Below are 288,358 nucleotides of genomic sequence, written 5' to 3' on the forward strand. Positions count from 1 at the left end.
AATGAAAGATTTAATTTCATACATGAGAGCACATGATCTTGATGTATTACTTTTGTGGAACTGTTTTTCACAAATAGATTTGGTGCATAACTCATAGCTCTAATGTGGTACTCTGATGCTTAGCTCAGTTTTGGCAAATAATGTATAAGGCAATAGCCACAGCCTTGCTGAAGGAACTCCACATCATTCATGTGGGGTGATTAAGTGAAATTACAAATAGGATGGCAGAGCTAGACCTTCCATCTTCTGATCTAGAAATGACACCGATAATGTACTCTCACTTCATTTATTTGTCATATTCTTTAGATGTGAATATGAAAGAGTCATCAAAATCTAAGTCTGTATACTACACTAACAATTAATTATCTCCAAATTGCTAACTTATTTTGTGCTTATATAAACTAAACAGAATACAATAAACTTGGTTATGAGCAGGTTGAGAGGACAGGAATGTAGAACACCAGTACCAGTGAATTTGTGCAGCACATGATGATGACAAGGAGAATTGGATTTGGAGAGAGTGACAGAATGTAGGAAGGAGAGACTGTGGGGAAGATGACACAGGACGAATGAAGTTAGTGAGCTTGAGCTTTAGTACAATTGAACTAAATTGGCAACTATGCTCAGTTCGGATGTGAAAGGATCATGATCACAAACCCAGAGGAAATACAAATACAAAAATATTGCAGATATTTATTTAACAATAAATTACAAATAAATCTGTTACAACAAACAAATGTACCATATCGTAGTTTACAAAATTTACAGCAAATTCAAGTGGAAATCGCATTGCAGAAGCAATGGACAGCATAGCCTTCACAATCAAATTATGCCTATGGCCTTGCTGACAGCTGCATTCACAAATACATTGGCAAATACAAGGCTCAGGAGAAATATAAAACACACACATAAAATCTTTACAGAACATAGCACTAACAGAGGAAGTGGTCAATAATGCCACAGTTCAAAAACTGGGAAAGTGTTTTAAAAGGAACAAAACTTACTCAGCCAATCTTTCCTTAATTTAAAAAAAAAATCTACATTTTGTAAAACTTAGCAATGAGTAAATGAACCACATAATACCAACTAAAAGAACTCCAGGCAAAACTGCTGTCACTTTTAAAGAAAAATTAAAATTATTTAAACAGGAAAATCCTATGGAAACAGATCTTAAAATACTAAGCTTAAACAGAAACCTATTAGCTCTTATTCTTGGCTCACAATAATCAGCCAATCCAAACCAACCAGAATTTACAGTCTACTTAGAATATTTTGGCAAGACTTACTTCAAAAGCGCAGTCATGAAGAAACCATTTAATTCTCATTGTTACAGGAAAACTAATGATACTAGAATGGGGAAGCCAGCAAATGAACAGTTTAAAACATTACACTAAGCAAACCACATAATGGAACACAAAGTAGTTTTTTTCCATTCTTAAAACATAGAACAAATTCCTAGACACATGTGTCTGTCTTGTGCTCATTCAGTATGCAGAACTTGAAGGAAAAGTCATGGACCACAACATCAAGAAAATAAATGAACCACTTGTCCCAACACAAGCCAATACTCTTTACTTGCAAACATAATCCTCAACATTTCATGCACTGAATTATTGCTTGTTCTCCACCGTAAACTCCATCAGTTACATATCAGGAAACATCCACAGTCTGCAAGTAGCAGAGGCAGTGCCAGGCAGCTCTTTCTGATCTGCCCAGCCATGCACAAATAACACCTCTATTAATGGACCATATTCACCAACTGCACACTATAGCTACCATGGTTGGTCCCCTCGAAGGTGCACTGTGTCAACCATCAAATGACAACTATGTGTCCATTAGCTAGAGCAGTGTCGCACAGACCACACCAGCTTTTCCCTCATATGAAGACAACAACAACTGACTACCCAGAGAAGGCAGTGCTCGCAAAGCTCCTCATAGACACGACACTGGCATCCAGAACAGTCCCAGAGACTCCTTCCTGAGGTGGCCCACAAGCGAACATTTATCTCAACTCATGTGACCCAGCTGCCTCCTAGCATGCTGCTGGTGTAGCACAGCCTTGAGCATGGCTGCAGATCTTTTTCTATAATAGAGGACTGGCTCATTTAGATTCATGGGTCAGGGTGGAGGCAGCTGTCAGTAATCGGGTTTGCAGAGACCAGGAGGATTAGGTGAACAAAAGATGTGTTGCAAGAATAATTCCCATCTATAGAGTTCAGAAAACCTAGTGCTGAGGTATTGGATCCAGACTGCATGATTTATGAAAGAGCCACTGAAATCAAGTGCTTTGTGCTGAGCAGCATGTTCCACCACTGGGTGGTCAACTCTGCTCTCGACCTCAGTTTGGTGGTGACCATTCATTCAAGTGCACAGCCCATATAATATGTCGTATAAAAACTTCAAGAAGAATATAATAATTCCAATCCCAAAGAGTAGGAGTAGGTTTAATAATGAATAGGAAAATAGGAATGCGGGTAAGCTACTACAAACAGCATAGTGAACGCATTATTGTGGCCAAGATAGATACGAAGCCCACACCTACCACAGTAGTACAAGTTTATATGCCAACTAGCTCTGCAGATGACGAAGAAATTGAAGAAATGTATGATGAAATAAAAGAAATTATTCAGATAGTGAAGGGAGACGAAAATTTAATAGTCATGGGTGACTGGAATTCGAGTGTAGGAAAAGGGAGAGAAGGAAACATAGTAGGTGAATATGGATTGGGGCTAAGAAATGAAAGAGGAAGCCGCCTGGTTGAATTTTGCACAGAGCACAACTTAATAATAGCTAACACTTGGTTTAAGAATCATGATAGAAGGTTGTATACATGGAAGAACCCTGGAGATACTAAAAGGTATCAGATAGATTATATAATGGTAAGACAGAGATTTAGGAACCAGGTTCTAAATTGTAAGACATTTCCAGGGGCAGATGTGGACTCTGACCACAATCTATTGGTTATGGCCTGTAGATTAAAACAGAAGAAACTGCAAAAAGGTGGGAATTTAAGGAGATGGGACCTGGATAAACTGAAAGAACCAGAGGTTGTAGAGAGTTTCAGGGAGAGCATAAGGGAACAATTGACAGGAATGGGGGAAAGAAATACAGTAGAAGAAGAATGGGTAGCATTGAGGGATGAAGTAGTGAAGGCAGCAGAGGACCAAGTAGGTAAAAAGACGAGGGCTAGTAGAAATTCTTGGGTAACAGAAGAAATATTGAATTTAATTGATGAAAGGAGAAAATATAAAAATGCAGTAAATGAAGCAGGCAAAAAGGAATACAAACGTCTCAAAAATGAGATCGACAGGAAGTGCAAAATGGCTAAGCAGGGATGGCTAGAGGACAAATGTAAGGATGTAGAGGCTTATCTCACTAGGGGTAAGATAGATACTGCCTACAGGAAAATTAAAGAGACTTTTGGAGATAAGAGAACCACTTGTATGAACATCAAGAGCTCAGATGGAAACCCAGTTCTAAGCAAAGAAGGGAAAGCAGAAAGATGGAAGGAGTATATAGAGGATCTATACAAGGGTGATGTACTTGAGGACAATATTATGGAAATGGAAGAGGATGTAGATGAAGATGAAATGGGAGATACAATACTGCGTGAAGAGTTTGACAGAGCACTGAAAGACCTGAGTCGAAACAAGGCCCCCAGAGTAGACAACATTCCATTGGAACTACTGACGGCCTTGGGAGAGCCAGTCCTGACAAAACTCTACCATCTGGTGAGCAAGATGTATGAAACATGCGAAATACCCTCAGACTTCAAGAAGAATATAATAATTACAATCCCAAAGAAAGCAGGTGTTGACAGATGTGAAAATTACCGAACAATCAGTTTAATAAGCCACAGTTGCAAAATACTAACACGAATTCTTTACAGACGAATGGAAAAACTAGTAGAAGCCGACCTCGGGCAAGATCAGTTTGGATTCCGTAGAAATACTGGAACACGTGAGGTAATAGGCAGGGGTAAAATACAGGGAGCGAAAAGCTATTTACAATTTATACAGAAACCAGATGGCAGTTACAAGAGTCGAGGGGCATGAAAGGGAAGCAGTGGTTGGGAAGGGAGTGAGACAGGGTTGTAGCCTCTCCCCAATGTTATTCAATGTATATATTGAGCAAGCAGTAAAGGAAACAAAAGAAAAATTCGGAGTAGGTATTAAAATCCATGGAGAAAAAAATAAAAACTTTGAGGTTCACCGATGACATTGTAATTCTGTCAGAGACAGCAAAGGACTTGGAAGAGCAGTTGAACGGAATGGACAGTGTCTTGAAAGGAGGATATAAGATGAACATCAACAAAAGCAAAACGAGGATAATGGAATGTAGTCGAATTAAGTCGGGTGATGCTGAGGGAATTAGATTAGGAAATGAGATACTTAAATTAGTAAAGGAGTTTTGCAATTTGGGGAGCAAAATAACTGATGATGGTCGAAGTAGAGAAGATATAAAATGTAGACTGGCAATGGTAAGGAAAGCGTTTCTGAAGAAGAGGAATTTGTTAACATCGAGTATAGATTTAAATGTCAGGAAGTCGTTTCTGAAAGTATTTGTATGGAGTGTAGCCATGTATGGAAGTGAAATGTGGACGGTAAATAGTTTAGACAAGAAGAGAATAGAAGTTATTGAAATGTGGTGCTACAGAAGAACGGCTAGATCACATAACTAATGTGGAGGTATTGAATAGGATTGGGGAGAAGAGGAATTTGTGGCACAACTTGACAAGAAGAAGGGATCGGTTGGTAGGACATATTCTTGGGCATCAAGGGATCATAAATTTTAGCATTGGAGGGCAGCGTGGAGGGTAAAAATCATAGAGGGAGACTAAGAGATGAATACACTAAGCTGATTCAGAAGGATGTAGGTTGCAGTAGGTACTGGGAGATGAAGAAGCTTGCACAGGATAGGGTAGCATGGAGAGCTGCGTCAAACCAGTCTCAGGACTGAAGACCACAACAACAACATAGAAACTGCAGCAAAATTGGTATATGACATGGCTGCTTTCACTAGTGTTCCAGCCCCAGATAGGACAGGATAAGCCTGTGATGGGCCTGGAGCAGGATGAGGAAGTGGAAGAATCAGACAGGTCTTTCATTTGGGTCTTCCACAGGAATATGAGACATGTAACAAGGGGTTGGGAATGGGTGTGGCAGAGGGATGGACCAGGGTATTGCATAGTCTGGATAGGTGGTGTGAGTGGGATTTTGTGTGGGATGTTCCTCATTTCCAGACATGACAATAGATAGTTCCAGTGCTTGCAGAGGATATATTCAGTTGCTCCAGCTAGGGATGCTATTTGGTGCAGAGGAGGGTTCCCCTTTGCAGTTAGTTGTTTGGAGTGGTAAGAATACTTGGGGTGTGTGAGGATATCACATCGGAAATGCCCAGGGACTAGAACTAATTAACAGTGTCTTTTTGTGAAGGCCTATGTGAGATGTCCAGTATACTGGGCAAGGAAATTCTTGTCAGTGCAGGTGTGCCACCCTCTCTGGTGCCCTTACAATATGGGAGTGATCTTTTGGTGCGGAAGGAATGATAGCTGTCAAAATGTACATACTATTCATGTTTAGTGGGGCTGATATGGACAGAAGTGTGGAGCCATCAGAGATGTGGAGATTCACCTCCAGGAAGGTGGCATGATGGGCTGTGGGAATGAGGTGGAGGCTGTGGAAGACTGATGATAGAGTGTCTTGGCACTGGGTATAGATCATGAAAATATCATCAGTGAACCTGAACCACACAAGGGCTTTGCTGTTTTGGGAAGCTAGGAAGGTTTCATCTACATGGTTCATAATCAAATTGGCACAGAAGAGAGCCATGTGGTGCCCATGGCTGTGCTGCAGATCTGTTTGCATATCTTCCCTTCAAAGGTGAAGTAGTCATATTTGAGGGTGTAATTAGTTAGATGATAAAGGATAGGTCATGGGGCTGGAGTCAGAAGTATGTTGGGAGAGAATGTTCAATAGCAGCAAGACCTTGGGCATGGGGGGGTATTGGTATATAAGATAAGATAAGATGAACAGTGATGAGTAGGGCTGCAGGAGATAGTGGAGTAGGGATTTTTGAGAATCTGTGAAGAAAAGATTAGTATGGGTCATTGGTATGAGTTTTAAGTGGATCTGAGAGGAAGACTCTGAGATTAGTGTAAGGATTTGAGCAGGCATTGGAGGTCATGCTGGACTATTTGAGAATGGGGTGCTATGGCAGGAGTTGCAGGAGGAGGAGTAATGCATTTGGAGATGTCAGATAATAACTATGATTTATTTTGACAGGATGGACTTTTGTCTGCATGAAAGTTAATTAAATCTGGGTCTGTCTTGAGGTTGTGGGTGGCTGTTCTTTCCTCCACTCAGAGATTTAAGTTCTTGGGAAGGAATCTGGAGAATGATAGTGGGGTCAGGTTGAAGGTAAGGAATTTCTGGAATGCAACCATGTGGTGGTTAAGTGAGAGAGAAGGAGAGTCACAGTTGCATAGTGGTATGTACTAGGAGGGGCAAGGTTCAATGACAGGATTAGGCAGGCTGTGGTTGGAGGCACTGGTAGCAAAAAAGTGTTTTCATTGCAGAGATTATGACAGACCCAGCATGATTGAACTCCAGTGTCATGCTGAATGCATGGCCTTTAAATAGTTCTGAACCTTTTGTAGGGTTGAGGTTTTTGGTGTATTGATTGGCCACAGTGCGGTTCACTGGGAGTGTGATATGTGTTGATGGCTAATGGTGCACCATGGTGGGAATAAGATGTCAATAAATTTGATAACTTTTAGAGTTGCTGATGCTGTCTGGATTGTTCTGCCAAGTATTTGAGACTAAGGGTTTTAATTTGTGAAATATTGTGTAGGTAGTAACAGTATCTTATGGAGGGAGCAGAGCTGGTTCAGGGATGCATGCAGCATGAAAATTTGTTTCTATATTTCAGATTAGTCAGGGATAGGGATTGGTAGAATCTTAAAATTTGAGGGTCATTTTGAAAGAAGATGTACTCCCACCAAATAAATCGCTGCTGTTGGCGACCAACAAGTCAATCAATTGCCCACAGCCTAGCCTCACATGTTAAAGAAGTGAACCAATTTCTTTGACTGCTCTAATCCATCCCCACCCCATTACCATCAGGATCCCTACTTGTCATTGTCGATTCCACCTTCCTATGCACCAACATCCTCATGTCCAAGGCCTTGCTGCTATCAAATGCTATCTCTCCCAATATCCTATGGGTTCCAAACTCATGACCTCTTCCCTTCTACATCTGATTACATCCAAACATATAACTACTTCATCTTTGAGGGGGAAATACAAAAAAATCTGTGGCATCTCCATTGCTCCTTCCTACGTAAATCTGAGTGTGAACCAATTGGATGAAATTTTCCTTGCCTCCCAAAACTGCAAAGCCCTTTTCTGATTCATGTTCACTGATGACATCTTCATGATCTGAACACAGGGCCAAGACCCTCTATCCTCATTCCTCCAGAGCCTCGACCCTTTCTTTTCTGTTTGCTTCTCTTTGTCCTCCTCCTTCCTGGATGTGAACTTTCACATCTCTGATGACTCAATCCATACTTCTGCCCATATTAACCCCACAAACCATTAACAGTGTGTGTATTTTGGCAGCTGTCATTCCTTCCACACCAAAAAATCATTCCCATGTGGTCTGGCCACCTGTACGGGATACATCTATAGTAACAAGAATTCCCTTGTTCCAGTAATCTGCAAGTCTCATTATGAACTTCACAGAATGGCACAGACCTCCCAATCCAGTCATAGACAGTTTTTGTCCATTATATCCTCGTACACCTCTAATCCTCCCACCATCCTATAGAACCTTTAATAAAGGAGCACTCCTCTGAACATTTACGAGGTGCAATCAAGTTCTAAGGCCTCCGATTTTTTTTCTTCAGACTGGAAAGAGATAGAAACATACGCATTGTTTTAAAATGAGGCTGCGTTCATTGTCAATACGTCCCAGAGATGGCAGCACCATACAGCAGATGGAATTTTACCGCCAGCAGCGAGAATGAGAACTGTTTTAAATACTTAAAATTGCGACGTTTTCCTTACTTGAACAGCGTGCAATCACTCGTTTTCTGAATTTGCGTGGTGTGAAACCAATTGAAATTCATCGACAGTTGAAGGAGACATGTGGTGATGGAGTTACGGATGTGTCGAAAGTGCGTTTCGTGGGTGCGACAGTTTAATGAAAGCAGAACATCGTGTGACAACAAACTGAAACAACCTCGGGCTCGCACAAACCGGTCTGACGACATGATCGAGAAAGTGGAGAGAATTGTTTTGGGGGATCACTGAATGACTGTCGAACAGATCGCCTCCAGAGTTGGCATTTCTGTGGGTTCTGTGCACACAATCCTGCATGACGACCTGAAAATGCAAAAAGTGTCATCCAGGTGGGTGCCACGAATGCTGACGGACGACCACATGGCTGCCCGTGTCGCATGTTGCCAAGCAATGTTGACGCGCAATGACAGCATGAATGGGACTTTCTTTTCGTCGATTGTGACAATGGATGAGACGTGGATGTCATTTTTCAATCCATAAACAAAGCGCCAGTCAGCTCAATGGAAGCACACAGATGCACCGCCACCAAAAAAATTTCGGGTAATCGCCAGTGCTGAAAAAATGATGGTGTCCATGTTCTGGGACAGCAAGGGCATAATCCTTACCCATTGCGATCCAAAGGGCACTACGGTAACAGGTGCATCCTACGAAAATGTTCTGAAGAACAAATTCCTTCCTGCACTGCAACAAAAACGTCCAGGAAGGGCTGCACGTGTGCTGTTTCACCAAGACAATGCACCCGCACATTGAGCTAACGTTACGCAACAGTTTCTTCGTGATAACAACTTTGAAGTGATTCCTCATGCTCCCTACTCACCTGACCTGGCTCCTAGTGACTTTTGGCTTTTTCCAACAATGAAAGACACTCTCCGTGGCCGCACATTCACCAGCCGTGCTGCTATTGCCTCAGCGATTTTCCAGTGGTCAAAACAGACTCCTAAAGAAGCCTTCGCTGCTGCCATGGAATCATGGTGTCAGCGTTGTGAAAAATGTGTATGTCTGCAGGGGGATTACATCGAGAAGTAACGCCAGTTTCATCGATTTCGGGTGAGTAGTTAATTAGAAAAAAAATCAGAGGCCTTGAATGCACCTCGTAGTATCATCCCATGCAGGAACAACTTAACCAGAACCTCCATAACCCTTGACCTTCTATAGCTGTGCCCAGAAATGAACGACACACACCCATTCTCATACCTCCTAAAATGTTAGCCTGCTGACAAATGAATCTATGCAGTGTCCTGGTCCATCCCTGTGCCACAGCCACTCCCAATCACTTGTAATATGTGTCCTATCCCTGTGGCAGACCCAAGTGAAAGGCCTGCCTGACTCACCCATCCAGCACATCCTACTCCAGTGAGAGACTTACCCTATTCCATCAGAAGCAGGGCCACTTATGCATGCAGCCATGTTCTATACCAACTCAGATGCAATTTCGGCATATCATATTATGTGGGCATGAGCACCAACCAACTGTGCACTGAAATTAATAGTCACTACCAAACTGTCGCCAAGAGCAGAGTTGACCACCATGTAAGGGAACACATTGCTGAACACAATGTGCTTGATTTCAATAGCTCTTCCATAACCTGTTCCATTTGTCCCCTCAGCACCAGTTTTTCTAAACTACATAGATGAGAAACTTCCTGGCAGATTAAAACTGTGTGCCGGACCGAGACTCGAACTCGGGACCTTTGCCTTTCATGAGCAAGTGCTCTACCGACTGAGCTACCCAAGCACGACTCACGCCCCATCCTCACAGCCTTACTTCTGCCAGATGAGAATTACCCTTCCAACATATACTTGGTTCCCGTAATCCTCCTGGCCTCAATCTCCAGTAACACCATGCCCCTCACCCATCTCCATCCTGCCTCGGGACCCTAACTGCACATCATCTTCCCCACTCTCCTCTTCCTCTGTTCTGTCACTCCCTCCAATTTTGGAACATATATTGTGTTCAAACATTATGAATTACCTCAAAGAAAAATGTCTATTGATATACAGTCAACATGGGTTTAGAAAACATAGTTCTTGTGAAACAACTAGCTCTTTACTTGCATGAAGTGTTGAGTGCTACTGACAAGGGATTTCAGATTGATTCTGTATTTCTGGAAGGTTTCTGACACTGTACCACACAAGCAGCTTCTAGGGAAATTGCATGCTTATGGTATATCATCTCAGTTATGTGGCTGGATTCATGATTTCCTGTCAGAGAGGTCACAGTTAATAGTAACAAGTCATCGAGTAAAACAGAAGTGATTTCTGGTATTCCCCAAGGTAATATTATAGGCCCTTTGCTGTTACTTATCTATATAAACAAATTGTGAGACAATCTGAGCAGTCCTCTTAGTTAGTTTGCAGTCATCAGAATATCAAAACAAATTGCAAAAAGATCTAGAAAAGATATCTCTTAGATGCAAAAATTTGCAATTCACCCTAAATAATGAAAAGTGTGAGGTCATCCACATGAGTGCTATAGGAATCCATTAAACTTTGTTTGCATGACAAATAAATCAAAATTAAAGGCCATAAATTCAACTAAATACCTAGGAATTAAAATTACGAACAACTTAAATTGGAAGGAACATGTAGAAAATGCTGTGGGGAAGGCTAATCAAAGACTGCGTTTTATTGGCAGGACACTTAGAAAATGTAACAGATCTGCTAAGGAGACTGCCTACACTATGCTTGTCCATCCTCTTATAGAAAACTGCTGTGTGGTGTGGGATCCTTACCAGATAGGATTGACAGAGTACACCAAAAAAGTTCAAAGAAGGATAGCACGTTTTGTACTATCGTGAAACGGGAGAGCGTGTCACTGAAATGATACAGGATTTGGATGGAATTAAAACAAAGGCATTTTTCGTTGCAGCAGAATCTTCTCACGAAATTTGAATCACCAACTTTCTCCTCTGAATGCAAAAATACTTTATTGACACCTACCTACATAGGGAGAAATGATCACCACAATAAAATAAGGGAAATCAGAGCTCGTACGGAAAGATATAGGTGTTTGTTCTTTCTGTGCGCTATGTGAGATTGGAATAATAGATAATTGTGAACGTGGTTCAATGAACCCTCTGCCAGGCACTTAAATGTAATTTGTAGGGTATCCATGTAGATGTAGATATAGATGTATTCCATGTTATCATCACCACTGTGTGCTGTATAAGCTCAGTGGTGCTGGTGTCTAGCAATTTATCTTGTGCACCAACGGGCTCTCCCTCCCTCATTTCTATACCATACACCTTCTGCCTCTGCCTTTGTCATTTCTACCCTGTACAATTACTGCCTCCTTCTGAGCCATCAGCTGTACTTCCCCTACTTCAGCTACATTTCTCCTACTACTTGTCTCCTTTCTCTCCTTGCCCACTCCACCCAACAAGATTCCTCAGCCCAGTCTACCTGTAGTGTGTGTGTATGTGTGTGTGTTTAACAAAAATAGTTTTCATCATTGCAATTAACTCATTATTGGAAACATATATTCAGTTCACTGAGTCTCAGTTGCAACACTGTTGTTTTCAAAAAGTGAATTCAAAATACCTATGTTAATTGTACATACCTATGTTAATTATACTTACCTCCACTCTCAGTTGCAACACTGTTGCTTTTAAAAAGTGAATTCAAAATACCTATGTTAATTATTCTTACCTCCACCACTATTATGCGCTTCATCAGAACAACTAGATTTTCTAGTTTGTATTATGATGACTCAGTAGGCTTTCATAGCTTACAAAAATCCTTAGAATGACACACTCAGCATTAAAGAAAATTTTAAAACTATAATTTAACACTGCAGGATAATTGGCTGCAACTTGGTGTAGAAAAGGATTATCACTAATTTATTCTACCGAGCACTGATTAACAAGTTTGGCATCTAACGGATGTTTCTACAAAAACTGCAAAAAACTGAATTATTGTCTTAAGGAACTTGGTTGCAGATCAGAGATGCTTGTCCAAACATTGCACTGGACACACACAGAAACTGTTTCAGTTATGAGTGCCCAGTTGAGAAATTCTGTGGCATCCACTCTACAGTTCAAGTCTTGTTTCGAGTGACTTTCAACTGTTTCCAGTGTTGAAGAAGCTTTTGATTAAAATGGAATGAATCTAATAAATTACAATGATATTAGATTTTAATGAAAATTGTTGTATAGTATCCAAAGTGCAAGAAGTATTTGGATATCACATAATTATGCGAGAAAGTACTGTAACTAAATGTATGTTGTAAGCCTTCACCCATACAAGAATATAATCCTTCAAAATGTTCTAGATGGCATTGATACACGAGAATTATTTGCGCCAGTGACAGTCACACTAAATTAATTTACTTTAATGATAATAACCTTTATAAGATTACTTACTTGGCTGTAGATTATTCTTTCCTCAGGAGCACCGTTATATCTGAGTCCTAACAATTAACAGCAGTTTAATTATTATTTAGCCAGTAACTCTTGTGTGATCAGACCATTTTAGTTTTCCTTGTAACAATTTTTCAGGACAATCAAACGAAGTAACCTTACAATTTGCCATTTGTCATATGTTAGCTGCAAATTATTTAACTAGTTCATTACTAAAGTCTCACCTTAACCACTTGCATGTAATATTCCTCTAGTGTACACTTAGTTACTTGTAACACTGTCATATACTAATCTGCTAATTGAAGTTCATCTGCCAGTAACAGTAAATATAATTGTTATTCAACCAATAGTTAAAAAGGAATAACAACACTATCAGTAGTTCTTTCATGAATGCAACCCATTATTCACAGTACAGATGTTAATTGTACACTGACCTAATGTGGGCTGTAATACACTTTACTATATAAAATGAGCCACAGATTTTCATTGAGATGTTAACAGTGTGTCTATTGTGTGCCACCTACTTTATACGTAAGTACCAGTACTGATGCAAACTTTCATGTAGATGTTAACTGGTTAACTGCCAAATATGTATTATTACATATGATAACAAGATGAGTGGCACAGAGATGTTAGCAAAGTGCTAGCCAGATGGAGACAAAATTTTTGGGTGGGTTGGAGTGTATAAAGACTATTACAATGATATTTTGTGATTTCGGTAACTATGCACAATAGAGGCCCAATGTAACTTGGTTATAGGGGGACAAGTTTTACTTCCAAGTTACGGTGTACCCATGGTATATTAAGAGGGAGCCATATAATGACAAACTACACATGGAAAGTTAGGAAGAACACATAATGCAATATTGTACATGCTATACTACACTGTATTTAAATTTAAAGAACATTAGAAGTAAAACATTTCATAAACTTACCAAATAGGTACAGGAATTAGACAAACTTCACTAAAATGTCAACCAAACAACAGCATGAGTTTCATTATAGTATATAAAGCACACTACAAATAAAGTATGATAATTTACAACACTGCCTGCAAGCTGCAGTACATCATTATTATAATGTTTTAAAGAAGTCAGTTAGCTTTCTTTGGCAGGTCATTTCATGCACTGTCTTTTGTGCACATTGTTTTATGCTCATCAGGTGCAACAACTCCATTTGGTTCGGTTCACATTGTCACTTCATCCATGTTACCACTTTATATTACGCAGTATTTCATGTGTACTGGGAACACACTTGCTTATACAGCTTCCCATCTTCAACCGCTTCACTACTTTCACTTCAAACAGCATCAATAATGATCAAGTCATCATTTTTTTGAGTCATCAGTCTTGAATCTTGCTGGATGTACTACAATCTCTGTCTTCCTCTACAGTTTTTATCTTCTACAGCTTCCTCCAGTACCATGGAAGTTCTTCCCTGATGTCTCAAGAAATGTCCTGCCATCCTGTCCCTTCTTCTTGTCATTGTTTTCCATACATTCTTTTCTTCACCAATTCTGTGGAGAACCTCCTCATTCTTTGTCCTATCAGTCCCCCTAAATTTCAATATTCTTCTGTAGCACTACATCTCAAATGCTTTGTTTCTCTTCTGTTCCAGTTTTCTCACAGTTCATGTTTCACTACCATACAATGCTCTCTCCAAATATACATTCTCAGAAAATTCTTCCTCAATGTATGGTTTATATTTAATACTAGTAGACTTCTCTTTGCCACGAATGCCCTTTCTGCCAGAGATAGTCTGGTTTTTATGTCCTTGCTTCGTCTGTCTTGGGTTAGGTTAGGTTAGGTTAGGTTGAGCCTTAAATGCTTGTGTGATGCCCTGATCCACTGGCCGAATTAATGCCACTGTGTTGTGGTTTTTGGCAAAAGCAAAGTTTTTTATTTTTCCATCTGATTGAAACTCATCAGAAGGTGAATGAGCTGGACAGTGATTGAGGATTAGGAATGCTGCTTCTCTCAGCTTAAATGATCATAGGTGCTTTCTCAATATTGGCAAAATTTCTTTGTGAAATCAATTGGTGAAAAGTCATGTGTCATCCAAACATTCTTTGAATACTTGAGTGAATTGTAGTGTGACCCATTTACATGGTTGAAACATCTCAGGTTTTTACTTTTACCTATACAAAGAGGTGTTAGCTCATGGCTACCTGATCTATTTGTGGCAAACAGGGGGGCTATTCTGTCTTTCTTCATTTTCAAACCAATTTTATTGCCTGAATTTTTTGTATTGACGGTTATGGTTGAAAGTAACTGATAATAAAGCTCCATTTCATCATGGTTATACACTAGGTGATCATTTAAATTTTGTTCTACCATTACTTTGTGTAGAATTTCTGGAAATTATGAAGCAGATTCACTGTCACAAGACCTTGCTTCTCCTTCAATGGTCATTTGGCAAATTCCATGGTGACATTTCCATCTTGAGGACCATTTGTCAGAAGCAAGAAATTCTTTGTTGCCATTTAAATGAAAGTGAAATTTTTTTAGCTTGGGGTTTAATAACTGGCCTGGAAAGTGGCATAGCTTCATATCTCTTCATTAAAAACCACCTATAAATGCATTTGTCAAGTTCATTGTCTTCTCCTAGTTCAGTCCAACTGTATTTACAAAACTTGCTTGCAAACACATTTATTTGGACGCAGACTCTTTACCGCAATACACCACCATTCTCACCTCAACTTGCACTCAACATAATTACCCCACTAGCCTAGTTCAAAAATAGATTTCCTGGGCCACACATCCAATCCTGGTATTTTTGATCCCTCCACAAAACAGCTTCAGAGCACACCATTGGGGACTCAATATTATCCTGGTCTGGAATGCGTTAATCAGCTACTTCGACAGGACCATGACTTTTCCTAAAGACATGCCCTGAAATGAGATCCTTTCTGTCTGAAATTTTTCCTATCACACCTAGAATAGCTTTCCATTGCCCTCCCAATCTAGCCCTGTAACTGGCAAAACATATACTATCAAAAGGAGAGACACTTGCGAAACGACACGTCATATACTAACTATTATGTAAACCCTGTTCAGCCTTCTACAGCACCATGACTACCACTGAATTATCAAATAGGATGAACAGGCATAGGCAGAGGGTGTATACTAGCAACTCATAATATCCTGTTGCAGAGCATGCTCTACAACGTGATATTCATGACCTCAGCACCTGTTTCACCACACGCGCCATTTGGATTCTTCCCCCAGTCACCACTTTCTCAGAACTCCGCAGGTAGGACTAGCACTTCAGCATGTCCTTGGTTTAGTTATAATGTTCTTCTTGAAGCAAAATTTTTACTTTGTACTTAGTTATAATGTTCTTCATGTAGCAAAATTTTTAACATGTCAATTGTGGTATAAGCCTACATGACCTACATAAAAAAATTGGAGACCACAACATTTACACTTAACAATGAACACAAATGATATATTAGTCACTGCATAGGCTTTCCGATCAGATTCAGCAGCTGCTTCTGTCCTGAAGAGGGCAGACAGATAATTCACCAAAATATTGAGTCATTATTTTAGAATTGGGCAGCAAAGCTGAGGACACCACCAATGTTACATATTTGCTAATGAGAGATATTAGTCAAGGACATGGCAATGAAATATTCATAATGATATTTAATAAGGATGGCTTCTAAAAATATAAAACAAACTACTCTATTTAAGGGACAATGAAAGTCATTGCTGTGTCCTGAATAAGTTATTTTCACAATGAATACAAGAAACAGCACACAGACAGTAAACAGTGTGTAAGTCATATCCAACCAAACACGAAGGAGAAATGTTCAAACTAATTAACAAGTTACACTACATATGTAGAAATATGTCAAAACATGTACAGGGAAACTGAGATTAAAAGTTAAAAATAGTACCCATTGAAATGTTGCTGTTAAGCACGTGAATGTAAGTAAACACACACATACACAGAGATAAAGAGAGGAGAAAAGAACATTAGAGTGACATAATATGTTTCATTTGCAAGAGAAAATATTGTCCTAGATGTATGGTAAAAAAATGATGGTATATGTCTCCATAATTTTGGCCAGCTAATATTGTATATTTTCCCATTATCCACCACATAAACAAACTCAAACTGAATTGCATGTGGCATTAAAGTAAATTAAAAAAAAAAACTTGTACTCCATCACAAATGTATAGATTTCAAGGATATTGCATAGTTGTAATCCCTTATAGAGTATGTTATGAGAATGAATCTTTCACTATGGAGTGGAATCTAACTAAAATTCTTGACAGAAATTATACTAGTGTAGTCAGTTCAGTGTTGTAAAGAAAAGAGTAAACACCCCCTCTTTCTGCTCCCTCCCTCCAGGGTAATCAACCACCATGAATTGTTCCAAGATGAAATCCCAATGTCTGTGCTGAAAAAATGCATACATAGTATCAAAGCTCCACTAACAGAAATCATAAATGAATCCTTCAAAACCGGTTGCTTCCCTGACTATCTGAAGCATGCCAAAATCTTACCAGTTCACAAGAGAGGTTATGCAGAAAACGTTGAGAACTACAGACCAATAGTCCTATTGTCATGCTTTTCCAAAGTGATAGAAACAATAATGAAAAACAGGCTTATGAGCTAAGTAAATTCAACCTCCTCTACAATGGCCAGCAGGGTTTCAGGCCTGGTAGAGGTACAGAATCTGCAATTGCACAATTTACAAAAACAGTTTTAGAAGCACTAAACGAGAATAGCTATGTAACTGGCCTTTTCCTAGACCTGTCTAAGGCATTTGATACATTTGACCACCAGAAGCTGTCGCATAAGTTAGAGGCACTAGGCGTAAGGGAAGTGGTTCTCAAATGATTTTGTTCATATCTAGAAAACAGAGTACAGTCAGTAGAGATCACACATATCTCCAATGGATCAAAGTACATTGAGAAACATATATCTGATCCACAATACATCAATATTGGGGTCCATCAAGGAAGTGTACTGGGCCCAGTATTGTTTCTGGTATATATAACTGATTTCCCACAGCATATCAGCCATGGAGAGAAGATATTGTTTGCTGATGACAGCAACATAGTAATCACCAGTAAGACACCAGCACAAATGCTGGAAAATTCTACTGAAGTGCTCAGGGATGTTCACAAATTGTCTCAGGAAAACAAAGTAACTCTCAACATAAAGAAAAGAAATACAATATGTTTTAGAATGAACAGAAAACAGAGTCCCTTAAACTTAAAACTAGATAACATCTCCATAGATGATGTACCTACAACAAAATTCTTAGGGTTGCACGTTGACAGCCAAATGAAGTGGAATGAACATGCTATGAAACTCTCGAAAAAGAAATCCACAACATGTTATGCACTTAAGAGTCCTTGTATCTGCATGTAGTAACGAATGTTCAAGAACTGTATACTTGAGTTACGTTCATTCAGTAATCAGTTATAGTATCATTTTCTTGGGAAACAGTGCTCAGAATTTACAAACAGCATTTAAAATGCAAAAGAGAGCAGTAAGAATTATAACGAAAAGGAGTAAGCGGGCTCATTGCAGAGAACCTTTCAAAATGTTAGAAATTCTAACTGTTCCATGTGAATTTGTATTCCAAACCATAGTGCACATCAAGAAAAATATAGAAAATTATAGCACAAATAGCAGTTTTCATAACTATAGTACACGAACAAGTCACTGGCTTCACCTAGACAGGAAGAATAAACATAAGACTCAAAATAGCTTCTTGTATGAAGGTGTAAAAGCATATAATAAACTACTGCACAAAATAAAAGAAACAGATAACATGTATTGCTTTAGGAAAAATCTTAAATTGTTTTTGCAGGAACACTGCTTTTACACTATATTCCTTAGTACAAAAGGATTGTAAATAACTTTTGTTGCACAATATTTAACTATATGTAACATTTTGATAAGGAGAAAAAGTGATTGTAAATAACTTATTTGTCACAATGTTTAATGAGATGTAACGGCAATCTGTATAAATACACTCCTGGAAATTGAAATAAGAACACCGTGAATTCATTGTCCCAGGAAGGGGAAACTTTATTGACACATTCCTGGGGTCAGATACATCACATGATCACACTGACAGAACCACAGGCACATAGACACAGGCAACAGAGCATGCACAATGTCGGCACTAGTACAGTGTATATCCACCTTTCGCAGCAATGCAGGCTGCTATTCTCCCATGGAGACGATCGTAGAGATGCTGGATGTAGTCCCGTGGAATGGCTTGCCATGCCATTTCCACCTGGCGCCTCAGTTGGACCAGCGTTCGTGCTGGACGTGCAGACCGCATGAGACGACGCTTCATCCAGTCCCAAACATGCTCAATGGGGGACAGATCCGGAGATCTTGCTGGCCAGGGTAGTTGACTTACACCTTCTAGAGCACGTTGGGTGGCACGGGATACATGCGGACGTGCATTGTCCTGTTGGAACAGCAAGTTCCCTTGCCGGTCTATGAATGGTAGAACGATGGGTTCGATGACGGTTTGGATGTACCGTGCACTATTCAGTGTCCCCTCGACAATCACCAGTGGTGTACGGCCAGTGTAGGAGATCGCTCCCCACACCATGATGCCGGGTGTTGGCCCTGTGTGCCTCGGTCGTATGCAGTCCTGATTGTGGCGCTCACCTGCATGGCGCCAAACACGCATACGACCATCATTGGCACCAAAGCAGAAGCGACTCTCATCGCTGAAGATGACACGTCTCCATTCGTCCCTCCATTCACGCCTACACCACTGCTGGCGGGCTGCACGATGTTGGGGCATGAGCGAAAGACGGCCTAACGGTGTGCGGGACCGTAGCCCAGCTTCATGGAGATGGTTGTGAATGGTCCTCGCCGATACCCCAGGAGCAACAGTGTCCCTAATTTGCTGGGAAGTGGCGGTGCGGTCCCCTACGGCACTGCGTAGGATCCTACGGTCTTGGCGTGCATCCGTGCGTCGCTGCGGTCCGGTCCCAGGTCGACGGGCACGTGCACCTTCCGCCGACCACTGGCGACAACATCGATGTACTGTGGAGACCTCACGCCCCACGTGTTGAGCAATTCGGCGGTACGTCCACCCGGTCTCCCGCATGCCCACTATACGCCCTCACTCAAAGTCCGTCAACTGCACATATGGTTCACGTCCACGCTGTCGCGGCATGCTACCAGTGTTAAAGACTGCGATGGAGCTCCGTATGCCACGGCAAACTGGCTGACACTGACGGCGGCGGTGCACAAATGCTGCGCAGCTAGCGCCATTCGACGGCCAACACCGCGGTTCCTGGTGTGTCCGCTGTGCCATGCGTGTGATCATTGCTTGTACAGCCCTCTCGCAGTGTCCGGAGCAAGTATGGTGGGTCTGACTCACCGGTGTCAATGTGTTCTTTTTTCCATTTCCAGGAGTGTATATGAATGTACACAAACTGACAACATCCATGCATTTTAAAATGTCAACAGATGGCTAAACAAATAAATAAATAAACTTTCAAAAATATTTGATAAACTAATGCTTTTTACGTATAAATCATTTACATCTACTGCTGTAATTCGTGGGCCTGTTTATGAAATGTCGCTCAATACCACTGCCTCTTTTGTCATTTCTGTTCCATTTGAAAATGATGTATGAGATGTAGTTCTATTGATTTCAGTGTCATAGTCATTTTTAGAATCATATCTATGAAGATGGTCCATTTTAGTTTGATTTGGATGCTTAGGCCTTCTACTTAATATTTTACTGATATTCCTGTTTGCAGTGATTGCTTGCTAATATTATAATTGAACAATAATGGCTCTTTTCTGCCTATTTCCCCACAAAATGCTGTTCTGTTTATGTAGAGGCTACACTGCGAGTCCTTGTACCACATTTCTATACTTTTCAAATATTTCTGTTTTGTTGAAGTTGGTGCAGGTACTTTGTAGGTGTCTTTTTTTGAAATTGTAAGAATTAGTGATTTCCCTCATTATAGAGCTCACTCTGCCATATGTTATGCTGATGACACAATGCAACTTGCCACATATTAGAACATTTCAACTTTGAATTAGAGAAGAAAATAATCATTTTCTTCTACTTTGAACTGGTTTACCACTAATAAACTCCTACATAATCCAAGAAAAATGCAACACCTTCTGCTGTGATTGTCAAAGGGTACAGAAACTAAACAAATAAAACTCTTAAAAATCCATGTTAACTCCCAATTTGAATGTGGGGAAAACATCAGCCATGAATGAAAAACTAAGATGCAAATGTTAATAATATGTTCATAAATATTGTCTCTATTAGACAGTCTTTCAATGTGGGTACATATATTTACAGTAAAAAGGGGATAACAGTGTCCATATAAGCTGTGAGAGGCTGTCAAAATGTGACTGGAATGGCTCAAAATATGATTTTTTTACTCTTTTTATTTGGCCAATATCTGTTTCAGGAATGTTGGAGCATCCTTAACTGTCTTGCATTTGCAGGTTTTTAACATTTGTTATAAATTTTGTTTTTCCTGCAGTAGTTCTTAAGCCAGTTCTGCTGGCTATTTCTTCCAAAAGATTTATTTATGTTATAGCAGATCCAACATTTTCAGAAAGTCCACATTTACAGAAAGTATAGCAAAATCATCTGCAAATGGAAGACAGTTAATTTTGATCTTTTTGCTTCCTCTTCCTAACCTTACCAGTGAAATATTAAGTTCAGTAAGTTTTTAATTTCAAATTCTCACTGTTTTCTCTAACGCACTATTAAAAAAAAATTGGGGTAGGCCATCACCTTGTTGTATGCCTCTTTATTTTGAAAGGCTGTGAAATTTCTCTAATAAATTTTACTTTACAGACTGTATCTGTAAGTGTTTTACGGATTAGGTTTGCCAGTTTAGACTTTACATCAAATTCTTGAAAATTTTTATCTATAGTTTCTATGTCAACACAATCAAAAACCTTTCTGAAATTCACAAACATAATACAATGTCCTTTGAATTAAGTAATCTGTGGCAGATTACTGACCTGAGATTAAATATTTGTTCTGAACATGACCTTCCCTTCCTAAAACCACCTTGATATTCACCTAAATGAATGCCTAGAGTTGTTTCTATTCTATTTTAAAAAATCTTGGAAAACACTTTATGTGATGCTGGCAGTAGATAGAGTCCTCTGTAGTTGTTTACATCCTGTTTATTACCTTTTTTGTGGAGTGAATGTATCAAGGCAAGTTACCATTCCTCTGGGATTTTTTTTCCATTTTCCAGGGTTGTCAATGAGTAAATTTAGCTCATTTGCTATATTTAACAAGGAACACTTCATAAGTTCAGCTGTCGCAGAATCTTCTCCACTAGCTTTGTTGTATTTGAGATTTTTAATTACCTCTTCAATTTCTTCTATAGTTGGTAGTAAATCTTCTGCCAAATTTTCATCAGTATCTTAGAATTCCAATTTATGACTTTGTTCAGTACAGTTCAGAAGCTAATGAAAATATCATGCTAGCAATTCAAAATTTTCAATATTGCGTAACCTGCCACTTTCATTTTTGAAATAGACATTTAAAGATTGGAACCACTACAGTTTGTTCTTAAAAGTTTGATAAAAGTCGCAGGTATTATTTTTTACAAAGTTTTTGTCTATTTCCAAAAGTTTCTCCTTTCCAAAGGCTTGTTTGGTATTTCTGACTAACCTGGCTATTTCCTTTCTTTGTTGTTTAAATTTATCACAATCTTCAATTTTCTCTGAGCATTTCCAATTTTCCCTTTTTTTTAGTCCTCTCTGCTATGGCTTCTTGACTTACTAATTGCTTTGGATATTTCCTGCCAGTTGCCAGTTTTAGCTCTTTTAATTTCATCTTGATAGCTTTTAATTGACTCTTTTGCTATAGTAAGTCTGTCAGAATTATATTTTGTTAACCTTTGTGACTTTCCTTGTTCTTTATTAGGTAGGAGTTTGACTATAATTTTAGAGACGGTATGATCAGACTCAAATCAACATTTCTTACTGCTTTCACATTCATAATTTGCATTGCACTTTTTTGCATAATAGCTACTTGATCTAACTGAAATTCTCCTAACATTGGGTGGGAGATATCCATGTTTTAGCTCTTCTTGGGAGTTCCCTAAAGAAGGCTGACATGTTTCACATGGGAACTTTGACTGACGCAAATTGGTTAGCCTCATATCTGCCTATTTGTGCACTGAAGTTGCCTAATAGTAAAATGGTGTTCATCTTTGGAATTTTGGATATTTCAGTTTCTAAAAGATCCCAGAATTCCTCTGTTTTATGTGGTTTTTTCCCGTTGTCTTCATTTATTGGCGCATGGCAATTCGCCAGTGTGTATTAATTTCATTGATAGGAAAGAAGTGGATTTAAATTGAGTTACATTTCCTAGTTTACTTTTATGAACAGAGAAAGCTGTATCCAATAGTAGCATCTGACTTATAATTTTGACTGCTGGTTTATCTTTGAATATTCTGTAGTTACAAGTATCTACAACATTTTCAGCTAGGAACCTTGTTTCTTGAACTTCAAAAATTTCAATTTTGTTTTTCTCTAAAAGTATTTCTAGTTCTTTTTGTTTTCCAGCCTTGAGTAAGAATTTATATTTAAGGTGCCTAAAAATAATTTCTTCCTGAATTTTATTTTAGAAGGATTCCAAGGCTGCTTCTATCCAACCTTCTGATTGCAGTTGTTGGGACTCCCCAGAACCCTTGCTCCCAATGCATTGCGAGACGCAAAATTTTGTGGTCTTTTCATACTGCAATTGAAATTGTATTACATACAAAGTAACGAATTAGATTCCAAGATAAGATTGTATTGTTGGTCAGAAATTTGATTTTTTGTTTGTGGTTCACTCCTCTAGGCTCTTCTGTTCTCTCCACTATCAGGAATTAAATCAGACTTTGTCTTCCACATTTGTGACTGTTGGTAAGGTTACACATGTAACCCTAGGCAGGGGCTCTCACAGGGTATACCATCTGGAACCAGATGGACTCAGATTTTTTATCAAGGTTGTACTCCTTCCCCATCAGTTGCTAGACGGGGCCCAGATTTCGGTGGTAATAGTGTAGTTGAAATTAGCTTTTAATATTTCCTATTATTATCTGCTGTATTTTATTATGTACAGACATATCATTGTATCACCATCCTGTATGGAGGACATAGTAATAGGCATTCTTGGCATAGAGAAGCAACTGAAAGAGTTGAAATCAAATTAAGTCATCAGGTATGGATGAAATCCCAGTTTAGTTTTACAGTCAGTACTCTATGGCACTGCCTCCTACTTAGCTTGCATTTATCATGAATCTCTCATCCAGTGCAAAGTTCCAAGTGACTTGAAAAAGTACAGGTGACTCCTGTATATAAGAAGGTGAAAGAACAAACCCATGAAATTACAGACGAATATTCTTAATGTCAGTTTGCAACATAATCCTTGAAGATCTTCTCGATTCAAATGTATTAAATTTCTTCGAGATGGAAATACTTCTGTCTTCAGTTTTATAAAGCCTCTTGCCCTTCACGTGTGATATCCTGTGAACCACAGATGAAGGGCAACAGGTAGATTCCATGTTCCTAGATTTCCAAAAAGTGTTAACATAGTGTCCCACTGCAACCTATTAATGGAAGTACAAGTATATGAAATAGTTTCCCATATTTGTGAGTGGCTCTAGGATTTCTTAAGTAATAGAACCCAGTACATTGTCCTCAATGATGAGTGCTCATGAGAGACAATACATTATCAGTAGTGTCCTACTTGACACAGTCATGTAGACTTCGAAAAGCAATATGGAATGGAGCGAGTGTGCAAGGATTGTAGCAGGAAAAGTGAATGGCCGGCCAGCTTCAGTTTATTGGGGAGAATTTTAGAGAACTGTGGTTCATCTGCAAAGTAGACCTCATATTGAACACTAGTACAACCCATTCTTGAGTATTGCTCGAGTATTTGGGATCCCCACCAGGTTAGATTAAAAGAAGACAGCAAACTAATTAATAGATGGGCTGCTAGATTTTTAACAGTAGGTTTCATCAACACTTGAGTATTATGGAAATGCTTTGTGAATCCAGGTGGGAATCCCTGGAGGGAAGACGACATTTTTTTCATGGAAGACATCGAGAAAGTTTAGGGAACTGTTACTTGAAGCAGACTGCAGAATAATTCAACTGCTGGCATCATACATTTTGTGTAAGGAGCATGAAGATAAGATAAAATAACTTAGGGCTTTTATGAAGTCATACACGTGTTGCAAAAGGAACAGGAAATGATGTGTGTAACTAGTAGTGGTACAAGTCACCCTCCACCATGCACCATATGGTGGCTTGTGGAATATGTATGTAGATGTAGATGGAAGCACCATAGCTGTGTCGTTCACAAGTCATGGCTGGATAGACTGTCACTGTTAAGAGGTTAATATTATACAAGGATTATATACAAGCAAAAATTAGCATAAGTATGCATTATAATACAAGAGCAGAATAGTGTTAAGTATTGTACAACACTTAATGACATATAGAGTGAGAATTTTATAACTTGATTTCATATAGTAGTGCACTATTTAGACAGTTCAGTTTGCTATTTCACTGTCAAAGAACTCATTCTAACTATACTGTGATTTTTGGTGTAGACTGCGCGAGATCTTTCCTTGTCATTTTACGAATTCTAAGGACAGCATTTCAGTACTAAGATGGCTAAATGTTTTAATAGACACTGCTGGAAAACTGTCCTTTCTCATGGAGAGTTGACACTTTGGCATGTCTAAGTTTTCCTTATTGCAGGCACTATAGTTGTGGATATCGCTCCTGTTGCTGAATGATTCATGATTTTCCTTCACATACATATGACAGATGAAGACATATTGACAGAAAATTGTCATCACTCCTAGACATGCAAAGACACATTTGCTGTGATTCAGTTTTCTGCGTGATGTTATTATTCTTACTGATTTTTTATTTACTTATTAACTTTTTTAAGTAGTAGTACTTCTTGCAGCCTGTAGAGTGATCCCACAATAACAGGACATAGTTGCTATGGCTGCGAAACTGTGAATAACATACCATTAGCAGATACTGTTCAGTTATCATGTTTCATTTTCCCCATGACAGTTTGTCACACCATGTGCAGTGTGTTCTTTCCAAGAGAGTTTGATGTCCACCATGAACCCCAGAAGTTTCACAGCCACTACACAGTTTGTGTATTCTTTATCACTGAGTCTACATACCAATTCTTGTGTTTTTCTTTCCTTCATTGATTTGTGAACAACAAACCATTCCTTTGTCACATCAAACATCTGCTTCTTCTTGAGCCTTGCTAGCATTGATACCTTTCAAGTGCAGAGTTGTGTTATCCATACATTACAAGAAAGCTTACAAGAGCTTAAATATTTACAAAAACTAGGAACAGGAGAGGGCCAGTTACTAATCTCTGTGGCACATCGTATTCCAATGTCTGCTCACATTACAGTGCTTCCTTGGCTGATGCAATCTGCTTTCTGCTTTCCAAATAAGATCTGAGGGTCGGCAGAACACTGCCTCCAACTCCATATTAACTGAGCTTATTTAGGAGGGCTTTATGCGGAATGCAGTCAAACACCTTACTAAGACCCCAAAGTGTCAGTGCTACAGATTCTTTTTCTTCAAAAGTATGCTTTATCCTAGAAACCAGTTTTAGTGCAACTGTTATAGATTTGCATTTCTGGAAGCCATGCAGAGCATCTGTGAAATTAATTTCAAAGTAATTAGAGATTTGATCTTACATAGCAGTCTCAATGAGTTTGGTGAAGACTGAAATCATTGAGACTGGACTGAAACTCCCCACCTTGCCTGGGTCACCATTTTTATAAACTGGCACTGTCTGTGCAAGTTTCAGAAAGCTCAGAAATGTACCAGCCGAACACAGTTATTATTTACCATAATTAATGGTTCAGCAGTTTCATAGATGATTTTCTTGAGGACATTAGTGGGAATACCATATATATTCTGATTATCAGAGGGCTTATAAGATTTTTACAATTATTATTATTATTTTTATTTTTAATTCCCTCCAGTTCATCAAGATGTACCTTTTTTTCATTTCTTACAGTAGTGGCAAGATCCATAGTCAGGACTGGGATTGCACTTTAGCTTTTCCCAGAATTTTAATAACATTATTGTAAAGATTATCTGGACTACACAAGCTTAAGGGAAGTGGTTTTCTTCCCATGTTCATTGATTAGGTACCAGGCTGCCTTGCATGGGCTGTGAACTCCTTCAATGAACCTATCATTTCTTTTCCTTTTGGCTGCTTCTACATCCTTTCTATAAGGTCTTTTTGCCTGAAAATATTTGCAGTAAAACATTTCCTTTGCTGTTGGCATAGTGGTACCACTCTCACTTCCACTGAGTTCAGGGCTCTCTAGTTGACTACTGTACTTTATACCAGTTTTTCCTGTCTAATTTAGTTAGAAGTGGCCATAACAAAATTCAGGAGCATAATTATAACAAAACCTTAGCATTCATACTGTTGTGTTGGGTAGACTGAATAATCAGCTTTCTATAACTTTCATCTTTTTAGTAAGACAGTAATGGATTTAATTTACTACTACTACTACTACTACTAACAATAATAATGATAATGTTGCAGAAGTAATACTCATTTCATATAAGTGGGGCAACAACAAAAGTTGCCGCAAATTTTATTATGCCTACTGTTGGAATTGACCCTCAATGATTTACAGCCAAAACTTTTTTGTATTTATTGTAGGAAATCAACTGCACATCATAATAAAGGAGGGATGTGTATAATATAATGGAGGGAATTGTGGACATTTGATATTGTTGAACTATAAGATAATGTTTATCGTGGAGAAAAATGGAACCTAAAATTGGGCATATTACAATTTTTATTTTGTACATTTATTTTATTTTTTAATCAATAATTTACTATTAATGAAATTTGTCTCTCTTTCCTTTTCAGTTACAAAGAATACCTTCAGAAAGATTCCTATTTAGTTAGTATGCATTGCAGATATAAATTATAAGTGTTTTCCATTTGCAGAAAACTTTTTGTATTGTCTAGGAATAGATCTACAATAGTGATAGGATCAGTTTCACAAAATATTTGAAGTAAGATTTATTCTTCCCTGAAGCAAATAGTAAACCTGACAAGATTCATTTCATTGGCTTCAGTTTTACTAAGGACTTTAACTATGGCATAAGTTGCTGATGTCTGGTTTCTTCACTGTTTAGTGCACATACAGCTGAAAACTTAAATAATCACACACATGCTTAACTAAGAACAATCTTAAGATCTCACACATTTGACACCCCTTATTTATAACATTGTATAAGTTATCTATTATTTTAATTGTACCATTAATGTTATGCATTACTGTTCTTTTTGTAACAGAAATACTTCAGGCACCTGTAGGTAGAATCTTATAAATTTCATTTCCATGCCGAATGGGAAGATTGGCCCACTGCATAATTCTTGGTGCCTTCAGCCAAATCTTAGAAAACTGGGGCTTTATGCATTTATTATGGTCTTCTTCATTCAGTACTATGCTGTGGAATTATTTTTTGGTATCATGATACTGAATCAATGAAATTATTTAGACTGAAAAGAAAGCAATTAGAATACTCCTGTACAAACAGCAAAGTGAAACCTATAAACCACTCTAAAAAATTAAACATACTACCTCTCCATAGTCAATATACATTTGAACTGTTCTGTTTATTAAACTAAACATCAATTGACTGTACAGGAATCTGGACAGTGACCACCATGACAAACGGTCAAAAAAATTGTCAAGCTTAGTTCCTCATTCTATTAAACTGTATAGTAATAGTGTTAAAGATATGGGAATCAAACTGTACCACCATCTCCATAAATAAGTGGAAAATATTCTTTACTTTTACAGCACACAAGACTTTCTTGAATATGATCTGTCATAAATTATATTATATATTTTGATTATCTTTCAAAACTGCTGTTTTATTAGAAATAATCTATTATCCATCACAGTAATGAACTTTTGTGGTTTGATTATGACCAGCATTATTATTATTGAACCTTTTATTATATTATTATGAATGCATATGCAATATATCTTCAGTGTAAAAAACAATATTGTGTCTTTATATGTTCTCATAGCATCTTTTTAACTTGTCCCATATGTCACTATACCATGATCATCATAAGAAAAAAATGCAGTGTAAAGATTACCCCATGTATTCTTCCACATTTGCTGGAATCTCACTGGATTTCATTTCATGTGGAGCCGATACCAAGGTGTCTCGAGTACTGTCATGTACAATAAGAAGACATCTCTGACCAGCCAGATGGTCCAGCTAACCTGCAGTTAATACATTAAAGGAGAGATTAGCTGAGAAACCAATGTAGCTTCATATGTCATCCCACCAGCACTGCTCACTTCATAGGGGACAAGACAGGAAAGCACAACATGATCTTGTTCTTAGTTAACATAACAAGAGTGATGAAAATTCCTAACTTAAGAACAGGTTTATTTTTCTGAGTGAGCTATGTATGATGAAAAAATGTATTACAGGGATATCACCATACAGTTAAACATTGAAACTACCAAACGTATTACTTACAGTCAGTCAACAGGTAATCTCCGAACTCCTTCCATATCTGAATCTGGGAAATACATTTCAGTACTGGAACTATCTTGTGCTGTGTTGATAACAAGTTGATCAACACAGAATTCCTGAAGCCATCGAAGCACCACATTTTCTCTTCTTTTCGCATGCCGTTCTGTATCCCATCAGCGTTTGGCATTGACGTGTGACAAAGGTTGCATTAGTTCTAGTACATCTGACAGCTTAAATGTCTTGTTATTTCTTGCGACAAATCCTTTAACTTGGCTACAGATCAGTTCTTTTGGGTTCATATTAAAGTGATATGGTGGCATCTGTTAAAATGCAGCATTTTTATGGTGTGATAGGTGCTGTGAAATTTATTATTTCCCATGTTTCTATGAGATTTATCGATCTGTGGTATAAAACATAGTCCAAATAAAGAATAACAGGGTTTGGTTTTGGCCTAAAAATTTAAATTGTTGTGTTTTCTTGATTTAAATAATCTTCATTAACAATATTTTATATAATATCAGTAATTAACAATTTACACACTGCTGTAAAAAAAGTTAGTGCATTTGGAAAGACGAAGTCAGTTTTGACCCAATGATGGCATATACCATCAGGGGGAGATTAGATGTACTGATAAGATTTCAACATCATCTGCCAACAGATAGTGTATTGGCATAGCTACCAGAGCACTATCTATGCCTACCCTTTGATAGGGAATAAGCCCAGATGTGTCAATGCAAACTACTGCAAACTAGTTATTAGTGGTGGAAATACCAGCATGCACACCTGTAGCCCCTCCTCCACTCATATTACAGCATCAACATGTACGGCTCGAATGATGCTGAGGATCACTTGGAAGATGGAATGGTGCACTGTGGTCTTCAGCAACGAAAGCAGATTCTGCATGCACGTAAGTGATGAATGTTTGTGCATATGTCTGAGATCTGGTGTGCACTGTCTCGTAGAGAGCATTTGTCCGAAACACACAGGCCCCATCCCAGGCATAACCGTCTGGCGTGTGATGAGCTACAACTGTCGTTCACCTCAGGTGTTTCTAGAGGGGACACTAACCAGTGTTCGGTAGAATGTTGTTAGACCTATTCTATTGCCTTTCTTGGAACAGGACGATGATGTGCTGTACCAGCAGGATAATTCTTGCCTACACACTGCACATGAAACTCAACGTGGCTCTGCAAGGCGTGCAGCAACTTCCCTGGCCAGCCTGATCTCTGGACTCATCTCCAATCGAGCACATGTGGGCTACGATGAAATGAGAAGTGACTCGTGCAACTCGTCAGTCGACAACTCTTACAGAACTACACGAACGTCTTTGTTGAGTGACTGTAGGGGGATACAAGATGACTTGGACAGGATTTGTGATTGGTGTAAAGAATGGCAGCTAACTCTAAATATACATAAATGTAAATTAATGCAGATGAATAGGAAAAAGAATCCCGTAATTTTTGAATACTCCATTAGTAGTGTAGCGCTTGACACAGTCACGTCGATTAAATATTTGGGCGTAACATTGCAGAGCGATATGAAGTGGGACAAGCTTGTAATTGCAGTTGTGGGGAAGGCAGATAGTCGTCTTCGGTTCATTGGTAGAATTTTGGATAGATGTGTTTCATCTGTAAAGGAGACCGTTTATAAAACACTAATACGACCTATTCTTGAGTACTACTCGAGCGTTTGGGATCCCTATCAGGTCGGATTGAGTGAGGACATAGAAGCAGTTCAGAGGCGGGCTGCTAGATTTGTTAGTGGTAGGTTTGATCATCACGCGAGTGTTACGGAAATGCTTCAGGAACTCGGGTGGGAGTCTCTGGAGGAAAGGAGGCGTTCTTTTCGTGAATCGCTACTGAGGAAATTTAGAGAACCAGCATTTGAGGCTGACTGCAGTACAATTTCACTGCCGCCAACTTATATTTTGCGGAAAGACCACAAAGATAAGATAAGAGAGATCAGGGCTCGTACAGAGGCATATAGGCAGTCATTTTTCCCTCGTTCTGCTTGGGAGTGGAACAGGGAGAGAAGATGCTAGTTGTGGTACGAGGTACCCTCCGCCACGCGCCGTATGGTGGATTGCGGAGTATGTATGTAGATGTAGAACGGGCCGAGCAGGCGTTGCATAACGTATCCCAGGACAATATTTGCCATCTATACGGCCGACTGGATGCCAGAGTTGGTGCTTGCACTGACACCCATAGAGGCTACACCATGTGTCAATATGGTCGTTTCAGCACGATTCGATACCTGCTCCCTCAGAACTGGTTGTGCTATTGATATGTAAATACAATAATTTCATGTACTTCTTGTGCACTGTTGCAACAATAAATCTTGAGTGCATTGGAATCCTCTAAAAGGAAGCACAAATTTTTTTCCAACAGTGTATTTGCAATGAAAACTGGAATTTTGTGTGCGATATGTAATTAGAAACAAGAAGACATGTGAACGGAGAAGGGGAAACCAAAGCAATATTTGAACCATCAGTCCATGGACTGTACCATGTTACCGATTTACAATGCTGCCGATTCAGCTATGCATCATGAGTTACAAAATACCTTACCTTTAGTAAATACAGTTCCTCAGAAAACTTCAAAGTCGTGTTTTCCAGTAAACTTGTGGAAAATGTGGTGTCACCGCCAGACACCACACTTGCTAGGTGGTAGCTTAACTCGGCCGCGGTCCATTAGTACATGTCGGACCCGCGTGTCGCCGCCATCAGTACTTGCAGACCTAGCGCCACCACATGGCAGGTCTAGAAAGACGGACTAGCACTCGCCCCAGTTGTACGGACGACATTGCTAGCGACTAGACGTACGAGGCCTTCCTCTCATTTGCCGAGAGACATTTAGAATAGCCTTCAGCTAAGCACATGACTACGACCTAGCAAGGCGCCATTAGCCTTACCTACTTTGAGAGTTATAGTATAAATGTCTCAAGAAGAACGCTGTATTCATCAGAGAATAAAAGTTAAGTATATTATAAGCTACTTACTTTTCTTGCTACCATTCAATAGTTATCCTGTTCCAGAATTCACGCCCGTCTGCATTACATCGCGTGCCTTTCGGCTACCTCCGAGTGGCGTGGCTCTTGCTACGCCACAACAGTTTGGCGACGAGGATGGGATTCGAACCCACGCGTGCAAAGCACATTGGATTATACAGATTCAAAAGACTGCCATTCGGGTGTGCATCCGCCCCTGCATTGTTTCAGCAATATTTACAAACTATTTGTGCGTCGGTCCCTACTGCAGCTAACTATCTGGACGATATAGTGATCTCAGGAAAGACAGAAGCAGAACATTTACAAAATCTCAGAACACTATTTCAGGTCTTGCGACAGAATGGTCTTCGTTTGAGGAAGGACAAATGTGTGTTTTTTGCTCGTGACTTGCCATATCTGGGACATGTAATCAATGCTCAAGGCATACATCCGAGTCCAGAGCACCTCCGTGCCATACAGGACTTGCCTTCGCCGCAAAATGTGAAGCAGCTACAGAGTGTGTTGGGCAAAATAAATTACTACCATAAATTTCTTCCTCATGCCTCTTCCATTTCAGCTCCGCTTCATCGCTTACGCCGTAAAGGTGTTCCGTTCGTCTGGTCGACGGAATGCGAACGCGCCTTTCGCCAATTGAAATCGGCGTTGCTTTCAAATACTTGCCTTACGCCATTCGATCCCCAGAAACCCCTTTTGTTGATGGTAGATGCATCGGATTTCGGGATCGGTGCTGTGCTTGCGCACAAAGATGGTTCGCATGATCGCCCTATTGCCTTTGCGTCCAAATTGCTCTCGTCAGCGCAACGCAATTATTCCCAGATAGAGAAGGAAGCTTTGGCTCTCGTGTTTGGTGTTACGAAGTTTCACGATTTCTTGTATGGTCGTCACTTCACCATCATCACAGACCACAAACCTTTGACATCGCTTTTTCATCCGAACAAGCCTGTACCTCCACGTACAGCGCAGAAATTCATTCGCTGGTCTGTTTTCCTCTCGCAGTACCGCTACGATATCTTGTATCGGTCCACTGCTAAGCACGGAAACGCAGATGCGTTGTCCCGTTTGCCTGTTGCCGAGGATAAAGCATTCGATTCTTCCGAACTTGCTTGCATGTTCATTGATGCGGAAACTGATGACGTGGTCGAATCGTTTCCGATTGATTTTCGTCGTGTAGCTACAGCCACAGCTGCAGACCCTGTCCTTGCTACCGTTTTGCGTTTTGTTACTACGCAATGGCCCTTGTCGAAGTCACGGATCGAGGATCAGATGGTTCGCCGATTTTTTGCTCACATGGAGAGACTTTTTGTACGACGTGGTGTTTTGTTGTTGCGTTCTGATAATGATCAGTCTAGGGTCGTGGTCCCACGTTCGTTACAGTCATCTGTCTTAAAGCTTCTCCACCAAGGACATTGGGGTATAGTGCGTACGAAACAACTTGCTCGTCAGCACTGTACTTGGTTCGGAATCGATGCTGCGATTACGAATATGTGCTCTTCTTGCATGGCGTGTGCCGAACAACAATCCGCACCGCCGCGGAAATTCTTTGCTTGGCCGAAAGCCGCTTCCCCTTGGCAACGCTTACACATAGATTTTGCTGGTCCATTCTGGAATGCTCGATGGTTGGTTGTTGTCGATTCCTTCAGTAATTTTCCTTTTGTTGTCCGGATGTCTTCCACGACGTCCTCTGCCACCATCCAAGCGTTGTCTGCTATCTTTTGCATTGAAGGTCTTCCGCAGACTATTGTTTCTGACAATGGTCCACAATTCATGTCCGCAGAATTTCAGTCATTCTGCAAGGCCAATGGTATTCAACATCTGACATCCGCGCCGTTTTCGCCTCAGTCAAACGGTGCCGCTGAACGTTTGGTCCGGACTTTCAAGGCACAGATGTTGAAGTTGAAAGAGTCGCATTCTCGGGAGGACGCGTTGTTGCTCTTTTTGTCTTCGTATCGCTCTCAGCCCCGCGATGGTCGCTCGCCGGCTGAGTTGCTTCACGGTCGTCCTCATCGAACCTTGATGTCTTTGCTGCATCCGCCGCATCAGGTTCCTGTGCAGCGGCAGACTCCTGCTTTTGCTCCTGGCGACGCTGTATTATATCGCAACTATCGCGGTTCAAGGCGTTGGCTCGCAGGGCGCATTCTTCGCTGCCTCGACCGCGCGATGTATTTGGTTATGGGGGCCTCTGGTGAGGTGCGTCGGCATCTCAATCAGCTACGCCTCTGTCGTCGCCTGGGTTCTGCCGCTCCCCGTCTGCTTTCAGCGACGGAGCCGTCCGGTCAGCGACCTGGGGACCCATCTACTGGCTCGCCTCATCCCCAGGTGTTACCGACGATGCCTTCCATTCTGCCCCATGGCGTCGCGCCGCCGCAGCCGCCGCTGCAGCCGCCGCCGCTGCCGCCCGCAGAGGACGCTTCGCTGCAGCCGCCAACCGCCTCCCTGGGTCACGCGCCGCCGATCGCTTCCCGTGACCAGCTGTCGTCCGCCCTGGACCTCTGGCCCGCTCCGGACCACATGGCGTCATCGCGTGTCGGATACCCCGACGCAATGGAGGTCGACCCTGTCTCATTACGGGCGCATACGCCGCATGTTGACGTGCACCCTGGAGTAGGTTTCCAGGCGTTTCCTAGCTCCCCTCGGACCGAATGGCCGGGTGCGGGTGGCACAGCCTCGCCTGTTGTTAGGCTCCCCACCTCATCGCATACGTCAACATGGGGCCCTCCCCACGGCGGGCGGAAGCCTTATACCACGACCGTTCGCCGATTTGCGGGGGAGGAATGTGGTGTCACCGCCAGACACCACACTTGCTAGGTGGTAGCTTAACTCGGCCGCGGTCCATTAGTACATGTCGGACCCGCGTGTCGCCGCCATCAGTACTTGCAGACCTAGCGCCACCACATGGCAGGTCTAGAAAGACGGACTAGCACTCGCCCCAGTTGTACGGACGACATTGCTAGCGACTAGACGTACGAGGCCTTCCTCTCATTTGCCGAGAGACATTTAGAATAGCCTTCAGCTAAGCACATGACTACGACCTAGCAAGGCGCCATTAGCCTTACCTACTTTGAGAGTTATAGTATAAATGTCTCAAGAAGAACGCTGTATTCATCAGAGAATAAAAGTTAAGTATATTATAAGCTACTTACTTTTCTTGCTACCATTCAATAGTTATCCTGTTCCAGAATTCACGCCCGTCTGCATTACATCGCGTGCCTTTCGGCTACCTCCGAGTGGCGTGGCTCTTGCTACGCCACAACAGAAAACATTAAGAACAACATGTTCTTCGCCACTTTTAACGGTGTTCTATGCGCATGTTTCAAACGGAGCAACAAGAAGCGTCAGCCATTTTCACACTGGATATTAACAGCGCGACAATCAGAACACAACAGCATTAAGGCTGCGACTGCACACGATTTTGAAATAGAAACTGCATAGCTACAGCATGTCTGTCTTGTGTGTCTTAAAGTTTCATTTATCACAACTTAGTGATAAGATCCCTTAATACATATGGAGGACCTACTTCCAAGAACGTTAACACCATCAGTGTACCTATGCTACGGCTTCTGATCAGTCATCGCGTCTATGTTTGTTTACATCACGTTTACTATTATGATGAACGAAGTATAGTTTCAGTAATTGCCCTGCAATACTGGATCTTTTTGTCTACTTACGTACACTATGTTACATTTGTTTATGATGAGGGTAAACTGCCAGTTCCTGCACCAAACACTGATCCTACTATTTTGAAGCGTCAAGACTTCTCGTGACACAACAACGTAGCCCGCGAAAATCCTCATGAAACTTCCGAATTTATCCTCTACGTCATTTCTATACGTTGTGAAAAGTAATGGTACTGTAACACTCCTATGGAGTACAACCAAAGTCACTGGTACGTCTGAATATTTTTCTCCGTCGAGTACGACTTGCTGTATTCTGTTCGCTAGAAATTCCTTAGTCCAATCATACTAATCTCATATTCTATAAGATCATATTTTATTCACTAAGTTGCAGAGGGGAACAAATCAGAACCGTATCAGACGTTTTCTAGAAGTCAATCAACACGGCACCGACTTAAGTTCAGATACCTATTGCTTTCTGGATCTCTTGTACGAACAGAGACCTGGATTTCAAACGATCGTTGGTTTCGGAGCCCTTGTATACTCCTACAGTAAAGATTTTCGCTCTCCTGAACTGCTACAACACGTGAGCTTACATGTTCCAAAATTCTACAACAGACCGACGCCAGAGATATAGGCCTATAGTTTTGTGTGTCTGTTAGACGAGCGTTCTTGAAAACCGGAGTGACCCGCTATTTTCTCCAGTCATGAAAACGCTTCACTCATCCAGCGACCTACTGTACACTGCTGCGAAAAGAGGAGCAAGTTCTTTTGCATACTCTGTGTCCATTCACAGGACTTAATTCATTCAACGATTCAGTAACTTCTCTACAGCTATCGTAGGAAAAGATACTCAGGCTGTTCTGATCTTCGCTTCTGGCCAGTCGTCCTTGGGAGATTTGGAAATTTGTGGTAAGTTACTATGGGACAAAACTGCTGAGGTCATCGGTCCCTAGACTTACACACTACTTAATCTAACATAAACTAACTTACGCTAGGTACAACACATACACCCATGCCATCGTTTTGGTGGTTCAGGTATTGTAATGCGGGCAGGCATAATGTTTCTTGGGCGTACTGGCCTCCGTGTCTTTGAACACCATACACTCACCGATCGAATTTATTGTGACACTGGACCCCTTCCCCATGTCCGACTTGTCAGCTGTGCATTAGGTGTGACATCAGTTTTATTAAAGGCAGTGAGGGAGTGCAGCAAACAACGAAGGTGGAGGAGCTGTTGGAATGAGAAGAAATTTGGCGGATGGACTGGCCTGCCCATTCCGACGTCTTAAATCCCATCGTGAACGTGTGGGATACGTTGGAGAGACGTACTGCAAAACATCAAATGGTTCAAAAGGCACTGAGCACTATGGGACTTAACATCTGAGGTCTCAGTCCAGTGATGAATACAGCCAGTTTCCCCCAGGGGGGATATATAGCTTGAGGGGGGTGGGGCAGAGGACAATGTTATAGGCTTAAAATTTAAGTGATAGCGTTCTGAAGACGTAGCAGCGCTGTTAATATTTAAAATTTTTCATAATTAGCTAATATATAATTAAATAATATGTAGGTTAAGTACTACACTGTTAGGCTAAGCCTAAGTTAATTATATTAAATAATTTTATTGCATGCAAAAAAAACTCACATTTACATCGAGGCTTTTTTACAGCATATCTCTTGATGACGTCATCAATAAAACTTTCTGTTGGCTCGTCGTCCCCTTCAGTTGAAATCTTCACACAAGTTTGGAGCGTTTCCTGACCTATCCTATTCCTTAATTTTGTCATGACCCTGTTCATTGTACTAAATGACCTTTCCACATAGCAAGTCGAAACTGGAATGCACAGTACACATTCCGTAGTGCTTCGTAGCCGATGTCGGCTCTCAGAATGAAAGACGCAACATCAGAAGACGTATAGTCTAATTTATTACTAACAATGTACCTAAAAGACTGCAAGTCTGCAATAACAGCGTCGACGTTTGTAAGTCCCAAATCAAGCACAGTTATTTACAATCATTATCACTAAACTCCAGAAATTTTTTAGAACTTTAAAAATATGCACTTAGTTCTATCACTTTTATTGCCTTCTCATCAAACCGTTGCTCAATTTCATCAATCATACTTTTAACAAATTTCCTTGCGCTTTTCATAGATTGAATCTGCTCCTCTACGTTCGTGAATAGCACACCTTTAACTTCTGTTGCGTCCTCCTGCAGTTTTTTAATTTTATTAAGAGTTTCATTTTCTGCACTATGTCCATCGCAGTCACAAAGACAGTCGATCTGTCTTAAATGTTCCAGAGTTCCAGAAACAAGTAGAGGGATTTGCGAAATTTTAGGTGATTGTCTCTGCAAAACTTTACATAAGTTCGAGACTGCATTTAACGTATCGTATAAAATCACTAAACCTACAATGAAATTGGAATTCATCAGATTCCTCCAGCTACACTTGTTAAATCCGCGTCGTCCTTGTGTATATGTTCACATGCCATTATAATGGATTTGTAGGTTAGGAAAATAGCATGAACTGTGCGAGAGGTACTTAACCATCAGATGTCGACAGCTTCGGGTATTTTTAAAACAGGTTGCTCCAAAGCACACTGAATTTCATGCAAAACATTTTCTCGTTTGGAAGAACCATGAAAAAGTTTGTAAATGTCTTTAACAACATGTAATGTGCGTTTTATAATGGGGTGTTTATTCCTAGAGTTGGTGGCATCAATTGACAGAACATGTGCTCTACACTGAATATATGGCAGCTTATGGCCCTACCTCTCTGACAACCGAGCGCGGACTCCTGAGATAGAACCACTAAAATTAGCAGCACCGTCGAAAGAACAAGATAATAATCTGTCGTAAGAAAGTTTTCTTTTCTTTAGTTCAGTATCAATTGCTATAAATATGGATTCAGCTGAAGTGCTTTTCAGTTCAACGAGACATAAAAACCTTTCCTTCACTTCAAACGATGGAGACGGTGCAACATATCGAACTAATAAAGACAGTTCACTTTGGTTGGAAAAATTTGTAGATTCGTCTGCAATTAATGAAAAATATTTTGTCTTGAAAGTCTAAAGACTCTCCCGATCAAGTAAACAATTCTGACGCCGTATACTTACTAAGATATGAGGACCTTTCGCTCTGAAATTTTAACCACTTTTCAAGATTAATGTCGCTTTTCAGTACTACCTTAAAATTTGAGGTTCATATTTCGTTGTGTGGGGTATTTCTTCCTTATTAAGGAAATACAGACTTCGAATTAACAATGACAATGCTTGGAGGTTTAAAGCTTTTTCATTTTCTTTTTTGTTTAAATATCTGTGTATGAATTGGAGCGTTTAATCCCTGTAATCTACCATTTTCAAGTGCAACGGCTTTTGCATGTTTTTCTGAGTTGGCGTGCTTTTCTAGTTTTCCCGTGCTTCTGGTAGCTTTTCTAAATTTAGTGAAAGGTACAGAAATGAACACGCCTCCTGTTTTCTGTAGAGCTTCGATATCGTTCTTTAAACGCATTTCTCACAATTTGCAGAAACCCCCATCCCGCTCGTGATCAAAGAACAACCAATTGTATTTACACTCCCATTTTTGCTGATACTTAATCTCGCGTCCAATACTTCGTTCAGAATTGCAATTTACGGATGGGCAGAAATAGCACAATTATCGTTTGAAAACTGTGGATGGGAAACTGAAGACTTGGTAGACCTACGCAAATCATCGTCACAATCACTAGCACATCTTTCAGTAGTAGACTCACACTCGTCTTTGTCTTTTGCAATACACTGTCTTTTATTAGAAAAGAAAGAAATTAAAGTTTGTTGTTTCGACATTGTATTTCGGCACTAACACTTCTTTTTATGTTATAAACTGACGAAGACTGCATGTAGTACACTACATAATCACATCACACTTCTATAGCAACCTGTCGACTGACTGTTACAACCTTACAACAGTTTCAACAATGCATTGGGTTTTTATACAACAATGAAAGCTTAGATTATACTAGCAGAGCAGCGTTGCCAAACGTCCCACTCATGGTGGAATGTACCGTTTCTTTAGGCAAAAATTGTGTATCCCCATTGACACTGCGAAAATCATTGTCAAGTGTACACAAATATTTGGTTTGAGCTTTGGACTCATCGATTAGGAAAAATCTATATGGCTATTAAATCTTGGAAATATTCCCAGTAATGCAATAAAAAAATTAAAACAATCTTTTATAATGTCAGATGCTACTTCCAATTCCGTAGCAATACCTGGGGAAGTGTTTTGCGACATCAGGTTTATTCTAAGGGCAAATAAAGTATAGATACGAGTGGCGGATAAGAATGAAGTTCGCAGCGAGGGTGGGCTGTGTAGCTAAGGGATTAGCTTAGACGTTAGGCCGATTGGAGGTGCGGTGAGGGAAGACATGAGAGAGGAAAGGCTGACTTATTCCACAATCGGCGTTGCCAACAAACCTTGCAACGCTTAGCTTGACCGCACACTTATTATACAGTAACTGCTAATTTGTTGGTGTTGGCAATAATAATAATAATAATAACAGAACAATCGACGCTAAATGTTCCAAACCGAACTGATAATTAACGAAACCAAACTATAGGGACCCAGCCCCCACCTATTGTGTTACACATTCATTTTGCTTGTAAAAACTACATGTCACCACGACTTCTCCATAGTTGACTCCAAACTTCGTTAGCAACAGCAGCTGGCGTAGTTTAAATTTTGTCACAACGGTACAAGTTAACAGACCAGGTGATAATTTTTATGTTTCACCACAACTATAGATATGAATTTCTCGGGAGGGAATTACCAATTTCCGGGGGGGGGGGGACTCCCCCCCCCGGGCCACCCCCTGAATTCATCACTGCATCAGTTCCCTAGACTTAGAACTAATTAAACCCAACTAACGTAAGGACGTCACACACATCCATGCCCGAGGCAGGATTCGAACCTGCGACCGTAGCAGCAGCGCGGTTCCGGACTGAAGCGCCTAGAACCGTTCGGCTGTAGAACATCCACATGCACCAACGACAATACAGCAGCTGACAACCTCACTGGTGGCAGAATGGAAAGCTCTATTACAAGAAGTCCTTGCCAACCTTGTGCCCAACATGGGAACACTTGTCGAGGATACATTGTCGTCTGTGGTGATCACACACTCCATTAAAAGCTATGTCTTACCGTTTGTGATGTCCAATTAACCATCATGAATAGTGATGACTTCCGTGTAGGTACTATCTTTGGATGAAAGTGTAATTTCTGTTCGTCTCATTGCGTATTTTGTCAGTTACCTTCTGTACTAAACTATAGCAGTTCTTCCTTTATGTATGACCAAATTTTTATTTAGTTTTGTTGCTTGGCAGACACACATCACGCAAAAGGTTTTCACGCCAGCGTACGTATGATTAAATTCAAAGACAAAAGCATAAACACAACAAGACCAAACAAATTCTACAGCAGACAGCTGATCTCTTCAGTTGTTTGGCTTTATACATAGTACGAGGGTGGTTTGAAAAGTTCTCGGAATCATCACGAGAGGTCAGCGCTACACAACGAGTTGTTCACGTGATATTCATTGGATCGTTGCCTATAAACACGTGCCACGTCAGTGCTCTTGGAAGAGAGCTGTGCTGATGACGTGGCTCTGTTGTTGTTCCTACGTAGCGATTTGCGCAGATAGAAAAAATGGAGATTCGAGCAGTGATTAAGTACTTTGTAAAGAAAGGTATGAAAGTAAAGGACATTCATGCCGATTTCCAGAAAACACTGGGGGACTCTGCTCCTTCATATTCAACTGCTGCCAAGTAGACAAATGAATTTAAATTTGGTCGGGGGAGCTTAGATGATGATCCGCGCAGTAGTCGGCCAAGATGTGTCACTACTCCAGAAATCACTGATAAGTGCACAAAATTGTCATAAGGATAGCCAATTGAAAGTGCGTGAAATTGCTCACGTTAGTCAGATGTCATCTGAAAGGGTATATCTCATTTTCACTGAAGAATTAGAAACGAAAAAATTATCTGCAAGATGGGTGCCGCGGCTCTTGATGCTGGATCAAAAACGCATGAGAATGGACATATTGGAACTATGATTGGCCTGTTTTCAAATGGTTCAAATGGCTCTGAGCACTATGGGACTTAACATCTATGGTCACCAGTCCCCTAGAACTTAGAACTACTTAAACCTAACTAATCTAAGGACAGCACACAACACCCAGCCATCACGAGGCAGAGAAAATCCCTGACCCCGCCGGGAATCGAACCCGGGCGTGGGAAGCGAGAACGCTACCGCACGACCACGAGATGCGGGCTTGGCCTACTTTAAGAGAAACGAACTAGATTCGGTTTGTAACCACAGATGAAACTGGGGTGTACCCCAGAGACGAAACAACAGTCAAAGCAGTGGAAACATGTTGATTCTCTGCCACCAAAGAAAGCAAAGACAATTCATTCGGCAGGAAAGGTCACGGCATCTGGGATGCGAAGGGGATTCTGTTTGTAGATTATCTCCCCACTGGGCAAACAATTTCTGGAGAATACTATTCTAACCTCATGGACAAATTTAAACAAAAGATACGCGAAAAAAGGCCAGGTTTAGCAAGGAAGAAAGTAATATTCCATCCAGACAATGCGCGCCCGCACACATGCGCCGTCGCCATGGCAAAATTACACGAACTAAGGTATGAATTGTTGCCACACCCGCCTTATTCACCTGATCGGCTCCGTCAGACTTCCACTCTTCCCAAAACAAAAAATTTTTCTTTGTGGACGAAGATTCACTTCAAACGAAGAATTGATAGCCAGAGTTAACAACTATTTTGAATTCCTGGAGGAAACTCATTTTCGACATGGGATCAAGGCACTGGAACATCGTTGGACCAAGTGCGTTAATCTACAAGGAGACACATTGAAAAATAAAAAAAAGTTTCAGTGATGTAAGTACTTTTTTTCTATTCCGTTCCGAGAACTTTTCAAACCACCCTCGTATTATCTGTGATATCTTTAATATGCATAGTAATAACGGCGACACTGTCACCTTTCTATCGAAACTCGTTTTGAGTTCTTTTACAGAAGAAAACTCGTTTTCACGCAAAAGTCTTAACTGTCAAACAGCTTAAGTAAACGAACTGTTAGAGTTCTGGAATAAAATGGGTGTGTGCAGAGTAAATAATTTCTTCGCAGCTCGTAACTTATCTTCCCAAAGCACTCTTCGCAGGTGGGCAATCGCGGTGGTCCGGTGCGACGGCATTAAAGTTGCAGCCGCGGCGAGGCGGAGTTCTTTGTGCGGCTGGAAGCTCTGCCATAATTAGGAGCCACGAGAGCTTCACTCGTCGCGGCCTCGTTGCATATGCACAGAGGCGGAGGTCACGTCACTCCCGTGGAGGAACCAACCGCCCAGGCGTTGCCCCTACAGGCTACGCCACCCGCGCTCAAGTTAGCTGCCACTGCCATTGCAGTGCCGCCATTACTCCTGCTCATCTCTACAGTAAATATCTTAAAACATTCACATGTAACATTAGTCTTTTTTTTTGTTCACATTCTTTAGTGATACCAACAGGTTTGTAACTCGTTCGTGTACCTTTCATATACGACATGTCTTGTTTTATAAAGTATGTTAATATGAATATGCCTAAGCAAACAATTATTTTTCTCCCTTAAAACCAAAACATGTTTCAGCGAAGTCTCACCATCGTCGCTACTGTCGCAGGTTCGAATCCTCCCTCGGGCATGGATGTGTGTGATGTCCTTAGGTTAGTTAGGTTTAAGTAGTTCTAAGTTCTAGGGGACGGATGACCTCAGATGTTAAGTCCCATAGTGCTCAGAGCCATTTGAACCATTTTCACCATCGTCAATGAGTTAATTTATTTTCTTAGTATCATATTTTATGAGTGTCTACCATTTGTAGTACAGCTGACATTTTGCTCCAATTGTCATTCGTAAATGCTTGGCATGGCATGGTGCTGAGACGATCACGTTGTGGTTGAAGCTCGTCTTGACCAGTGGCGAAGCTCTTCAGACGCTTTTCAGGCTTGCCTATCCAAAAATTTGCAGAAAACTTGCAATTAGAGTTAGAATATAACAATGCATTGAAAACAGTACAAGTTTGTTTTGTATGTTGCTACTGATTCATTGAAACCGTCCATGAGTTGACAGCTCGCTGCATTATGCATGCTATCCATTTTAACAGTTCACTGGAGGCTTCTAGAAACAGCCTCTTGCTTGCAAGCAGTAGGCAGCAAGGCGGCAGGCAGTCACGTGTGTCGTAGGAGCGTGGAACTGCGGCTTTCCTCAGCTGTGAAAGTGTGTGTTATTTCGTGCGCTGTTCAGTACTGGTTTAACAAAACTTGTTTCAGTGCCACAACTCATGAGTGTATGTGATTAACTGATTATATTATGGCTTGTGTAGAGAAAACACTTGTGTCTTTATTTCGCGAATTAGGTGACAAAAGATTTTCAAGCTGGACTTACTAAACGAAGTGCGCTTGTAAAGAAAGCCATTCACACCACGCTTAAACACTAATGTAACTGATGGGAAACGGAACAGAAAATTTCGATTTTCTTGGTATAAAAAGTATTCTTGGCATACAGGTTGCTCTGTATCAAATAAATTGAATAGTTACACATGTATTTCATTTAGTGGGTCTGGGATTGAGAAAGAATGGACGTCAGCTCCTTTCGGAGTTGTTATTGTTGTTGTGGTCTTCAGACTAGAGACTGGTTTGATGCAGCTCTCCATAATACTCTATCCTGTGCAAGATTCTTCATCTCCCACTACCTACTGCAACCTACATCCTTCTGAATCTCCTTAGTGTATTCATCTCTTGGTCTCCCTCTACGATTTTTACCCTCCGCGCTGCCCTCCAATACTAAATTCGTGATCCCTTGATGCCTCAGAACATGTCCTATCAACCGATGCCTTCTTATAGTTAAGTTGTGCCACAAACTGCTCTTCCTCGCAATCCTATTCAATATCTCTTCATTAGTTATGTGATCTACCCATCAAATCTTCAGCATTCTTCTGTAGCACTACATTTCGAAAGCTTCTATTCTCTTCTTGTCTAAACTATTTATTGTCCATGTTTCACTTCCATACATGGCTACACTCCATACAAATACTTTCAGGAAAGACTTCCTGACACTTAAATCTACACTTGATGTTAACAAATTTCTCTTGTTCAGAAACGCTTTTCTTGCCATAGCCAGTCTACATTGTATATCCTCTCTACTTCGACCATCATCAGTTACTTTGTTCCTCAAATAGCAAAACTCAGTTACTACTTTAAGCATCTCATTACCTAATCTAATTCCCTCAGCATCACCTGATTTAATTCGACTACATTCCATTATCCTCGTTTTGCTTTTGTTGATGTTCATCTTATATCCTCCTTTCAAGACACTGTCCATTCCGTTCAACTGCTCTTCCAGGTCCTTTGCCGTCTCTGACAGAATTACAATGTCATCGGCGAATCTAAGTTTTTATTTCTTCTCCATGGATTTTAATTCCTACTCCGAATTTTTCTTTTGTTTCCTTTACTGCTTGCTCAATATGCTGAGTGAACAATATCGGGAATAGGCTACAACCCTGCCTCACTCCATTCCCAACCACTGCTTCCCTTTCATGCCCCTCGATTGTTATAACTGCAATCTGGTTTCTGTACAAACTGTAAATAGCCTTTTGCTCCCTGTATTTTACCCCTTCCATCTTTAGAATTTGAAAGAGAATATTCCAGCCAACATTGTCAAAAGCTAGAAACGTAAGTTTGCCTTTCCTTAATCTATCTTCTAACATAAGTCGTAGGGTCAGTATTGCCTCACGTGTTCCAACATTTCTACGGAATCCAAACTGATCTTCCCCGAGGTCGGCTTCTACCAGTTCTTCCGTTCGTCTGTAAAGAATTCGCGTTAGTATTTTGCAGCCGTGACTTATTAAACTCCTTTAGGAGTATGCGTGACAAAATATTTTGACAGAAAAGCCAAGAAACACCAGAATTCTAGAAGGCATCTTCAAAATCAAGAGAATTTTCGATTGTTGGCCCCCGGACGAGTGGAATATAAAATTTCTTTTGGAGCCAAACTTCTAGTCATAAAAAAATAATACGATGGTGACATGAAACGGATTCGTAATCAGGATACTTATTTATATTTGTTTCTCGAGCAAGATAGAGCTTGAATTCACAAGAGACTTTGAAGACGAAACTTCCGACAACAAACGGGATTATCTTGAATTATTGGAACTTTTGTCTACACAGGAACAGTTTAATTGTTATAATTTTTAGAGGACTTCTAGGTTCAAAGGAAAATCAAGCACAATTCAAAACGAATTGAATCAGTTACCAATGTCGTTCATGACTGGATTAAAGAAGAGTTAGTCGTGTGAGTTTGTTGAAGTGCAAGCATATGAACCCCTGGATGTTTCTTGTAAGTCAGAAGTGAGTAGTATTCTCGAGTTTTGAACACAAGACGGTTCCACAGAAATATTTATTGGTTTTCACAATGTTTCTAGTGACAAAAACTACTAAGGATTTTTCAGAAGTTTTATTAAATGCACTTGATGTTTGGGGAGTTACTGGCAAAATAGTGAGCCAAACACATAATGCAGCCTCAGAAATGGCTGGTAAACATGGAAGTGTCCAAAATTTTGGTAAAGAAAAATGAATACGAGCGATGTTTTTGTTGTGCTACGGTTATAAACTTAATCTGATGCCGTTAGATTGTTCTAAAAATATGAAAGAAGTTAGGCTCTTGATTTACAACCTTGTAGCATTCAATTAATTTTTAGCAAGTCATCAACGCGAACACAACTCTTAGAAAATCAAGGATTCAGAATGTCTCAAACATGTACTACGCTCTGTAGTTTCAGTTCATGAGCTGTTCGGACAATATAGAGGATGACAGTAATTGAATTATACGAGAGAAACGTAAATTAGTTACAAACTGCGACGTGCACACACTTTATTCAGCATGCAAACGTCACTTCAGATATTTGGATTTAGCTTATGAGATGTTCGGTATGCCTGCCATCACTGGCGATGATGTGGCGCAGGCGAATAGCGAAATTCTGCATGACCCGCTGATGTGTCGGGAAATCGATGCTGTCGATGACCTCCTGAGTGGCTGTTTTCAGTTCAGCAATGGTTTTGGGGTTATTGCTGTACACCTTGTCTTTAATATAGCCCCACAAAAAGGAGTCGCATGTGCTCAGATTTGGGGAATATGACGGCCAATCGAGGTCCATGCCAGTGTCCTCTGGGTACCCCAGAGCCAATATGCGGTCCCCAAAGTGCTCCCCCAGGACATTAGGACATTAAACACTCTCCTGCTCCGATGGGGTCGAGCTCCGTCTTGCATGAACCACATCTTGTCGAAATCATGGTCACTTTGGACAATGGGGATGAAACCATCTTCCAAAACCTTCATGTACCGTTCGGTAGTCACCGTGCCATCAAGGAATATCGCACCGATTATTCCGTGACTGGACATTACACACCACACAGTTACCCACTGAGGGTGAAGAACTTCTCGGTCGCGAAATGCGGTTTCTCAGTTCCTCAAATGCACCAATTTGGCTTATTGACGAAAACGTATCCAAATAAAAGTGGGCTTCGTCGCTAAACCAAATCATATTCACATACTAATTCCCATCATGTCCCAGGGACAACTGTGCTATTTGATCGTCCTAACGCAAACTGTTCAGAAATTGTGACGATTTTATTTCATACAGTTCAATCTTAAACACCATGAGATGAAACATATTTTCCAAAATATCATCACAGATGATGAAGATTGGTATGCAGAGTCGTCAAACAGTACTTCTGCCTCGCTTAGCATTCTTAATAAAACTCAATTCCTTTTCCTACTTCTCCTTTACAAAAAAGTATTTGTATATGTTGACCTTCTCTATGCACTTCTTCAACACAAATTTGTCTGTGATATTAGTTTGTGTAATGTTGAAGTCGAGAAAACCATCAGTTTGTTAAAGGACGTGAGATCAGAAAACATTGTAACCTATTGTACTGAAAGCTGTAACAAGAAATTTCATAGTAAAATAAGTCTTAGTGAGCCCCACTTGGGTCCCGTAAGACGTTATTTTATGATGTCTTAGATAATATGATAGTGCAAATGGAAATGCGTTTTGGTGATCTTCAGAATATTACGTTTTTAGAGTTGCTCGATAAGAATCATTTCGAAATTATAAATCAAGTTTCGCAAGAATGAACCTGAACTGCGTTGTCACAACGTACCTATTCTTCAACGAAGAACGACTTGAACATAAGTTAGGAAATATTTGTATTAACAAACATAAATATTTACCACCTGTAGACCTTCTTAAATTCATAATGGACAATGATCTTCAAAATATTTACATCGAAGTGACAAGGCTTATCAAATTCGTTCTTACTTCCCTGTCACTACCGCTTCTTCTAAAATAAGCATGAACACCTTTAAAAGCATTAAAATGCTTTTGCAATTCAATGACAAATGATAGATTGAGTTCTCTCTGCACAATTACCACAGAAAAAATACTGGTTAAACAACCCACAAGTAATCAGAAGTTTAAAGATAACATTATTGAAAACGCTGTTACCAAGAAGAATCGACGCATGGAACTCCTGTCTGCTAAGATATAGGCCTAAGGTAAGCCTACCCACCAATAATCCATTAGCTTCGCCACTGCCACTGACGATCGTGAAACTTCACCGAAACATGGTTGAGGAATAAGGAAGAATAACTAGTGTTTGCTCAAGGCACAACAATATTTTGATAATTATTATAAGTGAATTCAATAATAAGATTAAATTTCAGCGCCAAGACAGGCATTTCCGAACAAGAAACTGGAGCTAAATATCAGATGTACTGTAAATGACGGACAGAAAAACATAAATATGTCATATTAAGAAAGTAAATTAATCTACTGACGATGGTCAGACTTCAGCGAAACATGTTTGGGTGCTAAAGAAGAAGAATTTGTGTTTGCTTAAGGCACAACCATTTTTCCATAATTGTTCATTTGAACGCATACACGGAAAGTGAGTGCAACCACAAGATGAATGTTTGGTTTTTATTGCTGAAAACGCAGACTTTCACAGCTACGTCAACAACACAGTCAGATTTCATTGTTGTTAAATATTTGCAGTTTAAGCACAAGTAGACAAAAAGTTAGATGATTCGTTTTCCCGTCGTTTGGCTATTTAATTGGATGGAAGAATGGTTGCTATTTTATTTTTAAATTTCATTCGCTGACATGATGCTCAGATTCGGCCCCATACCCACTTTTTTTGCAGCCATATCCCAGCAGTTTACTGTATGTGGGACACAGAAATTCCAATTGGAAATATTTGGGACTGGATGCCCAGCTGCCTTACAACCAAGGGAAACCTCCATCAAGCTTCAGTTGCAACTGGACGATTGCACCTGTATTTACTTGACTTCTGATACAACATCGTCCAAAGAAAAACATGAAGGCCTAGCGCGTGTTTGTATATGCAACAAAATGAAATCAATGACTTGCTGTACATGAGAAGTGTACCAATCGGGATAATTTACGGTTTTTTGTTTTGTATTTCATACGTTCCATCGTCTTCTTCAAAACATACAAAGTGGGCTGTTCAAGATCTGGCCCACAATAGCGCCCGGCTTTGCAACCATTTTATTAGTGGAGCAGGGTGAGCTGAGACAATTTTGTACAGGATTTTCATTTCCGGCATCTATCTTAACAATAAAAGAGAAATTTTCCGAAAACCTTAGTTGGAACCGAGGATTTGAAGCTGTATGCAATTTATCTCTGGGACAATACGTCTCAGTCAATATGATGAGGGCCTAGTGACTATTGTTTGAGAATGTAATTGTGGAATGATCATATCTGCAGTATAATCACTACTCCGTTACAACATTAAATATTTTTTTCCTTCGCCATTGAAAAGGGAGACCTCGTGCATTATAGAATCTCAGTTTTTTTCAGAGACTCACCAGGTTAGCTGGTAGTGGGGCAGAGGGATTCCCAATTGGGAATGAATGTGAGGGGATTGCCAGTTCCAGCATTTGGCTTATAACCAAGACAAACCTCCAGAAAATCTTGGTCGGTACAGGGGGTTTGGAATTATTGTAGATGAATACTAAAATTATATGAGCATTTGTTAGTGATGCATGCATATATGCACGAGTATGTGAAACTGTGGACCTGTAGTTTATGCGATGATTAGAATTTGTCAGCCTCGGCTTCAAGAGGTTGTGCAGGCTGTTTGAAATCTGGCTCATTAGAGCGCCAAGGTTCTTTTCAATACCATGCAAGCTGGTTGTAGGGCAGTAGGGTTCCCAATTCGAAATAAATCAGAAGGGATTACTACTACCGGAATTTGTAACCAAGGGAAATCCTTTAAAAATCTTCATCGGAATCAGAATGTTGCAGCTACTTTTAAATTATATTTGGGACAATGTAGTCCATTGTATCATACAAATGCTATGGCAGTTAGTTGCAGACGGAACTGCACTCTGAAAATGGTAAAGCCGGCAGTGACTGTCAACCAAGTACACCTGGAACTATAAACGGGATTCCGTGAAGAAAACCGTCAATCAGAAGCGTACTATAGTGCATTCAATAAACGGCGTTAATACACATGGCGCGGAGTGTTACTGTAGTTAATTAATTAAAATGTACTGTCAAATACGACAACAGCAAATAGAAATTAAAATGATGTTAGCAGCACCATTTGCAAGAATGGTAATACATTTTTAACATACCCAATTTCTATTGTCACATTATGTCCAATTAGGGCAATACTTGAATAAATATAGGATTATCAAAGTTTAAAGTTTGAGACGTAACAGTACACAACATACGCTATACGACAATACATACAAGGTGATTCACGTGCCCCTACCGCTGTCGTTTTATGCAACCCGCTATGTTATATGTGGGCTTTATAAACTAAGTGCGTTTCATTTTCTCTCGCTCGCGCAAACTTCTAGTCCCAATGGAAAAACGAGCAGGACGTTTTTATAGAAAATATAATGTAATTGAATTTTGTACAGGGATCCCCATCCTATAACATGATGCCCAAACTATCAATGACCCATAAATTTAGTTTAAAACAGTGATCAAATGGATAATAATACTCAGAACTGATTCGGATAATGATCTTGAGTTTTACAAAGTATTTTTTCAAGTCATTCAAGGGAAAGTTACCTTCCAACGCACTTCCAACCCATACACATCCCTCACCAGTCAGCCTGTCTGGTATGTTCCTTGTGGCGCTCCGTCCTACCACGGTACAAAAATTTCCGACTATACGAACTATTCCCGATATTCGACCTTTTTTTAGTCTTTACTGATTGGGCTATTACGCCACTGTTAACATTATTAATTCAAACATGCCAGTGAGGTTTATGAAAAAAAACGACTTTTGTAAACGTTACGCTGAAATTAATTAAGTTGACAATGCGATTCAAACTTAATCTTCCAAGTGAAGTTGACGGAAAGCCTGATGAATACAACGATGTAGTTATTTGCAATTGCTGTTAAAATTTACAAAATTTTTAGGTAAAATTTACACAGTCGTCAGTTTTACAATTTGTAAGTGCTCGATTAAGCTGGTGGCGTAACAAGACCAGACAGTGAAAACCAAAGGAGGTCGAATGTGGGAAATAATTCGTGCAGTCGCAAATTTTTGTACAGCTGTAGGAGGGAGTGCCATGGATAACATACTAGACATCCTGACCGGTGGGGGCTGAGTGTGGGAATGTGATGCGTTTGAAGGTCGTTTTTACACTTTTTTCTTAAATAACTCGTGACACAACACACACTCCTTCCTTTCCGAAAATTCTTGTCTGCAAATTGTTAGCACACCTGAACCTGTTAAGAGATTCATACAAGTGTAAGAGCTTCTTCCTTTTTTTCTGTAGCTAGTTTTATACTTGGAATGAGGAAAAAGCGATAGTACTGCAGTTTTTTGCCTAATGATGTACATAATTTTTTTTTCTTTAGTTATAGACAGTAAAGTGTTTCCCATCAAGTGATTTATTGCCTGGAACTGTGCTAGACCCGTGTGGCAAGATAGCCATGTTAAAAAAATTCTCATGTCAACCCTTTCCTCATTTTGTGTCGCCATACAGTCCAGTCATTCAGGGAAGTCAATCCGAAAAGTGAAAGCAAAAACTCAGTTGTACATAAGTAAGGTTTTTGAGAAGTATAGTTTGGGAGCATCATGAGCAGCCATACGAAAATTACAGATGTAAACAGAGCACAATATTTGCGTAATTTATCTTACAGGGAAGGATTAGCAGACAAAGTGTAGTGTCGTTACCGTTTTATGGGTAAATCTTTGGGAATATGATGTGATGTATTGCCGCAGCCCCTGGTAGCTGTCGAGCACAGGGTATTATCATTTTGGTTATAGCAACAGAGTTGTTAAATTATTGCGAGTCAGGCCAGGGTCGCTTGGTGAAACCCGCCAGCATAGTGGTAACGCACGTCTCTTGCAGTACAGTTAAGGGGATTTCTCCAACGGGTTCCAATGGTGTTGCCAAGAACATGACTAGAAGTGGCACACGGACACAACAGGTGCACTCTATCTTGTATAAGTAGTTGTCATTTTGGTAGCAGTTTCATTCGTTTCCCAGCAGTTCTACCAGGACGTGGGGACTATGCAGGATGAAAAGACCACTTGGAACCGCCAGCAGCAATCACGAGCTCAGGTCTCCTTTTGCCGGCCGGGGTGGCCGAGCGGTTCTAGGCGCTACAGTCTGGAGCCGCGCGACCGCTACGGTCGCAGGTTCGAATCCTGCCTCGGGCATGGATGTGTGTGATGTCCTTAGGTTAGTTAGGTTTAAGTAGTTCTAAGTTCTTGAGGACTGATGACCTCAGAAGCTAAGTCCCGTAGTGCTCAGAGCCATTTTTTCAGGTCTCCTTTCCTGTACCAATTTTCAATATTAAGTCCACATTTCTGGCTTAGTGCCACAATCCAGCGGGCTATTCCAAGCTACTCGACAAGCAAGCCAATCTCCTGACCAGGCGGCAGTGGGTCCTATCCCATGTACAGCAGTCACCTTTTGCCATTGTGGACAGCCCGCCACCATACTGCACAGTCTTTCATCACGGAGCTAGCTACCATAGCAAGAATCCTGACTACCTTCTTGCACCACTGACAAGAGGTGCTTATGGCACAATGGGCACAGGAGTCAGCAAATCTGGGTGTGTACATATGCAGCCAGCTGGCTGCACGCTGGTTGTCATCTCCCCACTCACTTGGCTCTCTACATGGACTGGGGAAGTGGATGCTACACCACACAAACATAGCAGAGATATATATTGAAGAGCCAAAGAAAGAGGTACACCTGCTTAATATCGTGTAGGGCCCCGCGAGCATTCAGAAGTCCCGCAATATGACGTGGCATGGACTCGACTAATGTCTGAAGTAGTGCTGGAGGGAACTGACACAATGAATCCTGCAGGGCTGTCCATAAAGCCGTCAGAGTAAGAGATCTCTTCTGAACGGCACGTTGCAAGACATTCAAGATATGCTCAATAATGTTCACGTCTGAGGAGTTTAGTAGCAAGCGGAAGTCTTTCAACTCAGAAGTGTTCCTGGAGCCACCCTGTAGCAATTCTGGACGTGTGGGATGTCGCCTTGTCCTGCTGGAATTTCCCAAGTTTGTCGGAACCCGCAATGGACATAAATGGATGCAGGTGACCGGACAGGGTGCTTACGTAAGTGCCACCTGTCAGAGTCGTATCTAGATGTATCAGGGGTCCCATATCACCCCAACTGCACACGCCCCACACCATTACAGAGTCTCCACCAGCTTGAATAGTCCGCTGCTGATATGCAGGGTCCATGGATTCACAAGGTTGTCTCCATACCCGTACACGTCCATCGGCTCTATACAATGTGAAACGAGAATCGTCCGACCAGGTAACATGTCTTTAGCCATCAGCAGTCCGATTTCGGTGTTGACGGGCCCAGACGAGGCGTAAAGCTTTGTGTCGTGCAGTCATCAAGGGTACACGAGTGGGCCTTTGGCTCTAAAAGCCAATATCGATGATGTTTCATTGAATGGTTCGCACGCTGACACATGTTGATGGCCCTGCATTGAAATCTACAGCTATTTACAAAAGAGTTTCACTTCTGTCACGTTGAGCGATCCTCTTCAGTCGTCGTTGGTCCGGTTCTTGTAGGATCTTTTTCCGACCGCAGCGACGTCGGAGATTTGGTGTTTTACCCGATTCCTGATATTGGCGGTACACTCGTGAAATGGTTGTACAGGAAAATCCCCACTTCATCGCTAGCTCGGAGATGCTGTGTCCCATTGATCGTGCTCCGACTATAACACCACGTGCAAACTCACTTAAATTTTGATAACCTGCCATTGTAGCAGCAGTAACTGATCTAACAACTGCGCCAGACACTTGTTGTCTTATGGAGGCGTTGCCGAGCGTAGCTACATATTCTGCCTGTTTACATATCTCGGTATTTGAATACCCATGGCTACATCAATTATTTTTGGTGCTTGGCGTAAAATAAAGTGTTAATTTCGACAGCCAAATCTTTCTGGGACTTCATTGTCTCTCTGGGTCTTGACTGGCCTGCTATCCTGTCTCATCTCTCTGGCCTCTGCCACCCCCCTTCACAGCCACCCCTCCATCCCCCGCCCCACCTGCAAAAGTAACATTAACACTCAAAAACAAAATAAATTTAGACAGCATCACATAGTATCCATAAATGATCATTGTATTTCAAAAATGGTTCAAATGGCTCTGAGCACTATGGGACTCAACTGCTGTGGTCATAAGTCCCCTAGAACTTAGAACTACTTAAACCTAACTAACCTAAGGACAGCACACAACACCCAGCCATCACGAGGCAGAGAAAATCCCTGACCCCGCCGGGAATCAAACCCGGGAACCCGGGCGTGGGAAGCGAGAACGCAACCGCACGACCACGAGATGCGGGCAGTGTATTTCATCTGTATGGTTGAACAATATGACAGTTAACATGACGGCTGCGACGTCAAGTGCCATTATTTTTCTTCGTGTAGTAGTTTCCCAGTTTAGTATCATGCTTACTAGGAGGGCCATTCTGAACACCATTCACACTCAAAAATGGCTCAAATGGCTCTGAGCACTATGGGACTTAACATCTCAGGTCATCAGTCCCCTAGAACTTAGAACTACTTAAAACTAACCAACCTAAGGACATCACACACATCCATGCCCGAGGCAGGATTCGAACCTGCGACCGTAGCGGCCGCGCGGTACCAGACTGAAGAGCCTAGAACCGCTCGGCCACCAGCGGCCGGCACCGTTCACACTCTCACATAACTGTCGGCTGAGAGGTTTGATGTATTTTTCGCTCAGATGTGCAGGATAGCACAGCCACGTCATATGCCTTGACTCAGGAAATGTGCTTGTTTCCAGCAAGACAAATACGCACTCGGACACAGTGACGACGCCCCTGGAGGAATGCGTACTGTTAACACAATCTCCATTGTTGCAGCTTCACGTGGGAGAAAACCAGAGAGGAATGCACAGACAGTTGTGCGACCTGCCACCTGTCACTTCTTCATCAGGGATTTGCCCATCACCCCTGACATGGCGGGGTATAGGCACATTGTACTGTTCCTCTTTAATCTTCATATTAATGTTTGTGGTGATATACTTCATTTTTGGTTACCTTCTCATGTTCGATGTCCCCTCATCGTCAGTAGCGCTTAAGCGTTATGGTGGGCCGAAGTTTTGCCTCTGCCACTGCTAGCCTGCGCAGACGTCTTAGGAAGTTGCTGAGTTCGTTGTCTGCGGGGCAGCCGGCGTGGCTGCCTGGGCGCCTGGCATCGTGGCCTCGGCGACACTTGGCAGACTGTCAGCATGAAGGGATACTGTATTGAGGAGAGCAGGCAGTGAGGAGACAAGGGCAGCCAGGTCGCCACTGGTGACAGCTGCTGCTGGTGCGCCAAACTGCCGCAGGGCGACTGGCTGCGGCGACGACGCGGACAGTAGTCGAAGCGCTTGCACTTACGCCCCCTACGCTGTATTGCTTGCTTGTGTGTGGCGGCGAGATTTTCCTCTGGGGATATCAACTCACTGACCCTCTGGCGTACTGTCTCGGCGAGCCACCACGGCCTTAAAACTTGTCAGTACAACGCCAGCTCGTGACGTACGCATCAACGCAGTTTCCACACTTGGGTTTGTGCATCTTCAGGAGTGGGTAGTTTGTGTTCACGTGGTTGCCTGTGCACTTAACGCATGTCCCAGGGAAGGAGCAACGGCATGTCACATGTACCTTCTGGTATCGAAAGCACTGAGGCGATCCTGTCTGGCGAAGCGGATTGGCGATGACTATGGTCTAGTCACTCTCTTCATACTGTAACAGCTTCCTATTCTCCTGGTGGTCTGTAGTGATCGCCAGGAGTGACAGAAACACTTTCTGGGCCTGAAGTTCTTTGACATGCGCCACAGTACCAACTGCAAATCCCAGATCCTCTAGTTCTCATTTAAGTAAATCGTGGGTTGCCTAGTGTAGTAAACTTTGACGACTGGCTTGACTCAGTAATTCTTTTTGGAATGGTGGTGTGCCTGTTGAAGGGCAACGACAGAGCTGCCACCTCGTTCATCACATTCCAGAAATATTCAGTTTAGCAAGCTGTACTCGCAGAGTGTAGAGCCTTGTAGTCTTCGTGGTGCCAACGACAATGCTGGACACAGAAGTGGTACTATGAAGACTTTCCAGACGAGTCTCGAATTTGTGAACAACATCACGATGGACGTATTAGTGTTTGAAGTCCCTGAACAGAATAACATTTGTCAGATTGCATTCCCCATCGTCGTACGGAGCTAACACCTGGTTTGGGGGTATAGGATACCATAGAGTTAAAAACAAAACCATCATCTTTCGGCGTATAGCCTCGTAGGTCCGACGTGTTAAGATCGGTGACTGTGCCCTAACTTCAAGGTCTCCATAAGATAATCCTTCAACAAGCTAATGCAAGATCGCATTTGTCTGTGGTGTTACAATAGTCTTTAATATACAGGATATTCTAGTGTTGTCCTGGTCAAAATGTTCTTTACGTATCTCATTTCTGAATATATCTGGTCATAGGTTGCAGAGAGATTAGTACACCACCAGTTATCAGTTTCTTTGATTTATGAACTCTAGAATAAAGTTGAAGTAGTATTTGCATACTACTTCAACTTTAAAAAATTCACTGTGCTGTATATGATGGTCATGTAACTAAAGGATGTATACCCTCGACCCCAGCGGCAGTCAGCCTGGTCCCTAAAGCCCGCTAGTAGGCTTCCGGCCATCACGATGGGCAATGGACTATGGGAGGCTCTCATAAAATTTTGGCGTGAAGTATCTGGTAAATAATTATTGTTATATGCCTTAGCTTGCTGTACCTCTGCATTATACACACATCGAAAAAAGTTTTGCATCACCTCGGTTCTGAGACATCCGGAACCTCTACAGAAAACTGGAATAGAGATCAACATAAACATCATTTATGTCCTTTTTATTGTTGTGAAAACCACACGTTGCATGTTGTACCACCTTACAGTGAGACCTTCAGAGGGGGTGGTCCAGATTTCTGTACACACCGGTACCTCTAATACCCAGTAGCTCGTCCTCTTGCATTTATCCATGCCTGTATTCATCGTGGCATATTATCCACAAGTTCATCAAGGCACTGTTGGTGCAGATTGTCCCGTTCCGCAATGTCGATTTACCGTAGATCCCTCAGAGTGGTTGGTGGGTCAGGTTGTCCATAAACAGCCGTTTTCAATCTATCCCAGGCATGTTCGCTAGGGTTCATGTCTGGAGAACATGCTGGCCACTCTCGTCGAGCGATGCTGTTATCCTGAAGGAAGTCATTCACAAGATGTGCACGATGGGGGACGCGAAATGTCGTGCATGTAGACGAATGCCTCACAAATATGCTGCCGATATGGTTGCACTATCTGTTGGAGGATGGCATTCACGTATCGTACAGCCGTTACGGCGCCTTCTATGACTACCGGCGGCGTACGTCGGCCCACATAATGCCACCCCGAAACATCAGGGAACCTCCAGCTTGCTGCACTCGCTGGACAGTGTGTCTAAGGCATTCAGCCTCACCTGGTTGCCTCCGAACACTTCTCCGACGATTGTCTGGTTGAAGGCATATGCGACACTCATCGATGAAGAGAACGCGATGCCAATCCGGAGCACTCCATTCGGCATGTTGTTGGGCCCATCTGTATCGTGGTGTCGTGGTTGCAAAGATAGACCTCGCCATGGTCGTCGGGAGTGAAGTTGCGCATCATGCAGCCTGTTGCGCACAGTTTGAGTCGTAACACGGGATCCTGTGGCTGCACTAAAAGCATTATTCAACATGGTGGCTTCGCTGTCAGGGTTCCCCCGAGCCGTAATCCGTAGGTGGCGGTCATCCACTGCAGTAGTAGCCCTTCTGCGGCATGAGCGAGGCATGTCATCGACAGTTCCTGTCTCTCTGTAACTCCTCCATGTCCGAACAACATCGATTTGGTTCACTCTGAGAAGCCTGGACACTTCCCTTGTTGAGACCCCTTCCTGGCACAAAGTAACAATGTAAACGCGATCGAACCGCGGTATTCACCGTATAGGCATGGTTGAACTACAGACAACACGAGCCGTGTACCTCCTTCCTGGTGGAATGACTGGAACTGACCGGTGTCGGACCCCTTCCGTTTAATAGGCGCTGCTCATGCGAGGTTATTTACATACATCTTTAGGCGGGTTTAGTGACATCTTTGAACAGTCAAAGAGACTGTGTCTGTGATACAATATCCACAGTCAACGTCTATCTTCAGGAGTTCTGGGAACTGGGGTGATGCAAAACTTTTTTTGATGTGTGTACATTCGCCAAGCAAGTAAAACAGAATAAATGCTAGTGGACATGGACCACAATATGCCATAGTGCGATTAACCAGGAGATTCCAAGTCATACTTGGTTTTCCAGCTAGATGCTCACGAGGAAAGACATTGTTACTATTGAAGGAATAAGAGTCAATCTCATTCCTGTTGTTAAAATTAATGTCAACTCCAGGCAGTGATTTCTGCCTTATTGACGAGGATACTGTCCAAATACTAAGTGAATGTGTTAAATACAGTCATTCAAGAACAGTTACAGTGTACAGTGCAATTTTTAAAAAATTAAGTATTATTTAACTCTTAAAATAGCTCTTAGTTCCTTGAATACAATGATTGCCCAATGTATTTGCCATTTAATCCATCTTAGTTAAGCGGAAACTTCAAATCTGCCACTTTTTTATGTTTGATTTTGTACATATATACACAATTTTTGGCTTTTACTGTAATGGTACACTCTGACTAATGAACATTGTACATTAATTATCTCCCAGAAATGTTGCTTACGTTTGCATAGGGTCGGCAAATAAAATATTTCCTGCACCTTAAGGTAGGAAACCAACCTTACATAATCCACACCTGTAGCAGATGACGTACGTTGGGTTAACTATCTTACACTAATGGCCATTAAAATTGCCACACCAAGAAGAAATGCAGATGATAAACGGGTATTCATTGGACAAATATATTATAATAGAACTGACATGTGATTACATTTTCACGCAGTTTGGGTACATAGATCCTGAGAAATCAGTACCCAGAACAACCACCTCTGGCAATAATAACGGCCTTGATATTCCTGGGCATTGTGAAAAACAGAGCTTGGATGGCGTGTACAGGTACACCTGCCCATGCAGCTTCAACACGATACCACAGTTCATCAAGAGTAGTGACTGGCGTATTGTGACGAGCCAGTTGCTCGGCCACCATTGACCAGACGTTTTCAATTGGTGAGAGATCTGGAGAATGTGTTGGCCAGGACAGCAGTCGAACATTTTCTGTATCCAGAAAGGCCTGTACAGGACCTGCAACATGCGGTCGCGCATTATCCTGCTGAAATGTAGGGTTTCGCAGGGATCAAATGAAGGGTAGAGCCACGGGTCGTAACACATCGGAAATGTAACGTCCACTGTCCAAAATGCCGTCAATGCGAGCAAGAGGTAACCGAGACGTGTAACCAATGGCGCCCCTTACCATCACGGCGGGTGATACGCCAGTATGGCGATGACGAATACACGCTTCCAATGTGCGTTCACCGCGATGTTGCCAAACACGGATGCGACCATCATGATGCTGTAAACAGAACCTGGATTCATCCGAAACAATGACGTTTTGCCATTCGTGCACCCAGATTCGTCGTTGAGTACACCATCGCAAGCGCTCCTGTCTGTGATGCAGCGTCAAGGGTAACCGCAGCCATGGTCTCCGAGCTGATAGTCCATGCTGCTGCCAACGTCGTCGAACTTTTCGTGCAGATGGTTGTTGTCTTGCAAACGTCCCCATCTGTTGACTAGCCGGCCGTGGTGGCCGTGCGGTTCTAGTCACTTCAGCCCGGAACCGCGTGACTGCTACGGTCGTAGGTTCGAATCCTGCCTCGGGCATAGATGTGTATGATGTCCTTAGGTTTACGTAGTTCTAAGTTCTAGGGGACTGATGACCTCAGATGTAGAGTCCCATAGTGCTCAGAGCCATTTGATGTTCATGCGGTAAACACAGAAACGTGAACAATGACTAAGTTACTAACAAATGCGTCCAAATAAAACCAACGTGTTGTTATTCTTCTCTTGGGTGCCGAAGGACAAACACCGGTAGATATCCATCAGTTTATCGGGCAGCATGTCTGCCAAAAACGACCATTGTGCAAAACAGTGAGTGGGGGTGCTGCTGCTCCATGATAACACATGACCCCATATCGCAAACGTCGTAATACAGAAGTTACACCAGCTCAAGTGGAAAACACTCGAAAACCACCCTATAGCCCTGACTCTACCCCATACGATTATCACGCCCTCGGTCACTTCAAAAAGGCCTTGAAAGGTCCACAATTTCCGTCGGATCAGGATGTGCAGCAAGCAGTTACGGCTGAAATGGTTCAAATGGCTCTAAGCACTATGGGACTTAACATGTGAGGTCATCAGTCCTCTAGATATAGAACTACTTAATCCTAAGGACATCACGCACATCCATGCCCGAGGCAGGATTCGAAGTCGCTACCGTAGCAGCAGCGCGGTTCCATACTGAAGTGCCTAGAACCGCTCGGCCACAGCGGCCGGCAGCAGTTACGAACTTCCTCACGCAGCAGGACAGAATGTTTCACCGAACGGGCGTCTTCAATCTGGTGCGTCAGTGGGATGTTGTCTCAATGCTCACTGCGATTTTGCCTGATTGGCACACCGATTCTAGACTGTACGTTCTTCGAACGGAAATTTTTTGATCGCCCCTTATATAATGACGTTATGACATTATCTGTTAAGCACTCCAAAGCATGACCACGATCCAGTAGTCCAATTTCTGCAATATATTATTTAATAACAAATGCGCCCTTGATAAATACCATGTCAACATTGTCCCCGCATTATTGGTGTGTGACATCGCTATAAGAGTACCCATAGTAGACCTGTAAATAACAACGAAATAATCCACACTCACAACAGCTCTGAATTGACACTGTGAACAGTTACCCTCACCACCGGCATGAAACTAACATCTTAGTTTGTTACAAAACAATAATATCATTAACAGGATGGCTGAAAGCAGACGGGCCCTAAAAGAATGTAGTATAGTTGTAAATAACGATGGACAATCCGACTAGATGCATTTCTATGCAGAGCTAAATTACGCAGTAAACTATTTCCCCACCATTGGTTGGGAATGGTGGCGTAATACATGTTATTAAGAGGAAACTAAAATGTTGGCCAGATGCAAGTAGCTCTCACGCACTGAGCATTCCATAAAAACTTAATTATGCATATAAATGATCATCACATCTGAGAATCAAGAAACTCTACCAATTTTGCCTGTAATCGATACTGACACTGGCAAGATATCAGTTTCAAGGATTCCAAGACGTTCGACAGTGTTTTAATTTCAATGGTATAACGTGACATAAAGTCAGGCTGAGGCATGCGACTATTATTATAATAATCAGTAGTTCTTCATTCAGGCTGACTGGTTCCTGATGGTAAAAGTCAAAACTCTCGCCCATTGCTGGTGTCCAAGGCGTGTAACGTCCATGTATCAGGTCCCATTCACTGTCGACACCAGTATGGTGGTGGAGGCTGGCGTCTAAGGCAGTTCTAGCTGTGGTAAGGCAGTGCCAACATGAGGTGTGGCGCAGTCAGCACTGAGCTGGCTGGAAACTCACACGGAGACAACTACACATACGTCTTTGGTGTGTACTACTTCGCACACAATGCTAAGGAAAGGTGGGCTATGGAGTTGTGGGGCAACTGTCGCCGTAGGAAAGTTGGACAGGAGCAAAAATGATTAGTGAACAAGTTATAACAGGTAACAGAATATTCACTTAACTTAAGATTTACTTAACGCTGACACTTGTTGATGGCCCAGCATTGAAATCTCCAGCAATTTGCTGAAGGACTGCACTTTAATACGCTGAACAATTCTCTTCAGTCATCATTGGTCTCGTTCTTGCAGGATCTTTTTTCGGCGGAAACGATGTCGGAGATTTGATGTTTTACCGGATTCCTGATATTCACTGTATACTCGTGAAATGGTCGTACGGGAAAATCACCACTTCATCGCTACCTTGGAGATGCTGTGTCTCATCGCCCGAACCCCGACTATAACACCACGTTCAAACTCACTTAAATCTTGATAACCTGTCATTGTAGCGGCAGTAACCGTTGTAACAACAGCGCCAGACACTTGTCTTATATAGGCGCTGCCAACCGCAGCGCCGTATTCTGCCTGTTTACATCTCTCTGTATTTGAATACGCGTGCTTATACCAGTTTCTCCGGCGCTTCAGTGTATCTCATACGAGTAGTAGCACCGGGAAAGTGTTAAATATAAAATCCAATCGTGTGAAGTAATTCCTTGTTATTTCGATTCCCGAAACACATCTAATTATTCCTTTTGTTGGAATGACAATACGAGTATTTAAGACAAAATACGAATGGTTCGTGTGTAGGGAAGTCGAGTTGCAGTGTTCACTGTGTAAAGATGTGCAGAAATAAGAGTCAATAAATGACAGGGAGTGTACTTTTTAAAGAATGGAGTAGTATTTCGGTGGGTTCATTTCGTGAAAGTAAACAAGCTCAGTTAACATCATTGGGACAAAAGAGCTATAAACATAGGACGTTCGTAGCCATGTAACAGCACGCAGACAAGGAGAAGAAGACAATGCAACGTTCTAGAGAACCTTAGCGCTGAACAGCAGAAAGACATTTTTGAAAGTACAAGAAAAATGTTTCGTACTGCATATTTTGTAGCGAAAGATAACAAACCGTATCTATACTGTCACAAGCTTGTGGATTTGTAAATTCAAAATGGTCTCCACATGACCCAAACGCTGCACAGTAAACTCAGTTGTGCCAACAGCATAAGAGTGCCTTGCGGACCCTATGAGGACAAAGCTCTGTTCCTTCATAAATCAAATAAATCCAAGATCTCTGTGTTCATTGATGATCCCTGGTTTCACAATCAGTTTTATAATGTATTTAAGTTCGGAAATTAGTGATGGTAACGTTATCCTTGGATATCGTTGAACTTTATAAAACAGATAAAGAAACAACACAAGCTGAACTTTTAAAACGTCTCTCGAAGTACGGTTTTTCTGCATGTAATTAGAATGACAATTTGATTGGAGCATGCAGTGATGGTGGTAGTGTCATGCTAGGTAGGAATTCAGGTGTTTCAGAACAACTTAAGAAAAATACAAGAAACTATTGAAATGGCATACTTTGTGCCACCGAAATAAATGTTAGGTTTCTGATGCAACTGAAGAGGTTCCTGGTGTGAATCATACTATAAATTTTTTAACAAGCTGTGTGCGTTGCGCCACCAATCTCCAGAGAATCAATATGAACTGCAGTGATGGTGCTAGTGTCATGCTGTGTAGGAATTCAAGCGTTTTAGGACGACTTAGGAAAAAGTACAACAAACTATTCAAATTACGTAGTTTGTGCCACCGAACTAAATTAGATGTTGCTGATGCAATTGAAGAGGTTACTAGTATGAATCATACTATCATTTTTCCAACAAGCTGCTTGAGTTGTGCTACCTATCTCCTAAGAATCAACGTGAACTATCAGCTATTGGACAAGAGTTAGTTGCAGAACTTAAGAAGATAACTAATATATTCTCAGGGCATCGGATGGCCCCAAGTCCTACCAGGCTTTGAATGTTTATTCAAATAGATGTTCGAATGACAAAACTAAGAGATCAAGTGTAAGGGAAGGGTTCAAGGGAATGCAGAAAACACTATCAAGCCCCGAGTTCAAGTGCATTACATTGCTTTCTGATGTTCTTGAAGAGATTGGTACCCTCTCACAGTACCTCCAAAAGGGTAGTGCTAATATTTCCTCATGATATAGGACAAATACGATGTTAATTAGAGCTACTGAACAACTGAAGGAAATGCTAGTGCTTTCATAAAGGAAGCAGAGGAAAATTTTTCAGAAGGCCACTTCAAAAACGTTTCACTGATTCCCAGAAGAGAACCAAGCAAAATGACTACCAGACTAACAAAAAACAATGCTTTCAGAACCTTAACAAAAATTTGAGGCAAAGGCTAATTTCGAATGACAATGAAGAACTCAGATCCTTCATTAAAGAGACTGATATTTTGGACAGTAAAAATTGATCCTATGAGGGTGGGAGCCGATGCCTAGAAGGGGGGAAAAATCTAAGAAAAATGTGTGATTGTTTTCTTCTTTCTCTCCCAAATGTAAGAGAAGGTTTCACAGACTATATAGACAACCTTGGAAAGAACATTCATGAGAAGCTGAACCCAATTTTTGTTTGTGTTGATACGCTCCCTGTGAAACAGACTTCAGCACAATGAACTTAGTTACGACAAAATTGCGGAATTCGCGTTCTGTTTGCCATCGCTCGTCTTTAATGTTTATTTCAATTGTGGTACCTGCGCCACATCTATAAAATCCCGATGATTGCAGTAAAGTATGGGTAAAAACACGTAGCCATGCCGAGGACAACCAGTTCAAGAAACCTGTGCAGCAGACTGAGTGATAGCCAAAGTAATGAGATCTGCTTTATCTGAGTTCCTTCACTATGATTGTTATGAATACAGAAAATGCTCAACACCACCTACAAATATAATTAGCTAATCTTCTTGCTGTACTGTATATGCACACTGAGAAAAAAAGTGAATTTACTATCCTTTCTGATGCTGTTTTAATGTCCTGCGGTGTATTTTAATATTATCGTCACTTTTAATATTTGTGTTAGCTAATTCATACATATTTCACGTCTGTAGAACTTTTGAAGGCTATCTGGTAACATACAAGAAGTAGCCTCATGTCCCTAGTCTTGTTGCTAACGTGCAAGAGATAGCGTCGTGTCCGTAATCTTGTTAGGTATAGTGAACACATTAGCAAATAAATAAAGAAGTAGGCCTACTTGCGTTTGTATAATCGCTGTACACGAGCTTTTACGCATCAGTTGTTACATCTGATCCTGACAAGAAGTGACAGACTTGTGACGTTTGTTCTTTTGTTTCTAATGCGTTTCATTCTCTATCCTAAAGCGTAGAGTGGGTTGTTGGAGGCCCGAACAGTAGTAAAACCTGGTTTTTTTTCTCAGTAATATACCAGCCGAGCTAGAAGTGAGTCAGAGAGAGGGATTTTACAGCTTCAAATTTTGCTTTACAGCCAAGACAAGCATCCTGATAACAATAGAGATATTTTTAATTTTTTCTGGGATGAAATGAAATGATCGTATGACATTTATTGGTCAGGATATCCCATTCGCGGTTCGGTCGCCGTATTGCAAGTCTTTTTAGTTGACGCAACTTCGGCGACTTGCGTGTCAATGATAATGAAAATGATGATGAAGGACACACAACACCCAGTGCCATGCCGGGAATCGAACTCGGGCCCCCTTGCGTGGTAGGCGGTAACGCTACCGCTGCGGTACGGAGGCGGACTTTTCTGGGATAATATGCCACAGATAAAAACAAATATGAAGGTGTAGTGTAAATTTGATATATGTTTATGTATGTACGTGAGAGAGTAAAGGCAATGACATTTTCGTCACGTGTACCGTACCTTCCGACGATCTACATCTACATGACTGCTCTGTAATTCTTCGAACCACTTTCAGCCTGCCGTCCTGCTCCCGAATATCACTTGGGAAAACAAAACACCTCACTCTTAATGTGCAAGATTTCATTTCTCTTGTTTGATGACGATGGCCATTTGTCCGTATATAGGTGACAGTTGACAAAATATTTTCGCATTCGGGTGGGAGTTCTCATCTCACCGCAACGGAAACGACTTTGTTTTAATGACTGCCGCCCGAACTCGCTTATCTTATCCATGATACTCTGTTACCCATTTCGCAGTCATACAAAACGAGATGCTCTTCTTTGAACTTTTTTATGTCCTCCGTCAGTCCCGTCCGGTAAGGATCCCATACCGCATAATAATATGGGAGCAAAGGACAGACAAGCGTAGTGTAGGCAGTCTCTCTAGCAGACATGATGCATCTTGCAAGTGTTCTGCCAGTAAAAGGCATTCTTTGGTTCTCCTTCCCCATAACATTTTCTGTACGATGGTTCGATTAAGTTGCTGGCAATTATTATCCTTAGGTATTTAGTTGAATTACTTGTGTGACTTAACGGATGTTTTTAGCACTCATGCGGAAAAACTCACACTTTTTGTTGTCGAAGGTCAACTGATACTTTTTGCACCATACAGATACCTTATCTAAACCATTTACAATTATTTGTGATTTCCTATTGACGTTACTAGACCAAAATAAGTCGTACTTAACTAGACGGTAAACGACATCATTATCATCATCATCTGTAAACAATCTGAACCCCCGCACTGCGTACAAGCGTGCGGGGCACAGCAGCGCAGAACTGCACAGAATGGAGCAGATTATTCGTAGGTGCACAGCAACGTTCCACAGTGTGCGCTCGGTCGTCAGTAAAAACGGATAACCAGGAACTCGACCCAAACAAACCTGCGCACAAACGAACCATTTCCTTTGATGTGCCGACACTGCCACGAACTTCGTTGCTGCGCAGAGTGGCGCGGTCTGACGCCCACTACGGCAGCGCTGCGCCCAACATGTATTCTTGGTTTTGCGCTGCACGGCCGTTGTGAACGCGGCTTAACCCTCGTTATGGCTGTTACGCTCGCCAGATGGTGGTGCTTGTACTAAGAGACAGCGTTACGGCTGCTATGAAACAGTTTTCATCGAATTTTTCGAAAACTATTAGATGAAAAACTTTGATTTTTGCACATCTTACATTCTGACATCTTCACTCGATAAAGAAGCGAATTTATTTTCGCTGTCTGTCACACCTACTGCGCTGCATCAAATTAAGTAAAACATTGCAAGAAATTTTAAGGGTTTTGCAGAGGTAAAAATGCATTGCGTATTAAGTTTGCGTATGATGTATTTTAGCTCATACAGTGCAGTGAATGAAATGTAGATCAGATACCAAAATTTTATTTCAAACTGAGATCAGAACGATATATCATTTCGTTCACGTACTTGCACGTCGCAAATCAGGCAAAATCACGTGGTAATAAAATCGCCATATCTCATAAATGATTCGAGATATGGAAATGCGATTTTTGCACATGACGGAAAGCAATGCGGCACACACGTTGTGTGATAAATACTCGAAATCTTTTTGATTTAACGAGATATGAAAGTAGCTTCTCCTCAGCAGTGAGAGGTCGGTGGCTCAGTGCATACACGTGTCCGTAGCTCTGTCACTGCAGAAAAACCCACACACTTCCACAGCACTGAGGAACAGTGTGGCATAATATACATGTCCACAGCAACGGACGGGTCAGAGGGCTGCACAGAATGTCTCCTAAATCGTTTTAATAGATTAAGGACATCAGACGGCCTTTAATGCTTCCTAGGGGGAATCGAGATATCACTTCCGTTCCACTAGATGACTGCTCATGTATTACTACGAAGTATCACCTTTCTGACAGGAAAAAGCGAATCGACTTGCACCTTTGAGGCGAAACTCAATAGGCACACAGTTGGAAGATGCTTCTGAGGAATAGTGTCAAAAGTCTTCTAGAAATGTAGAAGTAGAAATCAGCATGAAATTCCCCGTCTATACCATTCATTATTTCGTGTAGTGAAAGGGGTGGGAGAGTCTATACGTAGGTCCAGAATTCGGTAGCTGATACACAGTGCCCTAGCAGACGCTGTCTCTCTACCGTTCCAATCTCGAAAGGCACGCGGGAAAAACGAGCACGTAAATTTTTCTGTGCTAGCCCTGGTTACTCTTATTTTATCGTGACGATCATTTCTCCCTGTGAAGGTGGGTGCCAACAGGATGTTTTCGCAATCGGAGGAGAAAACTGGTGACGAAATTTCATGAGAAGATCCCGTCGCCACGAAAAACGCCTTTGTTTTAATGATTTCCACTTCAATTCACGTATCATGTCTGTGATTTCGCGATAATACAAAACGAGCTGCCCTTCTTTGTACTTTTTCGATGTCATCCGTCCGTCCCACCTGATGCGTATCCCACACCGCACAGCAATACTCCAGAATAAGGCGGACACGAGTGGTGAAAGCAGTCTCTTTAGTAGATCTGTTGCACCTTCTAAGTGTTCTACCACCAGTTTAGGTTATTTGTAATTGAATTCCTAAGTTGTTGTTGTTGTGGTCTTCAGTCCTGAGACTGGTTTGATGCAGCTCTCCATGCTACTCTATCCTGTGCAAGCTTCTTCATCTCCCAGTATCTACTGCAACCTACATCCTTCTGAATCTGCTTAGTGTATTCATCTCTTGGTCTCCCTCTACGATTTTTACCCTCCACACTGCCCTCCAATGCTAAATTTGTGATCCCTTGATGCCTCAAAACATGTCCTACCAACCGATCCCTTCTTCTAGTCAAGTTGTGCCACAAACTTCTCTTCTCCCCAATCCTATTCAACACCTCCTCATTAGTTACGTGATCTACCCACCTTATCTTCAGCATTCTTCTGTAGCACCACATTTCGAAAGCTTCTATTCTCTTCTTGTCCAAACTAGTTATCGTTCATGTTTCACTTCCATACATGGCTACACTCCATACAAATACTTTCAGAAACGACTTCCTGACACTTAAATCTATACTCGATGTTAACAAATTCCTCTTCTTGAGAAACGCTTGCCATTGCCAGTCTACATTTTATATCCTCTCTACTTCGACCATCATCGGTTATTTTACTCCATAAATAGCAAAACTCCTTTACTACTTTAAGTGTCTCATTTCCTAATCTAATTCCCTCAGCATCACCCGACTTAATTTGACTACATTCCATTATCCTCGTTTTGCTTTTGTTGATGTTCATCTTATATCCTCCTTTCAAGACACTGTCCATTCCGTTCAACTGCTCTTCCAAGTCCTCTGCTGTGTCTGACAGAATTACAATGTCATCGGCGAACCTCAAAGTTTTTACTTCTTCTCCATGAATTTTAATACCTACTCCGAATTTTTCTTTTGTTTCCTAAGTGTTTAGCTGAATTTACAACCTTCAGATCTGTGTGACTTACCGCGTAATCGAAATTTAGCTGATTTGTTTTAGTACTCATGTGAATAACTTCACACTTTTCCTTATTCAGGGTCAATTGCCGCTTTTCGCACCATACAAATATCTAAATCATTTTGCAAGTCGTTTATCTCATCTGATGACTTTACAAGACGGTAAATGACAGCATAATCTGCAAACAGTCTAAGACGGCTACTCAGATGGTCTCCTATGTCGTTAATATAGGTCAGGAACAATAGAGGTTCTATAACACTTCTCTGGGGAACGTCGGACATTACTTCTGTTTTACTAGATGACTTTCCGTCTATTACTACGAACTGTGACCTTTCTGACAGGAAATCACGAATCCAGTCGCACAACTGAGGCGATACTCCGTAGGCACGCAGTTTAGTTAGAAGACGCTTGTGAGGAACGGTGTCGAAAGGCTTCTGGAAGTCTAAAAATATGGAATTAGTTTGACATCCCCTGTCGATAGCACTTATTACTTCACGAGTATAAAGAGCTAGTTGTTTTTCACAAGAACGATATTTTCTGAATCCGTGCTATGTGTGAATAAATCGTTTTCTTCGAGGTACTTCATAATGTTCGAATACAGTATATGTTGTAAAACCCTACTGCAAATCGACGTTAGTGATATAGGCCTGTAATTCAGCGGAATACTCCTACTTCCCTTTTTGGCTATGGGTGTGACTTGAGCAGTTTTCCAGTCTTTAGGTACGGATCTTTCTGTGAGCGAGTGGTTGTATACAATTGCTAAATATGGAGCTATTTTATCAGCATTCTCTGAGAGGATCCTGACTGGTATACAATCTGGACAGAAGGCCTTGCCTTTATTAAGTGATTTAAGCTGCTTTGTTACACCGAGGATATCTACTTCTATGTTTCTCATCTTGGCAGTTGTTCTTGATTGGAATTCAGGAATATTTACTTCGTCTTCTTAGGTGAAGGAGTTTCGGAAAACCTTGTTTAATAACTCTGCTTTAGTGGCACTGTCATCAGTGACTTCACCGTTGTTATCGCGCAGTGAAGGTATTGATTGCGACTTGCCACTGGTGTGCTTTTATGTATGACCAGAATCTCTTTGGGTTTTCTGCCAGGTTTGGAGACAGAATTTCGTTGTGGAAGTTATTAAAAGCATCTCGCATTGAAGTACGCGCTATATTTCGAACTTCTGTAAAACTTTGCCAATCTTGGGATTTTGCGTTCTTTTAAATTTGGCATGATTTTTTCTTTGCTTCTGCAACAACGACCTGACCCGTTTTGTGTACCAAGGGGGATCAGTACCATCACTTATTAATTTATGTGGTATATATCTCGCAACTGCTGTCGATACTATCTGTTTGAAAACATTCCACAACTTTTCTACACTTACGTGATCAGATCGGAAGGTGTGAAGACTGTCTCTTAAAAAGGCGTTAAGAGAATTTTTATCAGCTTCTTTAAATAGATATACTTTGCGTTTATTTTTGATGGTTGTAGGTGTTATGGTATTCAGCCTAGCATCAACTGCCTTGTGGTCTCTAATCCCTGTATTCGCCACAACATTCACTATTTTTTATTGGTTGCTAAAAGGTCAAGTATGCTTTCGCAACCATTTTGCTTTTTATGCCTGCCGCTAGCTTTAAAAGCATAATTTTTCCAGCATGTCGAGGCTAGATTGAAGTCACCATCGACTATAACTGTATGAACAGGGCACTTATTTGAAATGAGACTCAATCTTTCTTTGAACTGTTCAGCAACTATATCTTCTGAGTCGGGGGGGGGGGGGGGGGGGGTTGGTAAAACGATCCAATTAATAGTATAGTCCTATTGTCAGGAATAACCTCTACCCATGCTATTTCACACGAACTATCTACTTCAATTTCGCTACAAGGCAAACTACCTCTGACAGCAATAAATACTCCACCACCAAATGTATTTAATCTATCCTTTCTGAACACTGTTAGATCGTTTGAAAAAATTTCAGCTTAACTTATTTCCGGCTTTAGCCAGCTCTCTGTACCTACAATTATTTGAGCTTCAGTGCTTTCTATTAGGCCTTAGAGCTCTGGTTCTTTCCCAACACAGCTACGACAATTTACAACTACAATACCAATCATTTCTACAACTACCTTAATGTGTTTACCTCCCCACTTTTAGGCGGACGTCCCTTCTGTGGTTCCCTGAGACTCTCTAACATAAAAAACCGCCCAGTCCCTTCTACACAGCCCCCGCTACCCGTGTAGCCGCCTCCTGTGTGTAGTGGACTCCTGACCTATTAAGCGGAGCCCGGAAACCCACCACCCGATGGCGCAAGTCAAGGAATCTGCTGCCTACACGGTCACAGAACCGCCTGAGCCTCTGATTCAGACTCTCCACTCGGCTCTGCACCAAAAGGACCACAGCCGATTCTACCGACAGGTGTGATGTTCGAGAGGGAGGAGGACTGGGAGCGGAGGCGGATGCGCGGCCTGCGCCTGGTGGTGCGCACGCTGTGGCTGGTGGGCGCCTGGCCGCCGGGGGCGGCAGCTGGGAGCGGCGGGGGCGGAGGACGGCTGTACGCGCTGTACGTGGCGGCCGCCACGGCGCTCATGGCCTCCTACCCCGTGTGCGCGCTCTGCGTCATGGCCGAGGCGCGCGCCGACATACAGGTCACCGCCGTGCTCGTCGGCGTCACCTCCTCCTACGTGGGCGCCGTCTTCAAGATGCTCACCCTCTTCCTCAAGCGCTCACAGGTACGAAAGCAACCGGTTTCTTCGCCTGCATAAATAATCCACAAGCAAATGTGCAGGGCATGACGGAGGGCACTTCGTGCATATATTAGTGATTTTCTGTCCTATTCCATCCGCATCCTGAGCGAGGAGCGCCCTAATTGACATCTACACCTATACTCTATAAACCATTGTGAAGAGCGTGGCAGAGAGTGCTTCCCATTGTACCACGTTATTAGAGTTTCTCCCCGTTCCAGATGAGGACCTTCTACATCTACATCTACATCCATACTCCGCAAGCCACCTGACGGTGTGTGGCGGAGGGTACCTTGAGTACCTCTATCGGTTCTCCCTTCCATTCCAGTCTCGTATTGTTCGTGGAAAGAAGGATTGTCGGTATGCCTCTGTGTGGGCTCTAATCTCTCTGATTTTATCCTCATGGTCTCTTCGCGAGATATACGTAGGAGGGAGCAATATACTGCTTGACTCTTCGGTGAAGGTATGTTCTCGAAACTTTGACAAAAGCCCGTACCGAGCTACTGAGCGTCTCTCCTGCAGAGTCTTCCACTGGAGTTTATCTATCATCTCCGTAACGCTTTCGCGATTACTAAATGATCCTGTAACGAAGCGCGCTGCTCTCCGTTGGATCTTCTTTATCTCTTCTATCAACCCTATCTGGTACGGATCCCACACTGCTGAGCAGTATTCAAGCAGTGGGCGAACAAGCGTACTGTAACCTACTTCCTTTGTTTTCGGATTGCATTTCCTTAGAATTCTTCCAATGAATCTCAGTCTGGTATCTAGTTTACCGACGATCAACATTATATGATCATTCCATTTTAAATCACTCCTAATGCGTACTCCCAGATAATTTATGGTATTAACTGCTTCCAGTTGCTGACCTGCTATTTTGTAGCTAAATGATAAAGGGCTAGGCGCATAAGTGTCGTTACGCCCTTTTCCATCAGATGCCGATTCAATTCCTCCATCTTTGAATTATCCACCATGAAAATTTCAGCACGATATCTTTCATGTATAGCGAGAAATACATTTCAGAAAGTAGTTAATGGATGTCAGTCAACTTTCACCTTCTTTGCCTCCAATTTGTTAGCGATTCTTACGGAGTGCTTGCAGTCAAAGTGTTGCTGCAAATTGTATTTAAAAAAATGAGCGAAATAATTAAGCAGAGTCAAAAAAATGATTTTAAAGACACTAAGAATAGAAGAAGGTGGCAATAGTTATAGAAATAAGAAAGAGATTATTGTAACACAAAAAAGTTCAGCCTGTTATTCGTTGCTGTCGAAAGGAGTGTAGTCAGCAGTGACTACTGATGGCGAGGAAACTGTGTTTCATCTGTTTTATACTTAAAATGATAAAGCTCAAGCTTTCGTCAACCGAACGAATCAGATCTGCATTCACGATACTCGGTCGACCGCTTTTCTCTTCATCACAGACACTGATTTGCCCATTTATAGAAAATCGGTTCCACTGTCTTACGTCACCTTCAGTCATTACGTTTGGCCCATGAACTTCATACAGTTCGTGATGAATTTCACTAGCTTTACAGTTTTTGCCTCAAGAAACCTTATTACAGAACGTATCTCACAACTGCAGGACTTGTCATTTCGGCATATATTTCGAATGCACGTGGCTCGGAGGCGAACGAAGACACGACCTTCTTTCTCCGTTGCTCGCAGCTTACTGATTCAAGGTGCATTCCATTGTAAGAGCGGCGCCACTGCCTCTAGTATACACACGCTATATGAAAATGGAAGTTATTATGTTGGTGCTGAAGTTTGTAGCGTTTTCCCGTAAGTTCAATAAACACAAAGATACATATAACAGAGACTTCAGTCATCAATGATACATTTTCCTTCACTATTTGCAACAGTCTGCCATCGCTGGGGTAACTTTTCGATTTTGCGACTGTAGAAATCACGTTGTTTTGAGGCGAAGAATTCGACGAGCTATGTTTGGAGCGCATTTTCATGCGGAAAGGAGGATCCTTGAAGGTTGTTCGATAGAGGTCGCTAAAGGTGAAAATCTGAGAGCGCAAGATTATGTGAATAAGCAGGGCGCGAAATGACTTCCCAACCCAACTCATGTGCAGAGTTTTTTGTCACTCTAGCAGAGTGCGGGTGGGCGTTATAGTGGAATAGCATCCCTTCACGCAGTCTTCCTGGTCGTTGTTCTTGGATTGCGTTCCAAGACGTCCAGTTGTAGACAATATGTCAGCAGTGATGGTTACACAGCAGTTCGTAGTGCAGTACACCGCCGTTGTTCAACCAGATGCATAACATCATCTTTCACGGATGCACCCAAGTCTTTGTACCGGTAGTTGCTGCTTTGTTTGGGCTTAATCATTCCTTCCTTTTCCTTATGTTAGCATAAAGACACCATTTCTCGTCAGCAGAAACAATAAATGATACGAATTGTCGGTGTTGTTCACGAGTTAATCGATGACGAGCAAGCAGAGATATACATATGACCACCCGCTGATTTTTGTGATTTTGTCTTAGAGCATGCGGCTTTTGAATCTTCTCCATTGCTTGCAAATGTCGCGAGATGGTGGAATGATCACATCTGCCAGTTCTCGAGTACAATGACGTGGATCATTGTCGATTAATGCTTTTAAACGATCTGCATTGAACCCCAAAGGCCTTCTTGAACGTGAGGAGTGACTAATGTCAAAACGTTCCTGTTTAAAATGAGAAAACAATTTTCTTGCTGTGCCCTGTCCAATGGCATTTATCCCCATACGGCACAAATGTTTCTCGTCGCCTCCGCTGCTGCCACCTCTTTATTGAACTCGAACAGAAGAATATGTCGGAAATGTTCCGATTTCTTCACTCGGCACTCCATTTTGTAGCGTCCATAGCTCCATTCACTACCTCAAACGACAAAATGACAATATACAGGCTGTATCAAAAACCATCATCCAATTAAAAAAAAATCATAACTACACTCCTGGAAATTGAAATAAGAACACCGTGAATTCATTGTCCCAGGAAGGGTAAACTTTATTGACACATTCCTGGGGTCAGATACATCACATGATCACACTGACAGAACCACAGGCACATAGACACAGGCAACAGATCATGCACAAAGTCGGCACTAGTACAGTGTATATCCACCTTTCGCAGCAATGCAGGCTGCTATTCTCCCATGGAGACGATCGTAGAGATGCTGGATGTAGTCCTGTGGAACGGCTTGCCATGCCATTTCCACCTGGCGCCTCAGTTGGACCAGCGTTCGTGCTGGACGTGCAGACCGCGTGAGACGACGCTTCATCCAGACCCAAACATGCTCAATGGGGGACAGATCCGGAGATCTTGCTGGCCAGGGTAGTTGACTTACACCTTCTAGAGCACGTTGGGTGGCACGGGATACATGCGGACGTGCATTGTCCTGTTGGAACAGCAAGTTCCCTTGCCGGTCTAGGAATGGTAGAACGATGGGTTCGATGACGGTTTGGATGTACCGTGCACTATTCAGTGTCCCCTCGACGATCACCAGTGGTGTACGGCCAGTGTAGGAGATCGCTCCCCACACCATGATGCCAGGTGTTGACCCTGTGTGCCTCGGTCGTATGCAGTCCTGATTGTGGCGCTCACCTGCACGGCGCCAAACACGCATACGACCATCATTGGCACCAAGGCAGAAGCTACTCTCATCGCTGAAGACGACACGTCTCCATTCGTCCCTCCATTCACGCCTGTCGCGACACCACTGGAGGCGGGCTGCACGATGTTGGGGCGTGAGCGGAAGACGGCCTAACGGTGTGCGGGACCGTAGCCCAGCTTCATGGAGACGGTTGCGAATGGTCCTCGCCGATACCCCAGGAGCAACAGTGTCCCTAATTTGCTGGGAAGTGGCGGTGCGGTCCCCTACGGCACTGCGTAGGATCCTACGGTCTTGGCGTGCATCCGTGCGTCGCTGCGGTCCGGTCCCAGGTCGACGGGCACGTGCACCTTCCGCCGACCACTGGCGACAACATCGATGTACTGTGGAGACCTCACGCCCCACGTGTTGAGCAATTCGGCGGTACGTCCACCCGGCCTCCCGCATGCCCACTATACGCCCTCGCTCAAAGTCCGTCAACTGCACATACGGTTCACGTCCACGCTGTCGCGGCATGCTACCAGTGTTAAAGACTGCGATGGAGCTCCGTATGCCACGGCAAACTGGCTGACGGCGGCGGTGCACAAATGCTGCGCAGCTAGCGCCATTCGACGGCCAACACCGCGGTTCCTGGTGTGTCCGCTGTGCCGTGCGTGTGATCATTGCTTGTACAGCCCTCTCGCAGTGTCCGGAGCAAGTATGGTGGGTCTGACACACCGGTGTCAATGTGTTCTTTTTTCCATTTCCAGGAGTGTATTATGTTATTTCGGATGTGTGAGTGAACAACGCACTGTTGGAAAGAGCAAACTCTAGAGTTTAACATTGTTCCCGCTAGGTAGCAGCAATGTGCGCCCACTTCAGTTTTAGTAAATATGTTGTCGGGACAACAGAAGGCGTTTTGTTTCCTACGTTTTGCGCAGTGTGGGTCATTCATTAATAACTGTCCAGCGTGACTTTCGTACTAGGTATGTTGTGTATACTCCTACAGCACAGAGCATTAGACGATGGTATGAACAATTCTGAGAAACATATTGTTTGTGTAAAGGGAAATCGCCGGGTCGTTCCCTAGTGCCTAACACAGACGTCGAACGCATCCGCCATAGTAGGAATCCGTTCGCCGTGCAGCTCAATAGCTCAACATGCCCCGATATCCGTCTGCCGTGTGTTGCGTCGACGTTCACACAAGGAACCATACAAAATTCAGCTACTGGAAGCTTTTCATAAAGGTGACAAACGATAATGTGTGTAGTTCTGTAATTTCGTTCTTGGGAAGATGGAGGATGACAGTTTTCTTTGTTAGTGTTTAGCGACGAGGCAGCATTCCACTTAAGTGGAAAGGTGAACTGTCATAATGTGAGAATATGGGGTACAGCATAACCACATGAAGTTGTACAACATGAACGGGAATCTCCAAAATTTAATCTGTTTTGTGCAGTTTTACGGGAAAAGACATATGGTCCATTTTTCTTTGCCGAGAACAGTTACAGGAAGCACGTATCTCGATATGCTTGAGAATTTTCTTTTCCCACGGTTAGAGACTGATTCGAACGACTTCATTTACCAACAGGATGGGGCACCACCACACTGGCATCTGGATGTGTGGGAATTTTTAAATCAAAGGATTACTGAACGACGGATCAGTCGCATTAGACCCAATGATTCAGCCTTAGATTACCAGACTCCATACAAGACAGGGTGTTTATAAATGAATATCGTGGTTTTAACGCTGTATAATATTTATTACCGGTACATTAAACTTACAGTTATAAATGATTTGTCAAATTAAAGAGCAACTCAAACAGTTTTACCAAGAACCTTATAAATGTTCAATGTGAGCACCAGTTGTCACACGGCACAAATCAAGTCTTTAGCCGAGTTCTCCCCAAACGTTGATAAGTGTGTCTTGATACACCATGATACACAAGAGCAATGGCTCTTCCCTCAGTGGGAAGAAGATGAGCCAGAGAACTTCATTTTCCAGTAAGATGTGCGCCACCTTACTGGCATACCGAAGTATGCGACTGGTTGAACTTCACTGTACCCACGCGCAGGATAGGCCGCAAAGGGCCCAATGACCGGGCTTGCTTTGCGTGGCGTCCACGTTCACCCGACCTAACGCCATGCGGTTTTTCCTATGGAGCCTCATCGAGGATCGTGCGTACGTGCCTCCGCCACCAGCAGACCTCCCCGAATTAAGAAGTCGGATTGAAGCAGCTGTTGCTACAATCACTGAAGACACACTTATCAACGTTTTGGAAGAACTCTGCTATAGATTTGATGTGTGCCGTGTGACAAATGGTGCTCACATTGAACATTCATAAGGTTTTTGGTAAAACTGTTTGAGTTGCTCTTTCATTTGACATATCATTTATAACTGTAAGTTTAATATAATAATATTATGAATCGTTAAAACCTCGATATTCATTTATAAACACGCTGTACTTTAATACACTACTGACCATTAAAATTGCTAGACCACGGAGAAGACGTGCTACAGACGCGAAAATTTAACCGACTGGAAGAAGATGTTGTGATATGCAAATGATTAGCTTTTCAGAGCATTCACACAAGGTTGGCGCCGGTGGCGACACTTACAACCTTCTGACATGAGGGAAGTTTCCAACCGATTTCTCATACACAAACAGCAGTTGACCGGCGTTGGCTGGTGAAATGTTCAAATGGTTCAAATGGCTCTGAGCACTATGGGACTTAACATCTGAGGTCATCAGTCCCATAGAACTTAGAACTACTTAAACCTAACTAACCTAAGGACATCACACACATCCATGCCCGAAGCAGGATTCGAACCTGCGACCGTAGCAGTCGCGCGGTTCCGGACTGACGTGACTAGAACCGCTCGGCCACCGCGGCCGGCTGGTGAAACGTTGTTTTGATGCCTCGTGTAAGGAGGAGAAATGCGTACCATCATGTTTCCGACGGTCGGACTGTAGCCTATCGCGATGGCGGTTTATCGTATCGCGACATTGCTGCTCGCATTGGTCGAGATTCAATGACTGTTAGCAGAATATGGAATCGATGGGTTCAGGAGGGTAATACGGAACCCCGTGCTGGATCCCAACGGCCTCGTATCACTAGCAGTCCAATTGACAGGCATCTTATCCGCTTGGCTGTAATGGATCGTGCAGCCACGTCTCGATCCATGAGTCAACAGATGGGGACGTTTGTAAGACAACAACCATCTGCACGAACAGTTCGACGACGTTTGCAGCAGCATGCTATCAGCTCCTCGGAGACCATGGCTGCGGTTATCCTTGACGCTGCATCACAGACACGAGCGAATGCGATGGTGTACTCAACGGATAAACTGGGTGCACGAATAGCAAAACGTCATTTTTTCGGATGAATCCAGGTTCTGTTTACAGCATCATGATGGTCGCATCCGTGTTTGACGACATCGCGGTGAACGCACATTGGAAGCGTGCATTCGTTATCGCCATACTGGCGTATCACCCGCCGTGATGGTATGTGGTGCCATTGATTACAAAAATGGCTCTGAGCACTATGCGACTTAACTTCTGAGGTCATCAGTCGCCTAGAACTTAGAACTAATTAAACCTAACTAACCTAAGGACATCACACACATCCATGCCCGAGGCAGGATTCGAACCTGCGACCGTAGCGGTCACGCGGTTCCAGACTGAAGCGCCTTTAACCGCACGGCCACACTGGCCGGCGCCATTGATTACACGTCTCGGTCACCTCTTTTTCGCATTGACGGCACTTTGAACAGTGGACGTTACATTTAAGATGTGTTACGACCCGTGGCTCTACCCTTAATTCAATCCCTGCGAAACCCTACATTTCAGCAGGATAATGCACGACCGCATGTTGCAGGTCCTGTACGGGCCTTTCTGGATACAGAAAATGTTCGACTGCTGCCCTGGCCAGCACATTCTCCAGATCTCTCACCAATTGAAAACGTCTGGTCAACGGTGACCGAGCAACTGGCTCGTCACAATACGCCAGTCACTACTCTTGATGAATTGTGGTATCGTGTTGAAGCTGCATGGGCAGGTGTACCTGTACACGCCATCAAAGCTCTGTTTGACTCAATGCCCAGGCGTATCAAGGCCGTTATTACGGCCAGAGGTGGTTGTTCTGGGTACTGATTTCTCAGGATCTATATACCCAAATTGCGTGAAAATGTAATCACATGCCCGCATCTCGTGGTCGTGCGGTAGCGTTCTCGCTTCCCACGCCCGGGTTCCCGGGTTCGATTCCCGGCGGGGTCAGGGATTTTCTCTGCCTCGTGATGGCTGGGTGTTGTGTGCTGTCCTTAGGTTAGTTAGGTTTAAGTAGTTCTAAGTTCTAGGGGACTTATGACCACAGCAGTTGAGTCCCATAGTGCTCAGAGCCATTTGAACCATTTTTTTTGTAATCACATGCCAGTTCTAGTATAATATATTTGTCCAATGAATACCCGTTTATTATCTAAATTTCTTCTTGGTGTAGCAATTTTAATAGCCAGTACTGTATAATCATGATAACAGTGGTTAGTACAGTGGCTTTTTCTTTTTCTTTCCCTTGGATCCGTGCCTGCTATGCCGGTTAAACGTCTGCTGAACTCCGTAGACAGATGTTCTGTGAAGAGTTCGCCTGCCCCCAGGTGTGCCAGTTGGTGCAGTCCGTGGAGCGTGAGTTCCCGCTATCGCCGCTGCTGGCGGGGGAGGCGCAGCGAGCGGTGGCGGCGTCCGCCGGCGACCACGGCGCGCGCCTGACGGCGTCCTTCGTGGCCCTGTGCTGCTTCTCGGTCTTCAACTGGAGCCTCGGCCCCATCGTGATGCGCCTGCTGGGGACCGAGCGCGCGCTCGCGCTCTGCCTGCCGTGGTTCCCGTCCTACGTGCCGGCCAGCCCCTCCTTCCAGCTGCTCTACGGCTACCAGGTGCTGTCGCTGGTGCTGGTGGCGCTGTGGGTGGGCGCGCTTGACGCCTTCCTGCTCGTGCTGCTCGTCTACGCGGCGGGACAGCTGCGCGTCCTCAACTGCACGCTGCTCCACATGGGCGCCTGGTCAGAGCGCACCACACATCGTGCACTTTCTTACGATCTCGCCTCGAATCTCCCATTTACGAGGTGCGACAATAAAGTAATGAGACTGATTTTCTTTGCAAGATGTGGTAACCCTGCACGCTTGCGTAGGCACAGTATCTTTGACCTTGGTCTATAAGCTGCTTCTAGTCCGAGCGGCACATCGATACAACTGCTCAGTCGTGAGTTGTGCTGTAATAAGGTAGCACATCCAGAATGAGAATTTCACTCTGCAGCGGAGTGTGCGGTGATATGAAACTTCCTAGCAGATTAAAACTGTGTGCCCGACCGAGACTCGAACTCGGCACCTTTGCCTTTCGCGGGCAAGCGCTCTCCCAACTGAGCTACCGAAGCACGACTCACGGCCGGTCCTCACAGCTTTACTTCAGCCAGTATCTCGTCTCCTACCTTCCAAACTTTACAGGTTCGCAGGAGAGCTTCTGTAAAGTTTGGAAGGTAGGAGACGAGGTACTGGCAGAAGTAAAGCTGTGAGGAGCGGGTCTGAGTCGTGCTTCGGTAGCTCAGTTGGTAGAGCGCTTGCCCGCGAAAGGCAAAGGTCCCGAGTTCGAGTCTCGGTCGGGCACATAGTTTTAATCTGCCAGGAAGTTTCAAGTTAACACATGTTTGTTCCTCTCGTCACGGAATCGGAACCGCATAATATTGCACAACGGTATGCCATTTCTTTTTGCGTTAAATTGGGTGAAATCGCGGCGACAACTTACGGTAAACTTCAGAAGGCTTTGACCGAGCGGGGTGGCGCAGTGGTTAGACACTGGACCCGCATTCGGGAGGACGACGGTTCAATCCCGCGTCCGGCCATCCTGATTTAGGTTTTCCGTGATTTCCCTAAATCACTCCAGGCAAATGCCGGGATGGTTCCTCTGAAAGGGCACGGCCGACTTCCTTCCCAATCCTTCTCTAATCCGATGAGACCGATGACCACGCTGTCTGGTCTCCTTCCCCAAACCAACCAACCAACCAGAAGGCTTTTGGAGAGGAGGTTAGCCGCGCGGGATTAGCCGAGCGGTCCTGGCGCTGCAGTCATGGACTGTGCGGCTGGTCCCGGCGGAGGTTCGAGTACTCCCTCGGGCATGGGTGTATGTGTGTGTTTGTCCTTAGAATAATTTCGGTTAAGTGGTGTGTAAGCTTAGGGACTGATGACCTTAGCAGTTAAGTCCCATAAGATTTCACACACGTTTGAACATTTTTTTGGAGAGGAGGTTATGTCAAGAGCTCAAGTTTTTCATTGGCATAAAATGTTTAGTGAAGGCAGAGCGAATGTTGAAGATGAAGACCGCAGTGGACGACCATCAACCTCGCAGACGGATGGCTAGGGCAAAGGGAATTGTTCATAAGGAGTGGATGCCTCCTGGACAAACAGTTAACCAATATTACTACAAACAAATTTTAGAAAGACTTCGTAAAAGAATTCTTCGTGTCCGCGCCAACATTGCTGTTAATTGGATTCTGCATCACGATAATGCCCCATCCCATACTGCTGTCAGTACAGCTATTTTTAACCTCAAAACAAATTTCAGTACTACCACAGTCACGTTATTCACCAGATATGGCTCCGTGCGACATTTTCCGTTTCCAAGAGTCAAAACGGCGGTCAAGGGACACAATTTTCAAACAACACAAGATGTCCAAGGAGCTGTGACGAAGGTCTTGGAGGATATTACAGAAGATGAGTTCCAGAAATGTTACCATCAATGGCAGAAGCGCTGGAAGAAGTGTGTGCAATCAGAAGGGAACCACTTTGAAGGAGACAACACTAAACTTGACTAAAACGGTAAGGAAATTTTTTTCACATCATTCTCCTTACTTTATTGTCGCACCTCGTATGGCCAGTCAGTTCACCAGGAACACCCCCCACCCCCACGCCCCCACCCCCCAAACCCTCTTCCTCCGATTCTTTAACGAATTGAACTATGTTTAAATGTCTGATCACTTTGCAAGTTAAGATCACCGGACGAAAAACTAGCCCAGTGCACGAACAAGTGAATTGTTAAGCCTTCACGGATGGCGCAGCGATCGAGTCACGTGCTCAACAGTGGGCGCAGTTCACCTCGGCAGTTCCGCGGTCGGTGCGGCGAATTGCTAAGCGAAGGGGCCTGGTTCGATTCCTGGTCATGAAGGAGAATTTTTCCCCTCGGCAACCGGTGTTACCGTGTGTAGTTGTTACTTTCCTGTTGTCACGATTAACATTGCAGTAGGGTTTTGGAAAATATTTTTTATTCGAACGTTATGAAGTACCTCGAAGAAAACGATTTACTGACACGACAGCACGGTTTCAGAAAATATCGCTCTTGTGAAACACAACTAGCTCTTTATACTCATGGAGTAATAAGTGCTATCGACAGGGGATGTCAAATTGATTCCATATTTTTAGATTTCCAGAAGGCTTTCGACACCGTTACTCACAAGCGTCTTCTAACCAAACTGCGTGCCTACGGAGTATCGCCTCAGTTGTGCGACTGGAGTCGTGATTTCCTGTGAGAAAGGTCACCACAGTTCGTAGTAATAGATGGAAAGTCATCGAGTGAAACGGAAGTAATATCCGGTGTTCCTCAAGGCAGTGTTGTAGGCCCCCTATTGTTCCTGATCTATATCAACGACATAGCAGACAATCTGAGTAGCCGTCTTAGATTGTTTGTAGATGATGCTGCCATTTACCGTCTTGTAAAGTCATCAGATGATCAAAACGGCTTGCAAAGTGATTTAGATAAGATATCTGTATGGTGCGAAAAGTGGCAATTGACCCTGAATAAAGAAAAGTGTGAGGTTATTCACATGAGTACTAAAAGATATCAGCTAAATTTCGATTACGCGATAAGTCACACAAATCTGAAGGCTGTAAATTCAACTAAATACTTAGGCTAGGGATTACTATTACAAATAACCTAAATTTGAACGATCACAGAGATAATATTGTAATGTGGGCAGAGCAAACCAAAGACTGCGATCCATTGGCAGAACACTTAGAAGGTGCAACAGGTCTACTAAAGAGACTGCTTACACCACGCTTGTCCGCCCTATTCTGGAATATTGCTGTGCGGTGTGAAATCCGCATCAGGTGGGACTGACGGATGACATCGAAAAAGTACAAAGAAGGGCAGCTCGTTTCGTATTATCGCGACATAGGGGAGATAGTGTCGCAGACATGATACGTGAATTGGAAAAATGGCTCTGAGCACTATGGGACTCAACTGCTGAGGTCATTAGTCCCCTAGAACTTAGAACTAGTTAAACCTAACTAACCTAAGGACATCACAAACATCCATGCCCGAGGCAGGATTCGAACGTGCGACGGTAGCGGTCTTGCGGTTCCAGGCTGCAGCGCCTTTAACCGCACGGCCACTTCGGCCGGCACGTGAATTGGAGCAGCAATCATTAAAACAAAGGTGTTTTCGTTGCGGCGGGATCTTCTCATGAAATTTCAATCACCAGTTTTCTCCTCCGATTGCGAAAACGTTCTGTTGGCACGCACTTACATAGGGAAGAAGGATCATCACGATGAAATAAGAGAAATCAGGGCTCCCACAGAAAAATTTAAGTGCACGTTTTTCCAGCGTACCGTTAGAGAGTGGAACGGTAGAGACACGTTGAAGGTGGTTCATTGAACCCTCTGTCAGGCACTTTACTGTGAATAGCAGAGTAATCACGAAGAGATATAGACATTATTATTGATATGGCTGAATGGGCAAGGCCCGAAAGTCAATAAACTGGAAAACGAAATAAAAGAAATAACCACGCGCGCTCTGCCTCTGAGTGAGCATAAGGCAGTGGCGATCAATGCGTCATTTGTGTTTCAAAGCGGGCATTGTGCGTACACATGTGTAAATGTAAGGACGTGACAGAGTGGCAAAGAGGGGCAGTCGTGTTTGACTGTGCCCGTGGTCATAAGGTATGGTGTGTGACGCTGGATATGTTGGTGTTTCGCGGTGGACTGTTCAACGCATCTGCGAGCAATGGCTGCGAATCAAGACGTCAGAGTTGTGGTCGGAAAAGATCCTGACTCAGAGGGAACAGGGATGCGTTACACGGCATTTGAATCAAGATTATTTTCTAAACCAGACAGGGTTTTTTGCAGGCAGTGAATTAAAATCAATCCCAAACTGTTAGCGAGAGTACGTTACCACGGGGACAGCATGCAACGAACTTATGGAGTCAGTCCCTGCGCATGAGGCCATTGGTCATCCTACGTTTCAAAGACGACACAGCCAAACTTCATTGGACTGGAATAATATGTGACTGGTTTCTGGCACGCCCCATCCTATTACATCTCGACTGGCCTTCAGAATCACCTGACTTCATACCGACAGAAAATCTGTGGGACATGTTGTGAGAGCTGGTAAAATGCCGACATTAGCCTATCCGAAATCGGATGGTATTGCAAGACGAAATCCTCAGCGAGTGGCTTAACCTGGATGCGACGTACCTGCACAACCATATGGACTCACTTGCTGACCGAATCCAGGCGGCTGTCAAGTCCAGGTTCGAAAAAACACGGCATTAAATGATACTTGTAATGTTTCCTAGAGTGGTGACAAATATTTATCCGTTGACCTTATGCTTAAAGATTGTTGAATGTCGCTAAATACTCTAACTACCGAACACTGCATGAGTGTGGTCTGGGTAATTTGAGCTTCGTTTTTGTTTTTTCATACATCTCAGTGTTTATGACGCCATATCTCCTAAACTATGAGTCGCACAATAACATAATTTTTCAGATACATTCATTGGTGTATGTAGATACTGCCTACAAAATGAACTAGCACTAAAGAATAAACTGAAGCGTCATGTCTCATATTGAAAGTTTACTGGGCGAATAGCGAAAATGTTCTCTTTTCGTTATCTTATGGGGGGTGTCAGCAAGAAAAAGTTTCGAAAAGTTTTTAAATTATGTGCGAAGTTTGTGCAAGTCGCGGAGTGCTCTCATTCTCAAATACTAGATGAATGCAGTCTGCAGTTCGCCTTGCAAGATTGTAATAATCATTTCACATTGCTACTGACTTTCTCACTTACTGCAGATATTATTTTGCGTGTTATAAAGAAATCAGCGCAAAGAAAGCACACGACGAAAAAGAATCGCAACAGTTAACGTTAGCGGCGGTAAGTGTCGTCTGCTGAGCGATGTGCCAACTCGGTAGATGCGCGGTCAGCGCAGCGGATGGCTCAGCGAGGGTCCCGGTTTCGATTCCCCTTCGGGTCGAAGTTTTCCTTCGCTCTGGGACTGGATGATGTGTTGTCCTTGCGCTAGTATCGTCATAAGTGATATCCACTGTTGAGATGGCTGAACAGGCACGGCCCGGAACCCAATAAATTGAGAAAAAAATAAAAATAAATGAGGCGCGGCCAAGCTCTTTCTCTGGTTGGTTGTTGCTGCGGCACCTTCTTTGTAAACGACTATCTGTCAGTCACCTTGTTCTTTTGATTAGGGTGTAATTTCTGAATTCTGTGTAGTATCAATGCGTTTAATGGAAAATAAACGCTCTCCGAACGTTTCTGTGCACTGCGTCATCACTGACTGGAAAGGCACAATGCTGAATGACAGTTATAACTTGATAAAACAGCTTGTAGAAGCTCTCAGTAACGTAGCTGGGTAGAATGGGTGTGGACTCACCTGCGTGCTCTTCAGTTAGTAGAGAAACTATACAGGCTGTCCCTAAAGTAATGACTCATTTTCAGGAAGCACGTTTCATACAGAAAACATATGTCTACACAACAATAGCACAAGAGAACCATTATAAATCATTAAAGTTCACTGTGGGAAACCTGAATGTCAACACAAAGAGAAGAACTTTCTTACATAGCCTAGTACATGTTCAGTAGTTAATCAGGTGCGATGCTATTAACCGCCTCCGCAATCCGATGATGCAGCTGACGCAGGTACTGGTTTTAACCCTGTATACATGAGTTTTGATTTAACCCCATGCAAAAACGTCTAGAGGGGGGGGGGGGGGGGTGAGACGAAATGGGAAGGATCCTTGTCCTGCAGGTAGATGAACGAAATTCAGAATTCTGTCAGACTCCAACTGCGATTGCAGACAAAGCTCAGGCACGTCAAGGTAACTAGCACCTGTTATCGTTTGCTGTGCAAAAAACAATAGTCCAAAAATCTTAACCTTGCTCACGTGTAGACATACGTTCAGTTTCCGGGGTTTTCTCGCCAATCCTTGGATCTCATGAGGATTGTTTTCGGGCCATATCCGGGAGTCGTGACGACTCACAAAATCACATGTGTGAAAAGTGGTCTCGTCTGAGCAGAAGAGGCTGTCTAACACGCTTTCATTTTCCACGGCCTCCAAAAGGTGAGCACACATTTCCATACAGCAGCACAATCTTACTCCTCCCGGTAATGCTTTATCTGGATGCGATACTCCGTCACCTTCCGCATAAAACAAAGAGTACGCCAGACAGTGGATCGCGGAATGTTCAACCAGAGGTTAGTCGACCAACGGAAGCGCGTGGGCTCCTTTCAATGATCTCCTCAATTCTCCGAGCTGCGTTATCAGATGTTGGTCGTCTTCCTGGATGTTTCTCATTAAGAAAACTTCTTTGTCTCAATTTGTTGTCAAGGAGACTGATATTAGCCCTTCTACATCTACATTTACATGGTTACTCTGCAATTCACACTTAAGTGCCTGGTAGAGGGTTCATCGAATCATTTTCATACTACTTCTCTACCATTCCACTCTCAAATGGCGCGTGGGAAAAGGAGCACCTAAATCTTTCCGTTCGAGCTCTGATTTCTCTTATTTTATTATGATGATCATTACTCCCTACGTAGGTGGGTGTCAACAAAATATTTTCGCATTCAGAAGAGAAAGTTGGTGATTGAAATTTCGTAAATACGAGGGCAGTTCAATAAGTAATGCAACACTTTTTTTCTGAAACAGGGGTTGTTTTATTCAGCCTTGAAATACACCAGGTTATTCCCCAATCTTTTAGCTACACAACACTATTTTTCTACGTAATCTCCATTCAATGCTACGGCCTTACGCCACCTTGAAATGAGGGCCTGTATGTCTGCACGGTACCATTCCACTGGTCGATGTCGGAGCCAACGTCGTACTGCATCAATAACTTCTTCATCATCCGCGTAGTGCCTCCCACGGATTGCGTCCTTCATTGGGCCAAACATATGGAAATCCGACGGTGCGAGATCGGGGCTGTAGGGTGCATGAGGAAGAACAGTCCACTGAAGTTTTGTGAGCTCCTCTCGGGTGCGAAGACTTGTGTGAGGTCTTGCGTTGTCATGAAGAAGGAGAAGTTCGTTCAGATTTTTGTGCCTACGAACACGCTGAAGTCGTTTCTTCAATTTCTGAAGAGTAGCACAGTACACTTCAGAGTTGATCGTTTGACCATGGGGAAGGACATCGAACAGAATAACCCCTTCAGCGTCCCAGAAGACTGTAACCATGACTTTACCGGCTGAGGGTATGGCTTTAAACTTTTTCTTGGTAGGGGAGTGGGTGTGGCGCCACTCCATTGATTGCCGTTTTGTTTCAGGTTCGAAGTGATGAACCCATGTTTCATCGCCTGTAACAATCTTTGACAAGAAATTGTCACCCTCAGCCACATGACGAGCAAGCAATTCCACACAGATGGTTCTCCTTTGCTCTTTATGGTGTTCGGTTAGACAACGAGGGACCCAGCGGGAACAAACCTTTGAATATCTCAACTGGTGAACAATTGTGACAGCACTACCAACACAGATGTCAAGTTGAGCACTGAGTTGTTTGATGGTGATCCGTCGATCATCTCGAACGAGTGTGTTCGCACGCTCCGCCATTGCAGGAGTCACAGCTGTGGACGGCCGGCCCGCACGCGGGAGATCAGACAGTCTTGCTTGACCTTGCGGCGATGATGACACACGCTGGGCCCAACGACTCACCGTGCTTTTGTCCACTGCCAGATCACCGTAGACATTCTGCAAGCGCCTATGAATATCTGAGATGCCCTGGTTTTCCGCCAAAAGAAACTCGATCACTGCCCGTTGTTTGCAACGCACATCCGTTACAGACGCCATTTTAACAGCTCCGTACAGCACTGCCACCTGTCGGAAGTCAATGAAACTATACGAGACGAAGCGGGAATGTTTGAAAATATTCCACAAGAAATTTCCGGTTTTTTCAACCAAAATTGGCCGAGAAAAAAAATGTGTTGCATTACTTATTGAACTGCCCTCGTAGATCTCGCCGCAAAGAAGACCGCCTTTGTTTCAGTGACTGCCACCCCAACTCGCCTATCATATCAGTGACACTCTCACCCCTATTACGCGATAACAAGAAACGAGCTGCCCTTTTTTGCACTTTTTCGATGTCCTCCGTCAATCCTACCTGGTAAGGATCCCACACCGTGCAGCAATATTCCAGCAGAGGACGGACAAGTGTAATGTAGGCTGTCTCTTTAGTGGGTTTGTCGCATCTTCTAAGTGTTCTGCCAACAAAGCGCAGTCTTTGTTTCGCCTTCCCCACAATATTATCTATGTGGTCTTTCCAATTTAAGTTGCTCGTAATTGTAATTCCTAGGTATTTAGTCGAATTGACAACCCTTAGATTTGTGCGATTTATCGTATACCCAAAATTTATCGGATTTCTTTTAGTACCCATGTGGATGACTTCGCACTTTTCTTTGTTTAGTGCCAATTGCCACTTTTAGCACCATACAGAAATTCTCTCTAGATCATTTTGTAATTGGAATTGATCGTCTGATGATCTTACTAGACGGTAAATTGCAGCGTCACTTGCAAACAATCTAAGGGGGCTGCTCAGATTATCACCTAGATCATTTATGTAAATCAGGAACAGCAGAGGGCCTATGACACTACCTTGCGGCACGCCAGATATCATTTATGTTCTACTAGATGATTTACCGTCTATCACTACGAACTGTTACCTCTCTGAGAGGGAATCACGAATCCAGTCACACAACTGAGACGATACGCCATATGCACGCAAATTGATTAATAGTCGCTTGTGAGGAACAGTATCAAAAGCCTTCTGGAAATCTAGGAATCTGGAATCGATCTGAGATCCCTTGTCGACAGCACTCATTACTTAATGGGAATAAAGAGCTAGCTGTGTTGCACAAGAACGATATTTTCTGAATCCGTGTTGGTTATGTATCAATAAGTCATTTACTTCGAGGTGGTTCATAGTGTTCGAATACAGTATGTGCTCCAAAATCCTACTGCAAATTGAGGACAGTGATATGGATCTGTAATTCAATGGATTACTCCTATTTCCTTTCTTGAATATTGGCGTGACCTGTGTTACTTTCCAGTTGTTGGTGGCTCTTTGCCGTGTCTTTTACGGCGCAGCTCACGCACCTCCTAGAATTTTTAACCACCAGATTTCCATGAAACAATGGCTACTCTTTCTTCTGCAGAGAGAATCTCAGAAATTTGTGAAAGAGCAATTGATTACAACAACGGTCTCATGAAAATGAATCGTTACTTTTGGGACATCTTCTTTTTTGAGGTTGATATGGCCATACCGTTTCCTTTTGTTACTACAATCAGTTTATAAAAAAATAAGTTTATAGTTCAACATACAGTCGACATCGGTGTCGTAGGATTTGCAATACCATACACCATACTTGTGAGCACAAAATTCGGGCAAAATCGCAGCTCTTTTAAATGTGGGAAACTGCAAGATGTTGCTGTAACAGAGAAAGAACCCCGAAAGTATCCGACTACAAGATTAGTGTGAACATCTCGAGTACATAACATCGTGTGTATTTAGAAACGATATGAAATGCAACCATCACATAGAATCGGTATTAGGGAAAACGAATGGAGAGTTGTGGGGAAATGCAGTGGATCTGTAAAGAAAATTGTGTACGACGTGCTAATGCTAGTAATACTAGGCACTGTATGTGAGAAGTCCCAGTATCACTAGGTGAAAACGGCATATTACATAAGGCCTGCTGAAAAGTAATCCCTCCGATTTTTTATGTGGTAACCCTTAAAGTTCTTTAAACACAACAAACTTTATTAACATTATACATATTTATTTTCATGTGTACAGATTTACATCCCTAGGATACTCAAGGGCTCCGACTTGAAATGTGTAGTATGTCGGTGCGTGAGAAACAGCATGCTGTAGTCGAGTTTTGAATTCGAAGAGTTCGTCCATACTCTCCTTCATCATGATAATGCAAGACCCACACACGACCGTTGCGACATCTGCAACAATCCGATGCCCCAGGTTCAGGTCATCGATCATCCTCCATACAGTCTCGACTTGACTCCATCCGGTTTCTAACTGATTGCAAAACGTAAGGAACACCTTCGAGGACTTCACTTTGATAGTGATGAAGCGGTGCAACCAGACGTGAGGTTGCGGCTCCGTAAACAAATTCGATCATTCTACAGCGACACCCCCATAAACTCCCCCCATGAACCATGGACCTTGCCGTTGGTGGGGAGGCTTGCGTGCCTCAGCGATACAGATAGCCGTACCGTAGGTACAACCACAACGGAGGGGTATCTGTTGAGAGGCCAGACAAACGTGTGGTTCCTGAAGAGGGGCAGCAGCCTTTTCAGTAGTTGCAAGGGCAACAGTCTGGATGATTGACTGATCTGGCCTTGTAACAATAACCAAAACGGCCTTGCTGTGCTGGTACTGCGAACGGCTGAAAGCAAGGGGAAACTACGGCCGTAATTTTTCCTGAGGGCATGCAGCTTTACTGTATGATTAAATGATGATGGCGTCCTCTTGGGTAAAATATTCCGGAGGTAAAATAGTCCCCCATTCGGATCTCCGGGCGGGGACTACTCAAGAGGATGTCGTTATCAGGAGAAAGGAAACTGGCGTTCTACGGATCGGAGCGTGGAATGTCAGATCCCTTAATCGGGCAGGTAGGTTAGAAAATTTAAAAAGGGAAATGGATAGGTTAAAGTTAGATATAGTGGGAATTAGTGAATTTCGGTGGCAGGAGGAACAAGACTTCTGGTCAGGTGACTACAGGGTTATAAACACAAAGTCAAATAGGGGTAATGCAGGAGTAGGTTTAATAATGAATAGGAAAATAGGAATGCGGGTAAGCTACTACAAACAGCATAGTGAACGCATTATTGTGGCCAAGATAGATACGAAGCCCATGCCTACTACAGTAGTACAAGTTTATATGCCAACTAGCTCTGCAGATGACGAAGAAATTGAAGAAATGTATGATGAAATAAAAGAAATTATTCAGATAGTGAAGGGTGACGAAAATTTAATAGTCATGGGTGACTGGAATTCGAGTGTAGGAAAAGGGAGAGAAGGAAACGTAGTAGGTGAATATGGATTGGGGCTAAGAAATGAAAGAGGGAGCCGCCTGGTAGAATTTTGCACAGAGCACAACTTAATCATAGCTAACACTTGGTTTAAGAATCATGATAGAAGGTTGTATACATGGAAGAACCCTGGAGATACTAAAAGGTATCAGATAGATTATATAATGGTAAGACAGAGATTTAGGAACCAGGTTTTAAATTGTAAGACATTTCCAGGGGCAGATGTGGACTCTGACCACAATCTATTGGTTATGACCTGTAGATTAAAACTGAAGAAACTGCAAAAAGGTGGGAATTTAAGGAGATGGGACCTGGATAAACTGAAAGAACCAGAGGTTGTACAGAGTTTCAGGGAGAGCATGAGGGAACAATTGACAGGAATGGGGGAAAGAAATACAGTAGAAGAAGAATGGGTAGCTTTGAGGGATGAAGTAGTGAAGGCAGCAGAGGATCAAGTAGGTAAAAAGCCGAGGGCTAGTAGAAATCCTTGGGTAACAGAAGAAATATTGAATTTAATTGATGAAAGGAGAAAACATAAAAATGCAGTAAGTGAAGCAGGCAAAAAGGAATACAAACGTCTCAAAAATGAGATCGACAGGAAGTGCAAAATGGCTAAGCAGGGATGGCTAGAGGACAAATGTAAGGATGTAGAGGCTTATCTCACTAGGGGTAAGATAGATACTGCCTACAGGAAAATTAAAGAGACCTTTGGAGATAAGAGAACCACTTGTATGAACATCAAGAGCTCAGATGGAAACCCAGTTTTAAGCAAAGAAGGGAAAGCAGAAAGGTGGAAGGAGTATATAGAGGGTCTATACAAGGGCGATGAACTTGAGGACAATATTATGGAAATGGAAGAGGATGTAGATGAAGATGAAATGGGAGATAAGATACTGCGTGAAGAGTTTGACAGAGCACTGAAAGACCTGAGTCGAAACAAGGCCCCCGGAGTAGACAACATTCCATTGGAACTACTGACGGCCTTGGGAGAGCCAGTCCTGACAAAACTCTACCATCTGGTGAGCAAGATGTATGAAACAGGCGAAATACCCTCAGACTTCAAGAAGAATATAATAATTCCAATCCCGAAGAAAGCAGGTGTTGACAGATGTGAAAATTACCGAACAATCAGTTTAATAAGCCACAGCTGCAAAATACTAACACGAATTCATTACAGACGAATGGAAAAACTGGTAGAAGCCGACCTCGGGGAAGATCAGTTTGGATTCCGTAGAAATGTTGGAACACGTGAGGCAATACTGACCTTACGACTTATCTTAGAAGAAAGATTAAGGAAAGGCAAACCTACGTTTCTAGCATTTGTAGACTTAGAGAAAGCTTTTGACAATGTTGACTGGAATACTCTCTTTCAAATTCTAAAGGTGGCAGGGGTAAAATACAGGGAGCGAAAGGCTATTTACAATTTGTACAGAAACCAGATGGCAGTTATAAGAGTCGAGGGACATGAAAGGGAAGCAGTGGTTAAGAAGGGAGTAAGACAGGGTTGTAGCCTCTCCCCGATGTTATTCAATCTGTATATTGAGCAAGCAGTAAAGGAAACAAAAGAAAAATTCGGAGTAGGTATTAAAATCCATGGAGAAGAAATAAAAACGTTGAGGTTCGCCGATGACATTGTAATTCTGTCAGAGACAGCAAAGGACTTGGAAGAGCAGTTGAATGGAATGGATGGTGTCTTGAAGGGAGGATATAAGATGAACATCAACAAAAGCAAAACGAGGATAATGGAATGTAGTCGAATTAAGTCAGGTGATGTTGAGGGTATTAGATTAGGAAATGAGACACTTAAAGTAGTAAAGGAGTTTTGCTATTTGGGGAGCAAAATAACTGATGATGGTCGAAGTAGAGAGGATATAAAATGTAGACTGGCAATGGCAAGGAAAGCGTTTCTGAAGAAGAGAAATTTGTTAACATCGAGTATAGATTTAAGTGTCAGGAAGTCATTTCTGAAAATATTTGTATGGAGTGTAGCCATGTATGGAAGTGAAACATGGACGGTAAGTAGTTTGGACAAGAAGAGAATAGAAGCTTTCGAAATGTGGTGCTACAGAAGAATGCTGAAGATTAGATGGGTAGATCACATAACTAATGAGGAAGTATTGAATAGGATTGGGGAGAAGAGAAGTTTGTGGCACAACTTGACCAGAAGAAGGGATCGGTTGGTAGGACATGTTCTGAGGCATCAAGGGATCACCAATTTAGTATTGGAGGGCAGCGTGGAGGGTAAAAATCGTAGGGGGAGACCAAGAGATGAATACACTAAGCAGATTCAAAAGGATGTAGGTTGCAGTAGGTACTGGGTGATGAAGAAGCTTGCACAGGATAGAGTAGCATGGAGAGCTGCATCAAACCAGTCTCAGGACTGAAGACCGTAACAACAATAACAACAACAGCGACACTGTCAACAGACTGGTGTCACATTAGGACACACGTGTTCGTCAACAGGGGGTCTATGTTGAGAAATAAGTATGCAGACCTCAAGAATAAAGGTTTAGGTTGTTTTAATAACGTTTGTTTTGTTAAAAAGCTTTAAGATTTTTCGCATAAAAAATTCGGAGGCATTAGTTTTCAGCACACGCTCGTATACTGAAGCGCTTACATATAAAAACTATGTATTCAGCGGATCTGTATGTGTACCACCGTTCCTCACACAAAGATCTACGCGTGTGAATGTCCGTGACATCTTGTGAGGCCATATCACATGCAAAAAACGCTATATTACACAGGATTACACGACGGCCTATCGGCGTAATGATCTGACCATAGAGGCAGGTTCAAATGGTTCAAAAGACTCTAGGCACTATGGGACTTAACATCTGAGGTCATCAGTCCCTTAGACCTAGAACTACTTAAACCTAACTAACCTAAGGACATCACACATATCCATGCCCGAGGCAGGATTCGAGCCTGCGGCCGTAGCAGCAGCGCGGTTCCGCACTGAAGCGGCTAGAACCGCTCGGCCACAGACGCCGGCATAAAGGCATGGAAAAGTGTAGTATCAAATGATGAAGTGAGAATTTTGATGATTTAGGAAGTCTGTCAAGTCAACTTACGCAAGAAACTCCAGTGAAATTTGTTAGATGCAAAGTATGTATGCAGAAATGCTAGCAAGGATCCAGTTACTGTGTGCCAAAATGCAAGCTGATTACATTGGGTTAAAGCAGGCCATGAAATCTGAAATGAGTTACTTAAATTTTAAAAATTCATTCCATTAGTGATGCATTACAAAAGGAAATGCGTAATGACAGGTAAGAAATGGGTAGTGTGAAATCTGAAATGATTAGTTTGAATCAAGTCTTGAATGAAAAACTAGAGTCAACGGTAATCAGTGTAGTTGAATTAAACACAGAAGTTGGAGAACAGTTAGACAACCTTGAAAGAAATGTAAAGGGCGAAATCAGCGAATTTCTTAAAATGAACAATGAGGTGTTTGCGAAACAATGGATCAACTGTCCAAAATTTGCACTCAGAGACTCATATAAGTAAACAATTAAGTAGCTACTTGTCAGAAAGAAATTCTGAAGATAGGAACTAATTGTTCGAAATACACTACTGGCCATTAAAATTGCTACACCACGAAGATGACGTGCTACAGACACGAAATTTAACCGACAGGAAGAACATGCTGTGATATCCAAATGATTAGATTTTCAGAGCATTCACACAAGGTTGGCACCGGAGGCGACACGTACAACGTGCTGACATGGGGAAAGTTTCCAACCGATTTCTCATACACAAACGGCAGTTGACAGGCGTTGCCTGGTGAAACGTTGTTGTGATGCCTCGTGTAAGGAGGAGAAATACGTACCATCACATTTCCGACTTTGATAAAGATCGGATTGTAGCCTATCGCGATGGCGGTTTATCGTATAGCGACATTGCTGCTCGCATTGGTCGAGATCCAATGACTGTTAGCAGAATATGGAATCGGTGGGTTCAGGAGGGTAATATGGAACCCCGTGCTGGATCCCAATGGCCTCGTATCACTAGCAGTCGAGATGACAGGCATCTTATCCGCATGGCTGTAACGGATCGTGCAGCCACGTCTCGATCCCTGAGTCAACAGATGGGGACGTTTGCAAGACAACAACCATCTGCACGAACATTTCGACGACGTTTGCAGCAGCATGGACTATCAGCTCGGAGACCATGGCTGCGGTTGCCTTTGACGCTGCATCACAGACAGGAGTTCCTGCGATGGTGTACTCGACGACGAACCTGGGTGCACGAATAGCAAAACGTCATTTTTTCGGATGAATTCAGGTTCTGTTTACAGTATCATGATGGTCGCATCCGTGTTTGGCGACATCGCGGTGAACGCACATTGGAAGCGTGTATTCGTCATCGCCATACTAGGGTATCACCCGGCGTGATGGTATGGGCTACCGTTGGTTAAACGTCTCGGTCACTACTTGTTCACATTGACGGCACTTTGAACAGTGGACGTTACATTTCAGATGTATTACGACCCGTGGCTCTACACTTCATTCGATGCCTGCGAAACCCTACATTTCAGCAGGATAATACACGACCGTATGTTGCAGGTGCTCGGCGGACCTTTCTGGATACAGAAAATGTTCGACTGCTGCCCTGGCCAGCACTTTCTCCAGATCTCTCACCAATTGGAAACGTCTGGTCAATGGTGGCCGAGCAACTGGCTCGTCACAATACGCCAGTCACTACTCTTGATGAACTGTGGTATCGTGTTGAAGCTGCATGGGCAGCTGTGCCAGTACACGCCATCCAAGCTCTGTTTGACTCAATGCCCAGGCGTGTCAAGGCCGTTATTATGGCCAGAGGTGGTTGTTCTGGGTACTGATTGCTCAGGATCTATGCACCCAAATTGCGTGAAAATGTAATCATATGTCAGTTCTAGTATAATATATTTGTCCAATGAATACCCGTTTATCATTAGCATTTCTTCTTGGTGTAGCAATTTTAATGGCTAGTAGTGTATGTGAACAACTAAATAATAGATGTCTTATGAAGGAAAAAGTAGAACAAAAGTAGCTGTACAAATAGGTGTGTAGGTCTGTAAAATTGACAGTAAACTGGAGTCACTAAAAAATCAGATTGTTGATTTGAATAGTGATTTCAATGTTGTTAAAGAGAAAGCAGCATTTGGCAGTTCGTCTAACACCACTGAGCAGTATTTTTCGTCTATTGGTGCTAATTTCATAGGGTGGCGATAGTTTTTCGATCTGACAAGCAGATTCATCCACTTGATTTTTTGAATGATTTTGAGGATGTGTTGTGGCGTGGGTGGTCTGAGAGTGAAATCTGATTATTTTATTTGAAGAGATTTGTCAGGTGATCCATTGGGTGTTGCGATGTTGCAGTGTAAAATGCTCTCTGAGTTTAAAGTGGCATAATAAACAGAATGACGTACTCAGAGAATTTTGAAATGGAAAAAGGTTTGCTCCAGGTCTCAAATCAGTCAAAGAAATCGCGGGAAGGCTCTTTCACGTCTGTCACATTTGATAGAAAAGATGTAACCGGAAAATTATTGTATGGTCTTAGAAAGTAAACTGCCATGGATTCATCAAAAGAGTAATCTTTCTACACCAAGGAATAAACAGATAAATTTATTGTTTTGTAGGGCGGGCAACCACAGCCAAACTTCGACATTTTTCCAAAGAAAATTTCGTGGAATTTTCTTTAGATAAATTTATTATATGGAAAAAGTGAAGAGCAAATAAATAACACCAGGCATATCGACAGAACGTCAACAACAGAAGTAATGAAAGCATAAGTGCAAATGCTTGATGTTTAGGAATACAAACAATAAACACTGTGGCAAGAGAAGGAGAAGGTCAAATCAGCTGCCATTTCGATTTCCGATTTTTAACGAGGAAAAACATAGGAATTCTGAATCTTCATGACAGACAAGGGAGCAGTATGGTATTGGTCCGACACCAGTTGCGAATGAGGATAGTGTACGTCGAGAGGAAAACTGGTCCCTGTTATGAGGCAATTGGCACTCACAGCATGGATATTAAAACTGTATCAAAGACTAATTAGCAAGGGTACACAAACAGAAAATTTTGATTGCATGTCAGTAGTGTCCAGTGATACAGAGATTTTATTTGACAATATCTGTAACTTACTTCACAGTGTATTAGGTACTTTAGATTAGTGGGATAAACAATAAAATGAAAACATCATGAAAAGTAGGATGGGGGAGGGGGGGGCTCCAGAAATCTTTTCCGAAACGTGCCAAGTTGACAATGAGGAGGAGGAGGAAGAAAATGTATTCATATTTGACAATGTAGGAAAACTAAAGGCTACGGTATCTCTTGATGGAGTAGATTTGGTGATGGGGTCAATGAGACAAGTAATGTTATGAAAACAGTAGGCCGTGATAAGTTGTTGAAGAAGGTAGAACCGGTAGAACACTGGGGAAATACAACCAGTTCAGAAAGGAGATTGCTTACAATCATTCATGTGATCCATTCATTCTAGAATATTATTCGAGTGTGTGGGACCCTTACCCTGTATACAGAGAAGGGCAACATGAATGGTCACAGGATTGTTTCATCCATGGGAAAGTGTCACAAAGATGCTGATGGAACGGAACCGACAGACTTTTGAGGATAGATGTTAACTGTCCAGAGAAAGCCTACTTACAAAATTTCAAGAACCGGATTTCAATGATGACTCTAGGACTAAACGACAACCTTCTACACATCGATCCCACAGGGATCATGAGGACAATATTAGAGTAACTACAGCGCTCCATATATGAATGGAACGTAGAAAACTGTAGTAACTAGTTCAGTAGGTCGTACCCTCTGTCACGCACTTCACAGTGCTTTGCAGAGTATAGATGTAGATGTAGATGTCGATGTGGATGTGAGAACAGAATATAAGATTTGTAGGCTCGTGACGAAAGAACTTTATTGCAATAAGGTAAGCAGTAATTTTGTGGAAGAATGTGTAGCTAATACACAGTATCAGAAAACTGAGGAAATGATTGTGTTGATTTAAAGTTAAATGACGGGCACGACAAACTCAGAAGGAATAAAAGTGGAAAATCGTGTTCACATAAAAGTTATTACGACCGGTAGACGTCATTTTAGCCGAAGGTTGATCGAGCAGAATTTATTTGATAAACACGCGTATAATGAAGAAATAATTCATTAGAAAGTGAGCAGTTCTGTGATAGAATGTATCAGTAATTAAGGTAGATTGCCTTTTAGTAAGTGGAAGTGAGACACAGGTACGTATGCATTTATATTAAAGACCATTCATAGTAATAGGAAAGCCATATGCTAATACCTATCGATTTGAATATTCAAAGGGGTTTAAGAATGAATAGGCTCATGATCAACGGCATGAGGATGCAGAAGGCAATGGAAACCACTGCATTAAAGACACGTAACGTGTATCCACAGGACATATGGCCTGTAATTGAAGAAGTGTCATGATGATCTCTCCATTGGCAAAAGATTCCGGAATAGTCCCCCATTCGGATCTCCGGGACGAGACTGCCAAGGGGGAGGCTACCATGAGAAAAAGACTGATTAATCAACGAAAGGATGACGTTCTACGAGTCGCGGCGTGGAATGTCAGAATCTTGAACGTGGTAGGGAAACTAGAAAATCTGAAAAGGAAAATGCAAAGGCACAATCTAGATGTTGTAGGGGTCAGTAAAGTGAAGTGGAAAGAAGACAAGGATTTCTGGTCAGATGAGTGTAGGGTAATATCAACAGCAGCATAAAATGGTATAACGGGCGTAGGACTCGTTATAAATAGGAAGGTAGGGCAGAGAGTGTGTTACTATGAACAGTTCTGTGACAGGGTTGTTCTTATCGGAATCGACATCAAACCAACACCGACAACGATAGTTCAGGCATACATGCCGACATCACAAGCTGAAGATGAAGAGACAGAGAAAGTGTATGAGGATATTGAAAGGGTAAAACAGTATGTAAATGGGGATGAAAATCTAATAATCATGGGGGACTGGAATGCAATTTGGGGAGGGGGGGGGGAGTAGAAGAAAAGGTTACAGGAGAGTATGGGCTTGGGACAAGGAATGAGAGAGGAGAAAGACTAATTGAGTTACGTAACAAGTTTCAACTAGTAACAACGAATACTCTGTTCAAGAATCACAAGAGGAGGAGGTGTACTTGGAAAAGTCTGGTTGATACAGAAAGATTTCAGTTAGATTACATCATGGTCAGACAGAGATTCCGAAATCAGATACGGATTGTAAGGTGTACCCAGGAGCAGATTGAGACACAGGTCACAATGTAGTAGTGATGAACAGTAGGTTGAAGTTTAAGACATTAGTCAGGAAGAATCAATACGCAAAGAAGTGGGATACGGAAGTACTAAGGAGTGACGAGGTACGGTTGAAGTTCTCTAAGGTTATAGGTACAGCAATAAGGAATAGCTCAGCAGGAAGTACAGTTGAAGAGCAATGGACATCTCTAAAAAGGACCATGACAGAAGTTGGGAAGGAAAACATAGGTACAAAGAAGGTAACTACGAAGAAACCATGGGTAATTGTAGACATACTTCAATTGATCGATGAAAGGAGGAAGTACAAAAATGTTCCGGGAAACTCAGGAGTACAGAAATACAAATCGCTGAGGAATGAAATAAATAGGAAACACAGGGAAGCTAAGACGAAATGGCTGCAGGAAAAATGTGAAGATATCGATCAGGAAATGATGATCGGAAGGACCGACGCAGCATACAGGAAAGTCAAAACAACCTTCGGTGGCATTAAAAGCAAGGGTGATAACATTAAGAGTGCAACGGGAATTCCACTGTTAAATGCAGATGAGAGAGCCGATAGGTGGAAAGAATTCATAGAAAGCCTTTATGAGGGGGAAGATTTATCTGATGTGATAGAAGAAGAAACAGGAGTCGATTTAGAAGAGATAGGGGATCCAGTAGTAGAATCAGGATTTAAAAGAGTTTTGGAGGACTTAAGATCAAATAAAGCAGAAGGGATAGATAACACTCCATCAGAATTTCCAAAATCATTGGAAGATGTGGCAACAAAACGACTATTTATGTTGTTGTGTAGAATGTATGAGTCTGGCGACATTCGACAATGAGCGAAGTATCGGAAATACATCCTGCTGACGGCTGTGGCTCTGGAAATAGAAATATCTGTATCATTCTTATGACCTGATATACTCTTCCCTTTGATATCACAGTATTCCACATAAAATTCATACCTTCCTTACGACTGGGCATAGTCATTTCCTTTGCACATACCAGAACATAAACACATACTTTATAAGCCTGATGCTCAAGGCAAACGTATCATGCATCCCCTACTACTAAGTATGATACGTCATCAATAACTGATTGCTGGTGATACGAAATAATACTGACCAAAAATCTACAATGGGTGGACATGTCTCATAAGTTTTTCCTGCGAGTGGTACCACTGTGTCTTAGAAAGAGAAACGCAATCGTCTTACAAAGCGCCAGATGTTAAAAAACACAAGGATATTACTATCACAAGCCGTCCTGATCCTATCCATGTTAAGAGCTATACTGGCTTTATAAATCGAGGTATGGCATTACCTCCAAATGAATTGGTTTTTCCAGACAAATACCGTGACACTGAAAATAGACGGTGATCGTAGGAGTGTATATTATAAGACCAGCAGTGCGGTTACACGTAGCCCACGATTCAACCTCTTGATAAAATCACTGAATTTTGAAAGTGATTCTGCTAAGGAATGTGGTATGAAACTGCTATTCGCAACACCATCATGTCGCTGCTAGATATTTCTCCAGTATTTGTAATGTATTCTGTTTCGATACCATGTCAGAGGTTCCACGATATATCCACGGGATTATAGGCGATGGTTCATTGGGAAGGATCACAAACTGTAGATGGTGTGCTGATTGAGGTCATAAGAAATGTACACAGGCTTCTCAGATCTCTAGTGTTACGCTGTCCACTAGAAATGTTGTCTGTGACTTGGATCAAGTCTTTCCATTGAATCACATACCTGCATTGGATCCTATGAAGAAGCCCTTTAATGATTACAGCCACTAGTGAATCATATTTCTGGCACTCTCATAACTCGAAACGAGTCACCTTTCACGAACCTGTCTGCTACATCAAAATTTCAACGTGGTTTTAGGTAGTCCCTACGCATCTTGCAACTGCTACCATTTCTGCAGCTTTGTGGGTGTGATCGTTCCAATTTAAGTCGGAACTGACCAGAAGTCAGAGAGAGCCATATCCACCACCTTATAAAACCCGTGTAGAAACAGAGTGACCTGAGTTAGTGCAACAGGACCGTGTTTTGACCATTCGGTGGAAATGGGAACAAGTTGTCGTAGCTCTGCCAACAGTGTGCAACGTGTAAGGTCAGCGCCAAACGAAGCCTGCTACTGCAGCACTAGGTTGTATGAAAGACAGTATGGGAACTGGGAGAAGGCCGAGGATTTCGCTACTGCATTGTGGTGCGTCCCCAGGCCACATACAGATACTACAGTCCGAAGCAGATCCGCGTCCCTTAGGACCAGTTTATGTCTATCAGCCCAACATGCTATCTTTGTTATTCTGTACCATCAAACAGAGAAAAATTACGAACTATAAAAGCTCCACTACCTTCATCAGATAGAGAACACGATAAGATTTATACCGCATCTCTCTCCTCCCATATATCGAAAACAAATACTGTCTGCATGCCAGCATCGAGCACAAAATGGTTCAAATGGCTCGGAGCACTATGGGACTTAACTTCTGAGGTCATCAGTCCCCTAGAACTTAGAACTACTTAAACCTAACTAACCTAAGGACATCAGACACATCCATGCCCGAAGCAGGATTCGAACCTGCGACCGTAGCGGTCGCGCGGCCCCATACTGTAGCGCCTAGAACCACTCGGCCACCCCGGCCGGCCATCGAGCACATATGACGACCCTATTAAATATACGGACTAGTGTAAAGGTGCATTGCCTGTACTGTAGGAGGATGACCGTATCCCACAAACTATACTATAAGTCGCAAGAGACCCTCCCTGTAACCCTGTACCATTGTTCGAAACATTGTTTTTTTTTTTTTCTACTGTAACACGCTTTGTAAACTGCCATATATTTTGTTTTTTCCGCCACGACTTCGAGGTCTGTGTCAGGGATCTAAACTGACATTAACACGTTCCGATACATCGCCTCTCACAGAAAACTAGCCGTCACGAGGTTTAAATCATGCTGTTACTGCTGCTACCATAGCACACCACACACACTGGATGATTTTAAATAAAAGGCCGCTACAACATAAGGAAACTGAATAGCTGATGGCTCTGCATTCCATTTCAACTGATTCCCCATATTGCAGTCATGTACGCGATCACTGTTTCGGTGTTAGTAACCCCCAGAGGGTGTCACCCATTCACAAAACTCATTCCCCAACTCAAACAAGCGCTGCCAGTCATTCATTATGTGATAACCAACAGCGCGCCAATGAACTGATGGGATGGAAAAGACACCACCGATGTACTGTAATAATAAGCATCACAGTTGATAGTGCGAACAATTTTACCAATTTTACAGTAATTTCAACACCGGCCAATGATGTGACAGCATGTTTCCCCAATTTCAGTATCACAGCTAAACCGCCCCTCTCTACTTTGCGAGCATCATTGCGAATGCAGATAGATGACTGTGCAGTATGTCCATTCAGTGTTAATTCTCGAACACATAAATCATCAAAGTATACCAGACAGCGCTCTGCATATTTCCAACACCTCGAGCACAGTGTTTAATTTACGATCTATCTCTCTGCGTATGAGAGTCGCAGAGCATTCTCACTGTCTTATGGTAAAATTAGAGAGTGAAAGACCCCCATCACACTGTCGTTGACCAACCCGCCCTGCAGCACCGTTACCGAATTAATCTGCAACCGACCAGAAAAAGACCGCTACACTCCACGTCTCGTGAATGAATAGAGCTTTCTGAATCCTCACCCTTTCAAGTGCACGAGATTTCTTGAGATGCGCCCATGTCGAGGAGCTTAGCACTCCTTATCGATGTATAGTAACAGATTTCAAAGTGTCGTGAAGTAATAGCAGACGGTTAAGAAGAACAAAAAAACGAATGATTTTTATGCGCTATGGAGCTCCAGACGGATGGTGTTCGAGGCATTGTACATAAATCAACTACGCTATCAATTGTAATGTATCGTTCTAGTGTCTGGGATTAGTACGAGGAGGGTATTGGGAAGAGAGAACATAAACACACGCACTCATAAGGCTACACGGTTCTGCACTTAAAACAGGCTATAATGTTAGATCGCTTGAGTTTCCGATCTATCAGTCGTGTGGAATGTAGTGCTGTTAATATTCCAATGTAAGAAATGTATTTCCAGCGCATGACATACATTCTTCTTGCAGGTATCTATATGGTATCAAACTGTACAACGAAAAAACTACTTATTAACACATTGGCTCTATGTGATACATGCACAATATAGCTTTCCAGAGATGTATAGCGTCCACTGTTCACATCCAATCATGGTCAGAAATTATACTATGTCCGCATCAGTCCTATATAAAATGATCGTTAGTAACGGAGAATACTTCTTACAAGGAAACAGATAAACGTATAGCAGCAGCGTCCGACATGTGAAATTACAAGTCATGCCACCACTAACTCCAAAAACAGCACATCTGTCAAGCAGATGTACACACGGGGATTTCAGTGTCTCACAAACACCTATCCCTAACTTAGTTAAGAAACCGAAGTATCGATTTTACATCTAAGATGTAACAGAAGAATGGAGCACATCGCATAAATCTTCGCTCGTTTAGAGGAATGTGTCACGTTTCATCAAACATGAGATGGAAGTCCTCTGATGATGACCGAGAGGTTTACTGTTAACGATCGCAAGTAGACACTGCTCTAAGACCCACACAGAACACGCCGTTGAATACGAGTCGAACGCAGGCTATGTCACACAACTGATGCATCCGGACAGAAAATCAGGAAAAAATGGTCAAATAACCTGCAACAACTTCTCTTTCTCTCTAGAATGCATCATCAGTCTACCGTTAAATCGTACCTCGTTACAACTCCATCTCAACCGACCACTCCACCCACTCTATGTCATCCTTTAACGCAGATGTAAGTAAGTTTAGTGGCAGATGGTTCTCTGTCTTCCTGAAAAGCGTCAAATGCAGTAGTCAACTCGCGTGTATCACTGTTACCTCAATAGACATACAGTAGAATGCTGCCTCAACTGAAAAAAAGTGACTGTTTCCCTGGTTTCCTTCGCTTCCATGCCGACGTTTTCTCGGATACCTCTTGCTGTAGCATACTTGTTCCCGTGTACAAATTGTTCTGCAGCAACCAGAAGACACGCAAATACTTCCTCAATTTCCCCACATTTCAGTGTATACTTCCTCAATTTATACGTATTTTTCGCACTTCTATCGAATTTATGTCAGTTCTACCCACGCGATCATGACATAACCTCTCGTTCCGTGTTCTAAAATTGCTTGTAAATGTAGTACAGCTGCCAACACCTAGCGCAAATGCACTGATCGGGAGGCAGAGTACAGCACTGTACTCTGTTATATCCAGTCGTCTCCACACCACATATTCCACATTTACAGAACGTCTGCTCTGTTTTCTGTATGTCTGTGTATGTGCATGTGTCGCGGTGGCTCCCATGAGCAGGTCCTCCCGTTGGTGGACCCAACTTCGAACATAGAACGCATATTCCAACGTAACGTGAGGTTGGCCCACCTGCGAGCCCTATCCCAGATGCGATGTGTGGTGGATCCGCTTCTGAACATCGGTCTGGATGTATAGTGCGCGGCAGATCCACACTCGAACGATAACTCGGATGTGGTATATTGTGGATCTGCATCCCAATATCGCTCCGTACATTGTGCGTGGCGGATCCACCTTCAAAACCTATCCCGGATTCGGCACATTATGGATCCACGTCCCAACATCGCTCCAGATATAACGCTCGGCGGATCCACACTCGAGCGCTAACTGGGGTCTACTGTGGGTCCGAGTCTAGTGGCTGCTGGAGAGCGCTATTTTCCCGCGTCGGTCTATCGCGACGTGCAAGCGATTGCGGAGTGACCAGCGAGCTAAAATCGCCAAGTGACATGAACAGTTGCAGGCATTTCTCAGAGGACTGTATTAGCCTCTGGCATACCCAAGAGAGATCTCCACCAGACCATCAACACATCAACCAACGCCCACGACAACCACACATGTATTTCGTTTCTAACATAATTTGTGTTTTATTTTTAGTATTTAACCTTGATCATTTAGCAGGGAGGTGCTTTGGTATACCAGTTTACACAAAACTGGGTAAGTTACACTCCTTCCAACAAATTTACAGAGCAAAGTTTTGCAACAGACCTCGTCCATATTGTAATAAATTTATCGTAGTGAATAGAAAGTAATTTGAAATGATAATTAAATGGACACCCTAGCTCCAACCAGGCGTTGATATACTTCATTGGGGACATGTTGAAAATTTGTGCGCCGCCCTGGACTCGAACCCGGGATCTCTTGCTTACATTGCAGACGCTTTATCCATCTGAGCCATCGAGGTCACAGATGAATAGCGCGACTGCAGGGACTTATCCCTTGCACGCTTCCCGTTAGACGCACATTCCCAATATGTCCACACCACTACATTCGTAGTGCGCCTAATAGATGTTTGCCCATCATACTCATTACTCGTGGCAGATTAATCTACCAAGTGCGTTCGCACAAGAAGGCCATATTTTAACTATATATGATGGTAGTACCTGTTCCCGAAAGAACAGTTACCGTAGATGACCATGCAGCTTTGCTAGACACACATTTTCAATGCCTGGTTGCAGCTAGGGTGTCCATTTAAATTAGTATTTCATTCTAGCAAAGCTGCATGGTCATCGACGGTAACTTTTCTTTCGGGAACAGATACTAACGTCATATATAGAAAGTAGTTTGTTAAAGCCGCAGAATATTAGTCAGTGTCACCTACAAACAATTTTGCACAGAGTAGAATTTGATGAGATAGACCCATATGCATCGGTTGGTTCCCAGTGAAATTTACCGACCAAAAAAAATTCGAAGGCAGTGTACTGATGAAGTAGCAATTACAGTACTGCCACTAACCTGCGAAACTAACAGTCTCTTTCACTCGTGATGTATTCAACTGCCTAACAGCCGCCTCAAAACACCACCAACGTCTATCTTTTAACGTATGGTTTGTACAACGTCATCTGTGAGGGAGGAGAAACTGGTTAATCCCAGCTGCCTGTGGTTTTGAACAACAGGGACATCTGAGAGGAGACGGCAAAAAGTTATTCACCATTGCAACACATGCGTTGAAACCGACGGCTATCACTTTGAGCAACTGCTAAGACATTAAATATTTGTGATAGCCGTAAGATGGTTAAGTCAATTAAAAGTGCATATTCAATTCTGACCATCAGTTATTTACATCAAAGAAGTCAGGTTAGGGCCACATATCATTTGTGTAATGTTTACCCTAAAGATTTGGGATATCCTGTAGTACTAATTTTTGTTGTGCAGTAACAAGTGTGAAGAAACCAACACGGCGTCATGAATTTAAGAGTTTTCTGCCTCATATTCCAGCAGCGGCGACGATCCTAGCGGGCAGAGACAGGTGAAGGCTGTGCGCACGGAGGCAGAGGCCACCGCAATGCTGAGGGAATGCGCCAGGCACCACCTGCAAGTCTGCAGGTACGCAAGTAAAAAACAAGGACCCCCATTTGCAACGATAAGTTGATCTCACTTGTTCTGCGGAGATGCTGTATGTGGCAATCTCAATTAAAATTAAAATTAGAACAAATTTTTAATGTATAAATGCATGCAAATGGAGGATTTCCGATCCGACAACGACTTCTATTCCGTGTACTCGCTTGACGCTGCCCGCCATTTATTAACATTGCAGCTTAGCGCCTGCTGCTTCGTCCGCGTAAGCTATATGATCTGCATAGATCTCTTTCTTTGTTTTTCTTTCATCGACTTTTTATCTTGTTCACAAATTGCAACACATTCTAAACTCTTCACGCTGATTAAGGCCATAAGAGCTCGGTTTTTTCCGAATTACTTCTGACCAGAAGTCCCACGTTTTTCTTAATCATGTCTTTTGCTTTCTTGTGGTGATATTTGCAGATAAACTCTCATCCCATAACACATGTTTCTTTATATCCAACCGAGAAGTGAAATACGAATTTTCATAGACTTAGCTTGAAATTGTTTTAATGTAACGAAATACTTCCTTAAAAAATTTCATTCCCTATTTGACCCCATTAAGGGTTGAATTTCCAAAAGCAATGAAACACGTTTATTTTTGTGATCTCGTGGAATCGGGTGTATTGCCAGTGGCCTAAGTCTTCCCAACAAAGTATTTTCACGACATAACTCGGCGTCTTCATCAGGTGTTTCCTGCGACTTTCGCAGAAAAGACCTGATGAAGACGCCTTGTTACGACGTCGAAATAGTGTGTTGGGAAGATGTAGACCACCGGCAGTACAGCTGATTCTATAAGATGACACCGAATCGTCGGGAAAGTTTAAGAAATTACACGCATATTTTTATTTCTAACAGCGACGCCAAATACAAATTTTCATAGATTTAGCTTCAAATTTCCTCGCTTAATGAAATAGTTCAAAAAATTTTTCATCCCCAGTTTCGCAACCTTACGAGTGGAATTTCGAACAGTCCCTTCCTAAACGAAGCCTACAGTATAAGGCCGACACCCTCTCAGAATTGTAATTTTCTGTCCTCAGTGGTATGGATTGGGCGTTGATAAATCAGTGAATCAGTATGGCCCTATTTCACCCACTCAGGGGCTAAATTTCCAAAATCAGTGAAACACGTACTTTTTTCATTTCTAAGTGAGAAGTCAAATATAAGTTTTCAAAGATTTAGCTTTAAAAATGCTTACACTATGAAATATATTCACAAAACACTTCACCTCTCTTCCACTCAGAGATTGAATTTCCAAAAACAGTGAATTACGTATTTTTTTATTTCTAACAGAGAAGCCAAATACAAATTCTCATAGATTTAGCTTTAAAAATTCTTCCATAATGAAATATTTCCATAAAAACTTTCATCCCCTGTTTCACCCCCACAGGGCTTGAATTTCTAAAAACAGTGCAACACTTGTTTTTATTCTTTATAATCGAAAAGCCAAATTCAAATTTTCATATATTTAGCATTAAGAATCCTTACACAATAAAATATGTTCATAAAACATTTCATCGCAAATTCCACCCCATTAGGGAGCTGAATTTCCAAAAACTCTGAAACATGATTTTTTTTATTTTTAAGTTGGAAGTCAAATACCACTTTTCATTGATGTAGCTTTAAAAATACTTTAGTAGTTCTTCGATAATGATTTATTTTCAAAAAAACAATTCACCTACTATTTCACCGCCATAGGGGTAAAATTTCGAGAAAGTCTGAAGTAAGAATTCCTTTATTTCTACCCGAGAAACGAAATACCAATTTTTGTAGGTCTACCTTCAAAATTGCCTTAGTAGCCACATATTTTTTAAAAAAACCTTTCATCCTCTCTTTCACCCCATTAGGGTGCCTACATGGAAATGGAAATGTCGTGTGGCTAGGGCCTCCCGTCGGGTAGACCGTTCGCCTGGTGCAGGTCTTTCAATTTGACGCCACTTCGGCGACCTGCGCGTCGATGGAGATGAAATGATGATGATTAGGACAACACAACACCCAGTCCCTGAGCGGAGAAAATTTCCGACCCAGCTGGGAATCGAACCCGGGCCCTTAGGATTGACAGTCTGTCACGCTGACCACTTTTTTTTTTATTAATTGTATTTTACTAAAACATACATTTCAAGTATTCAACAGTACAATTAATGATTAAACCATTTGCAACATTAAAAAAAGAACCAGTTTTAAACTATTTATATGCTAAGTATGTCTAATACAGTAATAATGGTAAAACAAACTTTAAAAGTGGTTACAGTATAACTTTGCTCAAGATAACTGAGATTATTCTAGGTGCAAACTATTGTCACCCAATCAGTGGGTTTGTCTACAAAGTTGAATTCACTGTTTAATTTGTAAACTGTCCATTGAATAAAAAATAATAGCATATTTAATACCAGTTTTCTTGACTATGAACCAGTTTAAATACAATCCAATTAAACACATACAATAACACACAAAAAAAAAAAAAACAAAAAAAAAAAAAAAAAAAACAAAAAAAAAAAAAATTCCAGAAGCAAGGTTAAAGTAAATAATAATAAGGAACCAAGTGACTTATTTTTCTTCTGTTCGTTCTCGTTCAAGGTGTTGTAGTGGTTTCACATATTTAACCAACACCCATTCTTTCAAAAATGATCTTCAGCATGTTGCCATAGTGCTTCTTGTGGTTGCGATACGTGCTGATTTTTGCATATTCACACTTCATGTAAACGCGGAATTCTATCTCGTTGTCCGACCCAAGTGTGTGGATGACATAACTAACATATTTTCCCAGTAACCAGCTAATGGCGTTGGTTTTTAATTTCGGAAAGTATGTCATGTCCGGTCTCAGGAGGAGCGACGGCGTTATATATTGCGTAGAGGATCTGGTGAGAAAGGCGATTTGTTGCCTGATCCAATTCCAGTTATGCACATTGCCACCACAGGTGAATCTGTGGCTGAGTGTATCCACCAGATTGCATTTTCCACAAAGGTGTGTCTGGTTTAAACCGATCCCATATAGTCTCTCGTTGGTGCTGATGACATTATTAACTGTTTTGTACCATGCGGAAATAGCGTCTGTAGATAGCCCGGCATAGTTGATGTTCCGCCATACAGCTTTCCAGTCACAATTTGGGAATTTCGTTTCAATTTTGTTTCTACCCTCATTTAACTTCCTTTCAAGTATGATGTCGCGCGCTGTGATACGTGTGTTGCTTCTGATTTCGTCACTAAGATAACTTGCTTCGAGGAAAAAGTTCCTCACATACTGCAGACGGGCATTAATCCTTCGCACATCAATCGGTGCTTGCAGGCTATGGGGTGTCACAGCCTCAAAGAGCTTTGCGGTTATACATTGTGGAAGTTCTCTGAGTATATGGAAAGTCCGTTTGAGGAACAGAGCAGACGCTTTATTGCGAATATCCACCAAACCGAGGCCCCCGTTTCTGACATCCAGTATAACCGTAGTCGCACCAACCCTGAATATGTCTCCTCTCCATAAATAATTGGTAACAGTGGACATGATCCCTTTCGCTACTAGTTTAGGGATTGGAAATACCTGCGCAGTGAAATACGCTTTAGACAAAACGCAGGAGTTGATGAATCTGACTTTTTGCACCAGGTCCATAGTTCGATGGATGTTCTCCATTACAGCACCATGAACTTTCCTCCTAGTTTCCGTCCAGTTAAAAGCAGCCATCCGCATCGGACATGCCATTAAGCTGATTCCCAAAGTTTTATGTTTGTTGTCTTGTTTTGCCATGCCAGTCGAAGGTGATCTAGGCCCCGTAGATTCAATATTTGACTTTTGTTTTCATTTGCTGTGGCTCCCGACGCTAGACAATATCTTTGGATTTCTCTTTCCAGTGTAACTGTCTCCTCCTTATTCCTTATTACAACGCCCACGTCATCAGCATAAGCTCGTATGACAGTTTTCTCACCACTCAATGTTATGCCTGTTAATCTTGCGTGGACAGTGCGGAGGAAGGGCTCTAAAGATACTGAAAATAAAAACATTGATAAGGGACTGCCCTGTGGAACCCCTCGCCTTATCTGTATGGGTTTAGATGTTTGGCCATTGATTGCTATTTTCGCATTTACACCTGTTGCAATATTCCTTATCATGTTCACAATCTGGGGGTGGAAATCCATTCTTGACAGCGTCGCAAAGAGGTATCTATGACTAACGCGGTCAAAAGCTTTGTTGAAATCTATAAAGATTAAAGCACATTTTATACTTGTCACTGAGGTAATTGCAATGACGTCTCTGTATGCAGATAGACTTTCGAATATCGTTCTGGTCGGAGAGCAAGATTGGTGATGACTCAATATTTTGTTGGAAAACGCAGAGAGTCTTTTGTTGATAATACGCGAAATTATTTTATAATCAGAATTTAGTAGCGAAAGAGGCCGAAAATTGTTTAAGTTGGTTTTGCCTTTACTCTTAGGAATCAGTACTATTTTACTTTCCTTAAACTCTGCAGGGACCGGTTTTCCGTTCAGGACCTCATTTGCCATGGAAGTGATCTTGTCCCCAATTATAGACCAGTAGCGGGCATAAAACTCCACAGGGAGGCCATCAAGTCCCGGAGATTTGTTGAGAGGTGAGTTACGCACTGCCTCATGCACTTCATCTTTAGTAATAGGTGACAGGATGTCAGCGTTGTCTGTTCCCGACAATTGTGGACCTAAAATAGTGAGAAAGTCCTCGAGAGCTGCATCTTCCACTGTGGTAGGGGCATATAAGGTTTCATAGTACCTGTGGACTTCGTCCAGTATTTGTTTCTGGCATGTGAGCCTCGTACCCGTATGCGTCTGGATTTCATCAATTAAAGTTAGACGTCTGTTTTTAGCATGCCGCACCAAGTGATACAGAGAAGCTGTTTCATCTGCTACGACTGATGTGGCTTTCGATTTAATTTTGAGTCCCTCCATCTGTTGCCGTTTAATGCTTAATAACTTGGCTTTTATTTTTTTGATATCATTTAGACGAATTACGTCATCATGGGCCTGTTGATATAAGTCTCTTAAAACTTTATAATAAAACTCCATTGTATTCCTCAACTCCCTGTGCCTCGCTGCACTATACTGCATGACAACTTTCCGCAGCCTTGGTTTAGCCCTCCTTGTCCACCAGTCAATGACTGTTGGGTGCTTGTCTACTGTGCGGAGGCACATAGTCCACGCAAACCTTATTTCCTGTTCCAGTTCTTCGTCAGTTAAAACAGAGATATTTAAGTTCCATTGGCCTCTGAATCGACGGGTTGGCTGTACACTTAGATTAAAGCAAGTTAAAAGTGTACTGTGATCGCTAAAATACACTGGAATAGTCTCAACGTTTAATAAATAATTTTGCAAATTTGGTGACACGTAAATTCTATCTAGTCTGCTACAGGAGTGGCTGGTTATATACGTGAACCCGACTGACGTCGGGTGCTGAAGTTCCCACACATCCTTAAGGTGTAGATCACTTACTAACTTTTTTAACTGTGGCGAGTAGTTGAAGTTGGGTTGTTGATCTTTCTGGTTTAAAACACAGTTAAAATCTCCACCTAGTATAAGAGAACACGGATTTTTCCTCAATAAATAAATCAGTTCATCTTGAAAAAACTTCGCACGATCCAATTTGTGGGAAGTTCCTGATGGGGCGTAAAGGTTAATCACTGTCACATCGAAAATTTTTATGCCTATGGCTCTTTCTGATTCTAGTCGTTCGATTTCAGTCACCGGAATGCCTTCCCTTATAAGAATGGCTGTACCGATATTGGCTTCCGTAGAAACATTCACAATTTCAAAAAAGCCTGGGATCCGAAATTCCGTTATCGCAACTTCTTGTAGCAACGCGATATCTGTTCCGGACTGGTACAAGAATTCTTTTAGTGCTGCCAATTTCAAGGGTGACTGTATTTTATTAATGTTAATAGTAGTAATGCTATAAGCTTGCAGCACAGACATACCGGAAGAAGCTATTTGGGATGAGGTTCGGTATGATTATAGCAGCAAACGTGCTTCCCTACAAGGCGCGATCTTTACAAGCCGTGTGCCCATTACATGTACTAACTGCCTAGAAAAATTTGCACTGCTTTTAAACAAATAGCTTGAGAAGAAAAGTATCCTGAAATCCTGACAATGCATTGCTATAAGTCACTGTGGCCATTCTCTTTCTCCTCGTCAGTGTTGGCCCTGATGACTTCATATTTAATATTCTTTTTCTTGATGTCTTTCTTCTCTGGTGTGACTTTCGCTTGATGACGCGTGACAGCAAGACCCGGTGTCTGTCGCAGTCGCCGGCGGTGGCTAAATGGGGCAACGGCCGTGGCTTGCGAGTCGTCAATGTTTGGTTCCGGCGTGGTGTCTGTTGTGTTGTTTTGCTGGCGAGGCGGTGATGCTTGTGTATTTCCTCCTTCGGCGCGGCGTTGCGCTTCGGAGTCAGCAGGTTCTTTACCTGGTACTTCCTCGTACGATTTGCACTGTATGGGTTGTGCACTTGATGCGGTTATTTCAGCCGTGACCACTCAGCTACCGGGTCGGACAGGGTGCCTACAGAAGATCAATATCGTCTCCGTATTTCAAGTTTCCATCCTCAGCGATTTGGACCGGGCGATGATGCGTCAATCAGTCGGCACATCGCCTTTTATATACGGTATAGTGATATAGTGATCGTTATGGCTTTTTCAGCTCTATAAGTCTACTTCCCCAACATCCTCGATGATCAACTTCGTATATTCTACATTTTACCTGCCTCGTGATTCACTCTCTGCACTGCTTATTTAAAGGACTTCACTGATTGGAGCCACTGCACATAACTTACTTATCTCTTCTCCTGGTAAACGGTTTTCATAGATTTGTTTCTTCTACTAACTGTTGTTTTATTGAATCACTTCGTGATTTATCTGTCTGCTTAATTTTTAACACCCTTCAGTATCTCCTCATTTAAAGTATGCTTACAGTTTCTTCTTCTCTGCCTGATTTCTCTATGTCTGATTTCCATATAAAGCAGTTCTCAGAAACTTCTGCCTCAAATCAGATTAAATGTGTAATGCTGCTCACTCTCTTTTGTTGAAGAAAAATTACTTACCTTTTGTCACTTGTTTTTCGGATCTGTTTTGCTTCACCCATCTTCGGTAATCACGCCTCCCAGACCGCGGAATTCTTTCGCTTCATCTTCTGGTGCTACCCCAGTATTGATGTTTAGAAATTCTACCACAGTTCTTCGCTTTCCTTTTTATTAACTCTTAACGTCAATTTGGTGGTAAACGCTGTCGACAGCATTCTTTAGTTCATGTATGTCTTCTTTACTTTCGGTGAGATAGTGTACGCCGCTTGGCATTTTTAAAATTGGTGTGTGTATCCGTTGCACTTTTATTTCTGTTTGGAATTTTATTTTATTTTCTTCTGTATACAAATTAAATAACAGTGACATTAAGCTACAACACTTTCTTCTTAATACCAATTCGCCTCTTTATCTTCAGTTCTCAATATGCAAATGAAAATGTACTAAATCGTCACACAAATTGTTGGCAAGGTTCGAATGTTAGATATACTTTTTGCGTTAAGCATGAAAATATACCTGTAGTTGCTTATACCAGTACAGATAAAGGAAACAACTCAAATGGAGTGCAGAAGACTTTATAGAGGGCTATTCAGAAGTACATATGGGTTTTCAGAAGACGAAAACGACAACACATACAGAAAATAAGCACACATCAGTCGATAGAACATCTCTCCAAGATTCTATTCTTAATACGATTCCTTCGTGCTCGTGACGAATGATTCCCCTACACACTCAACTTCGCCTGTTGATGGTCCCGACTGGGCTGTTTTCTCCGCACCACATTAGCAGACAGTTTCAGGGAATGTGTTGTACCACCCATAGATTGTTTTCTTTTGTCGGAGCTTCTACCTGATATATGGTATGAAATCGTCATTGAACCGTCACAAATGACTAACGTTTAGCGAATTCAAGTACACAAAAAGGCCGGCCGCGGTGGTTTTGCAGTTCTAGGCGCTGCAGTCCGGAACCGCGGGACTGCTACGGTCGCAGGTTCGAATCCTGCCTCGGGCATGGATGTGTTTGATGTCCTTAGGTTAGTTAGGTTTAAGTAGTTCTAAGTTCTAGGGGACTGATGACCTAAGATGTTAAGTCCCATAGTGCTCAGAGCCATTTGAACCATTTTTTACACAAAAAGCACTCATCACTGTGACAACATTGAACATTAATAAAACCGAAAAACTGCACGGACGGGTACCTAACTGGAACCGGAGGAAGAAAGGTCCTATAAATATGTCCGGAAATGCTCTTCGTTGCCACGGTAGATGGCGTTGACGAATGACAGTTCCTGTGACCACGTGCCGTGCGTTCCTTGGTGTTGCAGGCTATGAGATTGACGCAGCGCACTGTATGCAGCAGGGTGGTACGTTACTCATGTCGGGAACAAGCCGAGATGCCAAGCGGATGGGAACCTTCGAGAGACAACACGGTTCTCCATATCTAGTGTACGCACAGTCCGCCGTCTCCCTGCACTTTCGTCTGTCTCAAAGGGCTCATGATCACGCAAGCGCCCAGTAAGGGCTTGAAATCTTGTGTGATGTGGTTAGTGCCTGTCAGGGTATTTATTTTGGTATAGCCTTGCTGTTTCTCGGCCGTTTCAGTCTTATTGGCCGTACACAAACACCATATCTGTTTCCAGACTGAGATTTTCACTCTGCAGCGGAGTGTGCGCTGATATGAAACTTCCTGGCAGATTAAAACTGTGTGCCCGACCGAGACTCGAACTCGGGACCTTTGCCTTTCGCGGGCAAGTGCTCTACCATCTGAGCTACTGAAGTACGACTCACGCCCGGTACTCACAGCTTTACTTCTGCCAGTATCTCGTCTCCTACCTTCCAAACTTTACAGAAGCTCTCCTGCGAACCTTGCAGAACTAGCACTCCTGAAAGAAAGGATATTGCGGAGACATGGCTTAGCCAGACCCTGGGGGATGTTTCCAGAATGAGATTTTCACTCTGCAGCGGAGTGTGCGCTGATATGAAACTTCCTGGCAGATTAAAACTGTGCGCCCGACCGAGACTCGAACTCGGGACCTTTGCCTCTTCTCGGGCAAGTGCTCTACCATCTGAGCTACCGAAGCACGACTCACGCCCGGTACTAACAGCTTTACTTCTGCCAGTATCTCGTCTCGTATCTTCCAAACTTCACAGAAGCTCTCCTGCGAACCGAAGCTGTGAGTACCGGGCGTGAGTCGTGCTTCGGTAGCTCAGATGGTAGAGCACTTACCCGCAAAAGGCAAAGGTCCCGAGTTCGAGTCTCGGTCGGGCACACAGTTTTAATCTGCCAGGAAGTTTCACCATATCTGTTTGTTTCCGAGGTGAATACCGGACCATTCTGCTGCTTACAGTACCCTGCATCAGTCACACAGCCAGCAACACACAAGGAACACACGGCACGCGGACAGCGCCATCCAAAGTGGCAACGATGCATTTCGGGACTCATGTTCATAGGTTCTTTTTTCCTCCGTTTGCATCCAGTTATCCGTCCGTGCAGTTTGTCGGTTTTACTAATATTCACTCTGTATCCCATGTTCTGACAAGCGTGCCTCATGGCGGTGCGCTCAGCAAACACATCACGGCGCGTATTTCGTATCGAAACTTGGAGATATGCGCTGTCCACTAGGATGTGTCAGCTTCCTGTGTGTTCGCGCAATTTATACCCAAATGACGTAATGTCGACGTTACTTTCATCGTGATCATACAGAGCCCACAGTCGATATACCAGTCACTGGCAGTGAGACTGTAGTAACATGTGCTTGAACAACGAAAAGTATATTCTCATATCGAGCTAAGCTGAGCCATTTTTTTGAAATTTCTGTTCCAGCCCAGATCTGAAAAACGTACTGTCTATCTGCCTAGTTATTCAACTCAGCTAGTGGCTAATGGCGTACCTAAAGAGATTTCAGGCTATATGTTCCCGTAACAGAAACGCAGTTGCACTAAAGGACGATCAAAACATGGCTCTTCTTAAAATAGCTACTTGCGTGAAGTCTCGAACTATTTTTCAACACACAGTATATATCTTATTTTACATTTTGTCGACTGGCACTAAGCTAACAGTGTGCTTTTGGTCTTAGATGATGTTTGGTACAAGCAGGGTCAGGCTCCATGAACAGGCCATTATTATACTGAACGAGGTGTGCCAAAAAAATCACCCGATTTAAAAAAAATCGTTACTGTTACGTTATCTGAGATATGTGCGTGCACAACGTATTGTTGGAAAGAGCAAACACTCAAATTTTACATGGTGCCCGCTAGGTAGCAGCAGTGTGCGCCCACTTCAATTCTAGTAAAAATGATGTCGGGACAAAAGAAACCGTTTTGTTCAAATGGCTCTGAGTACCATGGGACTTAACATCTGGGGTCATCAGTCCCCTAGAACGTAGAAGTACTTAAACCTAACTAACCTAAGGACATGACACACATCCATGCCCGAGACAGGATTCGAACCTGCGACCCGGTCGCGCGGTTCCAGACTGAAGTGCCTAGAACCGCTCGGCCATACCGGCCGGCAAAGCGGTTTGTGTTCTACGTTTTGCACAATGCCGGTGAGTAATAACTGTTCAGCGTGACTTTCGTACTAGGTACGGTATAGATCCTCCCACAGCAAAGAGCGTTAGAAGATGATATGAACAATTCCGCGAAACAGGTTGTTTGTGTTAAGGCAAATCGCCGGGTCGTTCCCTTGTGTCTGACACAGACGTCGAAAGCGTCCACCATAGTTTCACAAGGAGTCCGCAGAAATCCGTTCGCCGTGGATCTCGACAGCTCAATATGCCCCAGCGTCTGTCTGGCGTGTGTTACGTCGACATTAACACATGAAACCATACAAAATGCAGCTGCTGCAAGCTCTTCATGAAGGTGACAAACAACAACGTGTGGAGTTCTGTAATTTCGTCCTTGGCAAGATGGAGGATGACAGTTGTCTTCCACACTTAGTATTTAGTGATGAGACAACGTTTCATTTAAATGGAAAGGTGAACCGTCATAATGTAAGAATATGGGGTACGGACCAACCACATGAAGCTGTACAACTTGATAGGGACTCTCCAGAATTTAATGTGTTTTGTGCAGTTTCACAAGAAAAGGTGTATGGTCCATTTTTCTTTGCCAAGAACACTGTTACAGAAAGTACATATCTCGATATGCTTGAGAACTTTCTTTTTCCACAGTCGGAGACTGATCTGAATGACTTCATTTATCAACAGGACGGGGCATCGCCACACTGCCATCTGGAAGTGCGGAAATTTTTAAATCATCGCACTGGACCAAATGGTTCAGCCTTACATTACTGGCCTCCAAGGTCACCGGACCTGACTGTATGTGATTAGTTCTTGTAGAGGTTTATAAAAGATTTTATTTATGTGCCTCCGTTACCAACAACAATGAATGAACTGAGACATCGCATAGCAGCAGCTGTGGAAACTGTAACTCAAGACATGCTCGCTGCAGTGTGGGAACAATCTGAATATCGCATTGATATATGCCGTTCATTTCCCTCAAAGCTACCCATTCTTCTTCTACTGTATTTCTTTCCCCCATTCCTGTCAATTGTTCCCTTATGCTCTCCCTGAAACTCTGTACAACCTCTGGCTCTTTCAGTTTATCCAGGTCCCATCTCCTTAAATTCCCACCTTTTTGCAGTTTCTTCAGTTTTAAGCTACAGGTCATAACCAATAGATTGTGGTCAGAGTCCACATCTGCCCCTGGAAATGTCTTACAATTTAAAACCTGGTTCCTAAATCTCTGTCTTACCATTATATAATCTATCTGATACCTTTTAGTATCTCCAGGGTTCTTTCATGTATACAACCTTCTATCATGATTCTTAAACCAAGTGTTAGCTATGATTAAGTTGTGCTCTGTGCAAAATTCTACCAGGCGGCTTCCTCTTTCATTTCTTAGCCCCAATCCATATTCACCTACTATGTTTCCTTCTCTCCCTTTTCCTACACTCGAATTCCAGTCACCCATGACTATTAAATTTTCATCTCCCTTCACTATCTGAATAATTTCTTTTATTTCATCATACATTTCTTCAATTTCTTCGTCCTCTGCAGAGCTAGTTGGCATATAAACTTGTACTACTGTAGTAGGTGTGGGCTTCGTATCTATCTTGGCCACAATAATGCGTTCACTATGCTGTTTGTAGTAGCTTACCCGCATTCCTATTTTCCTATTCATTATTAAACCTACTCCTGCATTACCCCTATTTGACTTTGTGTTTATAACCCTGTAGTCACCTGACCAGAAGTCTTGTTCCTCCTGCCACCGAACTTCACTAATTCCCACTATATCTAACTTTAACCTATCCATTTCCCTTTTTAAATTTTCTAACCTACCTGCCCGATTAAGGGATCTGACATTCCACGCTCCGATCCGTAGAACGCCAGTTTTCTTTCTCCTGATAATGGCATCCTCTTGAGTAGTCCCCGCCCGGAGATCCGAATGGGGGACTATTTTACCTCCGGAATATTTTACCCAAGAGGACGCCATCATCATTTAATCATACAGTAAAGCTGCATGCCCTCGGGAAAAATTACGGCCGTAGTTTCCCCTTGCTTTCAGCCGTTCGCAGTACCAGCACAGCAAGGCCGTTTTGGTTATTGTTACAAGGCCAGATCAGTCAATCATCCAGACTGTTGCCCTTGCAACTACTGAAAAGGCTGCTGCCCCTCTTCAGGAACCACACGTTTGTCTGGCCTCTCAACAGATACCCCTTCGTTGTGGTTGTACCTACGGTACGGCTATCTGTATCGCTGAGGCTCGCAAGCCTCCCCACCAACGGCAAGGTCCATGGTTCATGGGGCAGGCTGCAGTGTGGGAACAATCTGAATATCGCATTGATATATGCCGTTCATTTCGGGGAGGGGGGGGGGGGGGGGAAGACAGAATATTGAACACCTATGAAAAGGTATGAAAAAACTTTTTAAGTTTCCTGTTCATCAAAAATAAAATTCATTGTTTATGTCTGCTAGTTTCAGAAATATAGACGGGCCAAATCGGATGACTCTTTTTGATACACCCGGTACATCTGATGCGTAGTATAAACAAATTGATAGGAAATACGCAGGGCCTCTGATTCATTTGAGGCGTATGGTCACAGCAGTGTAGCTTCGAACACCTCAAACTTATCAAAAATGTTTGCTGCTGCAACAAATAAGTGAGAGGGCTTATTTAACTAAGAATTATTTTGTAGTTATTCAGCATTGTTGCGTTTAATATTTTAAAAGACGATTGTGGCCGAAGGTGAATGAGCAGAGTGGGCGTAAAAAGCTTAGCTGGAAGAACCTATGGCATGAGTGTGTTAGCTAGGGTCAAGGTCGCTCGAGTAGCTCAGAGTCACTCAGGATGCAGGTCATCCAACAACTGCATATCCGGAAATGACAATATTTTGTACATTAAATGTACTTCTTTAGTGTAGGATTACAACTCCTTAGCTCTAAGATTGGTGTATGATGGGTTCCCAGATGATTTCTCTACAAGTCTGTGTTCAGTTGGCAGTACGGTCGTCCTTCATTTATGACATTCATAAACTGGGCTCCGAAACTTCTCTTCTTGCTCTTCTTCTTTCGCCTTTCCTCTAAGCAATATTGGTACACCATTGTGAGCGGCGCAGAAGATAATCAATGCTTTCTTTTATTTGCACTTTGCACCTTACTTCTTTTGTCATTTATTCTTTGCGAAACCTGTTTTCATCATGCTATCGGTCAATGGTATTCGTAGTGCACGCCGCCAGAAATATGTTTCAAAATGTTCCAATTTAATTATTTCGCATTTCCCCATGGTCAGTGTCTCTGAGATCCTGCACTCCACAAGAAAGGTCTTATGAACAACTTTAGCAAATCTTATCACTTAGTTGCAGTTTCTATCAGAGGAGATAATGCCTGAATTCTTTTGGCTGGATAATTTTTATGTCTCCCTTAGTGACTTGCGCTTTTTTAAATTCACATTCTTTGTGTTCGTCTATGAGAGAAGTTTGGGTTCTTTATAACTAATGGATTGAGTAATTATGAATACTGTAAAGCAACTGTACTGGATAAATTACATACATAGTTGCAACATTTAGAGAAAGAGAGTAACAAGACGGTAAGTGTAAAATCACTGCTGTGAACTGCAAAATGCTACTATAAAACATTTCGAAAAAACAAAGTGTTGTTTCGTTCCTAAGTTCGCAAATATATTTTTTTAAAACATACGTAAAATCAAAGTGGTCATATAACGGCAGTATCACAAGGTAGTAGACGAGCTGGACCGCAAATACGTTCACTGTTCGTCGTCTGTGTCTCTCTCGTCACAAACACGCAGTCAAAACGCGCGATCCAGATAGTGACTCTCGAAGTCACAACCCAGAACGTTCGCGACAGTGTGTGGGCAGTGGTGGAAGATCCGTCGAACTCCAAGCTACTACCGAGCGAGGTGGCGCAGTGGTTAGTACACTGGACTCGCATTCGGGAGGACGACGGTTCAATCCCGCATCCGGCCATCCTGATTTAGGTTTTCCGTGATTTCCCTAAATCGATCCAGACAAATGCCGGAATGGTTCCTCTGAAAAGGCCCGGCCGACATCCTTCCCCATCCTTCCCTAATCTGATGAGACCGATGACCTCGCTGTCGCACGGGATTAGCCGCGCGGCCTAAGGCGCTGCAGTTATGGACTGGGCGGCTGGTCCCGGCGGAGGTTCGAATCCTCCCTCGGACATGGGTGTGTGTGTGTTTGTCCTTAGGATAATTTAGGTTAAGCAGTGTGTAAGCTTAGGGACTGATGACCTTAGCAGTTAAGTCCCATAAGATTTCACACACATTTGAACATTTTTGATGACCTCGCTGTCTGGTCTCCTCTCCCTAACAACCCAACCCCTCCAAGCTACTGCAGATCCTGTGCATGTATTCAGTCGCCGCCGACTCAGAACTAAGTGCCGATAAATACATCGAAGAGGCACAAATTTTCATGTCAGAATGATCACCACAGGAAAGGTAGCTCCGCGATCAGGCCCAGAGGGCCGGGAGGTTCCGACCGGCCACCGTGTCATCATCTGCCACATGACGTCATGCGGTAGCGGTGTGGAGGGGTATAGGGTCAGCACACCGATCTCCCGACCGCTGTCGGCTTTGCAGACCTTGGAGCCGCCAAGTTCTCACTAAAGTAGCTCCTCAGATGGCATCACTACATTAAGAGGACTCTCTCCAGCCCTCCCACACCAAAAATTCTTAGCAGTGCCGACAGACTCTGGTCCTCCGCATGGCAATCAGCCATGCTGGCCACTTCTTTTTCTTGTTTTTTTTTTTCTTTCTTTTTTATTTTAATTTAATTTCTTTTATTGTTTATATGGACTTGGTTGTATTTTTTCCCTCTCTCTCTTCATACTTTCTTTTTCCTGTCAATTCTTTTCTTTTCTTTTTCTCTTTCACGACTGTGTCATCCTTGTGCTGATCTTCTACATCTACATCTGCGTCTACATCTACATACATACTCAACAAGCCACTGCATGTTGTGTGGCGAAAGAAACCTTGAACTATTACTAGCCATTTCCTTTCCTGTTCCACTCGCCAATACAGCGAGGGAAAAACAGCTCTTTATATGCCTCTATACGAGCCCTAATTTCTCTATCTTCGTGGTTCTTGCGCGAAATGCAATAGAATCGTTATGCAATCAACTTCAAATTCCGGTTCTCTAATCTTTCTCAACAGTGTTTTGCGAAAAGAACGCCGTCTTCTCTGTATCATTCCAATTTTAGCATATGTACCGCCGAAGCGAGTATTCTGCTCTTTAACGGAGGCAGGCACTGGGAGTGTCTTTCGGAAATAAATATACTGAGACGGAGTTTTAATCATAAGATACATCACTTGATTTAAGACAACTCGAAGTTCAAGTATTCAGTTGTGAACTAAAACTCTAAGCATATGGTCCGTATCTCTGAAGGTATCACATTCAAGTTAATATTATGACTCATGAATAAATTGATCTTATCCTGAATGAAAGGTGAATGAATCTAGCAAAGGATACATACTGAAATATCGCCATCGCCTCTTAGCCAGAACTAGAGAGCTCTTCCAGAGGACACCGGAACTGTCCAAGCGTTGTCCGTGGAATAAGGCCCAGAGTACAGCGTCTTCCATCTGAACTGTAACAACATGATGCCACTCAGCCAATAAGGAGGCATTACTGGTTAATATTACGAGCACTAAAAAGTACACAATTCTTGCCATGGAAAGTATACTCTTCAGAGTTTAATTGATATCACAGACATTGGCGATATTACTGATATACTCGCAAACACAGCGAGGCAAAAACAACTGTTTATATGCCTCCACACGAGCCCTAATTAGCCGCGCGGGGTAGCCGTGCGGTCTGAGGATATCATCAACACACATATACATGACCGTGATAGGTTGGTCGAGTAAGTCTAAGTTCCTCTGCCTGAGGACACGGCGGTTTCGCCAGCAAACAGAAATTTAGCTGCAAGCATTTCTCATACCCGCGTGATTCTGTGGTACACTGGAAAAATGTTCAATACTCTGTATTGCCCTCCTATACACAATGCAGCCTACTCGAATCCTTTATGTTTCGGTGACTAATGAAGAATGCATACGACCATTGTGTCATCAATTATACCGTTCCGTTAGATTCAGAACCTGTTTATTAAGTTGGAGCAGGTCACATTTAAGAGGCCTAATACCACGGGGAATTATTCAAATGTCAATAAATCTTAGAAAAACAAAGTATTAGTAGAAACTCCAAAAGAACTATTTTTCTGGAGGAGCCCATAGGCTGGTTGGTGTCACCCTGGAGGTGCACCCAGCTGGATGACTGTAGTTCAGGTTCTGGCAGCATTAGGTCTCGGAGCAGCCCACAGACCAGCAGTTAGCGGAAGCGTTGGCTGGAGAAGTCGAGGCTATGTGACTCGCGCCAGCCTTTGGGTGGTGGTGAACACATCTCGGCGTCGGTAACAGCCGAAGACAACATACTGGTGTGTCTGGGCTGAGATTTACCCACATTTGTTATGGTCGGATGGTGCCTCAGGTCATACAAGGACTTAGTGTCCCAGCGCAGGACAAGGCATGAGGTAATTCAGCTCAAGGCTGTAGCGAATTGAGGTCTGATCTGCTAAAAATTTGAAAATTTGTGGTAAGGTCTTATGGGACCAAACTGCTAAGGTCATCGGTCCCTAAGCTTACGCACTACTTAATCTAACTTAAACTAACTTACGCTAAGGACAAAACACACACACATGCCCGAGGGAGGACTCGAACTCCGACGTCGGGAGCCCGGCGGACCGTGAAAAGACGGCCTGGACCACGCGGCTACCCCGTGCGGCCTGTTCTGCTATCTAAGCAATATTCAGGCCCTGGCAGCGGAATTTCATAGCCAGCTAGCTGGCCCACCTGTAAGGTCTGCTCGGAGGGGTGTTGGTAAAACAGATTGCACTCAGAGTCTTGAATAAATGCCTTTATATGGAAGGTGCGATGAACTACTTGCTAACACAGATTAACAGAAGGAATTAGCTGGCGGTGGCAAGTTCCTATGGGACCAAACTGCTAAGGTCATCTGTCCCTAGGCTTACACACTTCTTAATCTAACTTAAACTAAGTTACGTTAAGGACAACACACAAACCCATGTCCGACGGAGGACTCGAACTTCCGACGGAGGGGGACCGGGCGAACCGTAGCAAGACGCCAAAGACCGCGCGGCTACCCCGCGCGGCATATTAGCTGGCCAAACAATCCAAAAACTCTTTTTTTACCATATGAGTAGGATAGCTGCTATTGACAGTAGGCCTCTCAAATGTTCGTATAAATTTAAATTAATGACATGAACCGTATTTCTTTATTGTTATGGTTTCTCGCTAGATAAAGTGCTAATCGAACATGTGACCTTGAGTGAAGGAAGAGATACTAGCTGAGACCGGGAGGCTATTTATTGCTCGAGGCCCTGCGCTGACAACGTAGCTTTTCTTTTCCGGTGTGCGTTGCAGGTTCGTGCAGAGCGTGGAAGAGGTGGCGGCCCCGGCGCTGACGCTGCAGCTGCTGGTCAGCACCTTCCTGCTCTGCATGTCCGCCTTCACTGCCACGCAGGTCAGTCCTCAACTGTCAACCACCTACATTCTGCAAGCCACCTTGTGGTCTGCGGCTCCCAACTTGTGTCCACTGTCATAAACTGCGATACACTTATCATCTATAAGAAAATGAAGTCTTGAGACAATTAATTTGAGACCTGCTAATATAAAGACGGCTTTGATGGCCAGTGTTTACTTTCACTAATACTTCCTGGCTCCGAGGCTGTGAACGATGAATAGAACTATCCACTGACATTTAGTCCCCGTGTGCAGGTGATATCCTTAGAGATGAGAGAGTAGCAGCTGTGTAGAAGCTTCAACGTGATGCCAAATGCACACGATTATGTTCCTAAGGCAAAATCATTCGCGATTGCTTATGAAGAGAAACAGCAGCGAGCAAGAAAATTTTCCTCTTTTTTTATAAACAAAGTTACTGAAAGCATTGTAAAAGTATGGGCAAAGCATAGAGTTTAAACGATTTTTGAGTCTCGGAATATCGCCTTAGACGATCACAAGAAGAACTAATACTTTGGACAGACGGGTAAAACACCCTTTACAGTGTGGAGATCATGAGTAAAAATTTCACGAGCGTTTTAGCACGGCATCAGATTATCACGTTGGCTTGAATGAAGATGCAATAGAAATTTATAAATATAATATTTTTAACAGCAGGAAAAAAAGGAATGAATTAAATAAAAGATTCATGCTGACTTCGCCACAGAATTCTAGCGATCGATTATGTGTCACCCGTCGGCGTTTCTGGCATCACCTTAGGTACTGTGCAGCTCTCTCACCCCATAACTCTATTATAACTCCGGGCTCCCTCTAGCTTTCTACCCAATTCCCAATGCTTCATCTCTGAGGATGTTCCCATAGAAGATGATAAAACCTTGCGGAATAGTTTCATGCATCGACCGCAGCCTCACAACCTGGAACCGAAAGACAGAAGTTCTCGATGTACTGAACAGAGACGTCTAAGTAAAAAATGCAACTGAAACGTCCTGACAGATTAAAACTGTGTGCCGGACCGAGACTCGAACTCGGGACCTTTGCCTTTCGCGGGCAAGTGCACTAGAAACACCCCCCAGGCTGTGGCTAAGGCATGTCTCCGCAATATCCTTTCTTCCAGGAGTGCTAGTTCTGCTTCTGTGAAGTTTGGAAGATAGGAAACGAGGTACTGGCGGAATTAAAGCTGTGAGAACGGGGCGTGAGTCGTGCTTGGGTAGCTCAGTGGTAGAGCACTTGCCCGCGAAAGGCAAAGGTCCCGAGTTCGAGTCTCGGTCAGGCACACAGTTTTAATCTGCCAGGACGTTTCATATCAGCGCACACTCCGCTGTAGAGTGAAAATTTCATTCTAAAAGCTGCAACTGTATCTACATCCGTACCACAACCGACTATACCGTGTTCAGCGAAGTGTTACGTACTGCAGCAGTATTCCGAACGTGAATCGTTAGAAGAACGAACGACCATACTGGCCCAAATCTGAATTTATTGGCATGGTCAGCAAACAACGTGTATTTTGTAGGAAATATTACGTCTTACCTCGTCTTCGAACATCTACACTGATCCTGCAGCCTAAGTCTCTTTCTGATACACTACGAACTTCTAGATTCTCCACATACTGGAGATCGTGAACATTTCTGTAAGGATCTTACATCGACTAAATACACTATAAGACAAAAAAATTAAACACCGCGAAGGTACTATCTGAATGGGACGGAAATCTGTACATGTGATGACCATGTTCAGACAAACGAATGATTCCACTTTCAGAAAAACTAAGTGATTAGCTTCAGGAACTAAGCAAGTCAATAACGCACTGGTTCACCTCTGGCCCTTACGCAAGCAGTTATTCGACTTGGCATTGATTGATAGAGTTGTTGGATGTCCTCTTAAATTATGTCGAACTGGCAACTTAAATCGTCAAAATCCGGAGCTAGTTGGAGGGTCCTGCAGAGTGTATATCGGAGCGAACTGGCCTACTTTTCTCTTAATTTTATCTCCTGATTCCATTAATCCGCTCTTTTAAGAAGATATACAAGAATTCGTGATAGGTAAACATTCAAAACTTGAGAAATGACAGACTACAATTAATACAATCAATGTTAACTGACAGTGATTAACGTGGACCATAGTACTGCTAATATCAGTCCATGGCAGAATGCTAGACGTCAACTTTGCGTCCAGACGAATATACTGCATTCCGCGCAGAGTAACATACTGCATTAATTTTCAATCTAGCCACAAACGCGTCCATGTAGCCCAGTAGTCAGTAGTGTATAAAAAATTTGGAAGGTTTCTGGTTCTTCTTTTAAATAACAATAATAATCGTGGCTATTGTGCAAATTTAGCACATCATACGTGGATCATATCCCCATTATGGATTATATTCTTGATGAGAAAGGTTACAGCGATCATTAAGAAGTGCACAAATTTTTACAACCAGTAACAACGCCAAAGCAAGGTACACACATCAAAAAATGTTTTGCATCACCCCAGCTCCCAGAACTCCTGTAGATAGACGTTGACTGTGGATATTGTATCACAGACACAGTCCCTTTGACTGTTCAGAGATGTCACTAAACCCGCCCAAAGATATAAACAACCATGCATTAGCAGCACCTATTAGACGGAGGGGTCCGACAGCCGATCAGTTCCAGTCGTTCCACCAGGAAGGAGGTACACGGCTCGTGTTGTCTGTAGTTCAACCATGCCTAGACGGTCAATGCCGCGGTTTGATTGCATTCGCATGGTTACTTAGTGCCAGAAAGGGCTCTCAACAAGGGAAGTGTCCAGGAGTCTCGGACTGATGTTGTTCGGACATGGAGGAGATACAGAGAGACAGGAACTGTCGGCGACTCACCTCATAAGATGTTGCTCGCAGTAGGCAACGAAACGTCAGGAAGGAGAAGCAGTTTTATATACGGACCACGGCAATTCAGCCCGGAAGTTGTAATTAATAATAAATTACACTTCTTCTTTTGGTGATTTGATACGTTTGTGTTTTCGAAGATTTTGTTCAACTGGTTTATCCCTATAACTGTTAGCTACTGCCCACTGTTTGAGGCTACTAAATTCTTGCTGTAACTCTGCATCTTACAACGGTAATTTTCTTCTGGAATATAAACCATTTTAAATATTACATTAACAGCTATATATTGTTTGTAGGCAATGGTTTGTGAATGGACAATGCAATCCGAAACTAGTAACCGCAAATAAAAAAATCTTGAACGGAACTATGACAGAAACTGAAGAAAAAATAAAATTTGCTAATCCAAGTAACATGTCCTCAATCCTACATTATGTTGGAACTTCATAAGTATTATATTATTAGACTGCTATTTTCTTTACACCATCAGCAAGCAACAACAGTGGCTCACTGTAACCGGAAATGACGATATATTTTTAACTTATAAATATGTGGCTGTCGCATATACGATATTTTGTCGGCTGTTACATTACAACTGTTTTCTGTATTCTCTTTGAAATTACAATACTTTAACTTAATTATTTTATTTCCTCCATTTAAAAAATCAAAAGCTTATATTTTTTTACAATATCCATTAATGACGTATCTAGATACATTCCTGCACTGAAATTTTACGCAATATTTTCCTCTGTAAGGGAAGTTCCAACAGGTGTAATTTTGTTAAATAAGGAGAAATTACTGAAGCCATTACTGTGAATGCTAAGTTCAAAAAAAAAAAAAAAAATGGTTCAAATGGCTCTGAGCTCTGAGCACTATGGGACTTAACTTCTGAGGTCATCAGTCCCCTAGAACTTAGAACTACTTAAACCTAACTAACCTAAGGACATCACACACATCCATGCCCGAGGCAGGATTCGAACCTGCGACCGTAGCGGTCTCGCGGTTCCAGACTAACGCGCCTAGAACCGCACGGCCACACCGGCCGGCGAATGCTAAGTATCTTACGTAAAAGACATTTAATATTACAATGAAATGAATACCCCTAGATGCATACATGCATTGATGTAAGTCAACGGGGACAGCTGAAAATGTGTGCCCCGAAAGGGACTCGAACCCGTGATCTCCTGCTTACATGGCAGACGCTCTATCCATCCTTTTTTTTCCCATTTGTGTTCGGTATTGTTCGTTGCATTTGGTCTGGGCGGACGTCACAAGACATCTGTTCAAGTTGATCGTTGATTCCTTTACTCAGTTTTTTATTTATTTATTTATTTTTTATTACAGAGGGCGAGCAGCCCTTTGACCGAACACGCTGAGTTACCGTGCCGGCATCCGTCTGAGCCACCGAGGACACTGAGGACAGTGCGACTGCATGGATTTATCTCTGGCACGCCTCCCGTGAGACCCACATTCCCAACTTATCGTCTCGCACTACACTCCTGGAAATGGAAAAAAGAACACATTGACACCGGTGTGTCAGACCCACCATACTTGCTCCGGACACTGCGAGAGGGCTGTACAAACAATGATCACACGCACGGCACAGCGAACACACCAGGAACCGCGGTGTTGGCCGTCGAATGGCGCTAGCTGCGCAGCATTTGTGCACCGCCGCCGTCAGTGTCAGCCAGTTTGCCGTGGGATACGGAGCTCCATCGCAGTCTTTAACACTGGTAGCATGCCGCGACAGCGTGGACGTGAACCGTACGTGCAGTTGACGGACTTTGAGCGAGGGCGTATAGTGGGCATGCGGGAGGCCGGGTGGACGTACCGCCGAATTGCTCAACACGTGGGGCGTGAGGTCTCCACAGTACATCGATGTTGTCGCCAGTGGTCGGCGGAAGGTGCACGTGCCCGTCGACCTGGGACCGGACCGCAGCGACGCACGGATGCACGCCAAGACCGTAGGATCCTACGCAGTGCCGTAGGGGACCGCACCGCCACTTCCCAGCAAATTAGGGACACTGTTGCTCCTGGGGTATCGGCGAGGACCATTCGCAACCGTCTCCATGAAGCTGGGCTACGGTCCCGCACACCGTTAGGCCGTCTTCCGCTCACGCCCCAACATCGTGCAGCCCGCCTCCAGTGGTGTCGCGACAGGCGTGAATGGAGGGACGAATGGAGACGTGTCGTCTTCAGCGATGAGAGTCGCTTCTGCCTTGGTGCCAATGATGGTCGTATGCGTGTTTGGCGCCGTGCAGGTGAGCGCCACAATCAGGACTGCAGGCACACAGGGCCAACACCCGGCATCATGGTGTGGGGAGCGATCTCCTACACTGGCCGTACACCACTGGTGATCGTCGAGGGGACACTGAATAGTGCACGGTACATCCAAACCGTCATCGAACCCATCGTTCTACCATTCCTAGACCGGCAAGGGAACTTGCTGTTCCAACAGGACAATGCACGTCCGCATGTATCCCGTGCCACCCAACGTGCTCTAGAAGGTGTAAGTCAACTACCCTGGCCAGCAAGATCTCCGGATCTGTCCCCCATTGAGCATGTTTGGGATTGGATGAAGCGTCGTCTCACGCGGTCTGCACGTCCAGCACGAACGCTGGTCCAACTGAGGCGCCAGGTGGAAATGGCATGGCAAGTCGTTCCACAGGACTACATCCAGCATCTCTACGATCGTCTCCATGGGAGAATAGCAGCCTGCATTGCTGCGAAAGGTGGATATACACTGTACTAGTGCCGACATTGTGCATGCTCTGTTGCCTGTGTCTATGTGCCTGTGGTTCTGTCAGTGTGATCATGTGACGTATCTGACCCCAGGAATGTGTCAATAAAGTTTCCCCTTCCTGGGACAATGAATTCACGGTGTTCTTATTTCAATTTCCAGGAGTGTATATTCATAGTGCCCCTGCCCATTATACTCATTACTCGCAGCTTTTTGCCGATTCCCGTAAGAGTTCCCGGTCGGGGCACAAATTTTCATTGTCCCCGTTGACTTATATCAACGCCTGCATGCGGCTAGGGGTATTCATTTCATTGTAATTTCATTCTAACGAGCTGCATGGTCACCGATGGTATCTGTTCTTTCGGACAAAAAATGGTTCAAATGGCTCTAAGCACTATGGGACATAACATCTGTGGTCATCAGTCCCCAAGAACTTAGAACTACTTAAACCTAACTAACCTACGGACACCACACACATCCATGCCCAAGGCAGGATTCGAACCTGCGACCGTAGCGGTCACGCGGTTCCAGACTGAAGTGCCTAGAACCGCACGGCCACACCGGCCGGCCCGAAAGAATAGGTACTATCTTCATATATAAAGACATTTAAGATAAGACATTCCTCAAGAATGTTTTTCTATATATAAGGTAATAACTAATAATTTAGAACAGTCGTGGGGAGGATGAAAGAATCTGCCAACCGCTGCATAGCACAGTTTTATTAGAACCCTTGACTAACATTTCGACAATTATAAAATTATATTCTTCGTAAGGAGACTGTAACACACAGAAAATTTTTAATATGTTACTTGCTAGTCTCCTGGTGCTTCATCAACGGAAGCTGGTACCTGACTGAGTTGTTGTCAACAGTCACTGGCCGTCCAAAACAAACAAACAGATGACTACTGTGCTACGAAAAGTGTGAATGCACACGTTACCGTTGCTAAAGCGCGATACTGCTTCTCTCAAACACAAAAGCACGCAGTGAATTTAAAAATTAAACTGTGCAAGCACTCAAAAACACGCAAAGAATATAAGAATCAAACTATGGAAATAAACACAAAAGGTAAATATGAGCCTTGCTGTTCGCATCTCGTGGTCGTGCGGTAGCGTTCTCGTTTCCCGCGCCCGGGTTCCCGGGTTCGATTCCCGGCGGGGGGTCAGGAATTTTCTCTGCCTCGTGATGACTGGGTGTTGTGTGATGTCCTTAGGTTAGTTAGGTTTAAGTAGTTCTAAGTTCTAGGGGACTGATGACCATAGATGTTAAGTCCCATAGTGCTCAGAGCCATTTTAACCATTTTTGAGCGTTGCTGATCTCTTGGTGCTTCACCAACGGAGGCTGTCGGCTGGCTGTCGTATGTTGCACTGCATGTGCAGGATACAGTCCTGTTGCCATACCAAAATGAAAGACGCCCAATACGTACGACTATTTTAGGATATTATGTTTTATTTTACATCATCAGAGTTTTTATCTAGAATCTAAATAATTTTCTGTTAGCTGCTACATTTCATCTACTTGAAGCAACAGTCTCTCTTCCTAAACAAGATTTATACATTGTGCCTGTAATTTTGCTGACGAAGTTGTGTTTTTATAGAATTTTCTGTTATAATTCATTTTAAGGCAACAATTTTTAAATAATTTTCTTAGTATCACCTAATATGTAAAATACTTCATGTACTAGATCGCACTGTTGAAGGCAGCTGCTCAGAACGATTATTCGCCCACAATAACGCGCATTTTTTTTTTTTTGTCAATTCATCTTACGTAATCCTGTAAGAATGCTGTTTTGCGTAAAGTTTACTATTACGCATTTTATAGAAAGGAAGTGAAAATTAATAGGTTATGGGTTAGTTAAGTACCGTTATTAGATCCCCAATGGTATATTACATACCAAATGAAGTACAAAGTGTCCTGTTTTATACCTCCTGCAATTCTAATTTTTATGAGGGTGTAGTAATTCAGGGTGAGGACCTAGTACGTTAGTCAGTTGGCAAGTATTATCAGTGAATTTGACACCGTTCACATATGATGATCATGACTTGCTATTTTATTGTTATTGCGGTGAACGTTTACTTGATAAGAGTCAAAGGGCTGTATTGTAACCTACCTTTTCAACGCAATGTGTCATAAGTAAGCGTGGACTTCTGGATTCCAGTAGTTTAATATGCATTTACTGTTTCTGTTTTACTTGAACCTTTTGTAACCAGTATGTTACGATCTCCTTCTGAAGTAATTTTATAATTACTGAAAACTGGGTCAACTCGACGGTTGATTCTTTCATCCTCTCGAAGACTGTCGCTTTATAGCTGCTGTTTACAGACATGTTCAAGATATATAACAAATGCAACTTTTTTTGTTGTTTAACAAAGTCCGCATCTCGTGGTCGTGCGGTGGCGTTCTCGCTTCCCGCGCCCGGGTTCCCGGGTTCGTTTCCCGGCGGGGTCAGGGATTTTCTCTGCCTCGTGATGACTGGATGTTATGTGCTGTCCTTAGGTTAGTTAGGTTTAAGTAGTTCTGGGGGACTGATGACCATAGATGTTAAGTCCCATAGTGCTCAGAGCCATTTGAAGCATTTTTTTGAATTTAGCGAAGAACGAAAAACAGCATCCATGAGTCCTTTACTGTTTTAACTAACGAATTGAATGTCATTAACAGGGCCTAAAATGATGCACCTATACCGATAACACAAAAATGGATACCGATGTCTTGCTCCAGTTTACCGCTATTGTTGTTTGCTACAAGGTGTCCAGCGCAGATGTAGAACATATAACATCACTACTACTGCTCCACTCTGCAGTGAAATTATTCAAAACGAAAAAAAACCGCTACGAAAAGATAGCATTTGTTGTGGTTGGCAGGAGAGCCAACACCGTGTTACTAGAGGAAGCCGAAAGGCACGCGTTTTAGCTCACGCAGGCTGGCATGAGGTCTGGAACAGGACAAGGAAATTAGAATTTAGAAAAAACGGACGTAGCTGGTGGAATACTTAACTTTAATCCATTAATGGTGAACGTCGCTCTGGACGGTACATTATTCACAGTATCAATAGTAACTGGTAACGGCGCCTTGCTAGGTCGTAGCAAATGACGTAGCTGAAGGCTATGCTAACTATCGTCTCGGCAAATTGAGAGCGTATTTTGTCAGTGAACCGTCGCTAGAAAAGTTGGTTGTACAACTGGGGCGAGTGCTAGGAAGTCTCTCTAGACCTGCCGTGTGGCGGTGCTCGGTCTGCAATCACTGATAGTGGCGACACGCGGGTCCGACATATACTAACGGACCGCGGCCGATTTAAAGGCTACCACCTAGCAAGTGTGGTGTCTGGCGGTGACACCACATTCCTCCCCCGCAAATCGGCGTACGGTTGTGGCATAAGGCTTCCGCCCGGTGTGGGGAGGACCCCATATTGACGTATGCGACGAGGTGGGGAGCCGAACAACAGGCGAGGCTGTGCCATCCGCACCCTGCCATTCGGACCGCGGGGAGCTAGGAAACGCCTGAAAACCTGCTCCAGGGTGCTCGCCAACATGTGGTGTATGCGCCCGCAGAGAGACCTCCATCGGGCCGGGGCACCCGACGGGCGAAGACGACATATGGTCCGGAGCGAGCAAGAGTTCCATGTCGGAGGACAGCTGGTCACGGGAAGTGATCGGCGGCGCTGGAGGGAGGCGCCGGGCGGTTGCAGCGACGCGTCCACTGCGGGCGTCGCCGGCGGGAGAACAGGCGGCGGCGGCGGTGGCGGCGGCGGCGCGTCGCCATGAGGCAAAATGGAAGGCAGCGTCGGTAACACCTGGGGCCGAGGCGAGCCAGTAGATGGGTCCCCAGGGCGCTGACCGGACGTCACCGTCGCTGAAAGCAGACGGGGAGCGGCAGATCCCGTGCGACGACAGATGCGCAGCTGATTGAGATGCCGACGCACCTCACCAGAGGCCCCCAAAACCAGATACATAGCGCGGCCGAGTCAGCGAAGATGGGCCTTCGAACCATCGCCGTGAACCTCGATAGTGGCGGTAGTAGACAACGTCGCCTGGGGCAAAAGCAGGAGTCTGCCGCTGCACAGGAATCTGATGCGGCGGATGTAGCAACGACATCAAGGTTCGATGAGGGCGACCGTGGAGCAACTCAGCCAGCGAGCGACCATCTCGGGGCTGAGAGCGATACGAGGACAAAAAGAGCAATAACGCGTCCTCCCGAGAATGCGACTCTTTCAACTTCAACATCTGTGACTTGAAAGTCCTGACCAATCGTTCAGCGGCACCGTTTGACTGTGGCGAAAACGGTGCGGACGTCAGATGTTGAATACCATTGGCCCTGCAGAATGACTGAAATTCTGCGGACATGAATTGTGGGCCACTGTCGGAAACAATAGTCTGTGGAAGACCTTCAATGCAAAAGATAGCAGATAACGCTTGGATGGTGGCAGATGACGTCGTGGAAGACATCCGGACAACAAAAGGAAAATTACTGAATGAATCTACCACAAGCAACCATCGAGCATTCCAGAATGGACCAGCAAAATCGATGTGTAAGCGTTGCCAAGGGGAAGTGGCTTTTGGCCATGCAAAGAATTTCCGCGGTGGTGCTGATTGTTGTCCGGCACACACCATGCAAGAAGAGCACATATTCGTAATCGCGGCATCGATTCTGAACCAAGTACAGTGCTGACGAGCAAGTTGTTTCGTTCTCACTATACCCCAACGTCCTTGGTGGAGAAGCTGTAAGACAGAGGACTGTAACGAACGTGGGACCACGACCCTGGACTGATCATTATCAGAACGCAACAGCAAAACACCACGTCGTACAAAAAGTCTCTCCTGGTGAGCAAAAAATCGGCGAACCAACGGATCCCCGATCCGTGACTTTGACAAGGGCCATTGCATAGCAACAAAACGCAGAACGGTAGCAAGGACAGGGTCGGCAGCTGTGGCTGTAGCTACATGACGAAAATCAATCGGAAACGATTCGACTACGTCATCGGTTTCCGAATCAATGAACATGCAAGCAAGTTCGGAGGAATCGAATGCTCTATCCTCAGCAACAGGCAAACGGGACAACGCATCAGCGTTTCCGTGCTTAGCAGTGGACCGATACAAGATATCGTAGCGGTACTGCGAGAGGAAAATAGACCAGTGAATGAACTTCTGCGCTGTATGTGGAGGTACAGGCTTGGTCGGATGAAAAAGCGATGTCAAAGGTTTGTGGTCTGTGATGATGGTAAAGTGACGACCATACAAGAAATCATGAAACTTTGTAACACCAAATACGAGAGCCAATGCTTCTTTCTCGATCTGTGAATAACTTCTTTGCGCAGACGAGAGCAATTTGGACGCAAAGGCAATAGGGCGATCGTGTGATCCATCTTTGTGCGCAAGCACAGCACCGATCCCGAAATCCGATGCATCCACCATCAACAAACGGGGCTTCTGGGGATCGAATGGCGTAAGGCAAGTATTAGAAAGCAACGCCGATTTCAACTGGCGAAAGGCGTGTTCTCATTCCGTCGTCCAGACGAACGGAACACCTTTACGGCGTAGGCGATGAAGCGGAGCTGAAATGGAAGAGGCATGTGGAACATATCTGTGATAATAGTTAATTTTTCCCAGCACACTCTGTAGCTGCTTCAAATTCTGCGGCGAAGGCAAGTCTTGTATGGCACGGAGGTGCTCGGGACTGGGATGTATGCCTTGGGCATTGAGTACATGTCCCAGGTAGGGCAAGTCACGAGCAAAAAACACACATTTGTCCTTCCGCAATCGAAGACCATTTTGTCGCAAGACCTGAAATAATGTTCTGAGATTGGCTAAATGTTCTTCTTCCGTCTTTCCGGACATCACAATATCGTCCAGATAGTTTGCTGCAGTAGGGACCGACGCACAAACAGTTTGTAGATATTGCCGAAACAATGCAGGGGCGGATGCACACCCGAATGGCAGTCGTTTGAATCGATACAAACCAAGATGCGTGTTAACCACCAAAACGCGCTGGGATTCTTCGTCCAATGGTATTTGCAAGTACGCATCTGCTAGGTCCAACTTCGAAAAATATTTACCCGGGCACAGTTTGTCAAAAAGATCTACCGGGCGGGGTAAAGGAAAAGTTGCAGTCACTATTTGTGGATTCATTGTTGCCTTGAAGTCCACACAAAGTCTCAATTTTCCGGAAGGTTTTGGCAAAATTACTAAGGGTGATGCCCAGAGAGAAGCCTGCACACGTTCAATTACACCTTGTGATTCCAAATCATGTAATGTTTTTGCGACCTCATCACGCAATGCGTGGGGAACATTGCGCACTCTGAAAAATTTCGGTTGCGCGTTTACTTTCAGTTCCAAATGTGCTTTATAGTTCTTAGCGCAACTGAGGCCCGGTGCAAAAATGTCTGCAAATTCTTCACATAGACGAGAAACACTGTCGGAAGGCACAGTCTGGTTCATTGATAGGACCTGATTGACTATAGACAAGTTAAACAACTGAAATAAATCGAAACCAAACAAGTACACTGCAGAAGAAGAACGAAGGACGTAAAATGACACAAGTTTTGTTTGTCCTTTGTATGTTGCAAGAAGGCTGCACTGTCCTAACACAGGGATCTCTTGACCTGAATAGCTAGTTAACTTAACAGATGCGGCACGCAACGGAGGTGTGCCCAGCAGTTGGTAAGTGTCTTGATTGATCAGTGAAACTGCAGCCCCGGTATCGAGCTGGAATGGTATCACTTTGCCGTTTATGTCCAAGTCCACAAATTGTTTATTGCCCTGCTGACGACAAGAGCGACTGTCTCGTGCAACGGGAACTGACACTGGTACAAAATCACTTGCGACTTGACAGGAGTTCCGGTGATGTCGACGCACACTATTTGTGGGACGAACACAGTCACTGTTAGAGAGAGTGGCACTGGGCGGAGTGGAATGTACTATATGAATTTCCATGGGCGAAGTTTCGTGAGCCTGAGTATCCTTGGTTCGATTCCGAATCCGGCGCGAAGCAAAGGGCCTGGAATGATTTTGAGTTTCTGATCTGAGCTTATTCTGGCAAACACTTTGAACATGTCCTTTTTTATTACAGTAAAAGCAAATAGCTTGGCGTGACGGGCAATTCTCATGCAAATATCTAGTAGCACACTGCGGGCATGATTTTAGCACTGCATTTGCTTGCCGGCACGGTACACTTGGCTGAGAGCCTGGCGGCAGCGGCGCGGCCGGGCGCGAGGGCTGTTTACTGTTCTGTGCAGCTCGCCCGGCGGGCCGGTTAACCTGACACACGGGTGGCGAAGTTGCAAATGATTCCTGAGCAAAGTCAAGTGTGTCCTGCTGATCCAATATGTCCATCACTTGTTGAAGGGAGGGATTGACTAGTTTCAAAATCTGTTCCCTTATACGAACATCAGAAACGTTCTGTGCAATTGCATCACGTACCATAGTATCTGAATAAGGGAGTCCACATTGACACTCAAAAGCACAATCCCTAGTATGGCCTTGCAAGGTTGCAACCCACTCCCGATTAGTCTGACCTGCCGTACGTTTTGTACGCAAGAAGGTATACCGTTTGGCAACTACATTGACTGAATCTTTGAAATATGCATCTAATGCAGACAAAATTTCGTCGTAGGACAGAGTTGCTACGTCACGTCGGGGAAACAATTTGACTATCACACGGTACGTGTTCACCCCTACTGAGGATAACAAAAAAGGCTGCCGCTCGTTACCTTGAATTCTGTAGGCTGCGAGATGGAATCCAAATTGGCGTGACCACTCCGACCAGCTTTCCAGTGCAGCATCAAAAGGACAAATAGTTGGTGCAACTGCGTATTGTGGCTGCGTTAGCGGTGGAGCGGCGACTGCCGCGTCGTTTTGCATTGCACGTTGACCCTGGACGAGCTGTCCAAGGGCATCCAGTAATGCCTGCGTCTGCTGATTCTGTAAGCAATAAAAATCGGACAGTACATCTGGAGATTGTGGCGAAGCCATTACACAAGTAAATCAGGGCAGTATAGTTAAGAACGCGGTATTGCCTCGTCGCCAATGTTGTGGTTGGCAGGAGAGCCAACACCGTGTTACTAGAGGAAGCCGAAAGGCACGCGTTTTAGCTCACGCAGGCTGGCATGAGGTCTGGAACAGGACAAGGTAATTAGAATTTAGAAAAAACGGACGTAGCTGGTGGAATACTTAACTTTAATCCATTAATGGTGAACGTCGCTCTGGACGGTACATTATTCACAGCATCAATAGTAACTGGTAATGGCGCCTTGCTAGGTCGTAGCAAATGACGTAGCTGAAGGCTATGCTAACTATCGTCTCGGCAAATGAGACCGTATTTTGTCAGTGAACCATCGCTAGCAAAGTCGGTTGTACAACTGGGGCGAGTGCTAGGAAGTCTCTCTAGACCTGCCGTGTGGCGGCGCTCGGTCTGCAATCACTGATAGTGGTGACACGCGTGTCCGACGTATACTAACGGACCGCGGCCGACTTAAAGGCTACCACCTAGCAAGTGTGGTGTCTGGCGATGACACCACAGCATTAAAGCTGTTATTTTGAAATTTTGTTGTCTTTGCTTGTAAATGAACCAAAACATTGTGACGAAGGACTTAAGGCATAATAGAGTGCTGGCAAGAGCGCCCGTACCAGGGGCACCTCCTCCCAGCCCCCTTACCAATAGCTCTCAGGGGAAAAAAAAATATGGCCAGTCAGTGTTTTTCTTTCAAGAAAAGGATTTAAGTCGATATTACGCACGCTTTCAAGAGGGTCGGAACTGGCTATTTACAAATCGCTATTCGTCCTCCAAAATATTAAAAATACTCCATATCCCCAGGCCTCACCCCTCGCCCCCCCCCCCGCCCTACCCCTATAAACCATCGTATGGACGACCTTGAATACCTGGCACGGATTCCACAAACCTTTGGTGTGTTACTGGTGACGTGAGTCAGAACAAATTAAATTATTTCTTTCCTTCAACAAACAATGAAAATCAGTATCCACGATTTTGTTACTACTTCGCAGTAGGTCGCGCAATTGCTGTACATTACAGGCCATTGGATTGTGGATGCGAAACTGGTGGCTGATAATGCCCAGATGTGTTTCATTCGGATCAGGTACGCGAATATCGAGGCCAGTACATCAAAGTCCGTTTACTGTAATAATAATAATGAGCGTATGGCATTGGTGGCCGGGAGACACCTCGCGGGGCGGTTTGGCGGCCGCTCCACAAGTTCTTTAACGCCACTACGGCGACTTGCGAGTGAATGAGGATGAAATGATGATGAAAGACACACAACACCCGGTCATCTCGAGGTAGAGAAAATCCCTGACCCCGCCGGGAATCGAACCCGGGACCCCGTACGCGGGAAGCTAGAACGCTACCGCAAGACCACGAGCCGCGGACAGTATACTGTCATGCTCCTCAAACCATTCCAACATGATTCTGTTCTTGTGGCACAGACAGTTATCCTGCGGGAAGACACTGTCGCCGTCAGGGAACACATCAAAGCATGAGGTCCACAACAATGTTCACGCTTGGGGCCTTCGTTTACTGCCGCAGCACAAGACTGCTCTCACGAACCCTAGTCAGTGGCGCGGTGCATAATTCGAGCAGTTGTTCGCGTAGATGACTACGTGTCCGGACACGACCATCGACCTGGTGTAGCAAGGAAAATGATTCACGCGACCAGGACATCCGTTTCCATTAATGCACGGTCTAATATCTGTGAATCCGTGCCCACGGCGATCGAAATTGACTGTGTCGTTGGTTCGGTGCGGAGCCCCACGCTCGGAAACGAGTGCTGGATGACATGCTCCGAAACATTTGTACCTGCACCGTAACTTTAGACCTGCCCTATCGTTAGATCTATTACAAATCTCCACCTATATTGCTTTACAGAGTGCGGAGGCCTACGACTTCCACAGTCTGTGATATGATGCAGATGTCCAACACCTTCTCCCCTACTCGTGGCTTCACCGTTCTTAAGGGGCTCCGGAACGCCCTATACTTGCAATGTTAAAATAACGCTTATAAATTACATCTTTCCTCACAAAGTATTTGAGGTAGGAAGTTGAACTTTTTACAGATTATTTATTGGAATATGGGCTACAACTTAACACAGGGATTTTACAAAATTTTAGTTCAGTTATTGAAGATGATTTTTTTTCAATTGTAATGAAAGTTCACAACATTTTTTTGCAATTTTTTATTTATATATTCAAAAATATACAGTTTTTTGGAAAAAGGCTGTGTTAAATTATGCAGAAGGTACTGTGTAACATTTACTGAAAGTTTGAAACAAATATGTTTGGAAGACCCTTAGAAAACATGTAATTAGTATGAGAAAATAAAAGTTTTGGGAATCGAGCGACAAAGATTGGATTAACTTTTTAGTGCATTCCAGGTCCATAGGATGGATTATCTTCATCCTCTGCAAACTCTTCCTCCAGCTTCCTCTTGTTCCTCCTCCTGTTTACTCTTGCTTGTATTTCTAGACTCTTTACAGCCCTGTCTGCAGCCCGAAGGCGTTCCTTGTCTAAAGCAAGCATCGCTCATACCATGTTAGAATGTTATTATTTACAGTAATAACACATACCTTTGGCTTTCCAACATTTCTCCTTTTATTAAAAGCCTTCAGAGGATTTCTAATAACTTTAATTTTCCTCATTATTATACTTCAACAAAACAGAGACTCAAGAAACAGAATTAATTACGAATATTTTCGAGATAACGACAGAGTAAATAAACATGAAACAATCGACAATCACACCAGCGATATATATTGAACCATCACAGGTTAGCCACAACACATACTTTATCTCACATCACTAAAATGTACCTGATGAACATGGACGTTAATAATAACACCATTTGACAGCAGTTTAACAGCGCCACAGTGGGTCACGCCCATGTAGAACACATTTCAAAAAAAATTTAAAAATAGTTGTAGTCTTCGGAATTGAATAAATTATATATCTATTAAAAGGTAATAGTCTGCAGATTCAGAAAACGCAAAAAAGTAAAAATTGAACTTTTCATGATTTTGAGCCTTTCCGGAGCCCCTTAAACCACTTTACGTACACTGGTGTCCAAAATTAAAGCAACAAACTGTTATTTACCCGTCCTGTGTCTAATTCACGATATAATCACACGAACTGTCAACAGATGTGTGTGTGAAATCTTATGGGACTTAACTGCTAAAGTCACCAGTCCCTAAGCTTACACACTACTTAACCTAAATTATCCTAAGGACAAACAGACAGACACACACACCCATGTCCGAGGGAGGACTCGAACCTCCGCCGGGACCAGCCGCACAGTCCATGACTGCAGCGCCAGAGACCGCTCGGCGAATCCCGCGCGGCTGTCAATAGATGTCGTTACGAAGTGTTCTACACGGAAGTTGGCATTCCAATCAATAAACGAACACGCCAGAAATGACATCAGGGCACCTATCAAGCTGGGTAGTGTTTGCAGGGTAGTCCCCCATCCGCAATCGCTGTGTACTCAGTCACAGACGGGGCGGTAAGGCACAGAGAAAACGCCTCCAGACTCTCTGCCGTGGAGGGCCGTAGGAAGAAGGGAGCAGGAGAGTCGCAATCTGATGTGGTGTGATGGCTTAATGTGAACCGGTTTGTTGTTTCTCGGACGAAGCGATAGTTTATTGAGACCGAAACTGTATCCTGGAGAATAGGACAGCGCCCACCACGTGCGACATCAAAAAGAGTGGACCGTTATTTGCCTGTAAGGTACCGCCTTATACTGCACTGCAGTTGGTATCTGACCTCGCAGTATCCCCTGAACGTGTTGTACCGAGGCAAACGGTGTACAGACGGCTTCAGCGGAGTGGCCTTTGTTTTTGGAGACCTGTTGTCTGTTTACCTCTGGCGTGTCTTCACAGAAGACAATGTCTAGATAGGAGCTGTCAACAAACCACCTGGATGGTCGAACTTTGAGCCAATGTTCTTTTCACAGATGAGTCCCGATTTGGTCTGGAGATTGATTCTAGACGGAGTCGCATCTGGAGGGCACGTGGAGCACGATTTGGGGACCCAAACATTGTGGAAGGGAGACCGATATCGAGCAGGACCCCTACTGGTCTGCGCAGTATTATGTTGACCACTCGAACACCTCACCATGAAATTATACAGGAGAATCAGGAAGATTTCACTGCTGTCAGGTATCGTGAGGGAATCTTGGGATTTCATGCGCTGTTGATACGATGTGCTGTCAGCCTAGAATTTGTTTTGAGGGATGATAATGCTCGACCTCATAGATGGTGGTGGTGGTGGTTAGTGTTTAACGTCCCGTCGACAACGAGGTCATTAGAGACGGAGCGCAAGCTCGGGTTAGGGAAGGATTGGGAAGGAAATCGGCCGTGCCCTTTCGAAGGAACCATCCCGGCATTTGCCTGAAACGATTTAGGGAAATCACGGAAAACCTAAATCAGGATGGCCGGAGACGGGATTGAACCGTCGTCCTCCCGAATGCGAGTCCAGTGTGCTAACCACTGCGCCACCTCTCTCGGTACCTCATAGAACACGGGTGGCTGATGTTTTTTTTTTTTTTTTTTTTGGGAACTGAAGATATTGCACTCATGGCGTGGCCTGCTTCCTCTCCCGATTTGAGTCCCATAGGTCATATCTGGGACGCACAAGGGAAACGGGCTTCATCACGTCAGAATCCACCAACCACTCTCCAAGACTTGTGAGCAGCTCTGCAGGAAGAATGGGCGTTATTGCCTCAACATGACATTGATGACATCATTCACAGCATGTCCCGTCGTTATCAGGCCTGTATTGTTCCCAGAATGTGTGTGTAAATCCGTTAAGTTGAAAAGAAAGAAAGAAAGAAAAAAACGAAGAACATGTTTTTCTACCGTCATGCATGTTGCAGTTGATTGCGTTCTGTATTTTTTACATTCTTTCCACTTTACTACCGAGCGAGGTGGCGCAGTGGTTAGACACTGGACTCGCATTCGGGAGGACGACGGTTCAATCCCGCGTCCGGCCATCCTGATTTAGGTTTTCCGTGATTTCCCTAAATCACTCCAGGCAAATGCCGGGATGGTTCCTCTGAAAGGGCACGGCCGACTTCCTTCCCCATCCTTCCCTAATCCGACGAGACCGATGACCACGCTGTCTGGTCTCTTTCCCCGCAACAACCAACCAACCATCCACTTTACTATCACCTGTTTACACTGTTTTGTGGCAAAATAAAGGCAACTTTGCAAAATTTCTGCTTGTTGCTTCAATTCTGGACACCAGTATAGATGCTCACCGCAGGAGCACGCGGCAGGCGACCAGCTTCGACGTTTCAAAAAGTGGTTCAAATGGCTCTGAGCACTATGGGACTTAACATCTGTGGTCATCAGTCCCCTAGAACTTAGAACTACTTAAACCTAACTAACCTAAGGACATCACACACATCCATGCCCGAGGCAGGATTCGAACCTGCGACCGTAGCTTCGACGTTTCCGAGTTACTAGTTTCCAGGTACGAGCCATTACAAACTGCACTTTGTGAAAGTCGCTTATGTCATTCGACGTCGCTGTTTGCGGCCCGTATCGTCCCTACCACGATTCCCTATTCACCTCTGCTCCGATTACGTACTTTCATTATTGCGTGATGAGCCCGGAACGACATCAAGCGGTGCGCATGTGGTCATAAATTGAGGTGACGAGAAGCCATGGGATAGCAATATGCACATATACAGATGACGATAGTATCGCTTACACAAGATATAAAAGGGCAGCGCATTGGCGGAGCTGTGATTTGTACTCAGGTGATTCATATGAAAACGTTTCCGACATCATTATAGCCGCACAACGGGAATTAAAAGACTTTGATCGCGGAATGGTAGTTGGAGCTAAACTCATGGGAATTCAGTATTCCTTGATTTACAGTGAATACCAGATTTCAGGCATTATCTTTCACCACGGAAAACGCAGTGACCGACAGCCTCCACGGTGGTGTTTGCGTAGAGCAGTCAGTGCTAACAGACAAGCAAAAGGGCATGAAATAAAAGCATAAATCAAAGTGGAACGTACGACGAACGTATCCGTTAGGACAGTGCGACGAAATTTGGCGTTAATGAGCTATGGCAGCAGGCGACCGACGCGAATGCCTTTGCTAACAGCGCGACATTATCTGCAGCGCCTCTCTGGGGCTCGTTACCTGGTGGGATGAGTCCCGATTTCATTTGGTAAGGGCTGTTGGAAGGGATCAAACTCACTGACCCGTGGACACAAGCTGTCGAAAAGGCACAGTGCAAGCTGGTGGTGGCTTGATAATGGTGTGGCCTGAGATTACATGGAATGGACTGGTGCTCTGCTCAAACTGAACTGATCATTGACTGGAAATGGTTATGCTCGGATTCTTGAAGACCATTTGCAGCCTTTCATGGATTTTTATGTTACCAAACAAAGATGGAATTTTTATGGGTGACTCGATTGGTACACCACTCTGGACATTGCGAGGTAATGATTTGACTACCCAGATCGCCCGACGTAAATCTCACCGAACCTTCATGGGACATAATCTACAGGATATTTCGTGCATAAAGTCCTGCACCAGCAAGACCTTCGCAATCGTTGGCGGCTATAGAGGCAGCATGGCTCGTATTTCAGGCAGGGAACTTCCAGCAACTTGTTGAGATCATGACACGTAGAGCTACTGCACTACACAGGGCAAAAGGAGGTCCGACACAAAATTAGGAGGTATGCCATGAGTTTCGTCACCTTACTGTAATGTTGTGGCTGATCAATGTTTGCCGCGTGGGATTAGCAGAGCGGTCTAAAGCGCTGCAGTCATGGACCGTGCGACTGGCCCCGGCGGAGGTTCGAGTCCTCCCTCGGGCATGGGTGTGTGTGTTTGTCCTTAGGATAATTTAGGTTAAGTAGTGTGTAAGCTTAGGGACTGATGACCTTAGCAGTTAAGTCCCATAAGATCTCACACACTTTTGAACATTTCATCAGTGCTTATTTTCGTATGCGGCCACCAGTAGCTAGTAGATGCCACTGGTGCCAGTATGCCTGGTCACACGCAGAGTGCGCTGTGCCGCAGATCCCCGTGGGCAGCCCACTGCTGGCGCGGGTCGTCGTCTACATGCTGACCGGCGCCTCGGAGCTGCTCATCTACTGCAAGTACTGCGACGACGTCATCTCAGAGGTGAGTGCAGCGCTGCAGCGTGCTGTGTCAGCTTCTTCTCAGTCGTAAATAGCTCTGTGTTCTGTTTCTCTGAACTAATAGCGGATTTCCCAACTCCTTCTGAAAAGTGCAAACAATGCGAGAATTAGACGATATGGTACACATACCGAAACACAAGCTTTCAGTTTCCTTTGATATCGCAAGCAGTAGGACGGAGTGTTAGAACTTTATAATATATGAGTCGCCCACAATATTACTGCACTTCGGTATTAGAGCGCTGCAGTCGGCTTACCGTGAGTTAGCGCTTAGTCGGGACTGATAGTACACTCCTGGAAATTGAAATAAGAACACCGTGAATTCATTGTCCCAGGAAGGGGAAACTTTATTGACACATTCCTGGGGTCAGATACATCACATGATCACACTGACAGAACCACAGGCACATAGACACAGGCAACAGAGCATGCACAATGTTGGCACTAGTACAGTGTATATCCACCTTTCGCAGCAATGCAGGCTGCTATTCTCCCATGGAGACGATCGTAGAGATGCTGTATGTAGTCCTGTGGAACGGCTTGCCATGCCATTTCCACCTGGCGCCTCAGTTGGACCAGCGTTCGTGCTGGACGTGCAGACCGCGTGAGACGACGCTTCATCCAGTCCCAAACATGCTCAATGGGGGACAGATCCGGAGATCTTGCTGGCCAGGGTAGTTGACTTACACCTTCTAGAGCACGTTGGGTGGCACGGGATACATGCGGACGTGCATTGTCCTGTTGGAACAGCAAGTTCCCTTGCCGGTCTAGGAATGGTAGAACGATGGGTTCGATGATGGTTTGGATGTACCGTGCACTGTTCAGTGTCCCCTCGACGATCACCAGTGGTGTACGGCCAGTGTAGGAGATCGCTCCCCACACCATGATGCCGGGTGTTGGCCCTGTGTGCCTCGGTCGTATGCAGTCCTGATTGTGGCGCTCACCTGCACGGCGCCAAACACGCATACGACCATCATTGGCACCAAGGCAGAAGCGACTCTCATCGCTGAAGACGACACGTCTCCATTCGTCCCTCCATTCACGCCTGTCGCGACACCACTGGAGGCGGGCTGCACGATGTTGGGGCGTGAGCGGAAGACGGCCTAACGGTGTGCGGGACCGTAGCCCAGCTTCATGGAGACGGTTGCGAATGGTCCTCGCCGATACCCCAGGAGCAACAGTGTCCCTAATTTGCTGGGAAGTGGCGGTGCGGTCCCCTACGGCACTGCGTAGGATCCTACGGTCTTGGCGTGCATCCGTGCGTCGCTGCGGTCCGGTCCCAGGTCGACGGGCACGTGCACCTTCCGCCGACCACTGGCGACAACATCGATGTACTGTGGAGACGTCACGCCCCACGTGTTGAGCAATTCGGCGGTACGTCCACCCGGCCTCCCGCATGCCCACTATACGCCCTCGCTCAAAGTCCGTCAACTGCACATACGGTTCACGTCCACGCTGTCGCGGCATGCTACCAGTGTTAAAGACTGCGATGGAGCTCCGTATGCCACGGCAAACTGGCTGACACTGACGGCGGCGGTGCACAAACGCTGCGCAGCTAGCGCCATTCGACGGCCAACACCGCGGTTCCTGGTGTGTCCGCTGTGCCGTGCGTGTGATCATTGCTTGTACAGCCCTCTCGCAGTGTCCGGGAGCAAGTATGGTGGGTTTGACACACCGGTGTCAATGTGTTCTTTTTTCCATTTCCAGGAGTGTATAAGCACAGCTGACGTGGAAGCGTTGACAGTGGGACGCGCTTTCCTTAGTCACCACTGCAATTGTTTACTGTAACGTCACCGCGTGTTCCCGATAACGACCACGTGAATTACTATGGTGGTTGACTAGCAGAGGAACAGAAATGTTTTGTCCACAATGGATGTATGAATCATCGTCCTTGCACCATTAAGATTAGTGTAAGAAACCGTAACCAGTCACTTCTAGTGTAATTTGTGTAGGATATAAAGAAGATCTTAAATGTTACCAGCTAGTTTACTCGTCTTTCGGGTGATAGGTAGAGGCAACACACAGATTTCTAAACGAACTTCTGTACGACATTGCGGCGGGGCATGTTCGACTCTCACTAAGCTTTAAGCGATGTCCACATTCCACATACTTGGATAGGTTTCAGGCTGTCTGCCCCTTCTCTCTGCGATGGTAGATGTTGCTTTAGCCCACAAAACCAGCGCTGACGAAAATTCGACTAAATGCCTACCGTGCAAAGGCCGCATAACTCTAGTCCATGGACAGTAGCTGAAAGTTACTTTAACTATAGGCGTGCGGTCTATCGCAGTGCTTTCCGGGCGGGAAAGCGCGCCGGTCCCTGGCAGGAATCCGCCCGGCGTATTAGTGTCGAGTTCCGGCGTGCCGGCCAGCCTGTGGATGGTTTTTAAGGCGGTTTTCCATCTGCCTCGGCGAATGCGGGCTGGTTTCCTTTATCCCGTCTGAGTTACACTACGTCGGCGATTGCTACGCAAACACTTTCCCCACGTACGCGTACACCATCATTACTCTACCATGCAAACATTCGGGGGTTACACTCGTCTGGTATGAGACGTTCCACGGGGGGTCCACTGGGGGCCGAACCGCACAATAACCCTGGGTTCGGTGTGGGGCGGCGATGGGGTAAGTGGACTGCTGTAGCCTGTTGTGGGGTTGTGTACCACTGCGGGCTACGGCGGGGACGAAGCCTCTCCGTGGTTTCTAGGTGCCCAGTTCCATACAATACTTAAACTATCCAGTGTTCGGGATGCTTGCATGAATGGTTTGAAAAAATGTCCTTTACTTTGATTTATTGTCTTTAAGACAAGGAAAACGGCTATCAAGTCCGTATTTAATATCCCGTCATCAATTATGCAATGTTACTGACTTGTCTCTGTTACAATTTCGCACTCGAAAGCAGCCAGAAGATATTTAGTCTGACCTGATATTGTGAACGTCCTAAACAGTCACTGGCCCACGACTACGTGCGAGTTAACACACTCAGTCGTTCAGTAGGTTTCTTGTAAAAAAGTACTTGCCATAATGTCTCGTAATTTGTACGAAACACGCCACGCGGAGTTTATGTACGACATGAAATGTTCACACGCAAACATCTCCTAAAATAAGCTACTCACAAAGCTCAAACTTTCACAAAATACTCAATACTGTAGCCGCTGAGAACGGATCAAACGTGCGAAGTTCTTCATTGTGTACAAATTTGATCAACACGGATTAACATATGTGTTTACCAGAAAACGGCTCCCGAGCGACTCTCTCGACTCATAGATCCGAGGCACAAAGCCCTACTCAAACGCGGGGGAATGCTAAATTCCTATTGGTCAGCATGTTAAGCAGCCAATCAGATAATCTCTACAAAATTTCTAATGTCAGCCAATCAGCTTACCACAAGTAATTTACATACATCAAAAAAATTTTGTATCACATTGGTTCCGAGAGTTCCGGTACCTGTATAGAAAATTGGAATATAGATCAATATAAACACCATTTCCACCCTTTATATTGCTCACAAAAACCACACAATGCATGTTGTACCACCATACAGCGAGACCTTCAGATGTGGTGCTCCAGACTGCTGTACACACCGGTACCTCTAATACCCAGTAGCACGGCCCCTTGAATTCATGCACGTCTGTATTCGTCGTGGCATACTATCCACGAGTTCATCAAGGCACTTTTGGTCCAGATTGTTCCACGCGTCTACGGCGATTCGGCGTAGATCATTGAGAGTAGTTGGTGGGTCACGTCGTCCGTAAAGCCCTTTTCAATCTATCTCAGGCATGTTTGATAGACTTCATGTCTGGAGAACATGATGGCCACTCTAGTGGAGCGATCATGTTATCCTGAAGGAAGCCATTCACAAGATGTGCACAATGGGGGCGCGAATTATAGGCCATGAAAACGAATGCCTCGCGCCTCGCCAATATGGGTGCACTGTCGCTCGGAGGATGGCATTCATGTATCGTACCGCCGTTTCGGCGCCTTCCATTACCACCAGCGGGGTACGTCGGCCCCACATAATGCCACCCCAAAACAGCAGGGTACCTCCACTTTGCTGCACTCGCTGGACAGTGTGTCTAAGGCTTTCAGCCTGACCGGATTGCACCAAACATGTCTCCGACGATTGGCTGGTTGAAGGCATATGCGACACCCATCGGTGAAGAGAACGTAATGCCAATCCTGAGCGGGTCATTCGGCTTATTGTCGGGCCCATCGGTACCGCGCTGGATGGTGTCGTGGTTGCAAAGATGGATATCGCCATGGGCATCAGGAGTGAAGTTGCGCATCATGCAGCCTATTGCGCACAGTTTGAGTCGTAACACGACGTGCTGTGGCTGCACGAAAATCATTATTCAACATGGTGGCGTTGTTGTCAGGATTTCTCCGAACCATAATCCGTAGGTAGTAGTCATCTACTGCAGTAGTAGCTCTTGGGCGGCCTGAGCGAGGCATTTTATCGACAGTTCCTGTATCTCCTTCATTTCCGAACGACGTCGCTTTGGTTCACTCCGAGACGTCTGTACACTTCCCTTGTTGAGAGTCCTTCCTGGCACGAAGTAACAATACGAACGCTATCGAACCCTCGGTATTGACCGTCTAGGCATGGTTGAAATACAGACCACACGAGCCGTGTAACTCCTTCCTGGTGGAGTGACTGGAAATGATCGGCTGTCGGATCCCTCTGTCTAAGAGGGTACTGCTCATGCATGGTTGATTACATCTTTGGGCGGGTTTAGTGGGATCTCTGAACAGTTAAAGGGACTGTGTCTGTGATACAATATCCACAGTCAACGTCTACTTTCAGGAGTTCTGGGAACTGGGGTGATGCAAAACTTTTTTGATGTGTGTAGATAGAAATAATATGCAATTACTTTCTACAGAATAATCACTAATAAATTTAATACTCCATGCCCCTTCTAGCTGCCTTTTAGAGAGTCAAGCTCACTCGCACATACGTCACTAATTCCCCTATTGCACGACAACTTTCTCACGCATATATTTTTATAGTTTTAATATAATATCACATTCCCACTTTCCATATGTCCTCTATTCACTCTCTCAGCCTCTCCAAAACACAGAACCGAAACACGATGAAATAATAATTTTCCAAAGTACTTTTAATTACATCAGAAATCAGTGGCAATTGAACTAAGGAAAATTCCAGAAAATTAGATTATATGAGCCAATCCTCTTGCTTGTAGTTTCAATTGATGATATAGATTAACACATTACAATCTCTAAGTCCGTTTCACAATGCCAGTACAGTTATGGTGTGTTTTAGGTAAATTTTATATCTCCGAAAGTATTGAATTTGAAACTTCCTGGCAGATTAAAACTGTATGCCAGACGGAGACTCGAATTCGGGACCTGAGTCTCGGTCTGGCACACAATTTTAATCTGCCAGGAAGTTTCGTATCAGCGCCCACTCAACTGCAGAGTGAAAATCTCGTTCTAATACTGAAGTTATTGATTTGAAATTTTAACAAAATGGTTGTGTTATCTATAGAAGTTTGTAATCGAAGTATGAAAAAATTCGGTTAATATTTAATAGTACTTCTTCAGATTCATGAAGAGTATGTGTAAAGGATTGCACGCAGCGTTAAATACGTAAAAGGTTCGCTCGGCGCAGTAGCCGACAGCACATGTGCCAGCATGAGAACTAAAATCTGTTCTCCTCCCGGCTCCACGGCAAGCTACGCTTTCAGTGCAAGGTGACAACTCGTAATAATTTTCTATGTTACAATATGCAGCATTACAAAATAACTGGTGCCACACTAGTCCAGTGGTCCGCGGACCCCCAGGGATCCGCGAGCTATTCCAGAGGGGTCCACAAGATGCTATTAGAATAAAAAATATATTAAATATATTTCGTATGGTGACAGATTTTTTGTTTTGTCCACTTCCTGCATGAGCAGACCTTTAGCGAACGCTAACTTCTGCGTCTAGTGTCTTCCTTGAGGTAACTGACACTAGCACACTCTAGCGCAAAACTAGAATTAGATAGAGGCAAATAGTTCTGCTGTATGCCCTTAGACTACGCGCGCTGCCTCTTAAGCTCAATATTTTTTCAGTAATGAATATGTCAATGTTTTTTCTAAGGAGCAAAAATAGAAAACGTATAAAGATTCTTAATTCGGCTTTTTAAGGTACTTGATACTGTGATATGACAAGGTACCAACCATGCTCGATGAGAGGGTCCTCGAGAAAATTTTGTTGGGAACCCCTGCACTAGTCTATCACTCGCTTGCAACGGACAGCACGTCATGTGTTTAAATGTTTTAAAATAATGTTTAGTAGACCATTCCCTTTAATTGAAGTATTTACAAAAGAATAGTTCCTTGTCATGAGTCTTTTAGCTCTCGTCTTTCCAGCACTGATGTGGGTCCTATGTGATTACGGTAGCTAAGATTCAAGGCATCAGGAGACAATTTTTATAGCAGTGGAATTGTTCATAAACGGACGAAGCAATTACACCGTCCAGTCTCATTAATGTCCACCTGTCAAAAGCCTGAAGAAACACCTTTTGCAGGGTGTACCGCTGCTAGACGTACAGGAAAAGAGTCAATTAGGTTCCGGAGGGTATCGACAGGGATGTGAAGCCATGCTGATTCCAGTGCTGTGGCCTGCTGCGCTAGCTTTCTCTGTTGAGAATCCAAGGCGGGTCCAGTCCGACCGAGGTGGTCTCACAGATTCTCGACTGGGTTAAAATCCTGGGAGTTTGGTTGCCAGGGGAGTACGGTACACTCATCCTTGTGCTTTTCGAACCACGCAAGTATACTGCAAACGCTGCATTGTCCTGCTGGTAGATACCATTGAGCTGAGCAAGAATAAACTTCATGTAGGGGTGGACAAGGAAAGACGCGTACTTATTATGTTGATCCACCGTGCCTTCCAGAATGAAGATATTACCCAGAGAATGCCATGAAGACAAAAAATGGTTCAAATGGCTCTGAGCACTATGGGACTCAATTTCTGAGGTCATCAGTCCCCTAGAACTTGGAACTACTTAAACCTAACCAACCTAGGGATATCACACATCCATGCCCGAGGCAGGAGTCGAACCTGCGACCCCATGAAGACATTCCCCAGATCATAACGCTCCCTCCTCTTGCCTGGACCCTTGCGATGATTGTTGCAGGGCCATACACGTCAACGGTCATCTGTCCGATGGAGCATAAAACTGATTGAGCTGAAAAAGCCACCTGTCACCACTCGGCGGACGTCTCGTCGCGTTATTAGCGTGCAAATACAAGCCTTCGTCGCCAATAAATAACAGTCAGTATGGGTGCATGAAAAAGGTGCCAGCAGCTGAACGGTCGTTGAGGATACACTGTTGGCAGCCCCTTGGTTCATCAGTTGCTCAACAGTTGCTCGACTACTCGCCCGTACTCATCTCTGCTGCCATCGTTCACTCACGTCATCTATGGCCCGTGGTGCACCACAATGGTCTGGCGCCGGTTTTGGATAGCGCCATTTTGTATTCACGGTATACCTTAACCACGGCGGCACGCGAATGGTTTACAAACCACGCAGTTTCGGGAATGCTTGTACCCTTGATCCGAAATGATCTTGCCATTCTGGTCGTCAGATAAATCACTCCGTTTCCGCATTATGCCATCGACTGTAGTGATCCCGCGTTCCCCCCGACACGCTTTATACAGGGTGAGTCACACAAGACGTAACACTCATTTTATTTCGTGAATGGTTCCAGATATCGAAACGAGATTTGCGTCAAATGATAGTAAGCTAGAGGACATATAGTTTGATATGTGATAAGTAGTCTCAGTTCTTCTATCCATCGACATATTAAAGCTAATATCATCTTTTCAAATAGAATGATATAGATTTCCCCCCCCCCCCCCCATGAACCATGGACCTTGCCGCTGGTGGGGAGGCTTGCGTGCCTCAGCGATACAGATGTCCGTACCGTAGGTGCAACCACAACGGAGGGGTATCTGTTGAGAGGCCAGACAAACATGTGGTTCCTGAAGAGGGGCAGCAGCCTTTTCAGTAGTTGCAGGGGCAACAGTCTGGATGATTGACTGATCTGGCCTTGTAACATTAACCAAAACGGCCTTGCTGTGCTGGTACTGCGAACGGCTGAAAGCAAGGGGAAACTACAGCCGTAATTTTTCCCGAGGACATGCAGCTCTACTGTATGATTAAATGATGATGGCGTCCTCTTGGGTAAAGTATTCCGGAGGTAAAATAGTCCCCCATTCGGATCTCCGGGCGGGGACTACTCAGGAGGACGTCGTTATCAGGAGAAAGATAACTGGCGTTCTACGGATCGGAGCGTGGAATGTCAGATCCCTTAATCGGGCAGGTAGGTTAGAAAATTTAAAAAGGGAAATGGATAGGTTAAAGTTAGATATAGTGGGAATTAGTGAAGATCGGTGGCAGGAGGAACAAGACTTTTGGTCAGGTGATTACAGGGTTATAAATACAAAATCAAATAGGGGTAATGCAGGAGTAGGTTTAATAATGAATAAAAAAATAGGAGTGCGGGTTAGCTACTACAAACAGCACAGTGAACGCATTATTGTGGCCAAGATAGACACAAAGCCCATGCCTACTACAGTAGTACAAGTTTATATGCCAACTACCTCTGCAGATGATGAAGAAATAGATGAAATGTATGACGAGATAAAAGAAATTATTCAGATAGTGAAAGGAGACGAAAATTTAATAGTCATGGGTGACTGGAATTCGTCAGTAGGAAAAGGGAGAGAAGGAAACATAGTAGGTGAATATGGATTGGGGGGAAGGAATGAAAGAGGAAGCCGCCTTGTAGAATTTTGCACAGAGCATAACTTAATCATAGCCAACACTTGGTTCAAGAATCATAAAAGAAGGTTGTATACCTGGAAGAATCCTGGAGATACTAGTACGTATCAGATGAATTATATAATGGTAAGACAGAGATTTAGGAACCAGGTTTTAAATTGTAAGACATTTCCTGGGGCAGATGTGGATTCTGACCACAATCTATTGGTTATGAACTGCAGATTGAAACTGAAGAAACTGCAAAAAGGTGGGAATTTAAGGAGATGGGACCTGGATAAACTGAAAGAACCAGAGGTTGTACAGAGTTTCAAGGAGAGCATAAGGGAACAATTGACAGGAATGGGGGAAAGAAATACAGTAGAAGAAGAATGGGTAGCTCTGAGGGATGAAGTAGTGAAGGCAGCAGAGGATCAAGTAGGTAAAAAGACGAGGGCTAATAGAAATCCTTGGGTAACAGAAGAAATATTGAATTTAATTGATGAAAGGAGAAAATACAAAAATGCAGTAAATGAAGCAGGCAAAAAGGAATACAGACATCTCAAAAATGATATCGACAGGAAGTGCAAAATGGCTAAGCAGGGGTGGCTAGAGGACAAATGTAAGGATGTAGAGGCTTGTCTCACTAGGGGTAAGATAGATACTGCCTACAGGAAAATTAAAAAGACCTTTGGAGAGAAGAGAACCACTTGTATGAATATCAAGAGCTCAGATGGCAACCCAGTTCTAAGCAAAGAAGGGAAGGCAGAAAGGTGGAAGGAGTATATAGAGGGTTTATACAAGGGCGATGTACTTGAGGACAATATTATGGAAATGGAAGAGGATGTAGATGAAGACGAAATGGGAGATAAGATACTGCGTGAAGAGTTTGACAGAGCACTGAAAGACATGAGTCGAAACAAGGCCCCGGGAGTAGACAACATTCCATTTGAACTACTGATGGCCTCGGGAGAGCCAGTCATGACAAAACTCTACCATCTGGTGAGCACGATGTATGAGACAGGCGACATACCCTCAGACTTCAAGAAGAATATAATAATTCCAATCCCAAAGAAAGCAGGTGTTGACAGATGTGAAAATTACCGAACTATCAGTTTAATAAGTCACAGCTGCAAAATACTAACGCGAATTCTTTACAGACGAATGGAAAAACTGGTAGAAGCCGACCTCGGGGAAGATCAGTTTGGATTCCGTAGAAATGTTGGAACACGTGAGGCAATACTGACCTTACGACTTATCTTAGAAGAAAGATTAAGAAAAGGCAAACCTACGTTTCTAGCATTTGTAGACTTAGAGAAAGCTTTTGACAATGTTAACTGGAATACTCTCTTTCAAATTCTGAAGGTGGCAGGGGTAAAATACAGGGAGCGAAAGGCTATTTACAGTTTGTACAGAAACCAGATGGCAGTTATAAGAGTCGAGGGGCATGAAAGGGAAGCAGTGGTTGGGAAAGGAGTAAGACAGGGTTGTAGCCTCTCCCCGATGTTATTCAATCTGTATATTGAGCAAGCAGTAAAGGAAACAAAAGAAAAATTCGGAGTAGGTATTAAAACTCATGGAGAAGAAGTAAAAACTTTGAGGTTCGCCGATGACATTGTAATTCTGTCAGAGACAGCAAAGTACTTGGAAGAGCAGTTGAACGGAATGGACAGTGTCTTGAAAGGAGGATATAAGATGAACATCAACAAAAGCAAAACGAGGATAATGGAATGTAGTCAAATTAAGTCGGGTGATGCTGAGGGAATTAGATTAGGAAATGAGACACTTAAAGTAGTAAAGGAGTTTTGCTATTTAGGGAGTAAATTAACCGATGATGGTCGAAGTAGAGAGGATATAAAATGTAGACTGGCAATGGCAAGGAAAGCGTTTCTCAAGAAGAGGAATTTGTTAACATCGAGTATAGATTTAAGTGTCAGGAAGTCGTTTCTGAAAGTATTTGTATGGAGTGTAGCCATGTATGGAAGTGAAACATGGACGATAACTAGTTTGGACAAGAAGAGAATAGAAGCTTTCGAAATGTGGTGCTACAGAAGAATGCTGAAGATAAGGTGGGTAGATCACGTAACTAATGAGGAGGTATTGAATAGGATTGGGGAGAAGAGAAGTTTGTGGCACAACTTGACTAGAAGAAGGGATCGGTTGGTAGGACATGTTTTGAGGCATCAAGGGATCACAAATTTAGCATTGGAGGGCAGTGTGGAGGGTAAAAATCGTAGAGGGAGACCAAGAGATGAATACACTAAGCAGATTCAGAAGGATGTATGTTGCAGTAGATACTGGGAGATGAAGAAGCTTGCACAAGATAGAGTAGCATGGAGAGCTGCATCAAACCAGTCTCAGGACTGAAGACCACAACAACAACAACAATAGATTTTTCATCAGCGAAAGCGCTTGGAAATACGAGTAGAGTGATATAATGCTTGTTAATGTTGAAGTTGTAACTCTTGGCAGAAGAATCCGAGAGATGTTCTTAAACTATGAGGTAAGTCGGCCGAAATCAGCTACTGCGTTGAAAACAAGCTCATGCGAGACTACGTCGTTGCATCAAGCATTTCGACTGTCTACTTGTCTGCACTGCAGAAATAACAGGAGTTGTGGTCATTTCTGATTCAACATCCCTTGCATTGAGACATGTACACCAATGAGTAGAAGTTAGATAAGGTACTTTTATAAGGCGAATGACGGACGAGACGTATTACCAACAAGTGTAGGATCAGCCAGAGGAGTGTCATTCGCATCTTGCATCGGCATAAATTCCACCGTTATTGTCTGTCGCGACATCAGGCACTCGCAAGACGTGATTTAGGAAGTCGTATAGAATTTTGTTGGTTTGCTCTGCATCGTTTGGGAGACGACACTACATTTTTACAACGTGTGCTCTTTACCGACGAAGCACCGTTTACGAACCACGGTAATGTACTCGTAAATTTAAGTAACGTGCACTACAGAGCAGCTGAAAATACACCCTGGTTACGTTAGGTACAACAACAACTGGCGTGAAACGTAAACCTATGCTGCGGCATCAAAGTAAATTGCACTGTGGTACGTTACTTCATCCCAGGAACGTCCAATGGAAATATTTATACATTCCTTCTTACGAACTTTTCTTCTAGAAAACGTTTGTAGATAAACGACTGTGTATGTGATTTGTACATGACGGCTGCCCAGCTCACTATATCCGTGTTGCAACGCAGTTACTGAATGTAAATTTTCCTGACCGTTGAATGGAATGGAATGCTGCAGTACAACACCTGGCCAGGTCCCTTGATGTGATTCCTCTTCATTTCTTTCTGTTGGGACCTCTGAAACATGTAGTTTACCATGAAGCCCCAGCTACGTCAGACGATATGTGACGTCGAATCGCCACAGCATGCCAAGGGCATATCTTCCAATGTACTTTCATCTGTTCATCTGTCTCTCGAACGTCCATTGCAAATGTATTTTGGGATCGATGGTAAACAATTTGAGCACAGACTTAAGTAAAATATAAAACTACGTTTTACTAAGAAAAGCATTTATTTTGTGGGTGACATATCATCAGTCATTCTGAATAAACTGTTTAGTTTATTTAAAGTGTATTCAATGTAATTACTATTTTGAGTAGTATTTATAGACACATTTGTGTCCAGGCAAAGACAGGTCAGCTATCTTTTTCCAGAAGTAAGGAGGTTAATACGGCAGTTCTCTTTTTCCGTTGAATGGGGCTGTTCATCGTTATGAAATATCAGTGACCGACGTCTGTGTTTTGGCTTTGACAAGCAGGAACGGAGAGAGTCTAGATGGAAAATTACCTGACGAAACTGTGATTGTTTGCAAATGTACACACATTTGAAATAATTTTCCTAAGCTCCATCTGACGCGCCAGAAGTAGCATATGCCGTAGTCCACACACAAAAATCATAGCTGAGCCTGTATCAGCGTCATATAGCAAATGAGGTCTTATCTTAGTAGCGCATGCCTGTCTTGCTACATATAACGACGGAGCCTCCCATGAAAGCTCTGGCTGGCGGTTTTTACATCGCAATAGCTGACTCTGGTCACATTGATTTTCATTTCTCAGATTCTTTTGAGAAGAGTTTCAATCTCAACATCAGCAAACATTATGTCATTGAACTTGTCTTTTCAAGCGCTTTCGGATGCCTTTAAAAAAGTATAAAATTTTGTTTAAAAAACCTCACCTGGTTCAATATCTCAACGGATACGAGAGTTAAGACACTTTATTACATACAAAGTACACAAGCCTTAGCGTACTACCATTTACTAAAAACCTCTTTTAGATACCTGGAATCGCTCACGAAATAACAGGGGTGTTATCTCTTAGGTCATGTGATGACGGCCTCTCGTCGGGTAGACCGTTCGCCTGGTGCAAGTCTTTCGATTTGACGCCACTTCGGCAACTTGCGCGTCGAACCTCTTAGGTGACTCACTCTGTCTACCCTCCAATGCTAGTGCTATCACCGTCCGTCTGTCTATTACACATTGACGTCGAACAAAGGCGGTGGCCACGTTAACGTGACTCGGCCGTGTATTTATACTGTTCCATCAAGCGATAAGTAGTCACCGCAAATGATCGACACTGTTTTTCACATGCACCATATGGGATTCAATGAGATCACTGACGTTTTCCTGCAAGTTACGTTGTCAATATTTATCTCTGGGAAGTCTTTTTTATGCTTGAACCCGCAACTGCCATAAATTTCCTGAAAGAAATAATCTTCCTGCGTGAAGCTGTTGTTATGTTCGAACTAAACATTTATTTTATTTCATTTGCTATTAGTTAATGTTTCTACTTATCAATCACGTGGCGGTAAGAGTAATAACGAAAATAATGGGTGGCTTCGAACAAAAAATTAATAATAAGAGAGAGAGCGAGAAAGAGAAAGACTGAGAGAGAGAGAGAGAGAGAGAGAGAGAAACAAAATACACTCATTCGCTATTTACAAGTGATAAAAACTGAATTATATGCTTACAGCACAACATGGTCCATAAAGACGTATGGGAAGAACAGAATTTTGCTAAACAAGTACGTCGAAGTCTGAGGGTGACTCACATCTCGGTCCTCGACTTACTCACTTGCTGCACATCGTCCATAAACTGAGTCTTATGCGAGTGGGCATCGTGGTAAGTACTACAGTATTGCCGCCAGCTAGCGACGAGGACATCCTACCAGTGGGCAGCGATATGAGGATGGAATCGAATTGTCGTCTCCATAAAGAGCTGAACAAGAACATTCGGGAAGTTCAGCCGCCGGTTTGCAAGTTTTCAGTTGACGTTACATTGTGCGGCTTCCATGTCAGAATGATGTCAATACCACAGCCAGTCCCCGAGCGGAGAAAATCTCCGATCCGGTCGGGAATCGAACCCGGGTCTGCTGCATGGCAGTCAGATGTGCTGATCACCATGCAAATGAATGAAACGAATTAGTGTGTCATTAATGAAATAATGTAGTGGTAGTTAATTATTTCTATCGCTACTGTGCGTTATTTTCTTTGCATTTTAAAGCCTGCGCTGTTCAAGTTACGTACATTTACAGGAGATGCTCTACTCTTCTACGTAACTGCCTTGAACAAATTGTAAATCGAAAATCATTAACTCCATTTCTGAATAATTCTTCGTTTGCTTAGGTTTATTCGTTTTGATTTCAAGGGGTGTACATAGAAGCAGAATTTCAGAATCCTGTGAGAGTCCTGGTTGTCACTGTACGGTATTGCGCACTCGGGCACTAGGCAGCTCCAGTGGGGCGGAGCGAGTGACAAACAACCAGAAGTTTAGAAGCTGTACTTTCAGAAGGTCATAGCTGGGTTCTGTCAGAATTAAGACCCAAATTTTCGCGTGCGATTGATTGAAGCGGCTGATGTCTTGCTTGTGTGCTTTTTTCCTGCTCAAAATATGATATCAGATTTGTGATGTTTCCTTGTGATATGGGCAGACCAGAACCCCCCCCCCCCCCCCCCATGAACCATGAACCTTGCCGTTGGTGGGGAGGCTTGCGTGCCTCAGCGATACAGATGGCCGTACCGTAGGTGCAACCACAACGGAGGGGTATCTGTTGAGAGGCCAGACAAACATGTGGTTCCTGAAGAGGGGCAGCAGCCTTTTCAGTAGTTGCAGGGGCAACAGTCTGGATGATTGACTGATCTGGCCTTGTAACATTAACCAAAACGGCCTTGCTGTGCTGGTACTGCGAACGGCTGAAAGCAAGGGGAAACTACAGCCGTAATTTTTCCCGAGGACATGCAGCTCTACTGTATGATTAAATGATGATGGCGTCCTCTTGGGTAAAATATTCCGGAGGTAAAATAGTCCCCCATTCGGATCTCCGGGCGGGGACTAGTCAGGAGGACGTCGTTATCAGGAGAAAGAAAACTGGCGTTCTACGGATCGGAGCGTGGAATGTCAGATCCCTTAATCGGGCAGGTAGGTTAGAAAATTTAAAAAGGGAAATGGATAGGTTAAAGTTAGATATAGTGGGAATTAGTGAAGTTCGGTGGCAGGAGGAACAAGACTTTTGGTCAGGTGATTACAGGGTTATAAATACAAAATCAAATAGGGGTAATGCAGGAGTAGGTTTAATAATGAATAAAAAAATAGGAGTGCGGGTTAGCTACTACAAACAGCACAGTGAACGCATTATTGTGGCCAAGATAGACACAAAGCCCATGCCTACTACAGTAGTACAAGTTTATATGCCAACTATCTCTGCAGATGATGAAGAAATAGATGAAATGTATGACGAGATAAAAGAAATTATTCAGGTAGTGAAGGGAGACGAAAATTTAATAGTCATGGGTGACTGGAATTCGTCAGTAGGAAAAGGGAGAGAAGGAAACATAGTAGGTGAATATGGATTGGAGGGAAGGAATGAAAGACGAAGCCGCCTTGTAGAATTTTGCACAGAGCATAACTTGATCATAGCCAACACTTGGTTCAAGAATCATAAAAGAAGGTTGTATACCTGGAAGAATCCTGGAGATACTAAAAGGTATCAGATAGATTATATAATGGTAAGACAGAGATTTAGGAACCAGGTTTTAAATTGTAAGACATTTCCTGGGGCAGATGTGGATTCTGACCACAATCTATTGGTTATGAACTGCAGATTGAAACTGAAGAAACTGCAAAAAGGTGGGAATTTAAGGAGATGGGACCTGGATAAACTGAAAGAACCAGAGGTTGTAGAGAGTTTCAGGGAGAGCATAAGGGAACAATTGACAGGAATGGGGGAAAGAAATACAGTAGAAGAAGAATGGGTAGCTCTGAGGGATGAAGTAGTGAAGGCAGCAGAGGATCAAGTAGGTAAAAAGACGAGGGCTAATAGAAATCCTTGGGTAACAGAAGAAATATTGAATTTAATTGATGAAAGGAGAAAATACAAAAATGCAGTAAATGAAGCAGGCAAAAAGGAATACAGACGTCTCAAAAATGATATCGACAGGAAGTGCAAAATGGCTAAGCAGGGGTGGCTAGAGGACAAATGTAAGGATGTAGAGGCTTGTCTCACTAGGGGTAAGATAGATACTGCCTACAGGAAATTAAAGAGACCTTTGGAGAGAAGAGAACCACTTGTATGAATATCAAGAGCTCAGATGGCAACCCAGTTCTAAGCAAAGAAGGGAAGGCAGAAAGGTGGAAGGAGTATATAGAGGGTTTATACAAGGGCGATGTACTTGAGGACAATATTATGGAAATGGAAGAGGATGTAGATGAAGACGAAATGGGAGATAAGATACTGCGTGAAGAGTTTGACAGAGCACTGAAAGACCTGAGTCGAAACAAGGCCCCGGGAGTAGACAACATTCCATTTGAACTACTGATGGCCTCGGGAGAGCCAGTCATGACAAAACTCTACCATCTGGTGAGCACGATGTATGAGACAGGCGAAATACCCTCAGACTTCAAGAAGAATATAATAATTCCAATCCCAAAGAAAGCAGGTGTTGACAGATGTGAAAATTACCGAACTATCAGTTTAATAAGTCACAGCTGCAAAATACTAACGCGAATTCTTTACAGACGAATGGAAAAACTGGTAGAAGCCGACCTCGGGGAAGATCAGTTTGGATTCCGTAGAAATGTTGGAACACGTGAGGCAATACTGACCTTACGACTTATCTTAGAAGAAAGATTAAGAAAAGGCAAACCTACGTTTCTAGCATTTGTAGACTTAGAGAAAGCTTTTGACAATGTTAACTGGAATACTCTCTTTCAAATTCTGAAGGTGACAGGGGTAAAATACAGGGAGCGAAAGGCTATTTACAGTTTGTACAGAAACCAGATGACAGTTATAAGAGTCGAGGGGCATGAAAGGGAAGCAGTGGTTGGGAAAGGAGTAAGACAGGGTTGTAGCCTCTCCCCGATGTTATTCAATCTGTATATTGAGCAAGCAGTAAAGGAAACAAAAGAAAAATTCGGAGTAGGTATTAAAATTCATGGAGAAGAAGTAAAAACTTTGAGGTTCGCCGATGACATTGTAATTCTGTCAGAGACAGCAAAGGACTTGGAAGAGCAGTTGAACGGAATGGACAGTGTCTTGAAAGGAGGATATAAGATGAACATCAACAAAAGCAAAACGAGGATAATGGAATGTAGTCAAATTAAGTCGGGTGATGCTGAGGGAATTAGATTAGGAAATGAGACACTTAAAGTAGTAAAGGAGTTTTGCTATTTAAGGAGTAAAATAACCGATGATGGTCGAAGTAGAGAGGATATAAAATGTAGACTGGCAATGGCAAGGAAAGCGTTTCTCAAGAAGAGGAATTTGTTAACATCGAGTATAGATTTAAGTGTCAGGAAGTCGTTTCTGAAAGTATTTGTATGGAGTGTAGCCATGTATGGAAGTGAAACATGGACGATAACTAGTTTGGACAAGAAGAGAATAGAAGCTTTCGAAATGTGGTGCTACAGAAGAATGCTGAAGATAAGGTGGGTAGATCACGTAACTAATGAGGAGGTATTGAATAGGATTGGGGAGAAGAGAAGTTTGTGGCACAACTTGACTAGAAGAAGGGATCGGTTGGTAGGACATGTTTTAAGGCATCAAGGAATCACAAATTTAGCATTGGAGGGCAGTGTGGAGGGTAAAAATCGTAGAGGGAGACCAAGAGATGAATACACTAAGCAGATTCAGAAGGATGTAGGTTGCAGTAGATACTGGGAGATGAAGAAGCTTGCACAGGATAGAGTAGCATGGAGAGCTGCATCAAACCAGTCTCAGGACTGAAGACCACAACAACAACAACATGGGCAGAACCTTTGGTTTCTCGGTCGTTTTAAATAAACGCACACCGCCGTCGTCAAATCAGATTGAATACAGTACAGGATGGACAAGAACGCCTCGTACCCTCTAGTATCGAATGCTAATTGACTTAATCTGTTTTAGCAGAAGTACCGGGTGATCAAAATGTCAGTATAAATTTGAAAACTGAATAAATTACGAAATTATGTAGATAGAGAGGTACAAATTGAAACGCATGCTTGGAATGACATGGGGTTTTATTACAATAAAAAAAAATACAAAACTTCAAAAAATGTCCGACAGATGGCGCTTCATCCGATCAGAATAGCAATAATTAGCATAACAAAGTAAAACAAAGCAAAGATGATGTTCTTTACAGGAAATGCCGAATATGTCCACCATCATTCCTCAACAATAGCTGTAGTCGAGGATTAATGTTGTCAAGAGCACTGTAAAGCATGTCCGGAGTTATGGTGAGTCATTGGTGTCGGATGTTGTCTTTCAGCATCCCTAGAGATGTCGGTCGATCACGATACACTTGCGACTTCAGGTAACCCCAAAGCCAATAATCGCACGGACTGAGCTCTGGGGACCTGGGAGGCCAAGCACGACGAAAGTGGCGGCTGAGTACACGATCATCAGCAAACGACCAAACGACGCGCGCAAGAGATCTTTCACGCGTCTAGCAATACTTCGTTTTTTTTTTGTTCTAATAAAATCTCATGTCATTCCAAGTATGTGTGTCAACTTTTACCTCTCTATCTACATTATTCCGTGGTTTATTCAGTTTTCAAATTTATACTGACTTTTTGATCACCCGGTACTTACTAATGTAATAAGTGTCCAGTATACCAGTATGTCCCCCATAATGCTGTAAACGCATTTCGATATGTCTCCATATTCTTTCTGACGTATTTTTGAGCATGTACGGTTTATAGTGCGAAATGCATGCTCAACAACATTGCGCAGTTCTTCGTTTGTAGCATAACAACTTGCAGATACAGGCGCCATAACGGATTGTCAGGTGTGTTGAGGCCAGGACTTCTTGGTGGCCATTTCAAGAGAGCTGGTGTTGCTGATGAGCCACGACCTACCCCTGGCCCAGAAAGAGTTCATTTAGGACCTCATACACTGCAAGAGCATAGTGAGGAGGCGTTCCGTCTTGCTGCAGTCGTATGCGTTCTTTGAGGCTCCTTTTGTAACACGAGTATATAAATTACGCTATTCACAGGGTGGTATCAAGAATCGATACCATCCACTGGCGTCTCACAGTTGGTAACGCAACGCACGTTTCCGTCAGATGCCGATAGCAGTCGTGCGGCATCCAGCGGATGCAATGGAGCACCCCTGCTGAGCCATGCCTCCAGCGACTTCATACCTCGAGCTCCCTCTGCCGCAACAACACAGTATGGTCGGCGGCAGCCACGCTGTCCATTCGCAACGGAGCGCAGCCCAGTCGCAATGGAGGAGCCACCGAGACGCAGCACACTCACTGTCACTCGTGCTCTTTTTTTTATTGCTTCAGCCGGACTTTATTGCTTCATGCTCATTTGTAAATAGTCATTGTAATCGTGGTGGAAGATAACAGCTAAGTAAATCTTCTCGATACTACACTACTGGCCATAAAAATTTCTACACCAAGAAGAAATGCAGATGATAAACGGGTATTCATTGCACAGATATATTATTCTAGAACTGACATGTGATTACATTTTCACGCGATTTGGATGGATAGATCCTGAGAAATCAATACCCAGAACAACCACCTCTGGCCGTAATAACGGCCTTGGTACGCCTGGGCATTGAGTCAAACAGAGCTTGGATGGCGCGTACAGGTACAGCTGCCCATTCAGCTTCAACACGATACCACAGTTCATCAAGAGTAGTGACTGGCGTAATGTGACGGGCCAGTTGCTCGGCCACCATTGACCAGGCGTTTTCAGTTGGTGAGAGATCTGGAGAATGTGCTGGCCAGGGCAGCAGTCGAACATTTTCTGTATCCAGAAAAGCCCGTACAGAACATGCAACATGCGGTCGTGCATTATCCTGCTGAAATGTAGGGTTTCGCAGGAATCGAATGAAGGGTAGAGCCACGGGAGGTAACACATCTAAAATGTAACGTCCACTGTTCAGAGTGCCGTCAATGCGAACAAGTGGTGACCGAGACGTTTAACCAATGGCACCCCATACCATCACGCCGGCTGATACGCCAGTATGGCGATGATGAATACACGCTTCCAATGTGCGTTCACCGCGATGTCGCCAAACACGGATGCGACCATCATGATGCTGTAATCAGAACCTGGATTCATCCGAAAAAATGACTTTTTGCCTTTCGGGCACCCAGGTTCGTCGTTGAGTACACCATCGCAGGTGCTCCTGTCTGTGATGCAGCGTCAAGGGTAACCGCAGCCGTGGTCTCCGAGCTGATAGTCCAAGCTGCTGCAAACGTCGTCGAACTGTTCGTCCAGATGATTGTCGTCTTGCAAACGTCCCCATCTGTTGACTCAGGGATCGAGACGTGGCTGCACGATCCGTTACAGCCATGCGGATAAGATGCCTGTCATCTCGACTGCTAGTGATACGAGGCCATTGGGATCCAGCACGGCGTTCCATATTACCCTCCTGAATCCACCGATTCCGTATTCTGCTGACAGTCATTGGATCGCGACCAACGCGAGCAGCAATGTCCGATACGATAAACCGCAATCGCGATAGGCTACAATCCGACCTTTATCAAAGTCGGAAACGTGATGGTACGCATTTCTCCTCCTTACACGAGGTATCACAACAACGTTTCACCAGGCAACACCGGTCAACTGCTGTTTGTGTATGAGAAATCGGTTGAAAACTTTCCTCATGTCAGCACGTTGTAGGTTTCGCCACCGGCGCCAACCTTGTGTAAATGCTCTGAAAAGCTAATCATTTGCATATCACAGCATCTTCTTCCTGTCGGTTAAATCCGTAGCACGTCATGTTCATGGTGTAGCAATTTTAATGGCGATTAGTGTATATTTGCTTGTTCGCTAATCATTTGTTCTCCTCTCCATTTTTCGTATCACGACAGCCTTTCTGTACAAAGTAATATACAACACACAGTAGCGTAAACATACTATGACCCAACCAGATATTGTGATGTCATCGCTGCCTTTCCATTGTGTGAGGCGGGTTCCTTTCTAACTCGACAATGTAATTAGCATTCTCTTTGGCTCAAATGACAATGTTTGTAGCTTGTGAGCTGCGATAAATGGCACATTCATCTGAAACCACAACCTTACCACGGTTCACTTCATTTGGAAATTGAGTTATCAAAGCATGGCATGCTAAAACAATCTCATTCTGGTGTGTATCTGCTAACTTCTTTATGAACATCAGCCGAAAAGATCTGACTTTAAGGTCTTCTTTCATGTGATCTCGCTGTTGTCCTCGGCTCACCGACTCCCGAAGTACGCTTTAGGAGATTTTTTAATCTAAGCAGAGACTCCAGCGCATGTTTCTTCTTCCTTCAGCTCTGTGGCCTGTCTTTAAGACTGCCAAAGGCAGAAACACTTCTTTCCCAATCCAGAAGTGTTGCCTTTCACGGTGAAGTCTCATTAATTCTTTCCTGGAATGTTCTCATTATCTGTCTCATTGGCTGCCCCACGCATTTGTCACTAAGCGCCTCTCAATAGTGTAACTATGATCACTCACATGTGCCATGGCTAAAAATTAAGACTCGACTGCGAAAACATGTAAAGATGAATCCCAATAACTGATTCCAAAAACTAATAATAAGCAACATAGCTACCAACATGCATAACAATAACATTTGGTACTAAACAAGGGATACAGGGGTACGGAGATTTCTCGCCCACACAGTACATGAAGCACTCCTTTACGCGCCATTATAGTATGGCGTTTATTCACTTGAAAACAGCCGCGGTTATTTGTACATTGCTTAAAACAGACTTGTCCCCCTTCCGGAATTTATCGCCTCGCGACTTCTTGTGCGAATTCGCGCAGCCGCGTCTCCTGACTTATCGTTTGGAAACGTTTTCGTTTGGAAACGTTTTCGTTTGGAAACGTGTTCAACTTCAGTTAGAACTTTACTCCGAATTCTACCCTATTTTACACGTGAAGAACAATTGAATGAAGTGAAACACAAAAAAATGTCCACCAGTAGCCACTCGTACGCCTGATGTTAACTACTTCTCAATCTGGCTTTCGTAAAGATCCTCCACAGAGAAATTGACGCAAGACAATACAGTTATGGCATCCTTCTAGCATGGATGGAGTCATATCTTTATAACGGAAAACAGTAAGTATGACCAACAGCCATGAAACTAGGACCGTAAAGGGGAACATAACATAGGGGATTCCACTGGTGTCGGTGTCGGACTCATTTTTTCTGTGTTAACTTACATAGATCACCTTCCAGTTAATTTAAAGGGCGGTCCAAAAACTGGAATGCTAGTTGATGGCAAACATACTAATGAAGAGATCAAACTCAACTTTAACAGGCACAGCTCAGGTGATAGTTGAATAGGCCTATAAGTCGTCCAGAGCTAACAGTTTATGTCGTAATCTCACGACTATTCATATTATGCGACTTCAAACAAGGTATTATCAGCTGTTAGCACGAGAGGGAGATATTAATGGTCACACCGAGCGGAGTTGCGCAGTGGCTAGCACATAGGACTCGCATTCGGCAGGACGACGGTTCAAATCCGCGTCCGGCCGTTAGTGACTTCCCCAAGTCGCTCAAGGCAGATGCCGGGATGATTCCTTCGAAAGGACTCAACGGCTTTCCTTCCCCATCCCTCCTTAATACGAGCTTGTGCTCCGTCTCTAACGACCTCGTCTACGGGACGTTAAACGCTAATCCCCCCATCCTCCTCCTCCTTACACTAAATGACACGTGTTGTGTAAAGTTTGATGGAATCCAGGTAGATAACTAGTTAAAATGAAATCAACTGAAGAGAAGCTCAGTTCGGCATGTCTTGCTCTTAGAAGCACATCTCATTGTGTTGAAAAGAGCGGTATCTTATTTTGCATGTTTTCATTCCCTGTTGTCTTATGGAATTATCTACAGAGGCAGCGCACCTAAAGTAAATAAATTTTCATTCAACAGTACGGAGCATTTAACATAACATAGTATGTAAAGCAGATAGCCACTCATCTTGCAGAGGCCTTTTCTTACTAGCTTGGATTTCTTACATTTACTTTCCAATACCTTTACTCGTTAACGGTTTCTGTTGTTGACAAAAAATATTAGTTTCAGCTGGATGTGATGTGCACAATCACAACAAGAGACACATACAAAATTTTCATGCACATTTCACCTCTTTCTCTATGGTTCAGAATGGAATTATTTACTCTGATGCGTAAAATACGTAACAGTTTTCCATGTAAAATACACGATCTGATCAAAAGTGTACGGATATCCCTATGCAATACGGAACTGAGCACCAGATGTAAAGAGCGGCGGACCAGCCGGTATAAGAGGAGGCAGGGAGTACTGTGTTGTCAGTAGAGAGACAGAATGGATTGGTCAAGAGCACTCAGTGACTTCGAACGTGGAGTAGCCATTGGATGTCACCTAAGTAATAAATCTATCAGGGATATTTCAGCCTTTGTAGAGGTGCCGAAGTCGACTGCTGGTGATGTGACTGTGAAGTGGGAATGCGAAGGAACGACCACAGCTAAACAAAGACCAGTCAGACCTCAGCTACTGTCGGAAAGAGACAGTCGAGTATTGCAGAAGATGGTTGCCTAAATCGCAAGAAACCAGCATAAGGAATCACTCGTGAGAGTTCCAAAGTTCTCTCACCAGTTCAGATAATATAATGACTGCGAGCAGGGAGTTAAGAAGAGTAAGGTACAATGGTCGAACAGTTTCTCATAAAGAACAGAATTCCGTAATCAGTGCTAAGCGATGCTGGAAGTGGTGCAGCCAGCGGTGCTAGATGTCTGGAAACGAGTGGTGTGGAGTGGTGAAGCACGCTGTACCCTGTGGCAATCCGATGGCAGGGTTTGGGTTTGTCGAATGCCGGGAGAACATTACCTTCCATCATGTTTGCTGCCAACAATGTAATACGGAGGAGGTGGTGTAACAGCATGGAGATATCGGTCGCGGTTAGTGTGTGGTCTTCTCATTGCGCTTAAGAAAACGCAAAATGCGGAAGGATATCAACACATTTTACATCGCTGCGTACTGCGTACAGTAGAGGAACAGATCGGAGACGATGGCTGTATGTATGAGCATGACAGTGCAACTTGTCTTAGAGTAGCATCTTTGAGGCAACGGTTTGTCGACAACAACATTCTAAAATGGATTGGCCTGCCCACAGTCCCGATATGAACTGGATAGCACACCTTTATGGTGAGTTAGAACGTCGACTTCGGTCCAGACCCCATTGTCCAACATTGCTACCTTGTCTGCTTTTGGCTCTTGACGAAGAATCGGCTACCATTCCTCGACAAATAGCAAAACAAGTTGTGAAACACTTTGTTAACAGCACATTCCAAGAATAATTAAAGCAAACCAATAAAATTTCATATGAGCGAAAGTTGTGGAATAACCCGATGGAGCCGACTGGTGAGGCCGAGCGGTTCTAGGCGCTACAGTCTGGAACCGTGCGACCACTACGGTCGCAGGTTCGAATTCTGCCTCGGGCATGGATGTGTGTGATGTCCTTAGGTTAGTTAGGTTTGAGTATTTCTAAGTTCTAGGGTACCGATGACCTCAGATGTTAAGTCCAATAGTGCTCAGAGCCATTTGAACCATTTTAACCCGATGGAGGACTCGGTAGTGCCTGATGGACCAAGAAAAGAAGCAGTAGTCGTATTCTACTTGACTTCTCGACATGAATGTTTGGCCGCCCCTCTGCTTCAGAACTCCATTTTGTCGTCCCCAGGTATGTTCTGTGTCAGAAAATTGGTTCCACCATGAACAAGGAACATTTAAAAGAGTATACAAAATTAACTGATTGGATTCAGACCTAATGACATTGTATTGGGAAGGAAGAAGGCAAATGATAATAAGTCAAGGGCCAGAAAATTAAATTAATAATAACAATAGCATTCAAATGTTATATCTGACTGACCAACATGGTTGATAATCTTCCCTTATACAAAGGATGTAGCTATAGTTGCTCTTACATGCTGTGAGCATTTGTTCTGAAATGCCAATCATCGATAGATATCAGCTGTTGAAAGAAGGTACAGCAGTCATTCGCATCTTTTATTTACTGTAGCAAATCTAGATTTTGATGACTGAGTGATCATCTTGAAAGCTAGAGGTAATACAGGAACCAACTAAAATACAATCGTTTTCGTGTGAATATCAAACTACAGTTGCATAAATTTCAGTTATAAGTGGATTGTAGACAGCAAAAGATAAAGTTAACACATTTGATCCATTATTTGGTGTAGTCCCTATTGGAGTAAACACGTCAAGAGTTGAAATTGCACTGATTCCGCTGTTTACAGTTATCTCACAGCTGGCGTTAGTGTACGTCATAAATGACAATGGCGCGCTCTATACATGCATCATGTTATAGTAATGCATTGTATATAATTAAGTTGTGGGTTAAGCCTTTTTAAGGAAATATGTTTTTTACTGATGTACACAAGAAGGAGTTACAACAGTGAGTGATGCTGAAACGGAAAAAAATTCCTTACAATCAAAGTGGTAGTAATGTGAACCACTTTGTGTAGGTGGCTATGCGCTCGTAGGTAATTGCTATTCATATTCTATCAGAGAAGTGCTACGTGTATAGATGTATCTACGTGTAATTGTATTTGCTGGCATCTAACATCTACTGTACTTACAGATGAAATATACAGGGTGGTCCATTATTCGTGACCGAGCCAAATATCCCACGAAATAAGCATCAAACGTAAAAATTACAAAGAACGAAACTTGTATAGTTTGAAGGGGGAAATCAGATGGCGCTATGGTTGGCCCGCTAGATGGCGCTCCCATAGGTTGGCCTGGGTTGTTTTCGGGGAGTAGACCAGACAGCGAGGTCATCAGTCTCATCGGATTAGGGAAGGATGGGGAAGGAAGTCGGCCGTGCCCTTTCAAAGGAACCATCCCGGCATTTGCCTGGAGCGATTTAGGGAAATCACGGAAAACCTAAATCAGGATGGCTGGACGCGGGATTGAATCGTCAACCTCCCGAATGCGAGTCCAGTGTACTAGCCACTGCGCCGCCTCCCACAGGTCAAACGGATATCAACTGCGGTTTTTTTTAAAATAGGAACCCCCATTTTGTATTACATATTCGTGTAGTACATAAAGAAATATGAATGTCTTAGTTGGACCACTTTTTTCGCTTTGTGATAGATGGCACTGTAATAGTCACAAACATATGGCTCACAATTTTAGAGGAACAGTTGGTAACAGGTAGGTTTTTTTAAATTAAAATACAGAACGTAGGTACGTTTAAACATTTTATTTCGGTTGTTCCAATGTGATACACGTACTTTTGTGAACTTATCATTTGTGAGAACGCATGCTGTTACAGCTTGATTATCTGTAAATGCCACATTAATGCAATAAATGCTCAAAATGATGTCCGTCAACCTCAATGCATTTGGCAATACGTTTAACATTTCTCTCAACAGCGAGTAGTTCGCCTTCCGTAATGTTCGCACATACATTGACAATGCGCTGACGCATGTTGTCAGGCGTTGACGGTGGATCACGATAGCAAATATCCTTCAACTTTCCCCACAGAGAGAAATCCGGAGACGTCAGATCCGGTGAAGGTGCGGGCCACGGTATGGTGCTTCGACGACCAATCCACCTGTCATGAAATATGCCATTCAATACCACTTCAACCGCACGCGAGCTATGTGCCGGACATCCATCATGTTGGAAGTACATCGCCATTCTGTCATGCAGTGAAACATCTTGTAGTGACATCGGTAGAACATTACGTGGGAAATCAGGATACACTGCACCATTTAGATTGCCATTGATAAAATGGGGGCCAATTATTCTTCCTCCCATAATGCCGCACCATAGATTAACCCGCCATGGTCACTGATGTTCCACTTGTCGCAGCCATCGTGGATTTTCAGTTGTACAATAGTGCATATTATGCCAGTTTACGTTACCGCTGTTGGTGAATGACGCTTCGTTGCTAAATAAAGAACGCGTCCAGAAAATATGTCATCGTCCCGTAATTTCTCTTGTGCCCAGTGGCAGAACTGTACACGACGTTCAAAGTCGTCGCCATGCAATTCCTGGTGCATAGAAATATGGTACGGGTGCAATCTATTGCTTGTCTAGTGCAGACTAACATCGTAGCATTCTCAACACCGACGTTTTTGAGATTTCCGATTCTCAGTTTGTCTGCTGCTGATGTGCGGATTAGCCGCGACAGCAGCTAAAACACCTACTTGGGCATCATCATTTGTTGCAGGTCGTGGTTGACGTTTCACATGTGGCATGACACTTCCTGTTTCCTTAAATAACGTAACTATCCGGCGAACGGTCCAGACACTTGGATGATGTCGTCCAAGATACCGAGCAGCGTAGATAGCACACGCCCGTTGGGCATTTTGATCACAATAGCCATACATCAACACGATATCGACCTTTTCCGCAATTGGTAAACGGTCCATTTTAACACGGGAAATGTATCACGAAGCAAATACCGTCCGCACTGGCGGAATGTTACGTGATACCACGTACTTATACGTTTGTGACTATTACAGCGCCATCTATCACAAAGCGAAAAAAAGTGGTCGAGCTAAAACATTCATATTTCTTTACGTACTACACGAATATGTAATGAAAAATGGGGGTTCCTATTTGAAAAAAACGCAGTTGATATCCGTTTGACCTATGGCAGCGCCATCTAGGGGGCCAACCATAGTGCCATCTGGTTTCCCCCTTCAAGCTTTCGTTCTTTGTAGTTTTTTCGTTTGATGCTTATTTCGTGATATATTTGGCCCGGTCACTATCAATGGACCACCCTGTATACAATTGTACTTCGATGTTGCCACGTATGCGTTTGTACTGTAATTTGGTACCTGTAGGATTGAAGATTGTCACTCAGTTACCGAAATGTAAGTCTGCTGCAATAAACCCAAGTTGCGAGTGAAAGCAATTACATCTTTTCCAACTAAAATAAGTATGGTCGCTGAGCAGTTTCAGGTTCCAATGGAGTCAAATTTTGAAAAATCTAAGGATGTAGTACATTTCATTTTGAAATTGTTACATGCCGTCTTTGCGGTGTTGTAATTTTCAAGGTACAGTGCAGTGTTATGTGTTTGTAGATAGGGTGTTTGTGTTCTGTGCTGGTTATTGATGTGTAGCGTAGTGTGAGAGCGGCGGTGTGTCTGCAGAGCGGCCGCGTGCAGCAGGCGCTGTACGGCAGCGGGTGGGCGGCGCGGGGCGGCGCCTTCAGCAGCGGCGTGCTCATCATGATGGCCAGGGCGCAGCGGCCGCTCTGCCTGCGCGCCGCCCACGTGCTCCCCGTCTCGCTGCAGACCTTCACCAAGGTCAGCCCTTTCTCACTGGTACTTCGCCCAGGCCGCGCCGGGATAACTCGGTCACCTCTGCCCACCGGAGCGCACCAAACTGGACGTCAGCCGCTAAGCGCAGCAACTGGCTCTGAGCACTACGGGACTTAACAGCGGAGGTCACCAATCCCCTAGAATCTACTACTGGACTCCCAGGAAAGTTTGCAACACAGACAGTTTGAAGCGTCACTCCCCCCCTGGACAGAAGTCGGCATTGTGTCTTTTGTATTCAATCCCGATGCAATTTCTTTGTTTCATCGTCAATGTGAAGGTCCAAGGGTTACAGAAAACCTGCCGTGGTGCATCGGAATCTAATACTGCTCTCTCAGGAAAGGTTCAAAGCACAGACTGTTTGAGGTGTTACTCCCCCTTGACATAAGTCGGCATTGTGCCTTTTGTATTCTATCCCGATGCAATTTCTGTGTTTCATCGTCAATGTGAAAGTCCAAGGATTACAGTAAACCTGCAGTGGTGCAACATAATCTACTACTGGACTCCCAGGGAAGGTTCAAAGCACAGATTGTTTGAAGTGTTACTCCCCCTTGGCAGAAGTCGGCACTGTGCCTTTTGTATTCAATCCCGATGCAATTTCTTTGTTTCATCGTCAATGTGAAGGTCCAAGAGTTACAGAAAACGTGCCGTGGTGCATCGGAATCTAATACTGCTCTCTCGGGAAAGGTTCAAAGCACAGACTGTTTGAGGTGTTACTCCCCTTTCACATAAGTCGGCATTATGCCTTTTGTATTCTATCCCGATGCAATTTCTGTGTTTCATCGTCAATGTGAAAGTCCAAGGATTACAGTAAACCTGCAGTGGTGCAACATAATCTACTACTGGACTCCCAGGGAAGGTTCAAAGCACAGATTGTTTGAAGTGTTACTCCCCCTTGGCAGAAGTCGGCACTGTGCCTTTTGTATTCAATCCCGATGCAATTTCTGTGTTTCATCATCAATGTGAAGGTCTGGTGCATCAGAATGTACTACTGGACTCCTAAGATAGGTTCCAAGCACAGACCGTTTGAAGCGTTACTCCCCCTGGACAGAAGTCGGCATTGTGCCTTTTGTATTCAATCCCGATGCAATTTCTGTGTTTCATCGTCAATGTGAAGGTCCAAGGGTTACAGTAAACCTGCAGTGGTGCATCGGAATGTACTACTGGACTCCCAGGATAGGTTCCCAGCACAGACCGCTTGAGGCGTTACTCCCCCTGGACAGAAGTCGGCATTGTGCCTTTTGTCATCAATCCCGATACTTGAACCTAACTTAAACCTAGCTAACCTAAGGACATCACACACATCCATGCCCGAGGCAGGATTCGAACCTGCGACCGTAGCGGTCGCGCTGTTGCAGACTATAGCGCCTACAACCGCCCGGCCACCCCGGCCGGCTAAGCGGAGCAGTGAAGCCCGTTTTACACGATCGACTTTCTGGTTAAAACCGACTATTCGAAGTTAGTGCGCCTTTCCCGTCTGCCTGTAAATCAGCAACAAATCACAACGCGAGAGTGTTTATGACGTCAGTGATCTATACATTGTGCCGAGTGTGGAGTTCTAGATTTCCGAGTATGCTGCACACTGTGCATGTGCACAAACAAGGGTTTATGGCGGCGTCTGCTAACATCGGAAGTTGACATATTCTGGATGAACTCACTCCAATTACAGAAATAGATTTTGTGCTTCCTTGTCTTCTCAATCTTTGTTTACGTTGACTGCTTTGCCTTGGCGACGCATTGAAAAGTTACACGAGTTTCTGGTAGTTTTTCCTTCTAGTGTTCTCCTACGGGAGAGAGGAAATACGTCAAACCAAAAAAGTATACACGTTTTACAGATAAAAAGTCTACACCACGCAAAAATAAGAGCGGAAATATATTAATGTGTTTTAATGAAAATTATTTCGCTAGTCAAAAAGCCAGAAACATTTGACAAGGCAATTTATTAATTCTCACTCAGCAACAAAACAAGACACAAAGAATGAAGCAAAGAGGCGATGTTTAATACGTTCTGGATACTGTTTGATGTATTAGCAAGTGTGTATTTTCTCTGGCAAATAAATGTATTTGTTCCTAAATGTTTGTATAACATGTTTCCCGTACTGTCAGTTCTCAAAAATGTAAAGAATTTACAACACGCTTTGTGAGAAACTCTTCCACTATGAATCCTACTTTGGTTATTAATAAATTCTATTATCAATGCTTATTCTAATTTTTGTTACTATATTCCGAATTTTTCGTAAAAACGATAGTCCTCATAATCTCATTTCAAACGCTCAGATCCCAAACCGCACAGCAGACAGTTTTCTTGATACACGAAATTATGCCGCTGACGTGGAAACAAAAATTACCACTCGAAACAGACGAGACACTACAGGAATAAAATGTCAGGGACGCTGCCGCAGACTCTGTTTCCAGTAGTCAATTGAGGCAAGAAAGTCGATCGTGTAAAAAGGTCTTCTCCAGACTACCATTCCGCTACCATTCGGACCTCTCAGTCGCCCAACACGTTCCCCTGCAGCATGACAGCTGAAGAAATAAGTAACTCATTACTATGAAACAAAAATTATTACAATAATGGTAATGTGTAAAGAAATACTTAAAACATAACGTTTTTTACACGACGCATTTAGAATGAACGAAATTGTGTTGCACACAACACATTACGAAACAGAATTCAGCAGGATTCTCAAATTTTGCGGTGGATGATACTCTAAACAATCTGAAAGCTGGAAATTTTGTGATAAGTCCTATGGGATCAAACTGCTGAGGTCATCGGTCCCTAGTCTGACACATTACTTAAGCTAACTTAAACTAATTTACGCTAAGGACAAAACACACACCCATGCCCAAGGGAAGACTCGAACCACCGACGGGGGCAGCCGCGCGAACCGTGTCGAGGCGCTCCAGACCGCACGGCTACCCCGCGCGCCAAAAACCTGATTTGTATCAGGCATGCATCAGTACTTTAGAAAACATTGACAAAGAGAATTGATTATGTAGTAGTGACTACCTTTACTCTATTGCTTCTCTAGTGCAGACTAACGTCGTAATCATTCAGCAGAACTAGATCTGAAAATCTACTCAGAGACTGCTTCCAACCTCGGTGGACAACGAATGTACCTGTCCCACCGACCAGGTGAACAAGTAATTCGCCCGGGTACGATGCTCAATCGCTTCTTTCACAATGAGCACTCCAAGAATCTAACAATAATATAGATTTTTATCCCACGCTGGAAAAGAAAACTTCTTTCAATTATTTTTTCACCTGGTCATACGTTAGTAAACCGGATTTCGATGTTGTCGCGAGGACATTTGGGGCCTCAAGAAGAGATTCCTGATATCTCGGTTCAAACTTTCCATCAGTTTCTTTTAAAACTATGAAACGGGTGGGGGGGGGGGGGGAGGTAGCGTGAAAAATCGTTTTTTTCGCTGTGTTCGAGGACAAGCAACCTGTTCATCTGATGATCCCAAAAGATTCGATCGAACAGCTACGGCTCTTGATGTTGGAAGAGTTTTGGGAGATTTTCAGGTCTAGTTCTGCCGAATGATTACTATGTCAGTCTCCACTTGAGAAACAATATAATAAAGCTGCAGGCACTACTACCATATCAGATATCTTCGCCAAGGTTTTCCACTGCCTGAAATATGCCTCATACAGATCAAGATATTTAGAAGATTTCCCGCCACAATTTGAAAATCCTGCTGAATTTTGTTTTATATGGTTTGTGTGTATTATGTGAAGAAATTTCGTTCATTGTACCGGCATGGTGTAAAAAAGACTATATTTTAAGCGTTTCTTACGGCTAAAACATAAAACGCGGTTGTAAAACGTAAAATAATTAAAACATAAAACAAAAACAAGTAAAATAAATAATTAGGATAACAATGAATGTTTACATATTTCAATTGGGTATGTCGAAAATACTCCGACAGCACATTATGTACAGTTTATTTACCAAAAATGGCATTTCAGAAAGAAGCTTCATCACACATGGATGTATGTGACGTGATAGCTTCTTTAATTCAAGTTGGAACAAAATTTTTCAGCTTTCAGAATTACTTAATCGTGTTGGCAGATTTTGCAGAATTTCAAATTATTACAAAAGTTGATTATACAGTTTTCAAGAACGTTAATTACATTTTGATTTTGTATGAAACTCATTTTTTATGTATAATGATTTTGAAGATATTCCCGCTATACCTAATATGCCACATAATTTTGGGGTGTGTTCTACCTCACACTAGTGAAACTGAGCAAAAAACGAAAAAATAGGTATTGCTTTATTTTGACCCCTCTCCATATCCGCCAATTTTTTATGAAGATCGTTTATTTACACTTAAGGATGTTCGCTTGTGAGTATTGTATTACCTCCCCTATTGTTACTTTGTTGTAACGCACTCTTGATTCTTGGTCTCCACTTTAGCTAAGTCGTATGTTTTCTCTTTTTCGGATTTCTCGTTGCACTTTATCTGTAGCAGTCGTATTCACCTGAACTTTCCCTCGTTATTTGTCATTTCTCTTCGCAATCGATGGTCCACCGTTGACGGCCCCAGACCGGTTGCTCCAGTCGCATCTTTTCTCTCTCTTTCTCTCTTTTCCATCAACACCGATAACGTGAAAACCAAAGCGCGCTCTTCACTCGTCATATAATTTGAACTATAGGAACAGGCAACTGGATGAATTCAGTTTCCTACTCCTTCAAATAACTTCCCGTGTAGCACTGGCATTTAACAAAGCTATACTTATTCGCGTAATGTCTAGACAGATTTCATGCTGAAGTGGAGACTTGTTGATTAGTAAAATGTAGCACATAATTTAATATTATCAATTTTGGGGCTGCGAAGTAATACGTTTTACAACCTGATGAAGAGAGCATTGTCTCTCGAATATATTGTTAAAGTGTGTGTAGGACAGAAATACGGCTGGATAAAAATTTCACGAAATTTCAATCTCCAACGTTCTCCTCCAAGTGTGAAAATATTTTGTTGAGACCTACCAACATACGGAGAAATGGTGATTGTAATAAAACATGAGAAATCGGAGCTCACACAGAAAGATTTAAGTCTTCGTTTTTCCCGTGCGCATTTAGAGGGTATTAAAGTAGAGAAATAGTGTGATAGTGGTTCGATGAATCCTTTGCCAAGCACTTAATTCCGAATTTAAGTGTAGTCATGCAGATGTAGATGAACGCTACCTGTTTTTATTCTCAATGTAGCATATTATCCTGGGCAGACACCCAACCGTGGCCACTACTAATTGTGTTGTACGAGATGAACCCGAATCCCACCGACAAAATTTCAGAAAGATAGAAGCTGAAGTAGAGAATTAAAGTTTGTGTTAAGATCAGGACTACAAAGCAAGTCTCTTACTTACTATGCAGATGCGATATCTTGTAATATCTTAGTCCAATGCCCTCCCTAACACAAACTTCATTTCACGCTTCAGCCCATCTTGATTTTCCCATCTTCAAATCATCAGTATTCCGTGGAGGTGTGTTGTACATAATGCCAGAGTGGTGTATTGGGTAGCATAGCTGTCTAGTAAGCTGGAGACCTGCGTTCATATCTCAACCCTAGCACAAATTTTAGTTCATTACTTCAGCTTCTACTCTTATCGAAGATAAAGTTGAGAATCGGTATGTCTCCAGGAAAATGTAATTACATCAGATAAAAATTTCGGAAGTTGCCAAGCGATATTTTCTGAGTGGTGTAAGAAACCCTTGGTTTTTGGTGCTTCGTTACACAATATTAATGTAATAATGATATATTCCGTTTCATACCCAGTTATTTTTATTTCGTGAAACTACTTTCACAATAGTGAAAAAGTATGTGATATCCAGTCAGCAAGATGTACAGTGTAAAACACAGTGTAATTCAGCAACCCTCAGATGCTAAAACATTGTCATGCGGTTGTAGTCACTGCAGTAGCAGCTCAACGTGCCGCTCCTCCATTGCATTCAGTGAACTCACACACACATAGGCCAACTCTTCATCAGCAAACTTATCCATACTGGATTGTATCACTAATCGACAGAACCCTCCATATGTAAGTAGGCTGTTTAGGTTCTTTTATTGGTAACGCCACGTAGCGCTCTGTATGAAAATCACTGGCTGTGCTGTGTGCAGTCTGTGGCTGGTTTGCTATTGTAGTGTTGGGCTGCTGGATGTTAACAGCGCGTAGCGTTGCGCAGTTGGAGGTGAGCCGCCTGCAGTGGTGGATGTCGCGAGAGAGATGGCGGAGTTTTGAGAGCGGATGATCTGGACGTGTGTCCATCAGAGACAGTAAATTTGTAAGACTAAATGTCATGAACTGCTATATATATTATGACTTTTGAACACTATTAAGGTAAATACATTGTTTGTTCTCGATCAAAATCTTTCATTTGCTAACTATGCCTATCAGTAGTTAGTGCCTTCAGTAGTTTGAATCTTTTATTTAGCTGGCAGTAGTGGCGCTCGCTGTATTGCAGTAGTTCGAGTAACGAAGATTTTTGTGAGGTAAGAATTCATGAAAGGTATAGGTTATTGTTAGTCAGGGCCATTCTTTTGTAGGGATTACTGAAAGTCAGATTGCCTTGCGCTAAAAATATTGTGTGTCACTTTAGTGAATGTCTGAGTACGTTCTGTTTTGCTCAGCTGTTTGAAAATCAACTAACATAAGATGTTTATCAGCACAGTAATTCATTAATTTTTCTAAGGGGACGTTACACATGTACTGTTCAGCGGAAGGAAAAGAAATTCCGAAGCCTGCAGAACGCCCTTCCTCAGGGCGCCGTCCTGGCCCCGCTTTTGCTCAGCATCTACACGTTGGGCGTTTCAACTACAGTGTTCCGAAAGTTCATGTATGCAGATGATATCTCTATAGCCACACAGCGTGACGTGAGCTTAGCCCAAACAGAGGACACACTCATTCAAGACCTACAAATGATATATCAATATTTTTTTTAAAAAAAGGGACTTGAACCAAATCCGAATAAAACGGAAGTTTCAGCCTTACATAACAGACAGACCAAATAACTGACAGCCCTACTCCGAAGGATCTATCTTAAGGCACAATCGTTATCCTAAATATCTAGGAGTAACGCTCGATCGAATTTTTTTGTACAAACAACATCAAGAAAATGCCTCAGCTAAAGTAAAAACAGGTCAAACGTAATCCAAAAGTTAGTAAATACTCATGGAGAGCTGATATCAACACGTTGAGAACCAGCAGCATCTCTTTGATTTTCTCTGACGCGGAGTATTGTGCCCCTGTTTGGATCAATAGCCACCACACAACTCTTATCAACCCCCCATTCAGCTAATCAATGAGGTTAGTTACGGGGCAACCAGTGGCTACCGTTCTGAGCAACACAGCCCCGCCCCAGACCACACGCCTTGCTGCTCTAAAATTTCAGCTTCAAAAGTGCTCTGAGCCAGCACTACATATTCACGCAGATTCTATTCAACTTACCAACGAATATGTGGAATTAAGACTGAAATCAAGAAACGCTCCAGAGAGAACTGAAACACAATATAGAACCTTTACTACAGACGAGTATTGGCGATCACAATGGAGACAAGAAGACAAAAACTGTGGTCTCATAAAAGACACGACAATCAAAGTCACCAGTTTCGATCATAGTAGAAGGGCATGGTGCAATCTCAGCAGAACCGGCACTGGACAGGGAATATGCAATGAATTACTGTTCCAATGAAGAATGACCAAAAATCTTTCTTGTGCAAAATGTGAAGCCAAAGAACCAACAATTTTCCACACAGCCTTCGAGTGCCTAAGTACCTGCTTTGAAGGATCGCTGCAGGAAATACTCGACCTTTCGCTTGCAGCACTGGATTGGCAGAAAAAGTGTAATATATGTTTATGATATATTTGGGACCATTTTTAAAATTTTAAATTTCTGTTTTTACACATATTTTTTCCATGTATGTACAGTTATTGCTTGTCTATACGTTACTGACTGGAAACCTGTAACCTGTGTTTGTGATATATTTATATTCATTTTTTTTACTTTAAGTTTCTCGTTGTACCCATATTTTACCATGTTTGTACAATTCCTGTCCGTCTATATGTAATGTAAGGAACTACCGGTTTCGACTCACTGTAAATCATCTTCGGACCATACCACGTAATTTAGAGTACAATAGAATAGAAGGGAAAAGTAATATAATAAACATTGAGTTAACAATAAATTATACGATGTTATAACCCGTGATGCTGTGTGGAGACGCTGGCATTGAACAGGAACTGTCGATACCACCAACTGATGTCAACTGGTGACTATGTCGCGTTGTCACGGAGTTAAATAGCAGACGCTCCGCCCCTTGCCTGTCACCCTTGCCTTACCTCATCTTCAGCTAACAGGGCACAACGTATACAATACATGTCAGGCAGCATGATTATACTTCAATACTATGATACGTATTATCGTAGGTTGTATTTAAATAGCAAGTTGTGTGTTATGCAGTTAAACTTTCAGGTAATATAACGTGAAAAAGTATAATTGACCAGCCAATAGTATCAGTTAACACGTTACTGCACTTGCCTCTGCTAGATTTGGTGTATACCAAAGATAGGCTGCAGGGCGCCGCCGGTTACCTAGCGACGTGAACGATGCCATACAACGTGATTCTGTACTACCTGGATGTTGAACTTCAGCTATCTCATTGCGTCAGTCATGAATGCTCACATTTCGTTCCTTGTCAAACTACACCATGGCTGCTAGCAAATGTCACTAGGACACGAAAAGAAAATACTTTTCGATTCCACTCCCATATCTGCCTATTACATTACATGTTGACATAAAGTTCAAACCAAGAGATCAGTCAACAAATTTTTGTCAAGTACAGATCGATGGAAATTTGTTTGCCAAACTAAAACATGGCGGACGATGCAGAGCACATGAATCTACAGACTCGCTGCGGTTCAATAATCAGACACCAGACTTCTACATCCAGGTGTTATAGACATTACTGACCGTACTGCATTCGGTTCGATGATGTTTGATCATTTTTGCGTTTGTTGGAAGCCATACTTCAGCGACAAGCGTTAACATTGCATGCCGTTTTATACACGATCTAGCATTAACAGTAATACACATACTTTAATAATATACAGGGTGTGCGGTAGCGTTCTTGCTTTCCACGCCCGGGTTCCCGGGTTCGATTCCCGGCGATGTCAGGGATTTTCTCTGCCTCGTGATGACTGGGTGTTGTGTGCTGTCCTTAGGTTAGATAGGTTTAAGTAGTTCTAAGTTCTAGAGGACTGATGACCATAGCTGTTAAGTCCCATAGTGCTCAGAGCCATTTGAGCCATATACAGGGTGTTACAAAAGGTACGGCCAAACTTTCAGGAAACATTCCTCACACACAAATGAAAAGAAGTTATGTGGACATGTGTCCGGAAACGCTTAATTTCCATGTTAGAGCTCAGTTTAGTTTCGTCAGTATGTACTGTACTTCCTCGATTCACCGCCACTTGGCCCAATTGAAGGAAGGTAATGGTGGCTTCGGTGCTTGTGTTGACATGCTACTCATTGCTCTACAGTACTAGCATCAAGCACATCAGTATGTAGCATCAACAGGTTAGTGTTCATCACGAACGTGGTTTTGCAGTCAGTGCAATGTTTACAAATGCGGAGTTGGCAGATGCCCGTTTGATGTATGGATTAACACGGAGCAATAGCCGTGGCGCGGTACGTTTGTATCCAGACAGATTTCCGGAACGAAGGTGTCACGACAGGAAGATGTTCGAAGCAATTGATCGGCGTCTTAGGGAGCACGGAATATTCCAGCCTATGACTCGCGACTGGGGAAGAACTAGAACGACGAGGCAATTCTTCGTGCAGTTGACGATAACCCTAATGTCAGCGTCAGAGAAGTTGCTGCTGTACAAGGGAACGTTGACCACGTCACTATATGGAGAGTGCTACGGGAGAACCAGTTGTTTCCGTACCATGTACAGCGTGTGCAGGCACTATCAGCAGCTGATTCGCCTCCACGGGTACACTTCTGCGAATGGTTCATCCAACAATGTGCCAATCCTCATTTCAGTGCAAATGTTCTCTTTACGGATGAGGCTTCATTCCAACGTCATCAAATTGTAAATTTTCACAATCAACATGTGTGGGCTGACGAGAATCCGCACGCAATTGTGCAATCAAGTCATCAACACAGGTTTTCTATGAACGTTTGGGCAGGCATTGTTGGTGATGTCTTGATTGGGCCCCATGAACTTCCACCTACGCTCAATGGAGCACGTTAGCATGATTTCATACGGGATACTCTACCTGTGCTGCTAAAACATGTGCCTTTACAAGTACGACACAACATGTGGTTCATGCACGATGGAGCTCCTGCACATTTCAGTCGAAGTGTTCGTACGCTTCTCAACAACAGATTCGGTGACCGATGGATTGGTGGAGACGGACCAATTCCATGGCCTCCACGCTCTCCTGACCTCAACCCTTTTGACTTTAATTAAGGGGGCATTTGAAAGCTCTTGTCTACGCAACCCCGGTACCAAATGTAGAGACTCTTCGTGCTCGTATTGTGGACGGCTGTGATACAATACACCATTCTCCAGGGCTGCATCAGCGCATCAGGGATTCCATGCGACGAAGGGTGGATGCATGTATCCTCGCTAACGGAGGACATTTTGGACATTTCCTGTAACAAAGTGTTTATCCTCGCTAACGGAGGACATTTTGGACATTTCCTGTAACAAAGTGTTTGAAGTCACGCTGGTACGTTCTGTTGCTGTGTGTTTCCATTCCATGATTAATGTGATTTGAAGAGACGTAATAAAATGAGCTCTAACATGGAAAGTAAGCGTTTCCGGACACATGTCCACATAACAAATTTTCTTTCTTTGTGTGTGAGGAATGTTTCCTGAAAGTTTGCCGTACCTTTTTGTAACACCCTGTATACACGGTGCTGCGTAGTTACGGTTTGGAATTTATTACACATAGCTGTTTGAAAAAATTTCTACAATGGGGCTAAAATACGTAGGAAGTAGCCAAAGAAATACGTACTAAATGTCAAATGGCAAAAACCAACAGTTTTAAAATTAAAATAGCAGATTCATTAGTTACTAAATTGCAGAAAGCATATCTTAATGCCTAACATAATGAGAAGAAATGTACATGTATAAACTATAAGGGCAACATGTCAGACAAAAAAGTAGATTATTCAAAAACACCCATCTCACTGTGGTCTCCACCGTTGACAACATTTCACACTCTTACCGATATACTGAAGATAACCTCAAAATTTGCACAATGCCCCTAAAGATCTACTGCTAAATACGCTATAAGAAATTTAAATTTTCATACGATATAAAAAAGATCGGTCAAAATGTCTAAATGAACGAACAGATTTGAAAGAAAGATATTTTTCAGCCAGAATGATGACTTCTGAAAAAAAAATTGCTTGTTCCTTTTATATATTTTGCTATATATTTACGATCACGTATTTTTAGACTTTGGCTACCTCCTACGTCTTTTACCGCTAATGCAAAAAACTTTTTCAAGCACCTGTATGTAATTAAATTCCGAACAGTGACAAAACAGCATTGTGTTGTTAATGTGTCTACATTACTGATAATACTGGACGGTGTGTAACACGGCATGCCATTTTAACGCTCGGACGACTTTCAGCCAACGCAAAAATGATCACACGTGGCCGAACCGAATGCGGAACGGTAGCGATATAACATCTTTGATCGCTGTCGATAAGTCGTTCATGTCGCTAGGTGAGCAGCCTATCTTTGGTATATATAAAATCTAACAGAGGTGAGTGCGGTAATGTGTTAACTATTGCCATTGGCTGGTCAATTACGTTCTGTCACGTTATATTACGTAATTAACTGTATAATACATAACTTGTTATTTAGATACATCTTACGATAATAGATATCATAGTACTGAATTTTATATTCATGCTGTCTAACATGTATTGTATACGTTGTATCCTATTGGCTAAAGGAAGGCATAGGGCGATAGGCAAGGGACGGGGCGCCTGCTATTTAACTCCGTAACAAAGTGACGTAGTCAGCAGTCGACATCAGTGGGGGGGGGGTGGTATCTACATTTCTTGCTCAGTGCCAGCGTCTCGACACAGCATCACTGGATATAATATTGAATAATTTATTGTTAACTCAATGTTTGTTACATTACTTGTTTCCTTCTATTCTGTTGTATTCTAAATTACGGAGTATGGTGCGAAGATAATCCAATTGGGTTGGAACCGGTCACCGCTTATGGACAAAAGTATTTTTACCCAATCCAAACTATTCTATGTACACCACTGGCCATTAAAATTGCTACAGCACGAAGATGACGTGCTACAGACGCGAAATTTAACCGACAGGAAGAAGATGCTGTGATATGCAAATGATTAGCTTTTCAGAGCATTCACACAACGATGGCGCCGGTGGCGACACCTAGAACGTGCTGACATGAGGGAAGTTTCCAACCGATTTCTCATACACAAACAGCAGTTGACCGACGTTGCCTGGTGAAACGTTGTGATGCCTCGTGTAAGGAGGAGAAATGGGTCGGATTGTAGCCTATCGCGATTGCGGTTTATCGTATCGCAATATTACTGCTCGCGTTGGTCGAGATCCAATGACTGTCAGCAGAATATGGAATCGGTGGGTTCACGAGAGTAATACGGAACGCCGTGCTCGATCCCAACGGCCTCGTATCACTAGCAGTCGAGATGACAGGCATCTTATCCGCATGGCTGTAACGGATCGTGCAGCCACGTCTCGATCCCTGAGTCAACAGATGGGGACGTTTGCAAGACAGCAACCATCTGCACGAACAGTTCGACGACGTTTGCAGCAGCATGGACTATCAGCTCGGAGACCACGGCTGCGGTTACCCTTGACGCTGCATCAAAGACAGGAGCGCCCGCGATGGTGTACTCAACGACGAACCTGGGTGCATGAATGGCAAAACGTCATTTTTTTCGGATGAATCTAGGTTCTGTTTACAGCGGTGAACCTACATTGGACGCGTGTATTCGTCATCGCCATACTGGCGTATCACCCGGCGTGATGGTATGGGGTGCCATTGGTTACACGTCTCGGTCACCTCTTGTTCGCATTGACGGCACTTTGAACAGTGGACGTAACATTTCAGATGTATTCCGACCAGTGGCTCTACACTTCATTCGATCCCTGCGAAACCCTATATTTCAGCAGAATAATGCACGAGCGGATGTTGAAGGTCCAGTACGGGCCTTTCTGGATACAGAAAATGTTCGACTGCTGCCCTGGCCAGCACATTCCCCAGATCTATCACCAATTGAAAACGTCTGGTCAATGGTGGGCGAGCAAGTGGCTCGTCACAATACGCCAGCCACTACTCTTGATGAACTGTGGTATCGTCTTGAAGCTGCATGGGCAGCTGTACCTGTACACGCCATCCAAGCTCTGTTTGACTCAATGCCCAGGCGTATCAAGGCCGTTATTACGGCCAGAGGTGGTTGTTCTGGGTACGGATTTCTCAGGATTTATGCACCCAAATTGCGGTAAAATGTAATCAGATGTCAGTTCTAGTATAATATATTCGTTCAATGAATACTCGTTTATCATCTGCAGTTCTTCTTGGTGTAGCAATTTTAATGGCCAGTAGTGTAATATTTTATCATTGTTCATTGTGGTCACTGCTATGTTGAATATGTTTGCAAATATTATGTATTATCAAGACTGTTCTACATAACAATTTATCACTGTTCGTTGTGGTCGCTGCTGTGCCCCGTGTGTTTACAAAGACTATCTATATGAACTCTCTGCGTGATGCTGAGATACTCTCGTCTCGGGCGTCAAGTGCATCCCAGCGCCAGTCTCCAAGACAAGGACCTGTTACAACGGTTGTGGGCCATCTGACCTCAGGAGACGATATAACGGCCTTATGACACACTTTCGAAACGAACCAGTGCATGCATCCTGTGCTGCTGATTTCACAAAGGACTTGCAGGCTAGCATGCTGATTCCGTCGGCGAACTGCTAGATGTTCTTTGCCAGAAGAGCTGTGATGTACGTGCTGAACTCGATGGCACTGGAATTGGAACTGTCTGTTAAGCGTCGCAACGCAGTGTAGTGATAGGAACTGTGTGCTGCTTATTCCAGGAGATTGCTGACGCGCAAGAGCCCGTTATACTGGCGACCTCTGTAGTAGGCGCCTCGAGTTGCTAGTGGTCTCGCTCCGCCTGGCGAGTATGCTGCCCCGCGCAACCGGCGTTGCTAAGGCCCGTCTCACACGGAGCAAGATTTGCTGTAAGTTTCCTTGCTGGCTCGCGCGACGGCTACCTTGCGGGCTCCGTCTTCTGCTAGCGGGCTATCTTGCTGGGGACCTTGTAAGATTTCCAGTATAGGTACGGTGCTATTTTTCTTGTAATGTTCCCTGCGTGCTACCTGCGTTGGCCAATCATGAGACGTTTCGTTTGTGACGTCAAACGCGGAAAGCTTGGGCGGGAAGCCTTTGTTGATAGTCACTTTTCTGCTGTTGTGAGGTGCGGTAGGAAGTGCTTATAATTATTAAATAATGGCACCGCAGTGGTCCAAGGAAGCGATTGAAGCATTGATATGTACTTACAGGGAAGAACAGTGTCTGTACGTCGTGAAAAGTGCAAACTATTATAATAAACACTTTCGTGCAGAAGCATTCCAATGAGTTGCAAGTGCCGTGTGTCTTGTTCGACCAAATAATCCATTTGTATAAAATTTAAAAAGGATGTACGATCTTCTATCCTATAAAATAAAGTCGTATATGACAGTCATTATAGGTATATTTATAAAGTCTAACAGTAAGGAAATAGTGATACTTTTCAAACAAAAGTAGGTGTTATGCGAACTAACCTCAACTCTTTATGAAGCATGGAGAGCACACCTTTTCCAGCGTGTCTCCTCTTAATCCAATTTTTCGTCCATTCTTTCTTTCTTCTTCTCTCATTAGCATGCATTTCTGCATCGTTTAGCGCCAAAACAGCTAATAACGCCAGTTTGTTCTGAACATCTGTACCTGAAGCAGCCATCTTCGTTCGATACAACATGCAGCCGATCACAACACAACTAGCTGCCGATGTTGCACCGTGGGAGAGCTTCGGCATGGAAGATATCCGGCTCCTTTCCCTGCAAGCCGGCAGGCATGCACGCCAGATCTCAAACTTGCGGCGAACCTTGCTCCGTGTGAGACGGGCTTAAGGGAAGGCCAGCTTGCAGTGGAGTTGCAACTTGCGGACACAACAGTTCCCAATCTGAATTACTTTCACTACCAAGCGCATCCCGCCGGTATATTTCTTTCAATCACCAGAACACCAATATTTGGGTGAAATAAATCCTCATATCCGTGGATTTCAGCAAGCACTTATTATCACGGTATGGGCGGTTATCATCGATTCGAATAAATCGCCGGCCGGAGTGGCCTAGTGGTTCTAGGCGCTAAGACTGGAACCGCGCGACCACTACGGTCGCAGGTTCGAATCCTGCCTCGGGTATGGATGTGTGTAATGTCCTTAGGTTGGTTAGGTTGAAGTAGTTCTAAGTTCTAGGGGTCTGATGACCTCAGAAGTTCAGTCCCTTAGTGCTCAGAGCCATTTGAACCATTTTTTGATTCGAATAAATCACGCATTCTTTCCCCTCACCTAATGACTTTTTTCTCATAAGCACTGGATGATCTCTTGAAAGGTGCACCATTGAACATAAGATAACAAAATTATTTTTAACAAAATGCTGAGACGGTAAATTTGGCAACTACCATTCGAGACCAACGTAACGCAATTTCTAGAAAGGTTAATGGGAAGACGTGGAAAGAAACCCATATATGCTTAACATTTTGCTGGAATTAGCACCCGTGGTTGGGGGATAGCATTTCTGAGTAGCAATCAAAATGTTGTGGGTCCTTGGATTGATACCAGCCACTGCACAAATTTTACATAAAAGTTATCAAGAATGGCGGCCGAAGACTTTCTGTATAAGGAGTCTCCCTCGTTTTCCCAAGGGCCTTGTCAAGGAGCGCGGATGAGCGGACAGAGTTTCAGGGCAACCTCATGCCCTTCGCGGGGGAGATTGTACCGAAAAGTTGAAAGAATCAGCTGTGATCAGTGGCATGAGGATGCAGAATGCAATGGAAACTTCTTCATTAATGACACTTAACGTGTATCCACAGGAAATGTTTGTAATCGAAAAGTGTCATGATGATCTCCGATGGCAAAATATTCTCCCTTTCGGAAGTCCGAGAGAGAACTACCAAAGGGGAGGCAACAATGAAAAAAGACTGAATAATCAACGAAAGGGTAGTATTCAACAAATCTGAGGACGGAATGTCGGAAGTTTGAACGATGTAGGAAAACTAGAAAATCCGAAAGGGGAAATACAAAGGCTCAGTCTAGATACATCGAGGTCAAAGAAGTGAAATGGAGAGAAAAAATAGATTTATGGTCAGACGAATGATGGGTAAGATCAACAACATCAGAAAATGTTGTAACGAGAGTGATTAGTTATGAATAGGAAAATAGGGCAGAGAGTGAGTTACTGCAAACTGGTGATAGAGTTTTTCTCATCAGAAGGGGCAGAATATCAATGCCGACAACAACAGTTCAGGCATACATGCGATGTCACAACCAGAAGATGGACAGCAACAGAAATTGTATGGATGTATCAAACGAGTAACTCAGAATGGATAGGAAGATGATAGTAGGAGTTAGAGAGGAGGAACGCCAACTGAGATCTGTCGTAAATGACACTAGTAATAGGGAATAAACTGTTCAAAAATCACAAGAGAAGGAGCTATACTTGTAAAAAGCCTGAAGATGGATTACATTATGGTCATCCAAAGATTCCGAAATCAGATATCGGATTCTAAGGCGTACTCAGGAGCAGATACAGATTCGAATCACGCGATATTGAGGATGAAGAGTGGACTGGAGTAAAAGAGATCGTCCGGAAGAATCAGTGCGGAAATAAATGGGGTACTGAAGTAGTGAGGAATGATGGCATGCGTTTGAAGTTCTCTAAGGCTCTAAATACTGCGATTATGACTAACACAGCTGACAGGTCAGCTGAAGGGGAGTGGGTATCGCTGAAAAAAGACTCACAGAAGATGGACCTATAAACATAGATAGAATAAAGGTAACTGCGAAAAAAACCTTGGGTAACAGAAGAAGTATTTAACTTGATCAACGAGTAAAGGAAGAAACAAAAATGTTCAGGGAAAGATAAGAACAAAGCAATATAACTGCCTTAGGAATGAAATAAATTGCAAGTGCAGGGAAGCCAAGGCGAAATGGCTGCAGAAAAATGTGAATAAATAGGAAAAGAAATAGCGTTAGAAAAAGTGATTCAGTATATACAAAAGTGAAAACAACCTTTAGTGAAATTGAAAGCAAGGGCATCAACATTAAGGCTGCGATGCGAATGCCACTGTTAGACGCAGAGGAAAAATAATGTATTTGAAGGTTCATACGGAGGGGAGGGTGTGGAGGGAAGAAATTGTAGAAGATATGGGAGAAGTAGTGGAAGGCACAGAGGAACTAGTATTAGAAGCAGAATTTAAATGAGCTCTGGAAGATTTGAGATCAAGTTAGACAGAAGGGACTGATTACATTCCTTCGAAATTTCCAAAATCATTGGGAAAAGTGGCTACCAAGGGACTATTCAAGTTCGTTTATAGAATCCATGAGACTGGAGATATACCATCAGGCTTTCAGAAAATCATCGTCCACACAGGGCGAAACACATCAGTGATAATATTCGCTGATGACACTTTAGCCTTAGTGACAGTGAAGAAGATTTAGAAGACCTGTTGAGTGGACTGAACACTCTAATGAGTACAAAATATGGATTGAAAGTAAACCAAAGAAAGAAGAAAGTAATGAGGAATAGCTGAAATCAGATTACCGATAAAATCAACTTGAAAATGGGTGACCTCAGAGTTGACGGAGTGAAGGAATTTTAGTACCTTGGGGAAGCAAAATAACACATAACGGACGCAGCTGTGAGGACATTTAAAGTAGACCAGTATAGGCAAAGGGCATTATGGGTAAAAGAAGTTTGCTTGTGTCAAATATACGCCTTAATTTGCGGAAAAATATCTGTAATTGTAAGTTTGGAGCACAGCATTACGTGGTACGAATATGCACCGTGGAAAAACCGGAAAAGAAGAGACTCGAAGAGTGTGAGATGTGGTGCTACAGAAGAATGTTCAAAATTAGGTGGTCTGATAACATAATAAATGGGATGATTCTCCGTAGAATCGACGAAGAAATGAACACATGGAAAACAAAACAGTAACAAGAATAAAGAACAGAACGATAGGACACTTGTTACGACATCAGGGAATAACTTGTATTGTAATACAGAATGAAAACTGTGAAAGAAGAAAGAGGCTGGAATACATCCTACAAATAATTGAGGACGTAGGGTCTTTGGGCTACTCTGAGACGCATCAAACAAGTCAGAAGAGTGATGACATTTGGGAAGACTGCACGAGGAATATTCGTGACGAGACTTTTGTAAATTCTGAAGTAGGATTAGTTACACACCTTGATATTTACGATCGAGTTCAGATATCACAGTGCAAATACGATTTATGAAATTTGTCGCTGTTGGCACCCTGTTGAGAACTTTCAGTAGTTAACTATGTTAAGAAACATGAAAATTAACACAAGTATGAAATATTTGATTCCAGTTACATTTCCTTTTAACATATAAACGGACGGTTTCTAGACATATCTTCCTAAATAAAATCTTACGCAGTAAATCTCCTGCAATATCTCTAGAAGTAGGTAATAATGATGTCAAGCAGCCTGTATAAATATTTAACTAGAACATGTTGGATATGCAACAATCTTGAGAAGCTATACGTTATACTCCACTACATACAGTAGCAGACGGAGAAAACTACAGTTTGACTTTCTGTCATATACCTGCATTTCGTAAACTGTGTAATAACGGATAAGCAAAAAGATTAGTCTTTAAGGTCCCACAAGGGATGGACAGCAACTACAAATGACAAACGTGTTATACTAGACATCTCCGGGCCTCTGCCAGCTTTCAAAATACGCGAGAGGCAGCAGTCCAGGCAACAGTCCAAATACAATAAACTTCAGACGAGTCACGCCAAAACAAATACAGGTCGCACAAATGTATACTTCTCCCCTCCACGAATTATAACTGTAATTCTGCACCAAGTAAAACTACAAGAAGCATATTACAGCGGCTCGAAGGGAAAAACAATGTTGAATATACCTACATTTGTAACCGAGTAGACAAATTCTAGTGTTCTAACTTCTAAAGTTTACAGTATTTTGCGCCACTATAGCACTACGTGTGGAAAGGATGAGACTTACCCCGTTAACACATATAGCACAGTCGTCATTTAAATGTTACATAAATAAAGCAAAGGAGGAAGTAGATAAAAATTTTAATATCAATAAAACTGCAAACAGAATAGCTAACAACATTTAGAAAAATTGTCGGATAAAATGGACATTCTACTTTGCAATTAATCTGGCCTGAACACGAATTAGCTAAGATGAAAAACGTGAATAATTCTAGAAACAACAATAGTGACTTGTTAATATCAAAATTGGAAACGTGTAACAGAAAGTATGGAATTCAGCTACGTACCTTGATTACACATGATGATCAAACTAAGATAGGATACTGGCAGAGGCAAAGAATGCTTACTTAAAAAAAAATTATTCTGGTTCCAAAAACGTACGTAGAGTTGAGAAAGGAATGCGTGAACTTGTGCGTCCGGATCACAGCACTGTATGAAACTGAATATTGGATCGCTCGGAAACATTAGTGGAAGAAACTGTAAGCATTTGGAATGTCGTGCTGACGAAGCGTGTAACAATTGTACATGTAGGCGTAAAGAAAGAAGAGAAATTATAACTAATGGGTAGGGACAAAGACAAAGATCAGAGCATGTGAAACATATTTGTCACTGATGTTAAACGTGGAACTAGACACGGACCGTGACAGAAGGCGTTTGTCAAACCAAGACAAAGATTGACGACTTAAAGAAGAAGGGAACACGGGAACAACCTCATGCGTTACTCACTCCTGCGCAGTACAAGGCGTGTTCATTTGTAGGCATTGTGTGATAACGGTCACCGACGCCTCTTTGTGAGTGTACACGGAATGCTCAGGTCAACAACTGATAACCGTTCATGCTTCCAGGCATCGAATTAACGTTTAACTACGTGAAATGCGTATCGGCCAGCTGTTCTCCCCTCTTGTAATTCCACTGAGGTTAATTTGTATAGTAGGCAAGTGATTTTATGTAAAACCGCAGTTGCACCTAAATGCAGCTAAACTCTTTGTTTGGTATCGATTTGCAACCAATGAACAGATGGTACCGTTAACTGGGTCCAGCATCTTGCGTTTCCTCTTTCAGAGGAGTATATCAAATCAGCTAACTACATACAGAGGCATACATTGTTATCGTGATCAAAAACGTCTACATATTGATTATTTCAATGCGGCATATTTCTCAAACCTTTTTTCACAACCTCATTTTGTTAACACGCATTTTAAATTCCAGTTTAACGTTTGTTACTCTGAACTGTCGCAGTGATACGATAAATAATTGCAACAGCGTAGCCATCTCACGAAGCTTCTTTAGAACGTGTCTAGCTTTATTGGTACCCTGGTAATTACTCCTGAGTATTTAATATTGATTCATTTGCTTTTTGATCTCACATTTATTCCAGATATTTCTCTCTGCCACGTTTTGATGACCTTGTCTAGTACAACACTGAAATCGAGTGGAAATAATCCACCATATTGCCTTAGCTTGTTCCTATCTAAAGATTCAGAGACTTCGCAAATGAATTTTACTTTAGAGATTAAGTTCGTTAAAGTCCGTTTGATTCGTTTTTTTCTGTTATCCACATCAAATCCATGTGGTGCATTAAACAGGGTGGTGCAGTCAATCGAATCATAGATTTTAAAAAAATACTCGAACATGATCAGTGTGTGAATGGAGTAGCGATGCTGTGGCACCTTCTTGAGATTCCAGATTTGTTCTTCAGTCTTTCTAAAGCCTAGGTTTCATTCATATATTGCTCTAATCTGTTAAGGAAAGTACAAGAAATTACTTTGTGGTCCAGTGGCAGAAGGGAAGAGCCCTGGTAATTGTTTGGCTCCATCTTGACACTTTTTTTGTTTCCATCATGTTAATGCTTGGTCTATTTTATCTGGCGGGCGTAATAGCAGAGGAAATAAATGATTGGCGGTCGATCCACCCTCATGTTTAGTTAATCTGTCCGAGCAGCTGCTAGTCTGCCGTTGTGGTATAAAATGAAGGCTGTCTATGTGTTTTCTGACCGTAAGCAAGCACGTCGTCCTAATCCAGGAAACACACTGTATGGATTCCAAGCACGCAGATCTAGAATCACTCATAACGAGACATGGCAACACCTCTCAGTTTAAACACTTCAGATCTTTAGGTGAAATTATCGGTATCATTGGCAAAGACAAAGAGACTAAAAATTGTGCAAAATACTGTGCAAAGCTTGCCCAAAGATCTGGAATGTCTATGACTACAAAATTCTTCTCCCCAAAGCCAAACTTCCCCATTACCAATTGTTACTGCAGACGTCCTCTACTGAAGGTTAACAATTAGTGTCAATGTCACCGAGAAAACGGAACGACAGCATTGAATATATATATATATATATGTGTGTGTGTGTGTGGACTCAAGATGTAAGGCAGTATCCAGACGCTCAAAAGCTCACAACAAATGCTTTTTCTGACACGACAATCGGTTGCTTCTATCCACGGAAAAGACTTCTGAAGTATGACGTATCGTACGAATGGATGTCTCACTATTAAACAAAAGGGTATTCGACATCTGAAACAGGAGAGAAGTCTTCCGAAGTATGAGTGATTTCAGGTGTGCCGCAGGGGAGTGTCGTAGGACCGTTGCTATTCACAATATACATAAATGACCTTGTGGATGACATCGGAAGTTCACTGAGACTTTTTGCGGATGATGCTGTGGTATATCAAGAGGTTGTAAGAATGGAAAATTGTACTGAAATGCAGGAGGATCTGCAGAGAATTGACGTATGGTGCAGGGAATGGCAATTGAATCTCAATGTAGACAAGTGTAATGTGCTGCGAATACATAGAAAGAAAGATCCCTTATCATTTAGCTGCAATATAGCAGGTCAGCAACTGGAAGCAGTTAATTCCATAAATTATCTGGGAGTACGCATTAGGAGTGATTTAAAATGGAATGATCATATAAAGTTGATCGTCGGTAAAGCAGATGCCACACTGAGATTCATTGGAAGAATCCTAAGCAAATGCAATCCGAAAACAAAGGAAGTAGGTTACAGTACGCTTGTTCGCCCACTGCTTGAATACTGCTCAGCAGTGTGGGATCCGTACCAGATAGGGTTGATAGAAGAGATAGAGAAGATCCAACGGAGAGCAGCGCGCTTCGTTACAGGGTCATTTGGTAATCGCGAAAGTTGAAGTTTCGAGAACATACCTTCACCGAGGAGTCAAGCAGTATATTGCTCCCTCCTACGTATATCTCGCGAAGAGGCCATGAGGATAAAATCAGAGAGATTAGAGCCCACACAGAGGCATACCGACAATCCTTCTTTCCACGAACAATACGAAATTGGAATTGAAGGGAGAACCGATAGAGGTACTCAAGGTACCCTCCGCCAAACACCATCAGGTGGCTTGCGGAGTATGGATTTAGATGTAGATAGATGTAGAGCCGAAAAAACAAAGAACGACAGCTAGCCGTCAGCTGAAAATATATGATAGATGTTGCTGTTGATTCAATGGTAACTACACGAACTCCAGTCAGGTGGAAGATCGGTTCAAGCAAATTTATGTCAAAATAAGTGACACAAATAAGTTTTAGACGCAAAAAGTTTTAGACGACGGGCACGTAATGAGAGCATGAAGAAGTTTAGGAGAGATAAGGACGAGAAGACTAAAGCTTATTAATGGTTCTGCGTGCTTTCTAAAGACTCAAGAGGAAAACTGAATCACTAATTAACTAATAATAATAATAATAATCACATTAGTGCAACTGCGCTACAGGTAAGTTACAAACAAGTCGGAATCATCGAATAGGGCATTTTCGTAGGACAACTGTGCATCGTCACCCGGTGTCCGCCGCTCGTGGTCTCGCGGTAGCGTTCTCGCTTCCCGAGCACGGGGTCCCGGGTTCGATTCCCGGCGGGGTCAGGGATTTTCACCTGCCTCGAGATGACTGGGTGTTTGTGTTGTCCTCATCATTTCATCATCATCCAGGGAAGTGGCGAAATTGGACTGAGCAAAGATTGGGTAATTGTACGGGCGCTGATAACCACGCAGTTGAGCGCCCCACAAACCAAACATCATCATCGTCACCAGGCGGCAATCGAGGCCACCTACCGCGCAACTTCATTTAAACAAACCACAAGGCATAGCAATGGACCACCGCCTCACGATAGGTACCTTTTATGTGGACAGTGTAGGGTAATAAGAGAGACGCGACACAGCGCGGACAAAGACGAATCGGGAACTGCTTTCACGGCCGGAATCACCGTTACATGCAGCACCAGTGCAATCGCCAATAATAATCACCAACGCCGGGACTCCAGCGCGTAGCACGCACTTGAGAACAGAGCACCACCTTACGATATTCGATTTGCGATTACATATCCTATGTTACACACCTCACATCCCCAACCACAGTCTTGGTGATGCGAGACCATTCTTCTACAATGTATACGTACACGACAGTATATCGCGCGTCATCAGTCTGCACGATCTCTTTCCTCTCTTCTTATAGAGTTCTGTGACTCATGTTCTTCGTGTCCGCTTGTTTCTTTCCCGTTTGAGATACGTGTAGCAGTCTTGTAAGACAGTAACTTCTGCTCCGAAAGCAGCGAAATGTCTCTGTATTGTGAGCTTTGTCAGATGCAGTGCTGTGCTGAAATAGATGGGTAATCTCTGCCATGGCGCCCGACGGTCCACCGATACGAAGCGAAAAGGCGATAACGATCTGTAATACTCACGGACCTGAAATGCTCACAGCTGACTGTTCCCATAATGTCCGTGAAAATCTTAGTGTCTGTACGACATCGGAGAGAGGTTTCTGCATCTGTCTGGTCTCGACGATTCAGTCGTGTCTGAACGCACCGACACTGCGTACTAGGTTAACGCCCATCCATTATGTGCGTCTCTATATCTTCACGTCTTATTGTTGTTTTTCGTATTGTCTGACATAGCAGTTATATAGTATCTACTATACCCGCCGTTCATTCCACTCTGAAAGTGTTACGTGAAAGAGTCACTGTACCCTTTGCAGTTCTCATTCACATTTTTATTATATTCCCTACTAGCTTAGAGCCCGCTGCTTCGCATAGAGTGTATGGTCTGCACAATTTTTTTTTTAGGAAGGGGCCAAATAAGGTGTCGGTCAGGTTCACTCAAAATTCCAATTTATTGTAATTTAATAACACCTTTAAACCAAAACGGCACATAGCCGAACCTTTAGAACTACGATTTTCAAAAAGGCAATTATTTTACGGCTGAAGGCCTCCAAACAAGAAATCTTAAAAGTCAACAGAATAAAAAAAAATGCAGTTAACATAGCAAATAAAATAATTAAAATATATATGATACCATAGCTTGTCTGGAAAGCCTCAAGGCAAAAGTAAATAGAACAAACATATGCAAGGTCGAATACAAGCGGCTGAGGGCCTCAATTAAATTCGAAAATTTTAAAATATATTACCATAATCTTTTAAGGCAGAAGGCCACAATGTTTTTGCTTAAAGGGTAATTTCAATAATAAAGTTTTAAGCGGCTTAAGGCCCATAATCGATTTTTAAAAATTCGAAATACGTAAAGTCAAGAAAAAAACCACAATTTTTAAATCATTGACTGTGACAGATTATACACAGACAATAAACACCGTTGAGAAGGACAATAAAGAAACGCCACTCAGAAGCCTCGAGGGAGGTCGGTCTGCTCTCGTTCACTTAGGTGAGACAGATGGTGAGCCCACCTACACATGATCCGTCGGAACCCAACCAGGGGACAGCCACGGACCGACTGTCGACTTGCTTGCCACCAATCAGTACATGAGGAATCAAACACAAAAGGTTACAAACGTGATTATCCACAATAAAATATGTATTAGCTGTCAAAACTACACACCATGTTGGACAGCGACAATAGGTGAGGAAAGGACACTGCCTGAAATTACGTTAGTGGCCATGGCAGATAACCGGAACACTAAACGTCCACAAGGCAGAAAATTCTGCTGGTACACTTGAATTTGAAATACGGTAATATAGTGAACTTATATATATATAGTTGGAACCACTACTCAACTTTGACGTCCTGGGTCGGTGAACCACGATGCTCGTAGCGATCGGACAGCCCCACACACCCTCCGACACTGCGCAGGGACCTCCAGCGGATCCAGCCGACTGCACCGCGTGGAGATAACTTCCTGGTCTGCATCAATCGACCGACTCCTCTCAGAATGCCGACAACATCCAAAATAATCGTCAGTGAAAATAACGCCAACTACACACACAACCTGACAAACGCGGCGCGAAGACCTGAATGATATGCACGAAGCACGCACGAAGACAAAGTCGATGCACACACACACACACACACACACACACACAGCCGACTCTTGAACGATGGGTGAGCCAAAAGCGTCGTCCAGTAGGACGACCGACCGACGATCCACCAAGGCCGTGGCCCGGCTGAAGTGATGCGTGGCGGCAATGGTCGGGAGAGCCATGTCAACGCAGAACTCACTGCTCCAACCCGACTACACTAGTGCCGCATTACAACTCCCCGACTGGCAGGTCCGGACTGCGCTGCAGACGCGTTCCAACTGACTGGCAACCCGAACTCGCGATCTGAACTCCCTTACAACAGACAACGACCGGAAAGTAATAGCAGTCGAGCAAAGATACTACGAGAGGGGATATATCGATACGCGCTGCTAACGCCGCTCACGGTCAGGCAAAGCATCAACTCATTGACAGTAGTAATCTAAATTAACGAAGTGAGGTGGAAGTACGTTAAAAACGGGATGTAAAACACGTGATGGCGGGAACACGAGCCACGCACGGGTCAGACGTCACACTCCGTATACAGGATAAGAAGTTAAATTTATTAATCCAGAAAATATGCCGAGGAAAACAAGATATCGAAACAATACTTTCAAAAGGTGACATTAATTAAAGCGATGATTATTTTTATATGTAACCAATGCTCGTAATTTTTATATCAGCCAGGTCGCTGAAACAACTGCATTTCTTAACGGAATTACTAACTTCTTAACAAAATTCGAAAGGTTATGAAAACAGGACTATGAAGTCGTGACGTATCTTATGATTTGCTGCAGAAAGCGAGAAAAAATTGCGCTTGAGGTGAATGCTAAGAATACCGGCGCAGCAAAGGTTGCTCCCAGTTAGGCGACATTTACATATCGAAGTAGCTGAAACTACACGGTGCTGACACACACTACTTTAAACCTCAGCACCGTCCCCAGGAACTCTTGCGAAAACCGTCAGTACTAGTACCGCTACATTCCTTTTTTCAAGAGCTCTAGGGTACCATTTAACGATGTATTGTTTAATTAAAAATTATAGTTGTTTCTATACCTTGCTTTGGTAGTAAAAGAAAAAGTTACGAGCATTTACCGCGAAGGAAACTGATCAAGCAGTTCCGTACTGATTTGCTGGAAACCTTGTACAAATATATGGAATGGTTCACGAAATATCTCTTTGTTTACTAGCTACTCGATGTGACCTATGCTTCGTGTTCGTTAAATGGGTGAAATTTCCAAGATTTTAGAGTTGGTAACGAACGCAAGTGATTAACGGGCAATGCCGGTTTGGAATTCGAGCTTTCGATAGCTGTTTCCGACATCACAATCGGGAATGAAAGCAAAGATGGAGTCTTTAGCGGTGGAATGCTTCAGTAAAATCTTCTCGGCTTACAAGCAGTGTCAGTTCGAATAAACCACTCCAGCTTTCGAGAGCTGTCTCCACCATCCTCATCAGGAGTTAAAATCGCTGACTACCGCGCACTGGCAGGGTGTCCTGCAGATGCAGACGCAACGGCAGCATCTGTAACGTCCCAGAGAGCGCCAGAGTGACACACGTGCGGAAGGCAAGTTGGGCAGCTGCTAGCAGCTCCGTCCCGTCGGGGGAGCAAATGATGTCAGGCGGCGTGAGGGGCCGGGGCCACGTTTGAAACGGCCGCTCCCGCGTCTCTCGAAGCGTTAAGCCTTCGTCTTTGCTTTCACTCCTGACGACGATGGCGGAAACAGCTATCGCACGCTCGAGTGTTTTATTACAAGTAACGCTGTCTGTAAACCGAGAAGATGGTATAGTATGTTTCATAGCCTTAGGAATTAATTTCCATGGCTCGTTTACATTGAAGTTGAGGATTAGCATAAGTCTTACAGGTTATACGTCGAATGTGAAAGAATTTTGAAGTCTTGAAAACTAAAAATAGGTTTTCGGTATCTCAGACTTCATGCTTTTATTATATATATGAGGGAGAGAAAGGATACGACCTGTACTGTATAGTAACGCATCACCAACGGTGTTTTAACTGTTGAAATAAGGCGCGATTTCAATGCTGCTCCTTTCACATTAAACAAAACGGCTCTTCCTGTTTCAGGTGCTGAATGCCTCCTACACGGTCTTCACGCTCATGCGCCAGATCAAGGACTGAGGGTCGCACATGTTCGTGCTGTGCTGGCTGCATCCATCCGTCCGAAGTGAAACGCCCTGCGCACGTGTAGTACAGAAATGCGTAATGGAGATGTTAGTAGAAGCAAACACACTCATATGAGTGCACAAGAATGAAGCAATCTAATAAAATATTGTACATGCATATAGCTTATTGCGATGTCATCTTGTCCTCTTTCCTTTCCTCTTTCTTTTCAACTTCATTTTGCTACTCGAATGATATAATACTCCAACGAAGAAAAGTCTTTCAGAACAAACAATTTCTGTGGAAAAATTCGCAGAATGAGGGCATCTTGCGCGAAGAAGCAATGTACAAAGTCTAAAATATTCATCGGTTTTGTTCCAGTTGACAGTGTTTCTATCCTGCCATGCCCGTGGATGCATGTATGTTAAATTTTAGCTTCGCTATATAGTTCTTTCTTTCACATCCTTTGAGGATTAAACCATTTGTTAAAGGCGCTCAATACCTCTCCATAAAAGAATGGTGAGCGCAGAAGAAAGTTCACAAGTATCTTCAGCCATGTCGTATCGAGGTGAATCTACTCATTCATGATTGTATCCCACAGAGCAACCCTATTCAAAGGATGTTGTTTGCCATGTTTAACAAGCTACTCCAAACAGTCCCAGACTTTTTCTATGGGCTCAAGATAGTCATAGGTGTGACAGGACGTCTGAGTAATCGTCAAATAAGGACTGTATGCAGCCAGCCCTGAGAGCAAGGAAGATTGGAGTGTTGACAGCACACTCGCCACAAACATGTAGAACAATGGGTAACATGTTGTCACCGACTGAAACTTTTGGAGCAAACATTCTGGTTTATGTTCGCGATAAATTTATAAATGAGCCTGTTGTATGTTGTAGCAACTAGTGGTCGAGCAGATACTGAATCTCACACACAAATAATTAGTAATTTATTACAACTTGAAAATGGTAAATACTTAACTCTTGAAACAATTAGTGTCCATGCAGATGACATGTACCTGATGCTGTCGCTGACATTTATAACACCGCGTTAATTGCAGAGTTATAGTTTCACATCAGGGCACCCCGATCTGTGGTGAAACAATATTGCCGTCTTTAGCGATGTCCGTTGATTGGGTAGAGGTTAGGCTATTACGTACAGGTTGACAATTATTGAACTACAAAAAAAAAAAAAAGAAACCTTAGTTACAAACTACAGCGTGCGCACACTTTATTCAAATGTAAACGTCGCTAGAGATATTAGGATTTAGGTTATGACATGTTCGATTTGCCTTCCATCATTGGCGATGATGTGGCGCAGACGAATAGCGAAATTTTGCGTGACCCGCTGAAGTGTCAGAACATCGATGCCCTCAATGACCTCCTGAATAGCTGTTTTCAGCTCAGCAGTGGTTTTGGGGTTACTGCTGTACACCTAGTCCTTAATATAGCACCACAAAAAGGAGTCGCATATGTTGAGATCCGGATAATATGGCGCCCAATCGAGGCTCATGTCAGTGGTGTCTGGGTAACCGAGAGCCAGAATGTTGTCCCCAAAGTGCTCCTCCAGGACATCAAGCACTCTCCTGCTTCGATGGAGTCGAGCTCCGTCTTGCACGAACCACATATTGTCGAAATCAGGGTCACTTTGGATAACGGGGATGAAATCATCTTCCAAAACCTTCACGTACCGTTCGGCAGTCACCGTGCCATCAAGGAATATCGCACGGATTATTCCGTGACTGGACAATGCACACCACACACTCACCCATTGAGGTAAAGAAGACTTATCGATCGCGAAACACGGATTCTCAGCACCACAAACGCGCCAATTTTGTTTATTGATGGACCCATCCAAATGAAAGTGGGCTTCGTCGCGAAATCAAGCCATAATAAGCATACTGATTCCCATCATAACCCGCGGCCAACAGTGCAATTTGAACGTCCTTACGCAAACTGTTCAGAAGTTCTGGCGATTTTATTTCCTACATTTCAATAACTGTAGCCCGTACACACAGACTGGGCTGAGCGGCACTGCGTTCGGGCAATCATAACATTCCGAAGGCGGTTGCTTAAGGAAATACTTGGAGCCATGTCCACGCGGACGTCTCCGATTCGTTGATGCGTCGGGCGCCGACTGTACTTGTGGCGCCGTCGTGAGGTATCAACTTCTGCATGAGATATCGTTCTGTGGACGAAACCACAGAGCCAAAGTCGTGGTACGAAAAACACCATGGAAATATCAAAGAACCACCTCTGGCCTGAACTACGCCCTGCAGGTTAAACATCCCACTGAGATATCGATGTACTCACTATCTTACGTCATTTGATAAGAAGCAAAATCACATCTTATCGGGCAACACTGCACGTCTCTAGTCCGTTGCTGTGCTGTTTCTGTATTGACCGACCCGTCGAAGACGAGTATCTTTTTGTGCTGCTACAAGCACTGGTCTACTGCTTAGTAGACGACTCCACATGTCCACTGCGTGCAATTTCCTTCACAAAACTCACTCCGAAAATGATTCAGATCGCCCCGCATTTACTACCGGCATTAATTTCTCTCTAGTGTGAAACAGGTTGTCATTGACAAATAATTACACTAGCTCCTGGTTTCTGTCGATTACAATCTTTTTATGACCCCTATTCTTACATGGCTGTGACTGTTACACCATTCCTCGAAGATACGTTGGACAGTCAGCGTAGATATAGCAACAAATTGGGCACCTTCATTTACCATGTCGTCGTGGGTGTGTCTAAACACGACAGCTCGTTTCTGCCATTATTCACATCTTCCACAATCTACAGCACTCCAAAACGACCAATGTGCTTTTTTTAAAGGGGTTAATTATAATTTGTCCGGTGAGTTTAACTGTGCGTAAGTCGCTGACACATTGCAAGGAGTGTAAGTGGCATGGGATATCTCTTCGAAACAAAACAAAGAAAGAGGTTAGTTGTTCCTACATTACTTTCTTCAGAGTAACTGTTTCAGGCACCCTCGTCTCCTGCAGAACCATTTCGTAACGACTGCCCAGTGCCAGTCTGTGCCCGAACAAATCACTTCCACCGACTCCTGTCTGCCGCTGTGTCAGATCACAATGTTTTGCTGAATATTGTACGCTGATAGCAGATAACAGCAGTAGTTTAAGACGTTGCTTCCAGACGTATATCTGTATAGTGAAGTGAGTAATGGACCACGTCCCAAAAGAGTTCAGGTTTGTCGTAGTTACGCTGGTTGTCATGTCATGCTGTGTTCAAATCTATTAGAATCAGTCAAATGAAAATCGAACACCCAGCACAACGGGCCCACGGAAGGGTTCCGTTCAAGAGCTATCACAATATTCGTTGAGACATTTACCCCACTGGAGATCAGACGATCAATTCCTATTCGGGGCGGCCGCGGTGGTCTAGCGGTTCTAGGCGCTCAGTCCGGAACCGCGTGACTGCTACGGTCGCAGGTTCGAATCCTGCCTCGGGCATGGATGTGTGTGATGTCCTTAGGTTAGTTAGGTTTAAGTAGTTCTAAGTTCTAGGGGACTGATGACCACAGATGTTAAGTCCCATAGTACTCAGAGCCATTTGAGCCATTTTTGAATTCCTATTCGTAGAACGTGGTCGGACGCTGAAGGATCCGCTACCGTACCCAGGGAGTGCAGGAATGGGTGAGGTTGAGGGTCCGTCACCGGCCGATCGCATTCAAGCGAAACAGGAACTGATCGTACGGTCTCCCAGAGGGATAAATGTCTTAACACGTTTGATGATTACTTTTAAATGGAACCATTCGATGGTCCTGTTGTGGGTGTAGTTCCGTTTTAGTTTGACCGCCCCTTATAAAAGAACACGGTTAATATCTGTCCAGCAATTCAGTCAGAAAGACGGGCTCGGTAACTTGATTTTCAAATAGGTGTTCGACTTTTGGCTGGTCTCCATTTTCACAGCCGGCTGCGCCTGTTCCCACTGAACACCCTCTGTTGCAGACAGACAGGAGAGTTGAGATGAAGTGCGAACGTATTGGCATGCAATACAGGACTACAACCCACCTGAATTACGCAAAACGACCTTGAGTGTCGTGACGAGCAGAGAATGCGGTCAGCTCGTGCCTTTCGGAAACCGCACAGCACCTTGAGGGAAGACTGGAAAGATGTTCAAGTAGAGCTTCTGAAGAGCTTCTTGGATAAGGTCACGGACGAATGAAGGTCGTATATTGGTGTCCGTTGCTAGATCCCTACTTTCGGATCTGCTGGAATATACGGAGTGCAGTTTTCTGTTCTTCTTTATTAATGGGCATCGACTGATGTGAATTCATTTCACTTCGTTTAAAAAAGCTCGATTTCAGAGTCCGTGTTAGAAAATACAAAAAGTAGAGGGTTGTACGATAACAATAGTTAAAAAGTGTGTTAAAACCACTAACAATTTAAGCGTTTTCCCTACACACAAACGCCTTGTCAGACCTTCTGTTAACATTGCCCTCTTGAATTGTATCTAACAGCTTCGTAAAAAAAAAGTGGAGAGTTACCGCAGTAGAAGTTTTCTAATGAAGTTCTTGGACAGCTTTGTGCATGAACAAGGAGCTTTAGAGAAGTAGTAAGCATTAAGCGAGTGAGGAAACGGAGCCAAGTGTGCCGCTGGAGGGAAGTCTTCCAACGCTGCAGTTACACTGAGGCGACAGAAGTCGTGGGATACCCTCTAATATCTTGTCGGACATCCTTTTAGCCGGCGTAGTGCAGCAACTCGACGTGGCATGGACTCATCAAGTCAATGGAAGTTCTCTGCAGAATTATTGAGCCATGTTGTCTCTATAGCCATCCATAATTTCTAAAGAGAGAGTGCAGGATTTTCTGCACAAACTGACCTCTCGATGATGTCCCATAAATGTTCGATTCATGTCGGGCGACCTGGGTGGCCAAATCATTCGCTCGAATTGTCCAGGATGTTCCTCAAAACATTCTCGAACAATTGTGGCCCGGTGACATGGCGCATTGTCGTCCGTAAAAACTCCATCATTGTTTGGGTCCAAAATGGTCCAAATGGCTCTGAGCGCTATGGGACTTAACATCTGAGGTCATCAGTCCCCTAGAACTTAGAACTACTTAAACCTAACTAACCTAAGGACATCAGACACAGCCATGCCCGAGGCAGGATTCGAACCTGCGACCGTAGTGGTCGCGCGATTCCAGACTGAAGCGCCTAAACCGCTCGACCACACCGGCCGGCCATTGTCTGGGAACATGAAGACCGTGAATTGCTGCAAACGGTCTCCAAGTAGCCGAACACAACTATTTCCAATCAATGATCGGTTCAGTTGGACAAGAGGACCAAGTTCGTTCCATGTAAACACAGCCCACACCGTTATGGAGCCACCACCATCTTGCACAGTGCCTTGTTCACAACTTGGGCCCATGGCTTCGTGGGTCTGCGCCACAATCGGACTTACCACCAGCTCTTAACAACTGAAATCGGGACTCATCTGACCAGGCCACGTTTTTCCAGTCGTCTAGGGCCCAACCGATATGGTCACGAGTCCAGGAGAGGCACTGCAGCCGATGTCGTGCTGTTAGCAACTTACTCGCTTCGGTCGCCTGCTGCCATAGCCCATTAACGCCAAATTTTGCTGCTCTGTCCTAACAGCATGTTGGTCATACGTCCCATATTGATTTCCGCGGTTATTTCATGCAGTGTTGCTTGTCTGTTAGCACTGAAAACTCCATCAAACGCTGCTGCTCTCTGGCGGTAACTGAAGGTCGTCGGAAACAGCGTTGTGCATCGTGAGCGGCAATGCCTGAAAATTGGTGTCTCGGCACACTCTTGACACTGTGGATCTACAAATACTGAAAAGCCTAACGATTTCCGAAATCGAATCTATCTCTGTCATTCCACCTTAAAAGTGTGTTAATTACCGTCGTGCGACCATAATCATGTCGGAAACCTTTTTCGGCCAATGCACTGCCCTTGTATATCTTGTGTAGCAATACTGTCGCCTTCTCCTATATGTGCTCATTGCTATCCCATGACTTTTGTCATCTCAGTATATAACGGCGCCACGAAAGGGGCGGCTGAGCGAGGCCCGACAACGTGTCCCGTTGTCCCCGCTGTGTTTGAAGGGGCCGTCTGATTAGGCTGGTGTGCAAGCAGCGCTATTTGCTCGCTTGACTGGACAGTAACGTCTTGGTAAATAGCTGCTGCCTGGTTATTAGCGCCGACACATCAGAGTGCCTGCTCCTTCAAGCATCTTCTGTGAAAATGAATAGCAAAATCGAAGGTATCCTATTTTTTTAAGAGGGGGGGGGGGGGGGGGGATATTAAAGCTGCGATTCTGTGAAAAATACTGCGTTGGAAATTTGTGGTAAGGACTAGGGGACCAAATTGCTGAGGTCATCGGTCCCTAGGCTTACGCACTACTTAATCTAACTTAAACTAACTTACACTAAAGACAACACACACATCCATGCCCGAGAAAGGACTCGAACCTCCGACGAGGAGCACCGCGCGAACCGTGATAAGACGCCTAAGACGGCACGGCTACCCCGCGCGGCAGTACGTGAATCGTTAACTATGGCTCATGTAGGACATCAAACAACAAACAGTTGTCAGTCTTCAAATTTTCCCGGTATGAATGACAATAAACAGTTACCTGTTTGGTTTAATTTTCGTTTTGACACATAACCAGTGTAGTTGGAGCCTCTAGATTCAGCACTTCCGAGGTTCATGCGTAAACCTGTAGCACAGTAGCACAGGTGTAGAATTCGAAATACTGTTTGTCAAATATGAAGCAATTACCCAGGCTAGGTGCGCTGAAAATTGTGTAACTACCATGATTTTATCAAAATAAACTGCATTCTCCACAACGTACAAACATTTATTAAAGCTTGTGGAAGATCTAAAAGGAAAAATTCGAAAATCCAATGAAATGACAGGCTCAATAATTGACAGCTACCTCCCTGGAGCTGAGAGCGATCAGACTCGGTATCATAATTTCCCGCTGTCGATGACTCGTCGATATGAACCAGGAAGGGCGGCAGATTAGGGCTTAACGAGCTGGCGATGACGACGTAACTAGAAACAGAAGACAAGTACAGACTGGGGAAAAGTGGGGAACGAAACCGTTAGTATACTTCCTTGAGGAACCGTAGCGTTATTATCTGAAGCAATTTAGGGACACCATTTAAAATCTAAATGCGGATGGCTGGGTGGAGATTTGAACCGCAGTCCCGCCATGTGGGAGTCCAGTTTCTTAAATACTGTGCCACCTCTCTCTCTCGGCGATACAATAGGTCATGCTCGCTACTGTTAGCTTTAGTCTAGGAAATTTACTAAAATGTTTACATCTTGTTTTCCAAGTACATGCTGAGGAGAAACAATACGAACCACATATTTTATGGTTGCGTATGCAGTTTCGAGCTAATCAGTATTTTTTTGTGGGTCCTGGTGAATCTGCAGAGCTTCGTGCCAGTCTCCATATAAACGCTATCACGAAGAGGGAATCAGGATGTTAATCTGTTGCTCTCATGTTATTGATACAGGGATACGTAACTATTAAAACGCAAACTAGATATTAAAAAGGCATCAACTGTGTAACGTCAGAACGGACTGGGATTATCACAAACGCAAAATCATGTGTTTAGTTTGAAAGAAAATATTACTGAGTGATGTCACATTTGTGTGTACGTATGTATGTACGTGTGTGTGTGTGTGCGTGTGTGAGTGTTTGTGTGTGTGTGTGTGTGTGTGTGTGTGTGTGTGTGTGTGTACAGGTATATGTCTGCGTGTGATAATGATGTGTTTTCTTGTACTGGCTTTGATTTTTACAATCTTACAGTCATCTACATTATACAAAAAAGCTCTTTTTTTATTGACGCAATCACATATTCAGGTCACACGCATCGTCCCGTGCACAAATCCACATGGCGAGTTTGCATTGACGTACTTGCAAAACACTGGTTTAGTTCATGACATTGTACACAGACATGATAAAACAAGCAACTTACAATAACATATACAGAGACAACAACCCAATAAACTAAGGTTCCTTCAAGTTCTTGTTTCCGATGTGAAAGAGATAGCAGCTGCTAAAGCCGCTTTCACCAACAGAAGGTAATTTAACAGAAGTTTGTAAATATTGATATCTGATGTTGGAGGGAGCGTTTCTACATGCAAAGGTCCGCTGTTTCCACTCGTTCCTTAACTGAAGGCTTAGGACATCCATTCGTTGCCACCCAAGTATCTAATCATGTTATGCATCTATCATATGAAAACTTTAAGTTTAATTTATATAACAGGTTTTATCTTACGTTTATTGGTTTTCAAACCACAACACTTGGCCGACAGTAACAGCATCAGCATAGATGTCACTAAAATAACACGAACAGCTCTCTGTAAGCGATGGTCATGCACGCTCTTTCTTAAAAGAAAAGCTTTGAAAAATTTTGAAAACAGAATTAAGGCAAAGATATAATTGTGTTTACAGGACATACACGGAAACCACACAATACAGGAGTGATAATATGGAGTTACCTAAAAAACTCTAACATGTGTGAAATTATTGGATAATTGGAAGATTGTCGATGGCTCGTACTGGGACCTCAAGGCGACCGCTTTGAACCACTGCCTGCTGAATTAGATTTTGATCCTACATAAAAATGCTTTCGAAGATCGAACTAAAGCTTTCAACCTAGATGTCAGAAATTAAACAAGTGAAGGCCTGGCAGCTGGTCACCAGCAAGGTTAGAAATAACTCAAAAGGTTAAGATAGAGAGTCCAAGTAGTTCTGAATAAAGCGGTTCACCCCAGACAACGCTTTCTGAGTATCTGCTGAAGGAGACAGAAGAAATTACTTCAGGTGAATAACAGGACAGTTCCTTGGAAGAGATCATGATCCTTTGCGTTTCAAGATTTCTTTCATCCACATTTAAGTCTCAGTTAATTTTAGGTCTCTCAGATGAATGTAGCCGGTCTCTCTTGTCTGATACCGCTGAAATGGAAGAAGCTTTACTTTCTCCTGAAACCAGATTTTCAGCTGTGTTTGCACTGATTGACCATCAGCCCCTAAATACTGATTCATGTATTTTGGATACTAACCTCTTCTTAATCCCTTTGCTGTGTTTGAATAAAAGTCGACAACTGTCTTTCTTACTAATCTGCATCAAGGAATCTACGTTGCCAACCTGCCACAGATAGCTAAGCTACATGCTCATTCCGTCAATGGTAATAACGGTCGCATATAACAGACGGAATGACGTGAAGCTAGAAAATATTCAAAATTATAGCCTAATTTCAACATCCTCCGGAGTGCATACATCGCGAGCAGGGAGATCGAATATTATTTTATGGCCTGACAGAGATTATGAGTGGCACTTGATCTGTGAATACAATGTGAGAGTCCTAGATTAGGAACCTCAAAATAGACTGCCTTCCGGCAGGGTATCTGAGATAATATGCAGAATCCGCCAGCAGTCGAAACGGCAAAAGAGCATTTTTTCAAAAATTCGGATTGACATCATTACCATTTCATAATCGCGCCAATAAAAAAAAATGAGGCCTATAGTGGAGCGAATACCGTGGGAGCTATTCAAGTGAACGGGTCCGAGCTACCGCGAGCAGTATCGTATAGAGCACAAAGTAAATTATTATTATGAGAGAAATTAAAAGCAAAACTATAGCGACGTTATTTCAGTAAAGTCAATTCTCATAAGAATTTTTAAAACTGGTTCTGATTCTGAGCTTCTTCAACAAAAAATAACCATTATGAAGATTGTTACGTGATTTCTAAAAGGTTGTCTTTGTTACAGTCTTCAGTCCGAAGACTGGTTTGACGCAGCTCTCCATGCTAATTACACTCCTGGAAATGGAAAAAAGAACACATTGACACCGGTGTGTCAGACCCACCATACTTGCTCCGGACACTGCGAGAGGGCTGTACAAGCAATGATCACACGCACGGCACAGCGGACACACCAGGAACCGCGGTGTTGGCCGTCGAATGGCGCTAGCTGCGCAGCATTTGTGCACCGCCGCCGTCAGTGTCAGCCAGTTTGCCGTGGCATACGGAGCTCCATCGCAGTCTTTAACACTGGTAGCATGCCGCCACAGCGTGGACGTGAACCGTATGTGCAGTTGACGGACTTTGAGTCATGAGTGGGCATGCGGGAGGCCGGGTGGACGTACCGCCGAATTGCTCAACACGTGGGGCGTGAGGTCTCCACAGTACATCGATGTTGTCGCCAGTGGTCGGCGGAAGGTGCACGTGCCCGTCGACCTGGGACCGGACCGCAGCGACGCACGGATGCACGCCAAGACCGTAGGATCCTACGCAGTGCCGTAGGGGACCGCACCGCCACTTCCCAGCAAATTAGGGACACTGTTGCTCCTGGGGTATCGGCGAGGACCATTCGCAACCGTCTCCATGAAGCTGGGCTACGGTCCCGCACACCGTTAGGCCGTCTTCCGCTCACGCCCCAACATCGTGCAGCCCGCCTCCAGTGGTGTCGCGACAGGCGTGAATGGAGGGACGAATGGAGACGTGTCGTCTTCAGCGATGAGAGTCGCTTCTGCCTTGGTGCCAATGATGGTCGTACGCGTGTTTGGCGCCGTGCAGGTGAGCGCCACAATCAGGACTGCATACGACCGAGGCACACAGGGCCAACACCCGGCATCATGGTGTGGGGAGCGATCTCCTACACTGGCCGTATACCACTGGTGATCGTCGAGGGGACACTGAATAGTGCACGGTACATCCAAACCGTCATCGAACCCATCGTTCTACCATTCCTAGACCGGCAAGGGAACTTGCTGTTCCAACAGGACAATGCACGTCCGCATGTATCCCGTGCCACCCAACGTGCTCTAGAAGGTGTAAGTCAACTACCCTGGCCAGCAAGATCTCCGGATCTGTCCACCATTGAGCATGTTTGGGACTGGATGAAGCGTCGTCTCACGCGGTCTGCACGTCCAGCACGAACGCTGGTCCAACTGAGGCGCCAGGTGGAAATGGCATGGCAAGCCGTTCCACAGGACTACATCCAGCATCTCTACGATCGTCTCCATGGGAGAATAGCAGCCTGCATTGCTGCGAAAGGTGGATATACACTGTACTAGTGCCGACATTGTGCATGCTCTGTTGCCTGTGTCTATGTGCCTGTGGTTCTGTCAGTGTGATCATGTGATGTATCTGACCCCAGGAATGTGTCAATAAAGTTTCCCCTTCCTGGGACAATGAATTCACGGTGTTCTTATTTCAATTTCCAGGAGTGTATTTAGTTCGTTACTGCTCCCATACATCATATTCATGATACAAGTTATGATTTGAAAATGAAAAAAATATTTATATGGCAACCTGATGACCGTTTGCAGTTTTTTTCTGTAAAAAACAACTATTTTATTCAACTATTTCTCAATGGTACTGAAGAAGTTGTTAAGAAGAAACATCTTTAATCTACGTTTTTCTTCTGTTGTTGTAGTTGTGACCATCTCTGATCTCAAACTCAGATGGACTGTTGATAACAAATTTCACAAGGGAATAAATTCACTATGAAGGAATGGTTAATGTTTCCAGCTACTTGCAAGATGTACACCTGTGAGCCCCACACATAATTCTAATTAATTTCTTTTGTGTGGTGAATACTTTTTGTCTAAGTGACGAGCTACCCAAGAACGTTGTCCCATAATACATCGCTGAATGAAAGTATGCAAAATGAGTTAACGTACTGACTTCTATATCATCTAAGTTCACAATAACTCCTATGGTAAAAGCAGTCGAACTTGTACGTTTTAGCAGGTTCAGTACACGATATTTTCATGTCATGTCTATATCCATATGCACGACTAAGAACTTGAAACTTTTTACTTTGTTAATTATTTCTTGTTTGTGCACTATGTTAATAGCAGGTGGGACATTTTTAACATCATAAAACTGAATATACTGCATTTTTCCGAAGTTACTTCCAAGACAACAATATTTTTATTCATTATGCCCTATGGGATAACGTTCTGGGGTAACTCGTCGCTGTTGAAGCTTCTTTGCTTGGCTTCATAAAAAATATCTTGTACCATGTGCAAACAGGACTAAGTCTGACTCTTGATCCGAATGAAGTGCCAAACCGTTAATAAAAGCAAGAACAGTGGTGGCACCAGGCAAAAGAACGTGGGAGGAAATAGTGTCCCTACGCAACGACGTGTTTGCAGCTGAAATCTGAAAATAACGGCTTCCTACTTTGCTGGTTGGAGGACATGAAGAATGATCCTCCTCCACCATTCAGTGGTCTTCTACTTAGGCAACTCATCGCTGGTTTCCGTTGGTTGGGGAAAATCGATATTAATGACTAATTTGATTGGTTAATTGTATCGATAATCAAGCAATATGTCCGTGATTGATATCGTTGAATTTTTGCGAATGGGAACATGATTATCATATTATTAATCTCTCTATCGCTGCAGGAAACTGGAATGGACAGCTGCTGAGACTTCTCTAAGTGGTTTATACGTCTCAGGAAACCCAAGGCGTACATGCCTAGGATGACTTTCTGCTTTCTGTTTCTTAAATAACCACTAAACTAGGAGACATATTCCATCATTACTTAACCCTAACAGAATGTAATAATTGACACAATCACACGCCTTCGATAAATGACAGAAGATTCTGTCTGCTGATATTTTGCTGCTTAAAGTTTTTATTACGTGCTTAGTAAATTTATAAATACACTCCTGGAAATGGAAAAAAGAACACATTGACAACGGTGTGTCAGACTCACCATACTTGCTCCGGACACTGCGAGAGGGCTGTACAAGCAATGATCACACGCACGGCACAGCGGACACACCAGGAACCGCGGTGTTGGCCATCGAATGGCGCTAGCTGCGCAGCATTTGTGCACCGCCGCCGTCAGTGTCAGCCAGTTTGTCGTGGCATACGGAGCTCCATCGCAGTCTTTAACACTGGTAGCATGCCGCGACAGCGTGGACGTGAACCGTATGTGCAGTTGACGGACTTTGAGCGAGGGCGTATAGTGGGCATGTGGGAGGCCGGGTGGACGTACCGCCGAATTGCTCAACACGTGGGGTGTGAGGTCTCCACAGTACATCGATGTTGTCGCCAGTGGTCGGCGGAAGGTGCACGTGCCCGTCGACCTGGGACCGGACCGCAGCGACGCACGGATGCACGCCAAGACCGTAGGATCCTACGCAGTGCCGTAGGGGACCGCACCGCCACTTCCCAGCAAATTAGGGACACTGTTGCTCCTGGGGTATCGGCGAGGACCATTCGCAACCGTCTCCATGAAGCTGGGCTACGGTCCCGCACACCGTTAGGCCGTCTTCCGCTCACGCCCCAATATCGTGCAGCCCGCCTCCAGTCGTGTCGCGACAGGCGTGAATGGAGGGACGAATGGAGACGTGTCGTCTTCAGCGATGAGAGTCGCTTCTGCCTTGGTGCCAATGATGGTCGTACGCGTGTTTGGCGCCGTGAAGGTGAGCGCCACAATCAGGACTGCATACGACCGAGGCACACAGGGCCAACACCCGGCATCATGGTGTGGGGAGCGATCTCCTACACTGGCCGTATACCACTGGTGATCGTCGAGGGGACACTGAATAGTGCACGGTACATCCAAACCGTCATCGAACCCATCGTTCTACCATTCCTAGACCGGCAAGGGAACTTGCTGTTCCAACAGGACAATGCACGTCCGCATGTATCCCGTGCCACCCAACGTGCTCTAGAAGGTGTAAGTCAACTACCCTGGCCAGCAAGATCTCCGGATCTGTCCACCATTGAGCATGTTTGGGACTGGATGAAGCGTCGTCTCACGCGGTCTGCACGTCCAGCACGAACGCTGGTCCAACTGAGGCGCCAGGTGGAAATGGCATGGCAAGCCGTTCCACAGTACTACATCCAGCATCTCTACGATCGTCTCCATGGGAGAATAGCAGCCTGCATTGCTGCGAAAGGTGGATATACACTGTACTAGTGCCGACATTGTGCATGCTCTGTTGCCTGTGTCTATGTGCCTGTGGTTCTGTCAGTGTGATCATGTGATGTATCTGACCCCAGGAATGTGTCAATAAAGTTTCCCCTTCCTGGGACAATGAATTCACGGTGTTCTTATTTCAATTTCCAGGAGTGTAGATGACTCAGTGGAAGGCCCTGTGAAATCCATACTATCCCATTAGTATACCATTACCACACAAGTTGGTGACAGACCTGAAGTAAATTACCTTCTCAGAAATGACAGTGGGTGGTAGTTACTAACATCTCTAGAGTCACTCTTCTTATAGAGATGCCCAATAATGACACATTTCAGTATGTCTGGGGAAAGACCCTAAACTGATGATGCATTACTTTTTAAGTACATTACATATTACAGGGAAACGACTTATTGGAGAAATTTTCCACCCTGTTTCAAATTCTACTTCTTAGTCGTGATCTTCCTCATTTCAGATGAGTACAAGAGATTAAATTTTATCACGCTAAATGCCCGCTGCAGGGCTTATTTACTGTAATGTTTTGCTCTCTTCTGAACTATCTCACCAACTGTCTCACTTATTTTTAGAGAGTAATTATTAAGAATATCTGCTTCACGTGAACTGTCATTTACAACGCTAACGTTCTCTTTAATACAAATAGTATCTTCTACGGCATTGTAATATTCCAAACAGATTTGATTTTATTGTATAATTTGTCAATTTCAGACAAGATATCCTGGATTTTTACGTAACTATTATTAATATACAGTAGAATTCATCATATGAAACTATTTCTGGATCATTACATGTTCTGGCTATTTTGTACGAGTCTTTTAGGTGTTGTGGAGAGTCTCTGATACGTGTAGTGACCAAAGGTTCCTTTAATGGTATCTTATTATCACATATAATTACCTTTTTAGGAAAACTATTTTTTTAAATGGGTGCGAACTCATCAAGAAAAATTTTTTGAGTTTCACCTAAAATATTCAGTAATTTTGTAATTAATTAGCTCGCTCTTTTCTTAGAGCGTTTCTGAACTGTACATGGAGCTGAGTTACGTAATGTGACTAACAGTCTGCTGTGATCTGAGAATCCGTTTACTTTGCGATAGACATGTGTCTCTCTTAATCACAAACTCCCTTCCTTCTGCCTGACAGAGCACGCAATAACCGATCATAACATTCCTTGAGAATTTCCTAATTATCACATCTGTCCTGTGCAATTCTTATTTACGGATACTTCCGTTACTACTTGGTAGTAAAACTTTTTTTTCAATTTTTATCCTTCGTACTTCCTTACCTGACGGAATTGATGCCTCAGTATGTATCCTATCAACCGATCCCATCTTTTAGTCAAACTGTGCCATAAACTGCTTTACTTCCCATTTCGGTACAATACCTCCTCATTAGTTATACTATGTACCCACCCAATAATCAGCGTTCTTCCGTAGCACCGCATTTCAAAACTATTCTCTTCTTGTCTAAACTGTTTATCGTCCACGTTTCACTTCAGTACAATGGTTCACTTAAAGTAAACACCTTAAGAAAGACTTTCTAACATTTGTTTCTATATTCAGTGTTATCAAATACTTTTTTCTTCGGAAATTTTTTCTTGCTATCGCAGTCTGTATTTTATATCCTCTCTACTTCAGTTACGCGGACATAGTGAAAAGTAATGCCTCCGCATTTTTATGTGAAAACTCACGTGAACTTTTTAAATAAAATAACATTATTGACATTCTATATCGTTATTCTTCATATCTACATATTTATTTCTCAATATGACCACCCTGCGACAAACACATTTCTCCCAACGAGAGAGCTATTTGTTGACGCCGTCATGCTAGAATGTCTGATTTTCTTGATGGAGCCACAACCTCATCTCTGCTTGCACCTCTTCATCACTGTCAAAATTAAGTCCTCAAAGGTATTGTTTAAGGGGAGATAGAATGGAATTTTTTTTCACATTTTCGGATTTTTATCTCAATATAAAATTTGCAATTTTACGAATAAAATGATACATATATCACTTATAAACTAAATTGAGAAGTATTTTATTTTATTTTTTTAAAATATAATCTACACCGGTAGAAAATGTTAAAATTTTTACGTGTATTACTTCAAGATCTAATAAAATCGGTAATTTTTTATACAGAAAGCTGTGGATTGCTGTGTTATGAAGGTTATATTACGTGTTTGTATTGGTAGCACTGTCAAAAACAGCATCATATCGTTTCATAATATAAACACGCATTGTATGTCGAAATGCTAACGTTTTTCCGAAGAAAAGTGATGAACAGATTGGTAAATCTCTCAAAAAGTAAGGTATGACACCAAAACGAAGCGTTTTTAAGAAACTTGGGTTTCATGGTAATAGATTTTCGAATAAAGGGAAACATTGTGTTCAATATGCGGTGTGTAAAGTTACAGACAATGAAGTACAGGCAAACTCATCTGTATATAGAGAAACACCCATTAGTGCTTCGAAGGTTAAAACAAAACGTTGTGATACACAGTTTTCTAAGTGATGTAAGTGGTAGGTTAGGTTGTATTCTGATAGATTTTACACATCTTAACAGGGGTGGTAGGTGAATGTGTGTGTTGTAAAATATGCGGAGGGTCAGTTAGTTCACATGAAGGCAGTGAGGTATCAAATGGATTAGCCAGGAAACTTATCATTAATTGCGCCAGTTGTAAATATATTCATTCATTTTGGAATTCTGATACGTGTAAAGGTAATTATTTTGAAGTACATGTTAGGTGGTTCTATGGATTGAGAGTTATTGGCAAAGGACGAACTGCACCAGAAATAATGTGTGCCGTGATGAATATGCCACGTCCACCTTGTAAAATCGACAAGTATGCAGGATTTATTGGAGCTGCTGTGGAATCTGTTGCATGTGAGTCAATGAAGGGTGCTGCAAGGAAGCTGTTGAAATAAATGATGGTATGACTTACATACCAGTGGCATCTGATGGCTCTTGGCAGAAGTACGACTACAGTTCTAAGAATTCTGTTGCTGTGATGACCAGTATGGATAATGGAAAGGTAATAGATTTCCAGATTTTAAACAAACACTGTTCTAAGTGTAAATCAGGGAATGAAGAAGGATATATTTGTGACAGAAACTATGACGGAACAAGTGTTGATATGGAGGCCTCTGCAGCTACTGAAATTTTTGGCCGATCTGTGAACGAAGGGGGAGTGTGCTGTACTTAGTTCTTAGCTGATGGAGACTCAAAAGCATATAGCACTGTAGTAGCCGCTCAGCCTTATGGTGACAAGATTATCACAAAATGGGAATGTGTGGGTCATGTGCAGAAGAGGACAGGCACCAGGTTGAGGAAGTTGAAACACAGTTTGAGAGACAAGAAACTTAATAATGGGAAAACCATAAGAGGCAGGCTGACAGACAAAATGATTGATGAACTAGAGCAGTATTATGGGATGGCCATTAGAAATAATACTGAGGATTTGTTGAAAATGAAGCAGGTAGTATAGGCTGATGAAAAATCAGCACACCACCTTTGCCCTCCTGGACCTGATTCAAGGTTCAATTACCGCAATGCCCAGTACTCAAACAGTTCATACAGCCATAAACATTCCATCCCCACAGCAGTCATTTATATCATAAAACCTATTTACAGAGACCTGGCAAATCCTCAATTACTGGAGAAGTGTCTGCATTGTCAGACTCAAAATCCCAATGAGTCGTTCATAATCTTATATGGATTCGCTTACCAAAAAATGGTTTTGTTGGAATGAAGACACTAAAGTGGGGAGCCAGTGATGCTGTTATTGCTTTTAATGATGGCAAAATTGTTAGGGTGACAGTGCTACAGCATATGGGAATTAATCCTGGCGCAAACTGAATCAAGGAACTTGAACGAATGGACAAGGTTCGCATTGGTAAAGCAGAGTATGCAGCACAGTTGGCCACTAAGGAGTCCAGAAAGAAGAAAAACCTTGGGAAAAGGTCAAGAGAATGGTATACAGTATGGTGCAGGGTGCTTCTGAGTGACTAAAAATAAAAAAGTAAGCATATATTAAATGAGTTACAGTCTTTTGAAACTTTAGAAGCCGTTCGTGAAAATTTACATTTTCTCTTGCATTTCCCCCTAAATCTCAGAAACCACTTCGAGTATTCTAATTTTCAGGTAGTAATAACATACAAATCCTGAGTCTACTGAAGTAGAAGAAGAACATAATGTTATGTATAATTAAAATTATTTAGGATAGCGTACAAAAAAGTAAACAAAATTTTAACCGTGTAATTAAAAAATTGTATTTCCGTAAGCAGTTTGAAATATAATTATTTTAGTTCAGTAAACTCAGAACATACAGTTTAATGTCCTGTAAAAGTTTCATGTCCATGGCTACTGTGGTTCCTGAAATACAGGGAAGCCATGTCACTAAATTTAACATTGGGATAGGGCCTTCCAACTCCCCTTAAGTTTCGGAAACATATGATATTCGGATGGGGACAAGTCGTGACTGTATGGAGAATGATCAGTGATGATGAACCTAAGGCATCGGGTAGTTGCAGATGCCGCAGTGCTCGAGTGTGGTGGCCTGCCATTGTCAGGAGAAGGCGCTCCAACTGTGGACGAACTCTTTCAATTCGAAACTCAATTACAGCACGCTGTTTCTCACGCACCGACATTGTCATGTTGCACACCGCCATATTGTACACTACGGTTCGGAGCCCTCTAGCGGCAGATAGCTGCAAGTATGTAGACATGAAGAGTAAAGACGTAGAATGTTTATAACATTAGTTTTATTTTAAAAGCTTTAAGAATATTCATGTAAAACATTATGAGGCATTAATTTTCAGCACGTCCTCGTATTTTTCTGCTCAAATAGCAAAACTTATTTACTGCTTTCAGTGTCTCTTCCCTTTTCCTTCTGTAGCGCCTGGTTTTATTCGACTATGTTCCTTTATCGTCGTTTCGCTTTTGACGATGATCGTCTTATAACCTCTCGACAAAAGAGTATCCATGTCGTGCAACTGGTCGTCCAAGTCCTTTGCCGTCTCTAATAGAATTACAATGTCATCGGTGAACCTCAAAGTTTTTATAACTTTTCCCTGACCTTGAACTCCCTTGAACTGCTTGCTCAGTTTGCATATTGAATAACATCAGGGATAAGCTACAACTCTGACTCCCTTCTCAACTACTGCTTCCCTTTCAACTCAACTATTACAAGTTCAGTCTTGTTTGCGTACATGTGGTAATAACCTTTCGATTCCTATATTTTATCCCCGTTACATGCAGAATTTCAAAGAGTGCATTCCAGTCAACTTTGTCTATAGATATACTTGTATAAGTCGTTGAGTCAGTACTGCCTTATACGCTTCTACATTTCTCCGGAACTCACATTGATCTTCTACCAGTTTTTCTATTCTTCTGTAAATATTTCGTGTCAGTATTTTACAGTGATAACTTATTGACTGATGGTTATGAAATACTGTCAGCACCATCCTTCTTGGTAACTGGAAACATTACATTCTTCCTGGAGTCAGAGGGTATTTCTCCCATCTCATATACAGGGTCAATCACCTAAAACTTAACGACTCAAACATTTCGATTACGGAGGGTGCAACTGTTGTGGGGATTTCACAGACTGGAGTGGTAGACGGCGGCCCGCGTATGCAGACCATACAGAGAGTGTTACGAGTTTCAAACTTTTAGTTTTTTTTTTAAAGGTATAAATATTTCAATGGATTAATGCCAATTGATGCTATCACAATCGAGGGAGACTAAATTAGAACGTCAATGGTGTTTGTTGCAGGACTGTAGATCAAGTAGTTTACGAAATCTCGACAGTTGAGCATTGTAAACACTGAAAGTTGTTGGTTAAATGTTGTAGCACAAACGAACACAAATTTCACAAGGGGACACATGTGCAGCCCTACACATATGTCAATAAGTCTATAGAGGTATCGTGTTGTTAAAAGGGACATTGCCTGGGACAAACGAAAGATAAACAAGATGAATACAGAATGAGATTTTCACTCTGCAGCGGAGTGTGCGCTGATATGGAACTCCCTAACGGATTAAAACTGTGTGCCTGACCGAGACTCAAACTCGGGACCTTTGACTTTCGCGGGCAAGTGCTCTACCATCTGAGCTACCCAAGCACGACTCACGACCCGTCCTCACAGCTTTACTTCTGCCAGTAACTCGTCTCGTACCTTCCAAACCTTACAGAAGCTCTCCTGCGAACCTTGCAGAACTAGCATTCCTGAAAGAAAGGAGAGCTTCTGTAAAGCTTGGAAGGTAGGAGACGATTTACTGGGAGAAGTAAAGCTGTGAGGACGGGTCGTGAGTCGTGCTTGGGTGGCTCAGATGGTAGAGCACGCAAAGGTCCCGTGTTCGAGTCTCGGTCCGACACACAGTTTTAAAATGTCAGGAAGTTTCAAGGTGAATACAGTTCCTCTGTGGGGGCTGACACGTAAAGAACCAATGTATCCTCAAACCCTGTGCTCGAAATGACCACTACGAGCATCAGTACAAACTTGTAGACTGCAACGATTGCTACGCAGGTTCTGGCATTTCAGTGAAAACTGCCGCGCAGTTAGCAGTAAACTACCGCTTCATATCATCTGTGATTGTTTGATAAGATTGAAGAGGTTGACCTATATTGGGATATGTTTCGGCATACACGTTACACGAACGAACCATACTTCATATATTCACCATAAACCATGAGCATGTCCGCTTTTTTCACAATGGGAACACCATCTTCCAAGCACGTTCTACTACGTCCACTACCACACAGTAAGTGACAATACCATCGCAACGCAATCGCAGTGTACACACAACACTATATAGACAAACATAATATCGTCGCCTAGCATAAAGCATAGGATGGAACAAACTGCTGTCGTTTCCAATGTTCACAACACGAGAATTCGTAAACTATTTGCCCTAGATTCTTGCAACAAATGTAATTGACACTCTCATTTATGTTACTTTTAGGATTTTACTGTCAACAGGCATTGTCCCATTTAAAAATTTGTAACTGATGTAAAAACTGCACTTTCGTTAACCTCTCAAAATCTGTGTATTGACTGCAAATACGAGTCCTTGCATACAGCTCACTTCTGTGAAAACCGCGTATCGATAGTACCTTTCATGTCCAAACTATTTGCGGTGCAAGTGTTACGTCATTCATCTTGTATATTGCATACCAGGTGGAACAATTTTTCTAAGTGTGACCGAACATAACTGTCGTAATCTTACACTTTCTTGTAAAATTAAATGTTGGTTACGTAAACCATTTACATTTCTGCAGCTGGTGCGCCTAATTGCTTTACTCATTATTATTTTGCAAATTCTGAACTCAATCAAAAATCATAGCATGATAATTTTTGAATAGAAAATCGGCCATTACTAGTTTTATGGCGTAAAAAAGAATACATCAAAATTCCACTGCCATGCCCGAGGTAGGACGCAAATCCATGACCTCTGTTATTCCAGGCAGCGATTCAATCTCGAAATTATGGAAACCTGTTGCTAATAAATGTCTCCGCTACTCGTCTAAACCAAGAATTACAATTACAAGCCGCCCGTAGTGGCCAAGCGGTTCTAGGAGCTACAGTCTGGAACTGCGCGACCGCTACGGTCGCAGGTTCGAATCCTGCCTCGGGCATTGATGTGTGTGATGTCTTTAGGTTAGTTAGGTTTAAGTAGTTCTAAATTCTACGGGACTGATAACCTTAGAAGTTAAGTCCCGTAGTGCTCAGAGCCATTTGAACCATTGAACCACAATTACAAATGAAATTGGCAGCAATGGTGCATGATACTATTACCATTGGCCTGATGATGGGTGTCATCTGTGCAGTATTATCCATTATGACGATTATACGAGGGTTCAAACTTAAATAGTGGCAACTATTTATTCACAACCGATGCAAAAGAGTTAAATGTTCGCACCTGTTACTTTTCTTCAAAGTAGGCACCAGCGTTGTGTAGAACTCATTGCCAGCGATGTGGAAGGCGTAGTATACCGTTAGCAGAGCCTGTTCTGTTGATGGTGCGAATGGAGCGGTCTATAAAGTTATGGTGATTCTCGTATACGACTGTGATGGTGTTAACCTAACGCATTACGTTCCTCCACGGCAGACTGTCAATGCACAGTATTACTGTTCGTTTTTGGAGCATGACCTGCGACCAGCTTTGCGAAAGATGCGGCGACACTTTCTGTGCACCCATCATTTTGCACGACAATGCGCGGACGCATACAGCTAAAGCTGTGGCTGCTCTGTTCGGTCGATGGGACTGGGAAGTACTGTACTAGCCACCATACTCCCCGGACTTAAGTCCTTGTGACTTTGATTTGAGTCCGAAGATGAAGGAACCACTTCGTGGCATTCGCTTCAGGACTGTTTCAGAGATTCGACAGGCAATAGACCGCTCCATTCGCACCATCAACAGAACAGGCTCTGCTAACGGTATATTACGCCTTCCACATCGCTGGCAACGGCTTCTACACAACGCTGGTGACTACTTTGGAGGACAGTAACAGGTGCAAGCATGTAACTCTTTTGTATCGGTTGTGAATAACTATTTAACTTATTAACTAATTAAGTGAATAACTATTTAAGTTGCAACCCTCGTATTAAGTAATTCCCTTACGATGTATACTTGTCTACTTGGATTTAAGTCTGGTCAAATGTGACCTCTGGAAGGACAGATTCAAGGGACAGGAGCCGGCCGCTGTGGCCGAGCGGTTCTAGGCGCTTCAGTCTGGAACCGCGCGACCGCTACGGTCGCAGGTTCGAATCCTGCCTCGAGCATGGATGTGGGGACAGGAGCCGGCCGTTGTGGCCGAGCGGTTCTAGGCGCTTCAGTCTGGAACCGCGTGACCACTACGATCGCAGGTTCGAATCCTGCCTCGAGCATGGATGTGTGTGATGTCCTTGGGTTAGTTAGGTTTAAGTAGTTCTAACAAGGGAACCTCCCCATCGCCCCCCCCTCAGATTTAGTTATAAGTTGGCACAGAGGATAGGCCTTGAAAAACTGAACACAGATCAATCAAGAAAACAGGAAGAAGTTGTGTGGAACTATGAAAAAAATAAGCAAAATATACAAACTGAGTAGTCCATGTGCAGGATAGGCAACATCAATGAGACTGTGCGCCCAGGAGCGCCGTGGTCCTGTGGTTAGCGTGAGCAGCTGCGGAACGAGAGGTCCTTGGTTCAAGTCTACCCTCGAGTGAAAAGTTTACGTTCTTTATTTTCGCTACGTTATGATCTGTCCGTTCGTTCATTGACGTCTCTGTTGGTTGGTTGGTTTGGGGAAGGAGACCAGACAGCGTGGTCATCGGTCTCATCGGATAAGGGAAGGATTGAGAAGGAAGTCGGCCGTGCCCTTTCAGAGGAACCATCCCGGCATTTGCCTGGAGTGATTTAGGGAAATCACGGAAAACCTAAATCAGGATGGCCGGACGCGGGATTGAACCGTCGTCCTCCCGAATGCGAGTCCAGTGTCTAACCACTGCGCCACCCCGCTCGGTAAACGTCTCTGTTCACTGTAATAAGTTTAGTGTCTGTGTTTTGCGACCGCAACGCAAAACCGTGCGATTAGTAGACGAAAGAACGTGCCTCTCCAATGGGAACCGAAAACATTTGATCGCAAGGTCATAGGTCAACCGATTCCTCCACAGGAAAACACGTCTGATATACTCTATGCGACACTGGTGACGGCATTTGCGTCACATGACAGGAATATGTTGTCGACCCTCCTAACTTGTACACTTGGCGAATGGGTAAAAAGATTCTTCTACCTTGCCCGATTTAGGTTTTCTTGTGGATGTGATAATCACTCCCAAAAAAGTGATGAAAACATAAGAGTTTGTCACATAAACTGCAACAAATGAATGCAACAGTTTCAAAGTCGCACAGTTTTCCCTGTGCTCTGTCAAAACATATGTTTTTAACGTTTTCAAATTTTTCCGTGTGTAGACCGACAAATCCTGCATATGTCCAAGCAAATCTGAACTTGTCCTGGAATTTTGGAGAGCGAAGTTGATTATGTGTGAGTGCCTGAACTTTGATAATTGACACACGATCACGTAAACAATACTGCTCTGTGTACCTGTGCAGCTTCGCAAAATCATAGAATGTTTTAACAAAGTATTTCACTTGCCGAAAACCAAACACATCTAACGGTTGCACAAGAGGTGTACAACCTGAAGGAACGGTACTCCCACACTAAAATTGTACAATGCCTGATCCTTCTGTCCTGTATAGCTGTCAAGGAGTAAGGCAAAATCTTTGTCCGCGTAAGGAGCAATCACACGTTCATTAAAGTCTTTCACTAGTCTTTTCTCCATTTTTCCTGACGCACTGCAATTCACAATGACATTCGGAGTTTGCGCAAGTACCCTATTCACCTGTTGCTGAACTTGCGGTCCAAATACACCATTTTTTTCCTGCAAACATAAATAAAATGTAGGTAAAAGAAATCCTACTTTGTTCAGAGCGTATTGTATGGTATAACTATGTGAAGTGGCATGCAGCTGGTCTACAGTACATTCCGTGTCGCCTTCTCCAACTAACGACAACGTGCGGGTCGATTTCATTTCATAGTTAAAACCGGACTGATCTGTGCTGATAATATATGCGTCTTCATACTGTTGGAATCTGACGTTAGTTTCTGTAACAAACGTCTTGGAACACTCTAAAAGTTCTTCCAGTTTATTCGTGTAGTTCTTGCTTACATATTTCGTAATCTTCCTGCTTGTAATTTTGTATTTTCTTTTGAACGTGACAAGCCAATGAGATGAAGCCTTGAAGTCCAGGCCGATTTGTTTAGCGTAATGCAATCCCCAAATCTGTAGGTCTGTATCATGCACTGCACTTAATGCATTTCTGGCTTTAATAAATTGTCGGTATACATGGTTTTCTAGTTCACTGAACTTCTGTCTTCGGGTTCCACCTCGTTCCACGACTTCTTTGCAATATTTAATTGTGCTTTTTTCCTCCATCCCTTTAAATTTCTTAAATTTATTTGTTACTTCACTCCATAATCTATATTTGCGTCTTTTAATTGGTTTGGACAGTGACCTGTATGGGAGCATTTCCTTCATGTAACTCAAAGAAATACCATCAGATTGAAGTCGCAGTATTTCCTCTTCGTGTTCTTCGTACGGATCGTCAACAATCTCATCATCTGGTACATACGGCCCCGCAGCAATCAGCAAGGTATCGGCATCACCACACGTACTGTTAATCAACAAATGTAGGAAATAATCATACAAATGTTCGACAATCGTTCGATCCCTTAAGGAACTTAACGATTCCTTACAGTCCGGAAGATATTCATTGACCTTGTTATTGAAGTCGCGAGCTATATTTGCTGGATTCATATTGCCCACGGAATACATCTCACGCATTTAATGCACTCTCGCCCAAAGTAACGAACAGTCAACTGCCAGCCAGGGAGCCTCGTTAGCAGGAATACTCTCTCTTCCGTGCGCTGTAGTCGACTGACGTCTTGTGTTTCGATGTTTGTTTAGGTGTAGCGTCCCCATACTACGGCGCAGTTACCTCGCATCGGACAGACGGACGGACAGATAATAATTGTTTGAAAATAAAAAATTAAACTTCTCACTCGAGGTAATACTTGAACCAAGAACCAATAATTCTGCAGCTGCTCACGCTAACCACGGGACCACGGCGCTCCTGAGCTCACACTTTCCTTGATGTTGCCTATCTTGCGCATGGACTACTCAGTTTGTATATTTTGATTATTTTTTTCATAGCTCCACACAACTTCTTCCTGTTTTCTAAATTAATCTGTGTTCACTTTATCAAGGCGTATCCACTGTGCCAACTTACAACTAAATCTGAGGGGGGTGCGATGGGGAGGTTCCCTTGTAAGTCCTAGGGGACTGATAATCTCAGATGTTTAGTCCCATAGTGCTCAGAGCCATTTGAGCCATTTGTATACTAGACACAGTACTTTCAGTTAGATACCGTTCTGGCACTTGCAATGGTGGTTCAAATTTTGCTTAGAAGATTGGCAGCTATTTTCGAATCGGGTTTAGCAGAGAGTTTCTTCGATATTGGTAGGATGACTGTGGTGCTTTAAGCGTTCTGTAAATGTGAAATTGTTTGTTTCACGTTTTCAAGATTTTATGTCGTCTTTGTAACGTGTTTTACAATTCCTACATGTCGTTCGTGTGTGTACTGTATTCAGCTCCTCGGAATTTGTCACTCTTGATTGTTGATTGGCTCAAATTCGTTTCTACAGTTTGGATATTTCTTATGCTACATGGAATCACTACTTCTTTAGTATGTTTACCACTCTGTTAGCTTGCTAGTGTAAATTACCGTATACCATGCTCTTTGCTTCTGTGTGGTGGTGTCATTGTGTTTTGTGTGTAATGTTTTGGTTCGGACCACGAAAAATCACAAGCCCCGCTCAACAAATACACACAACGCAAAAACACGATCATAATACCACACAGAAACAAAGGACAAGTTAACTATGACTTATACACATAAATTAATTCACATATAGGCAAATATGCAAGTATTGAATAGTGTGATGTCCTCCAGTTTTGTCCAAACAGCGATCTCACTCTAAAAACTCGTATGATACTCCATCCTCCAGAAAACAGCCTGGTTAATTATGGTCCGAAGACGCAATCACCAAACAATTTGTTTACTCCAACATCCCGTCAGTAAAGGTAATCACAAAAATCTGTCGTCAAATACACCACTCCTACATCAACAACATTCGAGAGACACTCGATTTGCATTTTCTAATTTCAGATCCTATGTTTCCGTCAAATCACTTACACGTTTTTCTCCTGTTTCTCGTCCTCCTTTTCTTTTCCATCGCTATTTTTCTTTACTTCTTGTCGTAAGCTTTGTGTCTACATTTATAAGTCAATAATATACGCTCCTTTATTGTCATTATTTGTTGTGTAGATACACGTACGTCCAAGTTGTAGCATTTAACCCTTTAAGTGGTTATTTTTCGTGCGCAGTGATGTGTCTCAGTGCGTAATTTCCCTTGCCAGTGGGCAAGGTTTAAACCTTCGAAACGCGTCGTGGAAAAAATAAAATGGTGACTGGTAACAGTAAACTTGTTAGTTCATTTAATACTTTAAAACGTGTTGCCACATGGAGAGGAATTTCAAATTTTGCACACCAGTAAGGCCAGTAAGGCCTCTTCTCATGCATACTGCACACCCCCTTGTTGGTCTTTTCCTCGTTGTGCCTGGCAAAAATCGGGCTGGCTGGAAGACGTGTCGCTTCTGGCGTCCGAGGTGGACGTGTAATTAATGAGTCTTGTGGATAGGAAACGGTCAACTCTTCCACGAGACTAATCATTCGGTCATTTGGCAGCTTCGCAACTGAAAATTGATCCTGTCCTGTGATGTCACACTTGGTTTATGCTGGATGCCATTCTTTGAATTTACTTCTTGATACGCATTGTTCTGACCTTCACGACGCCTGTGTTGTCCTTCCAATTAATCAACATCTGCTTGTTTCCGTAAGCCGCCAAACGTTCATCCTTCTTCAGTTTTTCAATTTTATTAAAATTGGGAGTCTCCTTTCTATCGTTGTGCTGACCACATCCGGATTATTTCTCGTTAGTTTGTCAACGAAACGTGGATTAGTGTACCAGCTGTCGAGAGAAATACCATAATAATTTCCGACCAAATTATGAATAAAATCCAAAACATTTCTGTAAGTTACTTTCTCTTCAGGATTATGACTGCCATAATTTGTGTATTTCACAGTACAAAAAAAGGAGAAACGTTATAACGACCAAGAATACGTTATCTTGACTGATGAGAGGTACCATGTAGTTGAGGAAGTATTAACTATTGGCATTCTTACACCTGTCAACCGGTCGACCTGAAACTTGTCATAACCATTAGCTACAAACCACAGGATACTGCGGACAGATATATCTGTCGAACTATAATTGTCGATCCCACTGAGACGAGCAGAACATCGACAGACAAATCCGTCTCTCCCACATAAAGGATTAGCGTGTTTGTTCTACGGTAAGAGAGCGCCCGATGCCCGTGATCTGGCCAACTTAAATAACTGAGTAAATGAACGATAAAGAAGTTACACGATACGCCTGAAATTGGGGAAGTATCGAAAACAAATTATAGGCTTCTGTGGGAAAGAAAGAGAACAAGAAATTGTGTTACTAATTTCTAAAAGGATAGTTTATTCCATTAGGATTAAAAAATTAGGAAACTGAGAAGACTAGTTATTCTAAATTTCTCATAGTAACTTACTGCTCTCCAGTAGTGTTTGATCAGTGATGTCGTTAGACGCTATTTGTTCCAAGCGGTCCGATATCTATTGACTCATCAGTAAACAACAATGCGGCGACGGAAAAGTACACTGATAGGCTATAGTGTTGTAGCGCTGGGACGAGTAAGAAAGTGATGGAGCGCGTGAGCTTATGAAATTCGTGGCAAACAGTTTTCTGATGGTAGTCTAAACACACTATTCGACCATCTGCACGAAATTACAAGCATTACAGACTGCAACACTCCCAAGCTACTTTAAGCAGTTGCTACTGAATCAATTAAAAGTAACAGTAAGCCAAGCATCTGCACGTTGACACCTCATGATCTGCTGCGAACACTTAGCCACATAGGTTTTGGGCCCACAACGCTTAATTTCACAGAGTGTCATAACATTATCCTCCTCAGTACTGGTGTGCGCTATTTGGGAAATGCATGGCCCTGCAGATCCCGAGGAATCAAACAGCCTAAGCTCTCCGTCGAATTTAAGAAAAGACAAACTTACAGTTTTCAGTTTTAAATTAATTCTTCCGACAATTGTTTTAATTTCACCATACGATCCGACTCTTCAAAATATTTTCAACATTCTGATTCAAAATAAATCACTAAATCGAAGCAGCTATGAACAGACGGAATTTCGTGCCTCTGCGAATATGAAATGTCGACTGATGACTGCATGCATTCCCATAAACCACACTGTGTCATTTTAAATTAATTTTAATCAGAGCTACAGCAAACCCCCCGTTAGTGGCATTTTTGATTAACACCGGATGTAGGCTCCAATACAAAAAATATTTATGCAATTTTTCCACACAAATTTTTTTTTCATACATGTTTCGTTAAGAAAAACAAAAAAAAAGAAGAAAAAAGAAATTCAGAGACTTAAACATGAGGTTAAAAAAATGGTTCAAATGGCTCTGAGCACTATGGGACTTAACATCTATGGTCATCAGTCCCCTAGAACTACTTAAACCTAACTAACCTAAGGACATCACACAACACCCAGTCATCACGAAGCAGAGAAAATCCCTGACCCCGCCAGGAATGGAACCCGGGAACCCGGGCGTGGGAAGCGAGAACGCTACCGCACGACCACGAGCTGCGGACCATGAGGTTCACTAAAAGCAAAGATAAAGCCGTTAACTTCTATTATAGTGTTGCCGTTTGCACCTAAATTACATCTGTTATGGAATTTTAACCTATTTGCGACCCAGCATCCGCCACTAAGAGCAGGAGCTCTGTGATAGAACGGGGAGACAGAGAGGGTTTCTATTCCTACCCTACACGAAACAAATATTAATGTGGTTTACGTGACACTACGAGAGGAATTATTCATTATTTGATGGGTTGTGTATGATGATGATGAGGATGATGATGATGATGATGTTTGGTTTGTGGCGCACTCAACTGCGCGGTCATCAGCGCCCGTACAAAGTCCCAGTTTTGACACAGCCCAATTTTTGTTCACAGTCCAATCTAACCGCTGTCACGAATGATGATGATGATGAAATGATGAGGACAACACAGATACCTAGTCCCTGGGCAGAGAAAAGTTATGTATGATAATCCCACCTTCCATTCACTATAGAAAATACGTCCACAGTAAAAGAGTTCTATGCTTGTGGAGAAATTATCACTTTGCATCACTTACTGTTCGAGTTCGCGACTCACGACAAGAACACGCAAATAAGAAAGGAATGTCTCTGACGATAACATAGCTTCCAGTATATACATACATCAGGATCTCTGCTACTACGGGAAAGTGGTGTCAGAAAGAATGCCAGTCAACTATAGCCTTTTGCTAGTAAAGGCGTAGATTGGAGAACTCACAACGAGGTAGACGCACAAGGCTTTCGCCCAACAAATTCCTTCGTATGTTGTTGGGGGAAGTTTGACGTAGACTGCACTCACACACATGTCTCGTTTACGGCAGTTACGGGACACAACTCATCAAATTTTCTACTTGGAGGAGAAGGGTGCACACGGAGTCACATTTCTTGGCTTCTCGATCGTGACTGCGTGGGACGGAGTTCAAGAAGCCGCCAATCGTAACAAAAGTAAAAAGTCAAGATAAAACTAATTAACACCAATACGTTACATTCAGTACTATAAAATGTAAATTAAATACTTCACAGAATTAGTTAACTAAAGGAAAGGCGATTAATCCTGCATCCAGGGTGTGTCCTTCAGTTACCACGTAGATGAGTTTCTCATAGCGTGCAACTACAGTGGCGTGGGAAGCTTACACACATAGGTAACTCAATAGATGAAATGATAACTGGCCAAAATAATATGGTGGTGAAACTGTGTACAAGGGACAGTTTCGGGGTCAAACGCTTACTATAACCACTGGAAGAAGAGTAGGCTAATTTGATACAGATTTGCCGAGGATAAATATTGGATGTCTATTTTTGTAGGGAATTTGGATTTTTGGTTGATTTAATTTTGTTTGGTCACTGACTTCGAGAGTTTGATATGACTAGTCGTAAAGCCGACCTCGCCTCTTTTTGGCTGCCTTACGTATTTATTAGGTAGTGTATATTGGCCCCTAGCTGAAATCACATTATCGGTATGGTGTCACAGAACACGAGGTGACTGAGTGGGGAGTGGGGAGAACGTCATGGAGTGGAGCATAGGCAATGGAGACGAACTTACCGTTGCCACCAGTCGTTATTTAGTGTGAAATATGTCTTGACAACTCAAAATTTGTACGCGACTAGGTGTGCCGGGGAAACACCACAGGGGCAATGGAGTCGGTGAAGAGTGTAGCTAACCTTTCCAGAAGAGATATGTTGTTGTTGCTGTGGCCTTCAGTCAAGAGAATGGTTTGAAGCAGCTCTCCATGCTGCTCTATCACGTGTAAGCTTCTTCATTTCCAAGTAACTACTGCACCTTACATACTTCTGAATCTGCTAAGTATATTCATCTCTTGGTCTCCCTCTACGGTTTTACTCTCCACGCTGCCCTCCAATACTAACTTGGTGATCCCTTGATGCCCCAGAACATGTCCTACCAACCGATCCCTTCTTCTGCTCAGGTTGTGCCACAAATTCCTCTTCTCCCCAATTCATTTCAGCACCTCCTCATTAGTTACGTGATCTACCCATATAATCTTCAGCATTCTTCTGTAGCACAACACTTCGAACGCTTCTATTCTCTTTTTGTCTAAACTGTTTATCGTCCATGTTTCACATCCATACAAATACTTTTGGAAAAGACTTCCCGACAATTAAATCTATACTCGATGTTAACAAATTTCTCTTATTCAGAAATGCTTCCCTTGCCATTGCCAGTCTGCATTTTATATTCTCTCTACTTCACCATCATGCGTTATTTTGCTCCCCATATAGCAAAACTCCTTTACTACTTTAAGTGTCTCATTTCCTAATCTAATTCCCTCAGCATCACCCGACTTAATTCGTCTACATTCCATTATCCTCGTTTTGTTTTTATTGATGTTCATCTTATATCCTCCTTTCAAGACACTGTCCATTCCGTTCAACTGCTTTGCCAAGTCCTTTTCTGTCTCTGACAGAATTACAATGTCATCGGCGAACCTCAAAGTTTTTATTTCTTCTCCATGGATTTTAATACCTACTCCGAATTTTTCTTTTGTTTCCTTTACTGCTTGCTCAATATACAGATTGAATAGCATCGGGGAGAGGCTACAACCCTGTCTCACTCCCTTCCCAACCACTTCTTCCCTTTCATGTCCCTCGACTCTTATAACTGCCATCTGATTTCTGTACAAATTGTAAATAGCCTTTCGCTCCCTGTATTTTACCCCTGCCACCTTCAGAAATTAATAGAGAGTACTCCAGTCAACATTGTCAAAAGCTTTCTCTAAGTTTACAAATGCTAGAAACGTAGATTTGCCAACCCTTAACCTATCTTATAAGTCGTAGGGTCAGTAATGCCCCACGAGTTCCAACATTTCTACGGAATCCGAACTGATCTTCCCCAAGGTCGGCTTCTACCAGTTTTTCCATTCGTCTGTAAAGAATTCGTGTCAGTATTTTGCAGTCCTAAATTATTAAGCTGATAGTTCAACAATTTTCACACCTGTCAACACCTGCTTTCTTTGGGATTGGAAGTATTATATTCTTCTTGAAGTCTGAGGATATTTCGCCCGTCTCACACATCTTGCTCACGAGATGGTAGAGGTTTGTCAGGGCTGGCTCTCCCAATGCTATCAGTAGTTCTAATGGAATGTTGTCTACTGCCGGGGCCTTGTTTCGACTTAGGTATTTCAGTACTCTGTAAAATTGCTCACACATTAAATGCACTGAAATGAAATGTGTGTATCGACACGAATAAAATCAACAAAAACTTAATGACATGAAATTATGTCAGTGTAAGTTGCTCACATATCATGGACCTGTAATGTAATAAATATGTGGTGGCACCTTCCCCGTAAGGGGGACCACTGGTAGTAGTGCTTGGAAATCGTAGGTGAAAACACTTAATTGACAAAGGAAGTTTGAGTTAGACCTGAAGGTGTGTTTAGACAGCCTGATGGTGATTTCTCACAGTAACGAGAAATACGGGTTCGACTCGCGATCTCATAAAAATATTTAATTGTTACTATCTACATATTCGATACAATGCGATTCGGAATGTCTGAACAGTTTACACAGATATAATTTCGTGTGAGTGTACCGTTACTGTTTTCATTCTACACAGATCCATTCATTTACTTTCAGGTCATTTAACTCTTTTCATTTAGTGTTGAGCGCGCCAAAAGGATGCTAACGGCCTTGCCGCAGTGGTAACACCGATTCCCGTTAGATAACCGAAGTTAAGCGCTATCTGGCTTTGGTAGCACTTGGATGGGTGACAGTTCGTGTCTACCGAGCGCTGTTGGCAAGCGTGATGCACCCAGCCTTCCGGTCACGAAACGTGCAACGACCGGAAGAGAGGTGTGCTGATCCTATATCCGCGTGCAGTGATTCCTGTCGGCTGACCATGACACGGCTGTCGGTCGGTACCCTTGGGCCTTCAGACGTCTATTCGAGAGTAGCGAAAGGTTTACTTCCATCTAGAGAACACGTAATTCTTAAAAATCCCACATTTGTGAGGAAAAGATCCCATCATGATGGTAGCGGACCTACGTGTTGACAGGAAACAGTACAGGTGGAAGTGCGGGTTTCCGTGTCATTAGTACCTCCACGGCCCGAAGTTAGATGGAAGAGACTCCGATAGGCCAGAACGTTATGGTCACTGCCCAGTGCGACACTGAACTCCGTCTGGTGGCGTTGCGGCCACGTGATGTGGCAAGGAAAGTATATAATCATAACACAGACGAATGGGGAATCATACCAAAGACGATACTGGGCACAAATGTGGAAATACTCATACTTAAGCTACTTTGGCAACGGGCAAGTTGTTATAGCCTGGTAACTGAAAACGAGCATCTCGAAAACGGGGAAGCTGGTCGGCTGTTCGCGTGCTACTGCCGTGAGCATGTATCGAACGTGATCGAAGGACGGTGAAACCACGAGAAGAGGACAAGGTGTTGCACCTCCATGCCTCGTCACAGAACGTGGACGTCCGTGGCTTGTCCGCTGTGTAAAACAAGATAGGCGGCGATCTGTGGCACATCCGACGACAAATGCTGGTGCAGAGATTAATATTTCAGAGCACATTTTCAGAGCATATTACTGAACGTAAGTCTTCCACAGCGGACAACTCTTACGTGGCTCCATGTTGACTCAACGTCTTAGTGTGTTACGACTGCAGTGACCATGGCATCAGCGGTCTTGGACCGTGCATCAATGGAAACGAGTGTCTGTTCAGGTGAATCGTGTTTTTTGTATCAGGTCGATGGTGTTGCCTGGATACGCTGTCATCCAGGCGACCAGCTCCTTGAAACATTCACCGTGCCACGGACGTAGGGCCGTACTGAACAGTATTATGCTACGGGGGTGATTCACGTGAGCTTCCCTTGGACCTATGGTAGTAATCGAAGTTGCCATGACAACTGTGGGCTAAATGGACATTATTGTAGATCACCTCATGCTTGATGACTTCCCCGACTTCGACGAAATCTTCCAGCAGGATAATTATCCTTGGGAAAGGGCAGAATCTTGCTACAGTGGTTTGAGGAGCTTTATAGTGAACTCACATTGATGTTATAGACACCAAATTTGTCTGATCTGAACACGATGTAACAGATATGAGACACTTCTTGTGTTGGGGTTCACGGTCATGTAAAATTTTGTAAATGGCATCGTAGTAGCCATTTACTCTAAAAGTTATTTAACTGCGAAATTTCTGTGTATACAAGTCAGAAATTTTTTACATTTTGAAAGAGGAAATATTACAATATCGGAGGTGAGCATGTCACCCGAATGTCGTAGTCAGTCTGCGGTCGGACTGGAATATTGTGGAACACGAATGGTACTCGCCTGTTTGAAGTCGTATTGTTGGTGGCCCGACGCATCGCACGGCTGCTACAAGGCTGAAGATCGTTCTTTTGCATCTACAAGCATATCTCCACTTCTCAGACCACCTTACAGTGTGTGGCGGAGGATACTGTCGGAACCACTGTTTTCTCCCCCTTTCTCACGAATGGTGCGTAGGAAGAATAATTGTCGGTAAGCTGTATTATCTCCAACTTGTGGTCATTTTGCGAGGCGTATATCAGAATCAGTCTGACCTCTTATGTCAATTAATAGTTAAAGGTATGCTATTTACTGATGTGTAAGTCATTGCACATTGCGGGGATTACCTTTTGAGTATGACTCCTGTCAAATGATGCCCCCTCTGCACAACACATTCATCTAGGTGACGTTGGAAGCTTTCCATAACTCGACGTAACATTTTCCCTGCGACATTGCCGACGGCAGTTCTGATGCGATCCTTCAACTCAGGAATGGTGGCACAGCGTGTTCGGAACACTTCTTGCTTCAAGTGGCCCAAGAGGAAAAAGTCTGCATATGAAAGGTCAGGTGAGCGAGGCGGCTAGGAAATGTCACCAAAACGGGAAATTACTCTACCGGGAAATGTCTGTCACAAGAAATCCATGCAAATTCTGGCTGTATGCGAGATCACTGCGTCTTGTTGAAAGCATAATTGCTCCACGTCCACATCGACCATACCTAATTGGTTAAGAACGAAGTCTTGCGAGCATCTTTAGATAGCATTCACTGAGAGTCATATTCAAAAAGTGATCCACGCAATGGACAATGACTTACACATTAGTAAATGGCATGCCTTTAACTATCAATAATAAATAAATTACAGTTACTGCCTGATGGTGTGTTTTTTTTTAATATCCTACTATGAACGCTGCCGCACCCTGTAGTTGCCACTATTTGAGTTCCAACCCTAGTATTAAATACAGATCCGGTAAAGAAATGGTTTGAAAGTGCTAGAAAGTGGAAACAAAGTAAAACGTAAAAATATAAGAGTGTGCATTTCACAAAATAAAAAATGTAATACCCTATGATTACACTATCAATGAGTCACAACTGGAAGCAGCCAACTCATACAAATACCTGGGTGTAATAAATCGTTGTTTACAGGGTTGAGCAAAAAGATTCAACCATTCATATGGTGCAGCATTATTTTTAATATTCTTTTGTTACCGACTAGAGATGGCCACCCGACTTACTTTAGAAGAGAGAAGAAAGGTAGCGGCTTGGCTGTACGTTTTTTGGGTCACCCTCCATAGTAAGAAAAAAATTTCAGCAATGATTTCATAAGGAACATCCAAGCGGTTTAACTATCCGTCAACTACATGAGAAATTTATGCGTAGTTTTTCGTTTACCAGTGACTGTAAAGGAGACAGTAGTCGCTCAAGAAGTATTCGAACTGACGGCAACATCATACATGCTCAAGGCACAATGATTAGGAGCCCAGGAAAGAACGAAATTAACTTTGGAAAACGGAGTCGCGCGGACAAGTGTCTCAAGAACTTCAATGGATTAATAATAAGAGCAAGCGGTTGCTAAATACAGGTTTACTAAACCTTGACCATTGTTTCAACGGTTTTGAAACCGTTTACCTCAGAGACTGTTGTACCTATTAACAAGATTGCGACTTAGTGTGTCGAACAGAGATAGTAACATTACAATAAGCAAAATCATAGGAAATGTGTATATTTTTTTAATGAAACTTCTTGACGTAAAACGATATTGTCTGTAGCCAATGTTGGATCGTTGACTCTGCGTAGTACAAGTCATTCACTAACCATTTAAAATACATTATATAAAAGTAGTAGCTGTCTACCCTAGGACTTTGTCTTAAAACTTTTTAAAATACCACGTTTAGTATGTCACTTGAAACATTTGTAGAAAACTGACATTTAAGTATAAAACGTGGTATCGGATCTTAAATAGCATAAATACGTGACGTGCGAGTGATACGTGGCGACTGGCCGAAGAGTAGTGGCAATAGCCTCAAGTTTCCGCTGCAAGGTGGCGCTCCTGCGCGTCATATATGCGCGTAACTTCAATGAGCAGCGTGTGTGATTTCATTACTGCATTTTATTAACAGAATTAGCGTATTAACTAAATAGTTCATAGGACGGAGAAGAGAGGGGTAATAAGTGTGTCATTAAAGTCATATGGCTTATAAAGAGCTCGCATGCTCAGGAAAACAAGGCAGACTCGTTACAAAATGTGCAAACCGCACGAGAAGCAGTTGTGCGTGAACACGCAACCGTAACAAGCATGAGTATCAAGACAAAACCACTTCGACGAACACTATCGCTGTATAAGTGGCCCAACACCAGAGGTATCCAGTCGACCCTCGCAATGCTGCACTGCTCTATAAGGAAACCGTCGTCTTCTCCTAATTTGCATTTGTCTTTCGATATTTGCAGTTTCTCTGTCACAGTGTGTCCACCGTAACGTATCATCACGGGGGTCAACTGGATACCTCTGGTGTTGGGCCACTTACACAGCGATAGTGTTCGTCGAAGTGGTTTTGTCTTGATACTCATGCTTGTTACGGTTGCGTGTTCACGCACAACTGCTTCTCGTGCGGTTTGCACATTTTGTAGCGAGTCTGCCCTGTTTTCCTGAGCATGCTAGCTCTTTATAAGCCATATGACTTTAATGACACACTTATTGCCCCTCTCTTCTTGGTCCTATGAACTATTTATTTAATATGCTAATTCTGTTAATAAAATATACTGGGGAAATCACACACGCTGCTCACTGAAGCATATACGACGCAAAGGAGCGCTACTTACCAGAGCAGACTTGAGACTACTGCCATTACTCTTCTGCCAGTCGGCGCATATCACTAGCATGTCACATATTTACGCTGTATAAGACCCGATAGCAAGTTTTATACATAAATGTCAGTTTTCTACAAATATTTCAAGTGGCATACTATGTGTTGTTCTGTCCAGCGTCATATATGTGACATTTTAAAAAGTTTTAAGATCAAGCCGTACAGTAGACGGTTACTACCTTTATATAATGTTTTTCAAATGGTGAATAAGTGGATGATATGTACTAGGCAGAGTCAACGACACCCACGCTAGCTACAGATAATGTGATTATACGTGAGTAAGCTCCACTAAAAAAAATTTTTTTTGTAGGCGTTTCCTATGATTTTGCTTATTGTAATGTTAATATCTTTGTCCCACACACAATGTCGTAATCTTGTTAATAGGTACAATATATTCTGAGGCAGACGTTTTTAAAACCGTCGAAACCATGGTCAAGGTCTAATAAACCAGTATTTTGCACCTGGATACTATTATTTCTAATCCATTGAAGCTCTTGGACGCACAATTGTTGAATCGCAGCCTTGCTCAAAATCTAGTGTTAAGAATTGTCCATCTAGATATGGGAATGTAGCCGCACCACATTCAAATGATACAGGCCCTATCTGAAGCTGATAAAAAAGCTTGTGCACGAGCTGCAGAAGTGTTATTAGAAATAACGCACATGGATGCTAATGTTTATATCTGATGAAGCTGCATTTCATGTCAGCGGCAACGTTAGTAAACACAAGTGCGTTGTTTGGTGTGCAGACTATCCACATACGCTAAGAGAATACATTCGATCCTCTCCGAAAGTTAACCTAAGGTGCGGTATTTTGAAGTCTGGAGTACGTTGTCAATACCTTTTTTAATTACCAGATTGTAATGGGAGATTAATACATGTGATTTCTGGCTGTGGGGAATGGTGAAAGAACGCATGTATGCAGAAGATCTACTGACATTAATGACCTTAAAGAACGCAAAACACAAGTTGTCTGCTCTATATCTACGGAAGTATATGAACGAGCTGTGGCCTTTATTGTAAAAAGACTGCGCATGCGTTGAGAACAAAAGAGTATTGGTCGAAGAACTACATTTGCTTTATTTGGTCTTGTGTACATGGCGTGTTTTTTATAATAAACTGAAATATGAATAAAATAATAAAATAAAATAAGAATAAAATAATGAAATAAAATAAGAATAAAATAATAATAAAATTCAATGCCGTATAACTTGTAACATCTTCTTGGACAATCTTGTACGAAATGGAATGATCACATACGCTCAGTCATAGGTAAAGCATGTTCTTTACTAAATATTCATGTGGCACGTGTTAGAGTATTATTCAAGACTGTGGGACCCATACCACACATAAGTATCAAGAGATACTGAACAAATAATCGGAAGGACAGCACATATGATCACAGGTTTGTTAGGCCTACGGGATGGCTTGACTGATGCTGCAAAAACCTTAATTGACGGTGTTTGGCGATGGCCGACAACTGTCCATGGAAAGTCCACTTGAAAAGCTTCAAGACGCAGCATTAAGTTGGGAATCTAGGAACATATTGCCACCCCCCTACAGTGGGAACTACGAGATTGGACTGAATATAGCACGCACAGAGGCACATATGCAGTCATTCTTCCAGCGCTCCATACGCAAAAAGAAAAAAATAAATTGAACGGCCGTATGACATTATTGGCCGGGAGACCCCCGTTTGGGATTGTTCGGCGACCTGATGCAAGTCTTTCTGTTTGATGCCACTTCGGCAACTTGTGCGTCCTCGTCAAGCACATTTCATGAAATTAAATGACGAAGACAGGGCAAACACCTAGTCCCTGACCGTTGAAAATCTGCACCCCCGCCGGGAATCGAACCAGGGACCCTGTAAGCTTTCTACAAAAAAATTGTCTGTATACAAGAAACTGAATGTATATAGCTTTCACCTCTTGTAACGAGTACTTTAGATATCGTGTTCAGCTGTTGAGCAATACTGACTGTTCGTTGGTCCTGTGTTTCGCATGTGAACAGTGTCGAGAAATACAATTTTAAACTTCATTAAATGGGAAATTTGAAACAAAGGAAAGGAGCCAATTTAAATACTAAAGGGAACTAACTGTGCGCTCAATGAAAAATCTACACTCCTGGAAATAGAAAAAAGAACACATTGACACCGGTGTGTCAGACCCACCATACTTGCTCCGGACACTGCGAGAGGGCTGTACAAGCAATGATCACACGCACGGCACAGCGGACACACCAGGAACCGCGGTGTTGGCCGTCGAATGGCGCTAGCTGCGCAGCATTTGTGCACCGCCGCCGTCAGTGTCAGCCAGTTTGCCGTGGCATACGGAGCTCCATCGCAGTCTTTAACACTGGTAGCATGCCGCGACAGCGTGGACGTGAACCGTATGTGCAGTTGACGGACTTTGAGCGAGGGCGTATAGTGGGCATGCGGGAGGCCGGGTGGACGTACCGCCGAATTGCTCAACACGTGGGGCGTGAGGTCTCCACAGTACATCGATGTTGTCGCCAGTGGTCGGCGGAAGGTGCACGTCCCGTCGACCTGGGACCGGACCGCAGCGACGCACGGATGCACGCCAAGACCGTAGGATCCTACGCAGTGCCGTAGGGGACCGCACCGCCACTTCCCAGCAAATTAGGGACACTGTTGCTCCTGGGGTATCGGCGAGGACCATTCGCAACCGTCTCCATGAAGCTGGGCTACGGTCCCGCACACCGTTAGGCCGTCTTCCGCTCACGCCCCAACATCGTGCAGCCCGCCTCCAGTGGTGTCGCGACAGGCGTGAATGGAGGAACGAATGGAGACGTGTCGTCTTCAGCGATGAGAGTCGCTTCTGCCTTGGTGCCAATGATGGTCGTATGCGTGTTTGGCGCCGTGCAGGTGAGCGCCACAATCAGGACTGCATACGACCGAGGCACACAGGGCCAACACCCGGCATCATGGTGTGGGGAGCGATCTCCTACACTGGCCGTACACCACTGGTGATCGTCGAGGGGACACTGAATAGTGCACGGTACATCCAAACCGTCATCGCACCCATCGTTCTACCATTCCTAGACCGGCAAGGGAACTTGCTGTTCCAACAGGACAATGCACGTCCGCATGTATCCCGTGCCGCCCAACGTGCTCTAGAAGGTGTAAGTCAACTACCCTGGCCAGCAAGATCTCCGGATCTGTCCCCCATTGAGCATGTTTGGGACTGGATGAAGCGTCGTCTCACGCGGTCTGCACGTCCAGCACGAACGCTGGTCCAACTGAGGCGCCAGGTGGAAATGGCATGGCAAGCCGTTCCACAGGACTACATCCAGCATCTCTACGATCGTCTCCATGGGAGAATAGCAGCCTGCATTGCTGCGAAAGGTGGATATACACTGTACTAGTGCCGACATTGTGCATGCTCTGTTGCCTGCGTCTATGTGCCTGTGGTTCTGTCAGTGTGATCATGTGATGTATCTGACCCCAGGAATGTGTCAATAAAGTTTCCCCTTCCTGGGACAATGAATTCACGGTGTTCTTATTTCAATTTCCAGGAGTGTATAATTAAAACTCAATAAAGAAGTACACTAAGAAAGTTGAGTGATACGAAGTGCAATGTTAGACATGGAATATCGACAAAAATAAATTACTGCTCTTCTCGTAAGAAAATAGCAGTTTGAAATTACCAACAGTGTTTACTGAAAATCTGCTTGCTGTCACGACACCTGAAAGTCCAGACTACACACTGTTGGCTCAAGACTGCAAGATGAGATCTGCCCTGAAATAAAAGTGACTTATCTCTTGTTCAGCATGCTGTTTTCTGTCTGATACACTGACCTTCCAAGAAGGAAATACAAATCAGCAGATGCAGCAGCGAAAGATAAATAGTCTACTCTACATTGTTCTGATTGTCAGAAACAACTGTTGCTTTGTGTGGCGTAAGTGCAATGCACACACGACAGAATATTTAAACCATTACTATGAATAAATAGAGGTGAGTTTTACTTTAAAAAATCATTTTTGAGAAAACTGATTCTGATTATTGACAAACAGACTTCACAACATAAAAAGACTAACAATTACAAAACCGCCTCATTCCAAAGAAATTACAAACATACCTTTAAGACTCCTCTAAAATCTTCTCCATTAATATAAATAACAAGAAAGTATTAAATTAATTTCCATCTCTAAAAGAACGTATTCCAGATAGCTTTTCCCAGATTCATAATAACAGATTTCACTGTCTGAAAAACTCAACTGCACGCTACTATGCCCCAAATAAGAATTACCCCAGCGCTGCAGAACTGACTGACTAGCAAGTCAACCACAGATGAAACTAAATACAAAGTCAGGATCTTATTCACTACTCATGCAATGCGCTCATTCATCTTTGTCCCAGAACAGTAAAGGTGAATTATTTACAGTACCTAGAAACATATGAATTTTCTTTTTGTTCACGTCATTTGGTCTGGACGGAGGTCACAGGACATCCCTCCAAGTTCATCGTCGAATACCTCACTGTTCCTTTTATTACAGAGGCAGCCAGCCCTCTGGCCGAACACGCTAAACTATTGTGCCGGCCGACCTGGAACACTTCACTATTTCGTGTGTCATCCTTACGCAGGACCATGCTAACTACCTCAATATCGTTTCAATTTTACTAAATGTACCGCCGCAGTCAGTACAGTAAAAATACCCGTCCAACGTGAGGCTCGAACCCACTAGCCTGAGATTCAGAGTCTCATGTCCTAACAACTGAGCTAGCAGGGCGCTCCAAATTTAAGCACTGGCAGGATTCGAACCCAGAACCGAGAACGTTTTGATAGATGCCGCATTCGCCAGTGGAACGCAAAAAAGCCCCAATGAGTGATACAACTGGATATACCCGCTACGATCCTATTCACAGTGATTTGCAGAGTAGCTGGTGTAGACATTAAGACCTGAAAAGTTTTCGTAAGCTCCTGCGTTTATTCTGCCATCAACCAAATCGGGTATAACAGCTTCAGACAATCACACCATCTCTTTCGACTATTACTTCGCCACAAAGTAATCTGATATTTATTGATCACTACGTGCTCGTCAGATTCACATACGCCAATGTGAATGCCACGTGATGTATCGTGACTGATCTTATAAAAATGCTTCCATTATTTCACAGAACAATGAGGGCGTTGTTTGAACTACTCTAAGCGAAATCGTGCATATATTAAAGCAATTATGGCTTACTGGCAATAGCGCGATGGAAAAATCTTAGTCACATCGGCTCTCGAACGATCTTTCCGCCAGTAACCTGTGTACCTGAGCCGCAACGGAAGTCTCAAAATAGCTTGCAAACACATTAGGGTTCGGCTGCTTTTATCGATTAATCTGTTATGCTTAACAGAGATATGGATGGATTTAGTGCTTCCCTCAGATTTCGACATCACAACAAACTCAAAAAGAGTGTACATGATTTGGATGAAAGAATCGTTCAAATGATCTATGGAATATGTAACTGACTACCTAACAAGGTACTTGTACATGCAGCTCTTGAGAAAACACTGTGACGGAATACCCAAGCTTGTAAACACGTACAGTATCATCACGCGCTGTTGACACTCAGTTGACCTACAAAACACACCTGCTCATGCTTTGCACCCAAACTCATACAACCTGGCGAAGATGGTATAATGCCAGACAGGGTGTATTTAGTGGGGTGTTTGGAGAACAGTGGTCAAATAATGTTAGTTACGGAATTATGACGCCCAGAATCGAGAAGAATATAATAATTCCAGTCCCAAAGAAAGCAAGTGTTAACATATGTGAAAATAACTCACAGCTGCAAAATACTAACGCGAATTATTCACAGACGAATGGAAAAACTGGTAGAAGCCGACCTCGGGGAAGATTAGTTTCGATTCCGTAGATATGTTGGAACACGTGAGGCAATACTGACCTTACGACTTATCTCAGAAGACAGATTAAGGAAAGGCAAACCTACGTTTCTAGCATTTGAAGACTTAGAGAAAGCTTTTGACAATGTTGACTGGAATACTCTCTTTAAAATTCTGAAGGTGGCAGGGGTAAAATACAGGGAGCGAAAGGCTATTTACAATTTGTACAGAAAGCAGATGGCAGTTGTAAGAGTCGATGGGCACGAAAGGGAAGCAGTGGTTGGGAAGGGAGTGAGACAGGGTGGTAGCCTCTCCCCGATGCTATTCAATCTGTATATTGAGCAAGCTGTAAAGAAAACAAAAGAAAAATTCGGAGTAGGTATTAAAATCCATGGAGAAGAAACAAAAACTTCGAGGTTCGCCGATGACATTGTAATTCAGAAACAGAAAAGGACTTGGAAGAGCAGTTGAACGGAATGGACAGTGTCTTGAAAGGAGGATATAAGATGAACATCAACAAAAACAAAACGAGGATAATGGAATGTAGTCGAATTAAGTCGGGTGATGCTGAGAGAATTAGATTAGGAAATGAGACACTTAAAGTAGCAAACGAGTTTTGCTATTTGGGCAGCAAAATAACTGATGATGGTCGAAGTAGAGAGGATATAAAATGTAGACTGGCAATGGCAAGGAAAGCGTTTCTGAATAAGAGAAATTTGTTAACATCGAGTATAGATTTAAATGTCAGGAAGTGGTCTCTGAAAGTATTTATATGGAGTGTAGCCATGTGTGGAAGTGAAACATGGACGATAAATAGTTTGGACAAGAAGAGAATAGAAGCTTTCGAAATGCGGTGCTACAGAAGAATGCTGAAGATTAGATGGGTAGATCACATAACTAATGACGAAGTATTGAATAGGATTGGGGAGAAGAGAAGTTTGTGGCACAACTTGACCAGAAGAAGGGATCGGTTGGTAGGACCTGTTCTTAGGCATCAAGGGATCACCAATTTAGTATTGGAGGGCAGCGTGGAGGGTAAAAATCGTAGGGGGAGACCAAGAGATGAATACACTAAGCAGATTCAGAAGAATGTAGGTTGCAGTAGGTACTGCGAGATGAAGAAGCTTGCACAGGATAGAGTAGCATGGAGAGCTGCATCAAACCAGTCCCAGGACTGAAAACCACAACAACATCAACAAATGTATATAGTCATAACTACACAATGACTGATAACCAGTGGAGAACAACTTTCGTTTCTGACGTGACGTGTCGCTGACTGAACTGTACAAAATATTGAAAGGGTTGAGCAGAAATCTTTAGTCATGGTCGCTCAATCGCCGGCGATAAGTCAGAGAGAGATTGGAGCTGGAACCAGATCTCTGCGTTGAGGCCCATCTGTTGTTGTTGTTGTTGTTGTTGTTGTTGTGGTCTTCAGTCCTGAGACTGGTTTGATGCAGCTCTGCATGCTACTCTATCCTGTGCAAGCTTCTTCATCTCCCAGTACCTACTGCAACCTACATCCTTCTGAATATGCTTAGTGTATTCATCTCTTGGTCTCCCTCTGCGATTTTTACCATCCACGCTGCCCTCCAATACTAAACTGGTGATCCCTTGATGCCTAAACACATGTCCTACCAACCGATCCCTTCTTCTAGTCAAGTTGTGCCACAAACGTCTCTTCTCCCCAATCCTATTCAATACCTCCTCGTTAGTTATGTGATCTACCCATCTAATCTTCAGCATTCTTCTGTAGTACTACATCTCAAAAGCTTCTATTCTCTTCTTGTCCAAATTATTTATCGTCCATGTTTCACTTCCATACATGGCTACACTCCATACAAATACTTTCAGAAATGACTTCCTGACACTTAAATCCATACTCGATGTTAACAAATTTCTCTTCTTCAGAAATGCTTTCCTTGCCATTGCCAGTCTGCATTTTATATCCTCTCTACTTCGACCATCATCAGTTATTTTGCTCCCCAAATAGCAAAATTCCTTTACTACTTTAAGTGTCTCATTTCCTAATCTAATTCCCTCAGCATCACCCGACTTAATTCGACTACATTCCATTATCCTCGTTTTGCTTTGGTGATGTTCATCTTATACCCCCATTTCAAGACACTATCGATTCCATTCAACTGCTCTTCCAAGTCCTTTGCTGTTTCTGACAGAATTACAATGTCATCGGCGAACCTCAAAGTTTTTATTTCTTCTCCATGGATTTTAATACCTACTCCGAATTTTTCTTTTGTTTTCTTTACAGCTTGCTCAATATACAGATTGAATAGCATCGGGGAGAGACTACAACCCTGTCTCACTCCCTTCCCAACCACTGCTTCCCCTTCATGTCCCTCGACTTTTATAACTGCCATCTGCTTTCTGTACAAATTGTAAATAGCCTTTCGCTCCCTGTATTTTACCCCTGCCACCTTCAGAATTTGTAAGAGCGTATTCCAATCAACATTGTCAAAAGCTTTCTCTAGGTCTACAAAAGCTAGAAACGTAGGTTTGCCTTTCCTTAAGCTAGCTTCTAAGATAAGTCGTAAGGTCAGTATCGCCTCACGTGTTCCAACATTTCTACGGAATCCAAACTAATCTTCCCCGAGGTCGGCTTCTACTAGTTTTTCCATTCGTCTGTAAAGAATCCGCGTTAGTATTTTGCGGCCGTGACTTATTAAACTGATAGTTCGGTAATTTTCGCATTTGTCGACACCTGCTTTCTTTGGGATTGGAATTATTATATTCTTCTTGAAGTCTGAAGGTATTTTGCCTGTTTCATACATCTTGCTCACCAGATGGTAGAGTTTCGTCAGGACTGGCTCTCCCAAGGCTGTCAGTAGTTCTAATGGAATGTTGTCCACTCCCGGGGCCTTGTTTCGACTCAGGTCTTTCAGTGCTCTGTCAAACTCTTCACGCAGCATCGTATCCACCATTTCATCTTCATCTACATCTTCTTCCATTTCCATAATATTGTCCTCAAGTACATCGCCCTTGTATAGACCCTCTATATACTCCATCCACCTTTCTGCTTTCCCTTCTTTGCTTAGACCTGGGTTTCCATCTGAGGTTTTGATATTCATTCAAGTGGTTCTCTTTAACTTTCCTGTAGGCGGTATCTATCTTACCCCTAGTGAGATAAGCCTCTACATCCCTACATTTGTCCTCTATCCATGCCTGCTTAGCCATTTTGCACTTCCTGTCGTTCTCATTTTTGAGACGTTTGTATTCCTTTTTGCCTGCTTCATTTACTGCATTTTTATATTTTCTCCTTTCATCAATTAAATTCAGTATTTCTTCTGTCACCCAAGGATTTCTACTAGCCCTCGTCTTTTTACCTTCTTGATGCTCTGCTGCCTTCACTACTTCATCCCTCAAAGCTACCCATTCTTCTTCTACTGTATTTCTTTCCCCCATTCCTGTCAATTGTTCCCTTATGCTCTCCCTGAAACTCTCCACAACCTCTAGTTTAGTCAGTTTATCCAGGTCCCATCTCCTTAAATTCCCACCTTTTTGCAGTTTCTTCAGTTTTAATCTACAGGTCATAACCAATAGATTGTGGTCAGAATCCACATCTGCCCCTGGAAATGTCTTACAATTTAAAACCTGGTTCCTAAATCTCTGTCTTACCATTATATAATCTATCTGAAACCTGTCAGTATCTCCAGGCTTCTTCCATGTGTACGACCTTCGTTCATGATTCTTGAACCAAGTGTTAGCTATGATTAAGTTTGCTCTGTGCAAAATTCTACCAGGCGGCTTCCTCTTTCATTTCTTAGCCCCAATCCATATTCACCGACTACGTTTCCTTGTCTTCCTTTTCCTACTGTCGAATTCCAGTCACCCTTGACTATTAAATTTTCGTCTCCCTTCACCACCTGAATAATTTCTTTTATCTCATCATACATTTCTTCGATTTCTTCGTCATCTGCAGAGCTAGTTGGCATATAAACTTGTACTGCTGCAGTAGGCGTGGGCTACGTATCTATCTTTGCCACAATAATGCGTTCACTATGCTGTTTGTAGTAGCTTACCCGCATTCCTATTTTCCTATTCATTATTAAACCTACTCCTGCATTACCCCTATTTGATTTTGTGTTTATAACCCTGTAGTCACCAGACCAGAGGTCTTGTTCCTCCTTCCACCGAACTTCACTAATTCAGAATATATCTGACTTTAACCTATCCCTTTTTAAATTTTCTAACCTACCTGCCCGATTAAGGGATCTGACATTCCACGCTCCGATCCGTAGAACGCCAGTTTTCTTTCTCCTGATAACGACATCCTCTTGAGTAGTCCCCGCCCGGAGATCCGAATGGGGGACAATCTTACCTCCGGAATATTTTGCCCAAGAGGATGCCATCATCATTTAACCATACAGTAAAGCTGCATGTCCCTGGGAAAAATTACGGCCGTAGTTTCCCCTTGCTTTCAGCCGTTCGCAGTACCAGCACAGCAAGGCCGTTCTGGTTAGTGTTACAAGGCCAGATCAGTCAATCATCCAGACTGTTGCCCCTGCAACTACTGAAAAGGCTGTTGCCCCTCTTCAGGAACCACACGTTTGTCTGGCCTCTCAACAGATACCCCTCCGTTGTGGTTGCATCTACGGTACGGCTATCTGTATCGCTGAGGCACGCAAGCCTCCCCACCAACGGCAAGGTCCATGGTTCATGGGGAGACCCATCTACACCCTACTAATTTCCGCTGTCATAAACGATGGGATCATCAACCTGCTGCACTAACATCGGCTGACTCTAGCGATAAACGTATTCCCCGAAATGGTTTACACCCTTCATATAGTGGTATAAGATAATTCCAGAGAGTGCTCGACTTCGGAGATGTAGTATTCTACCTGTCCGGCACCTACGGTACCGTCGCGATGAAACACGCTGCTTTTGCGCATCTCATCCATTCTGGACTGACTGTCTTGCCGACTGCCAGAACAGAACATGGCGGCGTCCCAGTCACGTGAGACGCCGAAATGTCCCATTCATCAGGAACATCACTTTAAACTCTAACTCAGTTATACACGAATGCGTACGCACCGCATCATAATAGAGTCAACTAATAAATAAATGTCTGAAATTTCCCGCTAAGTATCAGATGAGGCTCATTCAAGGGATATTCCACGACGTGCAGATTTCCGGTAGTGGGTATCTACCATGCAGAGAAATGCCACGTCGCTGAAGAAGAATACTGAATTCTCCAGTGTCACGGTTTCCTGTGGAATAGACGGTACCTTTCTTTCCGCCTCTCGTCAGCGCTTCTGCGATGGTAGGGACACAAAAGCTTCTGAGTGCTCGCCAGCCGTCAACATGAGTGACGCCGCTCCCACTTCGTCAGTTTCTTTCCATGTTCTGAAGTCGTGTAGCAACTGTACAGGATTCGTGCAGCTCTTACCCAGAATATCAGCGTGAACAACACTCTATATATTAGAGGCTTTACTTAAGATGGTGAATGTGCTTAATGGAACTGATAAGAGACAGACAGTTTGTGTACATCATTTATCTCTTCAAATTTCAACATTGTTATAACCGTAGCGATACTATCACATTCTTCTCACATTCCTGAACCTCAAGTGTTGCTTTGCTTTGGCAGTATGTGACCAGTGTTTAGGTCGATATAGGCTCCATGAGTGGCACCGCTTGTAGAGTGCTATCTGTGGAGGTTGGCCGGGACAGACGCCATGGGTCCAGGGCCAAGGGCGGGCAGCTCGGCGCAAGGCTCCGGCCAGACGCCGTCTCAGACGCCTCAGGGACATCACTGGATCCACTCCAACTACATGCAGTAATGCGTCTCGAGATGCAATGTATGAACCTCTCCCACCTGTCAAGGCCGAGCACTTAGCTCAGGGCGTATGTCGCGTGATACAAAGATAAATCGCTGGAGCAACAAAGGGCTCGAAGGCAATGAAAAGCGGAGTTTCCAAGATGTGTCATCAGATACTTACACCTAATTACAGGCCTGTATCAAAGAGGTTAATCTACTGCATAATTACGGAAGAATTGCTGAAGAACGAAAATCTCCTCTGCAGGAATTAACTTGGTTTCCACAAACAGAGATCTTGTGGAACTCAGTTCGCTCTCTCCGTCCACGAGACCATAGTGTCGTACACAATGACGCCTAGGTTGTTGATGCATTGTTGCGTAGTGAATTAAGCTTGCGAAATATTATACCAATTTCAGATAGAAAGGACGGTCATAATGATCTTAACATCTACATCTACATCTACGTGATTACTCTGCTACTCACAATAAAGTGCCTGGCAGAGGGTTCAATGAACCACCTTCAAGCTCTCTCTCTCTAGCGTTCCACTCTCCAGCGGCACGCGGGAAAAACGAGCACTTAAATTTTTATGTGCGAGCCCTGATTTCCCTTTTTTTATCGTGATGATCATTTCTCCATATGTAGCTGGGTGGCAACAGAATGTTTTCGCAATCGGAGGAGAAAACTGAAATTTCATGAGAAGATCCCGTCGCAACGAAAAACGCCTTTGTTTTAATGATTGCCACTCCAATTCATGTATCATGTCTTGACACTATCTCCCCTATTTTGCGATAATACAAAACGAGCTGCCCTTCTTTGTACTTTTTCGATGACATCCGTCAGTCCCACCTGATGCGGATCCCACACCGCACAGCAATACTCCAGAATAGGGCGGACAAGCGTGGTGTAAGCAGTCTCTTTAGTAGACCTGTTGCACCTTCTAAGTGTTCTGCCAATGAATCGCAGTCTTTGGTTTGGTCTACCTACAATATTATCTATGTGATCGTTCCAATTTAGGTTATTTGTAAGTGTAATCCCTAATTATTTAGCTGAATTTACAGCCTTCAGATTTGTGTGACTTATCGCGTAATCAAAAATTACCTGATTTCTTTTTGTACTCATGTGAATAACTTCACACTTTTCATTATTCAGGATCAATTGCCACTTTCGCACCATACATAGGCCTACATCTTATCTAAATTATTTTGCAAGTAGTTTTGATCATCTGATGACCTTACAAGCCGGTAAATGACAGCATCATCTGCAAAGAATCGAAGACGGCTACTCAGATTGTCTCCTATGTCGTTAATATAGATCAGGAAGAATAGAGGGCCTATAACACTTCCTTGGGGAACGCCAGATATTACTTCTGTTTTTCTCGATGACTTTCCGTCTGTTACTACGAAATGTGAACTTTCCGACAGGAAATCGCGAATCCAGTCGCACAACTGTGGCCATACTCCGTAGGCACGCAGTTTGATTAGAAGACGATTGTGAGGAACGGTGTCGAAAGCCTTCTAGAAATCCAAAAATATGGAATCAATTTGACATCCCCTGTCGATAGCATTTAGTACTTCATGAGTATAAAGAGATACATGTGTCTCTCAAGAACGATATTGTCTGAATCCGTGCTGACTATGTGCCAATAAATCGTTTTCTTCGAGGTACTCATAATGTTGACGGGCAGTATTCAGCAAATGTGGAAGCACGAGCGGCCACACACCAAGGTAGTGTTGTGTACAGGAAAGTTGCAATGCTAGAAATCTGTAGCGAAGCACAAGAAGACTTGCAGGGACTATCGCTTGACTCCTGTCTCAAATAAATGCAACGAATTTTGGATACATGAACGGTAACAACCATTACGGTTCACGTGCTCGGTAGGCAGAGTAACAACGATAACATATCTACGAATAGCCGTCCGCAGCGGCCTAAACTGGAATTACCGCACAAAATTAGTTGGAGGAGAAACAGGCGCCAACCTGCCATTCATTGAAAAACTTCAAGGAAAATGTAGTTCATTGGCGAAAGGAGTGGCTTACAAAAAACTCGTTCGATTGATTCCGAAGTAATGCTGCCTTAATACATTAAGGACTGGATAATTTTGTTCCAACTCACCGAAAGGACTGGGTATTATGTGTCTGATTTGCAAGCAGCCCACACAACGTAACTGTCTCGCAGGCCCTCTAATTCCCTTTTGGTACAGTTGTTTGAGTATAAAAAAAGGGTATTTTTCGCCTAGCTGTTTGTGTCTGCATGTAAACATAAACAAATTTTCATTTCTTCAACTTCGCATCGTTTTTATTTTAAAATATAAAATACGTCTCCACATCATGAAACAATACTTGTAAGTAGGCTGTTTAGATTTTTATATGGGTAATGCCACGTAGCGCTCTGTATGAAAATCACTGGTTGTGCTGTGTGCAGTCTGTGGCTAGTTTGCATTGTTGCCTGCCATTGTTGTCATGAACTGCTATAGCTGGATGTGAACAGCGCGTAGCGTTGCGCAGTTGGAGGTGAGCCGCCAGCAGTGCTGGATGTGGGGAGAGAGATGGCGGAATTTTGTAATTTGTCATGAACTGCTATGTATATTATGAGTATTAAGGTAAATACATTGTTTGTTCTCTATTAAAATCTTTCATTTGCTAACTATGCCTATCAGTAGTTAGTGCCTTCTGTAGTTTGAATCTTTTATTTAGCTGGCAATAGTGGTGTTCGCTGTATTGCAGTAGTTCGAGTAATGAAGATTTTTGTGAGGTAAGTGATTTGTGAAAGGTATAGTTTAATGTTAGTCAGGGCCATTCTTTTGTAGGGATTTTTGAAAGCCAGATTGCGTTGCGCTAAAAATATTGTGTGTCACAGTCTTGTATAATTTGTTCTAAGGGGACGTTTCATATCATACTTTTCAACGCATGCAGAAAAGTACCACTTTTTATAAACTTCGTTTTGACGTAACTACAAACTATATTTTAAGATAACCTTCATAAGCCACCATATTGAATGGCTCTGAGCACTATGGGACTTAACATCTGTGGTCATCAGTCCCCTAGAACTTAGAACTACTTAAACCTAACTAACCTAAGGACATCACACACATCCATGCCCGAGGCAGGATTCGAACCTGCGACCGTAGTAGTCGCGCGGTTCCGGACTGAGCGCCTGAACCGCTAGACCACCGCGGCCGGCCACCATATTAGTGTGCACGACAATAAAAGCATTATATACACTAATACACCCATCACTGCTATGTCCAGTTGTTTATTTTTTCCTTTGTTATAATATTTAGTATCATTACTATACACGTAGCACTGCATTGAGACACAGACAATTTGCAAATATCACTGAGCCCTTTGGTTTGATACATCGTGAAGACGTTATCCTTTAAAGTTACTGTTTTTTTCATATATTGTATTTAGCTTAGAATCTATATATAAACAAAGATTCCTAATGCTTTTTTCATATATGGTGCTCTATAACACTTTTCGCTCTACAAAGCGGAATCTGCATGATCACCTCCTTTCAGGTGGGCACTGTATTCATTTACATACCTGGCTTCAATATATCCTCTCCAGGTTTTCAATTTCCCGTCCCTGTATTACAGAAGCGTCATCAGTTGTTGATATCGTTCTGACATTCCGCATGTATTTCAACACGAGGAAAAGAATGTCACGTTTCTGCTTTCTCGATGCTTTGGATTTCAGAGTTTGTGGTAAACCCCTGTTCGCCCTAATAGTACCACCTACTTTGCTTTTGCTTTTCAACAGTGACTCTACAGTAGAGGTCCTTTTATAATAATGACCTGGTAGATGTGGTATCACTTACCAAGATAAGAGAGAAGAACTGAGAGAGCAGATTCTTCCAGTTTCTTCCTTTCAGAGGCGTAAATATTCATGCTGCAGATATAGCTTCTGTCACACTCGCACACCATCATAACAAGTAACTCATGTTATGTAATCTTTGCAGAGTTTTACCTCCGAAACCTCGAGCGCCCTTTCCATAGTGTCGTCCCCTCGTTCAAGGACAACTGTTTCCTTCGTTTGTAAAGTATCCTGAATTTATCGAGAAAACATTCCAGCACAGGTTGAAGAGTCTTCCACAATTATTGTTCAATTACATGTTATAATTAAATTGCCAGAATGTCAAAATCTGGTCGAATCTGTCACGAATCATGATCTGTAAAAATATTCAGGTGGCGATAAGAGGGTCTGTTGGCCAATAATCTTTCCATATACCTTTTCTTGTTTGTCTCATTAGAAGAATTAGGTCAAGGAATATCTTCATGTCTCTTTGTGTAACAGGAGACCACTTGAGTACTTTATTTGCGTTTCGCTCAGGTTTGATCTTGATAAGTGCTCAACTCCTTGGCAAACATTTCAATCAACTCGTCACCGAACATCAAGCTGATCACAGACGCTACTTAGTCACATTGTGTTGTAAATGTAATGATCCGACGATGACGTTTAAACAGTTGTATTTGACTGGATTCAAAATGGTTCAAATGGCTCTGAGCACTATGGGACTTAACTTCTAAGGTCATCAGTCCCCTAGAGCTTAGAACTACTTAAACCTAACTAACCTAAGGACATCACATACATCCATGCCCGAGGCAGGATTCGAACCTGCGACCGTAGCAGTCGCGCGGTTGCAGACTGTAGCGCCTAGAACCGCTCGGCCACCCCGGCCGGCCATTTGACTGGATTGCCACCTTACGCTTCTTTGCAGGACTAGTATTATCACTATCATTGGAATCATCCTCAGAACTATAAATTAATATGGATCTTCAGTCTCACTAGGAACGTCGACAAAAATCTCCAAATGTATGTCAGAGATGTTCATATTCTTCCGATTTCTGAAAAAGGCCTTCTCCAAAATGTCTAACACCCATCTTTTGGCTCTTACATCTGTGGCGACGATGTGTTCTATTTGTTTACTGTCCTCCCATCTGTTGACACCAAGGTTCCCTTACGTATGTCATTACGCTGGAAGTTTGTGCTGGAGACGAGCAGATCTGTTGTGGTGAAGCCAATGAACCTCACTCCATTATCGTTGCTTTGCTAATATTACCTGTGTTTTCTTATTGTGCCAAATTTTAGCATTCATATCACCGATGAAGATCGTCAAGTGTCTGTTTGGGATGGTATCCGTCACTGCTTCCAGCTGTGCATAGAACTCGTCATTCACTCTCGTGGTACGTTCTTCCGTGGGAGTATGTTCAAATGTGTGTGAATTCCTAAGGGACCAAAGTGCTGAGGTCATCGGTCCCTAGTCTTACACACTACTTAAACTAACATAACGCTAAGGACAACACTCACACCCATGCCGAGGGAGGATTCGAACCTCCGGCGGGAGGGGCCGCACGATTAGTAATATGGCGCCTCTAACCGGGCGGCCGTGGGAGTATGACCGTTCACAAAGGCCTCCTGTAATGCTTTGCATTCGCCGTTAAGACAGAGAGTCTTGGGTTGACAGACGACAGACAAACTCTGAAACACTAGTCGCCAAGATCTTGCTCACACAACAATCAGTCCCTAGCCTACGTCCTAGCTCACTGGCTCCATGAAAGATAATCCTCTACATCGAGGCTGCCCGAGTCTTCTCACCGGTTTTCTTGCAGAGCAGTTACGTCTATTCTGTCCTGCTGGATTTCTTTGACTACACGGGTTACAGCTCCTGCCTTGTACATACTCCTCACATTCCATGTTCCCAACCGTGTACCATTTCTTTGCCGTTGTCGTCGTCTGGTATTTTCATCAATGTTCCGAGGCTTACTTGTAGTTTAGAAAGCACCTTTTTTGTTACTTATTTTTATTTTTTAACGATGAAAGGGTGCTGGATTCTCGCCCACGATGGGGAGTTACCTTCACAGCCTACAGGGTTGCTCGGTTTTCTGTAGGAGTGGGCTCCCGCAGCCTTTTTTGTATAGCTTTTTTCTTCGTGAGCTCATAAGGTGTAACTGAGGTTAATTTTGCAGCCCTCCAACACAGCTAGCCCATCGATCCAGCTTCCGGCTAGGGTTGATAATCCAGTCTTCCATTAGGTTACATCTATCTACATCTACATCTATACTCCGCGAGCCACCTTACGGTGTGTGGCGGAGGGTACTTATTGTACCACTATCTGATCCCCCCTTCCCTGTTCCATTCACGAATTGTGCGTGGGAAGAACGACTGCTTGTAAGTCTCCGTATTTGCTCTAATTTCTCGGATCTTTTCGTTGTGATCATTACGCGAGATATATGTGGGCGGTAGTAATATGTTGCCCATCTCTTCCCGGAATGTGCTCTCTCGTAATTTCGATAATAAACCTCTCCGTATTGCGTAACGCCTTTCTTGAAGTGTCCGCCACTGGAGCTTGTTCAGCATCTCCGTAACGCTCTCGCGCTGACTAAATGTCCCCATGACGAATCGCGCTGCTTTTCGCTGGATCATGTCTATCTCTTCTATTAATCCAACCTGGTAAGGGTCCCATACTGATGAGCAATACTCAAGAATCGGACGAACAAGCGTTTTGTAAGCTACTTCTTTCGTCGATGAGTCACATTTTCTTAGAATTCTTCCTATGAATCTCAACCTGGCGCCTGCTTTTCCCACTATTTGTTTTATGTGATCATTCCACTTCAGATCGCTCCGGATAGTAACTCCTAAGTATTTTACGGTCGTTACCGCTTCCAATGATTTACCACCTATGGCATAATCGTACTGGAATGGATTTCTGCCCCTATGTATGCGCATTATATTACATTACTATGTTACTCAGCATAGCAGGGGACACCTTGTGCAAATTTGTGTTTCGTGGAGGCGTAGAGAGGCTATAAAGAGTCTATTCAATGAATCTTTAAGTTAGCAATGTCGTTGACCTGTATCAACGCATTACCCTCCTATTTATCCAGGTCTCCTGTTGGTCTAGAGATCTACCCTGATTGATTCCAAGAGCCCCCAACCCCTCCCAAAAAAAGGAAAATTTCAGGAATGCAATTAAAATTGGGATGAAGGAACATCAATGATGAGATTCGCTAATGACATTGCTTTCCTCAGTAAAAATGAAAAATATTTACAGGATATTTGTAATGGAATGATCAGTCTGCTGGGCACGGAATATGGACTCAGAGTAAACCAAAGAAAAACGGAATCACGGAGGGGCTTACTATCGAAATTTCGAGAGAGTATTTTCCAGGAAGAGTCGGAAAACATGTTACCTCCTCCCCAATATATCTCGCGAGATGGCCACGATGAAAAAATTAGAGAAATTATAGCTACTACTGAGGCTTCCCGACAATCACTCTTCCCACGCGCCATTCGTCAGTGGAACAGGGCAGCGGCGATCAGTTAGTGGTGCGAGAAGTACCCTCCACCTCACACCGTCATGTGACTTGCGTGGTATTGATGTAGAAGAAAAAGTTTTGAGGAGTGCCGAGAATGAGATAAGTGACAAACTTAGCATCAAAATTGGGGTTCATGAAGTAGACAAAGTGAAGGAATTCTGCTACCTTGGAAGGAGGGCCTTCTTTACCTCTGCTAGTTGCTTTTCATGTCTTCTCTGCTTCGTCCATCATGCCCGACATGGAAAGCAGCTAGCAGAGGCAAAGAGGACCTTCCTCAGAAAAAGATGTCCTCTAATACCAAACATGCGTCTCACTTCGAGGAAGAAATTTCTGAGAAGGTGTTTCTGGAGCACAGTGTTGTGTGGGAGTGAATCATGGACTATGGGAAAACAGGAGAGGAAGACAATCGAAGTGTTTGAGATATGGTTTTACAGGCGGATACCAAAAAATAATTGAAGTGATACGATAAGAAATGCGGAGGTTAACCGCAGAATCGACATTGAGAGAAATGCATGAAAAGCGAAACAAAAAAAGGACACGTTGATAGGACAAGGCTTAAGATGTCAGGATATAACTTCCACGGTATAAAACGAGTCGAAGAGGGTAAAAACGGTAGGAGAAAACAGAGATTTGAAGAAATCCAACAAATAATTGAGAATGTTGGGCATACGTGCTGCTCTGAGATGAAAAAGTTGCCACAGGCGAGGAAATCTGGCGTTGCGAGCAAAACCAATCAGATGATTGATGACCCAAAAAAGGAAAGGAGGCTATCTGATATCAGTTTCTGTTCGGTGTCATCGACGAATCCGGAGGAAGCTGTCATTGTGACAGGTTATCTGGTAGCACCTGGGACCTGTTGATGCTCCCAGTTGCCTACAGTGTGGTGTTTACTTCGCACGGTGTGACAATTCCACAAGTGTGGTGGTCCAGCTGCCCTGCAATAAATGGCAACCAAGACGGCGAGTGTGTGCAGCGCTGCTCACGGTTCATGTCGGCTGTTCACTTCTCTCGACAGCTTCTCTGTTTGTGGTAAACGGCTCCTTGGCTCAAACATGGACTTTTTAAACTATATGGACCCGCAACACCTACATGTTCTGTCAATACTAATACAGTCTATGGTCAAGCCGTCGTTGGTTTAGAACACTGACTATTTACACTGCTCGTGCATCTCAATACATAGATTGATGGGGGGTTCGGTCTTGGCAGTGCAGACCAGTCCACAATCAAGCTAATTTCACAGACTTCCAGTGCGTGAAATTTTCTGATGGTGTCTCTGGTGAAACGCAGGAAGTCTCATATTTTGTTGTTGGTGTAGAAGATTAGTGTGATTCCCCCTCGGTGTAGAATTTTTCCTCGGTCGCCGACTTATCTTCAGATAGACGGAAGGAACTCAGTGGTACATATAACGCAGTGACCATATACCTCAAGCAGTACCATGATGAGGACTAATACTAGCCAATACGTCAGTAGTTTTAGCACCGCAGGTCGCGATCACAGCCCCAGAAGAGTTTCATTGAAACTACTGGAAGTGACTGGCTGAATCTGGGGACTAACTACCTCCGTTATCTTCCACCACTTTAAAATCTTGCTTCAGTCTATCAGTGACACATATTTCCCCACTACCTAAATTCTATTATTACGTACGGTACAAATCCCAGAACGCCATGGCTTTCATCTATCCTTCGACATTTTACGATCCTTTCCGACATGTATTCTCAGTCGGATAATCAGTTACCTGTCTGCTTTTCCCACCTCGAATATTTGGGCAAAAATATTTTCAACTCAGTACATCTTTCGTTTCATACCTTCCCCTATAACTTCATTAAAAAATCCACTCCTACATTTACGTCTCTACAGGCTACAGTCTTTTTTCCTCCACCTCATATAATGCTCGACCAAAAAACCATCAGTCTTTTCATACACTCCATACGAATCGTCGCTACTATTCAGGTGACTACCCTCTACTCAGCAATGGCACGTCATTAAATTAAAAAGAAATGAAGATATACAACAACCATAACAAAAAACCATCAAGAGACTGCTCATAGATCTGTTGATGTTCCTAACACAAAAAGACACCAAGAAACTCAAATATGTATTTGAAAATCACAAATCCCACTCTGTTTCGACTAAAAAATCGAGCTTACAATTGATACCACCAAAAACATCTACATCTTAAATACTCGTCGACGTGCTAATAATATAACAAACACATATCGACAGATTATCAGAAACCATTAACGGATTCTAACGGGCCACTTTTGTCGAGCATTCATAAACCTGTTTTACTCTGTCAAATAAGTATTACATCTAGGAAGATGCAAAATGAAACGTTGCTGAGTGGCTAGATTAGGTTACAAGTGAGAAATAAACCATATATATTAAACTGTTCATAAATGTTCTACAAAGAATAATACGTCAACTCTCAGTAGTCTGAAACCCTTGGGTAAGAACAACCAAGCCATGTCAGCGCGTGCGGGGACAGCAGGGCGACAATGGGCCGGACGCCGTATAGCTACTGAAGAAATAATGAAATCGCTATAATTCGTCAGTCTGAGGCTTGTGTATATTGATGACTCATGTAAAGCTCTTATGCTGCTAAAGGCCACACTATTTTAAGGAATAATGTTGATAATTTGAATATATAAAGATAGCTATGGTAGTATAGACACATCAAAAAAAGTTTTGCATCACCTCGGTTCCGAGAGTTCCGGAACCTGTACAAAAAATTGGAATAGAGATCAACATAAACATCACTTCTGCCCTTTCTGTTGCTCATGAAAAACACACATTGCATTTTGTACCACCATACAGCGAGGCCTTCAGTGTTGGTGGTCCAGATTGCTGTACACACCGCTACCTCTAATACCCAGTAGCACGTCATCATGTATTGATGCATGCCTGTATTCGTCGTGGCATACTATCCACAAGTTCATCAAGGCACTGTTGGTCCAGATTGTCCCACTTCTTAACGGCGATTCGGCGTAGATCGCTCAGAGAGGCTGGTGTGTCACGTCGCCCACAAGCAGCCCTTTTCAATCTATCCCAGGCATTTTCGATAGGGTTCATGTCTGGAGAATATGCTGGCCACTCTAGTTGAGCGATGCTGTTATCCTGAAGGAAGTCATTCACAAGATGTGCACGACGGGGCCACGAATTGTCGTCCATGAAGACGAATGCCTCGCCGATATGGTTGCACTATCGATCAGAGGAAGGCATTCACATATCGTGCAGCTGTTACGGCGCCTTCCATGACCACCAACGGCGCACGTCGGCCCCACATAATGTCACCCCGAAACAGCAGGGAACCACCTTACTGCAATCGATGGACAGTGTGTCTAAGGCGTTCAGCCTGACCGGTTTGCCTCCAAACACGTCTCCGACGATTGTCTGGTTGAAGGCATATGCGACACTCATTGGTGAAGAGAGCGTGATGCCAATCCTGAGCTGTCCATTCGGCATGTTCTTGGGTCCATCTGCAACGCGCTGCATGGTGTCGTGGTTGCAACGATGGGCCTCGCCTTGGACGTCGGGAGTGAAGTTGCGCATCATGCAGCCTATTTCGCACAGTTTGAGTCGTAACACGACGTCCTATGGCTCCACGAAAAGCATTATTCAACATGGTGGCGTTGCTGTCAGGGCTCCTCCGAGCCATAATCCGTAGGTCGCGGTCATCCACTGCAGTAGTAACCCTTTGGCGGCTTGAGCGAGGCATGTCATCGACAGTTACTGTCTCTCTCTATATCTCCTCCATTTCCGAACAACATCGCTTTGGTTAACACCGAGATGCCTGGACACTTCCCTTGTTGAGAGCCCTTCCTGGAACAAAGTAACAATGCGGACGCGATCGAACCGTAGTATTGACCGTTCAGGCGTGGCTGAACTACAGACAACACAAGCCGTGTACCTCCTTCCTGGTGGAATGACTGAAGCTGATCGGTTGTCGGACCCCCTCCGTCTAATAGGCGCTGCTCATGCATGGTTTTTTACATCTTTGGACGGTTTTCGTGACATCTCTAAACAGTCAAAGGGACTGTGTCTGTGATACGATATCCACAGTCAACATCTATCTTCAGGAGTTCTGGGAACCGGGGTGATGCAAAACTATTTTTGATGTGTTTACATTGTGCGTATATCTAATATATCTGGGTTCCTACTGGTAGATTGTGGTGAGTTGTGTGATAGTAATGAAATGTGCTTCTTAGTTTGAAGAGTACTTTATAGTGCAACTTTTAATTAATTTGAAAAAATGTTTATGTGTACTGAAAGGCATAGTTATTCTTTAGAATTCATAAAAAGTCTGAGGACTTTAGAATTCGTGTAGGGAATAAGTCACCAAATACACATCAGATGTAGATCCAGGAACAGAAACGTTGACAATTTCAACTAAATATCCGTTGGACTTGTTCGATGCACTGAATGTTAGGCCCCTGTTGCGGGTGGTTTCACTTTTGCGTGCTCAGGATCGGTAGTACGGGAGCAGATAAGCAAAGATTTATTTTACTTGCATTTGCATTTTATTAATAGCAAGACAGCTAATAGTATTAAGGAGCGTGCAAGCCAAGCACTCATAAGGGAACGCATTTGTTTTACCCGTTGACAGCTGTATATGGCTTCCAAAGATCTATTTTACTTATATTTGAACCTGTCATCGCAGTTTTCAAGAGATGTTTGGCAGTGTGTTGTTGATTCACACATGCGCTACCGGATTGGGCACATAGGAGCGCCGTTACCGGACAGTCTTCGAAATTTGAACGGATTCTTTCTCGTCTTAATGGTTCAAATGGCTCTGAGCACTATGGGACTCAACATCTTAGGTCATAAGTCCCCTAGAACTTAGAACTACTTAAACCTAACTAACCTAAGGACATCACACACACCCATGCCCGAGGCAGGATTCGAACCTGCGACCGTAGCAGTCCCGCGGTTCCGGACTGCAGCGCCAGAACCGCACGGGCACCGCGGCCGGCTTTCTCGTCTTACAGCATCAGACGGGGATAAACGTTGATGCACTGTGGTTAATATTTCTAACAAGGCATTGGACGGGCGCATAGTGGCGTTGTTGGAAAAATGTTTAAATTATTCTCCCAGTCCAAAGAGACTTCCTGTCACAGAGTTTATATGCTCTGTAGAACAAGCAACACCATATCTCCAATTCAGTGGATTTTATTCGACGACTGAAATCTCTCAGGCTGAGTCCTAAAGATTTATTAGTGAGTTTTGATGTGGTATCTCTGTTTACACGAGTCCCTCTGGAAGGGTCCGTTAGTTTGATTTGTGAAAAACTGGATAAAGAGTTGGTAAATCTTTGTCGTCATGTGGTGATATCCACGTATTTTTTATTTAACAGCAACATTTCTGAACAGACTAACAGAGTGGCTATGTATAGTCCTTTATCACCCATAGTTGCCAGTTTACTTATGGAGCACTTCAAGGATATGGCACTGAGGAGTTTGGCTTTGCAAACAACGTGCTTATGGAGATATTTGGATGATACCTTTTTCGTGTGGGCACATGGACGTGATGTTCTTAATAGATTTTTGACCACTTGAACTTTCTTCATCCCAGCATTAAATTTACCATGGAGGTTGAAAGTGATAGGTTGCTTCCATTTTTGAACGTTATGGTTTACAAAAAACGAGATGGTACTTTGGGACATAGTGTTCATCGAAAGCCGACGCAAACAGATCGGTATCTGCATTCTAAGAGTTGTCATCCACCACGCCAACGCAGTGACGTCCTTAAGACTTTGGTACGCAGAAAATGTGCCATTTCCGACGCGAACAGTTTAACCCGAGAACTAGAGCATTTGATGGCTGTTTTTAAGGAAAATGGATACTCTGAGAAGCAGATTCGTTGGGTTGCGGAGTGTGGACCATTACGGAAGTGCATGATGAGAAACATAGATCGGTGGCCTTTATTCCTTATGCTGGGGGTATGCCGCATTTTAAGGATTTTTAGCATTAAGAGTGTGTTCCGTTCACCTTCCAAGATTAGGGCACTACTCGGCTCTGTGAAAGATGATTTGGGGCTTAGGAAACCCGGTGTATATAAAATTCCGTGTCAATGTGGGAAGGCTTACATCGGCCGTTCGATTCGCACAGTTCATGACAGGTGTGTGGAACATCGCCGTAATACGAGGCTACGACAGCCGGAAAAGTCGGCAGTAGCAAAACACTATTTAAATGAGGGACACGGTATGATATTTGACGAAACTGTGATAGATGCCAACACTTCAGGTTTTTGGAAATGTCTATAAAGAGACAATTGAAATTAGGTTGGCGAATAATTAATGGAGACAATGGGTTTCCTCATAGCAGGACGTGGAATCCGGTACTGTCCCGCATCAAAACAGAACGTTCTTCGGTGCGGCCAGTCCGAGTGTTCGAAAATCGCCTATCAGTGCGATACATCGTTGCCGCCACTGTCCTGCTAAGGGCGGCGCCACCTGCCCAATCTTGGACGGCAGCAACCGTGATTGACTGCGCATGCGCTGTGTACGGTACGGAGGCCTATATAGGACGTCGCTTTGCAGCCTGGCGTCAGTTCTCAGCGGGACTCATCAGGAGAAGCAGCATTTCCTGAAGATGGCGATCAGTTGGATCGCGGAAATATTGAATCGAGAATCCTTCAGTTCCTTCAGTATCTCTGTGACACTCTCCCATGGATTAAACAAACCTGTGACCATTCGCGCTGCTCTTTCTATATACGTTCAATATCCTCCGTTAGTCCTATCAGGTACGGGTCACACATACCTGAGCAATATTCTAGGACGGGTCGCATGAGTGATTTGTAAGCAATCTCTTTTGTAGACTGATTGCACTTCCCCAGTATTCTGCCAATAAACCGAAGTCTACCACCTGCCTTACCACGACTGAGCCTATGTGATCATATCCCTACAATGTGTTACATCCAGGTATTTGCATGAGTTGGCCGATTCCGACAGTGACTCATTGATATTATAGTTATAGGATACTACGTTTTTTCGTTTTGTGAAGTGCACAATTTTACATTTCTGAACATTTAGAGCAAGTAGCCAATCTCTGCACCATGTTGAATTTTATCAACATCTGACTGAATAGTTATCCAGCTTTTCTAAGATATCACTTCATTATGGATAAATGTAATACCTGCAAAAAGCCTGATTTTCCTATTAATATTGCCTGCAAGTTCATTAATATACAACATGAACAGCAAGAGTCCTAACTCACTTCCCTAGGACACACCGGAAGTTACTTCTACATCTGACGATGACCCTCCATCCAAGATAACACGCTGTGTTCTCCCTACAAAAAGTCCTCAATCCAGTCACAAATTTCACTTCGTACCCCATATGATCGTACTTTTGACAACAGGCGTAGGTTCGGTACTGAGTCAAATGCTTTTCGGAAATCAAGAAACACTGCATCTACCTGGTTGCCTTGGTCCAAAGCTTTCAGTACGTCATGTGAGAAAAGTGCGAGTTGGGTTTCACACGATCGATGCTTTCGAAAACAATGCTGGCTAACACTGAGAAGGTCATTCTGTTCAAGATACCTCATTATGTTTGAGCTCAGGATATGTTCTAAGATTCTTCAACAAATCGATGTCAAGGATATTGGACGGTAGTTTTGTGGATCACTTCTACCACCCTTCTTGAAGATGGGTGTGACCTGTGCCTTTTTCCAAGAACTGGGCACGGTTTTTTGTTCGAGGGATCTACGATAGTTTATACAGGGTGTTTCAAAAATGACCGGTATATTTGAAACGGCAATAAAAACTAAACGAGCAGCGATAGAAATACACCGTTTGTTGCAATATGCTTGGGACAACAGTACGTTTTCAGGCAGACAAACTTTCGAAATTACAGTAGTTATAATTTTCAACAACAGATGGCGCTGCGGTCTGGGAAACTCTATAGTACGATATTTTCCACATATCCACCATGCGTAGCAATAATATGGCGTAGTCTCTGAATGAAATTACCCGAAACCTTTGACAACGTGTCTGGCGGAATGGCTTCACATGCAGATGAGATGTACTGCTTCAGCTGTTCAATTGTTTCTGGATTCTGGCGGTACACCTGGTCTTTCAAGTATCCTCACAGAAAGAAGTCACAGGGGTTCATGTCTGGCGAATAGGGAGGCCAATCCATGCCGCCTCCTGTATGTTTCGGATAGCCCAAAGCAATCACACGATCATCGAAATATTCATTCCGGAAATTAAAGACGTCGGCCGTGCGATGTGGCCGGGCACCATCTTGCATAAACCACGAGGTGTTCGCAGTGTCGTCTAAGGCAGTTTGTACCGCCACAAATTCACGAAGAATGTCCAGATAGCGTGATGCAGTAATCGTTTCGGATCTGAAAAATGGGCCAATGATTCCTTTGGAAGAAATGGCGGCCCAGACCAGTACTTTTTGAGGATGCAGGGACGATGGGACTGCAACATGGGGCTTTTCGGTTCCCCATATGCGCCAGTTCTGTTTATTGACGAAGCCGTCCAGGTAAAAATAAGCTTCGTCAGTAAACCAAATGCTGCCCACATGCATATCGCCTTCATCAATCCTGTGCACTATATCGTTAGCGAATGTCTCTCGTGCAGCAATGGTAGCGGCGCTGAGGGGTTGCCGCGTTTGAATTTTGTATGGATAGAGGTGTAAACTCTGGCGCATGAGACGATACGTGGACGTTGGCGTCATTTGGACCCCATCTGCAACACGGCGAACGGAAACCCGAGGCCGCTGTTGGATCACCTGCTGCACTAGCTGCGCGTTGCCCTCTGTGGTTGCCGTACGCAGTCGCCCTACCTTTCCAGCACGTTCATCCGTCACGTTCCCAGTCCGTTGAAATTTTTCAAACAGATCCTTTATTGTATCGCTTTTCGGTCCTTTGGTTACATTAAACCTCCGTTGAAAACTTCGTCTTGTTGCAACAACACTGTGTTCTAGGCGGTGGAATTCCAACACCAGAAAAATCCTCTGTTCTAAGGAATAAACCATGTTGTCTACAGCACACTTGCACGTTGTGAACAGCACACGCTTACAGCAGAAAGACGACGTACAGAATGGCGCACCCACAGACTGCGTTGTCTTCTATATCTTTCACATCACTTGCAGCGCCATCTGTTGTTGAAAATTGTAACTACTGTAATTTCGAAAGTTTGTCCGCCTGAAAACGTACTGTTGTCCCAAGCATATTGCAACAAACGGTGTATTTCTATCGCTGCTCGTTTAGTTTTTATTGCCGTTTCAAATATACCGGTCATTTTTGAAACACCCTGTAGTTAGAAGAGAGGCTAATTCAGCCGCAAATTCAGTACAGAATCTGATAGGGATTCCATGGGGAGCTTTGTTCAATTTTAACGATTTCAACTGTTTCTCAATACCACTGAGACGAATACTTATTTCATTCATCTATTCAATGGTACGAAGATTGAATTGGGGAACTTCTCCTGGGTTTTCCATTGTAAAGCAACATTTGAAAACGGAATTAAGAATCAGCTTTTGCCTTCCTACCGTCAATTTCAATCCCGTCTCATTCGCTAGGGACTGGACACTAACTTTGGTGCCATTAACAGCCTTTACATACGACTAGAATTTCTTCGGGTTTTGTGAAATGTCACTTGATAATATTCTGCTGCGGTAATCATTGAAAGCATCACGCATTGCCTTCTTGACAGCCAAACGTGTTTCATTCGGCATCTCTATGTCTACGGCCCTACGCTTTGTTTTATGTCTATTATTCAGTAATCTCTGTTTCTTTAGAATTTTCTTTACAGTGACTATGTCATGGAGGTTCCCTCCCATTATGAATTGTTCTACTGGGTATATATCTGTCCAGTGCGTGGTCAACTAATCTTTTAAACTTGAACCAGAGTTCTTCTAAATGCTCCTGACCTGTGCTGAAAGTTTCAAGTTCCTCACTAAGACATAACATTACCGACTTTTTACCTAGTTTATCTTTCTGCTTGTTGTAGTTGTCCTTCACTCTTTGGTAAGCATTGCTGTCACAGCCGCGTCGTGCTCACTGATACCAGTTTCGATGTGGACTTCCTCAGGGAGGGCAGGTGTATTTGTTACCATTAGATTCAATATATATTTCCACCACGAGCAGAGTCCCTAACTATCTGTTCCAGGTAGTTTTCAGCGAATGCATTTAGTAAAGTTTCACAGGAAGTCTTATCACATCCACCACTAATATAACTGTAATTTTCCCAGTTAACTGTTGGATGATTAAAGTCACCACGGATGATTCCAGTATGATTTGGGAACTTACTGAGTCTGGTGGGCGATAGAAGGATCCAATTACATTTTATGCCCACCCCTGATAACGGGTCTTGCAAAAACAATCTCACATACAGTTGTTAATACATATCGATAAAACAAGCATCGAACTAGACCAATCTGGGACCGAGCTATCGAATACTCACGTACAATTCCGCTTTAAAAATTATTTTGTTTATAACGGAAAACAAACCGACGCAGGAAAAGGTCACCAAGAAAATGCGGCTAAGACTGTACTGGCACTGGAGTCGGGTGGCCTAACTGACGTGGCGTGGACACGACTAAAGTCTGAAGTAGTGCTGGATGGAACTGACACCATGAATCCTGCAGGGCTCTCCATAAATCTTTAAGTGTGCGAGGGGTTGGAGATCTCTTCTGAATATCACGTTGTAAAGCATCCCAGATATGCTCATAAATGGTCATGTCTGGGGTTTTTGGTGGCCAGCGGAAGTATTTAACCTCAGAAGAGTGTTCCTCGAGCCACTCTGTAGCAATTCTGGATTTGTAGGGCGTCGTATTGTCCTTCTGGAATTGCCCAAGTTCGTCGGGATGCACAATGGACATGAATGGGTGCAGATGATCAGACAGAATGCTTACGTGCGTGTCACCTGTCAGAGTCGTATCTAGACGTATCAGAGGTCCCATATCAATCCAACTGCACAAGTTCCACACCAGTACAGAGCCTCCACCAGCTTGAGCAGCCCCTTGCTGACATGCAGGGTCCATGGATTCATGAGGTTGTCTCCACACCCGTGCACGTCCATCCGCTGGATACAATTGAAACGAGACTCGTCTGACCAGGCAACATGTTTCCTGTCATCAACACTCCAATGTCGGTGTTTACGGGCCCAGGTGAGGCGTAAAGCTCTGTATCGTGGAGTCATCAAGGGTACACAAGTGGGCCTTGGGCTCCGAAAGCCCATATCGATGATGTTTCGTTGATTGGTTCGTTCGCTGACACTTGTTGGTGGCCCAGCATTGACATCTGCAGCGATTTGCGGAAGGGTTGCCTGTCTATCACGTTCAACGATTCTTTTCAGTCGTCGTTGGTCCCGTTCTTGCATGATATTTTTCCAGTGGCAGCGATATTGGAGATCTGATGTTTTACCATATTCCTGATATTCACGGTACACACGTGAAATGGTCGTACGAGAAAATCCCGCTTCACCGTTACCTCGGAGATGCTGTGTCTCATTGAACGTGCGCCTACTAACACCAAACTCACTTAAATCTTGATAACCTGCCACTGTTGCTGCAGTAACCGATCTAAAAATTGCGTCTGACACTTGTCTTATATAGGCGTTGCCGACTGCAGCGCCGTATTCTGCCTGTTTACGTATCTGTGTATTTGAATACACATGCCTATACCAGTTTCTTTGGCGCTTCAGCGTATAACTCTATGCGATTGCCCATAAACAAGATTACCGCTACGCCAGACAAATCGTTCTACCGTAGGTACTAAGTGCTGACTATGCGAAGTCGGAGCTGGTCGCTTATATATTTAAAATAAGTTTTTGGTAATTTTACAGTAAACGGTAGACAAAATGGAAGAAGTGTCCAGTAGGTATCGAGAATTGGGTGACAAATTAAAATAAATGAGAGCCAAATATCAAGCTAAAATCAGAGAGTTGATGGCAGAAATAGAAGCTAATAATATTAAGATAAAATAAATGAGGGCTAAATATAAGGCAGAAAGGGAAGCTAATATTCGTAAGTTAAAGCAAATGAGGGCAAAACGTGCGACAGAAAATGAAACTAGCTGTAAGGAGTCTGACGAAGGTAAAGATACCTGTAAAGAATCTAAAGCTGATTTACAGTATTCATTTAACGAGAACAGAGAAACATTGAAGTCTAGGTACAATCAAATGATTCTGGTTTTGAAAACTGAAATCGATCTACTGGTAAAGCATTGTCAACGAAACTTGAAAGATACGGTACCCCATGGGCCAAACAGTATTATCTAACCACATAGATAATTTATTTAATAAGACTGAAACATCTGTTTTTAATATTATGAGTAGTAGTGCTTTATGGAAATTTGTGGTAAGATCCTATGGGACCAAACTACTGAGGTCATCGGTCCCTAAGCTTACACACAACTTAATCTAACTTAAACTAGCTTACGCTAAGGACAACGCACACTCCCATGTCCGAGGGAAGACTCGAACCTCCGACGGGGGGAGATGCGTGAACCGTGACGAGACGCCCAAGAACGCGCGGCTACCCCGAGCGGCCAGAGTTTTACGGATTAGTGGCACATCATCTTTGAAATATGCAACAGACATCAGAGATGTCTTTTCTAAGTATGGGAAAGTAGATCACGTAAAGGTTGTAAGAAAATCTCGTGAGTTTTATGGCTATGTTATTATGATTACTAGAGAATATGCTACAAAGTGTATTCAGCCTTTGCTCAGTACTGAACTAGAATGAGGAACGTTAACAATAAAACGAATAAAAAAGTATTTAAAAAAGGTAGACAAATGCTAAGGAAAAGTGGAATGATAAAGGTCTAAGGTGGTTACATATGCTCCAGTGAACAACATACACCCAGTTGATTTTAAAAATTATTTGAGAGAATATTTCCTAAATGTTCGACGGAAGTAAACAGAATTAGAGTTATTGTTAGTCATTTAAGAAGTCAAACAGCTGAACGGGGACTTAAATACTAAGACAGCCAGTAAACGTTTGATAAATTTCAAGTAGCATTTAAGAAAGAATTCTGTGACTTGACGAGGTGCACCGTAATGTACGATGATCGTAAACCTGATTTAGAAAAATATCTGTACTGTAATGAGTATTCAGATGAGCATTTAAGGTTTGAACACAGTGTATATAAAGGAAGTTTGATTAGTACAGGAGATTTAAATATGTAACGGCTTCAAACAAAAGAAAATATGCATAAGGCATATTTGGCCGGGTGTCTTCTTCTGGGGAGTTCAGCCACCTGGTGCAGATCTTTTTATTTGACATCACATCGTTGAATGATGATGAGGACAACACACACACACCTAGTACCAAGCAGAGAAAATCTCCAACACAGCTGGGAATCGAAACCAGGGCCCTGCCATCGAAAGTCAGTAACGCCAGCTGCAACACCACAAGTTGCTGATGGTTTTAAACGGTATTGTGATACGTACTTAAACATTAACGAATATCTGAGCGAATCATTAAGTTATAGATACGTATTGTCTCATCTGTTATATCGTTGCACACTGTGCTCTGACAGGTATGATACGTCTGATAGCTGTTCTGTGTTTAGTAGTAAGAAATGCATTATTCAATGAAAAGGTCGGAGGTAGAAAATTAAGCTGTATTTATTGCCCATACCCAGGCTCAGACTGCGTTGCTTCATGCAGTGCGCACCTAACACTACTGCAAATGCAGTGTGCCTCAAGTTAGCCAGTCTCAGAAATGGAAAAAGACCTCCATTCATTTCAAAAGATACTTAATAAGAGTTATATAGATATGTTTACTTTGTCTGCTTCTGCGTTCAGTTGTTTCCAAGTACGATATGGTAGGCCACATAAATATACAAGGCGGAAGATTTATTCCCGCTATCGATGCCTAATGTCATGCCATAAAGTTGAGAGGTGGCATGAGCCCTCTCTCATATTTCTATCTTACGATTCTCCTCTCTAATTGCATGCGGTGGAAAGTTGCTATTCCTTCACACGCGGACTTCCCACGCAGCGTCTCTCGTCAACCGGGTGGTCTGGTGACAGGCGGGCTCTGCTGATTTTGAAAGGGTAAGCCGACGGCTGTGAGGGAGTCGAGTGAATGCTTTCCAAACGCCGACATTATCAAGAGACACGCCTGCATGGGCCTGAAGTAGTGGCTGGGTTAGACGTTCCGTTACTTCACAGAAACTTGGCGAAAACACTTTCTGGCGGGCTACCAGCGAGGTGTGGGAATGACTTGTGTACCCAGGCAGTTGTGGCGGGAAAATTCCCGCGCTTTCTGCAAAATAGTAACTGTGATTGGCTTGCCCAGGGCATAGCTCCGTGACGTAGCAAAATCAGCGAAGAAATTGGCGCCAAGAATCTCCATTGGTGGAATGGTAGTGTTCCGGCAATAGAGTGGAATTTTCCGCCGGTTTTCGAGTTGCTGATTGGAACGATTAACCACGGCCACTGTCGTGGGGGCGGGAATGTTCTGTGTTCGGTTTGTACGGGTGCTCTTGTGGGGTAGTCGGCTCTCGCCTGTCGGTCGGAGTAGGTTACAAGACTGAGCTCTCGCTGCTCTGGACAGCCTGCTTTCCGTTGGCTGTCTAGTATACTTTTATTTAATTGTAACTGTTTGACGAAGTTGCTGAAGTTTCGACTTCAACGTAACTTTCCGAGTACAGTTGGCAATTGAGCATTCTGTGTACAAGCAGCCTATGTTGTCTGTCTTGGGCAGTTTTGGCTAAAGTTGACTGTATCGGAGTTACTGTGTGACTTCGCTTGTGAAAATCAATCACTGTACCGTCAGTGATTGTGTGGCGAGCCTTCTTCGTCTCCCTCAGAGGCGCGTTTGTATTGATAGGAAGTCTTTAGTCTGGAACAACCAGACCAGGACAATTTGTTTCGGGCTATACTCGCGACATTATCGTCACCACGACGGGACGTCGAAGCAACCAGCCATCGCTTCCAGTACGCGAGATCGTGTCCTTGCAGCTAAGAAGACAGCTTGGTAATGTACGTCCGCAGCACCGGCAAAGCAGGCATTTTTGCTAGGCGATAATCAGAGCTCAGCAGAGCGCGCCTGTTCGTCTTTTCTAACTTTGTTCTATCTTGGGTGTTCATTGTCTGAGTTCTCACTAATGTAGCAGCAATTAATGTTGGGTTAGCTGTGTGTCTCTCTTAAGATTTGAGTTGCAAGGAATTGGCTCCACATACCACTTCGTCATAAACGTCACAATCTAGTTTAGGGACAACTTCACCTTCACAGCGTTTGTTTGAGTATCCAATTTGAGCCAATTTGATGTATTGTAAATGTATCATGTGTTTTTGTTTATTATTTTGTGTTTAGTCTTAATAAATCATATTGTTATTTTGGACAGAACTTTCATTCTGTTAATCGGTAGAGCAACCCTATCATTTCTCACTACGTTAATAAAACCTTCCTTTATTTAACTTATTTATCAAATTAAATTATTGCAGGTGCCAAACTCTTTTTCTACTCCACTTGCAGGGTTTGTTACAGTCAGTTCGCGTATCTTTTTAATCCATGTGCAGCAGCAAAAGTCGGAGTTAGAATAGGGGGGGGGGGGGGGGCTTAGAGCATCATTTACATTTGTAGATTCTAGAAGAATTTAGTGTTAAATACACTGCTAGCCCCGTCACCTCGCAAAGTCAAGCCCTTTATGAATTATGTCAGCACAAGGAAGCTGCACATACCGAAAAAAGATATAACAATTACTATTTTAATGAAAAAGATGGTATATATTTACGTGAAACTAGTATTATTTTTTATCTAAACTAGGAGGAAATGACAGGAAGTTGTAGTGTGGGAAATGACGCTAGTGGTACCAAAGGCATATAATAAAGTCAAAGAAATGTATTTCTGTTAATTATGCATAAGATGATGAATGATTTGAAGTTATTTTATACGTATATGACTGTAAGGTGTGTGCGAAGTAAGGGTCAGAGCTTAAATGAAGATTTACACGGATCCATAACAATCACGTTTGTGGAGCCATTAAATATCACAGTCGCTGCATGGTGCTGTTTAAAATAAATGTTGCCGACAGGCTGGTGGAGCTGTCAAAATGAATACTGCATCTACATCTACATCTATCTACATCCATACTCTGCAAGCCACCTGACGGTGTGTGGCGGAGGGTACCTACAGTACCTCTATCGGTTCTCCCTTCTATTCCAGTCTCGTATTGTTCGTGGAAAGAAGGATTGTCGGTATGCCTCTGTGTGGGCTCTAATCTCTCTGATTTTATATTCATGGTCTCTTCGCGAGATATACGTAGGAGGGAGCAATATACTGCTTGACTCTTCGGTGAAGGTATGTTCTCGAAACTTTGACAAAAGCCCGTACCGAGCTACTGAGCGTCTCTCCTGCAGAGTCTTTCACTGGAGTTTATCTATCATCTCCGTAACGCTTTCGCGATTACTAAATGATCCTGTAACGAAGCGCGCTGCTCTCCGTTGGATCTTCTCTATGTCTTGTATCAACCCTATCTGGTACGGATCCCACACTGCTGAGCAGTATTCAAGCAGTGGGCGAACAAGCGTACTGTAACCTACTTCCTTTGTTTTCGGATTGCATTTCCTTAGGATTCTTCCAATGAATCTCAGTCTGGCATCTGCTTTACCGACAATCAACTTTATATGATCATTCCATTTTAAATCACTCCTAATGCGTACTCCCAGATAATTTATGGTATTAACTGCATCCAGTTGCTGACCTGCTATTTTGTAGCTAAATGATAAAGGATCTATCTTTCTGTGTATTCGCAGCACATTACACTTGTCTACATTGAGATTCAATTGCCATTCCCTGCACCATGCGTCAATTCGCTGCAGATCCTCCTGCATTTCAGTACAATTTTCCATTGTTACAACCTCTCGATACACCACAGCATCATCTGCAAAAGCCTCAGTGAACTTCCGATGTCATCCACCAGGTCATCGGGTGGGGCTGTTAAACCTAAATGGCACTCATTTGAGTGGAACTGGCAGATTAATGTTGAGATCAATATAGGGCAGCTGGATGAGAAATGATGTTTATATTCATAGCATGTGGTAATTCCAAGGAAACCAGCTGCTGACAGATGTGGATATTGCCGAACTATCAGTTTAGTAAGTCACGGTTGCGGAATACTAACACGAAATATTTACAGAATAATCAAAAAACTGGTAGAAACCGACCTCGGGGAAGATCAGTTTGGATTCTGGATAAATATAGGAACACATGAGGCAATACTGATCCAACGGCTTACTTTAGAAGAAAGATTAAGGAAAACCTACGTTTATAGCATTCGTACTCTTAGAGAAAGCTTTTGTCAGTGTTGACTGGAGTACTCCATTTGGAATTCTGAGTGGCAAAAGGCTATCTGCAACTTGTACGGAAACCAGATTGCAGTTATAAGAGTCGAGGGGCATGGAAGGGAAGCAATGGTTAAGAAGGGAATGAGACTGGGTTATAGGCTATCGCCAATATTATTCAATCTGAACAGTCAGCAAGCAGTCAAGAAAACAAAACAAAAATTTGGAGTGGGAATTAAAGTTCAGGGAGAAGAAATAAAAACTTTGTAGTTTACCGATGCCACTGTAATTCTGTCAGAGACCGCAAAGGACTCGGAAGAACAGTTTAAGGGAATCGACAGGTTTTGAAAGTAGAAAAGTAGAATATAATATGAACATCAACGATAGCAAAACAAAGATAACGGAATGTAGTTTAATTAAATCAGGTGATGATGAGTGAATTAGATTAGGAAACAAGCCCCTTAAAGTAGTAGTTGAATTTTGTTATTTGGGCAGCATCATAACTGATGACGGTCGAAGTAGAGAGGATGTAAAATGTAGACTAGCAATTGCAAGAAAAGCGTTTCTGAAGAAAAGAAATTTGTTAGCATCGAATATTGATTTAAGAATTGGGAAATCTTTTCTAAAAGTATTTGTATGGAATGTAGCCACGTATGGAAGTGAAACGTGGAAGATAAACAGTTTAGGCCAGAAGAGAATAGAAGCCTTTGAAAAGTGGTACTACAGAAGAATACTGAAGGCTATAAAAGAATGCTGAAAGTTAAGTGGGTGGATCACATAACAAATGGGGAAGTACTGAATGGAAATTGGGAGAAAAGAAATCTGTGGTTCAACCTGACAAGAAGAGGGGATCGGTTGACAGGACACGTTCTGAGACATCAACGGATCATCAGTTTAGTACTGAAGGGAAGCGTGGGAAGGTAAAAATTGTAGACGGAGACCGAGGGATGAATACAGTAAACAGATTAAAAAGGATGTAAGTTGCAGTAGTTATTCGGAGATGAAGAGGCTTGGATAGCATAGAGTAGCATGGAGAGCTGTGTCAAACAAGTCTTTGGACTGAAGACCATAACAGCATTTATGGGAGTGAAAGTATAATGGAAAGAAAAGGGCGTTACAAATGAGAGGATTTATATAAAAAAAGAGCTATTTTAGAAGGCGGTTATAATTTAGCACTAGTGATGATCTTTTATGACGGTGAAAGATATTATAAAAAAATAGCTGCACAATGGTTAGAGTGCAGCAACTCCTACCCATATGCTTAAGGAGAACTTGTTTAAATGAATATGATTAATAATATTAAGAATCTACGATACTTACGGAGTCAGTGGCCCACAGACCTCTGAACCTACAACTGCCTACATGTATATTTACATGGCCTCTCTGCGAATCAAATTTAAGTACCTGGCAGAGGGTTCATTGAACCACCTTCACAATAATTCTCTTTTATTCCACTTTCATTTAGCGCACGGAAAAATACTAACACCCATATCTGATTTTCCTTAATTTATTATGACCATCGCATCTCCCTATGTAGGTCGGCGTCAATAAAATATTTTTCCATTCGGAGGAGAATGTTGGTGATTGAATTTTTGTGAGAAGATCCCGCCGCAGCGAGAAACTCCTTTGTTTTAATGAAGTCCGTTCCAAAACCTGCATCACGTCCGTGACACTCTCTGCCCTATTTCTAGATAACACAAAACGTACTGCCCTTCTTTGAAATTTCTCGATGTACGGTACTGTAGCGCTCCAAAAGAGGACGAACAATCGTAGCGTAGACATTCACGTTAGTAGATCTGTTGCATCTCCTGTGTTCTGCCAACAAAACGCAGTCTTTGATTCATCTTCCCCACAAAATTTTTCTGCAAATGGACCAAGTATTTAATTGACTTCTTTAACCTTTAAGAGTAATTGCGTAAGAGTTGTATAATTACAACGTATTAGAAGTAAAAAAGATACTTCTTGCTTAACGTAACCCATTAACTAAGTAATTATTGCCGGAATCATAAATGAAACTTCCATTTAGAGGTAATAAGACATTGTAAACCCCGGTCTGGATAAACACGTTGCAAGTAGAGCAATACACGACAACAGTGATACACCCTGCTTTAATTGTAGCATTCGTACAGTGCCATGAAAAGTCAATGAACGGAATCATGCCTTCTATTCAGATTCTCATGGGTCCCTTCGTTGTGGAAACTGAAGACAGCAGCAAGAAAGCAGACACTTCAAACTGTGCATTTAAAAATATATTAATGCAGAAGGATACTATCATTCCAATGCTTAGCCACAGCACAGAACCTCAAATTAGACATGTCGATATTAGCACCTCTGGCGTTAAAAATGATTTAAGATTACTTAAAACGAAATAGACATCAAACCATTATAGAATTCCAGCCACTTTTTCCACTGAATACTCCGTGGAATTAGTAACTTTCCTTGTCGAGTTTCTCATGTGCAACGAGAAGTATCATGTGACTATTAAAAAAAAGTGCGTGTCACTCTTGTTTACAAAAAGTGTGATACATCGGATGCGCAGAATTAGGAACCAATATCGCTGACATCTGTCTGTTCTCATTCTATTTATAAGCTTAGATATTCTGATAACAAGCTCCTCTGAAAGAATCAATAGGGATTCTGAAATTAAAAAAAACAGCTTGCTTTATTCGTACACCGGCGAGCAAATACACTCCGTCTACCTACATTTCCGAAAGGCAATCGACACTGCATCGAATCATCGACCACTAACCATGATGCGATCATACAGAGTGACTTCGTAAATATAGGTTGTTAGGGGTATATGTGTAGATATTGTGTTCATTGATATCTTAATATACCCACTTCAGTGCGTTAGTTGTTTTTCTCTCGGCGTCTAATAGTCTTCCCGCAAAGCTTCACATAATTTTCTACCTAACGTTTTCGGCATGGTCATAACTGCAACACTAAGTGGAATTCGTCTGTCAGTACAAAGCGGTTTGTGTCCAAGTGTCCACACTTCAACACCTGACTTGTGCCCAGGGGAAAATAAGCATTAATGGCTTGCTCTTGCAACATGTCATACTACCGCTAATAGTCACAATTATTAGTCTGATAATGAAGTAAATATTGCTGTAACGTTGTTCAGCACACCGTCCTCAGTCACCAATAAAAATATCGCCACTTATACCTCTAACATCCTACAGCACTGTCTCGAGAAATTCACACGTATAATACGTGTGGATTTCTCGAGACAGTGCTGCAGGGTGCACCCCCGCCCCCTCCCCCATATATACAGGGTGTACGGCCAAACTTTCAGGAAACATTCCTCACACACAAATAAAGAAAAGATGTTATGTGGACATGTGTCCGGAAACGCTTAATTTCCATGTTAGAGCTCATTTTAGTTTCGTCAGTATGTACTGTACTTCCTCGATTCACCGCCATGATTTCATACGGGATACTCTACCTGTGCTGCTAGAACATGTGCCTTTACAAGTACGACACAACATGACGTTCATGCACGATGGAGCTCCTGCACATTTCAGTCGAAGTGTTCGTACGTTTCTCAACAACAGATTCGGTGACCGACGGATTGGTAGAGGCGGACCAATTCCATGGCCTCCACGCTCTCCTGACCTCAACCCTCTTGACTTTCATTTATGGGGGCATTTGAAAGCTCTTGTCTACGCAACCCCGGTACCAAATGTGGAGACTCTTCGTGCTCGTATTGCGGACGGCTGTGATACAATACGCCATTCTCCAGGGCTGCATCAGCGCATCAGGGATTCCATGCGACTGAGGGTGGATGCATGTATCCTCGCTAACGGAGGACATTTTGAACATTTCCTGTAACAAAGTGTTTGAAGTCACGCTGGTACGTTCTGTTGCTGTGTGTTTCCATTCCATGACTAATGTGATTTGAAGAGAAGTAATAAAATGAGCTCTAACATATTTTCTTTCTTTGTGTGTGAGGAATGTTTCCAGAAAAAATTTGGCCATACCTTTTTTGTAACACCCTGTATATGTATATGTATATGTATATGTATGGGTATGTGTGTGTGTGTGTGTGTGTGTATTCCACACCTCCTCGTAAATCAATGAACCAATTTCAACCAAACTCGGTACACATATAACTTACTGTCAGGCAACAATCGCTTTGGGGGTAAGAACAATACCTACCAAAGGGGTGGAGATGAAGGATGAAATAGAATTTTCAGAATCTATTTATCCGCTGTTTGAGAACTACAGTACTTGGCCAAAGAGGAATCATTCGGAGATGCTCGTTGGCAGGCTCTGGGCCAAAAACTGTTCTTTGTCAAAGTTACAACAGTTTTAGATCATTTCTAGTGACGATATGGGCCTCAAATGGAAAAATGCACTGACACAAGAAGCTTTGTAGGTCAGCTTGCTCAGCAGAGTGTACAGCATCTGATACTGCCAAGTTCTTTGTAAAATTGATTTGATTTTGTAATCACTGAAATAAAATCACACACCCTATCGACCTGTGAACTTTCATAAGTTTCCTGTTTCCCTTTTGAGTGCTTCCTTTTTTTTATCAGGCAGTGTATTTTTAAAAGGAGGCTATGTATTAACGTTAGGAAGGACTTTGAAGTGGAGAAGCTGAGTGAGAAAATTGAAAAGAATAGATTAAAATGGTTTGGGCATATGAAGACGATGGGAGAGGGAAGAATACCAAGAAGAATGATGGAGTTCAAGATTGAGGGCGAGAGGACTAGAGGAAGACCGAGAACAAGATGGATTGATACAATAAACATGAGTTTAAGGAGGAGAAACCTGTTATGCAACCAAACTGTGGAAGAAGAATGGTGGAAAGACAGAGTAAAGTGGCAAAGTACCATTCGTACCCCAACCCGACCAGATGTTGGATAGAGGGGAAACGAAGATGATGATGTATTAATTTGATTGATGATTTTAAAAATAAACAAAAATATTCTATGTAAACCAGTTAGCCTTATGTACAACGTACTCACATCATTATGAAGAGATAGAAGATCTCTAAAAAGACTTACCGCTGATAAATGGCAGCATATGGGGTGAATCGTGTGGCTACTTAAGAAACGAATAAATATTTTAATGCGGTAAAAGGAGCTTTGTGTACAAATTTAGTTACATCCGGGGGCTTCCAGTCACTAGTAAAGCCGTAGAAACACATGTGCTGCAGGGACACAGGTCAAGAGCTCTACAGACGGAAAAATTCTGGAAGATATTACGCTGACACGAGCTCTTGGCAGGCCAAGTTCAGTTAAACAAGTGGAGATATTTGTCGTGAGGGTAACATAATTCTCTAAACTGTCAGCCACACAGCAAACCTTCACCCACTTTCGATTTTAATTAACCACCCAATGTACGCTGCGAGATATCGTTACTGGTTGTCAGCTTTTGCGATAACACCATGTCGTCCTGCCGTTGCTTGTTAAAGCGCCAGTGCTCATTATTTTTTTATTCTTATGCGTACAATCTTGTCTAACATACGTTCTTACAACAAATTCTTAACAACAAAAAGTTAACTGTTGATCTTCGTACAAACAGTCTCGCGGTCTAAGGCGCTGTAGTCATGGACTGTGCGGATAGCACCGGCGTAGGTTCGAGTCCTCCCTCGGGCATGGGTGTGTGTGTTTGTCCTTAGGATAATTTAGGTTAAGTAGTGTGTAAGCTTAGGGACTGATGACCTTAGCAGTTAAGTCCCATAAGATTTCACACACATGTGAACAAACTACTACTACTACTACGTGATCAGGCCCAGTGGACCGCACGCATCTACAAGTTTCCTCCTCCACTGTATTCTGTCCATTGCTGCTATGTGAACAAACAGTCTCAATATCATCTTAAAGAGTACAAATTTGATGTTTGCATCTGCGTATAGCATCTGGACTGTGTACACGAGGATCCTTGTACATCATCTCACTATGGAAATCTGTAAATTGTGCTCAGCGTAATACAAAATTCAGAAGTGCTTTCCTACAGAAAACATATGTGTAGAATGGACAATTTTTCCGAGCTTTACTATAGGGAAACAATAGGTAGAATAATAGTTTGAAACAATTAATCTTAAACTGATGTTTAACTCCAGACAGGAGGACCTTAGTGTTGCCACTCATTTGAAGCATACTGATCTGAAGTTGGCCGCTGGACACTGTCTAAACCGGTTATCTAACAACTCAAGTGTCATTGTGTTTGAGAATTAAGAAAGACAAACGATTTTAATAATTAAAGCAGTCCAAATGATAGCAATGTACTCCAAACAATTCATATTTCGCTAAGAAATTTCATATTTAAAAAAAAAATCACGTTCAAGAATTTCATGTGGTGCCCATAGACGAACTATGCTGTACAACTTCAAAGAAAGAATACGCTAGCCATTCTTCGTCGTCTGTCGGTTGTCTAAGGAAATGTATTTGTAAGTAAACAAGACATTTAATAACTACGTTCACAGTTTCCCATTGGACCAGGAAAAAATGCATTCGCTCCTTTTTATAATATGTTTTCATTTAAAATGTTATAAATTATGTCGCAACAAAAATGTTTTTTTCATTTGTTTAATGGTGTAAAGAATGTGACAAATATGGTGGTTAACCTAAAACCCAAATAGAAAATGATTTCTTACATACAAACAGTTGTATTGCATAGACGACTTTTTAATAAATTTTGTAGCGTATTTTGCGTTTTACGCTGTTGTAAGCAATTACCCCTAGTGACGATCGCGGTGGCACAGAGGCAAAATACGGGACTCGCATTCGGGAGAATGGTGGTTCAGATCCCTGTCCCGGTTTAGGGTTTCCAATGTTTCCGTAAACTGCTTAAGGCAGTTGTTGGGGCACTTCGTTCGAAAAGGACATGGCAGATATTCTTATACATTCTTCCCCAAATCCGAAGTTATGCTCCGCCTCTAACCAAATTTTTCAACTGTGTCATAGAAACGAACTCGTAGGATTCGTGCTACCTCAAACTATCGTTGAGGCTGATGCTACCCTACCACAACCTTCACAAGAGAAGTACAGAAAGGCGAACGCGCACTGTGCATATTCCTCTTTCTATGATATGGCCTCATACTGTGTGACGCTGTAGTGTTTAAGTGCAATAAAGCTTAAAAACTACTGTACTCGTTGTCTGTCGACACTCAAGACCTACAACCTTGAACATGGTTGACGATCAGCAACGTTATTTACGTTTTAATTAAGGTGAACTGGTTTTATCCTTCATTAAGACAGTTCTACAGACCTAGGTTTAGCCGGCCGCTGTGGCCGAGCGGTTCTAGGCGTTTCAGTCCGGAACCGCTCTGCTGCTACGGTCGCAGGTTCGAATCCTGCTGCGGGCATGGATGTGTGTGATGTCCTTATAGGTTTAAGTATTGCTAAGTCTAGGGGACTGATGACCTCAGATATTAAGCCCCGTAATGCTAAGAGTCATATGAACCATTTGAACATAACTTTACTCCCTATAGCTATTAACTTCGCCGTTGCAGTATGAGCAGCACATCAGAAACACTCATGTTCAACAGAGTAGGAGCTTTCTCGTCCCTTGGTCGATATTCACCCACGTAGCAGACTTCGATCCTGAAATGATCTCTGTTGAGATTTCATAGAACGTAAGAACCTCTCGAATCACAAACATCTTTGTATTCCTTTGTCTGCAGCTATTATCCGTCGTTGTTATCCTGTTATGATTTATACCACAATAATGGTTTTTAATTATACGCAATCTGGTTGTAAGCAATCTGGCTATTGTTTCTTCGAAACTCGTGATTACAAAAATGGAAGCTTAAGAATTCTAACATTATTTATTTTCACTAAATAGATTTATAATGATAATAATCATAATTATTATTATTACTGTCGTTGTCATTATTATGGCAGCCATGACATGCCTGTATGTCACATGCACGTCAACATAATTTTCTACCATGGATATAGCGATGTTAGTGTCGGATGCCCTTCCTGTTGCCACCCCAGACCCCCCCCTCCCTCCCAAGGACAGAATTAGTGCACCCCAGCTGTCTGCATCTAGTGTAAGCCATGAAATAGTGCGAACGTTTCCAAATGTCTGCGAGTCGTGTAACTGAGGTGGGGCATGGGTACCAGCCCGGTATTCACCTAGTGGGATGTGGAAAACCGCCTAAAAACCACATCCAGGCTGGCTAGCACACCGAACCTCGTCGTTTATCCGCCGGGAGGAATTCCATCCGGGGCCGGCGCGCCTACCCGAGTCCAGGAAGCAGCGCATTAGCGCCCTCGGCTAACCTGGCGGGTGTACCTCACATACACGTGCTAAATGAAACTGAAAAGCATGAAAACCTGCTGCTATGCAGGTGCTAAGCAAGTACATCCATCAGCCGGTTTTCATAAGGACCATACTAAAAGGGCATCAGTCACAATTTTGGAGATCTTCAGTCTATCGTTGTATCTCATCACCCACATTGGGCTAACATTTGAATATCAACTGATATTACGAAATAAGAAGCATACTGGTTTCTATAATACTGAATAGTTTTTTTTAAAAAAAGCTTAGGAGACAGTATAACCGAGTCATACTGTTTTCATTTTATTTGAAAGCCACTGAACTGGACTGAGCCTCATCAGTACGGACTGATTGAGATTTTAAATACTCTCTATTAATGGACTGATAATTTCCTATGGTTGTTCAGGAACTATTAGAAGACTTGGAAGTAAACGGTCATCTTCACTCACCAAGATATGAAAATAAGGTGCATAATAAATAACATTTTACTACGTTTGTTTAAGTGTGTATTTCATAACCTACAGTCAAACCCTGTGCAACATTTATAGTTCTCATAGAAATGGCGTGTTACTGTAGTTTTTCAACAGAATACTCTGCTTATGCTACGCGTACAGGGAAAAATGGTAAAAAATTGAAGTATAAAATTAATATTCCGGACACATAAAAAATAAACATGAAAGTCTATACGACTGGAACGTGACGTACAAACAATTAAGCGTAAATAAACTTCAAAAATGTTAATAGTTCATGTCCAGCAGACGGGTATAGTTCAGAGCTGCTGGTGTAGCTTCTAAAATGGCATTCCACTAAGTGCGCACTCGTTCACAAAATGGCTGATAGTTTGTTAGACTACCTGTGTATCTTCCGTGACGGGTTCCGATGCTATTCGGTCTAACCCAGTCCTTGCGCAGTAGTTCAGACCCTAGTGGGGGAGATACTCTTGGAAATGCACCCTTTAAATGAGGTTTTGGAAAAGTGTTGCTCCGGTTGTGCCATTGCTCTAAAGAGTTACCAGTTCTAACTGGGTGTTTCTGCATACCTGTTAGGTGGGTGACAAGATCTGATCTGGTCTCTTCTGTCTAGTAGTCGAGCTTGGTGGACTGGAAGTTGGAGACAGGTGAAAATTCTTTTGTGCTCGCTGAGGAGGACCTGAGTGCTTCGGAGATCAGGTAGAGCGATTCCCGACGGTGCAAGAAGCCACCAAGTGGAATGGATTGTTTCTGTGATCGATCTCATTGCTTGGTTGTGTTGAACGTGAATCAGTTTGACGTCGTTAGGGCATACTCATTTCTCAGAAGCCAAAAAATGGTTCAAATGGCTCTGAGCACTATGGGATTTAACATCTGAGGTCATAAGTCCCCTAGAACTTAGAACTACTTAAACCTAACTAACCTAAGAACATCACACACATCCATGCCCGAGGCAGGACTCGAACCTGCGACCGTAGCGGTCGCGTGGTTCCAGCCTGAAGCGCCTAGAACCGCTCGGCCACAGCGGCCGGCTCTTAGAAGTCGTCATCAACCTCTCTACCAATATTTCGAGCATTGAAGTCCTGTCTACGCGAAAGCGGACTAATTGAGAAGTGAGGCAGTGCCGCATAACTCCTGGTAGAGTGTATGCTGTGCTGTGACAGACTGACCGCAGACCCGGACGCCTGGCCTCATCAGCGGAGCCACATGACAGAGCTACTGGAGGAACCGAAACTGTTTAACTTAACTCATTTCCTTAGCTTTCACCATAATTTGAGACGCGTTGGCCAGATGAAGCGGAGCTGCGCAGCGCCTCCTGGAGCTCTGCCCGGCGCGCCCAGCAGCAGCCGCCAAACGCGACCCCTGGCCTCTGGCAGTCGGAAGCCCGCCGCCGCGGCACGCCGCGCTCACGTGAACCACGGCCACGCGACACACTTCCCGCCGCTCGCGAGTGCTGAAAAACCAGACCAAGGACTCCCTCCTACACGGCCACAGTCAGTTCACTACACACAACGTGCGCACACAAGCGACCACAATTTTATTTTTCTGGAACAATGGAAAACACTGGCACGTCATTACTAAACACTTCCCACTGACCTTCTTCAGGACGACTAACTGCTGGACTCTCGTGAGGTCTTCTCCTACGTACTGTCCTGTTTCGGTTTCCAGGTGGCTACCGACGTCACACTATGGGATGCCACTGAACAATTCGAAGTGCGGTTGCTCTACGGTAAGCTACTGCCAGGTTGCTCTGGTAGGTGACTGGCATGCAGTGGGGAATCGGCAGCTTGCACCCAGGATTAATGTTTCCCTGCAGGGAGGCGTTGATGCCGCAAGGCAATTCTCCCGGTCCCGTTCAATTATTCGAGACGTTTAAAGAGTGTCATGATCGTCAGAATAAGCTGCTGACTGAATAAATTTTTTTTATCGCCGTCATATTCGTGTATAACAACTTGAAAGCATGAATAATGTTTGTCTGATTTTGAGTGAAAATAAACGAAATGTGTGGCACTTCTTACACAAAAAGTGATAAACTTAGATAACTTTGCACTCAAGACAGGTAATACTGCGATGTCAAAAATAAAATGTCCGCCCCCGGCAGCTGAATGGTCAGCGTGACGGATTTTCAATCCTCTGGGTCCGGGTTCGATTCCCGGCTGGGTCGGGGAGTTTTCTCCGCCCAGGGACTGGGTGTTGTGCTGTCCTCATCATCATCCTATATCCTCATCGACTGCAGGTCGCCGTAGTGGCGTCAAATTGAAAGACCAGCACCCGGCGAACGGCCTGCCCGAAGGGAGGCCCTAGCCATACGATTAAATTAAAAAAAAAAAAAATGAAATATTGTCTGAGCGGATATTTTATGATCATATGCTGTCATGCAAGAAAGAAAACCCATGAAAAAAAAGTGGTGCAAAATTTATCACAGTACTTCGAAAATGTATGTGCATCATAAACAACTGAAATCATTACAAGGACCATCATTTTCCTATATCTTGAGGTTCTTGTTTTTCGGTAGTAGATACGACACTAAAAGAATCACTCAGATTGCAATTCATTACCGAATACTACAACGTATGTTAAGTACATTGTTGCGATTTTTGTGGATCGCAGTAGGTAGTCAATAAAAAGTATTTATTAAAGCGGCAGCTTATCCTTTGTCCATGAAGTTCTTTAAACTGTTGACCATCAAAATGGAAAAACCATAAAAGTGCCATGTAACAAAATTCAAATTGGCACAAAGAGCGCTACATGCTTGGACATTCAATTCAATTCAATTCAGTTCATCGCCGTGAATTTTAGAAGTGTCATCTAGAATCTCTAAACAAGTCGTACTTACTCAATAATCATTGTGACATTCATTGTTTTATATGTATTTAGTAACAAATCACGTTAACGGCAACCATTGGTAATATTAATATACACTGTAGATTTAAAAAAAAACAATCAGTTTGAAAAACAATATAAAATAAATTGAATTAACTCAAGTTCCAAGTGAATAACTTCAAGCTTACATTACTAGATTTGTTACTGGTTGCTTCGGAATAACTCGAGGTTTGCCGACTAACTACAATTATAACTATTTCTAAACTTATTGTTGCTACACTATTCTACATCACCCACACTGTACGCGAGTGCCTCGGCAATCCTCGAGTCTACAAATACCCGTGTGGTTGGCCACAGCATTTTTTTCTTTTCTTTTTCTTTTCTCTTAATTGAATTTATACGTGCCTATCATTATCTATAATTGACGAAACGCTTCTTGTGATATGTTGACATTATTTTGATATTCAGAGAATCCACTTTATCTTACGGACTGAAAGTTAAGCA

At 43.1% G+C, this 288,358-nt stretch overlaps 1 protein-coding gene and 2 non-coding genes across 3 annotated transcripts; 2 read left to right on the forward strand and 1 right to left on the reverse strand.

Annotated features, from left to right (window-relative positions):
- The first annotated feature begins 71,605 nt into the window (after positions 1-71,605).
- LOC126157576 (odorant receptor Or2-like) lies at positions 71,606-202,685 on the forward strand. Its single transcript, XM_049916384.1, has 7 exons — positions 71,606-71,914; positions 80,142-80,542; positions 107,460-107,567; positions 125,580-125,679; positions 146,303-146,407; positions 174,776-174,931; positions 202,632-202,685. The coding sequence occupies exons 1-7, from the start codon at positions 71,606-71,608 to the stop codon at positions 202,683-202,685; spliced, it is 1,233 nt and encodes a 410-aa protein (XP_049772341.1).
- Trnas-cga (transfer RNA serine (anticodon CGA)) lies at positions 81,070-81,144 on the forward strand. The gene has a single exon. It is a non-coding gene; the product is annotated as a tRNA-Ser (tRNA).
- Positions 202,686-244,703: 42,018 nt separating the features above from the next.
- On the reverse strand, positions 244,704-244,809 carry LOC126163355 (U6 spliceosomal RNA). The gene has a single exon (XR_007535241.1). It is a non-coding gene; the product is annotated as a U6 spliceosomal RNA (small nuclear RNA).
- Between the last annotated feature and the right edge of the window lie 43,549 nt (positions 244,810-288,358).

This window comes from Schistocerca cancellata, chromosome 2 (genome assembly GCF_023864275.1).
Source record: "Schistocerca cancellata isolate TAMUIC-IGC-003103 chromosome 2, iqSchCanc2.1, whole genome shotgun sequence".
In the NCBI taxonomy this organism is placed as follows: Eukaryota; Metazoa; Arthropoda; class Insecta; order Orthoptera; family Acrididae; genus Schistocerca; species Schistocerca cancellata.

Coding starts and splice junctions, on each gene's coding strand:
- LOC126157576 (XM_049916384.1), top strand. CDS start 71,606: ATGTTCGAGAGGGAGGAGGACTGGGAGCGGAGGCGGATGCGCGGCCTG. Junction 125,680..146,302: donor CCGCCTTCACTGCCACGCAG/GTCAGTCCTCAA, acceptor GCTGTGCCGCAG/ATCCCCGTGGGCAGCCCACT. Junction 174,932..202,631: donor CGCTGCAGACCTTCACCAAG/GTCAGCCCTTTC, acceptor TTCCTGTTTCAG/GTGCTGAATGCCTCCTACAC.